This window comes from Pelecanus crispus, chromosome 10, assembly GCF_030463565.1.
Source record: "Pelecanus crispus isolate bPelCri1 chromosome 10, bPelCri1.pri, whole genome shotgun sequence".
Taxonomy (NCBI): Eukaryota; Metazoa; Chordata; class Aves; order Pelecaniformes; family Pelecanidae; genus Pelecanus; species Pelecanus crispus.
Genome location: NC_134652.1, coordinates 20,396,434 through 20,684,791, shown reverse-complemented (window position 1 = coordinate 20,684,791; position 288,358 = coordinate 20,396,434). Strand labels below are relative to the sequence as shown.

Here is a 288,358-nt window from a genome sequence, read left to right as displayed (position 1 = left end):
GCCCGGCCTTACGAATGGGTTGTGACGGGCTGACACAGCTTCACAGCTTCTCTCCTGACTGCTGCCCTTTCATACCTCATTATTCATGTTTATTCTGAGGTATATGTTTTGGCTGGGTGGGAGAATACAGTTTTTTCTTTACAATTTTTTCTTTCTAGTAATCAGTGATCAGAGTTCCTATTCCTCCTGTAAGCCAAATTCAAAGACTAATGCACAAGACAGCGTAAGGTGGACTTTTTATGCTTTTCTTATCACCTATTTACAGCCCCAGGCAGATATGCAAAACACTCTAATTATATACCTAGGACAAAACCAAGCATCATTTCAATTAGAAAACTTGTCTCTGACTGGCATCTTTCTGCCTGCTTTTCTTAACTTATATTTTGTTTTTACTCTTTACTTCTCTGTGCCACCCAGGCAATGAATTACACCAAGCTATGAATGATGTCACTCTTAACTTCACAGACAATTCAGGTCAAATTCAGAGGTGATCCAAAGAAGTCAAAGTGGAAGTAATAACGGAAGAGTCTGCAGTGACCCTCTCCCACGTCACATGCTGTCAGGAGCCTGGAGGAAGGTGAGACACATACAAATCTGAACTCCTTCTTTGACCTTCCTTTACCACTATATCTTTGTAAAACTTGTCAATAGACAAAGGAAGACAATACTTTCTCATACAAAGGCTTTGCACTAATTATACTCCTGCCATAAACTAGAGATAAAATTATTCAAAATGGAATAATAATTTGATTTGCTGCCTTCAGTCACATAAACACAAAATATCCTGACAATAAGGCACCGTCATGTAGGAAAAAGTAGTAAGACAGCCCTCTCCACATGACAACTAGCATGGCTGTAGCATTGGTGATTTTGCACTGTTTGCATTGCATTCAGCCCAGAGACTTCCAGAATGGACCTGGATACTACTACACTAAGGTCTGCACCCACACACAGTGTAGGCAGTTCCTAACCCTATAGGACTTTCAGGATTAAGACAATTTTAATTTCTGTAGCTCTTTCTTATGCCACCCAGAAGAATCCCTGCTGCTGAAGGTCAGTCAAATACTGTCCTTTTTTGGGTTTGGTGGTGTTTGTTTGGTTTTTTTTTTTAATGGGCTGCATAGATTTCTGAGCAGTAATACTGTTTACAGCTGTGCAGGTAAGAGAGGGTTAAACAAGTTTTATGTTCAGAGCACCTAAAAGGGTCAAGGGGTCATTTCCTTCATGTGTAACCATTTGACCAGGTGTAACTGTGGAATTTTCCCTTCCTCAAAAGCCTCAAGGTATAGACTATTTCCCAGAGGTGCATAATTAGATTTAATGGCCCAATATTCTTTGGATATGGCAAAACTTAAAAATATTGAGCACAGAGAGGCTGGAGAAGAATGCAGATGTTTGTTTGACAAATACCACCATCCGCCTTAGCCTCACTTTTACATGAATCATCACTGAGGATTAAAGAGGAAACAGAAAGGGAAATGCTTGGTCTGAATCCCACCGAAGTGTGTGAGTTCAGCACTGATTTCCATGAGTTATTTCTGCATTACCCTTTTAAGGCAGCTGCTCCTTCCCTTGGCACATCAGTGATCCAATGCCTGAGAGTATATAATAAAAGCTCTCAGTGTCCTGGAACCCAACCCTTCTATCAGAAGCAGGTAACATCTTTAAGGCACACTAGTGAATCCCATTGCTTAGGAATAACCTGAGGAAAAAAGCCCATATGATATATATTCTTTTTTGTTGTTGTTGTTCTTTATTATGGATACAGTAGACCTGAAAGGTTTTCTGACTTAAAAAGATATTTCTCCATTTTGTTTCTATGTAGGGAATGACATACACACCTCACTGGAGCCAAAGGGAAAATTCTCTTTTCTTAAAGAGGACCAGGATTGTATGCCAGAAATACGAATTCTGGATAAGTATTTCAAGACCATTCAAGCAGAGAGCACCAGCCCAGATGTTGAAAGACACCGCTAGACACTGTAGAGCCTAATGCACATTTTTGCAAGTGCTAAAGTCCTAGATCCTGAGTGGTACCGAGATAACGTGGGCAGTCAACATTTCCTAAACTCAGCTGAAAACAAATAGAGACAAAGCTCCAATGCAAGCTAACTGTTGGTGAATGAAAGACCTACACCCCATTGAGCCTGAGATTCAACCATTCGAAATTTAGATGTCTCAAAATGAGGCATCCAGTAGAAGCATGTTTTCCTAATTTACCTATTTCTGCATGGTGGCAGCTGATGGAGGCTGGCACTGCTCTGCAAAGTTATTTGTTTCACCTGACCTTAGGTTGCTTCTTGGCCCTGTCAGTCTCCCTCTACATTCAGGTGAGGATTAAGACAACCAGATTGGGCAGGAGCTTGACTGTTACCTGCCTGGTTTGATAAAAAGTATCCCTGTTCTACTACCTTTGAAAATGTTGCCCCTTTTCCATCTTAGAACTTCATGGATATTTCAGAACTGGTGGCATTATATCGGAAGACATTGACCTTTAGACTCCTGCTGAAATTAGGGTGGACTTAGGTTTTGGCATATATTTGCATTTTGTGTTTGGTTTTGTTTGATCTTTATTAGTAGTGGTTTAACTCAACACCTGAGAACCCTGCATGAAAAGAAGGTCTCCATTAAAATTCCAACACCATTGCTGCTTCAGTTTAAAGTTGGGAGAGCTCCCACTATGCATGTAATTGTTTTTCCACAGTATAACACTCTTTGCTGAAGGATAATTGATACGAGGCTTAAAATCCTAGCACCGAAATACAAAAAAGTTAATAACTGCTCTAAGTATTTGTATGGGCCCCTGATTCCATCCTCTGGAGTCCCATCATATTCTTCAGGGGTGGGCTAGTAAATTGTCTTCTTGGCTGCCTCACTGGCCAAGTTCACCCACACACATCTCATGTTCCAAGGAGCCTGATCCCATAGGTCTGTGTAATGTAATCAGCTTCTCCCCTGCAAATACGCAATGAAATCATGATACCATTTTCTTTCTGATGTTAGATCACAGGTAATTGACTGGCCTCTGAACTGATTGAGAATAGTCATCAGGCATGCAGTCTGCATAAGCAGAGATGATTAATCAATATGTAAATGTGTGTCTGTATACACAGACCAGACTGTGACTGTATCAGTTAAAAGCTGAAAAAAATGCAGAGGCATAAAATGATTGCCTACCAACATCACCAGCTGAAACTGTCCATGAATGCAGGACTTTGCTATTATTAGCAATTTCTCTCCTGATTAGTCCATTCCTCAAAACCACACACCAGTTCACCAAGCAATGTCTCTATCCTATTCACAAATTAAATGAGCTGGGCTGAGGGAACCCTGGGCACCCCTCAGCCTTCATCCTGCTGATCTCCTGCCATTGCTTGCTGGGGAAAAGCTGGTGCAGCCCATACAACATGCACAAATTCCGACAGCTTCCCTCATCCTATGCCATATGGGCTGCATTACAGTCCCCTCAGTTATTCACAAGCATCCAGCTGCTTCCTAGCCCAGAAAGTCCTACCAGACACACAGCTCTATTATATTGCTTATACAGCCAGACTAAGCCCCAAAATTCATTGCTCCTGCAACAGAGACCTCCCAGATGAATTTGATGATGTTTGAAATGGGTGCTGGGTACTGATAATTCCTCAGATGTCCTTGGCCTACCCTGTCTTTACATGTTGATGACCTTTCTCCTAATAAAAAGAGCTAATAAGCAAAGCTTCTCTTGGGGGAAGAGGGGAGATCATGTTAAATAATACCAGTTTTAGCCAGGTTACAGGATAGTGGGGTCTGTACTGATATTTTCCAGCATCTGCCCAATCCAGAAGTAACTCTGAGCGAGATCTTTCCTTCTGTACTAACCTCTACACAGAGGATCACAGTGGCGTGACTAAGACAACAAAAATCCCAGTGGTGGGAGCATTCCCAGGACACCTGCTGCCTCCCAGGATCTGCTGTGGAGGGTTTCAGGTTGGGGATGACTGGTATATTCTGGTGTGCAAATTCTGTCTACAATGCCGAGAAGTCTCTGAGCTACACATTAGTCCAGAAGACACGTTCAGCCAGGCTGCCTTAACTTTAGCCTCAGCTGCAGCACGGTTCTCTCCAGCTCCTGGAGTAGGCTGAGGCTGGGAAGGCACATAGCTGGTTTAAAGCCACTGTCCCACAACCCTTCCCAGGGATGGGAGTCGTGTGCTGTGTCATCTGGAGGCACAACACATAACTTCACCCCGTCAGCCCACACCTAGGCAGAGGTCCCTAAAGGCATAGTTGTCTCTGCATGTAGTCTGTTCAAAGCTGTAGGAGCAGGGGACAATGTATGGCCACAAATAGCTCAGTACACCTGACCAATGTTTTCCTCTGAAGCATGGACCTGGACTTCAATAAAAGCAATCAAGAAGTAGAGGAAGCAGTACATATTAACTAGTAAAGCCACTCATCTTGTAATCCTTTAGGCATGGCTTTGGTGGAGCTGCAATATTGATGTGTAGTAGTGTTCTGTTGCAGTTGTTGCTGCTTAGCTCGACAGAGTGATATAGGGAAGGTGTGGAGACACTGCAGTTATTTACAGATACTGAAAGCCTGCGTGCAAGTACCATGGAGGACAGACAAATTCACTGAGGTGCCAGAAGGACAGATAAGAAGGGACAGAGAAAGGAAATTAACAGAACAGCATGGCTATCCAGAGGAATTTGCTGGTATTACTCAGAGGAATAATCTCCTCCCTGCTTCAAATACATAAAACTAGACTGGAAAAAATACTAAAAAAATATACAGTAGAAAAAGCAAACTGGACTTAGTTTCCAAGGGTGGAGTGAGAGAGATCCTAGGAAGATTTTTCTGTCTATCATTTCCAGGTTTCTCTGAAACTCAAGGTCTCCTGGGAGTGTTCATTCAAATTTATGCAAAGTTGAATTAAATAACATTTGTCTACTACTCTGTATTGCACCATAAATTCCATTCAGAATAAAATGAAAAGATATTTCTGGAGACCTGTAAGATCTTGTTAAATGAAAAAAACCAAGTGGGACTTCCTGCATGGATGTCTTTGTCTTGAGATTATCCAAAGGCTCTTTCTTGACAGAGATTCCCCAGATAATTATTATTACCATTGTTGTTTCCTGTAATAATAAAATTCCTCAAAAGTTAGTCTGAATGAATGCTGAATCTGTGCTTCTCCAGCCAGGGAGCCCTTCCCTGAGATCACTGGAGGCTGTTTACCACTGTTTTATGTTAGCCTGTCACTGATAGATTGACTGAAGTCCCAGCTGTGTCTGCTTGCCAAAGATCAATGGCTTCCTCCAGAAAGAAGTAGCCTGGAGGGAAGAGGAATGCCTGGACCAAACAGCTTCCTGGTCTCCCATGCAGTTTATGGGTCTGATACTCTTCTTGCTTATCTCAGGGCAACACCCGGGTTCATCTCCATCCAGATGGAGTAGTGACATGTAAGATAGCGATGCTATCAGCGCAGAGGTCATTGGTAGCTTAAAAATCACATAGATCTATGTTTTTTTGGTTTCCTCAACATTTTATTATCAGAAGAACATAAGGTAAAATAAGACAAGGAAGACAACAGTCTGGCAGACTTCCTTATGTAGCAAGTGATGAGTGAACTTTACAATATTTAGACATCATTTGATCTGGATCAATAGGTGAAATACATTGACGTTCACTTTTGTGCCACCTTATATAAGAGAGATACTGACACAACCTGTACAGAGTCCCAAGATATGCTGCTAAGACCAGCAAGAGTCCAGAGCACATGAAATATGAGGAGAGGCTGAAGGAACTGGGTTTTTCTAACCTGGGGAAGAGAAGGCTGGAGAGAGGTGAGGAATGATTGCATCTTCTGCTTCCTGAAGGGTCTTGTAGTGAAGATGGAACCGGACTCTTTTCAGAGGTGCACAGTGAAAGGACAAGACACAATGGAAACAGGTTGCAACAAGGATAATTCCAACTGGATGTATGGAAAATATCCATCACTGGGAGAGCAGTTAAGTATTGGAACAAGCTGACAAGAGATGACATGGAATATCCATCCCTGGGCATTTCCAGAACTTCCTTGGACAAGACCCTGAGCAACTTGATCTAATGTTGAAGTTGGGCCTTCTTTGAGGAGGCAGACTAGAAAAGCCCCAGAGGTGCTTTCTGATCAAAATTTGTCTGTGATTCTACAGTTGCATTTATACTGCTTGTACCTACTGGCTCAGGCTGAAAATGTCATTGAAAGCAATTGTATTTTGCTAGTGCAGCTTCTGGCTTTAACTGGAAGAACAGAGTTTGATTTGGATTCTAGAAACTGGCAAGCTTTATGTATGTATTGATTTGCTCATAGCTGTGTTCAACATGTGATATGAGGTCAAGTATATTTATTGTAGCATTTTATTCTTCACTGAGTTCAGAACACCTGAAGCAGCAGCAAATTATGATCCAAGGTCTCTGGCTTGGAAAACATTCAAATTCACTTCAGATTTTAGATTAAGGTTCAGACTGGGTCTTGTTTCTTGTTAGAAATTAATTTAAAACCGGAGTAGCAGCCTTTTGTTTGGCTTCTTCTCCCATACTGGCTTTAACCCAGTGGTCTTCCATGGAATCCAATGAGTTTGTTACTGATAAACATGAGAATAAGTGGGAGGAGCATTTACAGACCTCTGTAAGAACAACAGAGAGAGTTCTGGCTGCTTTGTGCTGCTCCATCCTACTGACTCATCCCTGAGCTAACAGCCTTATCGCTCCCACTGTGGACAGTTGTATTACTCTTTTCTTCCTCCAGAAAGAGAGGGCAGGAGATGCAGAGGAAGAAACAGTGAGAGAATGGTTCACTTATTTTGGGACCCATTCCTAGCTCAAAGCATGTCCTATATATCCATCGGTGGTTAATTATGAAGTCACAGAAACTACAAGAAAGGAAAAAAAAAGTCTAAGAAACATTTGTCTTCCATTTGAAAATAGGGTAGATTGTTCCTATCACCCTCTTCCCCGATCCCGTCCTTATCTTATGTTCATTGACTTCTCCACTTCTTTATTCAGGGAAATCCTTTATACTCTCACTGGTGAGCCTAATGCATGCAGCAGGAAGGGAAACTAACTCAGATATAAGACTAGATACACTCCAGGACAGAAAGGAGCAATTGCCTTGAACACAGCAGTAAACTGGATCCACTGCTTTTAACTAAAACTGAACCCCTAATCATATTTCTGTAAATCGGGTGCCAGTTTCAATTTCTTAGATACACCAGTGTGGAAAACTACTTTTTTTGCCTCCATGAACTGTCCTATTTTAGCTGGATATAGGACCTTTCTTCCTCTTCTCAATTGTGCCAGGCACCAGGAAAAGCTTGGAGTGACCTACCTGAAGGATGACTGCCCCTTCCTACCACATAAGTCATTCCTGCTCTGCACAGAGCACTGCTCTTGTGCTGCTGGAAGCTTCAAGATGAAAAAGAAGATCACCAAAAAGCAGGAAGTCATATAATTTGCTGGGTAAAACTGCTGGAATGAGTTTTGGCCATTACCTCTAAATACCATGTTTGCACATAAACTCCTGTGGAGCTGTATCTTTGAATGGCACTGCCAGATGAGGAGCCAGGCATTTGTTTAGGCAGCACAACTCAGAACCACTTGGACAGACTTCAATGGAGCAATGCTGGATGACACCAGACAAGCATGCCGCCTCACAATATTTGACATCTGCCCCTCTCTGAAGGAAAAGGATTTCTTGGCAGATATCCTACCTTCAATATTTTAAAAATGAAAATAGCCTTTATTGCTTTTTAATTGGGATGAAGGAGGGAGTATGGTTTTTTTGGATCTTACTTCAAAGCAGATGATCAGTGTTGCCGAAAATAAAGAGCCTTGTTTAGGCCTCTTCTGATCTTACCCGCTAAGCAAAATAAACTCAGATGGAAGTGTCCCCCTCCACTTGTGCTCTCAATGCAGGTCATTTCCCTTGGTGGTTTACTTGAAAAATAAGAAACCTCAGGCTTCAGCTTGCAGTGAGCAGTTGCCTGTTCTTAGGAGATATAGATATTAGCACTCCTCTCCAACCAGTGCTTTTTTCCCCACACAGTCAAAACAGAAAGACAATAGCCCTTGACTTTGAGCTGTTTCTTTCTGCACCTTCACATGTTACAAGAAACCACCTTAAAAGTCCACTAGCTAAATACAGGACATCGTATATGAAAGCTCTCATATGAATCCTACCCCTCTTTTAACCCAGTGTTTCTCCTGTTTAAAGAAGAAAAGAAATAATCGATGGGGAGCTAAGATTATTTCCATTTCCTAGCCTTCATATCTGTGCCACCTCTGTTTAAGGTGCACAGAATGAAGATGGGAAATAATACCATTTTATCCACTGATGTGGACCTTTCACATTTGTTCTTCCTTAGTTGTTTTCTTTAAATGCGAATACAGCATTCAAGCTAAGAGGGCCATTTCCTGCCCTTTTTCCTTCCCCTGAATATGGAAAACTGGATCCTCCAGGGTCTGCTGTGCGTCCTCCCTGTTAAACTCAGGACTGAGTGACTGATAGTGTCCCAACAGCACTACACAATCTAGACACTGAACAAGAATAACAGAAGTACATCTGATGACCACAATGTTTGCTGTATTTCTGAAGAGTCTTTTAACTGCTTGCTGGGCAGAATTGGTCCCCTTGCAGCATATGCTTTCTTCTTTTCAATTACAGGGCAACATGCTTTGAGAGTCACCTGGATTCATTAAATAAGGATATGGGGGACTTGCAGATAAATTTCAACCTTATAGTCCACCACAAGATCAGTATATTGGGCACTGATACAGCCAGAAATGACCAGAAAGTGTACACATGTTAGCAGTTTCATAGCATGGAAAAAGTTGAAAACACCGTTGTCACTGACACCTGCTGTTACAATGCAACTCAGCTCTCAGTATAGCTTTCTGCGTCGATAATGTATTTTGCCTTACCAGACACCAAGAACCAAGTGTATTAGAGAGTGCTAATTAACTTCTCAGTCTAGTGCAGGACTTCTTATTATTTAATGTGTACACACAGGGCTTGAGAGTGTGTTACAGCCATTTAGAAAATTTTTCTTATACAATTTTTAATGGTAAAATATCAAAACCTGAAAATATTTGGCTGGAAACTATGACAGCTCTGTCATGGAGGCCCTGTGGGACCTTCTGGGAGCTATATTTCATGTGCTTTACATTCCCATTGTCCCCTGGGCATGTTCCTAGGTTGGGTTAGATCTCCCATGATGCATGATCTTCTCTCCTCTTGTTCTCTTCTCAAACCTTGACGGTGAAGCAAGAAGCAATAGATGACATATATCTTGAGTTCAGTAAGGCTAATGACACTGTCCCATGTGACATTTTCATAAACAATGAAGGAAACACAGTCTAAATGAAATTTCTCAAGACTTGATGCCAAAATGATAAAAAAAAAATTAGAGAACAGTTATCAATTGCTTAGACTCACCCTGGAAAGATATATTGAGAGGGATATCTCAAGAGTCTGTTCTGGCTCTGGCACTACTCATCATTTCTGTTAATGTTTTTGGCAATAGAATAGGGATTACCCTTAAAATGCCTGAATATGATACCAAAGTAGTGAGATGGAGCACAGCAAATGGAGTCTGGACATTATATTTAAGTTTGTGTTTTGTTTTTTTTTTTTTTAAAAAAAAGAAATACCTTGGCCAATTGAAACAATTATTAGAAAGAAAAATTTGGGATTGCCTGGTTGCAAGTCTGTATTGAGAAGGCTAAGTACTATGCTTAGATAGAAATAATCAACTGCACAAAAATCAAAATATGATGAATGACCATGAAAGCAACAGGTCTGCAGAAAGTGTTCTGGGAATTTCAGTGGATAAAAATCTGAGTGTCAGCCAAAAATCCCACCCTGTTGTGAGAAAAGCCAACTTGAAACAAACAAGTGTCACATGAAAGACTTTGCAAGAAAGTCTTCCAGTCTGTTCAGCAATAGCAAGGTGTCAGCTGGAATATGGACTGCAGTGTTAGGCACTGAACTTCAAAAAAGATACAGATCAGTTTGGGAGATTTCTCTAAAAACAGTGATAATGATCAGAGGACTAAAAAAATGCCTTAGCATGAGCAGAAGAGTTTTAAATCTAGTATTTAATCTTTTAAAGATAAGCCTGAAGGGCACTAATCTTAAAAATAATACAAGGAAAACAAGAAAACAAAACTTTCCAATAGTCATAATTAAAAAAATACTGGAATATATGACCTGGGGAAGTTTGAAGCTTTCATTATTGCAGATTTTTAGGAACAGATTGATAAATATGTGCGAGGAAGAGGATGGGTGCAATTAATTTTGCCTCAGGGCAGTAGGATGGGCTAGATGACACATATTAGATGAAGGTATCTTCTACTACTGCATCTACAGACTTCGGATTATGGTCAGAATGCTGCACAGGGACATGAAGCAGATAACTCCCACAAGACATTATGAGAGCATTTCCAAGTGGAGTTCTGCCTTTTGGCTAGGATGTTTTAGCTGAAATACTTCAATTATATTTGTCAAAACCTAGAATGCCTGAAAACTGGAGATTTCTGCAGAAGGCAGACCATTCCCTGTCCTCCCCACCCCTGCCCAGAAATTTCCTTCTATTAAAGTCCCAAATTCTATGTAGAAAAGTATTTTTGAGGGAAACTTTCAACCACCTGACAGCATACTGGAAATGTGTTGTGGATTGCTAACTATACCCTTCCCAGTTTACATGGAAAGTGGAGTGAGGGAAAGATGCTAGCTTTCACGCTGGAGAGTGTACATGTTTGTGAAAGGTGATTACTCGTTTAGTGTCAATGCCAGGGAGCCAGACCTTGGGAGCAACTTGGGAAGGAACTAGGTGACACAGTAGGGAGAAACAGCATGCAAAGTTTTGGCTTCAGCACCCACTTTCCTCTCCTGAGCATGAGGTTGGGAGCAGGACTCACCCCCCCCAAGAACTCCCTGAGGGTCAGGACAGTTAAATGCACAGCTTCTCTAGGCTTCTTAGGGAAACTCACTCTGAACTGACCTAGCAAATAAAATCACATCTACTGTGATTTCTGGCACCTCTGTGCTCCTTTCACTATTGCCCTGTTGCTCTCCTGTCAAACAAGCTAAGCTCAGTGGTTCTGTTGGCACTTGGCAGTGAATCATCACAAAACTCTGCTGGTTTGGCTATCTTTCTTTATCTAGTCTAATCTGCAAATAGGCTCAGCATTTGGAGTCTGGTATTCAAATGGCAGAGTTGTACCCTCTTCTCCATCTCAGTGTTAATGGTGACCGCTCCTCTCTCTGCTCCTTAGCTCCTCCTGCTTGCACTGGAGTCCATCCTGACAATTCATGTCCCCCCTTCCTTTCTCTTTCCAGATGGCAGTAAGGAGTGGGTGCAGACCCCTGTAATGACCAGGCAAATTTCCAAGCAGTATTAACCTTAATTGGGGTAGGGAAAAAGAAACTTTGGTCTCATTCTCTCCTTCTTTCCTTCCCCCTCCCTGCACTGGCACTCCAGATCCTACTGTCTCCATCATCAGGGATGGGAGCTAAGGACCGTCCTGTCTAATGGGTCAGGTACATGCCAGAGGCACTGCAACACAAGAGATGCACACACCAGCTCCCCATCCCAAAGGAAGGGAGGCAACCATGAAAACTCCTCAAACCCTGGAGGCTCAATGCTGCAGCATCTTCTCTGCAACATCAACAACTTTGGCAGGCACCGTTGCAGTAAAAATCCAGAAGATAAAGGAACAAAACTTCAGAGGTGTTTACATTCTTCACATGTGCTGATTTGAATGGGCGGCAAGTACCTGATAGCCAAATCGGTAAATATATTCAAGGTGTCTAACTCAACAGTGAAACCCCTTGTGATGCAAGGAATAAGTGCGGTTGAGGAGTTAAGCCTGAGGTCTTCTGCCCACAAGAAAGGGACTACTAAGAATGGTAGGTGGCCCATTTATGCCTTCACCCAGTCCCCTGAGGAGCAAATAAACCTAAATCTCCCCTTCCATTTAACTTTCTGTAAAGACTCCTATTTCCTTCTGTGCCATCTTCCCAAGACACACATAGGCACTCTCCATAAGAATAACTCTCCTGTGCAATGAGATTGACCCCACTGTACTTATTGTCAGAGCTCCTAAGGTGATAATGAACCTGAGGTGTATCTGGGGTGGGCTGAACCTACAGGCATTCGTTGCTTAAACCATTAGACAAGGTGTTACTCTAATTACTTCTGGAGCCCACAGGGGGTGAATAGCAGCTCCCAGTCTAGTGCAAAATGGCAGCCCCTTGATTCAGGGATCAAATTAGCAACTGGGTGTAGAGCAGAAGGGAAATGGGCTGGTGGGGGGAGGGAGGACAGCATGCTGGTGGGAAAGGAGCCCTTGCTTTTCCTGTCTGATCCTAGCACCTCAGCCTTGGCCGTGCAGCCCTGCTGGTCCCAGAAAGCTTCTCTTTACCCCCTCCAGTCTTGCCGAAGCTTTTATTTTTAGAAAAAAATCAGTGCCACGTGCAACTGTCTTAAGAAAAGGGAAAAAACAAACAAACAAACTTATGAGGTTTATGAGCAGTGCAAAACCAGGGTTATTCCTTCACTTAATGGGGTTTGCCTGGTGTTACCAAGATCCGAGCCTGGGCCACTGGTTACAGGGAACACAATGGAATTTGAAGCCTAATTAACAAAAGAAATCCCTCCACCTGCATCTAACCAGCACACATGTTTCCAATTGGGCTCACAGCCACAAGTGGCTAAAATTGTGCTAAACAACTCTATTCAAGAGCACGTGGCAGAAAAATAGTCTCCCAAGTCATGAGCCAGATCCAGATGCTCAAGGGACCACAAGAATCAAAACAAGACCATATTCAGGGATGTGGGGAGGGGGAATGGGAAGGATAATTTTACTAAGAGAAGTCCTTAATACTCAGCAACCTGGTTAGCTGTAAATGGCAGTTGTTACCAGGCTTGTGGTAAGATGTTGGTGCCTGTGCTAGTGACCACCTCAGCGTGAAGGAGCCAGGGGAACAGACTTCAGACCATCACCCCTTATCTCTAACATCTGAATTTAGGACTCTCATACAACCTATTATACGAGACCTGTGCACTCCAAAGTGGTGCAGCTGTCGTCTTGCTTCTGCACTTAGCTAGGCATTTCAAAGGAAGACGTACAGCAAATGTCCAGTAAAACTAACATTAGAGCCAAGTCACTAAATTTTGCTCCTCAAAAGGAAAAGGTGTCTCTCCCTTTTGAGGAAGATAAAAGTCTGCCAGCCATCTGCTTTTATCCTATGGTTGCACCATGCTCAATAGCACTGTATGTTGACTGACCTGAGTCTAGTTCTTCAGACAGACCTGGTGACAGATTGTAACAGGCCTGCTGATAAAAGGATTCACAGGAATTACTGCCAGGCTGGAGTTGCTCCATTTCTGTAGTTGAAATGCTAATGTAAGGAGCAAATTACAAGCTCTTTTCATCCTAAACCAGAAGTTTTAAAGTTTTGTCATAGTTACTAGCAAGCTGGTGCTTGCTTTTTTTCTTATTTAGGCCTGAAACCCACAAAAATCACAAGGAGAATTCAGATAAAAGTTTTGGGTCCTGCTGTGTAAAAAGTGCCATCCAGCTGGGTCATCTGCACCCTGGCCAGTCCTGAAGTGTCCCCAGGGACCTACTGTCTCCAGGAAACAGGAGAATCAGTGATGCCCAACTGAAAGTGATGCCTAGTGACACTCCCCTAGCTTGGGGCACACCAATCAAATCAGGCTTGCTTCCAAGAAATGCTTTAGGTTGAGCCTTCTGGAGCTTTCTAACAAGTTATTGGCGAACCAGAAACTTTTCAGCTAGTCCTGGCTCTCTGCTTTCTACCAGTGACAGAGACAATCGTGAGCCTGAGCCTCAGCTCTAGTATTTGGGGCCTTTCAAACACTGGAGCTGCCACTTCCATTTCAGACACAGGAGGGCCAACCCTGGAGCTCGCTCACAGCCTGAACAGAAAGGTAGGACGACAGCAGTGCTACACTGTGCAGGTGCAGAGTGCACATTCAGAAGCTCCTATACGGCATGTGTTCAGTCCAAGAAGTGACTGGGTAGCTCTGGTATGGGATACACATGCTGTGTGCATATGTGCATGGCACCAGACTGATGGAGGTCTTCATGTTACTCCCTATCAGCCAGAGTACAAGAGCTCAGTGCTGCCAAGCATTATCTTACAGAGAGGAAAGAGACAGCCTGGTGGGCTGTTCCCACACACCCTTAGCCTGGGACACCTGTTTGGTGTCAATGTCCTTCAGGTGGCTGCTGAGGACCTCTCAGGTTGCAGAGAGGCTCTGGTTTGCAAGGCTCAGCATTACTGTTCTTCTACGAAAAGAAATGTAATAGGCATCTGGGACTGAAGAGGAGAAAAGTGGGGTTAGGGGTCTTTGCTGCATAGGCCTCCTTAGCTGAACACCACTGGTGTGATCAAAGCCAGCTCTGCTAAGGACTTTCTCTTCCCAATAGCACAGCCTGGGAAAGTAATGCCACTCCTGCGCTGAAGCTGCATATTAGAGAGGACAGAACTGCACTGTGGCACCAAAAACAGTCCTGCCTCAGTCGTTCCATGATCACTTGAATCATTATCACTGGAACTTTTCTAGCTCTAATTCCTATTTGCAAATTAAAATATGCTTTGCTAGCTTTAACATTGCTGGATTAAGTCTACTGGATTTAAGCTTTGTGATACATATTTCATACGAAAATGATAGCCAAAAATCAGTTTAAAAGAAGCTGCAGCTTCTGACACCCAGTCATGGAAAGATGGAATTAGATTACTGTAGAGATAGACACTCCACCCTGCCTCAAACCCTGTGAACGCATGGGTGGGGAGGCAGCCAACCCACTGAACAAACCTAATCCAAAGCCAAATACAGGGGAGCTGGGGGATGCAGAAGGGGTGGGTTTTGCCTGGCCAAGTGCTTGAAAGTGACACTAGTTATGTGATCTGCCAATTCTGCCGGGGGCAAGTTTGGGATGCAGCCCAGCTTCTCAATAACCTTGCGCTGTGCCAAGGAATCTCACACATGCTGCACTGCTAATCAACCAGCGTGGGTCCTGCTGGCTGTTCAGTCCCTCTCCTCACCTCAAGCTGGTGACAGGAATGCTAAGACTGCACCTACCAAACCTTGCTTCCAAAAGGGATTAGCAACCCCAGCTTTCTCCCTACAAAGGCTTTCTGTGCCAAAAAGGAAGTGTGCTGCACAACAGCAAGAAGGCAGGGACATTAGTGATGTATCCACTTTTAAAGTGCTGAATGTGCTGTCTGGAGTTGGTTATTAGCACCTGCTTGGAAATCTAGGGGGACAGTGGAGTTTTCCTCTTCCATGGAGGGAAAAGAAGCCATCAGGGAAAACAGGGCTCTCCTCCTGGACTTTTCCTGGGAGAAGGAAGGTTTCTCCCTTGGAAACATCAGTAGAGTCCTTTTAAAGATGAAAGTCAAGTCACAAGGCTGCCTATGTCCTCAAATCCCTGCTCCCTGCTGTTGATCATCATTCAGCCAAGCCTACAGTTGATGATACCTGCTCTCTGACATGGAGCATGGCTGACAGGACTGCCTGGGAGCACAGGCAGATGGGATGACAGCAAGACGGGGCAAAGAGCTGACAGTACAGGATTAGCTAGGTATGTGAATTTGTGCACACAGGCCTGGAGCAGTTCTAGGTCCCCATTCTCTCTTGGAGATTTTGTGACTCATTCATAGGTGCAGATGGGAATATACCTCCCTGCTAGCAGAAGGAAGCTGGCTTGAAAAGAAAGGTTTCCTGGGAAGGAGAGAGTGATGACAGATCTCTGAGAAGGCTAAGACTGAGACAAGAAGTCTAGGATTTAGAGAAAAGCATTTGGATGAAAGAGGACTTGGAATAGGATGCCTAAGAATAGAATAAGGTGCAGAAAGACAAAGGAAAGAATAGGCGTGAAGAGAAGGACAGAACAAGGAGGGAAGACAGAAGGGACAGGGGGAATGTGGAAGGAGGAATTCAGTATGGGGGGATACATTGGCATCAAACAGGGAGGCAGGTAGTGCTTGTAGGGACTGAGGTGGAGGAGCACACATGGAGTAGAGCAGCACTGCTGGTAATATGACAACAATGCCCTGATGCCCAAATGCAGAAGCCTCTCTAAAAAACAACAAAAAAACACCCCCACAAAAGACACACATACACACACACCTGGGTCAAGCTATCCACCAGTGGAAACATACCTGTGGATGAGCCATAAATAAAGGAGGATGCTTTACTAGATTATTTTTAATGTCATAATTATTATCTGTTCTTAAGTGAGATGAGCTATTGTGAAAAGTCTAGGGTCTCCTGGCCAAGCATATAGCACCACCTCTGTGGGCACAGAATGGGCTTTTTCAGAATTTTCAGCTACTTGTTTCTGAACTGGAGTTCACATAAAGAAAAAAAAAAAAAAAAAAAAAAAGAAAAACCACACAAAACCAAACCAAACAAAAAACCAAACAAACAAAACCCCTAAAGAAAACTCAGTGAGTCTGTTTTGTTTTAAGTAGTAAGACTATCTAGATAATTTTCCTTGCTTCAAATTACATCAAGAAAAAAAAAAATATATGCATTTCAAACCTCCATGCTATTAGTATTAATTGAAATCTTCTATGCAGTCTGCAGTGTGTATGGGGGAAGATCATAAGCAAAATAGTTTATCAACTCTTGTTGTTTTGAAAGCCGCAGAGATGGAAGTGTTAGCCCAAAGTACTCAATCTAAACAGACCTGACTTTTGCTTCACATACAAATCACGATAAAGATCAAGTCTATGTCTGGCTAGAAGGAGAAACAAAAGACACTTGGAAATGGAGAAAGGGATGGCTTTGAAAATTTTAGACTGGGATTTTCAAAGTTACAGTGGGGATTTAAATGCACCATCCCATTAATTTTAATGGCTATCTAAATTCCCTAGTAGGCTTTGAATAACCTCAAAGTTAAATTCTTGTTATTTTTGGATACTTCCTTTACTTGACCCAGGTTTGTCCTTTCACAGCGAAAAGAAAGAGGTGAAAAGAGCGTTCTGTGCTTTCTGCTCAGAAAGAGCTCTGCAGAGACTTCCCTGCCTAAGTTTGCGGTGGTCATTGTCGCTGCTGCCTTCTCTCCCAAACACTCATCTCAAGCCCCTGAATGCTATTTGTTTGCCATGTTGCTGACAGAGATTGTACAGATCGCTTGGGAGAGGACAGTAAATCATAACTATATGACAAGCTGCTTCTGACAGCAGGTCCCTCCTGTCCCATTTCTGGAACCTTTTGGACTTTGTTTCATGTGTTTTTGTGGTCTGAAATATTCTATAAATTTCTTTGAACCTTTCAGAGCCTCCCTTTGTATCTCGCTCACACAGTTCTGCAGTTACCTATTGGACTGGGAAGGTCCGGAGCCGACAACTCACTTTTAGCATGGCTACAGTTACTGTATCATTTCACTAGCCAGCTCCTCATTAATTTTCCATATTAAATTTTTTATGAAGAAAAAAAAAATATTTGAGCAGCTATAGAAGATGCATAAAGAGCAGACACGTAAAACCTCGAGCTCAACACCTTTCCATCTGCAAAAACATCCCTATACTGCTGGCTATTTAAAAAAAGTTCTTCCTCAAAGAAATGTAAACACGTAAAAACATGAGAGCTCTGTGAGGCAAAGTGGTTTACCTAGCAGAGGGCAGGGACTGAGGCTTTCAGTATTTTCACTGTAATTCAGCCTTTGTGCCCCAGTTTTCTCCTCTGTGATATGGAAAAAATAACAGGGTTCATTTTCTTTTGTTAAAAAAAAAAAACAAACCAACAACAAACAACTCTTTTTGATGGATTTCATATTCCATGAAAGAAAAAAAAAAATATAGCTTGTTTGAAAAGTGAAAATGGGGCATTGCAAACTGAAAGGGGGTTACTTTGAGAAGTCGTCTAGGTAAAATTAGAAATTAAGAAAGTACTTTCTCTGCTCTGTGGCTGACACCCACAGGCGTTACACACATTAGTGTTTAATGCTAACTCATACGTGTCACCACAAGGTCCTGGCTCTACATTTTGCATCAATACAAGTTCATCCCATAAGCTTATTGACATGCAAAAAAAAAAGTACACTAGAGTCCAAGGCAGCTGAAATGGCTGATTTACCACAAAGACAGAAGCCTACCAGGCAGTAGGAATCTCATCAGTATGCTAGCAGAAACAGGGATGAATAGCAAGATGGGGAGAGGGAAAACACTGGCAAGTACAGTAGTGGGAGGACCATGAGAAGGATCAGAGCATTGGCAAGACTAGGAATAAAGAAGGTCAGATCCAGGGTCCACTAGTAATTAGACAGGCCATGGAAAGGAGAGGCAGCAAAGCTGTTAGAAAGGGTACAGAAGATATTTTATAGCTGGAGATGACTGGATAAGGAGGGGTAGTGCTCTGCGCATGATTCTTTTGCTCCATTTCATGCCACTCTGGGAAGGTTCACAAGGAAGAGAGGCTGCCAAGGCCTCCACATGTTAGTGATACTGACAAAAACTCTTTCAGACTGGAGTGGTCTGTTCTCTTCCCTGATGCTCTGGGGGCAGGTCTGATTACTTATTTCGCTCTTCACACTCTGCTGAGGCTGCCCTGCGATCCATCACCTGCTGTTTCCCCTCTGGGTCAGCAGCATGCTCACTCTCTGGGCACCTTCCCGAGCAGTGCTCACCTTCCACCCTCCAGTGCACAGTAAGCATCTCCTAATCGGTTTCATATATTCAGTAAGTGAATACAGTCGGCTACCAGCAAAGGGGGATAATAAATATGCCCGCTCTCCCACCATCGATCCCTCTTTACACACCCACCTGCTTGCTTTCACACCACCACTGTGTGTAATCACTTCCTCCCATCTGGCAGATAGGACCTGTGACATGCAGCTTATAGGGTGGCATGGTGGCAGCAAGGGATGCTGTCCAGCCGCACAAACTAAACCCTATGGCACATTTGCGATGGCTTGGAGAGGTCGGGAGATCAGCTCAAAGCCCTAGATTAGGGAGGTGCTCTCGCTCTGATACAGGAAGGAAAGACATGTGGCTGTTCAGGCTGGTAATGCTGTGTCCCAGCCACAGGTAGGGAAGGGGGTATGAGACAGGAGACCCTGATACAAGAAAGATTGGTTTTGGACTTCAAATATGCAGTTGTTAAGACAACCAGACTCAGTCCTCAGCTCTACTCTCAAAGAAAACCCTCTTTGTATTGGTTCACATGTGTAGGAGGTGAATTAGCAATGCTTCCACTCACTGCATCTGTTTAGACATCAGGGCAGGGATCGTGACTGTGCATGAGATATCGTCTACCACCGCACTAACTCTAGACACCGGTATACCTGCAGATCACAGGCCTGGCCTGGGCAGAGAAACCAGGTAAGCCTGGTAGCACAGTGCTGCGCCCCAGCCAACGACCCTTGATGCTCAGCAGACCTAATGACCTGGGATATAGGGACACGCTGGCACACTTCTAGCACAGGCTCGTTCACAGCTAACAGGAGGTCACACACTGCATTGCCCAGCCCCTGTAGACCAGTCTCTCCTGATTATCCCACACTTGAGACAATATGACTTTGTGTTCAGCTGAGACTTTTGGGAAGGTCTAGGACACTCCAAACAAATATGTGCAAATAAGATAATGTTAGATTAGCTAAAATTACTCTTTTTACTAGCTGTAAAAATGAGGAAACAGAAAGCTAAGGATGAATCACTGTATTAATGATGACACTCAAATAGCAAAATTGTACTCAATACCCTAAAAATAAAAATCAAAGCTACCCTCACTTCCACCTAAAGAGCATTTGAGAAACATTGTTATCAATACTTGCATATACATTTCAGAACCAACACTGTAAGCTGATTTCATTACACTATTTACTCCTTAACAATTCTTTTAATCATCTTTGAAACAGATGAAACATATGGTTAACATATGGTTTATTCACATCCTTGAAAGACATTTGTAATGTCAGAGCCATTTGAAAAAGTTTTAATCCAATTCCATAATCTTGAGCAGTACATTAGCAACATGTTTCATAATTATTTTCTTCTGTATTAATGACATAGGGAAATGCATGAACATAAAAAACAATGAAAAAGGATATAAAAGTCCTATGAGTTTAAAAATCCAAGGTAACCACAGAGCAACGACTCTGAAGAGTGGGAAAGTGCTTCCAGGTCTAAAGAATGAAAAACTGACTAGTTGCAAAGTGCTTTCAGTTGAACATAGGAAAACTCCTGGAGACAAGGAAAAGGATTTTTTTCTTGAGTAAATACAGTTAGACACCAATTCACAGTGGCTTCTGTGTCCTTCCTTATAAAGGGTTTAATTTTAAAATCATTCTAAAATAAAATAATACCCTCATTTAAATCTTTAAAGCTCCATGAAAATGGTACTTCTCACTTCAGTTAAGACTATCATGCACCTGGGTTTCCCTGGAAGTGAACTGTTTTTCCAGCCAGATACTTTATCAGGGTGAACATTTGCCAGGCTGCACAGACATCTGATATACTGGCAGGTCAAATACTTCCATGAAAGTGCAGCAACTCCTACAGGGCTACCTATACAGCCAGGAGTCCTCTACAGGCATGTGGATCAGCTCAGTAGCAACTCCACTGCACACATGTGCAACTCTTTAGCTCAACAGAAGACATTAAGTCCCTGAATTCTGTTTAAATCAATAAAATAGAGAGTGTGTACATGCACACTATATATATTCGTAGTTCTGTTGTACACTTCAAAAAAAATAACTTCTGAAAGCAGACACTGAAAAGCAACCCACCATTCTATAGCCCAGCAAGTTTTCAGATGCGGTATTTTCCAAGACAATGCTTTCCCTCTCCCCATGTAACAAATAATCCAAAGTTGTCACCCTGGCATCTGCTTATCTCAGAAGTTTTAAATATATGAAAAATCACTATGGCAAGTGAATTAAAGCAATGACGCCACTTTAGCTAAGGGTTGTGAGGTTATAGATAAAATAGCACTGACTTCTATGGATTGATTTTTTGGGACTTGCTAAGTTGTAAGAATATTGTCTTTAGTCCAGGAGTGGCATTAGAGGAGCTTGAGCTCTCAGAAAAGTAAACTTCCAAACAGCTGTTTGTGAGCAGATTTGAGCCCATGGATAATGATAGACCAATCACTTGTAACAGATGGCATCAACAGTTTGGCTATTTAAACAGCTCAAGGAACAGTGCATGCTCCTGGCAGGGGAGCTTGAAGGAGGCAAGAGACACCACCATGATGAAACTAATCATCTTTACAATCTTAACCCAAAGCTTGTTATGCAGTTTCCAAAATGTGGGGACCTGCACTTTGCACTGGCACACTTCTGGAGAGACCCATCTCCCCTGCTGAGATGATATCCTTCTCTAGAGCAATGCTGGGTCTCAGCTCTGTCCGAAAGTGCTCTGGCAGCTGGTAGGATAGGGAAGTTTTAAGCATTGCTCTGCTGTAGCAATCCTTCTTCACGGTACATATTCTAGATGTTACACTGAAATGAAAACAGCTGAAAAAACTCCCTTTTCACAGCACAGTGGTGTAAAGCTTTTGCTGCTAATTACTTTTTCTTAAATGTGTTGGCTGAACATCCCCTGAACTTGAGAGTCAGGAAGCCACAGCTTTCTTTGCCAGAGGAGTCATTTAGAGAAAGAAACATGCCCAAACAGCTCATACGCTCCCCAGGGGCAGCCTGGGGCTATGCCAGCTGACTAGAAGGGAAGTATAGCCGGTATGAAACCCTGTGACCATAAGCACCTTCTCTTGCTTTTAAAAGCTCTGTCTTCTAAAAGGTAGATCCACCAATGTTCAAAGCCTAGTCAAGGTGTTCTGCAAGCCCATGATGAGGGCAGTAACAGGATCACTTCTGAGTCTCACAGTTCCCCCCCTCTGGTTGGCAAAAGGGAGTAAAAGTTCTTTCTGTGGCCATGATCCCAAGAACCTACAGTAGTCTGCAGTCATGCAAGGGTCATTTGTCCTGGTGTCCAATTCCCAGCACCAGCCTCTCCCTGCAGTTCTATCCTGGTACTAGTTCTTTGGTCTGCACCATTTCCGCAGCTGTAAGCCAGGGAAATTCAGGTCCTGCATTTCTCAGGCTCCAGGACTCACCAGCCCAGGGAAACTTCAGCATTTAATGAGCTGCCTTCTCCTTTGACAGGCATGTCTCCAGACAGGACAGTTTTGACTAGAGCAAATGTATTCCTACATATGTTTCTGATTAGGATCCACCCCATTGTCCCAATATATTCCCTGCATTGCTTTATGCTGTGTTACACAGGGTCAGCTTCTAGATCTACGTGTAACATGATTACCAATGACAGGGCATAAAGCCCCAGGACAACATAGAACTGGAGGCCCATGCTGCTCAGATCAGATGTCCATGGACAGCTGATCACTTGTCACCTAGTCTTGACTTTATCTTGCCAAATTGTTTGTTCTTCCCTTAATAGCCAGCACATCCAGAGGGCCAGGATGGCCACAAGGCATTTCCAAGGTATGTGCCCATGTTACCATCACCCTGATGCTCAGAGCCTGCTGGTGTGCCAAGGATCATGTGAAACTTGAAGACGTACTGGGATATGGCAGACATTAAAAAAAAATTTGCTGTTACCCACAAGCCACAATGAGTGAGCTGCTATGCATCAGTGCCAGTGCTGATGGTTATGCTGAGAGAGGCTGTGGGCTTTCTCATTTCCTGCAGATATGCAGAGAGTTAAGGCTCAAACGCTCGTTGTGGGAGGAGGAAGTGGCCACAGCGTCCTTGAGCTCCAGATAAGGCTGAGATCCCTCTCCCACTGAAGCCATGGGCAGTTCAGTGTCCAAAAGCTTTCAGAGATGTCGGGGTGCAACCTTTTCTGCCACACTTTGAGTACTCTCCATCCCTGATGTCTTCCTTGGCAGCAGCAAATGAACTTAAGTAGGTTGGCTTTTCCCTCCTCATTTTGCAGCATGTTGTCAGACGTCAGCTGAGAGAGGCTGACCCACACACAATGGTCAAACTTTACCTAAACTTTCATGGGCCGAGTTCATCCTGAGAAAGGGCTATTGTAGAACTGTTCCCTAACTGAGAGCACGTTTATGTTAGCCCTAATTGATCCAGCACAGCCTAGGTACTGCCTTAAGCTATACCAGCTATATTCTGCCTGAAAGAAACTGTGTATCGCATGACCTGTAACATAGATGCACTTGCCTTCTCAATTTCTATCCCACAGGTGGGAAATCTGAGGCACCAAACAATTCTGGGACTTGCCTTAGGTCCTCCAGAGAGCAGAGATGCGCCCACCTTTGCAGGCTCCTGCCCTGCCCTGTACATTGCCAAGGCTACATCCACTAACTGTGCACACCAAAGGCAGAAGCCACAGGCGATGTAGAAATGGAAGTGCTAAAAATGGAGGGAACCCATCCCAGAGCAGGAAGGGGCCAAGGCCAGCCTGCAGAATGAGTTCAAAGGAGTTATCGGGGGGAGGATTAACACAAGAGACTGAAGCATGTGATTTAACTCCAACTGGGCTACTGGGCTAGCCAATCCCACTCTCCAGCAAGGGATATCTTTGCAGTGGGGAAGATTTTCCCTTTCTTTCCCTTTCTTTTCTGGGCTGTGGTGCTCAGTTGCCCCTGCATTTTGCAGGTGCACTCAGCTGAGACTTGTCCCAGAGCCTTGCATTCAGAGCACATAAAAGCTTATGCCTCCCCCTGTGCCCATGTGTCACAACAGTGTCAGCCCATGTCACCAATCAGAAGCGAACTACAACCAGGCTATTGCGCAGCCCTCCAGCACAGTTCTAGCCTGCCAACCACCAAAAGGAGGCTTAAAAACATGACTGAATGAGGCACTTCAACAGGAAAGCAAAGATTCAATACAGGCTTTATAGTTTAGCATTTGCAATATTTTGCCTGTAAAACAGGGTTCTTGAAAGAGTGCATTTGACTTGCTTAAAACACAGCCATTTCTCTAAACTTCTCCAGGCTGAAAGGCTTCTTCTAGTGTTACACAACCATGACCAGAATCATAATTTGGCCTGTAGCCTTTTCCCCTCAGGACCATCCAAGCTGCCTGCCGTACATCAGACCGTAACACGGGGGCATTTGGATCAACTGTAACCCACCACCTGGTAGCTGTTGAAATGATCCCATTTCCTACTTGCCTTTTTTTTTTTTTTAAATAATTTAGTCATCTAGTCAGATTAGGTGGTTCAGAGAATTTCTTAGCAGTCAAAAAAAATGCTGCTAAAAATGTTGAAATGCTCTTGGCTGTGTCCTGTCAAACTAAATCCAAACCTCATCGGTTTTCAACAAGTCTCTGAGAACACATTCAATTGATATGAAATCAAACAGACAAGGACATTTTGCTGGAGCCAGTCAGTTTTGCTGAGGGTAAATCAAACCCAGCTCTAACCCACAGCCACGCTTTCCAGCCAGCATGGCTATTCTGGAGTCACACAACCAAATGTGCACACACACAAATGCATTATCTCCCATTAGGCTGTATGGTAATGGTCTTTTTATAAAATCCTGGTTACACATCAGCTGCCTTCAGGGAAGAAAAGGCTATGTGCTGAATATAAATAGTCTAAGGGCAACTCTGGTCTGGGACTTAGAGAGAGGTTTTGCCTTTTTCATAAAGATGACTGATCTGGTAAACCAGAATACTGTAATTTTAACTTGCTAAATGGTTAGGAGGGAAGCTAGACTTCTTCTAGGGTACAACACAACTCTCTAAAACATGCAATATGTCATACATCTCCTTGCCTACCTGAATTTTCCCTGAACCTAGGCACCATCTTTTGCATAAGATGAGGTATGGACCCAGTTTTGCTCAGGGTAGGGATGCAGCCGATGTGCAGATGACTAGGTGAGGAGAGGACCTAAATGTGCCACATAACAGAGAGGAGGGGAGGCACATGGGGCAGCACATGGTGCTGGGGCGTCAGGGGAGAGACACCCACACAAGAGATAGGGTTATGACCTGGCTCCTACATTGCAAGGGGCAGCATGCTTGTAGGTAGTGTGCATGCAAGCCAATGCCTGCCCTCCTGTGCATGCTCCACAAGCACCTTCTTCCCACCTGACTCCATCCCCCAAACACACAGACCAAGCATGACAATTTGGATCAAAGCAAACCTGACACATGGCAAGGCAGGGGGCATAGCTTGTCAGCAGGGGCTCACCAGCCCCTCACCACTCAAGAACACCAGGACCCTGCTTTCTGCCACCCCCATACAGCCCACAACAACAGCCACTGCACAAACCTAAAGCCCCCTCCAGAAGGACATACCTTGCCAGGAAGCCTTCATGAGTCCCCAGGCTGAGCAGAGGAGGCAGATCCCAGCAGGAAGGGTTACCACATCCATAGACCTCCAGACGCAAGCGAGCAGACCAGAAGGGCACAGGCATGTGCACGTGCTTGAGGCTGTGGGTCTGGGATAACCCCTCCCCACAGAGCCCCCCATGCTGAGGGCAGAGGAAGGCCTCCTGCCCCTTCCCACCACGTGTGTGGGCCAGAGCAAGGCAAGGAGACACACAGAAAACACCCACCCCCAACCACACAGCAGCCTGAACAGCCAGCCATGTGCTGAAGAGCAATTAAATTCCTCATTAGCCATAATTAGCAGGCACCTGACACCCCTCTCACAGAAGCCCAGCAGCAGAGGGGCCTCTGCCTGGCAGGAGAGGGCCAGTGGGAAGCCAGTTTTTGTGGCTTGTTTTATCAGCCGTCGTTTCTCTGAGCTCCCCGTGACTGTGCTGGAGTCTCACCAAAGGCAGCACCTGTGAGCACGAGCCTGATCTGCAGCCCACTGGAGTCAGCTGGGGACCCCCGCTGATTTCAGCAGGCTGTGGATCAGACCTTCCCCGAATAGGCTGGAAGTAACAGCCCAGGAGAGCTAAGCCTTGGGCTGAGCTGCAGCCACCAGTACGAGCTGCTCTGGGGGCTGCATGCTACTAACTGATCTGAGAGCAACTCCCATTAATTATCCCACCCCTCCTGCTTGGTGCTTCTGCCCTCTACAAATATACAAAATGAGGTCTACAAAAGTCTCCTTCCCTGGGTGAGATCTCTTGCCAACCCTCTCACCCAGACAAAATCTTCAAGCAACAAGAACTTCACCTCATACCTGCAAGGTGGATAAAACATTAACCTGGGCAGGGAGACCTGCCACCACCTGTGTAGTCAGATATGTTATCCATCACACTACTGGTCCTCAGCAAATCAAGTGGGTCAGGCAATATCATCTTTCCAAGTTCACAGCCAGAAGAAAGGGGGTCCCAAAGTGGGCCACTGACCTTTTGGTACAATTTGGTTGCTTCGGGGTGTGTAGATAGCAAATCGCTTTGTCTCCACAAGGCTGTTAATGTCTGTGGTCTAAACAACCTTGATTATTTTTAAGGCAAAATAATCCTGGGGATGAGGGAAACCAAGAAGTGGAGAACAAAGAGGAGAGAGGAAGAACTTGCAAGTGCACACTATTGTTCTTTGTTCAGTTTGAATTGGTTTTAAAATTGCGCTTTGCAAACTGGGTGCAAGACTATGGGGTGATGCTATTCAATCATCAGCCAGTATTGCATAGTTTCTCCCTGTGATTTCCAAGCTCTCACCAGGCTGGTGCGGCCGCCTGCAGCAAGTGCACTGAGAAGCAAGCAGGAGCCGGTGGCAGGGTGGACAGGCATGCTGGGTGGCTGCACCAGAACTGCTTGCACAATGTTTGTTGAACAGTCAGCAAGACAAACATTCACTCTGTTTTTTGCAGGGGAAAGGCTTTGGATCCTCTTGAAAGCCTGTCCTATCGGCCACCAACCTGTTTATTGCATGTCCACATCCTTTGATTAGTTCTTAAGCACCTGGCCTTCACTTTGCAGCACATGAGCTTCCTAATTAATTGCCTTAATGCATTTATCTTCACAGATAACTGTGAGGGAAGGGAAGAGCTACTAACTCCCTTGGACAGAGCAGATTCTTTGATGCAGGTCTCTTAAATCCTAGGCTAGCCATTAAATCCCTCCAGTGTTTAGTGTCTCCAACTGGTTCTTTAGGTCATTCATTATTTATAGTATGTGCCTGGCTGTATGGTATTTCATTACCTCTGGAGGAGGACGGCAAACACAAAGAGTCAGGAATCTCTGTGTCCTCCTTAGCCTCAGAGACACTGCAGGACTTCAGACTCCTTGGAGCTAATCCTATGCTCTTTTAACTCATTTGTAGAGTTACTCTTTATAAGAGGGGAAAGGATCAGTCAATGTGATGTACAGATCCTATATTTTCACTTTGTTACTGTCATATTGAGCCTGCAACTTGAATGTAGAAGAAAGCTTTTAGAAAGCAACGCACCATAAAAAAATAATAATGTCATTATTTCTAGTTCAAATTTAATCTCCAGCTGTGGTTCTTGCTGTGACTCCACAAGAGTAAAAAGCCCTTCACAACTGGGTAAGCTCTTCCCATGAAGGCACCTACCAGTCTGAGCAAGTCTCCTCTTCTTTTTTTTTTTTTTTTTTTGATGCACTAAGTAGCCTGAGCTCTCCAATTCCTATACTGCAAAGCAATCACAAACTCTCAGACCATTTTTTGGAGAGTGTGTGTGGCTTTCCACTGCATCCTCTCTAATTTTTTGGTTTCTTTAAAAGGAAGCCCTGTTTTAAAATGTCCACAACAAAGGTTTGGAAGGGGAGTCAATATCTTTTATTAGACCAAATGACATAGCTGGAAAAACTAGACAAACCTTCAGTTACTGAAGACTTTTGCCTAATGAAAGATACTATGTTTCTCCAGTGTCTCTGCCTTGCTTATAGCCTTAAACCACCTCAACTTCAGCAATTCCAGTAGTACCACAGAGAAAGCACAGAAATCTTAGAAAGGCTGGACATTTAATCTGTACTGCCACAAAACAGCATTATTATGAGGACTGCACTGCCTGGGCTGGTTTGTTGTTGTAGGATAGCTCACCAGAACTAGGCAGTTCCTGTTTCTTAAATATAAATCACCACTAAATCCATTTGTTTGAGTTCAAAACCAACAACGGCATACTTGAATTGCAATAAATTAGTTCTGTAGGGTAGCACAGAGAATCACCAAAAAGTACATTAAGTCAAGGGGGATACAGTAAATATTTCGATAAGCTCTTGTCAGAGAACAAGGCAGCTACTTTTAAGCTATATCTTTAATCTCTGTCTTGTTACAGATAATGGGTGAGATCCTCCTGTCTCTTCCTGATTTGTCTTCCCCTCAGTCTTTCAAAGTTAGGATTGGGGAAAAACATCCTCCTCCCTTCAGGCAGGTTTTGAGATACAGCTGCCCACAATGTACAGCGGTTACCTGAGCTGAGACCTTGCACTTTTCTTTCCCAGCAGCTAATGCAGTACCTGGGGAACAACCTGATGCCAAAATATCACATGTACGGAGTAAAAAACATTTCAGGAAAGTATCACTCCTAAAGAGAATGAGGCAGACTGTAAATCTATCCAGCTCAACCTCCCCTACAGCTGGGAAGGTCTCTCGCTTCAGATTCCCTCCATCCGTCTTTTCGGCATCGGTCTGTCACCACAGAAAGCTGCTGACAGATGGCCCTGATTCACGCAGCCGTGCAGGAAATCCCGATAACCTATTATCACTGTGCAGGAATTCATTTCACATCCCTGCCTACTAGTGTCTACAGTTTAATACACTGAAGTCCCATCATCATTGTAGCCACATTTTATTTATCTAGTTTAAAAAAAAAAAATTGAAAAAATCTTCAGAAGCATGAGGCACACTCTGCCTTGTTCAATAATGCTAGTGGCAGCTGCTTGTGCCAGAGGGCTGGGAATGGTGTCTTATTTTCCTCAGAAAAAATAGACTTCAGAGTCATCATAAAGTTGCAATCAGCGTAGATCTGTCCTGTCATCCTTCTTGCCCAGAAGCTTGTTCCCAAGAGCAGCGTGGACCTGGCAAAGCAGCTGTGAGATAATCCCTCAGCAGATCTCGCTCAGTAATAAGGGTTTCTCTACCTGCCCCCATAACCATGCCAGCAGACTTGCATGAGTACAGCCCTGTCCACTGCAGGTGCCCTGATACCAGTGTAAGGGAACGCATACTGCCATTTCTGTCCCTCCACAGCAAGCGAAGTAAGTTGCACCAATACAAAAGGCATCACATTCTCTCCACTAAAGCTGAGTTGATGTAACTGCTTTGGCCTAAACACAAAATTACATCTTTACAGCATTATACTGACCAAACTTTTATGAGGAGACCAGGACACAGAGTGGCCAAGTGAAAAACAAAGTCTAATAGTACAATGAGTAAAAAGATTATATTCTGGATCAACTATTTACATGCTGCCCCAAACCCCACATCCTTAGACCTGTTAAGGAAAGAATGTTTATTTTATAGTTAAAGAAAGATATCAGGAGATACAAAAAGCTATTTCAGACATTAAATGAAAGCATTCCTGAACGGTGAAAACCATTGTGTACAGAAAGGGCACAGAGAAGGAGCCTTTGAGAAACCCGAATAAGAAAATAAATCTCCCTTTATTTGCCTTGGAGAGACTTTTTTTGATGTCAGCTCAACATTTCTTTGAAACCTTTACCATCAAGTTGCATAGTGCAAAAGGGAAACAGAGATGTTTATTTATCAGCAGAGAATTGCAGGCCAGTCTCTGCCCAGGACAGGCTCTGTCTTCCTTACAGCTGCTGCGATGGCAAATACATCTCCTAACCCTGGATAACAGTATTACCAAGGATAAGGAACCCCAGCAGCAGCATGCAAACCCCATCTGGATCTGGGGCACCCAGAGGAACAGTGTGAAAATATTCACAGCAAAGCGTGAAATGGCTTGAGATGGCATTTGTCACATTATTTTCTTTATTAACATAGGAATATCCATTTTTTCCTATTCCCTTCCCCAAGATGGTGGGAAAAATCACCATATTTCCTGAATGAGTGAGTGGAGAAAAGACCATTTGGAGCTAAAAATGAGCTTGTAATGCAAAGCTAAAAAGACAAGGTTTTCTCATGTATACTTTCAGTGCAAATGCAGCCTACCTGTTAAATTCCTTGGTAATTTCATAATGTAAGAGTCACCCAACACAAAAGTACTGAAAAATATGTTAAATCCTTGACTATCAGAGGGCTACAGCCTATGACAAGCTCAGTACTTTCTCCTCTCAGCCCCTACCCCAGTCCCCACCACCCATCACACACAAACCAATCAGAGAAACAATATTCCTCCACAGTGGACTCCTCTCTGGGGTCTCAAGCCATGAGTGCAGGGACCACGGGTGGGACATTTGTGCTGCCAACACCTGGTACTGGGACAGGGGCTGGGATCTCATACAGGCTGCTCTCAGATGGCAAATGATCTCTGCCATGAGCTGGATTTGGGCTGGTTCCTAGAAAAAAAAAATTGAGCTGCTTGGTGACTGTATTTGGATTTTCTTCAAATGTGTCTTCACTGGCAGTGGATATGTTTCAACATGCACTCATTAACCAGCCTCCCTCCTCCTGGGGACTCAAATGCCTGAATGCATAATTTTGCTTTTACCCAGAAAATGTAATTTCCTATTGTCACTAGTGCCAGCAGTTCTTTTTAATGCTTTAAAGAGAGCCTTACCCCTCTTGTACATCACTATATTCTTCACAATCCCTCCCCAGTTAATAGATGCATATAGTAGATGGGGAAACTCAAGCAGGTGGTGGATCAAGGCCATCAAGAGAGTCTCCTAGCACCCAGAAAGCTCTGGGTACTGCTTCTGGGGTTGCACTTGGGACAGGTACGGTGAGGGGCCTGGAGAAGCAAAGGGCACAGCCACAGCCTTGCATAAGAGCACACAGCCGCAGCCCATGGCCCGAAGCAGAGACTGCAGACCATTGCACCATTTGTACACCACGGGAGAGCAAATCCTGCCACCCCAGAACGTGCTGGCCCTCCTGAGACCAGGTCTTGGGTGGCTTCAGACAGACCCTCTGTTTCCCTGCCATCACAAACCTTAATACCTTCAGCTACCTTCTTGTTTTCAGAGATTGGTTTCAGGAAACCAAGATGCCCAGCTTATAAACTCAAACTGTTTTGTGCAGGTGATCTGTAAAACGAAAACTAAATATATCTTCCCTACAATGACCTATTAATATTGATTGAGGCTCTGAGCAAATAAATGAATGTACTTCTACTATTTGGATGGCTAAATATTTCCAATTAAGAGCATTACGAACAATGCATAATATGTTTGCTTTGGAGGGAGGCTAAGGATTTAAAGCTCACATTAGAAACATTAGCTGCTGTCACTAATGTGACTTGCTGACTTGAGCATTTATTTTTTCTTATTTTTCCCCCATTCTCTCTAATTTTTCAATTAAAACTTAATCGCCTGCCCACACATTCACTGCAGAAGTAATAGGGAGATTATAAGCTATCACAAAACCTTCTCTGGTCTCATATTTCTCTCTGGCAACACAGAGAAAAGGTCACTTCTAGTACTGGTCTACACACTAAGCCGTACTTTTATTGCAGTCTTGTGGCTTAAGCACTTGCTTTAGGACTGTGCATTAGGTGCTGGATGGTGTGTACATGTCCCATCTTTCTTCAGCTTTGCCTGAGTGTCTTCCAGTGAACTGCATTGCCATCTCATCAGCAGAAATCAGGATCCAGCTCTTGGGTGACATACTTGTACCTTCCTCTGACTTGGGTACATTGGTCTGGTTTTATGGCTTATTTCCATATGTTGAATCAAACTAGGGTCGTCTCTGCATATGTGACATGAGCAAAGAACAAGCAGACCTGTGTCCCAGGTGAGCAGCTGTCAAGTGGAGAGAAATTTCTGCAAAGATCATTACCTTGCTATTGCAATTAGGTTGAGTGTGGACAGCACACCACCTTACCTGCTAGGAGACAATAACAGCCTAGTGCTATTGCATTAATTTCCTTAAATAAGCCTGTAGCTCTAAAATGAGCGAGGACTTGTTTAAGCTTGTAACCAGAGCAGTGGCTGGAGGGAAGCTATAAAGGGAGTTTGTATATATGTGCAATGATAGCAGCAAGAGAAGAGATTAGATAAACAGAAGATCATTTACAGCATCATGTGCCTTACAAACCTCTCCTGGCAGGAGATGTATTACATCCACTCCAAAACAATTAGCTGGCCTGACAAGCAGGGAATATTCACTGGGGGTAGGTAGCAAGGGCAATTTGTCATTGAGACCCCTAGACTATCAGAAGAGCGGAGGCCAGGGTTTTCCTGGACTCTTTTATGGCCAGCTGTTTATTTTTAAGAATTAATTTATTCCTCCTGGTGTGTTTGGTGCAGTTGCCATGCTAAAAGAGCTGTTGTGAGTGTCATATCCTTATGGGAGGAGCCAGGGAGAAAAATGGATTTGGTTTTCCTGGTTTCCTGAGTGAGGTGGAGGTCAGCAGCTTGGATCTACCTTTCGCAGACAGAGCAACAACACCTGGAAACATCATAGCGATCCTCTGCACAGACACATGTGGCATGAGCTGCCACCCTGGAGCAGGGTTTCACTCCCCCAGACTCCAAAGGGGATCATAAATGTTCCTGAAACAAGATTTTCACTTCATACTGCTGTAAATGCAGAGAATAATTCACCTGCAAGGATCTTTTGTCCCAAGGTGCTGAACATGGGAATTGGCTCAAGGTTTTTCAATAGTATGGGAAAAAATGCCCTTTCATTTGCCTTTTTGGGGATGGCAAAGTTTACAGATGCAGCAGAGGTGGTCCTGAGATAGAAGTGTAAGGAACTGGTGAGGGTTTGAGGCCCCAGGAAATGTTTCAGAGTAGCTCTTTGCTCCTTCAGCTGTCACCTATTTCGTACAACCCTAAATGCAGCCCTACTGAACTCTTGCCATTCACACAGGCTAGATCTGCCACGTACCTGGGAAAACTGCACACAACACCAACTACCCAAACTATACCACCAAGGAAGAAAGTGAGGCGTGGAGCTTGGTGAGTCTGCAGTGCCCTGCAGAAGATCACAGACCTGCCAGCAGAGCTGTGGAGGCCTGGTGCCCACTGCCCAGGCAATGGTCCTTCCTATGGTCCTGGTTAGCTGCTGGCTATGTAGGGGGAGCAGGTGAGGCAGCATTTACCTGAACTACAGATTCATGAGTACAGCCGCTCTGTATCTTTGTGAAAAATATTACTTGTCATCCCTTTTGCAGATAGTAGACTGTTTTCATCTGGATCCTTTTGGCATTCCTGAGGATTGCCCAGATAGCTGGATGAAAAATGTTTGCAACCACCTTCCACATCTGATTGCTTTTCCTCTTTTGAGCCTGGTTTCTTAGAGCCCATGGCATTGTGCCCATTTCTGATTGGGAGGCTGAAAGATTTTTAAAAGGAGAAAAGTAAACAGCAGATAATAATAATATAACCTTTCTGGCAGGTGGTGTTAGCAGTAGGAACAGGCAGAGTCAGACAGTGTCTAGAGTTTCCATTTAATATAACTAAAATAAATGGTTCTAGCCTCCACCTAATACCTTGCCCTCTAGAGTTTTAGGAATGCAGACTGTAAATCCCTGATCACCTTTAATGCCTGTTATTTTCTGAGCCCAGAGTTTATGTTACTCATCAACTGACTGAAATAAAACCCTTCGGAGAACTCCAGGCTTCTTGGTAAAAATCCCCCTAGATCTCACCTGCCAAAGAGTCCAGTGCCACTTCCTTCAAATAATAGCGAGGCACCTTAGCTGCTCTCTTTCCTATGGAGCTCTGCCTTTCTTCCCTTGTAGGACACTCCAGCCACTCCTACCACCTAGCAGAGACCACCTTAGTAAAGGAGTAACTATGATTGAAAAAAGATCACATGCAACATGCTTCTTCAAAACAGACCTGTGACTTGACTATGGTCATGATGCTGGTCAATGAGATAGCCATCTAATGCAGCCGCTAGTCCCACCAGTCTCATTTAGGCTTCCCATTGCCCTCTGGAGGAGCTTGGCTAATAGATAGACAGTGGAGAAAGCAAAATTTTGGCCAAGAAAAGATGCAAAGATCTCACTGCTTGGCTGGAGGGCTGTGTTCCTGTACAAGTGCATCCACTCAGCATCCTTGCAGAGGGACCTGAGAGACATCCTTCCCATGTAAAGAAAAACAACAGGGACTGCAGTGCTTGATGGTGACCTCTGAAAGCCCAATGGCATCCAGCAGCAATACTGCAGAGTTTAAGGCCCTACTCCCATGGAGGAGAGCATAAGCATCCATCCCTGAGAAAGCGTTGCCACACAGAGAAGTTTTATTTGGGAACCAGAAAGTCTCACTGTGGTTTGGGAAAGGATTTTCCTTCACTGTCCTCATTCCAGAGCTACAGGCAATCTTTCAGATAGACTGGATGCATGCCACAGCATGCCTTGAAGATTTAGTCTGAAACTTGTACTTGATTCTCATGAGGAAAGTTACCCAAATATGGCCTGTGTCTGGTGTGCAGCAGTCTTGAATTTCTTTATCCTAAGTGGCTCTCATCCTGACAGAAATGGAAAGGTAGCCTTGTCTACGTGTTAAATATCATGGGAAAAAATGCTAAACTTTAGATGCTTCCCTAATCTCCCACCAGGCAATATTTTTCAAGAGTTAATGAAATAATGATAGAAAATCCATTAATAGGTAAAAAATCTTATATGAAGTTCCAGATGGATGGCTTTTTCTTTTTTCAATGGACCAAAATCACATTCAGATTTTGTGATACAGAAGAAATATTGTCCATGACACCTCAATAGCGGATTTTGCAAGGAAACTGTCAGGAGAGACCAGGCTTTCCATAGGGGTTTCCCACCTCCCTGCTGTGAGTTGAATAGATCAAATCTGTTTCCAAAAGCAATAAGCCACTTAATTGATCCCAAAGCTTAAAGATGCTTTCTAAGTCAAAACAATTGGTTTCTTTTAATACAACACAGAGCAGAAGATCCTGCTCTACTGGATCAGCAGAGGAGCCAAAGCAGAGGTTGCGTCCTTGCTAGATCAGGCTGTCACTGTCTCCTCTAATGACCTAACCAGAGATGACCTGGTTTTCACATGCTGGGCTGCCTCCCTCGGTGGAAGATCCAAAAACCACTACAGGCAATCATGCCCTGTGCCCAAGAAGAGCATAACAATATTTGAGACACCTGTTAGAAGGCAAACACCTCCTTTGCGCACCTGCATACATGTTCCTTGGTGTGGGGACCCCATGGTTTGTAATGGACACCTGCTGCTAGAGCTCACTGATGCATCACTGAGGCTCATTGCCTCAGATTATGACATTGATTTGACTATTGTACTAGCCTAACACTGTTACAGCAGTAGCCTCAGAGCTGGGTTTGCTGAATTTTACACATGTATGTTTATTCCATTTAACAAAATCCACTGAAAATGCTCATAAAAAGATCTTTCCCACTTTTTGCTTTTGCAGCAGGACTGGTAAATCAGAGAGCAAAGATATTCAACTAAGGTATTTAAAGGCACTTTAAAGGCTCAGTTTCTGAATGAATGCCTTTGTCTGTCATTTCCTCCACATTGCAGATGCCAGGCAGACGGAGGAAGAGACACAGAGTGGTTGTGCTCTTCTCCCCTGGACTGCAGCATCTGGTACCCGCTGACATTTCTGGAGCTGGAGGCTTCATACCCAGGCAAACTGCATTGCTGGCAAGACAGAATGCAATAGAAGCATGTATAGGGCTACAGCTTTATTTGGGAGGCTACAAGTGAGCAAAACCCACAGGGTGAAAAGAGATTTTAAAAGACGAAGACTGTTGGCTGCCCCAGGCAGAGTTCCTACAAAGACTTTTAAGCATCTGAGTCCTATTTTCTATAGATGATCCAGATCTTAAAAATAGTAACATCTGGGGAGTAACAAAATACATTCACTTATGGATCTACAAAAGTTTGGGTCAGGAGTTCAGAACATTGGAAAAAAAAACTTCTCCCTGGGAGGAAAAGGAAAACCCACAGACCCCACTGATTTGGGGATAGAGGCTGGGTAGTCTACATTTCTTTGGAGGCTCATTCAGCCCTTTAATTTTTACAGCCACACTTTACCACATGTGTCAGATGTACCTCCCTGGTAAACTCTTCTCCTTCCTGGCCTTTCAAGTGCAGGATCTCACCTGCTTGGGTGTCTCTGAGTGATGGTCATAGGAAAACAACCCTTGAAATGCCAAACAGATGTGAAAATGCATCTGAAGAGGAATGTATGGGTGGTACCCATCTGTCATCACCCCTTTCACCATCTCATCTCCTCCTCTTTCATCTAGTGCCCACCTCTGCCAAGCTATAGACAAGGGAGCTAGGTGAAACGCGAGACAGAGCACTGTTTAAGCTGACCTCTGTTTCTGCAGTGTGAGCTCTCCATTGGTCTTTACCTGGCTGTGTGAAATTCAGCTTTGCTTCACTGAACATGGACTTTAAGGTGGAAGTGTATTGCTTAGGTATTTTGGGCAGGTGCCTATGGAAGAGCTGGTCCACCTTAACAAAGATCATAAAGATATGAAATCTCAGAAGTCATTTGTACTTACACAGAAAAACCACAGCCACCACCCCCCCACCCCAAGTGTAGCCAGCCTAAGAGATTGTTACCATTATTGTCAACTGCCCACATTTTTTTTTCATTTCATTTTCTCTTTTTCCTGACCTGCTCTGAAAAGTTAAACACTTTGAAAAAAGCAGGGTTTTTTTTGTCAAAGGAAAACACTTTTTTTCAAAACAGGTGTTCTTCCTGTGAGTTTTTTTTATAGCAAAAAAGTTTTTCTGGCAAAATAGACACAGCTCTTATTATCAGAACTTTGTCTAATGGAAATATAAATGCAGGTAAAAACTAATAAGTAGTATGTGACTAGTTTCTAGTTAAAAAAAAACCCAAAAACCAATTACATCCCCTCCCAAAAAGTATAAGAAATTTGCAGAGTATCCCTAAAGACTTTGTAAAAATACACAGATAGAGTAAAAATTTCTCAGTAGAAGTTAAAAATAAGATCACTCTGAAATGAACAGAGTGACACAATCTTCAGGTTCTTTTAAGAAGGGGTGTTTTTTCCCCCTCTTTCAACCATTTTTCCTACATGGTAAATTCCATTTTCTATAGGTAATTGAATAGTTACATTAACCAAAACTCTCCTACAATCTTCTAAATTATAGACATTTCCCTGCAAATGCTTTGAAAGTCTCTGATTTCCAGTGCTTTCAAAACAAAGACCAATTCTCTCCATCCCATTCTTCAGTGCCACATGGAACAGAAAGCACATTCTTGTTGCCCATATTGAGAAAAGAAAGGACATGATTTGCTTCTTGCCTGTATCAGCATAGCTCTGCTGCCTGCAGTAGAATCACTCCTAAATTTTTACCACCACAAAGAGAGACTTAAACTCTTTTCATAGTGTCATTTGCTCTTCTGTAGAAGTCCACAGAGTCACTATGGGGATTTGAATCACTTTGGTGCCATCCTCCCAGAGGACCCACTGTTAACAGATTGTGCCCACCCTGCTCCAAGGCTGGGTGCTGAAGATGTGGCTATGAAAGTACAGAGTTTTCTACTCAGAGACGAGCTGTACGCAGATGTGCAAATGGCGAGAAGACCCCTGCAGCAGCTGAGGCACTGGCTGGGTGCTATGATGCCTGGGAGTTTCTCTCACCCTCTCACAGAGGTGGCCTTGGACCCCTGTCACCACTGCCAGTACAGGGGAGCTCCCAAGAGCAGAGACGTTTCACCAGAGCTGGTTTTGCATTCAGTGCAGGAAGTGCAAAGACCTGTGTGGCTGTGAATCCAGCCAGGCTTTCAGATGTCAACTCCTTAGACCTCCAGCAGGGATTTGGGGAACAGGACTAGGTACCAAATGAGATCCTTCAGGGCAGTGTTTCTCCAAGGAGGCTCCCTTAGCCTTGGACACAGAGCTGGCAACCTCCATTGCTTCCCACAGACAGGAATGAATATCAGGAGGGGGTGGGGGTGGTGTCTGGAGCCCCAGCACCTTCAGTGAGACACTTGTGGGAAGACAGTGGCTCCCAGCTCCTCAAGGTCTGAATGCTTTGGGAGCCAGCATCCCCACCACACATGGAGACAGGACACCACCAGTGAATATGTTGAAAAAGCAGTGTTTGCCCCCATGTGCTGGGATTCTGCCCATACCCATCCCCTCTCTCTGGGCAGTAGAAGCAAAGCTCACCTCTCTCCTGGCTGCCCAGGAAAGCTTCTCCATTTCTGCTTTCTTGTCACTACAAAGCATAATTACAAGGCAGAAGCAAGGACTGTTGATAAAAATAAACAAAGCAAATCATTACTTAATAAGAATGGACTGGATATGATCTTACTGTAGTGGAAATTGTGAAAGAAGCTTTAGTTTAGGGAATAATATGTGACCTTTCTCTTTTTCAAGAGAAAGAGGCTCTTCGCATTCTTTGGCTCTTAATTTGCCTGAAACCTGAGCCATGTTGATAGGGATCTTTTAATTATTGTCCTCTGTTGACCTGGACAAAGCATTGTGAGAAGGTTTCAGATCAATCATTCCACCACTTTGACTGAGTGCTCACCTGTTCAAAGGTTTGGTTTTGGTTGGTTTATTTTTTTGAAAAACTTGCAAGCAAGCAGAATGATAGAATATTTTCTACCATCAGTAAGCTCTTTCAAGCAGCTATTGTAGGACTGGGAGAAACACTTGTTCTACTCACTGATCCAAAAGCCCAGAATTAAATTCCCAGATACAATAATAATTAAAACCAGAACAAAACAAATGAAAAAAAAAAAAAACACCAAAAGAAAACCATGACTTGGTTGATTGCATTGGAATGAATTTGACCAACAGGTGGCAGCTATGAAAAGTAAGATGGGTCACTTTCCCAGCCATGTAAACAGAATGAAAGCACTATAACACATCTGTCATGTAAAAATGTTATTAGTCCTGCTCTTGAGACAAGCTTTATAAAAAAGCCATTCTCAAGTCAATTGGTTTTGGCCTATATGCATTAGAAAGTGCTGTGCAGGGATATTCATGACCATGCTGCAGTGTTGCGTGATGAGCCTGTGACTTTGTAGCTTCCAGGGCACACAGGTTTTGTTTTCTCTGCAGTAAGCCTTTTGGCACTCAGAGGGTCAGGACAGAAATGGAGGAGAAGGTGTAAATGCAGGAATGTGCAGGGACTGTTCTGCCAGGGGACACGCAGACAGCTGGAAAGATCCCAGGAATAATAAAAACACCAACATGCGAATATCAAAGCCTCAGGAGGAGAAAAAAAAATGGCTCACCAGGCTGCTGTGTTAGGGGCCAGTGCTCAGCTTGGGGACAGCCAGAGAAGCATCCCTGTCCTACCACATAACATAGGCACCTAGCCCCAAAGTGTATGTTTGGACACGGGCACACAAACCTCTCCTCTGAAGATACCCTAAGGAAATCCAACAAACACCTCCAAATACCAGGGCAGTTAGACATGGCCAGAAGCTGGTGTGGGCAAATGCTTGCAGTAGAGATGGAAGTTTCACTTCTGGTGAAAGTCTTCATTCAGGTGACAATTTTTAACTGAAAAACTTATACACCTGTACAAGACTTTTTTTTTTTTTTAATTATTTGAATGATTTCTAGGTAAAGTAATGATTTTTTGATTCAAAAGGGGTTCAGTTTTGAATTGAGAAAGCTTTTTCTTTGTTGTGGGCAGTATTTGTGGGCATAGCTGGTGCAAGAAGAAAGGGCAGGCAAACAATCTGGGACTTCCTACCCTTTGTCATTTTTACATGGGCACTTCTTCTAGTCTGCTGCCTTCCAAAGGAACACTTCAGCCAGGAAAGACACAAGGAGCAAAGAAGGGGAAGAACTTGTGCAACAGGAGGAAAAGCTCTACTCTGATCTGCTTCAGGTGATCACAGGCAAGGATCAAACATGATGCAAAAAAGAAAAAGCTGGTTCTGGTGCCCTCAGGTTTTCTTCTGAGCTTGGACACTAGCCTTTTCAGAGCCTGAGAAACTTGCTCAACCTCTGAATACCCCAATACCTTTCTGTAAATGCAAACACATGCGAATTTGCTCCACCCAGCCATCCCCATAGGGCAGCACCTGTGAGAACATAGGAAGCAAGGAAAGCCCATGGAAATGAAAATTGTGCTTTTCAGAAGAGCTCAAAACCAGCCATCGGAAAACACAGGGATTTCTTATTTAATTTAGGATTTAAAAATGAAGTAAGAGTTTTAATGGCACAAAAGGCAAGAAAAATGATGCAGGTTAAAGGAGGTTGTTGGTCTGGAAGGCTCAGGGTCCAGAGATACCGACTGCACTGGCAGGTTGCCTGAAGGTGCTCTTTGAATGCACATTTTTCATTGTGTTCATGATTTCAACACCAGGCACTGATCATACCAAGGTGTTGAATAAACACATCTACAAGCAAATATGGTATAACACTGCGATAGCCTTGGCTGTAAGGTGCATGTGTGACATAAAGGATAGGGCAGAGGATCAGCTCTTACCTGCTGCTCATCAGCTCATGCAAAGGTTGAACCATCTGGTTCCTTCGAGACTGGCCCCTTCCCACAGAGGCAAAAAAACTAAATAGATTTTGCAGGGCAATTAGTTGGCTTGCCAGTTTGGGAATGTTTGAAGATCTCAATAGGAGCCCACCTATATCCGTAGGCACTTGAATGCCTTGAGAAGTCTGATCCTGTTCTCTAAGATTTAAGTATGATCCAGAGCCAGGGAATGCGAGTAAGCAAATGAGACAGAAGCATTAATGCCAGAGCCAATGTATCTTGATTTCCCCAGTTCTTGGGGCAGCAGACTGAAGGCAGAGCAGGGCCAGCCCATGGTCATCTATGAATTGCACACACTGGAAGCAGTGTGTCTGAGCCTGGGAGGAGCAGATAGGTGTTGGAGTGCAGAAGGGGGATTAACTACCAGCTGTAGTGAGCAGTACACATTCACTGCCCACCAGGAGAGGGGAACCATAGCATTTCCAGCACGGAATTTGCAGATGCTCGGCAGTGCTCTGCCTGCTGGCCCCCAGCCAGATCAGCAAGCTGTTAAAGCGCTTCCTTCACTTCATGCGTAGGGGCAGCATGCTGGAATTTGTGGGGATGACACGTGTCCTCACACATAGCCCTAGTTTCAGACAGAGCTTGCGGACACTTAATAAGTGATGACTGTGAAGAAGCTTCCCAGAACCAGCTTATGTTTTGCTGTGACATTTTCCCCATCTGTAAGCATGCTGCAGCAATTCACACTGTGAGGTGCTGAGAGGGGAAGCACAGAGATTTTTAGAGGCTGCCTTTGAAACAGCTAATGATGGTGAGCTGAGCCAGGAACCCGGTGGGGTCAGATTGTGTTGCCATGTAGGCTGTTTCTAGTGGAACCGAGGCAGAAGCTGTAAATGTCAGGAATTTGTCTGCCAAATGTAGCATCATCTGTCAGCAAAGCCTGCCAATGTGATGGCTGTGACTGGGAGAGGTAGTTAGGTGAGAGATTGCTCACCGAATCAAAATGATTTATCCTGGATTATATGGACATCCTCAGCCAGCCAAGGAAGAAACAATCAGCTTGGAAAGAGATGCACAATTTGTAGTGACACAACAAGAGCACCATGGCTACACTGCTGACTGCACAGTATGCGCTGCAAAGGGGTTTGCCATTGCCTGGCAAATGCAGTGCATGTTGTACCCCCACACCTCTCACCTCGTTCGCAGCTCTGTTTGCACAGCGTCACCTCTCCAGGCGTCAGAGCAGCTGGAATCAGGATTGCTGACTACATGGATTTTGCAGCTCATATAAGATTGCTCTGAAAAGCCACAATTTCTGGTAGGGAGGGATTCTTTTTTTCTTCCTTGTTTTTCTTTATTTTCTCTCCAGAACAGCTTCATTTAGTGCGTCTGAATTTAATAAAGTTCCTGCAGCAGCCAAGCTGCTATCCAGTCTAGAGGAACACAGATACACACAGTTTCCTGAATGCCTACCTCCCAGGCTGGTTTGGATACCACTGATGAAAGTGAAACCTTACATGTAAACTCAGTCCTGATATCAGTGCACCTCAGAGCTGTGTTTCCTTTTCTCCTTTCTTTCCCCCACCCACACTATCACACATGCATTTTGCAGACTTGACCTGGCAGGCAAGAAGGAGCCTTGTCCCCTATCCCATCGCCTTGCAGCACCATGGCAGTTCCTGGCACAAATGCCAGTACAGATGCCCATCCATGAAATCCATCAGCTCTCTCAATCCCATCCGCTGCTGGGAGCAGCAGGCAGTCAGGGTACATCGGTATTTCTCAGCTCTTCCTTTAGACTGTAAACAGTCAGATCCTGGGTAGGCAGCAACCCTGCCCAGCCACTATGCAGCCTCTGGGCTTTCACATGCAGGGACACCTTCTTCTCCCATAAACTGCAAGAGGCAAATCCAGTCTCTTTTCTTCATAAATCTGCCAGACTTTCCCAGAGGCTTTTAGTGGATGCAAGAGCTGTTCCCTGTTACTGAGTACACAGTTCTTTCTGTCTGCAGGATCCATAGGTTTTTAAGTCCAGAAGGAAATGTTACAGTCAAACAATCTGGAGTCTGGCATCACATCAGCTGGAGAACATCATCCCCTGTGGTGGGGTGAGCCCATCCTTCTGCTGAGGAAAGCTGTATTTTAGAGACACCTGGTCTTGATTTAAAGACTACATGTGATAGAGAACCCTGTACAGCCTCTAGTAAATTATTTCAGTAGTTAATTCTCTTCTCTGTAAAAAAATCTGCACCTTATTTCCACACTGAATTGGTCTGGCTTCAGCTCCCATTTCCTTGGATCTGCTTGGACCACACCTCCAAGGGAAGCACTCTAGCATCCAGCCCTCTCCCTTGGTGGCTCATGTAAAGCTGGATCTGGTCACCTTTAAAGTTTTGCTTGAAGTACATCTGTGAAGTCTAATTATAAAAGGCTTAACCCCCACACAGCCACATGTGCTCAGCCAACCAGAAAGTCAGGCCCAAAGACCACCCCAGCACAGTTCCTGACAGTAGCCAGCCACAGGTATTTAAATAAAAATATAAAACCCAAGGGAGGCAGAGTGACTCTTTGCAAGACACATCTCTCCAGCTTCACTCCTCAGGGGTTTACAGGTATCAAGCTGAAGGTCATAGTGAGGTTTATCAGCCAAGGCATAGGGTCACCCAGTTTGTGTTTGCTTGGTCTCCAGTCTGCTTGGGCATGGGCAGACTGAACTCACCTCTATTTGCATAGCACTTCACAGGTGTATCCTTAAATAAGTGTAACAGATGAGCCCTCAGGGCAGGTTTTCCAGGTACCAACTCACCCACTTTTGTTATCTCGTCATAAAACTTGATCGAAGATCTGCAACTTCTCACCAAAAGCCCCCAGTCACTTTCCCCTAAGGTTTCCCTAAACAGAGTGTGACCAGGACCATGGCTTTGTACCTATCCAGTCACACTTGTACTAAATTAAACACAGGGAAAAGCCTTTTGGCTGCATTTTGTCCATCTCCTGGACCTACGGCTCAGCATTTCTGGCTCAGTTTACACCACCACTACAAATGCCCTAAATTGACAGTATCTGGTTTACATTTAAGGCAGTTTATACAACTCCTTTGGCTAGGTTTCTGCAAAATTTCCAGCGATGTACATAGCCAAATGTAAAAAATCAGAGTAGATTATTGTGCTTTTCCGTGACAAACTTCATGTGCTTCTCTTCTACGTTTACTATTACCATGATGGCACATAGGCACACCAAGCTCAGGCCAGGACCATTTCTGTGCTCAATGCTGTAAAGACACAGGAAGAAAAAGCCACTGCCTCACAACGTTATGACAGCAAACACAAGTGAGGCCAGAGTCCTCTAGTACACTGCCACCTCCTAGAATGAAGTGTTGCTTCCTCCCCTACACGAAGGTACAGTGCACAGAGACCACCAACAAGTTTCAGATATACTGACTGACTGCAAAACCATCATCTTGTGCGTTTGGCCAAATTTGAAATGCAACAAGTGCTAGCGAGGGAGCAGGTAGCAAACTCTGCTGCTGACTGGCAGCTCATGCGTTATGCAGTGAGAGTGATGGGGGAAGAAGGGCTGGCTGACCCTGACAACAGCCCAGTCTAGGAGCTCCCCTGCTCTTCCGGATGAAGTTTGGACAGGGCATAAGGCTTTTTGTTGCTGGCTGGGAAATCTGTTGAGCACCTCCCAGCTACAGCCATGACAGGGAACTTCTGGCACCAAGCCCACACCTTGTGTAACCCAGGAAGGACTGCTGGCAGAGCACCTCCATAGCAGGAGGTGGGCTGCAGGTCAACACCTGATTTCATGCTGGTAGGCCAATGCCAACATTCAACCACTGTACATAGCCAGGGGGCACATTTTTGCTCAGCATACTCCAACAACAACATCAAGAAGATTTCTGGAGCGTAATGGTATATGGGAAGCAAGCTGATTCTTACTATGATATTGCTGGATTCTACTCCACTTACTTGTATCCATCCTCTCTCAACAAAGCGAGCAGCATGGGAGATAACTGGCCACGACACAAAGTCCTAGGTGTGCTGAGAGGAAGCTCTGAACTTCCTACAAGCATTTTTGTGGTCTGAATTTTCCTTGCAGGAATATTTGTGTGGGGAATAGCATCAGCATGGCTTCCCATCTTATATCACACTCACAGTTCAGTATTTCCCTCCTTCGATAGATTCACCAGTCTGACAAGTAGGTCGCAAAGAAATAGTGAAACATTTTCCCAGTTGCAAAACGCAACCCAGCAATATGACTGCTTGGTATTATGCCGGTACAATTACTGCTGTACCCCTCACTTGCAACACTGGAATTTCTTGGTACCTCCTGTAGTAGGCTGTCAACAGGCAGTGCTCCCTCATTATGAACCCCTGGCACTTTGCATACACTGACAGTGCAAGCTGCGTCTGGATGAGAACGTGAGGTTAAAGCCTTAGCACAGTTTGCTGGTAGCTGCAAGCCCAGGGTCCAGCTCCCTTAACCCCGACTCTCATACTTGCTGCTTGCCAAGGTTTAGCAGACAATCACCAAGGCAAGACTGGCTGAACCCCTTGCAGAGTTAGAATGGGCCACCCATTCCCATTGCCTTCCCATGCAAAAACACATCAGAAATAAATACCCTTCTGACTTCTAAGAAAGGATAGCAAAAAAGAGCAAGTTTACAAACTGGCCTCCTCAATCCTCTTTCTAATGGCTGCACAATCACTGGCTTTGTGAATTTGGTGGTCTGTTAAAACAGCAGCTAATTACAACACATGCTGGGCAAACACAGGTTAGCTTACAAAGGTACAGAGATGGACCTGATTGTTGATTTGTAAGTGATCAGGACTTTTTTTCCTTCTGTAAGCCTGTTGCTCTATCATAAACCCAAAGATCCCAGGATGCTCACAATGCAGGCTAAAATCCCACGGCATGCACCAACAAAAATTCCTGCATGGAAAAATTGGACAGAGCATCCACTGAGCTCTGGGATGCTCAGGGGTGCAGCCCTTAACTTAGCATCCTTAGCCACATGTGCTCACTTTCATTTCGACAGACAAGGAGAGAGGGCTCTAGAAAAAGAAACCAAACATAAAGTAAGAGCTTCACAAAACAGAAAGCTCCCAATTATCCAGCTCCACTGCTGTAGCACTCACCCTGCCCTGACAAGCCTGCAGCCTAGATCATGGGACATTCTGCTGTGCCTAGCTCTGGCAGCACGCTGCAGGGATTGCAGCTGCTTTTCAGTGCCTGGGCATCACCTGGGTGTCAGACATTTCTTAGGAGCTCTCACAGCTGTGCCACTGCTCTCTGCACCCTCAGCCAGCAGTTATTTTGGTGCTGTAGTGCATCAAGTCACCTCTGCACCACCTTCCATCATATGTCTGCAGGCTGCGCCACAATTTCAAACCTGTGCATGGTCATGGTGATTTCCAAAGAGTCACCAGAGGGCTCAAGGGCTGCATTTATGCTTTCCCTTTCCATGGCTTAATGCTCTTTAACCTCTTCACCAGATTTCCTCTCCCTGGAGTGACAGACATCCTGACTTCAACCTGGCAGACCAGACAGGCACCTCTGTCCTACATCTGCAGGCTATGGGGTTTCCATCCCTGCAGCCTTCCAGGGGCACGGAGCGTCATATTGGGGTGCCAGACGTAGATGCAGCTGCTCAGTGTGAGGCCACGCACACAGTCAGTCCAGTGGGATGCCCCAGGCATCCAATCTGCCTACCACTCCACACGCTGCCTGCACCAGTGCTTGGGAAAATCTCTGGACTACTGTTTCCCCTCCCACCTTTTCACTGTCCAAGGCAAACTGCAGCACGTGCAGGTCTCCCTCTTTGTCTCCAAACATAAATGCACCACAGCTGGTCAGCAGACTATTTTTTAATGAAAAATGTCTGTAATATTATAATTTGCCAGAAAATCAATTTTCAGAAGCAACAGCTAATCTTTCTTTTGAAAACACCCACCCCCTCTCAAATATTAGGGTTTTTTTTCTTGGTTTTTTTCTTTTTTTTTTTTTAAGAACCATTTAAGGTTTTGATTGCAAAGCACACACAATCTCAAATGTCGTCCAACACTAGAGATTTGGGAAAGGTCACGGCATTTTCTAATGAAAACATATTTTTTTTAGAAACTGTCAACAAAAGAAGAACATTGAGATAATACTAATGGAAAAGAACATGCAAAACCAATATCCTCACCATCCCGAGTCTGGCCAGCATGTAGACAAAGTGATCCCAAACTCATGAGGCAAGTGAACCCTCTGCAGCGCAGTGAGCACTCAGTGCGCATCTGTGCAATCCAGTCTGCAGCAGGACCATAACTTCATAGGACCAAACACAGCAAGCCCATCATCCCAGTTTGGTTCTGTACTAAAACCCACACAACTACACTGGATAATGAGCTACACTGATCTCTCTACAGCTTCAGGAGGAAGCAGCTATAAGTTTACTAGGGCCCCTACAGCCCTCAGCATGAGAGGACATTGATCTTTGCCAGGTCCCATTCTTCAGTCATCACGATCTCGCTGCACACTGCAGTTTGCAGCTGCTACCATTTTTACTTAACTAGTCTATTTAAAGACAATGCTTTACATCTGTATTTCCTCTGGATCTGGAGAAGAACCCTTCTTTGAAACAGATTGATACAGCTTGCTGTGCCAACTGCTTATAGAAATAAAAAGAGCTGCCTGAGCCACCCCATGCTCCCAAGGGCTTTGCAAATCAAGGTTTAGTCCATGCCAATCTTCGGAGCTCATAGCTTTGTTGCCCAATGCAGCCGCACGGAAAGCCCACAGCAGCAGGAAGCACAGATGCTTCCCAAGATCTAGATGAAGACTTCCTAACGGCAGGCACCAGGGCAGCTACTGCTGCCGTCATTCCCCGCGCCGTGAGCGACGGGCGCACTGTGGTTGCCACTGTTGGGGAGCCACTGCTCCTCACCACAAAGGAAGGGCATGAGGGGGTGCCCCACAGGAGCCTGCACCAGCCGGGCTTCCGGAGAGAGGCCCAGCTGCCAGGCTGAGCATTAATTACTGCTGCACTGGCTTTAAAAATAATTGCCCCAGAATGCAAGTGGCTCACTTGCTTTTCCTCCTCTTACACCACCTCCTCATGGCCTGCGGCTGAAGGCCCTCATGGTGGGGAAGGGAGGTCCCAGCACAGCCTCCCTCTGCAAGGAGGCTCCCAAAGAGTTTCCAGTGGAGGCTGGGTCTGGGGTCTCTAAGGGAAAACAAATCTCCCTGGAGACCCCCAAGGGGCTAGAGGCCGAACGGGCAAGGGAAGGGGCGCACAGCAGCCCCCCTGCATACCCCTCTGCTAACCCCTGCAGTGGCCATGGGCCTGGGCCCAATTGACCCCCTTCAGCAGCAGGCTCCTGAGGGCACAGCCCAGTTCCCACCCGGTTTCTCTTCCCCACTGACCCCTGTGCGTATTATGGGGACACAGGCTGGGCCTGACTCCTGTCGCAGGCATCACCACAAGCCCCCACTTCCCACCAGGGCCATAACCCCCCGCAGCTTTCCAGCAAAATAGCTGAAATTCCTCAGCAGGATGGGCCTAAACCAGGCATGAATATGCCACCCTACAAATAAACAAACTTTCCTCCACGTTGTTTGGCCCTTTTAATATTTCAGTCAGCACAGGAAACTTCTGGTGAAGGGAAGAGGCAATATTTCAGATGGGGGAAGCAGCCTGTTGGTCACAATTTAGTCGGGAAAGTCCCCCTGGGAAGGCCACAGGAGGGAAAGAAGCTGTGTGTGTCCATTCCTTGTCCCTGCTATTTTTTTTCTCTGTTAAGCTCTAGCAGAGATAAAATACCACCGAGGGCCAGGTCCAGCTGTCCAATCCCTCAATTTGAGTTGCCATTCCGGTCTTCTGCTGACCACACCTAAGGATACAAACTGCCTGATTCTGGGAGACAGAACAATAAAAAGGAGAAACAAATACTGATGCATATTGCAATTTTAGGTCAAATAGCTTAGTTTTCTTCCCAGGCACCTGGTCCAGTTATTATAAGATGCCTACCAAGAAGCATTTTTTATTCTGTTTACATTTTTTGGTCAGATTTTTCTCTATTTTGCATTCATTGCTTTATTTGGCTCTGAAGTCTCTGCACTGCAGCTATGGCCAAAATGTTTCTCACCTGCTCTGGTGGAGCCATCCCTTGTACCACAGAGCCATGTAGTCTAAAGAGACAGCATTACCTCCTGTCAGCTGAGATGAGGTACAAAGTAAAACCTTTACCATTAATTTCCTGGGGTGGGATGCAGTGCCTTCTCCCTGGCTTGTACAGTCCAGACCTCTAGTCCAAGTGCAAACCCTTCTGCAGCTCCACCTCATTCGTTTCAGCAGAGGAAGGGTTTCCTCAGTCTTCATCTGTGACCCTCTGTCCTGGGCACTGACAGCCCTTGGGTCACTGGCCCCAAAGGCAGTGGGGTCTTTTTTGGAGGAACCATTTTGGGGAGCTCCCCAAGCTGGGTGCCTCCCATGTTCAAAAGCAAAAAAGTGCATTTGGCATTCAGGGAGCAAGCAATAACTTCGGTCTAGGCAACAACCACATTGCATGGACTGGGTAGGTTGCTGTTCACCCTGACTGCTTGCTGCTGCCCTGCCAGAGACGGGATCAGGGACTGTGCCTCAGTGGAAGGGGACAGGCCCACCCAGCCCCGCAGCAAGCCCCTCCAGCAGCGGCTGTGCAGGAGCGGGGCAGTGCCCAGAACAGCAGCATGGTGCTGACATCTGCGTCCGAGCAGGGGGCCAAGCCCCACGGGGTGCAGCGAGGGGCCGGGTTCTGCTTTCGCAGCAGACAGGCGAAGGCACATCTGTGATCTATTTCTTGTGCTAACAAGGATTCCCTGCATGAAGTCTTTCAACTTCCGATTCCTGTTCTTGAAGATGAGGCTAACGATAGTCCTAGGATCATCTATATAGAGAAGAGGAAACTTCATTAATGCTTGCATAATCCTTCAGAAAACAGCCTGAGGATGAGCAAGGGTGATTTCACCACCAAGCTGTGCATTAACCTACAGCCTGAGGAGTCATGTTTGCTTCCGATTGTGGAGCAGAGCCGCCAGAGGAAAGTAGCTGTGTTGGAAACACTTCTATTTTGCCCACCCGGACTGCAGTGGGATCAGCTTAGGACTGAAATAAGCTTTGGGGAGTCATTGAACTCTGACCTGAGCTAGAATAATAGGATGTGTTTATGTCTGACAATGGGGGAGCTTTGCAGAAACCTCCAGCGAGCTCCATATGCAACACTGTTTTTATGGTCCTCCTAAGAAGGGAATTTCAAGGGATCGTATATGCCTTAAGTGTAAATTATGACATGCATTAAGGACCACCCGCATCAAATGGATGGTCGCCCCAGCCCAGGGTTTTCATGGTGAATTGAGAACAAATTCCACAGCCCCTCTGGTTTGCGCTTCCATAGAATAATATATTTTCAAGTCAGCAGAGCTGTCTGCTTCTCACACAATAGGCCCTTTCTCCCTTTTCCCCATACCTGTCAATTGCTCCCTGCCTCTGCCGTAATTTATGCTTTACTTCCGAACTGTATGACTAAACTCTGGAAACGTGTGAGGGTACAGCATCTAGGAAAAGCCTGTTCCCAGCCATGATCAGTGCAGCATTACCACTCCAGAAATCCAAATGGGTGCAAGGAAGCCTTACAGATGCACTGCATTATTGCACAACCTGTGTTCAATATGGTAATGCCTCTACCACTGGGCCTATTTTTGTAGTTTACTTTGAATATTTCACGTTGCATATTTGTAAGGGAAAAAGTGGAAGCATTTAGAGATCAAAAAACTTGACACAACTGATCCGTGGCTCAAAGAATAGATGCAAATAGATACGTGGATCAAGGTAGTATGTAAATTTCCAAACTCTCCCTTTAGCATCTGCTCAATACTGTAACCTACATGTAGGCTATACCAGATGTCTCTGGAATGGGCAGCATGTAATTGCCTGCAAAGACTCTAGCTAACCTGAAAGGACAAGACTTAGGACCACAAAACTGTGTCCACCTTACCTTTTGATCTGTGTTACTAGGTTATAGAAGCAGCAATCATAGCTCCCTTGTTAAACTGGAGGTTTTCATTGTAAGCTAAGAATTAACTGTTTTGCTTGGCAGACCAGAGACGTCCAAACTACACTACTTAGTTTCAGCGACTCTTCTGAAAGGTTCTCAGTAGATCTACCTCATGCTTTCATCACACTGGTTAATTTTAAAATTGAATCTTTAGCAGGTATTGCACACCATTGTTTTGCAGTTCTTTATCTCCAGTGATATTACTAAGCTCACAGATTCTTTCCATCTTCTCTAGAATAAAAAAATCTGAAATCTTTTGCATTGACTATGTTTGAAGCCTTTTCCTTTTAAGGATTAATCATGGCTATTATTTTCAAAATGAAAGGTTTTCTTCATCAGGTGCTGACAAATAATATTCTACTGCATAAATACTCTTCATAAGAGACTGCATGCAGTCCTTCCATAGGCTGCTTTGTGTCTTTCTAAATCTTCCCTCTGGCTCTTCATTATCCCTTCACATGGTTGCAAGCAAAGCAGAGCTATATAACAGTCTATTGCACAACTGGTTTTGTTTAATAAATCCAGGTAGGTATCAGTATCTATTTCTCTGCCTCAAACAGCTTTTTCCAATGTGATACTTTCCACTGTTACTTCCCCAGTATGGGGACTCAGTTTAACGTGGAGGCCAGTCAATAGTTCTTAGCCCCAAGAGTAGCCCTGAAGTTGCTCTAGTGTATTACACTTAATTATTGCCACTTTCTGTAGCAATGAAAAGCTCCTGTCCTTTTCCCATATGCAAACCCAGAACAGATCTTCAAGTCACTGGGCCTTTCTCCCATGCTTATCTGGAGAATGGTTTAATGAAACATGGGGCTGCTTTATCATGACTACTAGACAGTGGAACACATCTCTGAAGACAGGCTATAATGCACACTCTGCATGTTTTTCATGCCTTGTTTCAGGCAGTATGTAGCAGTGGAAAATGCCAGGGAACTTCCTGCTCTTGTGGGAATTCCTGCTAGTGTAGATCCCGAGCAGCAGAGTCACTGAGCTCCCCACTGAGAGTGTGCTTTTACATCTCAGAGTCTCCAAGGCTAAAGATAGCAGAGCTAAATCCAGGATTTGGGATTGCCAGGAATGAACTGAGGAATGAGAACTAGCCCCGAGAAAGAACAGGTATATATAAATGACCCAAACCCATCATAACTTAGGAACACCTCAAGATGCAACTTCTCCCTCAGCTTCCCCAGAACACACAGACTCTGGGACATTACTGTTAGCAGCCTGTCCGATTTGGTTACTGTGATGAAGAAACGTGCGGGAGATCAATGGGCATCTAACACTACTTGATTATGCACCTGGTCCCACCAGCCAATCAGCCCGCCTGTAAGGATTTTGCTCTTAGTGACTTTTTCAAAACAATGCAGAGCACTAAGTATAACTATTACATAATTATGAATTTGGCAGAACTGTCTCTTAAAAACAAGCCAGTATATTTCCTCTTCACTTCTCCCTTTTTGTCGGTTCTGCTGTTTCGAATGACTAGTTTGCTCCTACCCTCCATCAAGCTCCCTCTTCCCACCTCCTTTTCTCCATACGTATAATTTGCTTAATATCAGATGCACCATTTTATGCCATATGTGTTTTCAAGACTTTTGCAGTATAAGCACATCCTGTCAGTAGGTTGTATTTACTGCCAATTCATTTACAATCTGACCCTGGAATAAGCACTTCAATTTTTTTCAAGTTAAAATGGTTTGGGTTTTATATAGCAAATATTTTGTGTTGACTGTTTTTCAAACTACCAGCCATCTATCTATTATTAGCATCAGACCCTGACAACAGGAATATTCTGCTCATTAAATCACTGTTGAGCAAAGTGTTTAGGTTTTATCATTAATAAAAAAGAAAGGCTTTTCATGTCATGAATGGTTCTCAGGAGATACATGCTACCATTTAAAGCCAAAACTAATAGGGTCCTCAGAAATCACCCTGTTTCATGTTTCCAGCTCCAAAACCAGAGGAATGCAGGCCTGGAAAGGACTTGCTGGATCATCAAGTCCTCTTCTCATAGCACCACACACTGAGATGTCCCTAGAGGCTTGGCTCATGTTTAGTTTCTTCATAGAGATTGGCAGCAGATGGTTACAGTTACATAGGCCCCCAAACTTCAAGGTACCAGCCTACAGTCAAAGGGATTTGCAGATGCTCCATGCAGCTGAATGGTAGGGTCACTAATTTAAGTGTCTAAAAACATCTCCAAAGTTTGAAAATAATAGTGCAGCCAATACTAAACACCGGACCTATCTCAGATCTGGCATGGAGAGGTCTCACCCACAAAACTAAATTGCTACTTACATTCTCCCTCCCCTCCTGACTTCAGAGAAAGGTGCCACATCTGGGCTTCTTGGCAAGGCAATGAATCCAGCAGCATTCTTTCTGCAGCAAAACTTCCAGGGGCAGTTAACCTCTCTTTCAAAGAGGCAGCATCCCTCCAGATATGCCCTGAAACTTGCAATATAAATTCAACAGCAGCCTTTTGCAGTCAGTGAAACTGATGTTTAAGACGACTCATATAAGCACAGTTGCTGCTTGTGCCAAGGACCAGTCAATAGACCTCTGCACACTGAGTGAAGTCAAACACCTGCATTTATACTGCAAACCACAAAGGGTAACTAAAGACAATGTCCATTTCTGTGAATACTCTGACCTCAACTCAGCAAAATCAACACATTGGTTTCACATGCCTGGCCCCACCAGCCAGCCAACCCACCTGTAAAGACTTTGCTCTTAGTGACTTTATCATAACATAACAATACAGAGTTACTGTAACAGCAACCTTCAGGCACCAGCTCAGAGAGGCAAAAAAAAAGGTTGATAACATCCTATTTTTGAGAATGCATCTTTTAATACTAGGATGGTAAATAGGTGAGGAAAGAAGCCAGCACTGCGGACTAAATGCAGTGCTGATTTTGCATCCAAGTAGCTATTCAGAGGAGTAAGCCTACTTCCAAGTTATTATTAGCAACATAGCTTAATAATAATAATAAAGACATCTGGATGAAATCAGATGAGCAGAGCAGAACCACGTGTACTCAGGGAACCCAGGCATGTCCCAGGCTCACTCACATATTTTGGTACAGAAGAGCCAGAGTATTTCATTGAGCAGGGAGGAGGAAGCCAGCCAGAAAGCACTTGAAACCTGGAGCTCTCCTACTTTTAAACTAAACATCAGTACATTTCTGCTTATCTCCTTACCCCTGCAAAGACAGCTTTTGCTGAATATCCAAATGTTAGGGGAACAAGCCCACAGGGAAGGCAGCCAAGCCAAGTATCCCTGCCCAGAACTAGCTTTTCTCCTTGATTGCTCCCTTTTTTTCATTTGTTCAATGCTTCCCAGCCTGTCTCTTTCTCTTTATTATGCACAGAGATCATCCTGACATCCTCCTAATTCATCTTGACTTATACAACAGGCTCCCCCCACCCTAGGTGTCTCCAAATGCATGTGGTTTGTAGCGATTAGGCAGGGCTGATAACAATTGCTTCTCACATACAAATCCCAGTATGGATGTTCCTTGGCAGGGAAAGGGAGCTGCCTACATTGCTCTGCCCTTGAAGGAGGAGGATGAGCCAAGATGGAGTAGCTCAGTCACTGGGGCAACATGAGCTTTCTCAGCTGTGCATGAGCCAAGACATCCTTGGACACAAGAGTGACAAACATAGCACCGTCCTGCACTGTATTCCCTCCACTTGTCAATTAAGTCCAGCAGATGATCAAACACCATTGCTGCTTTAGAAGGTAAAACCAGCTAAGGTAGCCAGCCAAATACATCACGCAGGATCGCTTGAGGGAGGTGCCTTGTTTGCATTTGCACAGGGAGAGTACTGAGGGCAGCTGTGACCAGCAAGGTGGCCAGGGCAGCTCTGTCCTCTCTGGCAGAAAACACTGAAGAAACTGTCTGGAAAGCAGTTTTGCATTTTGTTTAACAGATCTTAATTCTAACAGGTGCCCTACTTTCATATATTAAGGGACAAAAATGGGTCTGTTCAGCTTCTCCTGTGAGTGGGTGGTTCCTGCTGGGACAAGTGGTGGGCTGGGTTGCTTGTCACACAGCCTGGCTGAGTTGGAGAGCCCATAATTTCTGTTGAAGGCTGTCACAGAGCATGAAAAAGTCAAGATCCACTGGACCAGAAAGAAGGAACTAAAGCTGTGGAGATGAGGACCCTCTGGCAGGAGAAGCCCATCTGTGTTCCAGAGACTGTTTAAAGTTTTTTATATAAATATGACTACTACCTCTGATCTTCAGCCACCAAATTAAAGTGTATTCCAAGACTTCAGAGTTTCCCTACTAAACGTGAGCGTCAGCTTTATCCATGGCATGGCACAAACAAAACCCCTGGGAACCAAGGTAGAACATTTCATTCAACTTCCTCCCCGCCCTCAGCTCTCACTGCAGGGACAAAGGAGTTCTCTCCAGGACCCACAGGCTGGAGAAAAAAACTTGTGGACAGTGATCCAAGGGAGGGCAAATGACCTGAGAATGTTCCAAGTATGGTCCTAGGAGATGAGGGAAGGCTTCACAGCAAGAAGGACCCTGGGAGCAGGGAAATACTTGAGCTCCATCCATCCTTGATCCTGCCACCTCTCAGGTCCCCCAGAACAGTGCCATGCAGAGGGGAGCTGCTCTGCAAGGGTTCCAACCATCTGGCTTCCACTCAACCCATGTCACCGTGGCTTTTGAAGTATTCATACAAATGATTAAGAGGAAAAAAACTGGCATTACTTGGCTTAGCTGGGGTGAAGCAGAGAGCACATGTCAGTGTTTCTGAGGAAATGCCAGGTGGGACCATCGAGTGATCCAAAGCAGGCAGGCAGAAACTAGTGCAATCAGCTTTGCACCCCATTGAGCTGAGCACAGGGACCACCTCTGCTCCCCCAGAGCCTCATCGCACATGGCCATGTCCTACTCCGTGGGTAGGATGAGTGATTTTCCTGAGGATTGGAAGTGCTGAAATCCCATCTGTTCAGCTGAAAATCTGGGGCCACTGCAGTGATTTAAGGGCCCTGTTGCAGGCTGGAAACCCTGTATGCCAGGTGCTGCAGAGACATAGCAGGAGACAGTGTTCCTTTCCCGCAGAGAGAAGCTGGACACATGCAGCATGTAAGAGCAAATCAGAAAAGCAAATAAAGACCTACCAGAGTGTAAGAACTCAGGTCTGCTCCAGAGGTGAGACAAGAAACCCCCTTCTACTTTGCTACAGCAGAGGAGCAAGCAAGTCCTTCCTGCTAGAAAGCATGTTTGGGAACCCAAAAACTGCAGAGGGAAATAAGAGAGGAGAGCAGCAGATGGGCCTTCTGACAGCACACAGCTCTCCTAATCTATGGGGCAGCCCCTGCCTCTAGTACACCAGAGCTTCCTCCATCCTCTTAAATATCCCTTCACAGCTGGTTGCCTAGCCCAGGGGCTAAAAATCACTACCATGCCTCCCTGGCAGACTGCAGTTTTACTGCTGTGCAAGCAGAGATCTAGGAAAACACCACCTCTGCCCCAGAGCAGCTGGGGATGCACCACAGCTCCATGCTGCCCTGGGAATCACCCCAGCTGACCAGCCCCATCACCCTCAGCTGCCATTCATCCCCAGCCATGGCATGGCAGAAAGTTGGGAAACCAGAGCTTGGTGTCACCAAGCTGGGCTTCAGCAGGCTTTGCAGACCCTAAATACAGACTTAGGTCAAAGAATAATGGGTCCACAGACTGTGAAGCCATTGAGGACTGTTCTGTTCCTTACACTACACTGATGTCCCAGTCAGAGGTCTTTCTCCAGCAACTCCTATGTCTAGAGGGATAAAATGTAGGTAGAAGGCTGAAGCTTTCAGAAAAGACATCCTCTCTTGGAAGTACTGGAGAGCTGACAGTGTTCCCCATGTGATCTGATCCAGCAGTTGATCACCACATCATGGCAAAGCTGCAGACTGGCTCCAGTGCAGACGTGCAAGTGAAAATAAGGATTTATGGTGCAGCAGACAGGATGTGATTACAGTTTGTCTCAATAGTTACATGGGGACTAACAACCTTACACAGATGAAATGGTGAGACTATTAAAGCTCATTTACTGAACATACTCAAGTAGTCCTCTGACAGCTGGACAGACTAGGGACATTGCTAGACTTGCTGGTCAGAGCAGTATCTGTCAGCACGCTGCCTGGGAAATATGCTGCAGAATGGAGTCTGCCACACATGATGCTTGCAGAGCCTGCTGGAGCAACTTTGCTTGTAACAAGCAATTTTTAAGGATGAGAACAAGGAAATCACTTTTCCTTCACTTGACAACATTAAGTATCTTCCCGCTTCCCCACTTCTTTGTGAACTCCATTATCAGTTGCTAAACAAATACACAGCCTAGGAAAAAGCATTATTAGTACGGCACCAAGAAAGAATAAGAAGAGGAGGAAGTGATACCAGGAGGCTGCACACGAAGAAATTGGTGATACATGGAAGGGTGAATTTCAGGGAACTGGATTTTTCCTGGAACAGATACTCCCTATGAACTTTCAGTGGGCAAGAGAAACAAAACCCATCAAGTTGCAAATGTAGATGGAGTTCTTATTGCAGACCACAGTCCCTAAGTCTCTTCTACGTCTGAGAGAACACCTTTGCAGTAACTTCTTCTCAAATAAAGAATAAGTCTTTTCCCTAAATAGAAATAATACGGAAAACTGATCTGATTTTGGGCCTGAAAAGTCAATACATCTCTACTACAAATGGGACTAGAAAAGGAAGGAGAACTCTTTGAGGAAATGGCATTAAGATATGAGCACTCATACATTTTTTACAAGATGCCTCTAGTGTACAACTGCAACACACAGCTGAAAAAAAGCCAATGTTTTTAATAATTCAGGAATGAAAGGACACCACAACCTGCTTAAACAGTCACATACAAGTGGGTGGGGAAAAATATATATACCTCCTTTTTTTCCCAGTTATAAATCTCAACCAATTTCCTAGTCCCTGCTGACCAAACAGCTCTGCCCTAACTTTCTGAATATCAGCCAAAAGAACTCACCTATAAACTCCGCAAAGGATCATAAATTGAAAGAGGCTGCCACTCCTTGGAAAGGCAGGATCAGAAAAAAAAAAAAAAAAAAAACCAGCCTTGATAATTGGAGAGATGGTCCTAACCAACATGAAATTTGGTAAGTTCAAGTGCAAAGTATTACCGTCATAAGGAGAAATCAAGTGCAGACGCAGGAGAGAGAATGATTAGCTATGCACTGTCTGAACAGGAACAGCACAGGCATAAAATGATCAAACAACTCAATGAGTCGACAGTGTGATGCCATTGCAAACAAGACAAATTTCTAAGATGTATTATCACAAGTGTTATGTGTATATAACACAAGACCAATGATTTCACTCTTCTGGAATACTGTATTCATTTTGGGGCACTACAATTAAAGAGAGATGTAGAGAACTGGAAAAAGTCCAAAGGACAGTAATAAGAATGATCGAGGTATAGAAAATATGGCCCAGGAAGAACAGATGAAGGAAGTAGATTTGTTTAGTCTACAAAAGAGAAGACTAAGGAAGACACAATAGCAATCTTCTCACATTTAAGAGGTCAGGAAGATGATGATCGATTGCTCTCCATGTTCACTAAGAGTAAGAGAAGAAAAATCAGTTTTACTCAAGGCAAGGTAGATTTAAAGGGACATTAAGAAAGCTTTCTGACTATCAGCATAATTAAACATTGCAGCAGGTTATGTAGGGAGGGTCTGTTGTAAGAAGTCAGACAAACAACCATAAGCACTGAAATCATCCGCCTGCCTAAGTGCAGAGTGATGGAGGAGATCTCTGCAGGCCCATTCCAGCACTACAAGACTAAAATGAAGCTATGATTTTTCATATTAACATTAGCCCCAGAAAAGACTCAGCACCTCTGGCTTCTTCAGCTTTAGAAAGGTTAAACGGACCTTGACAAGGGACAAAATTCCATCCTTGTGTTACCTGCACCTTCCTTTGTTGCTGAGCGCAAATCAAATTAGCGTGTGTTTAGCAGATGAAAACTGATAAATGCATAACATACTTGCAAATGAACTTGAATGCACACTTTCCTCTATGCCCATAAAATACCATTGTTTGGCCCTGAATACCAAGCTTCTCGGACTCCCAATGCCACATGTAGAGTGAAAAAATGTTTGCAATACTTTATTACGGTGAATTACATTTACGTTTCTGTAGCCCATTTCTTAGTTCAGTGATGATCTTTGCTAAAATTTATTTTCAGAAGAATGTTATCCTTTTGGATTCAGTCCTGCTCTGGAAGAACAAGCTGACAGGAATTTGAGTGTCTTCAAATGTTTGGATACCCCTTGTGCCTGGTGCATTCAGGCCCATTAGCCACCATTAAATATACGGATTTCTTGTCCAGCCCTGGAGATAATTCCAAAGCACCCTACAAAGTTTGTGCACTCCTGGAATCTGCCTTTATACATTTATTCTGTCACCATAAAAATGCTGCATCCTTTGGGAAGAAAAACAAATAACAAATAAATTCACAGATGAAACTTAATTGAGAAATGAATTGAGAAATGTTACCAATAGTAGGGGAGACATTGAAAAAACAAGCAGATTTAGAGAGATTTTAAAACACACTCTGAGCATACTAGAACAAGCAAAGAGCCAGACTGGGGAAAAAGCAAGTGAATTAACTTGGGGAAAATAACCTGAAACAAAGATCTGCTCTAGGAGAGCAGGAGCTGGAAGCAGTAGTGCCGGCAAAGGCTCAGGAATGGCAGCAAGCTGCAAATTATGTCTGAGCCTGGAGACAGCAGGAGCTGCAAGGTGCTGTAAACCTAGGGACAGGTTTACATAACGTGCTGTTATTGGAGAAAAATCACAACCTTTTCACTCCATACCAGGTGACATTCAGATAGCTCAGTCCCCTTTCTTGGGGCATTCCTCCCTGCGCAGCCCAGCAACAAGCCATTTGGATATTTGTCTCGGGCATTCACGTAGCAGAAGATACTGGTTTCTCCCTCCACCCTGGCATGTCCTGCAGGCCCAGTACCACTACTAAAACAATCCTTGCTCCCAGCATTCTTGGGGCAGAGATCCCAGGCACATTCACTGCATTTCTCAAACCCCAGAGGGGTTCAAACTCTTGCAAGAAGTAACAGGGTGAGGCACAGCACCCCTCTGCTGCAGCTGAGGGGGGGGGGAGTTGCCCTTGAATGCAAATGCAGCCTCTAGCCCCAGCCCCTGGGGATCAATTCCTGAATTCATTCAACTGCTGCATGCATGAAGTAAACCTGTCTGACCCTTGCCTTTGCTTTGCTCTTGCTGTAATTGTTCCAGCAGCCTTTTCCAATCCCCCTGCCAAAGGCCTTTCAATCCTAGTGCTGCCTGGGCTCTGTTCAAAATCCAGACTTGGCACATTGCAAACACCATAATCAACCATATTAGCGGGGAATTGGGAAGCTGTCTTGAAAGAAAAAAAATCATCCCTTCTGGTCCATAATGCTCCTTCACTGCACGTGCATGTATACAAGTGAGATCAAAATGCTGCTTAGAGGAGTGTATCACCAAATGAAGAGACAGAGCAAGACGACTGCAGGGAGCCAACTTGATTTGCAGTTGCACCCGGACCAAGAAATAAATGACATTATTATCAGCAAACTGAAAACAGATCAGGGGCTGAGAGTGGACTTGAATTGTAATAGGAGCCCAATGCTGCTCACAGAGAACATGGGTCTGGTGGAGTTCAGAGAGAGTTTGTCATGATGATAGATGTTGTCCCCAGATATTTATCCTGTGGTATTAAGCTGCTCGCCAAATGCACAGAAAGCCTGATAGCCAACGTTCATTAAATTCCTATCTGTGCTCCAGCAATACATCACCCTTCAGCCGTCACAGCCACAGGACCCCCACCACCAGCAGAGGTGTCTTGTGCCTCCAGGAGAGAAAAGCAGCTGGGCAAGCCATCCACAGCCACAGGGGTCCCATTTAACTCTTCCCCTTAGGAAAATGCTTCTTCCATGATACACCCATTTGCAAACTGCAGACAGATGTCAGCTGGTGTTTCTTGTGGTTCAAGGATGTGGGTCAAAGTCAGGGCTGGTTTACCAAAGGAGTTCACTGGGGGTTGTCAAGAACAAGCGCTTCGAAGCCACAAGTATTTAAATAACTGCCTCAAACACTTGGGGTGGACAATGCCTGGAGGCATGACATTTTTGAGTGGAGGGTGGGGATTCCTCTGCCTGCCACAGAGGCTCTGTGATGACAGAGAATTCAGCAGGGATCCATCCAGCCCCCTCATCAGGGATGTTAATGAATTCCTTCCATAGACCATCCACATCCCCCCACATCTTCCTTCTCTACATGCAGTTCTTCCTCTCCTTCAGTCCAGGTAGTTGTTGTTCAGGTCACTGATTTTGACAAACACATAGGTAAGTAAAATATGTTCAAGACAATAATTTTTTTTTTTTACAGAAAATACTGTTCTGCAACAATATTTATTAATAATTGTTGACATAACACTATAAATATACATTTTCCCAATTATCCTAAAATTGTGGGAAAACACACCAAAGGTTTAACATTTTTCCCCTTAGGAAAATGCTTCTTTCATAATACACCCAGACCAGCTTCTGGCAGGTACCAACTCCACAACACACAGAATGAGATGAGGCAAAACGATGGCGCAAGGGAACTCAACTGAGAAACCCTTCCCATGAGAAGATAAATGTAAGCTCTGTTGGGGTTACAACAGGCAGAATATGAAATGTCTGAGTCTCTACAGTACTACAGCTATCCCACATCTTAATGCCTGTCTGCCCTGCCATACTCCCAGACTCCTGGTGCATAGTCAGACCCCACTCCTTCCCAGCCCAAACCTTGATGCAGACCATGCAATCTGTTCCCATTCACAGCCAAGGCTTGCCGAGCTGCCAAATCAGCCACTTCCTTGCCAAGGTCCTTACATTCTCATCCCAAAGGAAAGTGGAAGCCGTAGATTACAATTCCCACAAAACAAAATCCCTGTATTATATTCATGTTAGGGGCTGCTTCAAAAAACAGTGCCTGAGAGAAGGCAGCTCCTGCCCTGCTGTAGGCTGTCTACAGGGCTGGTCTGCAAACGATGTGACCCATAGGGACCCTGGGGCTCTCCCCAGCTGCCCTTGGGGACCTCATGTGGCAAACATGGCAGAGCTTGTGCACTGCTGCTGTGCTAGCACAACCCCTTGATTTGAAGGTGGGGCTCAAAACAGAGCTCCCATGGCCTTGCCACATCAGAAGATACCTTAATACCTGCAGCAATAACACTGCTCTGGCCTACACGATTTGTCACACCCAAGCCTGAACAACTGTACATCTTCTCCACAGCCTGCAGCATCACTGAGCTGTGAGGGGGGGGATTACTGCATGGAGTCGGATACTTAACACAAGTTAACTGATGTGCCCAAGAGCATACAAAGAACTAGTGACACAGTCAGAAGAAATCCCAGAAACCCTAAATTCTGGCATTAGGTGTCTCAGTCTCTAAAGAAGTTGTGTGCCTAACTCCTTTGGGCAGCTCTAGAAACCCAGGTTTCATTTGCAAGAGGGGCACTTGATTAGGGGAGAGGGAAAAGCCTGATGTCATCCAGGCAGCTCTGAACATCAGTTCTGGATTCAGTTCCTGACAGTTTGTTTTTCCTTCCCGTGTAAGTACTCAAGCACTCTATAATTTAGCTTGAGTGACGATTCCTGTCTTAGAGGTGCTTGGTGAGCAGCCAGCAGCAACCCAGTAATAAAACACCTTCCCATTGCTGATAAGAGAGCATAAGGGAATTGTGCTGTGAAGCACCCACCCTGGAGAAGGAATGCAGGTAGCCTGTGATGGATCAAGCCCAGCTTCTTCACTCCTCCCTTCCTCCCTCCCCAAAAATGACCTGAGCAACAAAGCAGAAAAACCCTCCCTTGCTGGTCTTACTCATTTGACAGCTGTTTTTTGCAATTTTGGCTAGAACAGCACACAGTCACGACCTACACTTGCACCACTGCCTACCTACCATCTTTCTTTAGCCAGATGGGAAGCCAGTTGCCACGGGGGATGCCTCTCTACCTGGGGTCTGGGAAGATCAGTCAGGAATCAACTCACACCAAAACCCAGGTTATTTTCCCTGCTATGGTTTTCAGGGCTAGATTCAGCCTCCATCCAAAGGCAAAAGCCATGTGGCCACAACACACCACAGCCTGGAGCACCTTCGGCCACATCTTTGGCACAAAGATAACTCTGAGGGCACCAGGACAGAGCACCCCTGGCTGCACACCAGCTGATGGATGGCTGGAGAGTACCAGGGACCATTTACAGCCAGGGACACTCGAAGTCAGGCCTCATGGTTTGTAAAACAAAATGTTTCAACAGTAGGCTTAGCACTTTTAATTTGTAAAACACTGCAAACAACAACTCTCGAAAGGAGAGGGCTTAATTTCTAATTCTTATGAGACAAAGCAGCCTTGACACTGCAACACAATCTTTCCCGAGCCACTGAATTTTTCAGCTAGCCATGTACTAGAGAACAGGTTCAAGGCCAAAGAGAGACAGGGACTCCTGTTTCATCTCCCAAGCATGTTTCTGTTTAGGCCGCAAATTAATGCAGGCAGGACTCTGCAGAGCACCATGGCCTTAGGCAAGCACCTCCAATGGTGGTAGCTACATAAACAGCCAAGTCACTTTTTACAAGCTGGTCAGACACCTGGTTATGAAGCCCCAGTGACTGGCTGCATGCACCACTTTATAGCAGGATATAGGAGGGCAGAGCCTATATATGGCACCTCTGTGCATTTTCCAAAGCAATCGAATCCTCTCAAACAACTGCACATGGGAGGCGATCCCCAGTCCAGTGGAACAGATGCTGGACCCCAATGCAAGAAAAGGTGTGGTGGAAAACCTCTGAAGTTACTTTCACGAAACACACATTAGGCACCTGGGTTTTGGTCATGAAAGTACTTAGCTGGTAGCAGTATTGGTGTATGACCATAAGAGAGTGTTTGCCAGGAATACAAGAGTTTAAGGGATGAAAAACTAGGATGATCTTTGAATAGAAGCTGGGGAAAACACACCACTTACTGCCACAGCCCAGTACTGTACTTCCTTGTCAGGAAGGAAAGCTGCCTTTTAGGGATTAAATGAGGAACACTCACTCATAGCCCTGGAATCTCTGGCAGTTTGTGCAGGACAGATATGTTAGCAAGAAGGGAACCACTTCCCCCATCCCCTTTTTAAATATTTACGTCTTTTTTTTTTTTTTTTCCCTCCTTCCTAAACTTACTATTGAAATCACAGGGATTGTATGGAAATTTGGACATGAAAGCAACATCATCCAGAGCTAACTCCAAAACATTCACATCACTGTTCCTTTCATATATGCCTGTCTTTTAGAGTTGAGAGCAAGCAGTGGACTCCAAAGGGAGTTCATCCCACAAGTGGTGGGATCAACTCACAAAACGTTGCCTCCAGATCCAGCATCCTGCAATGCAAAGCCAAGTCTGATATTTCTAGGAGCACAATCAGACCACAGAGACATTTCCAGCCAAGCAGAGATGAAGTAACAGACTTGTTCTGGTCCTGTTTGGCTTCAGTAACTACCAATAAAAAACAGGAACGCAGAATGGTCACAGGCCTGCTTATAATTTGGGATGTTTCAATTTGTGAAACAAGTCCACGTCTCTCTCTCATGACTAGCCATGGAATAACAAACAGACTGATCTAGTTTCACTGCTGCTTGGATTGTCAGTTTGACTTGTTCTCAGATGTTATAGGTTACATACTGCTTTACAGAGATATTCAGCAAAGCAGAAACTCAGAGAGCTCCATGAGCTAATGACACAGTTTCCTAAGGATTTCAGTCTCATGGTAGTTGCAAGCTTTTTGTGAAGTGGCAGCATGGTGTGTTTCTCCTGAGCCCTCCCCTTCCTCTTTTTTTTTTTTTTTTTGGTGGGGGGTAAGTTTATAATGCCTAAAGAGTTCAGCTCCCTGAAGTTTTGCCCCTTGCTCGAAACATTAATAAGGTCTTGCCTCTCTCTTCAGGCACTTATTTTCACAAGACATATTGGAACACAACTACCTTTGAGAACCATGCCTTGCTGGTAAGTTTGGATGAAATTAGTTGCCACAGTAAAAATATTGGATGGGAGAGATCAAAAGAATCCCATACATGTACAAATGGATTAATTTCATAACCTTTGTTTCCTTAGGAAACTGGGGTGGGGGGTGGGGATGGGTGGACATCACAGAAAAGAATTAATATTACTGAAGATAAGGATGAGACTAGAAACAAATCACAGCCAACACATCATCCAGTGAATAAATATAGTGCATGCATTTTCTGCAGCTCAGCTGAGTCTGATGGGATGTTCCACTCTTCGGAGAACAGATTAAGCTTTAATTCATTGCTTTGATATTATTTTTATTGTTAACTTGGATGGCCCTGAAAAGAAAAAGGTTTAAATTACAAAAAAATGGTTCACAGACTCAGCTAGCTTTGTGAACCCATAAAACAGTTTGCAAGGTTCATAAAACCTCAAAAGCCAGAAAATTCTCCACCCCTGATTTCCTCCTTCCTTCAGCTCCAGTCTCACTTCACTCACTGTAGGATGTTATGAGCTCCCTCCTCTAACAGACTAACTTTTACACTCAGAGCTGATTACATTGCCTGCACTCTTTCTTGACATCTCCATGCTGGATTGGAGCTTGCACTTGAGCAGAATCCCCCATGTAATGAACCTGACCCTGCTTGCTTGCCAATTGTGAATGAGCGCTGGGGGGGTTACTTGGCTTTGCTCTGATGCCAGGCAATTGTTTGCACAACAGCATGTAAGTCCCTAATGCATCGTGCTCTATTTTTCTTTTCCATTCTGCTGAATGAAAAGAAATCCTACTCAGCTCCTGGGCAAGGGGAGTGCATCCTCTCTGCAGCACCCGCAGCTGGGTACCAAGTGATTTGGGGGAGGAATAGGAAAGTGTTATATTTTAACCCAAGCAGCAAACCTGGAAGCAGCCTCTACCTCTTAAGGGCCACGTTTTCTGGCCCAGTAAAGCCCTGAAAAAAGAAAATTTTTAGAAGGAAATAATTTCTACTTAAATACAGCCTGTGAGAATACCTCCAGAGCCCTGAATTCCTGGTAGAACCCATGATGCAGGCTCTATATGTCCCATAGCTTGTGTAGCCAGTAGTTGTCAGTTCAGGCTGCTGCCAAACCCCAAGCAGGCAGTTTCAAGCCTCTTATAGGAAACATGGTGGAGCTACTGCAGTGAAAATGCCCTAGTCACTTTTTCTGCCTGCCATCACTACAAAGGCAGATGAGGTCTGGGGGCTGTACAGAGCAAAGGGTCCAGACACAGAGTAAATATATAAAGCCTCCATTGCATTTTCAGGGGCCCATGCTCATGGCCCACTCAATCCACTTCAGAAAGGGCTTCACTGAAAGCTATCTAAGGTTTGCTTTACCCTTCATGTAAACCTGCATGGTACCAGTGTAGGGAGATACCAGATAGAGTCCACAGAGAGGACCCACCTGCACATGGTGCTTTGTGTCAGCTTAGCAGCAGGCAAAGGCATCAGCAGTTGATCCAGTGCCTCTTGGGTCATCCTGACAAGTACAGTGACTACTGCTTCAGCAGGTTCAGAGCAGCTCTCCCATGGTGTTTTGCACTGAAAAAAAGGCAGGATGTATTTCCATCCTTACTCCTTGCAAGAGTATTGCTGGACGCAGATGGCCAAATTTGGTCCTGTCTATGGCAAAGGCTGAAAACACTCCCAAGGGCCTTGTCCACACCATCAGTGGTTGCTGCAGTGAGGACTGGGGCACTGGTCACCCTTGAGCAATGTTCATGCATGGGGCATGTGAGCTGCAGATACATTAAAAACAGAGCCCCTGAGCCCAGTTCTTCTCATGAGGGCAATTCAGACTGACGGGGAATTCAAACACTCCTGCCACAGCCCTCCACACTGTTTGACAGCCCTGCCAAACTCCAGGGGCTGCAAAGGAAGCCTGTAAGGTAATTCTGTGGGGAGACAGACAGAAAAGAGGCTGGCTCACTAATGAGAAAGTCCAGCCCAGCCTGAGAATATCAAAGGAAAAACAACAAAAAAAAAAAGGAGAATAAACTACCTCCCAGCTAATGCCAGTAAAAATGAACCAGTGACCTGCCACCCTTGAACTACAAACTTCCCCTAACTACCTAAAGAAATTAAAATCAAACCCATACTATTTTTATTAAATTAGGAAAAATGTACACATTGGTCTGAAGCAAGCACCAGCAAAAAAAGCTTCGGCTCAAACAGCAGAAGGTTGGCAAAGATACCAGCAACCGAAAAACTGCTCTTACAGCAGAAGCTGTGCAGTCTATAGGCAGCGCTGCTGGGTCTCCAACCCACATCATGGCACAGCATTTTGCCAGCCTGCCTGGGGGCAACCATAACTTGCCTGGGGCAGCAACTGGGGGAGCCCACCCTCTGACTACCATGGGTAGAATGGGTACTCACTGCAGGCAGCAAAAGGCTACCAAGACTTTTTTGAAACAAATCTTTACGTACATACTACACAGCTATTGTTTGTAACATGATGGAAGTACTAAATAAATCAACTACTTTGCAGTAAACACTTGCTAATCAGTCTTGATGAACAGAAGCATAGTTTTAATTGGAATTTAATTGCTGTATTAGTCATTTAGTGAACATATGTTTTACATTAATGGTGGAGTTTCCTTTTGCCGCAAAGCACATTCAGTATTTCTCAAAAGACAAACAAATGTTTCTAAAATCTCCTGAAGAAGATCCAGAATCCTTCATGCACAGCAGCTCCCATTGTGCCTGCGAGAAACCCTGAGCTGTTTGAAACATGGTACTAATCACAACCACTGCCAGCAGTCACAGACCTTTATCCAAATAGGGAACTTTAACTCACCGAAACAAATGAGTTGCTTATGGAAAAGGAACCCCCTATTTTGCAACCACGACATCCAAATAGGCAGACAGACTCTTTCTGTAAACCAATATGGATAAGTGGCTGCAATTTTCCTAAGTTGCCTTTAAAACATGGGCTTTATTTTCAATTCAGCCAGAAATGACCTTGTGTGACTTCGGTTCTAGTCTCTCCTCCTCAGTCTGCAAATTATTATTCTATAATAGGCAGAAGGACCTCACTCATATTACACCAGTGTGCTGTAGCTGATGTACTATTTCTTGGAAAGAACAGGACTGCCAGAGTCCAGGGCTAGAGTGAGAGTATTCAGTGAGTTACATTCATTACATAGCAAGAACAACTGAGAAAAAATAAACACTTCTCAAGTCTATGACTAACTGAAGCTGTAAATTTCAAACACTTATTACAGAGTCATAGTTTAGTAAAACAACACAGGATGTGTTACATATCAGAGGGTAACCTTTAAAGAAGGACTTATGCTCTGGGGAAAACTTTAAAACAGAACAGGATGAAGTTTATGTGCCGTTTTTCATGTGGTTATTATAATTAACCAAACTGTCACAGAAAATCATCCTAGAGGTCTGGATTCAGTCCAGCCTTCTCTAACACACATGTCCAATCATCCTCACCACTACTGAAGTATCCACCCCATGTTAGTTAAATAACTAGAACTAGTGAACAATTTTTCAACACATTTTTTTCCAGCCCCTCTGTTTAGAAGTTTCCTCTAGGCAGATTGTGGGGATTTATCCCTCTCTTCATTTAATAAAGCCCAACATAGCTTTTCGCAGGGGTCCAGAGCACCACGTGATTCCCAAACTGCTCTTAGCACATCTATCCAGTGTAAGTAATTTACTGCTTAGGCTTTGTGCCTGGTCACTTGGGGCACATGGCATGATTTTTGATCACTGACTGCATGACCTCACTTGACTTTCATATGTTACCTTTGTTTCAAAGTTAAACAGCAAAACAAAATCTATTTCTTGGCTAAATGAGTGTTGGCCCCAGGCTCAAAAATCACTCTCCATCAACAGTGTAGATCTTCCCATGTGCAAGAACTTGCAAAACAGCAAAAAGGGAAAGCTGCACAAAGGCACCAGATGGTAACTTAGCTTCTGATTCAACAAACTGTTTACAAACAAGGTTCAGCTTTACAACGACCTCTTGGTACGATCGTAAAGGGCAGCCACAAGGGGCCTTGGCATTATATTTTTGTCCAAAATATTTGAGTGTTCAGACCTGGAGCTTGGCTTGTTCTATTATGAAGATCCACATAAAGGGAACTTGCACATTGGAGGGAGGCTGAGGACAATACTTAGTCTGAAAAAGTTTAGCTCTGTGTGTTGGGGATGGGCCATTTCTCACTGAAGGTTGCAGTTCATTGTGTCCAAAATGCTCTCAGACATCTCTATTACAAGAACAGCTAGGATGAAAACATACATCAAGAGAAATACGTTGCACACACTTTCTTCTCCATTTTCTTCCTATCTCTCTATTGGTTTTCTCAGATTCAGTCAGTGACAAAATCTGTCTGGGTGAGGAAATATGTAAACAAATGTGTTTAGCCATGCAAATATCTGGAAAATGCCTGGTCTGTATAAGAAGAAAGAGTTAATGGAGTTAAGATGGAAAGATGCAGCCAGTGACTGCATCATTTACAGCAAGAGAACAATTTAAATTGATGGTTCTTCACCATCTTGATATATATAATCTTAAACGGAAAGAGATCTACTGGAGCAGCAAGATATAAATACCAGCCAATGGTATACCTAAGTTTATGAATAATATCTTAAAATAACAGACTGAGGTTGGGTTATAAAATAGTCACTGCTCAGCATGCTCGGTTTGGTGCAAGACAACAGTGTCTCCAGCTCTAGTTGTAGTGTGCAATTGTGGAACCACAAGACTGGAAAGGTTCACCTTGTTCATGAGTCAAGTTGTTGCCTTTCTATACACTTGACAGGGCTGTTTATTTTGATTATACAGAGCAGTCTGAAAGAGCAGCTAACATCCACACTCTCATTCTTAGTTTTGTTTTTGACTCACATTGGCAGTTGTAGATGCACAGTCCGTTCTCCAGGTATTCACATGGAAGTGACTGAGACATGCCAAATTTACCAGCAGCTTCTCATTAGTGGCTCTTCCTTGATTATGACATCTGGTGAGGTTGATGACAATAACAGAAGAAAAATGTGAAGTTCAGTCATTTGGAAATTACTTAAGTGGAGGCTGTTTTGCACAGTATGATGTTGAAATGTTAGGAATGATTGAGGCCAGATTTATAGCTCAAGCAGTCTTGCATCTGTATTTCATTTGTGAGCAACCAATACAAAAAATGCCTTTAAAAAAATCTTAATCATTTCCCAACTGACCAAGAGCTCTGAATATTGTCAGCAATATAATCTAGACCACAAAATGTTGTTCTTGTTGAAAGGAATTTTCAAAGTATTGTTATATGGCTAGTCCAATAAACCTGTACTAGTCAAGGCTGTCAGTATCCCACTTTTGGCTCTACAGAAGGCTCTCTCTTCAACTGATGGTCAGTAGGAGAGATTCTTATAATACTCCTGGAGAGGACAAGGAGACCATTCACAAACTTTTAGCTATGAAGAAAGGACACAAAATTTGGAAGCAGCTCAGGTTTGCCCTTCTTCAGTAACTAATGGTCATTCTGCAGACTGGCCTGCTGAAGTAGTTTCTCCCCATATATATCCCCCTATTCTATCTATGAGCTGTTGCTCAGCATGACAGATAAACATGCAGACATAGAAGACATGAGAATTTGGTGGCTAGGCTGTTACCAAATTAACTACCTTTCAGTGTTAGGCAAAACTCCTTTCATTTGCAGTGATGTTTTCTGAGTGTTGGATAGTTGATGAACATGTCTGATCAGTTTATGGCACATAGTGAGCACAAACTGATATTAAACTGTACTTACCGCTACCCAAATGTTCACCTTACCTAGCACAGAGCAGAAAGCTTAGTCAAAACTTAATTCTTAATTCAAAACTTTATTGTGTTCTATATAGCATGCTGGATTAACACTGCCATACACAATTAACAATGGTCCAAGGAGCTCAGGTTGATAAAATAAGTGAAACCATCTTATCAACCCAGCTGGTGTACAACATGATGCATGTATAGTTTTTTCAGTGAAAGTTAAGCTCCTAATTAAGTGCCTAATCACTCTCTTGAGTGCTTGCCCTCAAGACAAAGATGCACTTAAATTTCTCCCATGCCCTTAGAAGGACAAAAATAATAGTTCTTCCCTGAGGATGCAGCTCTCCTCCTTGCACACCATGTAAGGCAAGGTGATAACACAAAAGCCTTATCCAAGATGCAGTAGATAAGTATGCAGAGTAGAGACATTTCTAAAGCAGTTGAGGAATCACTGCCAGCCACAAAGGGAGGTTTTTATGATTTTTGCATGCATTTGAAGTCCATGGTTGGGTCATAAACCAAGATGCTCTGATTAGCTTCAAAATTCCTACTTGCCACTCTTATGACCTCTGAGCTAGGAATCATCTTTGTTACCTGTCTGCCAGACCCTCCTACAGGCTGGTGAGGAAACTTGATGAGTTTTGGTGGAAAACTTCTGGCAGGATTTTCTGATGGGTTGCTGAACTCCCAGAACTATCTTCCTCCCCACCGACAAGGTCCAACACTGCATTCACAAGAAGCAATCTCCCCTTCTCACTGTCTTTTTCCTCTCCTAGAGGGAGGAAGGTAGAGTACATTGACTGCAGCAATGGAAATTCAACAGACCAGGGAAGTGGAGGTCTTTGAACAGATGCCTATTGCTTTTAAAGCAAATGGGTTACTCTCTGGCAAAGTATGAAGTGCATATAGTAATGGAGGAAGATCTTCTGTGTTCACTTCTAAACCACAGTTCCCCTCTGCTCCAAAGGATTTACCACCTCCTTTCGGCACCATGGTCACACAGGATTCACTTTCCCTGTGCACTGGCTGGTGGGAGCACTGGCTGGGGACACAGTTTGCTCTGGAGACCCCCTGAGCACAAGGGAGCATGTCCTGGCTTACCAGCTACCTCTTCCACCATACAGAGGACTGGCCCTGCAGCTGTTTTCTGCGCGGAAACTGGCAGGGAAAGAGACATGCCTTACATCAGTTCCATAAGTGCCCTGTCATCCACAGGCCATTAATGAGGTCCTGAACTGATAATGTGTCAATAAGTGACGTAGGAGCTCGTGGCCAGTTCTTGCTCACTGACCAAAAGCCATTCCTATTGGGAGGATGTCTCTATCTGTTGCTTGAGCACATGGTGGTTTGTCTGCACCCTCCTTTGCTGAGGTTACCACTACATGCGAGGGCACCTTTGGGCACCAGAAGAGAATGAGAGCTACACAGCACCCCAAAAACAAGATTTAAAAGATGTAACATTCTATACTTTGACTGATATGAAAAGGGATATTACCTCACACAATATAAGGGAAGTTAAGTTCATATCTTAAAATGCACTTTAAAATGTGGACCCATGACTTGGCAATGATAAGACCTCTGAATTTTCCACATTGTCTTTAAGTTTTATCTAAATAAAACAAGTAGAAAACAATAATCAATTGCAAATAACACAAAATGTCATCTTCTTCATTGCAACAAGGCTAAAAGGGATCTCCCCTGTCCTGAAGCATGCAAAGAGAAACAAATTCACAGCCTGTAAAAAGAAAAAAGCTTCCCATACCTCAAAGGTCTTGTGAGCTAGTAACGTTTGTAAGGCACTTTGAAGGTAAGTGGCACTCTTATAACACAAATGCCTGTTTGAATCAAGTTGTGGGTGCACATGTTGAATGCCATAAGGGTGAACAGAATAGCTAACCAGGAGCCTGATCTGGTTTTACCAGACTGACTCTGTTCACTGAGATTAAAGCCCCCCTGTTGTCCTCACAAATCTTTCTGGGCCTGGCTCCAAGTCTAAAGAGAAGTTCTCACATCCATACCTGTGACAGACTGCCCAACCATCGAATGCTCGTACACAAAGCTGATCCTGCAGCAAGCTGAACGCCGTGTCTCAGACTGTTACAGGCATCAGTATTGCTGAGCTGCAGCCCCAAAGGTCTAACTGGACTGATTCACACTTTTTTTTGATCTCCAAATGATATATTATTCAGGACTGCTTGTGTTGGAGATCACTTCCTGATTAGGCCATGATCCAGTAAACCACACAGACCTACTCAAAATTAAACTTTAAGGCAGACCTCTCGAGTCAATAACTGGTCTTATATGCTCAAACTTATAATATTAAGTGCTTTGCTAAATCAATGGTGATTACAGAGAAAGCAACAGCCTACAGTAAAGGTAAAGGCCCCAGAAAGACACTAATTGTTGGCAAACAATGGCAACTATTAGCAAACATGAAAAATGATAATGTCGAGATACACAAAGTAATTAATCTATACACAAAACTGCAATATGAAACCTGCATAGCTATGAATAAAAGGCTTTGTTTGTGAAACTGGCCATTTCTCAACAGCTAGATGCATGTGAACAAGTTGAAACATAAATCAAAGATATAAGCCAGGAGTCCTCAACACTGGTGCTAATAGTCTTTGAGAGTCTTGACTGGACAACAACTTTCAAATAAAAGATATTACCATAACAGGCACTGTTTATTTTGTTCTACTTCCCCATTGGCAAAGACACCAACTCACCAATTTATTTTTCACTGGTTTCAAATTGTCTGGCTGCCCCTTCTGATTGTAAACATCACTGGAAAAAAAAACACTTGTTTAGAAGTACTCTCTTGGGAAGACTGATAAAAACTATTCTTCAGAAACCTGAAGCACAGGCCAAATTTGAGAAGAATTACCTTGGTGTTGCCAAGTCTTGTGATTTTCATCGTACCTCTTCAACATGCAGGACTTTTTGACCAGAGTAAGTGGTAAGAAAAGGAAATGGGAATCTTGGATTTTGTTTTTAGCCTCACTACTTACTGAAAGAAAACACGTGAGAGCACCTGAGCACCTCCTACCCCACCTCCTTGCCTGCTGCTGCCTCCCAGGCGGCAGCACTGGGGCAGCCAAGCAGAAAGGACACTCCAGAGGGAAAAGATGAGATGGGTTTGCATCAGTGCAAATTGGAACGATGGTGCTGCTATGGACATAGTCACGGGCACAAACACCAGCCTGGGTGCTGGTCACATTACAGAGAACCAAGTTTTGTTCCATCTTTCCAGCCATTTTGGTGAATAAAAAAAGCTAGAAAATTTGTCTCAGAGAAGTTTGCTCAAAATTCAGAACAGGAATAAAGAGAAAGCAACAACTGTGGCTGTTTTTTTTTTTAAATAATGATTTTGAAGAGAAAACTGAGCTCCAGATGGCTGACTCATTAGCAAAGCTGCAGGATTAACAATGTTCATTTCTCTTTGAAAATGCACATATTAGCCAGGTGCAGAGAAGATTTATTCCTCATCTTCCTTATGAATTTATAGTCTACAACAGACACTAGCTTTGCAGCTAAGTAGGTTTCTTTTCATTGAACAAGAGCTGAATTGAGTCAATCTGTCAGTGAAACAATTGCAATGCTTCTGACAAAGCAAAAAATACCTGGCTCCATACCCAAACAAGTGATAAAGGTTTTTTTAACATGTGATGTTTTCTTTTTCCTACAGTCTTCAGCATCACCTGAGTGTCCTTGAAGGAAACCAGTCTGTCGGTGATGTCACTTTAGAGGAGAGGGATTTCTGCATGGCTGTTGCCCTAAACATTTGTCAGCCTTTAGTGCCTCTGCCCAATGCAGTGAAAAAGGCAAAGGGGATTATTTCTTCCTGTCAGTTATGCTACAGAGTGGTTGCACTGGAAGAGCAGTCACTATCCTGTTACAATTTTATTTTTCCCATCAGAAGTCCTGTTTTGAGACCTCTCCCCTCCAAGTAGAGGATTTCTGCCTGAAGTTTATCCTGTGTGGTCTCCTGCCAAATTCTTTTATAGCGGAAGTTTGTGGCTAATCAGACAAGGCATTCAAATCACTCACATTTGGAAAAGCCATCCTTGCTTTCCTTGGGAAATCACAGCTTACAAATATCTTGTCTTAGAAAGCTCACATTTTTTATTCACTTGCCCTCACAGGAAACTCCTGGGCAAAATTGTATGTAAGTCTGCAAGTGATTGTGCAGTTGTTTGCTACAGGTTTTTCTTAACTACTGAAAACTCTGAACTCCCTTCTCTTCTCTGTAGAGACAAGCAAATTCAAGAAAAGTTAATCCTCTAGACAGGAAAGCTTTACCTGGACCTTTCAAACTGCATGCAGGAGAGTTCAGTACCAGCCTGCTGTGGGAGCAGAGTGCTGCATTTCCCAAGCTGCTTGGACAATCCCAAACATACATGGTCCCTAGCTGGGAAGGGGAGAGGAGCCAGCTCCTGCTTATTTCACTTGATGGGTGACCACTCTTCATAGACAGGGGGATGGATAGGATGCCACCGGGATCTGGAGTGCCCCACACAGTAATCTTGCCCTCAGCTGTAAGCATGCTGTATTTCACACTGCAAGCCCAGACAGCAGCGGCAGTGACTGCCTGATACTCTGATTAGCAAATCAGGAGCCCAAAGTCTTCCCGCTGAGCTGAGAAGGCAGTTGTTAATAGCTAGGCTTTGGCCATTTCCAGATGGCCTGACATGAGCTGGTGGAAGCTAATTACCAAGTAAATGCAAGTAGGTTATCAGGGGAACTATTTCCATCAACAGACAAAACCGCAGTTTGCCACCAGCTCCACAAGTTCACTGGAGAGAGATAACATCCACCATTCCGGGCTTGCCATTTCTTAGGAAGCGATTTACTCTTGATCACCTTGCCCCTATGTTCACCCAGCTAGCTTGACTCATTGCAGCCCAGCTGAAGAGGAAAGATGCCTGGAGCAGTCAGCATGCAGAGAGCATCAGCTGTGTCTCCCATCTCCCCAACATCCTCCTCATATGCTTCATCACACAGAATTTATACACCCATCCCCACCTGAGCAATAACGAACAAGAAAAGCCAAAACAACCATTATAACAGCAGAGAAAAACCTCCAGTGTAGCCAGTGTTAAAATACAGGTTGTGGACTATTGCTCCACAGACATCAGCACAAAGGAAGGGCAGGACTCATTTAACAGCTTCTCACTATTTTCTTCCACCTCCATTGCTCAGCATGGTCTCCTAAGTCCTGCTGTCTGCACAATGCTATTATTTTCACCTCCCTTAATTCATCCTGCTCAGTGCTTCTCAGTCTCAGTGTCCCACAAACACTAAATTTAACAAGCTCCTGTGAGGGTAAGGCAGAATTACCCCCAACTGACAGATAAAACAGCAAGACAGAGCTAAAGGCCAGAAGTAGCCATGCTGAGAAATCAAGGCCCTGGTTCTTCTACCTGGTTTTAGACACCCATTTGAAGTAGGATCATCATAGCTCCTTCACATTCCCCCCAAATTAACACCAATGGCAGACATCTATTTACCTGTGTCTGTCAGTCCTATGCCATCTCAAATGCACACATATGTTTTGCACAAAGTCTTTACACTGTATTCCTGGGATTTAACCAGCATTAGCCATTTAGCCACACTGATCTTGTAACAGCATCTTCTCAACTGCTCTGCAACACTGGACATCCCCAAGCCACCACATGACCCTCCTTTTGTACGCTCAACACAAAAGTCGATGACAGTGATTAACCAGCCTCATATGCAAACAATTACCCGACTTTTCAGGCAAGTCCCCAAGACTCCACATTTCACTCTGTCTCCATAAGGCATTTTTATAATGATGGATAACCCATCTTCAGCACTGGGAAATTCCTCCTGGGACAGGTAACTCTCCTAGGGGTACTGACTGTTTGTGCAGCTCTCAGGCATGTAAAAGCAAAAAGAATCTGTGAGAGAAAGGAGGGCCAGAGCATGTACAACTGCATGAATCTGACCAAAGGAAAGTCAACAGAGACTGACAGGAAGAAATGGCTCCTAGACCAAGGAGTCCAGGAAAGTGACAGATTTCCCATTACTTAAGACCATTAAAGGTAGTTTGGACAGAGTTAAGGAAGGAATAATTGCCCTTAGTTTTCACATGCATCACATGCCAAATAACTGTTATTTCAGCACTACACTGCAGAACTGGCTTGCTGCTATAGCATTTGTTTTCTGTATCATTGTTTTGCAGATATCATTTCAGCTGCACAGAGAAGTTATTTTTTTAAACTCATCTTAGTCTTAGCTGGTAGGAAGCAGTATCCGACTCACACTTGACCTTCAAAATCAGCCAGGCCCCTTCCACTCCCTGCTGACAGGGTCTGCAGCCAGTGTTACAAAACCCTTCTGCATCCCTCCTCCTAGGCAGATCATTAAGATACAGAGTTCAAATGCAAGTAAGCCTCCATATAAATATCACTATACTCCTTGGCACAAAGTTCACTGAGCCTTTTGGTGTAAATCACATTTTTTTTAAATCAGGAAAGCATCAGAACTGCAGGGAAAAAAAGTAAACCTGTTAAACCAAGCAGCACATTTATGTCCTCATGCTCCTGGTATTCTAACTGCCCAGATGAGGAACTTAGCCAAACATGTAACAGCCTTCATCTGTCCTTCAGGATGCCTTTGCAAGGGAGAGGGCAGTGGAGCCGATGGGATCTGGTGATTTTCCTATTACAAGGTTGAAACACAGCTGGGACGAAGAATCCAGTCCTGAAGCCAGTGTCAGGGTATGCTGGCACAACCCACACACACTGCTCTACAGACCTGTGCTAATACAGATTTGAAGGAGCACACAATTTCTACAGACACTTCCTCTTGCTGTGAGCTCTCAAGGAAGTTTTTTCCAATGACCTTGGGGGTTTGCTTCTACTTAATGGGAATGTTTTGGATAGTCAGCTAAAGGAAGAAGCCAACTCCCTTGAAACCAGCCACCACTCTCTAAAACCCAGGTGTACACCTCCTTCGATAGCAGCTCTAGCCATGCTGTCCTGGAAGAGCCACCACCACCAGAGATGAGAGGCAGTTGTTCCTCAGAGCCTGCTCTGTATCACTTGAGAACAGATTGTTCCAATATGTTGTGTTGGTTTTATGAGACAGACAAGTGTCCATTGGGACATAAGGTGTAATTATAGTGCAATTTCAATTAAGAGTCAAACTGTGGTCCAATAAGGTAAAAAGGTCAGTGCTATATCTAGCAACACAGCTGGATGGTGGTTTTGCATTTGGCTACAAAACTAAGGGAAATCCTAACTGGGGCCAAAAATATCCCTGTCTTCAGCCATGATTTGCTGCCAAGCATCAATCCCAGAGCAAATTCTGAAAGGATATTTGCCTGGATTCACAGTTTAAACAGTGCATTATACACTCCTTTGTTTTAGCAGGTTCAGGCTGCAACTTCCACTCTTTCCAGAAAGTTTTTTTCTTTTTTTCTCTCCTTCCCAAGCTTTGATTACAAAATAACTAGCTGAAGAGATTCTTCATAGTGAGAGAGAGATTCTCCTTCATAGTAAGAGATTCTCAGCTGCCGAGTTTTAGACTATAGCAAAACAGAAAACTAGCACACCATCCTGATACAGTTTAAACAAAGATTTAAGGAGCAAAACAGAAAACAGACTTGCCAGTTTATCAACAGTGGGAAATTATCTCAGAGCACCTCCTAGGGGACAAAGTCTGAGAAAACATCTGGAAGGGAATTCAATGAAGCACTAACTAGGGCAACAAATAATTAGCATAGCATTCAAAAGGGAGTCAAGGCAGCATAATTTGTTTGAGCTCTAAAATTCCCCAAAAAATTCAATATGCTCAAAGGTGTTGGACAGTGCTTAACATCAAAAGTCAAAAGCTGGGCCAAAGTGACAGAAAAGAGTATACAAAGCCAGAGGCTGAATAGGAGACCAGCTGAAAGACCAGAAGGAACACAGAGATCAGGTAAATTCAGGTGGTGGCTGGGACTGAGACTGTAGATGAGTCAGCCCCAGCACTGCAATTGTTTATTGGGGCTTATACAAGTGGCTTAGGCCATTTACAAAGCATTCCACCTTTATCAGAATTCAAAGCAATATTAGACAACAGGAAAATTATTTTTCTTCAAATAGATCTTACCCTGGAAGTAAATTTGTCCAAGAATTTGGAATACCTGCAAATCCCATGTGGCTGCTTTTGTCCATAAATATGCAGGCAAATGACAACAGATTACAGATTTAATGAAATCCTCAGTCTGGATTCTCACATGGGGTCTGCAAATGTCCACAAGTGTCCATGAATGCTGCTAGTCACAAGGGCTGGAGAAAGCAGCAAGTTCTCCATCCCAGCCCCCACTGAAAATGCCTCTATCATTAGCTAGAATACTATCTTATTAAGGTTTTGTCAGCTACAAATGGGAATCTGGTTTTAAAACTGGGCTAGCTACAAGGTCAGGCACGTGCTCATGTCAGCTAACCATGACATGTCATCCAATTTTAAGTGCAAATAGCCTTTCAGCTTTATAACTATGTAAGACAGCATCCAGGGGAGCAGCATCTCTGTGTAGCTTACTCCAGAAATAGAGGGTGTGGCCTGTGGAAGAAAAGGCTCAGTCAGTCATGAGAGCAATGAATTTTACATTAGACTGGAATATCAGGGCCTTTCCAAATAAGGCAAATTTCACAGAAATAGTTGGTGTTCATCTGATGTCCACAAAAAAAAAAAGATTCCCTTGAGCCAGGTGAAAAAAAAACTGGACACAGATAACCATGCCAACAAGATCTGGGCAGAGATAAAATTGATCTGGAAGGTAAGAAAAGCAGAATGCAAGGCTCTGAACTTATCACCCCGTAGATATCATGGAAAAGGAACAAACCCTGAAAAATGAAACAAGAGAATTGGCATGTTATTACCTAAGTGAGGATAGCTGAGAAATTGCAATGGGCATAGAGTCACACTAGCTGTCTGCATCCCCAGTGGACCCGACAGCAAATTATGGGTAGAACCAAACTAATCTGCTCCTTCTGGCATGGCAACATTTTCACCCTGCTCAACAACATTGATCAAAACTTAAATAGCTCAGAGCTGCCTCTTGTCCAGAGCTAACTTGCTTCTAAAAAGCTTTTGACAAAGTAGACAGTGCCTCTGTAGCAGATTTTAAGTTTCTTGTTTATCTAAGCTTTCCAGAAAGTTGCCAAAGAAGTTTTAATCTCTGAGCAGAAATTAACTGATTTGATCTTGCTCACACTAGTTGTCCGAACTGTTTTTTACTTCACTAGGACAGACTTGTACCATGGAAAAAGGAAATCGCTGGGAGAGTTGCCTCATGGTTTTGAATACACTAACAGTCTGTCTCCCAAATATACTCATATGCAATTGATACAAATGCAGCAGTGGATACATCATTTTATTGATAAAGGTTTTAGAAGACATTAAATCCATGGGCAATCCCATCATAGTAGAGAAAGGCATCTTACAAACTGCTCATGAGTTCACTTTTGTCAGAAACACCTTTTATTAGCACTGGAAATACACCAACAGCATGTTTTGTGAGACAAAGGCAAGGGCAGATTTCTGGAGTCTCAGGCCAACTGTAACCTTATTACAGTGTCAGCACCAAAACAGAAATCTCTAGCAGCAATGCACGAACAATACTCTATCCACCTCTCAGTTATGGTGTCTGAGCCAGAAATATGGACAGAATAAAGAATGAAAAAAATTGGGAGTGTGCATGACTGCCCGCAGCTGCACAAAACATTGAGCAGAAAGCTGCCTTGTTTCAAAGTTGCTGTACAAAAAGGCTCGTCACTTGAGCTCTGCTTTAGTGGTCCCCCAGCCAAAAAGAAAAGAAGCTGATCCTTAGGGGCCCAGAGCAAAAATGATGGAGACTGCAACTTTACACACCAGCAACTTGAAGAAATTAACAGAACAGCTCAGGAAAGTATTGGCTGGCAATTCTCAGCCTTCTGCACCTGACAGTGCAAGCCGCCAGTTGGTTTGGATATCTTGCCATTTCCAGTTTGATGTGACATGGGAAACAAAACTTCTCCCTGCCCTGACTGTTATTTGAACCCAGCATTTATATCCCGAAGGAAGAGGCTTTGTTAAAGATGCTGGTTTCCTAACACTATAAGACACAATACCAACCAACACCCAGAGCTCTAGCTAATTAACCTTTTACCTCTTAAGGTCTCTGCCCTTTTTCTGGAATTGCACCGTGAAAACACCACCCTTGTTCTTGCACCTGGTTTTCCATCCTTCCCTGTGATCCCCGTGCCTTTGGCTGAGAGTCTGGATTCCCATCTCCTCCAGGCCAGCCCCTTGCCTTCAGCTTCCCTGCAGCCTGACAGCCAGATGTGGAGCTCAGCCTCAGGGCCACTTCACTTTCCTTTTCACTCAGACTAAAGAGCTGCATCAGCAACCGACAGCTATTTGGTTGTATCTTTTTTAATCATTTGACTTGCATATGTGTGATCAACTGAAAAGTACTCACAGCTGCTGGAAAAAGCAGACAACAAAGTCTCCAGCTTGCCCTGTGGATGCATCAGAGGAGCCAGGACTCAGTTTCTCAACAGGAATGCCTCCAGATCACACTGGACACAAGAATCAGTCCAGGAAGCCAAGCTGCTATACTGTCTGTCAACACCCAGAACTGATCCTGCCCAACTTTCTAAATAACCCAGACCCACAGTGTTGTTCTGCGGAATCTCCAGAGCTCTGCCAACACTTCTTGGACCACCCATCTCCAGCTGTCAATATACTGAGACCCATGTTCTCCATACATTCATATTTCAAAGGCAGAAGCTGGGAATGAAAGCATCACCCACTTTTAAAGCCTTCCCAGCACAGATGTACCCACAAGGTGTCAGAACAACCAGCAGCTCACCACCATTCCCATTACACAGGAAACAAACCTGTTGAGCAGGAAGAGAGTATGTTGCTCCCAACAACTTCCTAAGTGCCAGATGCAGACATTGCAGGATAGCACACCAGGTAGGCTGGTACCTGCAGGACACCAGCAACCTGAGAATACAATGCAGGAAATAATCTAACACCTGCAGCAAGGAATACAAACAGATGAATACATTTTATGCAATTGAAATCAAAGGGTCTTATAACTCCTGTCTGAAACACTTAGGAAAACTAGAAAAGAATAGCAACCGTGATAGTATTTTCCTGCTTCTGGGCAGAGAGAGGTTAGTTAAGTACAGCCCTGGGCACATCAGTTACATGCTCAGCTCAGAATCTGTTTACACGGAACTAGGAGTGCATGTCATGGATTTGGGTTGTAGCTTTTATTTGTACAGCCCTCATCTGGGCTTCAGAGTTCTTCAATATTAATCATAACAAAAATAAATTAGATAAAAGATAGCAGAGCAGAAGCCCCAAAAGCAGAAAAAAAAAAATACAGCAATACACCCAGTGCTTCCAGTCTGGTTACAAACTGTGGGAGATAGCGAATTTTCCAAATTCTTTTGAAATATTGGAGTGTTACAGGGATAACATGATGGACTTAGACTCAAGACACTGAAGAGCTATCCAAGAAAACAAAGCCTTTGATTTACACTCATGTAAATCTTCCTCTGGATTAATCTGCCCAGCTCTGAGATAACAAGTAGTTTTGGGGTTAGTGGGGTTTTTTTGGGTTTGGTTTGTTTTTTTTTTTTTTTAACACAGCCTAACATAAACAAATCCTCCATGTGCAGTGAATGGTGGGGCAGTGAAAAGGAAAGCAGTTTGGGAGCATGTACTTTCCAAGGAATGGAAAAACACTTTGTCATTCAGTCTGGGTTTGGCTTTCAGAAGTGCTGCCAGGGAACTGAGTGTTTGATATAATCAGTCTGCTACCAAGAGCTTCATTTAAGCACAGAGATCTGCCTGCATCACTGGGTGATTCCCAAAACAACAGGGATCTGGGTAACATCACCTCACCCACTTCTGCTCTCCCTCAGCTAAACATGACAGAGCAATTGTGCTGAGGGCTCCAGCCTGATGAAGCTAGTAGGGATTTGTGCAACTGCATCAACTGGCATTACTGGTCCCCAGGGGATACAAGGGTAAGGTGGCAGACAGGCAGTTTTTCAGCAGTACATGAAATGAGCTCTCACAACTGGCCATCATGTACTTTTTTCATCTTGTGCTATCAGCAGCAGTCTGTTTCACTGCTTGCTGCAGGGACAGGACACAGTGCTGCAACGTGGACCATGGTGGGATGCGTTCTTGTTTAACCTGCACAGCCCTTATAGAAAAAGTCTTGATTTCTGTTCCCTAATTTCTTGAACTGTTAGCCTAGCCTCAGCAGTAATGCGTCCTGGCTGGACTCAGCTCTTTGCCCTTACACTCCAGCCTCAATCCCCAGGCTGCTGGGGGGCTGGCTGCCCACCCAGCCCCTCTCCCCAGCAGGCTTTGTCCAAGGAAGGAGGCAGCTCCCGAGAGCTGGTTTTGAGCACAGCCTCTGCCACAGAGCCTATTGGCAGCAGGCTCTGAGCCCACAGGTGCTGAGCTCTGCTGCAGGAAAAGATCTCAGATCCACAACTGTCTGCTGCAAAATCCCTGCTGTGTCTGTTAGTTTGGGTTTTTTTCACCAGCAATGTTTTAGGAACAGCTGAGCACTTGGATTCCCCTTTTCCTGGGACTGAAAACCAAGCAAACCCAGCTAGCACACACAGCTGCTCCTTCATTTAGAAAGAACAGCATTTTGCATCTGGCTAGGCCACTCCTCTAAAGCATGGTGAGAAAAAAACACTTGGATAACAGACAATTAACACAACAAAAGACACTTGGAAATGGAACCAGAATACTTTCCATGCATGCTAAATGCTAACCCTGCAGCCAGGGTCTTCTGGGTTTCTACCCCACACATTTTCTACACGCAAGAAAAACTTATCTACTATCTTCTTAGATCTTCTTGGCACATCTCAGGCAACACACCGCTTCCTAAAGACACAGACCTCTTCTGGGGATAGCCAAATAAAGCTTGAATTAGCAATGTGGGTTCTTCAACCAGTTTCTGCTCAGTGGTGCATCCAGCAGACTCTGAACACCAACAAGCCCTTGCCAAGTGACTGTGTATTGCACCATAACAACAGTTATTGAGATCACAGTTGATGAGTGACAGTATAACAGGTTTTGGCACTTAGTCTGATGCGCTCCAACATCCCTCTCATGTGGCTACACTGAATCACCTCACAGCAGTTTGAAGCAATAGTTCTTATACCCCTTTGTGGAAACTGAGGCACAGACCTGCACTGACCATCCCAGGGCCACCCCACCTGCTCACAAAGGCAGGATTGAAAAGGCAACCCAGATCTTCCAAGTTTCAAGACCCTGGCTTCACCAACAAACCACCTGATCACAAGCAAAATCACTAGGATAGCAAGAGACCCAAGTCTTGCAGCTCTCAAGTCCATTCAAATTGAGGCAGGTCTCAGATGAAGACAAGGTGCAGCACTGCTCAAAAGGAGCATGGACAGACACACAGATTGCTGTTCAGGACAGTTTCCCACACCTGAAACAGGGCTTGAAGGGCTCCCTTTTACACCCTGTCCAGCAAGAGCAGAAGAAACAGCCAGGAGGTTACAGACATCAGCACATTATGTGGAAAGCTAAAGGAATCAAGTGAAATAACTCATGGCTGTTACTTTACAATGCCTCTGGCCCCAACCCCTACCGCAGTGGGAACAGACTGGTGGAAAGGGAGTGGAAGAAGCAGACACCATCTCCAACTCAACAGCTCCCATTACAACCAGCTGACTGACTGCTCAATAGGGAGATGCTAGATTTGAGGAGTTCTCAGACAAGTATGGCATTAGGTTAACATGTCTAAATTTACATCTGTCCCAGAGGGCCACATTTCCTGTACTACAAGCCCCACAAGAAGGGGAATTTTTTTTTTTTTTCTTCATCAATGTCTGGCTCTGTTCCAGAGGCTTTGGCTTTTCGTCCCTGCAGGAGCTTCCCCAGGGAAGCTATTTCCCTCAGGTCTACTTTCTCCCCATGCCCAGCCTTTGCCTGAGCAAGTGTTACAGAGTGGACCCAGCCCCATCTCCAGGAGGTCTCCAAGCCTGAGGCTGGCCAGGATTCCCACAGGGACCAGCCTTGTTCTACATCAGGCAGCATCTTGCTGGCAGACACCCTCAGAGAAAAGGCAATTACACACCAGCTGATCTGCAGATGCCCACTCTGCTCCCTCCGGAGAGGGACACCAGGACAGTAGCTGGCCCCAATGCATCCTCATGAGGCAGTGAGCACAAACACCCCAGAGATGCCAGCCTGGACTCAGAGTCCCTGTGAGGCTGAGACTCCTCATCCACACACTGCACCCCAAAGCTACAGCACAGGCTCCCCACCAGCTTGCAGATGTAGGAAATCAGACTCCTTCCCTCCCAAACAGTGTGGCTGACACCTCCACCCCAAAACCTGAAATTTAGCCAAAAGGCTCATGGGGGAGGACCTGGAGCCATCTCTCATCCTACCCTCCTCCATATACATTATTTCAGGCTGAAAACTGTTGTGAGCAGCAAAATAAGCCCCTGAGAAAAGTCTAGTGGCTGTGTGTGACCTTACCCCTGCAGTATATTGTCAACACATTAATTCATTTCAAGATAAAGTTTTAATAGATTCTGACCTCTAGCATCAGAGAGCTTCATCATGAGACCTTCCTCAGCCACATGGCCTGGTACCCTGCTCCTTTGTTCACACAATGCTCACATGAACATCACAATCGAATCAATGACAAAAGCACACATCAGTTTCTTAAAACTGTTAATTCTGTCTGTAGACACTTCTGATACCCTTAAAATTCCAGCTACTTGCCATCCATAAAGAAATCATTTGGGAATACAGCCATGACCACCCTTTATCGGGAGAAATATACTTAAAACAAGCCTACGAAGATCAACCTTCAGCTTGAAAGCTAGTATCATTGCAGGTGTTACAGTCAAGGATATACTGGCTACAGGCTGAGTTCCTTGACTATCACACAGGCAGACCCAGTAGGTAGACAAGGGTTTTTTTGCTGCCCACTTAAGCATACAGCACAGCAAGCACACTCAACAGCAAGGAGCCAATGGGAGCACAGTTGTGCAAAGGGTTCAGAACACAGAAAATCCACAACTATTTATCCTTCTGATCTTGGGCAACTCACTTCACTTCTACATATATTTTAACTTGACTGACTTCAATAAAATGTATATATAACAGAAAACTGATAAGTAGAACAGTAGATAATGCCTTCAAGGGCTCTCATACACAGTAAAGCCCAATATTCTTTGAGACTTTTGTACTCAATACTAATGTAGCAACAATTTGCCATTGATTTGACCAGCTGGGTTAGCTCAGCTGGTTAGAGCATGGTGCTAACAACACCAAGTTCACAGGTTCAATCCCTGCTTATTGCAGGGGGGTTGGGCTTGATGATCTCTCAAGGTCCCTTCCAACCCAAAGCATTCTATGATTCTATGATTTCAACTGAAGTACGTTCATTTAGATTGTACTGAAGCTTTGTGGAGGTCAACAAAACAATTCTGGAATGACACCATGGATAACAGCAAAAGCAGAGATGATCATAGAATCGTTTAGGTTGGAAAAGACCTTTAAGATCATCCAGTCCAATCATTAACCTACACTACCAAGTCCACACTAAACCAGTCAAGGGTAGACTAGACTAAACCATGTCCCAGAGTGCCACCTCTACCCATTTTTTGAACGCTTCCAGGGATGGGGACTTCACCACCTCTCTGGGCAGCCTGTTCCAATGCTTGACTACCCTTTCCGTGAAGAAATTTCTCCTAATATCCAATCTAAACCTCCCCTGGCACAGCTCAAGACCATTTCCTCTCGTCCTATTGCTAACTACATGGGAGAAGAGACCAACACCCACCTCACTACAACCTCCTTTCAGGTACTTGTAGAGAGCGATAAGGTCTCCCCTCAGCCTCCTCTTCTCCAGGCTAAACAACCCCAGTTCCCTCAGCCACTCCTCATAAGCCCTGTGCTCCAGACCCTTCACCAGCTTTGTTGCCCGCCTCTGAACACGCTCCAGCAACTCAATGTCCTTCTTGTATTGAGGGGCCCAAAACTGGACACAGTATTCCACGTGCAGCCTCACCAGCACCGAGTACAGGGAAACAATCACCTCCCTGCTTCTGCTGGCCATGCTATTCCTGATACAAGCCAGGATGCTGTTGGCCTTCTTGGCCACCTGGGCACACTGCTGGCTCGTGTTCAGCCGGCTGTCAAACAACACCCCCAGGTCCTTTTCAGCCAGGCAGCTTTCCAGGCACTCTTCCTCAAGCCTGTAGCGTTGCATGGGGTTGTTGTGACTGAAGTGCAGGACCCGGCACTTGGCCTTGTTAAACCTCATACAGTTGGCCTTGGCCCATCAGTCCAGCCTGTCCAGGTCCCTCTGCAGGGCCATCCTACCCTCCAGCAGATTGACACTCCCACCCAACTTGGTGTCATCTGCAAACTTACTGAGGGTGCACTCAATCCCCTCATCCAGATCATTGATAAAGATATTAAACAAGGCTGGCCCCAAAACAGAGCCCTGGGGAACACTGCTCGTGACCAGCCACCAACTGGACTTAACTCCATTCACCAAATCTGCCCGGCCTAGGGGAATGGGAAGCACCTTAAGTCACATGGTAGCATTGTCCTTCGTTTCATGGTTTGCGTGACATTTCTAGCAAAATGTAACGCAATTCATAGCTAAAAGTTTTGCTAAAGTTATGTTTGAGGAATGACAGCAGGACTGGGCAGGGCTTTGGAAGCAATACATGGTGGAGGCCCAACTCACTGCACAGAAGAGCTGGGATGGTGGCAGAGTCCTCCAAGAAAGGCACAGGCAGTGTCTCTGTACGTGCCAAGAGGAGGCACAAGAGAACCAAGGGGTTCCAGAAAACTTTAGGGAGGAAAAAATTTCTGAGTGTGAAGGAAAGATTGCACATGCAAGTCAGGCAAGCTTTTTCCCCAGGAACTCCAAATGGCATGAAAACTTTGTGACCCTGCATTGGCTTAAGCAGCAGCAACCAGTATCACCCCACTCCACATGGCACAACTCTCATAGCCAGCATACAAGCAGGCAGCAGCTCAGACCCAGGGCAGATCAGATAGCAAATGTATGGAAAGAGCCACATTCCCCCAGGCCTTCCACAGGGGCTTAGAAAAGGGTGAGGAATGAGTCAAGGAGACAAGCTCAGGCAGCACAGGGAGAAGACAAGCCTTGGCTGCTTGCTGGGCTGGCAATGCCAGCTGGACTCAGTCATCAGCTGCAAGCAGAACCTGAGACAGCAGCCAGAGGGAGAGGACTCGGTGGTCTGGAGTTGTGACCACCTGTAGGAGACATTGCGGTTCCTCTGTACAAAAAGGCTGAATTACACACTGCTCCTGGGATCCAAGGTACAAAGCTAAAAGCTACTCATCTGACAGCAGTGAGACTTCAGCAAGGAGTATGACAGGACTTTAGGAGAGATTGCTATGGGATGAGTCACATACAGAATAAACTTCCTAACTGGTACAACTACTATTGAGAAAGCAACTGAGCAGAACAGCATTTCTGCAAACCTAATTCAACTTCACTGAATTTAGAGGATCACTACACAACACAGCTGATGAATAAACAGCAAACTATCTTTTATCAAATGAAATATTTACACCTCTTAAAGACATTCCTGAAGTACAGGTTTGCTTCCAAGCAGTAACAGGGGAAAAAAGGAGCCCCTTTCCCAAGCCATCCATCTGCACTCACCCTCTACCCCAACAGCTGTAGAGCTTCAGTTCTGCCTAATACCTCTCCAGATTTATTAGATGCCCGACTAGAAAGCTCTGATTGTTCCTTGTTGCAGTATTTTGCCATGGGTGAGGAATGTGGGAGGGTTCCATAATATTTTTATGACTATTATATGACCTTCTGTTAACTTGATGGGATGAGTCACAGGGCCCTCCCTGAGAAGAGGGCAAGCATCCCTTGAAATAGATGCTTGTGGAGAGGCATAGAGGTCAAACCAACAGTGGAGCCTGAACACTGGTAGGAGTTTTAATTATGAATTATGAATCTAGCTACTATAGGTTGCTATTTCGGGAGCTGCTAAATTAACAGGCAAGTAAGAAACAGGAGGATTTTCTCAAAAGATAGGGCACTTCCGCCTCCCGCCCATTGAGGGATATGAACATTTTAAGTCCTGGATCTGAAACAGCAGTGATTTACAGTGCCTGATTTATCAAGGTCACAGAGCACCAAAGCAAAATCTCACCTCCACTTCTGTCTCTCCTCATGCCAAGGGGAAAGATAGTCCCCCAGAATTCCTCTCACCAGCACAGATTAGATTGCTTAAAAAAGGGTATCATTTTCCCTCAGTTTAGTTTACATGGTCTGGAGAGTAAAACTGGGTGACTTCTGACTAGAGATGGCCAATGCAATGTTCTCTCATAAGAAAATATTGTCTTGTTAAAGCTGAGAGTTTTGCAAGCAGACATGAAACTAAATCAAGAATAACTTCAATTAGAAGTGGAAATACCAGATTAAGAGTTTGGATTCATTAAAAGAGAATTTCACCTCCTCCTAAGATTCCCTTTTCTGCCTTTCTGAAAAGCATTAAAATTCCCTTCGAATTTTGTGCCAGAGTTGAAACAAATTTTACCATAGGCTGCAGGAGATTCACAATCTCGCAGTCCCCATCATAGGTAATATCATACCTGTTAACTAAAAATGCTGCCATAGCTATCCCATAAAGGTGTTAGGCCACTGAACCAGCAACAGTACGTGAAATTTGTATCTGCTGACATCCCTGAGAAGCAAGCTAAGCCCCAGCCCCTTTCAGGGCTCAGGAGGCCCCAGTGTGGAAGGGAAAACCCCATTCCAAGGAGAGCAGATCAACTGTGGCATGCTGGGGACTTGCAGCAGGCATGCCTGCAGAGAGGGAGGGTTTCAGCACCTTTTCTCACCAGAGTACTGCAGTATCACAGCCTGGACACTCAGCAATTAGCTCCCTGGAAACACAACTGTTCACACCAACCAGATGCAGAGCCTGCCTGAACCTCAAAACATTGCTCATTTCCCCCACTTTTTGCCAGCAAAGCACAAAACAGGCCAGGGAGTCTTGCACCATCAACAAGTTTTGGGGGGGGGGGGGGGAATTACTTTTTCATTTTCTTCATAATTAAAGCTCTTCTCATCAGAGGGCACAAGGGCAATTTACCTCCTCAAGTGGAGGGGGTTGCTGGTGTTCAGCTAATGGAAACAGGCTGCTGGCTAACGGGTGGTCCACAAGCCCTGTTTGTTTGTGTAGGGAGCAATCCCAGCCATTGCAGGTAAGCAGCACACTGCCCTTGCTGCTCTCAGTAACTACACTCAGAAACTGCCTCAATCAGCAGCTACACAAAGCCTCCTGAGGACAAGACTGCTGAGCAGGAATTTAGCACCATTTACACCACCAGCTTGGGTGAGCAGCACCATCTCCCCCAAGGACCCCAACACCACCGGTAGAGCCCTCATTGCTGCAGAATGGCCAGGGAAACAGATACTGGAACTGGAAAGACAGTTATGTACTTCAGACTCATTTCAAAGGTTCATTTACTCCGCTGTAATTGCTGAAGGAAGGAAGGTGTTACACTGAACACAGCATTTTTTCCAAATATGTTTATGGTAAGAAAAGAAAACTTCTCAGCTTGTGGACACAGACCAGCTTCAGCAGGCCCTCCAGGAGAAAAGTCATTAGAGCTGCAGCAGGCTGTGTGCCACCAGAGGTGCTGGCAGGAACAGATCCACTCCACTCCCTCCATGTGTGTATGAATAAAATGTTTTATGAACTTGGTTTCATTCCACTTTAGAAGCAGAACCAAACATGAAGCCTTAAACTGTAGCAAAATGAGACCAGCTAACCAGCAGTTGTGCTACAAAGCTAGTGACAGCAATAAAACCTATGATTGCTCATACATTGCCTAGCTGGTTAATTAACATCAGCAGATAATTTTTTATTTTCTCCCCTATCTTTGCACCAGACCTCCCTTCCAGCAGTAACTCAGCTGAAGCACATAAGCCCAAGGCCTCTGTTTCACTTTTCATCAAGGTTTACACCTGAGCAGACCCACTGGCAAGCACTGAAACGTTCGTGTCTCACCCAAAGCACCCCACTAGCACATGGGAAACATAACCAAGCAGTGCTGCCAGCCCACAGGGCACATGCTGTAGCAGCAGGGCTCAGTTTGCTGCAGATGAGGGTATCACTTTGGCCCCAGACCCCACCAGGGTCACTTGCTCATTGCAGCCTGCCCAGCTACCAAGCCCCCCAGTTTCCAGCAGAGCCAGGCTCAGCACAGGTTTCTGCCCACTCTGCCAGGTGCTCAGAGGTGCAGCTGTGACCCACCTGGTAGTGCACTTCACTGGATGAGACACTCACCTTCACAGCCAGCCTCTCACCCAGGTCTCTCCAGCTCCTACTGCCAGGCAGGTCCTACTTGCAAGGTGCTATTTTGGTGGAGAATTAAAAAAAAAAAAAAAAAGAGGCAGGGGAAGAGATCCATGAGGTAGTCAGTTTGGTTGGAACCTCCAAGACTGAAAAAGAGGCAACCCAGGAAGGAGCACAGTTGTTTTGGGCACACACCCATACCTCCAAACCCAGACATTAAGTGACAGCAGCAACAGAGGGACAGGGCTCATCCCCTGATACCTCAAAACCCACTTCCCAAACCATAGCAACTGTGCCCAGCTTAGACATGCCCTCTCTCCAGGAACAAACACCTCCCATCAAAACCTATTCAGCTGCTGCCTTTGATATTTAAGTATCCTGCTGTACTCCCATAGGCCACCACAACCAGCCAAGCCCACCCTTTACCTGAGAGGTGACCTCCTCCCTGGCTCTCCCAGGTGAAGCTGATCTGGGCTTCTAAAACCCCAACCACAATTCTTCTTCCCCCAGGTGCAGCCTGGGAAGCAGGAAAAAGGCTGAGATAGAAACAAACACATGGATGCCAGCCAGTAGATGAGTGACAGTATCTATCGCCAGCCCTGATCACATTAGCATTGGGATAATCCCCTAACAACACGCTAACATTTCTGGAGGGCATGATGGCAAGCTGTGCTTGGACAAGCTGCAGCGGTACACAGTATAAACTGAAGTTCACGATCAGATAAAAGTATGTTGTGTTCAGGCACAGGGTCTGTTTCCATAACAACGTGCCTGAAACATTGCTTTTGCGTTAGTGGGAACAATTTGACAAAGTGTTTATACCTCAAAGCAAGTTATAACTTTGTGCTTTAAATTAATAAGAATGCTTCTCCTTTCTAAACAGTTGCCATCCAGAAACAAGGCAGTGCTAGCTGGCTCATGACATCCCCCAAATAGTCAGCAGCAGAGAGGGGACAGTCCAAGCAAAGAGCTTGTTAATGATCCACAGGTTGAAAGTCATTCATCTGAATTTTTTTTTTTCTTTTTTGGATAAGGCTGTATATAATACAGGTAGAGTTGGAGAAAGAGGTAAGAAAAATTCATGCATCCTTGGAAGTTTTATTCTGGGTGTTGTTGCAATTTGGGCTTGAAAACATACTCTGAGCTGCAGCACAAGCCTAGCAGCACCCCATTCACAGGAGAAGATCCTCTGCTGCAGCCTGTCCACCTCCTACCTGATCTTAACTGAGAATTTCTGAATAACGAATGCTATCGTCAATGTTTGTTTTGACCAAGTTTACACAAACGTTTCTGTGGAGAAGACATAGGCAAATCTGAGACAAGTGTACTTCCTATTTGGCACGAAAACCTGGTCTGAAGCTATACCTCAAACTCAATCCTGTTGCCTACAAGCAGACCAGATCTTTTCCCTGCTGCCCTCAACAGGCATCTCGCTGCTGGTGAGGGGAAAGGGTAACCCAGCAGCTGCCCCATGCCCACAGCAAATGAGCAACAGTCCTGTCTAATGTTTCATTTTTAATAAGTAATCCCAACTGAAAAGCAAATGCTGCCCCACGGCGTGTTTCTAGTGAACAAAAGAAGACAAATGTGTATCAGACACAAGAGGTGTGGGAGGAAGAGGAATGCCCAGCCAGCTCCCAACTCTCATCGCACAGTTTCTCCTTCTAGGGGGGTTTGCACTGAGGGAACGGCGGCAATTCTCCTCGGGGCTCACATGAGGAGAGACCTGACTTAAAGCACTGCATCTAGAAACCTCAGGCCTGACTCTGGTCAGACATACATGATTACCAAAATTATAAAATTGGTATAACACTGTCTCTATATAGGCATATATATAGACATCTTATAGTCTATAAGACTGGGTGGTCGAGACTGAGTTGGTTTTGCAATTTCTGGGCAGGGCAAAGCCAAGTCATATTCAAGTGCGGCTTCCCCTGAGAGAATGTTTGAAGAAGGGCCTGAATCTGACCTGGGTTCACAGCCGAAGGTGGCCTCAACTTCTGGCCCTTTTGCTCACAGCAGGAGACAGCAGCATTCATGGCCACACAGCCAAGCAAGGCCTGGAGTTTTCCAGCCTCCTCAGTTTTCACTCATATCCCCCCCTCCCTAACCTTCATGCATCTTCTTCCATCCTCTTTTTTAGCTTGTGAAGTCTGTGGTGGCCTCTCAAACTTACTAAATATAAATGTGTGGACCCAGCTATGTAAATAAAATGGCCCATGTAGTGAGCATACATGAGGGCAGGGAGGTCTTTCCCATGGATGGGAAGGCTGATTGCCAAGCAAATCCCAAGCCCTGCACTCCCGCGCAGAGAAAAGGAGCCTAAGATTTAGGAGCAGTCATGACTTTGCTTAAAACAGCTGATCATTTTCACTACTTGGGGTGGGAAATGCCAGTTACTGCCAGCGCTAAGATCTGCCTCTAGCACCAGGAGATGGAGACCTGGAGAAAAGAGGGTCAGGGGACAGGAGGACATGTACAGGGGAATTTTTATGGATGAGTGGTATGCAACCAGAAGAGGAAGGATTTCTCCAGTCTTACTGTCACTGGTATATGTACATTAGTGTTGACCAGGGTGCACACCGTATGGGGGCAGCTCTGGGCATGTTGGGAGTAACTTGTTTGAGCGACTCCCTTGTTCCTTCCTGAAAGAGAAGAAGCTCAGACTGGAAAAATAGGTCAGGGGGGCAGTTCAGGGGAAGACTGCCAGATGGCTGCCTCACCATCTCCTGTGCAATGTCTTACGGTGGTGGCGGACCTGACCCTCTGTCAGGCGAACGGATATGCCAAGGGCTGCAGGTAGTGTGGTGGGACTGGCTGTGCGAACTGCAAGCTCTCACTGGTGCACGCCCTCTGCTAGGTTAAAGGGTGACTTTGCTACCTGCCCCACGGTGAGTCTCTTCTGACTGAAGAGGCCTTCACTGATCTGCCAGCTCTGCTACAGTCCTCTGTGCATCCCCATGGGTGCAAAGAGGCAAGAGGAAGGCGGTCCAGGTCATGTGGCCACCTAAGAGGTTGAGCTCTCAGGGTGGGAGAGCAGTGAGAGCACACCAGAGCTCTGGCTTGCTGTCACACTGAGCCTGCTCCTACTTTTCAACAGGCACAGGAGAGCCCATGCCAGGTTCAGGGACTGGACCTCAATGCAAAGTGAGGTACAATACAGCCAGTGGTACCCAGAATCACAGGGGATGCCCAAGCCAGAAGAATACAATACATGGCCAGAAACTTCTGCCCAGACCCACAGACTCACACCTGGAGATCCGATGTGGTGGACAAACTCAAGTTTACACCCCAGCTTTCCAGCTGAGGGCAGGACAGCCTACTCCTCTCCTTCCAAATCACACTAGCCGTGGCAAGGTCACAGGGTTTGCAGAGGAAGCTTTCTCTTTTCTGATCCAGTGCCCAGTGCCTAGGCTGGAGGACAGAGAATTGGCAGACAGGGTTCCTCCAGGGGCTCACCTAACGTCATCTGGCCCCCGTCTCCAGGAGGTCTGTCTCCTTTCTGCTGCTTCTCCTTGCTCTCAGCCTCTTCCTATTCCCAGCCCCAGCTAGGTGTGATGTGACAAATTTCCTGGTTTTAAACCTATACATTTGAAACCTTTTTAGACAACATAGTAAAAGAGGTGATGGATCCTGCTGTGCTTGTTTGCTTTGTGGCCTTTTGGAGGCAATGCCAAGTAAAATGAAGCCCCAGAATAAATCCTACTGAACAGGAACATGTTCATAAATAACTTCTGCTACACAACTTGCAAGCACTTGAGCATTTCTCTGCAGCCAAAAACATATGTTTTGTGTTGCTTCACATAAATCTCTCTGGTTATTTATCTGCATAAACCCTTCTATAACTTGCTGACTGGGCCTTGAAATGCAGCAAGCAGGCTCTTTGATGTATGTCTCAATCACCAGGTGAATCAATCACTGCTGTGCACACCTTGTTTGCTCCCACGCAGGGAGAAGTTACCAGCCCCCTTTGCCAGAAAAGAGGGCAAAAAGTCAAATGGTTTTGATGGATGGATAAATGTCTCTGGGCTGAACCTCATGCACAGAGCTTGTTTATACTGAGAGTTACTAGCACTCCCTCATCCCACTAGCTGATAAAACACTCCTCCTACATCCATCCTTATGAAATATATTCCAGACCAAGAGCCTGCACATGAATATTTGATCTCTTTGTGAGCTCCTTTTGCACTACTGCATTTCCTCCTGTGGTGGCACCTCCTGTCCATGCAGGAATAAGTGAAACATCAGCCTTATTCTGTGGTGTTAAGGTAGCATACCAGTCTTGTTAGAGACCTGCTCCACACAGACATGAGTCTCACTCTTCATTATCACAGCACAACTTCTAGCATTTATTCTGAGTCCTGTGAATGAATCATGTTACACTTTAGCAAAGTAACTTTTTCTGATTGAGAGCTACCATCGGATTTCACAAGGGATGTACAGACTCATTGACAGGCAGGCAAGATTCATCATCCTTAAGTGAGTTGCGCTGCTGGCATGCTGTGTGATACTGTCTGGATCAAGGCATAACCCTGCCTCAGTTTCCTCATTCAAATGAGTCAACACAATAGCAAAACTAAGAGCATTTACTTTATGTTGACATAGCACACCTGTTGGCCATGTTGTTGGGTCTCAGTGAAGTGAGTCAGCCTACAGATACAGTACACTATAACATGTCACGCTTCTCCAGGGAAAGCAACCCCTTGTGAACACCCTCTCACCCCTGCACGTGGCTCCTGCACTGCTGCTACGAGTTGCTGTCTCCCAGGGTGACAGCTCATATTAGCAATGTTTTCATAGGGGGGGAACTGAAGGGATGGAGAAGTTGGAAGCGGAGAGACGGAGCCTTAGACAGCTTGGCCAGCAGTTCAAACACCTCCTAGTGTGACAGCCCAGAGCTCGTATCCACTGGCAGCTACTGAGGAAGGAATTGGCTGGCCTAGGGAGAAGGCTACAATCTTTATTCAGGGCTCCCAACAGCAGCTGAACAGCATGCTGATTCAGAGAGAATATGTGTGATTGATTTCATCCCTTCTTCAGCTACATACAAATAGGCTGAGGCTGCTCTGGAGTATCTCATAGGCAATTTTTCTGCCTTGGCACTGCTCCTGTGTAGTTATCTTTGGTACCCCCTGGGCTGTGTCCTTTCTTTCAACCTGTGGTGTGGGGATGGATTTCCTTCACTACAGCCCACTGTCAGAAAAATAATGTTATTATTAAAGGTGGAGATGGGTCTTTCAAGCCCTTTGTGCACCCCTCTGTTTGATCACTGCAGTCCCATGGGACTTCTTGTGGGGTAAGGAATTTCTCAGTGCCAGTGGGATAAGTGGATGTGTGCTCACATGAATCACATCCTCCCATGGGGCTGAAATCCATGGCCTTCACATCCAGGTCACAAGCTACTTCAATATTACAGTAAGTGATCGTAAGCATAGACTTTTCCATCCGCTCTGCCTGCCTATGTCTGCCTTACCAATCACTTCTAGCTACCTCTTAAAGAGTACCCACCTGCTAGGAGGGCTTTGTCACATCAAACTCAATGTACTCTGGGAGTGGTTTAGACTTCAGCCCAAACATGCAGACTCTGTGGAAAAAGGAGATGGGTCTATTTCTGGTGTGGCAGTCCATCCAGAGTCACTGATGAGTTCAGCATGATGAGTCTCTCCAAGTCCTGTGGCAGGCTGACTGCTTCATAGTGGGGAGTTCCTGCATGGGTGGGCAACATGGTGTATGTGACGTGTCAGCTCATCTTTGAACGTGTCTGGAGTCCCCGCAGCCATCATATGGGAGCAGCTCACAGCAGGGGAGTCTGACCAAGCCCACAGTCCTGCAAGAAAGGACAGAAACTGAGGGGCAGCAGCTGTATAGAGGACATGGGAAGACTTGCACAGGGTGTAGCCATGCCTCAGGATCACACACGCAGCTTCCTTCATGTCTTCTTTCCCTCTTCACATGCCAAGCTGAGATCTCCTGTCATCCACCTGAGAGCCAAGGTCAGGCTCCCAAAGACCAAAGATTCACAAAGAAGAGGGATGAGGCCCTCGAATCCCCACCACCAAGCCCAGCACTGAGCTCTGCTCCCTCTGCCCCAGGCATGCCACAGCAAACCCATCACGCTGAGGCTTCCCCTTTGCCCCACTCCCTCTCAGTGGAGGTGGGGACCAAGCAGATGGTGGAGACTGGCTCCTTTGCTGTTTTGCCCCTTGGCACAGCGGAGGAAGTCCTGCTGGAGAGGGCTTATGCCTACGACACAGAGCAGCCCACCACTTGGTGCACCAGGCACATCCCTGATAGCAGGAGCAGGAAGGTCCCTGGCAGCCGGTCCCTGGCAGCTCCCTGGACAGGCGGCTCGTGCATCCTGCTGGCTGGCATCACCCTCATTAGTTTGGGGGAGCACCTCTGTCCCTGTCAGGGCTTCTCCACCTCCACAGTGGTTTGCAGCTCCAAGCTGCACTCCTGTCTCAGCACCTCTTAACCACTCATGCTCTGCTGTCAGCAAAGAAACTTCACAGGCAGCTGAGAAGCAGCAAGATTGGAGGCATTCATTTCCTTGAGGCCTAGCCTTGAACTTAGTGCTTTGAACTTAGTCTCAGCTCTCCTGATGTCTCCTCTCCCTCGTTTCACTGCGGCATTCCTGGTTTACCTTTACTGTCACTCTGCAAAGATCATGAGTTTAAATCATACAATTAGAAGTAATACTATTAATAATAGTAAACAAAGATTTTTTTTCACTTGGGAATTTTCTTTCCTCTGGGTTTTGAGTCTGTTTTTGCAGGTTTTCTCTGCAATTTTGTGAGCTAGAGATGTGTTTTCATGGAGAGTCTCACATAATCACATGGTTCTGGGAGCTGGGCACCAACCTCTGGGAGCTCTGCTATTGACCTGGAGATCGGATGCATAGTAAATAAATCTGCTTTTGATAGTTCTTGTTATTACAGCTTGGTTTAAGGCATACACATGGGTTTTCAGTGCATACATACATACACACGCACATGTGCATGTATGTCCTGATCATACACCTCCCTGCTGAGCACTATGTAAAATACCACAAGCTCAGTGCACAGTGCCCAGGCCACCCAGTCTGAGCGGTGTGGCACTGGAATGGGGATTGATCCCAGCTGTCCTGAGCAGAGCAGAGCCCTGGGGGATGGCCAGCCAGGAGCCCCCTACCCCCCCCCACCCCCCCCAGTGCTGCCGCAGGGGGCCAGTGTTAGTCCACTTTTTGGAAAGCCTCTAAGGTTGGTGTCAAACAGGTGACCAAATAGGAGAAGGGAAGTTTATGCTGACATGCTGGGAGGTCCCCTTCTGAGTGAGGGGAGTTAGCCTGGGGTTGGGGGGAGGAGGCTTGCAGGTTTCACAGGGAAAGCAGGAGTCACCAGCAAGTCAGAGGCACAGTCTACTTGGACCCCATCCACCAGAGGGTGATACAGGTGCTGTAGAGGTCTGTGAGATCCCCACAAGTACATCAGATGTGTTCCCACATCCAGTTTCTGTTTAAGATTGTCTTTGCCACAGAGGCACGAACCTCTGTCCCCTTCCCCCAGGGAAACCCCCAAGCCATCCCGCACCCCACTGCGATGAGCTTTATTAATGCCAGATGCCTGGATGAGAGCTCACCCCCTGCCATGGCCAGGCACAGGGCACAGCCTGTGCAAATGCCAGACCTGGCCCCGTGACAAACGCAGTGCCTCTCCGTCCATGCCAGCAGTGAGAACGTCCCCAGGAGAGGCTGTGAGCACAAAGGCTCTTCACCGGCCCCTCCAGCTCACCCTCTCTACTAGCTCAGCCTGTTGCACTGGGGCTGTGCTGCCAAAGGCCTCTGGGGCTGGCTGTTCTGATGGGGGACAATCAGGGCAATATACTGCTGAGCCTTGACCCCATCCCTGGTGGGGTGGTAAATTCCCAGAGGAGTGAGGGAGTGTTTGGCAGCATGTCAGACACCTTTTGATCGCAGAGCATAAAGAAAAACAGGCCAGTTATTGATTCATGTTCACTGCGGCTCTGGGCTCTCCCCAGACCCCTTCAGATCCATGTGGTGTCTATCATGCTCTTCTTGTTCAGAGGGTAAAACTTTGTGGTGCCCTTTCATCACCGCCTTGCAGAGGGCAGGCTGCAGCCTGCCTTTTGCAGGGAGCAGCCGCGCTGGCAGCGCAGCAGTTGGACCCTGCTGTCCCCTGCCGGGCATCCCCAGCATGGCTTGCAGCACTGTCCCAGGTTTGAAGACCCCAGAGGGCATGATTTAGTGGTTACAGCAAAGGAGGAGCAGGCACACTTAAGATTTTCTCTCCAGCTCTGCTGTTTACGTGGGTTCAGGCACCCTAGTGCCATGTTTTTTCCCTGCCCCAGGAGAGGAGGGAGGTCTGCCAAGCTCACCTCAGGATGCTCCCGGTTCAGTCAGACTGGTTTGGAAAGCTGTGGACCACTGGTGATACAAGGCAAAGCAAAACTCCCACTGACTGCGAGGAGATGTTTGTACCCAGTGAACCCACAGCTGCAATTCATTGGTGCTTCCAGTCAACTGGGTCCCTCTGCCATCTGGCTGTTGTGAAAATCCATTTCCTCTCCATGACAGGTGACCTGGTGGAAAAAGGGCACAGGGAGGCAGCACATGGCACCACTGCAAAAGCTCTGGGCAGCTGCCTGCTGGCTGCCTATCCTTCAGCAGCCAAGGGAGAGCCCTGGTGTCTGTCTGTCTCAGATGGACAGGTCGGTGAAAGGAGATCCCACCTCCACTGCTACTGCTCAGAGAGGGGACCAAGGCTGCCAAGCAAGGCTGCTTGACATGGTGGTTACAGTTCAGGGCTTAGAGAAAAGAGGGGGGGAAATAGCAGAAAGAAATTTCTAGAGCACTGTGCAAGGCAGTTTGGGAACTGTTTTTACACAATGGGCAGAGAGTGAGAATAGCTGAGTAAGTCAAGCATATTCCATAGGTTTCTGCCAGAGCACAGCCTGTGGTGCCTTACATCCTGTGACGGGAATCTCTGCTCACCGCAGCACTCTTGCAGCATTACTATTTCACAGAGGCAAGGCGTGACGTGCGTGCTGCTCCCCCGCAGCCTTCCAAGGGCGGCCGCTTGGCACAGACGCTGTACTGTGGCCTTGGTCACAGAGGAATGGCCATGGTGGCCGTGCCACAGCAAAATGACTTGAGTGAAGTGTAAGGAGGGAGACATGAAGATGACGACTAACATCACCATGAAATCCTAACACTGAGATAAAATCCTCTCAAGTCAACCCATATATCACTGGAAGCAGCCTGTAAATGTGAATCCTGGCTGACAGCCAAAGTGCAAATGGCAAATGGCAAGCCTCTGTGCAAGAGAAGTGGCTTAATGTGCAGTGGGGACCACTGCTATTACACATCCCAGAACAGGCTGTGCTGGTGCATAGGTTTTGCAATGTTGGTTACAGGCTATTAAACCCCTCTGAGGTCATAAGTTCTCAGTCCTCTTCTGACTGCATAAACTCATTCCTAAAAACTTCACCAAAATACACTCAAATGGCTCACTGTTTCATTGAGGGTATCATATCCTGACTTGAACAGAGGCAGAATGAGAAGGGACCCCTCTACCAAGAAAAATCAGGTTCATGTGAGGTTGCTTTGTAGGAGCACTAGCCAAAAAAATTCCTATATGGAAGGAAGGAGCTGCTAAAGGAGTGTTGGTACAAAGCAAGTCTGAGGATACCTGTCCTGCTCACTCCATGGTCCCCTCCTGGGCACTGGAGTGAGAGAAGCACCAGCGCACCGATGAACAGCAAGTGGAGAAGATCTTGAGTTACCCCAGGCTAAGGGTCTCCCCAGGTTGGGGACAAGGACCCTCAGGAAGGCTGATGTAGGCACACTCAGAGAATGGAGGTTAGGCAATAGCTAAGGGAACATGGGAAGGAGACAGGAGGTTTAAATTGTTAACGTATTAATCGCCTTTCCCAAATAGATTCTGTTCCTCCATCACACCCACCCATTTATTTTAAACCCTGGGGCTTGTTGCTCTCCAGAAAGGAAACATTCCTGTCAAGGGCACTTAGGCAAAGTCATTTAGTTTCTGGGTGAGAGCTCAGTGTAAGGGCTCCAGAGTAACAGCCCAGCGTGCTGCACTGCCTATGGTGGCAATGGGGACCCCCTCCACAGGAGGAGGTAGTGGCTTGCTGCATTGAGAGGTGCTGGGTGCTGCTGAAGGCACGGTGCTGACAGCACTTCGGATTGCACTGTGGTGTTTGCTGCTTTTCTTCAAGCCTAAGCTTGTGGCTCTAAGTGATTCCGAAACACTCTTACGTATTCCTTTCATCTATTTGCTTTTTAAGTAGTTTTCTAGCTTTCGTGTTTGTAAAGAAACACCTGAAATTCAATACATCAGTGTTAAAAAAACTCGAGACAGCAAGGAAAAAAAGCATCCAGACCGTTTGCGCAACCTCAGGGCTCTTAAGCCGGTTTGGTGATTTCTGGAAGCAGAGGGTGCTCCTGGAGCCTGCAGCGATGCGCCGTGAGAGGGCACGGGGATCCCCCAGGCAGTGCCCGGATGCAGAGGGCAGGGCAGTGGAGTGCCCCAGCTGGGCTCTTCCCCAGCCTTTGTGTGACCTTCCCCACTGGGGTGCCTCTGCTTCCCTCTTTGTGTCTCTCTTGAAAAGGAAGTTTTGACACACCACTGAGTCATCAGTTGTGGAAAACCCATAGTTCCTTCAAACACCCACGGTGGTGCAGGAAGACAAGAGGAAACAGGAACACCCAAAGGCAGTGCCAGTGCTGCAAGGCAAAGAGACATCCTGGGTCTGCACCATTCGGCGTTGCCTCTCGGGATGCCCTGGAAGCCCTTCTCCAGTGGGCTTTTCCATTTTTCATGTGGCAAATGTGCTCTGCCCCAAACCATGTCAGCATTGCCTGCTGCAAAATCCTTGCCACACACCGTCTTGTAAGTGTTCAGAAAAACAGTCTGCAGTTATTTACAGGAATTAGGGACCCATTTCATGAGCTCAGGCACTTGACTATCCTGGGAAAATCCCAGTCTGAAATACAGACCAAGATCCTGTGAAGGAAAAGCTGTCACTGTGCCCTTGGACCAAGTCATCTCTACCCCTAGGATACATCAGTACCACACACACTGGCCAGGTTCAGCTTTGTGGTCTCAGGCATGTGAGAAGGGATCACAGCAGACAGGCTCGGCCGGTTGTCGCCTCCCCACAGGGTTGCCTGTGTGTGAGCCGAGTGTGATTCACCCAGCCCCTTGCCCACACCGCTGCCAGCTTCACAGCAAGCGTGGTGACGGGCAGGGGCTGCAGTGACTCACCTGACACCAGCCGCGGCACAAGGTGAGCTCACCAACCTGTGAACCCATGGCCCCACAGGCACCAGACGTCTGCGCTGCCCGCCGGCACTGTGCTGTTGCTCACACGCCCCTCCTGCCGGGACTGCAATGACCAGGTGCTGCTGCCGACACCGCCTCTTCCCCAGACAGCAGCAGGGGGGGATCGAATCGGTGACCCCCAGTGAGATGCACCATGTTCAAGCACTGAGGAATGTGGGGCTGGGGTCCAGAGCAGGCCAGTGCTGTCCCGTCTTGGCCTTCAGACATGCCTAAGGCTGCCCCTCTCCAGAGGCGGTGTGTCCTGCAGAGACAAGCCAAGAACCCCCAAGCTGTCTACCAAATCCAATACAAAGAGGTCAGAGTACCTATGCACCCCACTCCACGTGTCAGGACACTTGTGCGACCCTGGTGCCATTAAAATGGCTCTGGTGACTACAACACAGAAATACATTTCACTGAGGTTCCTAAGAAGAGAAATACACATCTCCCCTGCTATGGTTGGCCTGGGTCTGTAGGACCCTTGGGAATAGATCTGACCTCCTTGTTCCTGTGGTTGCACATCAGCCCGGACACTGCCCAAGCCGTCCTAGTCAGAGCCTGGCAAAACCCACACGGTGAGCAGCAGCCGTGGCAGGGGGCTCAGCTGCAGGAGGCAGCAGGGCTGGGATGCCCTGGGAGCCTCGCAGCTTCCCAGAAATGTGCCACTGTCTCGCCAAGAGCAAGCATCGCCATCCTCACAAATGGTTAACCTGCTGGGAGCTGCACAGCACTAATGACTTCACATGCATTTAATCAGCTTGGGCTTCCAGAGCCTCCTCCTTCTCGGGAGCAGGAAAGGCCATGCACCCTGGGTGCAAATGCTCCCAAAGCCGCAACCCCCCTCCTTACCAATCATTAATCACCGCCGGCCGGCAACAAGAGCAAGCGGCAAGCAAGCAGGAAAAGGCCAAGTCTCCACAGCCTCCGCGGGAAGCGGTGCTGACCGGTTCCCCGTGGTGGCAGCTTGCTCTCCGACCACCCTCCCCTGGGAGGCCCCGGTGGAGGTGGCCAGTCCTGCATGCACTGCCCTTTCCCTCGGGAAGGTCACTTGGTCCTGGGCGCAGGAGGCTCTGCCTGCGGCTGGGAGCTGCTGGGCTCCGCGTGGGGTGGGAGCTCTGAAGAGGAGTTTCTGCCTGGTCAGCACCGCAGTCTTCATCTCTTCGCCATGCGGCACAAGGCGTTTTGGAGTGCCCTGGAGTACACCTGCCGATTGCTAGGCATCTCCACCGCAGCAGGTAAGAGTGAGCTCTCTTTTTCTTTGGCACTAAAAGGCACTGAGTGGGTGTCGGGAGCACTGAGCTATCTCCCTGACTTTGGCCAGGTGCACCCACTGCCCCATCCTACGAGGGGGACAAGGAAACTTGCTCACTTTGACTTTGGGACCGAGGGAGGGAGAGTGCTGGGTGTCTGGCCAGACTTTTTCCAAATACTGTGGGAGGCACAGTGAGACATCAGAAAGGAAGAGCCAGCACTCAGAATGGCAGAGGACAAGCTAAAGCACAAATGGAAAAGAAAACTAAACCACATTCTTATAAAAGACATGGGCACAGGCAAGACGTGAATGCGACTGAAAAGCAAAATACTTGTGGCTGCACAAGACTGTCAGGCTGCTCTGTGGGATGTGAAAATGAAGGAGGATCCCCTTGTGCTGTGCACAGGGAGATGTCCTGTGCCAGGCAGGATGGAGAGTTCTCAGCCATCACAGCACAGATACTGCCAAAGTGCTGCTCTGCCTCTAGCAACCCATCAGGGAGCAGGCTCAGGAAGTAGTTCAGATTATAGGTGCAGTACAAACATCATACATTGACCCACCTGGTTAGTTGTATCCTCTCACCCACTGCCAGCAGCTGCTTGGGACCAGCATCCTCTGGGTTTGGTGACACATCAGAGCATTTGGCTTCTCGTGAAATGCAGATGTTTTGAGCCGGCTGTCTCAGGCACAGCGTCTCACCCAGAAGGACTGATCTGTGGTGAATAACCCTCTCACATGGGGCATCTCTGGATGGGACGTGGGGAAACAGCTAACACAGAGGGCTCAGGGGTTCGCTCTGGCACTGCTGCTGACTCACTGTTATGGGACAGGACAGGCAGCTCTCTCTGCCTCAGTTTCCCCATCACTAAAGCAGAGATCAAAGTGCCTGATTTGGCTAAAGGCTGGAGGTGTGAAGCAGAGTTTCCTGGTGAGAGGTGACTTGAGGTGGTGCCTGTGGTTCTTGTGTCAGACCCCTAGGAATTTCACATTTCAGACATGGCAGAGTAGGTCACAGCAGGCCCTCCTATGTTTGCTTTTCCTTTATCAACTGCAGACAGCCCTGAGAGACACTGTGCTCAAGTGAGGAGCAAAGTAGAAAGCACATAGGTCAGCTGAAGAGAGCACAGGTCCCCAAGGACACCTAAAGCCCAGCTGGGATGCTGGAGGCTGTGCTCTGGAATGTGCTTTAAAGGACTGATAACAGGCAGAGATTTGAGCCTCAGAGTTTATACAAACTCCCAGTAGATAAGTGCGCATCATGATGTGACTGCAGCAGATAGGAGCTGGGACGCAGCTTTACCCAGCAAATGCAAATCTGTTCCTTTCTCCATCCCTGTCCCCCTTGGGCCCATGTGAGCCCCATGCTGGTCATATTCTCTCTTAAAGCTCTAGGGAAACTCATAGAGACCTTCCTGTCAGAAAACATGAGCTTTTTGCCATGGGAAAACTAAAGCTAGAACAGCAAAATTGGAAGTAGCTTACAATTTGGAAGTGTCTTAGTGGAATATAATCTCTCTCTCTTGCCTGTTTTCTTTTCATCATTCTGCATCATCCGCACCTCTTCCTGTAGTTCTTGAAATGAGCAGTGCAGTCATCTCTCTGCTGAGCACCACAGAGCATAGACAGCTGCACTACAGACCTCTGTGCTTTTCCATAGCTCTGATGCATTCCCAGTGTCACCTGACTTTCCCAAAAGGCCACTGAAGAATGGGAGGTGCCTGTGTTTTATTCCTGTATGTGTCTCAATGGAGTAAGAAAACAGCTTGATGCAGTGTTTAGTGCCTGATGAGGTGTATGAGGTTTTTGCATGAAATGGAAACCATGCAGAAGAGAATCCCACGGGGTTTGTTTGAAAAAAAATATGAAAGTGAGGGGAGAGTGCATCAGCCTCAGTAATTGATTCTGAGAAGGCCTGGCCAGCTCCATAAGCTGCCTGCACACACAGAAGGTTACCCACATAATATAAACCTCCCCTTCCCCCAGGATCTTGGAGTGTAATGGCTGTCCGCAATGGTGCGGCTGCAGGGTTTCTGTGTGTGAGAAATCAGACAGCCCTGCCATCGGCAGAGCCTCACGGCAAGTTAGGGAAGAGCAATCAAACAGCCCCGCAATTCACTGCAGTGTTTGGGGCATCTCTGTAGTTAAGAGATTTTAGGCCCTGTGACTTCTGCATGTAGGCAGACAGTCCTTATTTCTTAATTCTTACGCTTTCAACCATTTAATTCCTAATCATGTGCCTTTAGCCACATGGTTTGGATAAGATCCAAACGAAGGCAGCAACTAGTCCAAACAAACACCTCAGAAACAGCCCGTTGCTTCTTGCAGATTCTTCATCCAAACAGCTTTGTGGATAAAGCAGAAGCTGTGCAAAATCAGGAAACCTGCCCATCCAGAGCCTCAAGCATAACAGCCAAGCTGTTGAATTCTGCATTCATCCGCAGGGAATGAATGGATGAATGAATGAATTCTGCGTTTGTAGGGAAGATTATAAAGAAGTTTTCTCAGTCAGGAAATAGCAAAGAACAATACTTTGCATGTAGGTTTACTCAGCTCACACAGCTTCACAGCCCTCTGATGAGACTGATTTCCCAGTGCCTCTGCTTGGGGCTGGAGAGGCGGCCTCCATGGAGGAGGTGTGTGGGCCCCACGCGTTCCCTTGGCTGAGAGGGACCAGCAGCTGCAGGTGACACAGAGAGACTACAGAGGGGCTTTGTTGAGCCCAGATGGGAGAGCTGTGTGCTCAGGCACGGAGCCTCAGCATTGACCCACCTCGCAGGCTTGATGGACACTGGTCTGCATCCCTGTCTGGGAGCCTGGTACTCTTCTCCAGCTGAGGCAAACCACAGCTCAGATAAATTAAGCCAACCGGCACCTCAAGGCTTGGCCAGCACACATTGAGCAGGACCACCAGTGAACTTCCTGAGCACCAGTGGAAGGGCAGGAACTACTTGGTGAGATGTGGAGACCTCAAGCATGGACAGGAGTGTGGTGACTGCCTAGACCAATGCTCTGGCCATGAGACATGGGCTCCACTCAGCCCCACGCTGCTGGCACTTGTGCACTGTAACCAGCCAGCAGTGGACCAACCAACTTACTGCTGTAAGGCACTTCATTTCTGCTCCATTTTGGAAATTGTCTTGTGAGGAACTGAAGTATGTTGAAAGAAATTTTCCATTCCCTGAAGCTATTGGCCCCCAACAACCAGTCCAGAGAAGATTTTAGCCTTGCTAATACTCTTAATCCCCCTTAAACTGACCCCCCAGTGTGCTGTGCTGGCTGGGACACTGAGGGGACGTTCATTCCCTGGTTTTAATCTGCCTGCTCCCATTATATGTTTTTCTGTTTGGCTAGCAAAGGATCTCGATGCTATGGCTACAGCCGTTTGTGACGGCAGCTTGCAGAGTTCCCCTGTCCTGCTGCAGCCCTGAAGCCATGTGTTGGGTGCAGGAGGCCTGGGCAAGCAGGGAGGGCAGGGGAGAGAGGCTGGTGGGTGCTGGGGGGACCTGGAAAAGAGGCAGAGAGGTCCCCAGACCAGGAGGGGACACAGGTGGATGCAGCAGCGGGAGGGAAGTCCCTGTGGCAGCCGTGATGGAGCAGCGTGGCAGGAGGTCAGAGGGACACAGGACACTGCTGCTCACCCCACCCAGCTGTCCAAGGCCAGCCGGTATCCCCAGAGCACCTCTTGCCAGCCCACACAGTGGCAAGGCTGCTGTGACAGGGATGCAGCTGGGATGAGTTTCTGGACTGTATGTCAAGGCCAGCATTCAGCTCTGACCCCCCTGGGTTGGTGTGTCAGCATGAATCACTGGTGCTGGCGGTCCTAACGTGCTGCACAGCACAGGAGGAGCAGCTTTGCCAGCCCCTGGGGAAATCAGGGTGTCGATCCTGGGAGCTGATGGGGCACCGGAGAGTTGGGAGCCAACCCTGCAGTCAGTATCTTTCCTGCCTTCTCTTTCTAGTGCTGATCGGTGTGGGCGTAGAAACTCTGCAGCGAGGACAGTTCAAAAGCCTGGCTTTCTATCTGCTGTGAGTATTTTTGCCCTTGAAGTCAGAGCTGGTGGGGGTGACATGTTCGACCCCTCCACTGTACATAGCAGCAGACTAGACTGCAACAGCATTAGGGAGCAGTGTCTGAGGTTTTGGGGGATTCAGATCTCCATCTCTAGGTTTCATATAAGTAAGCTATTCCTGTTAGAGAAAGTGATGCTACTGCATCATCCATGCTGCTGCAGACTCAGGCAGGCCAGAGGTGACACTGGCTGCAAGTTGACCCCCTTGGGGACAGAAGGGCTTTGAGCTCTCCTCCACAAGCCAGCCAAGCAGAGGATGTTCAGACCCCAGCACACAGACTCTGTTGTAAACCAGATAGTAAATCCTGGCCCTCTATGCCCCTTGTGCCACCTGCATATTCAAGCCCAGCCCTGCTTCTCTGACAGCTCCACTTTTCAGTTTTTCAGGGGTTGCAGTTACTGTCTGTGAAGGCTGCTTCTTTATCAGTTTGTTCCTGGAGATGTGCTTCACGTGAGTAGACCCTGTCCAGTGTTCTCCAGCCTTGGTAGGACCTCCCTAAGGCAACTTGCCCCTTACAGGCAGCACCAGACTTACCTGAGCTGCAAGTGCCAGACCAAAGGTCCTGCTCCTACTGCCATGGCAAGTGCACTCAGGCAGGGGGGAGGTAAGTGGGGTCATGTCTACAGCCAATTAAACCTGTGTTTTAACCCAAGCTTGTGTTGTAATTTGCTGAGCATCAGCATGGCAAACCCTGGTCTTCAACATCTGCTTAACACACAGTATGAAGCCCTGCAAGGGGCTAGGGTTGAGGGAAGAGCCAGGTCCCCAGGGTGAGCTGCAGCTCCCTCCCAGAGACAGTGCAGAAGTTTAAGTTAAAATGCAGAAAATCCTTATGTACTTCTCAGAGGCTGAGCAATTCTGCTGTCTTTTAGCATAAACTCAAAAGCCCCGATAGCTTAGAGGCAACACCTTACTCCAGCTAGTAGGCATTTGACTGGTGGGCAAACACACCAAGGAGAGATGGCCTGAGATGCTGCCCTCTGGTAGATGTAGCCCTTGGCCTCTTCTCCCCATGGGAGACACTCAGGCTTTGCTTACCTTCCCTGACCAACACACCAGTTTCCTGAAAAACCAGAGTGAGAATCTGCACATCTAGATGGATGACAGTTAGGTCCAAGTCTTCCTGCCATGTGCTTGCTGCCCCATCCCACAAGGACATCTGTTTCTTTTCCCAGATATGAGCCTGACTCCCTGGCACAGGCCTGCTGGAAGCGAGCTAGACGCCCGGGGAGCTTCCAGAAATTCCTGGGGTACACGCTGCTCTCAGTGGCTTGCTTCCTGCATCCCGTCCTCGTCTGGCACGTCACCATCCCTGGTGAGGAGCCCATGCTGGGGTGGAGAGTAGTGCAGATGGAAGAGGACCATGGTCTGTCGGGAGCCAGAGAGGGTGGGGATGTGTGGGGTGCTGGACAGGTTGCAAATGGTGCTGAGCTAGCTAGACCAAGAACTGCTTGGCAAGCTCTTCACTTTGTCCCAGCCCTCAACCAACATGTCCTTCTCCCCAGGGTCCATGCTGGTGCTCACTGCCCTGGCCTACTTCCTGCTGAGCAAGAGGAGGAAGAGCCCAGGGCACAAAGAGATGCATCCCCAGGTGGGCCAGTACGTGGACCCTTCAGCCACCATGGCAGCCCCAACCATCACTGGTGACACTGAGCAGACCTACACCTTCCACGGGGCCCAGAGGGAGCAGCACTGCTCGCTGCTGGGCCACATGAAGAGTATCCTGAAGGGCAGCAAGGACAGGAGCCTGGCCCCGGTAGCTCCTGCCCAACCAGTAGCCCTGCCAGCCCCACGTAAGCAAGTGCACTTCCAGGAGAAGGTGGTGCAGATCATCCCCTCTGTCAGTGAGAGCTTGGAGGACATGGAGAGCGAGGCTGAAGAGACCACATCTGACACAACGCCCATCCTCACCCCGCCCGAAGCTCCCATCATCCTCGCTCCCCTCAGCTCCACAGGCCTCTTCTGAGCCCTCAGCAGGAACGAGGATGAGACAGACCTGCTACCCTTGGTGCTGGCATCCCTCCCTGCTGCTCTAGCGGCTGCAGGGCCCCGAGAGGTGGCCTTCCTTGCCCTCCCTGCCTCCAGGGTGACAACTGTGTTACCCCCTTTTCAAGGGGCTGCCCGCATTACATGGTCCCACACCTTGTGACAGGGCCAGTGGTTGTCCCCAGTCCCTGCAGCGCCGTGCCCAGGGGACAAGTGGTGGTTTAGCCAGGGTAGTGCCAGGACAGTAAGGTTTCTGCTCCCATGGCCTCAGGCATGGGTCACTCCTCTGTTACGGCACTACACGTCACAGAGGCTGCTCCTGCCTAACATCACAGCCATGGCATGTGCCTCCCATGAGGCAGCAGCAGGCAGGAGGAGGGGAGACCACCACCCCCCATGCTCTGACCCCAACAGGCAAATCACCTCTGGCCTTGGGAACACCTACACAGGAGCAGGGAGGACCCTGGGGCTTCCTGCTGTTCCTTGCCCAGACAGCCCTCTTGAGTTAGAAGAGCTTTGGGATGATGTAGCAGCTCAGGTTATGAGCTTCAGCACCGTGTTGGCACAGCAGACCACATGTAACTCCCTATGTGTGTTAATTATGGGCCCCAGAGGGCAAAGGCAATAATAAAGTTACAACGCTGTCCCACCAGTCCCCTCCATGCCAGCTCTTCCCTGAACCCTTCACCTCTGGCTTAATCCTGCTGTATTTTCTGCCCTTTGAGGACTGTTAACTCCTGTTCAACTCATCCCCTTGGCTCCCTCCCACCTGAGGACTATGACTTTCTGCTTCCAGATGGCAAATGCCATCTGTGCCTGCAGATACCATCATGGAGACCCTCTCATCAGCATCAGGCAACTCTTTCAGCTGCTCATGTGGCTGGGTTTGCTTGGACGCAGGACATGAGGCCACACTGTCACTGCTGGTGGGAGGAAGACCTGTAACTGCTCTGAGCCCAGGCACAAAGCATCAGGGTGAGATGGTGGTAAGGAGAGATCCCTGAGACCTGCTTAGACTATTTATAAGGTAGAAGCCAGTGGGACTGGCTCTTTTTCTTGGAAATACATTATTTCTTCTTTTTAAAATCTTAGCTCTCTGAGTTACAATGACCATGTTCATTTAGGAAAGCAGTGTAGTTTGAAGTGAAGTGTGAAAATGTGAAGTGTAAGCATTCAAAAATCAGAAGGCAATTGAGAAGAATAAGAACCCAGTGCTACTTTTTAATAAACCCTTTTTAAGTAACTCATAATTTGGGACATGGATGGGGAAGAAGGTGGAAGATATTGACTCACAATATTTGACTGCCCGTGTTTGATAATGAAACTCTGTCCACAAGACCAGCTTATGAATGGTTGTGCAAACTTGCCATTCCTACAACCAGACATGAACAAAAAGCTTTTTGTTGTATCACCAACATTTAAAATGATAGCTGGTATCAATCTGTTCTAAACAGAATACATGGATTAGAGACCTCCTCCTTCTGGCTGCGCAAATTAACCCTTCAGCCCGTGATTGCATGCTGGGGAAGAGTCACGTACATATCTGCCTTTAGGAAGGTTTTGTACCTGCAAAAATGTCTTCAGAAAATTGTGCCTGTTTACAGCCTAATGCTGAACAACTGATAACAGCAAGCCCAGGATCCAGCCACAGCTCCACCCTCAAGCTAGTGTATTCATCACATTAAGAAATAAAAATAAAGTTTTTTCCTCTAAAGTTGGTGACCAAACAGCATACCTGCACCAACAAAGATCCTGACCCAGCCATGTTAACAGGGTACCCACCGTTGCCAACTCTGCCCCAAAAGGTTGTGCTTGGAACTGGCTCCCTGATTCAATCACACATTTGCTCTGCAATTAAACCTGCTCTCATTAGCAAGCTCAGCTTTCTGCATCATCCAGGGCTCTTCTTTGAACATTGCATAACTAATTACACACACAGAGATAAGGTTTGTTCAAAAGGCACTGTTCCAAATAGATCAAGCAACCTGCTGATAAGAGAAAGACCACATTTCTGCAGCCTCCTCTCTAGCCCTGAGCAAAGCTCCAGGGCAGCCTGGGTGGGAAGAGCTGCTCTTCAACAAATTTCATCCTTCAGCCCTTACTCAATCAGCCACACGCTTCGTACCAGTGCAGCAGCAGGGCTAGCTGGCAAGGGGAGAAGCAATGTGGTGAGAGCACCTGTGGGGAGCAAATTTCATTGCTCTGTGAAATGCATAAAATGAGTTTGTAATTGTTAGATTCTGCAGAATAAGGTATTTCTGGTTTTAGGCTCATCTTTGAAAGTCTGTTGTAGGTTTCCCTTAGGAAGCAAGACTGGGGGAAGCTACAGGTGAGGTGGTTGTTCAGCCTTCCTGGAGACAGCACTGGACCTGGGTGCTTTTCTTGCCTGTTCCCTTGTGTTGGCCTGGCTCTTCTCCAACCCCACAGCTAGCTGGCTCAGGAGATGAAGGCTGGAAAATAGCTGCTCAGCTTTTCTGTAGTATTAAATTGCCTGTTCAGTTAAGGTCCATGGCTGGCTCACCCTGGAGTCTGCCAAGAGCCTGCACCAGTGCCAGGGAAGTGCTGGGACCACAGAGCTGGGGGCAGGATGCTCCAGAGGCAGCCGAGCTGTGCCCCAAACAGCAGCACACAGGTGCTCTCCCGCCACAGGGGCTGAGCTGCTCCCGAGGTTGCCCCTGCCAAGGAGTTTGTTTGTACATCCCCCACTCTGCTCCTCACCACTCATCCCGCCCCTGCTGCTATCTGCCAGCTCCATTGGCTGACAGAGCTCGTTAGCCCAGAGGAAAAATAATTAGGAAAAAGAAAGCGGGTGGCTATCTTCTGGGGTAATGAGGCAAATAAATTCATGGAAGGAAGGGCCAGCCACAAAGTGAAGGGGATAGGGGATAAAATCACCCCTTTCAGAGGGAGCAGGCTGTTAGAGCAGCTCACAGAAATGCAGCCTCGGGCTTCCTTTAAAATCCCAGTGCAAAGGAAATGTTCAGCTTCAGGGGTGTCAGATGAATTTGCAGAGGGCTCAGAGATTATTTGCTCAAGTGTACACTTCTGTGTTGGCCCCCTGCCCTACATCTAGCTGTGTGGGGCATCCCATGGGCTACTGAAAGCACCAGAGATGCTGTAGAGAGCTGTTGGGGCACCTGTATATGAAAAGCTCTCATATATGCGGGGCAATCGCAGGAAAAGAGAAAGAGGAAGAACTTGACACTATTAACTGTGCAGTGCAGTGATACCTGAATTTGAGCTGCCTGAACTGTAAGTCCACACAGCACGACACCAACACTGCTATATAATTTTCGCCTGCATTACAGTTAATTCATGATACAGCTAATCCATTGAGATTAAGCCACTGAGCTAGAGCTGAATGTACAAAGCTATAAACTCCTATGGATTCACATACTGAAAGGAAACAAGATGAATCATCCAAAAGAAATACATGTGTAAGGTGAAACTCTGTGAGGTAATCCTGGCAGAAATTGTTTTCTTCAAAGATTTCCCTGCATGAGGAAAAATTTGCCTGCTCTGCATGTACATGTGTGTTGGAAACACTCTGCGATGCCACTTGACAGCCACCATCACAACTTAGTGAACTAGTATGTTGCAAACAATTACTCCACTTTAAGTTTTATACAAAACATAGATTTCAGTGTAGGCTTCGGTTACTATTCTTCTCTGCCTCCAGTGCACGCTAGCATGAGTAGCTGTTGCCCAGCCCCGAAGGCAGGTACACTACTGCCCCACTGCAGTGCTCCCACCTTGCACCAGGCACTTAGATGGTCACCCTCCAAACTCCCTAGCTCCCCCCTGGGACTCTTAGCCCCAGTTTCTGAGCACTGCTCCCAGTTCGAAACACGGATATGAATGTTTTATCCACACAACAGCAGTGTTACGAAAATAAGGTACTGTCCTGGTTTCATCTGGGATAGAGTTAATTTTCTTCCTAGTAACAGGCATAATGCTGTGTTTTGGATTTAGTAGGAGAAGAATGTTGATAACACGCTGATGTTTTTAGTTGTTGCTAAGTACTGCTTATGCTAGTCAAGGACTTTTCAGCTTCCCATGCTCTGCCAGGTGCACAAAAAACTGGGAGGGGGCACAGCCAGAATAGTTGATCCAAACTGCCCAAAGGGCTATTCCATACCATGTGGTGTCATGCCGGGGAGCAGCGATCGCTGCTCGGGAACTGTCTGGGTATCGGTCGGCAGGTGGTAAGCAATTGGATTGTGCATCACTTGCTTTGTATATTATTATTATTATCATTATTATATTGTTGTTATTATTATCATTACTATTTTACTTTATTTCAATTATTAAACTGTTCTTATCTCAACCCAGGAGTGTTTCTCACTCTTACTCCTCTGATTCTCTCCCCCATCCCATCGGGGTAGGGGGAGTGAGCGAGCGGCTGCGTGGTGCTTAGTTGCTGGCTGGGGCTAAACCACGACAGGTACATTTGGAGAGAAAAGTGTACAGTTTCTGCAGTGTCAGTACTCAAAATCAGAAATGCCCAGCTTGTACCTGCATGTGCAATTCTTGCAGCAGCAAATGCTGGTATTGGCATCAGTGGCATGGGCGCTCCTAATTTAATAATGAGTTGATATCCAAATGCAGGAGAGGACCTGTCTCCACTTGGTTACAAATGCTGCATGCTCACACACCTGCACCCTACTACTTCACAGCCCTGCACCTGTCCCACTCAGGAGATTCGCCCGTGTCCTGGGCCAGAAATGCAGGTTCTGTTTTTGCTGGACTCCTGCATTTTGTGCTGTGCAGAAAGTTACAGGAACCAGAAACTGGGTCCCAAACCTACCTGGGATTCCTCAGAGCTGTCAGCTCCCTTATCTTCTTGGCATGGCATGGGCAAAAGTAGGAATCTGTCTTCCAGATGCTGTATATCAGCTTGCATACCACTGGTGAAATGACTGCACTTAGGTTATCTCCTAGTGAATGATTAAGGTACCTTAAGGAAAATAATTCTAGGCAGCTATTCACCCAGCATGTGACTTCATTGAACCCTGTTTTGAGGCTCTATGCAAAATACCAGGAACTTGATTTCCCAGCCCAGGTCTTTGGATCACACATTAAATAGGAAATCCAGATCTCAGACAGGAAAAAAAAAAAAAAAAAGAAAAAGAAAAAAAAAGGAAGAGTAATGTTTCTTGGCAGCTCCTCCTCATCCCAGCCTGTACCTAAAGGGGACTTCATAAAGCACAGGAGGAAGTTCTGAACAGCATCTTAACACTAATCCCCATCCCACTCCTGTCTCTTCCTTCTGCCCAGCCTCTCCTTCACCCCAACCTTTTCCACCCCAGAGCTGGCCTCATTCAGAAGAGCTATTTGAAAAAAAAAAACCTGATCAATCCATGCTAAACAAAATTATACATACTATGACATGATTGCACAGTTCCTCCCTGCCCTAGCTCTTCTTCCACTGCCTCCCTCTCCAAAACTCCCCTGTAAGAGGGGCTGGGTTTGGTGCTCACCCAGGTGCCCAACCTTGTTTATCAGCCCCCAGCTCCCAGCTGGCACCCTGCTCCCCAGCTGGTGCATTGCCCACTGCGCCTGCTCTTGCTCTTCCTGGAGAGCCACACTTGCAGCTGCTGGTTTGGGTGAGGCTTTGAATACTGAAGAGAGAGGTAACACTACCAAACTGTGCCTAGAAGGTGTCGTGGTTCAGCCCCAGCCAGCAACTAAGCACCAAGCAGCCGCTCGCTCACTCCCCCTACCCCGATGGGATGGGGGAGAGAATCGGAGGAGGAAGAGTGAGAAACACTCCTGGGTTGAGATAAGAACAGTTTAATAATTGAAATAAAGTAAAATAGTAATGATAATAATAACAACAATATAATAATGATAATAATAATAATAATAATATACAAAGCAAGTGATGCACAATGCAATTGCTCACCACCTGCCGACCGATACCCAGACAGTTCCCGAGCAGCGATCGCTGCTCCCCGGCCACCCCCCCCCCCCAGTTTATATACTGAGCATGACGCCATATGGTATGGAATAGCCCTTTGGGCAGTTTGGATCAACTATTCTGGCTGTGCCCCCTCCCAGTTTTTTGTGCACCTGGCAGAGCATGGGAAGCTGAAAAGTCCTTGACTAGCATAAGCAGTACTTAGCAACAACTAAAAACATCAGCATGTTATCAACATTCTTCTCCTACTAAATCCAAAACACAGCACTATGCCTGTTACTAGGAAGAAAATTAACTCTATCCCAGCCGAAAGCAGGACAGAAGGAAAGGCGGCAGCACCCACAGGAGACAAGCCCAGTGAAAAGAGGCTATATGGCAGCCCTAACTTGTCAAGTTTTTCTGGTTTTTTGGGGCAAACCTCACCTTCTGACTTTTGATGCCTGCTGATACGCTACAAATTTTGCACCATAAAAAAGCAAGTTTGTTTTTTCAGTAACATTTTGTGCTAGACTGTATTACTTCCCTCAATAGCACAAGAAAACAGAAGTACACAAAAAGATCTTTACTGTGCACAAAACTGAGCTGAAGAAGCTCTTCTACATTGGCTACTCTCAGACACACTCAAGGAGAATTTTCTGGGGGAATTTGGTATAGAGACATTACTTTTGAATCTGATATAGTAGCACTACATTTCTCCATTTCAAGGTGGGAAGGCTTTCTCCAAGTTCTTGGTTACCTCTTTCACTGTTCTACCTATTGAGGAGACTGTCCCCGGCATGGCAGCAAGCCTGCCTCCAAGCCCGATCAGATGAAGGGACCACACCCCATTTTAGGTCACACTGCAGAGTTATGTCCCCATTTCATGTGCTCAGGAAGACTGAGGCTGCTAATGAAGGCACAGATGTGCCTCTGATCCTCTCCATGGTCCCAGATCTGGTGGGTGAAATTGGATGAGCCAGGCAACCTGAAGCTCTTCCCTGGGCATACACATTTGTAACAGCATGGCAGGGAAGCTTGATCTGGGAGATCCTTGAGGGGAAGGGTCTGGGAAAGGACTTACATCTTTTAGCCACACCTTCCCATCAAAAACTCAGGTCCAGGCACGAAAGTGAACTCCATCTTATTCCTCTCAAATTAATTATTATTCCCTCTCAGCATCTGTTTCTCATGCAAACATCTGCAAGCTCAGAAGAAATCATCATCTGCATAAGTGGAAGTCAAAGCGTCTTCTCCGGCAATAGACATGTTATGTGTTTCACATTGGGACTGCATGTGGTCGCAGTGTAAAAATATGACAATCTTACTGTCAACATCTCTCATGTGGAAGTGCCATAAGAAGGAAATTGCAGACAAAATCCTGCTGACTGGTTTGGAAATGGAGAAGGCTCTGCTGTTGTCATTACTTCTCCTGGCTCCTATCCAGTACTAAACTATTGCATTTATGCTATAATTATTTTATCAGCCCCATGCTAATCTGTTTTATGATTTCTTCACTTCCAACTAGTAGGCACAGACACAAACATTCTCTCATTCAAGCTGATACCTTCTAAATCAGAACTCCAAATGAAAGCACAACATAGTCCCTCTGCTAATGTATTTATCAGATAGTTATAAATATAAATTATCTTCAGTTTTTGTATCCTGATATTATTCATAAGGTTGCTGTTACTGTATGTCTTTGTTTTCCACTTACATAGCACTTTCAACCATGGAAAAGCTGGCACAAAATGGCAAAATATTTTTTGCTTTGTGTCCTGCAGCTACAATTAAGAATGCCCAAAACCCGTTGATTACAGCATTGCTCTTTCCTGAAACAGCTCCACATGAGTTACTCCATCAACAGTGAACACTGCATTTTTAGAAAAGGTACCATGACAGATCATGCAATACAAACTACCAGACAAGGCAAAGGAAAACATACCATACAGAATTTATATTGCCATGGAAATGCTGTTGCAGCTACTGTGCTGATTCTGCCCTGGAACAGTGTCCTGTGTGCCATTCTGGGCAGAATTTCTCCTTTCTTGTTACTTGCTTAGAGCTATAAATGACAGCAGAGAAATACCCAGAGTTCAGCTCCAGCTGCCCGCCCACCCTAGCATCTTCTGTAGTTTCCACTCTTGTGTGGCTGACACCTGTGAAATGCTCATACAGCCATCCAGGACAGCATGGAGCTACCATGCAAAAGCTTAGTTTTGTTACTCAATAGTTAAAAAAGTAATTATTTGAGTTATTTGAGTTATTGCCCCACAAGCAGCTAAGTCAGTACAACAACAAAAAAGGTGTAAGAAAAATCAGCTTAGGCGATATCTTAAACTTTTATAAGACTAACTCCCATGTTACTGGCATTCAAATGAGCAATTCAGATGTTTTTTTCTTCTTGCTAAAAAGATTGCACATCTCAGGCAAGCATTACAAGTTGAATGGGATGCAATCAAAGTTAGTCTCAAGTAGAAAATTATTAATCATATTTTGTAATCAAGTTATGCAGAGCTTTCATGTAACAGTAATTAGACTTTACATGATAAATCATATTTCTGAAAACATTCATTTCTTTTAGCAGTCTCAATGTTTTTCAATGCCATAGTTACTAAGATGAAAGATATTTTTATCAATAGCATTTTGCCTTTGTTCTATCCTTTTAGGAAAAAGTCTGACATCTCTGAAAAGTTTTCTTAGAAGCTGAGTAGGTGTATATATGGCTCAATACCTGCACAGGATAGCTGCTGAGAAGAAACTGCACTGAAGCCAAGTAGAATTTCTGTCTTGCTATACTGTGGTTTATATTTCATTTGATCTATCTAATCATGTTTAAAATCTGATTTATTCAAAATAGTCATGAGAAACTTTAATGGACCTCTGAGTTCACAAGTCTATAAATGTACTCTGCCTTGGATGAATCACTCACAAATGGACGTGCATGAAAAACAGTTAGGGAATAGTTTTATGGGCAACATCTCAGAAATCACATCTACTATACATGCCTGATATTCAGAAAAAGACCTGAGACAACAGGTTGCATAATAGTCTCTTCTATAAGAAAGAATACATTGAATTTCAGGAGGATACATGGGTCAGGGAATAGAGTAGGTGGAATGGACTAGACTAGACTAGACTGAAATGAAAAGGAAAGGAATAGATTCAGCTAATATAAATGTAATTCCAATGTAGGTGTAATTTCAAGTTGCCACTACTAGAAAAGTGGAATTGCTGAGGGCTATTCATTGATGGACCAGGGCTGAAGTCCGAAGGTAAGTTAGTGATTCTGTTTTAAAATTATGAATATAAACTAAAAAAGGCTGTGCCAACTGCTGTATAGTCTGGAGAAAGAGACCAGTGGTATGACATTGAAATGTTACTTCTTCAGATCAGTGATCTGATTTAGTAGAAGAAATTCTATGACTAGAAGCACTGGGATTTCACTTGGGGTATTGATATGCCTGAGCACTTGATGGGATGTAAAGGTGTATGGTGGACAGAAGAGAAATGGCTGTGAGGCAAGAAAATACATATGAAGATCATGAAGGCAGAACAGAAAAGGGTGCATGGGAAAGCTGAGAAACAGGAGGAATTTATGGAAGGCTGAAGAGCTGAAAAAGGAGAGGCAGGTAAGAAAACATGACAAGACACTGAAATGAAAAGCAAACAAGAGGGACAGGAGGTGCTGAGAGACATGCAAGAAAACAGTAGGAGTAGAGGACATTGACAGGACTGCAAAGATGACTGAGGTACAGAAGAGCAGACAAGGGACAGGACACTGGCTAGGTGAGCTGGCCTCACCTCATGAACAAGGGGAGGGTAAATGAAGATTTGTTTCATTCATCCTGAGCAGAAGTATGGCAACATATAGTTGAATTTGGAACTGAAATTGTTATGTACATTAGGAGTGGTTCCTTCCTCTTCAAAGGCCAGAAGGCAGAGTGAAAAAACCACTTAGAGCAAACATGAGCAAACATGTGGATACATGCTAATTAATTACCCTGTATAACTTTTCTATCAGCTTTTTCATTCTGAGATTACATCATGCAATACTCTGCTTCTTGCAGCATAGCTGTGTGGTTTCATGGGAGGACCAGCGGGGCAGTGTGCACCACCTCACAGTGCAGATAGAGATGACTGGATGGGGCTCAGAGACATGGTGCACCAGGGTGTGTATGGGAATGGCACATTATTATAGCACCATGATTGCAGCTAATCAGCTTTTCCTCAGCTCATATGGAAGATACCACACCTCTTCATGCTATGATTGTATTTAGCAAACCAGGTTCATCCTAAATGACCTCCCCTATCTATTACTAATAAAGAAGAAAAATGTGCATTTGCATAGTAAGAGCCTGCTATTTCATTTTGTGTCACTCCAGTAACTCCACATTTCTTTGACGGGAAATATCAGGATGATTGTCCCCAATTAGGCGCAGTTACACTATTTCTGACTGTGATTTCCCAGACAAAAATGCATGTGTGCATGCTGGGGAGCTGACTCATAGTACATTTGATGCTTCAAAGGCAGCAGACTCTCTGGGATTAGCTCGCTAACAGAGCTAACCTGTGCAGCACATGTTTTTCAGTTACACACACACGCTCAGTACGTGTTGTACAGACCTGTGCAAGCACAATGGCTTGTTTCATGTAAGGAAACATACCATGACTAGAAAAGTCTGGGCATGAAGTAGCTTACTGCCAGAGTTAGTACCAAACTTAAATGTATCAGTAATGGGGAAAAAAAAAAAAAACAAAACCCCTCTAACCTGCGCAACATCAAAGAACTGGATAAAAAGCTATGAAATTACCTATCAGGTATTCTGAAGTCCAAGGATAATATCAAACCCTATATGCTTATACTAATACTTACCACGCTTGCAGTAGCTATGAAAAGCCATAATTTAAATTATAATGGTGTTACAAATTGATAAATTTACTAAGATTTTATTGAAAGGTTGGTTGTCATTTCCATTAAAATTACTGCTCCTGGAGTCATGTGAGGATGTCAGACTTTCAGCTCGTGTTCAAAGAGATGCCTCAGTCATAGAGAAAAATCTTGAAAACTGGGAGCTCCTGGTGATCCTGGAGAGCTTGTGGATGGCTTTGAATGCAGAGAACTGACTAGTCTGCATCACCTGTGAAAGGGAAAACCGTTTAAAATTCCTTTTGTAAACAACCTCCCGCTTTTCATTCATCACCATTTTTTTCCTATAAAGTTCACCTACCAATAGTGAAAATTTTGCAGACAACAGATGTTCACAAGTTTAACCAACTTGTGCCCGTCAGTCATCACAGATGGAAAGCGGCTTCTACATCTGAAAATCTGGCTGCTTCTTTGCATAAACCAAGTGAAGGGTACCTGCAAATCCATTCTTCATTATTTACTGAAATTTTTTGTAAATAAAGCAATCTTTAACAGATAAGGATAAAACACTTTTCACCCTCCAGACATGATCCAGGAAGAAACTGTTTCAGCCAAAATGAATATGCACAAAGCCTTGGACAAATCCCAGAGGCAGACAGGATGCCCAAGGACATCTCAAATGGCACTAAACCCCATGTTTGGTTACATCCTGTTGATGGATCCAGGGACTGATTGCTGGTGCCTTGAGTAGTCCCTTATCTTTCTACATTCCTTTTCTCTGTCCAATGTCCCATAGGTAGCAGTGGCCAAAGATTTAAAAAAGAAAAAAAAAAAAGCAGACAGATTAGTGGCTGAAATTCTGTGATTCTGCCAAAAAATATTCCCCAAAATTCCCCCTGAGGTGAGTTGTCATCTAAGGGAAAAAATAGCCATTGTGAGTAGAGGGTTGCATGTGCACACCCTGTATGCATATACACCCTGTGTTTATGATTTCACCCACTAGTAGCTGAGAGCTGGTCTAGCATGTAGAGGAGTCGGTTTGCCATAAGCAATTATCTAGCTCTGTCTTTCATTTTAATTTTGATAAATAAACTCCAAGGCTGTAATTCTCTGCAGTCCCAAATGAAAATTACAGACTAGTGGTCACAGGAGCCATCTCAGAGCTGACCTGCCCCTGATGCTGTCCCCCCTCCCTGGTGCCAGCGGCAGCAAATGGCGTGGGGAAGGCATCACACGTGGGAAAGGCATTGCACGTGGGGAAGGCATCATGCGGGAGATCTGCTGAGATAGGCAATCCTGCAGTGGGAAAGGGAAGCCTGGCTCCTTCCACATATCATCCCAATGGTCCTTCTCAATGTCCCTTGCTAGGACATAAGGTGTGATAAGGACAGGACATGGTGACATGGTTCATGTCTGTACAGTCTGGAACAACTTCCAAGGTGTTGAACATGCCAGGTGAGAATTCACACTATGCAAAATGGTAACGTGTCTTTCCTTGTATGTGCCAAAACCCTTGGAGACTGGGACCTCCCAGCCATCTTTAGGTGAGCCTTACAAGGTTTCCTCTGAATGGGTCTAATTTCAGTTCCTCCCTCACTGAAATTGAACCATGCACAGCTGTGCAGAAAGCAATGACACTAACTTCAGGGTGCTTCCTAAGCTGGTGCCTTCTGTGGAAAACAAATGCTTTCTTATGAACTTAAAAAGGCGAGTACCCAGTATACGCACCACGTACAAGTTTTCCACTGCACATTACCCGTAAGGCTAAGGGTGAGTCTGCAACATCAGAGGGTCTACAATATCAGAAAAATCTTACGCAAAATAATATTCTGCAAAATATTTGTACTTGTCTTTATAATTTGAAAATTATACTAGTATAAAAAATCATTCTGTTTTCCAATGGCACAACCCCTTTTCAAAACATGAAGACAAGAGCAATCCAGCAACAGTACAGAAACATACAGTGATTTTATTCAAAGGCTCAAGGGAGGATGGTTAAGCCGCCTTCCTAAGGAACAACGCTCAGGAGATTATGCTGTCTGTCTGTCTGTCTGTATGTTCCCTGGTAAATTTTGAGCCCTGTGTCCAGTTTTCACTGATAGCAGTGTAGTCGTCTGCAAGATAATTAAGGCTTTGTGTGTTTCATGAAAAAAAGATGACCGAGTAGAAGAGAAAGGCTACAAGTCTCTTGACCAGTAAAGACTGCAGCATGATTACGAGATTAGAGGAGGAAGAATAAGAGCAAGAGAGACCTTAATCATTGGAAATATTTAACTGGAGCTTGCAATCCACTGTAAGGTACAAATTGACAGGAAACCAGTATTGCTACATCTAGCACTCAGGGAACAATTTTAAACACGGAAGAATTCTGATAGGATTGAGTGAAAATTTTGACAGCATTGCTAGCTCCAAGAATCTCCCTGCCTGTTAAAAATCCATTTAAGTCTTTTTTTCCAGATATTCCTTCCTTTTTTTCAATGCAAAAACTCACCAGTGACTTCTTTATCTCCAGTAGTCTGTTCTCTTAAGTTTCTGTCAATACAACTTGTAATAAGGATGTGTCTGTCTTTATGGCTTATATGAAAAATATCTGACATCCCTTAGGGCACAAAAGCAAGGATTTCAGCCATGATTTTCATTGACTTATCTGAATATTCATTCAGATTAACAGGAATGCAGCTTGAACCGAAATATCCCTTAGACACTGTTCAGACAAGTATTAGGAACAGTCCACGTACAAAGTTCTCATAGCTGGAGGTGCCAGCTGGGCAACAGGAAGGAAATAAAAGCTCTGGAGGTCAAAATTATTTGAGCAGAATCACACAACAGTGACTTGTTAGACCAGGACACCAATTATTTCAAGATGCCAGGATGACCTGAACAAGACTGTGGATACAAGAAGTGCAGAGCGATTTGGCTGAGCAGTGCTGCAGTGGTGCCCGGGAATGCAGCGCGGAGATGCCAGCCCAGCTTTGCCAGCTGAGGCGCAGGGTGCAGTGCAAGGGGTATGGATCCTAAAAGTGGTGCTGCCAGAGGCAGGTCTGAGCTGGTACCTCTATACACTGCTCCGTAGGGATGCCGCCAGCTCAGATCAGAATCAGCTTGAGGATCACTGCACGACAACTTGTTGGGCAGTGAAGATGTGACCAGTTTTCCTGTCGGCTTTCAAAAGGAAAATACAAATTACTGGCTTTTCAGGCCTGTTTCTCCTCTAACATTGAAGCTTCTCTGCTGCAGATTGACAGTCCCACTTGCAGAGAGCATGGAGCCACAAAGCATCCCTGCAGAGGCACATGTTGTGCTCCTACACAGACCTTGGGAATTCACCACTTTTCAGATGGCCACTGCTGCCTGCTCCAGGGGAGCGAAACAGCAGGGAGACCACTCTGCAAAGGCATCTCCCTGCCTCAAGGGACTTCACGAAATGCTTCCAAAGCAAAGAGGTCATCCTGATCATAAAAAAGACATGGATTTCCTTTGTGATGGTAAGAATTATGCCCTTGTCTGATATTACTTGGCTTAATGAAAGAATATTCCCTTGTTTCATGGAAATTTTGAATGTCTAGCGCAATGTCAAATGGAACAGAACTTGAAAGTAGTCCACGAGTTTCATTTGTCCTATTTCTGTTCACTGTTGTGAAGCTATGTGTTGGCACTAACATTTTAGAAGTAAACTTCCTTCACATAGCAGGAGAATGAAATATTGTTGACATAAGTAAAATAGAATGTGTAGACTCTTCATTTGGTTGTGAAAAGTATCATTTTGGGGTCAGCAGACAAATTTTGTCTTTATAAGGGAAAACTTTATTGGAAAACACAGACTATATTTGATAAGCAGCTTTGCTATTTAAAATGCATTTCTACAGCTAAGGTAGTTCCATTTTCCTTACAAAAAATCAAAACAATATTCTAAGTCCTAAGTGGAAAGTAATCATGTTAATTTTGTAATTATTTTTTATTTCATTTTTTATTATTTTATGGTGGACTGTTTAATGTGGGAAATTTAATGTTGATGCCCAGAGCAGACCAGTAATTTGTACTGGTAACTGTATTTTTGCTTTTTAAAGAAAAAGGACTAGATCTACGAGTTAGCTATACCTTCACTGTTTCAAAAGAAATTCCTACTGTGTATAAAGGTAAAAGTAAAAAAACAAGTTCTTTTTTGGAAAGGCAGAGCTATGATTATCCAAGCTGTTGACCTAGCAAAAGTTAGTGGGAAGTTGTTTTTTATGCATGAAAAAATTCAACAAGCCAAGACTGAGATAATTAGTAATGGAATTCATATTTGAAGAGAATTTTTCAGTAAAAAGCAGTCAAGGAGAAAGGTGTTCATGGGAAGAGAGCCAGCAGTCCCAGTGGCCAGCCACCTCGGGGCCCAGCCCTGACCTCAGCTCACTGTCCACTCCAGGTTGCAGCCAACTCAACCCCAGCCCAACCCAGTTACGGGTATGCAAAAATCCCAGTTTGAACAGAGGACAGAGGTTTTGCAATGCCATCTCTACCTGCCCCTGCCCCCCCGCCCCCAGCAGCCTCCTTCTGTCTCAGAGCAAACCCATTATTTTAATTCTTAGCTTTTAGAAAAACACAACCCACTCTGCTCACAGACCCTCTGACCCATCTTTAAAAATAGCTGGGTAGCTCCTGCTGATGCCAACACAAAACTGACCTGAGCAAATTGCCTGACCCAACCCCAGGCTCATTCATTAGTCCATGCTTGCCAGTGCTTAACGGCACACGTTCACTGGGACTGACTGGTGCACACTGACTAGTAGTGCTGACTGGCGCACTTTAGTGCTCACACTGGTTCCAGTTCTTCTGCCATAAGATCTGAGTTCACACAGCCAAGACTTTCATTTAGCAACACATGCAAGATAAATAAACTGTACTTAATTCATCTTTCCATACATGTGTATGCAGATATGTGAATTCCCTTTTTTCTGATTACAGTTGATTCATATGGAGGTGAGGAGATATTGCTGTATACATTACTACAAAATTAGCAGAAGGATAAAAAGAATTACCAGTGGATTGTGGGGCAAAACAATTTGAACAGTTATGCAAAATTCATGAACTGCAATAGAGATTTCATCTTCATCTACCCTCAAAGCTGAAGAAATCCTGGTTTGCTGAAGAAATCCTGGTTTGCATACATTTCACAAACTTCAGCATCAGCCAAGAAGTACTTTGGAAATTATTTCTGTTTTCAGAAGTTGTGTTTTCTTTGGATAAGTCAACAGAGGGGCTGGTGCTGAGCTTTTAATTTGCAAGCTGCCCCTTCTATGAGTGATTGAGACTTGGGCAGGAGGGCAGCACTGCCTGGGACTTTCCCAGACAAGGTATCAGCAGTGTGAGCAGAAGAGACAGGCATGCACCCCTCTGTCTCTCCTGAGCCCTTCCTTTTGACACTTCTTACTTTACCTTTGTCACTGGAAAGATTCATAATTATGTAAGTGCCAGCTCAGAGCTACCTCACTCATCACTTACTGTGCCACTCAGTCTAGTTGCTGGAAATCCTCCAGGCAAGCCCATGCCATTTACCTTGATGATGAGCACCAGGAATATTTCTGCAAGCCTGACAGGGCTCATGAGAATCTCTCACTCAAGCAGCATCAGTTCTCACTAGTGCTTTATGCTTTTGCACTTGTGGCTCTTTGTGTGTGGACTCCATTGGAAGGACTCCCTTCACTGTTTGGAGGTGTAGGGGCAAATCCTAGACAGGGGAGTTGTGCCTTCACCCCCACCAGACATGCCTGTGCTGGGAGCCAAGTGTGGGGTGGGGTGGCTGAGGCCAGGCATTGTACCCACACTGCCAGAAACCAGGTATTGTCCTAGGGATGCTGTGGAGAGCGCACTGTTAGACCCTGTCCTTAGATCTCAGTGTTTTGCTCACCCTCAAGAAACAGCTGCTTACACCGTTACGGTATGAAATATTTTTAAAGCCATATGAGTGCATGGAGGAGTTCCTTCTGTTTTTGCTGCTGTGTGTTTCCTTGGAGACTACTGGCCGGCACCTTGCACAAAAACAAGTCTGTTTCTCAATAAAGCATACCTTCCTCTAAAGGCCCTCCTCAACATACTCAAAATAGCCAAATGTTTCTGATAGCTACGTACACTAGCTGGATGAAGAAGCCAAAAGGACATATTTGATCCATGAAGAACTGCTATATTCAGCTGCTTGCAAATATCTTCCATTCTTAAGTCACTTGCAGGCACAGCCAGGTCTAATTCCTGAAGCAGGAGGGAATGGGGAGAGCAAAGGGTTTGCAGAAAACATGAAAATGCTAGGGATTATCTCCTGTGCATTGCTGGGGTTTTTTATCCAGAAAGAGCACATGGAAGGAGCTGAGGTTTTATAAACCAACCATTGATACAAAGGCACTTATATAAATAAGGGCACCTAGACTGACCAGTTTAAAGTTAATTTGCATATGACCACATTTGAAGCTGCAGCCACACCTCTCACAGTGACATTTCAACCTTTGAGCAATTCCACTGAATTCTACACCTGCATGTGTTGTAACTTCCCCTGAAACCTGTGAACTTACAACAGAGTATAAATGTCTATGTTTTAAAAAAAATCAGCCTAACACTCACCCTTGTTCATCTTCTTTCCCCATCTCAAACACTCACTTCAAACACGTGCTGCCAATAACCTGCAATGATAACTTTATCCACTAGTTTGCTATTTATGGTATTATGCTATTTATACGTTGTGCTTTTACTCAATAGTATTTTATTGAGTTCTTTTTGTCCATGAAGCATTGCATTACAATAAAGAATGAAGCTAGCTTTGTTCACAGTGAGTTAATAGCACATATTAATGAGTTAGAACAGCATGAGGTACTCAAAGGCAAGTACATATTTAAACAGTTCACTCATGCAATTCATGTTGAGCATCAAAAGACACTGGGACTTTAAAAAGGAGAAAACCTGGTTTTCTTAGAGGGAAGATGAAAGATGTTAAACTATATGAAAGGAAATAAAGAGAAGATTCAAAAAAAAACCACCCCATGTGTAGAGTCAATATTTGGAAACACTCCATGTTCTAAACAAGCTCTTTGAAAATCATTTCCCCTCCTAATTCCCTGCCAGAACCTGAACTCAGACCTTTATACTTCTCTTTGAAGGCCTGCTAGCAAATCTTGTAGGAACAGGTCTTCTCCTGAGATTTTCTTTCATATTTCTTTCTGGTCTGTAAATACTAAAGAGAATAACTTCTAAGGATATATTAAATAATTCTGGTCCTAACCACAGCCAGTATTGCAAGGCAAAATTATAGAAGCTATAATATAAATAGAAATATCAAAGTCTGTTCAAAACCTTGGTAGATGTTCAGCTCAGTGTATAAGCTGACCTGTTCTGTGTGGACAAATGGCATCTGTGAGACAGAATTAATATTTGGAGGAACAAGTGTGGGGAACTGAACAAGAAAGAATAATTAGTTTCAAGGTTTAAAAATACAAAGTTGTAACAGGCAGAATGCAAAGTCTACCAGCTTCATACCAGAATATGCAAGTGAAAAGAAAAAAAAAAAAAAACAAAACAAAAGCCTCAATCATACTTCTGCAAAGTTTGTATTACAGTAATAGCTAGGACACCAGTTAGGGAACATGGCTGCATTATGTTTGTACTCCACAAAAAGAAGAGCCTCACAAAGGTCACTATCCTGAAGACCTAACAATCTACTCAAACCTACCTAATTTCTACTGCTGGGCATTATTATCAACCCCTGGTATGCTTGAGACCACTGTGACAAGTGGCTGTTATGGTAATGTTTCCTGAGTCTATACAGATTATGGGAAAGCATTCTAGCTTCATAACTACTCATTTAGGGAACATCCATTTTATTCTATGGCCATTTTGGAGGTGAAATATGAATAAAGAAAAATCTCCTGAAACTACTCCTGCAACAATGTAGAATTACGAAACAACATGAGCATTAAAAGAATAAAAGAAAAATGTGTGTAATAACATCTACAGAAGTATCAAAGTGTCAGAGTTCCTTCCATCCTTTCCACATAACATGAAAAGCTGGAATTGGCAGGTTATTAGTAAAAAAGAAAACCTTTGCAGGTTTATTGACAATTTCATTAGGTATGATAAGGCATATCTATGAACATATTTGTTTTCAAAATTCCTGATCCTGCTCTGCCACTCCACAGAGGCTGGTATTCTCCTTAAAAATCCAGCAGTCTGTTGAGAGCCTTTTCTGTCCAGACCCTTTTTATAGCTGTGGTGGTGAAGGAGATGAAAAGCATGAGGTTTGAAAATAAAAGGAGTCACCTCTCTCTGGTGCTACCCTATGGAAAAGCTGAAGTGATAGCAGAAGGAATGAGGATTGGGAAAGAAATAGATGCTTATTGTCAAGGTGCTGCATAATTGAGTTAAAAAAGGCTTATGACCATCATTTTGCTGTTGTCTTTACACAGCACTGCTTCCAAACACCTGGGAATTGAGTTTCCACTCTTCTGTCATCTCCGTTGCGCAGTCGAACACATGATTTCTGGCACAAGGTCAGTAACGCTTTAACTTCTTTCTGACCCAAAACTGGTGAAGGCTTTGTGGGAGCTGCAAAAGACCGTATCAAACCTAGGCTTGAGGAGTTGCTTTATTATTTGATAACAAATATATTTCCTTTCCCCATCCTCATCGTACAGAGCAGATAAATTTTGCCATTGAGCAGCTTTGTATAAATTATACTAGACAACTATAACTAAGTGCTTTAATCAGGTTCCTAAGTTGTTATTTAAATGATAAATATTTTAATTTTTTATTTTCGATTTTCTTTGTTTTTTCAGTTAACTATCCAACAACTTGGTTGTCTCCACTTTGAAAACTTCACTGTGACAATGACTGATTTAGTTATGAGTCGCCCAATAACTCTAGTGTTCCCCAGAGTTTGCGAGAAATGTTTCCTAATTAATGTGTGAACATGGTAATGCAAGTGACTTGCTTCTCAGAAGAACAAGTGAGATCCATTTCTCCAAAAGCTTTGCTCCTTTCCTTGGATTCACTTATACTTTTGGCCTGACTGAGACCAATGTCCTAGTCCAAACCTTAGCAGAGAATCCAGACTGCTGCCAAACTCCCTCAGATAGGTGTTTAAAGTCAGCTTTAATTTAATTCCATTTAATAAACATGTAGGGAGTACCAGACTAGCTGCATTCAGTATTAGGCAGAGCTTCCCTCATCAGAAAAACACAGAACCTGTCTGGATTACAAGTGCAGGGCAGGACTACTAACAGATGAATACACTGTTTTATCCAGAGAGAAGATATGGCTGTTTGTTGCTGTGACATGTTTCTTTCAGGGAATTACTTATTCAGAAGAACTCGGGAGAATGAAGAGATCTGTGGATCCTGAAGCATTTATGAATATTGTAAGTTGCTTGATAGAGTGACCTGGGGATGGAAGGAATGCGTGTCTCACAGCTGAGGGGTTTCTAGGAGTTGGAAGTAACAAGGTAGATAAGCTGCCTTTATTTAACCCATCCTCTACTGCTACTACTGCTTTCTCTTCTCTTCTCTTCTCTTCTCTTCTCTTCTCTTCTCTTCTCTTCTCTTCTCTTCTCTTCTCTTCTCTTCTCTTCTCTTCTCTTCTCTTCTCTTCTCTTCTCTTCTCTTCTCTTCTCTTCTCTTCCCTTCCCTTCCCTTCCCTTCCCTTCCCTTCCCTTCCCTTCCCTTCCCTTCCCTTCCCTTCCCTTCCCTTCCCTTCCCTTCCCTTCCCTTCCCTTCCCTTCCCTTCCCTTCCCTTCCCTTCCCTTCCCTTCTCTTCTCTCTTCTCTTCTCTCTTCTCTTCTTTCTGCATGTGTAACAGCACATCTTATGTGTGAAAGAAATTAAGGCAAATGCCTAAATCTCCAGAATTAATTTCCTTTTAAATATCAGTTACCAGTTTGCTATTGCTGCCACTATCCCGCTATCCAAAAGAATCACCAACTGCAATGTCAGCATTTTGTCATCAAAGAAGACTCTAAATAACTAGTGGTTTATGTTTTCACATTTTCTGACCACCATAGATCAGAAATGGCCAGCTTTTCAGAAGAACACCTCTTGCCAAGCAAGCTTGTTTAGATCTTTAGTTACTTGTTATAAGCTTGGGTTTTTTATCCTGTGTGACAACTTACATTGAGTAATTCTCTGAGTACAAGTTATAAAAAAACAATCCTCTTTTGTAATAAAACAGGTTGAATGTTACAGGTCAAAAGTAATATTTATTTCAGAGTTTAAGATTGGCTGTGCTAGTGATTTCCCTTGTGACTATGTGAGTGGCTGATCCTGTTTTTCCATAATTTTTCAGTGGTACTCATTGCATATGTGCCATTCACAAAAGCACAGTTGTGAAGCTCTCTGGATTCCTCTGAAGGTAGTTTAAATAAACTGGTTTCACTTGGCATGGCAGCAGATCAGGAGCTCCTCATCTCACCTATGGGAATCATAAGCTCCTGCTATGAGGTTAGAGTGATTCTTATATCACCAGAATGCAAGGGCTTGTGATTGTATGCCAGTGGTATAACAGATTTTAAATGAATAGTCAAATCCTGGATATAACACAAATAATTAAGGAAATCTGATGTAGTTTTAGGGTTGCGATATCTAATCTGATATTGCTTTATTCAGGTGCTTAATATACGCAGACTAAATCCCCAGTTGTATCTGCTCTCTAACATTTCTTCATTGCAAATATGCATATAATACACGAAATGGACTTCTGCAAGCAAATGCATTTGTACTTTCTTTTCTAGAATGAGCTTATTACTTACAAAGGGTACCCCAGTGAGGAGTATGAAGTGATGACAGAAGATGGTTATATCATTACCATTAACAGAATCCCTTATGGTACACAGAATCAGCAAAACCCAGGTACAGTTCTTTGATATGAGACAAAATCAGCCTGGATAGGGCACATTCTGGAAAGAGATACCTTAGATTTGTAAAATGTTCATCAAAGATTGTATACACAAGTGAAATTTTAGTAGAGAATTCTGGCTGCCCTGAACAGCCTGCAGGATCAACATGATTTATGTCAAGCACACCTATTTGTAATAAAAATCCACTATAATATGAATCATATATCTTCATCATAAGAGTTGATGAGTAAAAGTTAAAAAAAATATAAGGTAAAGGCTGTTATCGGCCTCATCAGCCTGTTTTGAGAAAGCTGTGCCAGCTTCTAATTTTGCTTTGCTTTTGCTTACACCTGGTTAATACCAGTGACTGATTCATATTTTGGGTAAAGGAAACCTCTGCAAACAATTCCACACCTTCATTCTGTATATCAGTCTTGAAAATCTCAAGAATCTCTAATGCAGTAGAGCTATACAAACAATGACGAAAAGTTGCCAAGCTACTTTTTGCCAGTGTCAGGCAGATCTTTCCATAAATCCTTACAGAAGCTTAGAAGAAGTTCTTTGTTTACAGAAAGGGATGTTTTGTTCTTATGATTAGTTGTCTCCCTTTAAGTTGATGCAGGAACGAATCCCAGTATTGAATATGGGACAGTAAAGTCCCTGAAATACCAGAAAATCAAGAAATTTTATAAATTGTTGTTTTGTTTCTGATTTGCTTTTCAGCTTTGAAACCTGCTGTATTTCTCCAACATGGATTATTGGGAGATGCTAGTAACTGGGTCACAAACCTGCCCAACAACAGCTTGGGCTTCATACTAGCTGATGCTGGCTTTGACGTTTGGATGGGAAATAGCAGAGGGAATCGCTGGTCCAGAAAACATCAAAATTATTCCATTGACCAAGATGAATTCTGGGCTTTCAGGTAGACTGAAGCATTGAAGGGTATCTCTATTGCCCACCCTTACATATTTATTTAAGCTGGATAAATCAGGGATTTACATGTGCTATCTTCTAAAAAGCTTTCTTTGCATTCACTTTTGCTGAGGTGCCCCTGTACACACATGTGAATTTTAACAGTGGTGGAGACTACTATCCTCTAATTACTGCTAGAAAAGGTTCTTCAAACTAGAGATACAGCAGCAGAGCAACTCAGAGGAACCTGTACAGGTCATGTCCAAGACACTCCTCAGTTCTGGAGGCAGTTTTGGAAGCTATTTAGAAACACTAGTCTGTATATAACAACACTACTAAAATCACAGAAGGAGAAAATGTAAATAATTTTTGCACTTTTTTAAATGCACATTTAAAAATATATTTTTCTTTAATGCCAAATTGTATAAAATGTGTGATTCCATGGATGGAGCTCTGTTATTGTATCACCACCTCTTTCTTCTGTGTAGACCATTACAATCCAACCTGATACTTCTTGAAATTATAGACCTTCTCTTGATGCCAAGGGAGAAAATATCACAGAAAACCTTGAGTAGCATCTTCCATATCCAGTGCCAGAAAAACACAGAACCTAAAATAGCTGAATGATTCACTAGATAGTTCATGTTGTGTCTTTGCTGACAAGACTGTAATAAAAATGTGAATTCAAATGGCTTTTTAATTTATGCATGCTTCTCAATCTCCTGCCTGCAGTTTTGATGAGATGGCAAAGTTTGATCTTCCAGCAGTAATAAATTTCATTGTGGAGAAAACAGGACAAGAGAAGTTGTACTATATTGGCTATTCACAAGGTACTACCATCGGTAAGTTACAAACAATAGACCAATGTTTCGGGAAAACAGGAGTAAAATGTGATTTGAGGTATTGAATGTACCTGGGTCTTTCATTAACTCTTTGCAGGTGTGAAAAACACAGGATAAGCTGTGTTCAGCATGTAGGCATTTTTAATTTATTATAAAGACAATAAAACATAACAGGCCAAATGCACTGCTGCTGTAAGTCTGTCAGCTTAGAATTATACTGGAAATTATTGTGGGCCGTGCAAATTGTTTCTTTCCAAGATGCATGGGTGTGCCCAACAGCAGATGATCAGTTGACCAAAATAAACAAAAATAGGAAGATGAGAGCACAGAAAGAGAAGTTGGCCCATTTGGACAGGACACACACACACAAAAGAAAATATGAAATTGGATTGAACGTAAAAATAACAACTGCTCCTCCCAACAGTATACGAAATGCATGAATATACATCAGAATTTTGGAAGAAAGCTGTAAAGGCAAAACACAGAAAGAAATTTCTCTCTGAAGATGGAAATAAAGCTACAAGCTGGTAACACGTGGAGAAGAGGGATTTCACACAAATCTAGGCTGAACCATAGTCTCTGAACAACGTAAAAGGTTGCTTGTAGGTTTGAAATTGCAGAAGAGCATTTATAAATACTGAAAACAGTTCAATGTACAAATGACAATTTTCTTAACTCCTCTTTTTTGTTTTCTCAGCTTTCATTGCATTTTCAACAATGCCGGAGCTGGCTCAAAAAATCAAATTCTATTTTGCATTAGCACCTGTCACCACTATTAAGTATGCTAGAAGCCCAGCAACAAAACTCCTCTATCTTCCTGAAAAATTGCTCAGGGTATGTGATATCTTGGTTTCAACTGTTTAACCATATACTTGTTTGTTCAGCTCTTAAAATGGATAAACAGAAAGTATAGGGCTTATGAAGTCTACTCATTTGCATGTGGGTAGGTTTACCTTATGACTGAAGCCTTTGGAAGTTCAGACTGGACATTAAGCAAAACTTTTTATCTAGAGCAATAGTGCAACACCGGGACAGGTCAACCAGAGAGGCAGAGAGATGCAGATCCTCAAAGGTTTCCAAGATTCCTGTAGACAAAGCCACAACAGAGGTGCAAGCTTAGAGCTAAAACATGAATTGAAGTTAACATTTAACATATCTCTTCATTAAAAGTGATGTAACAAAAATTGAGTAATGCCTGAGCAGGCTGATGCAATGGAAAAACACCCAATTTCTTTCCTTTTTGTGGGAACATCATCTGGCAAATAAAGAAAAAGCAAGTGAGAATGACCGAAAGTGCTGGAGAAGAGGAACAGGAGACAAACACTTTTTAAAAGCAACAGCACAATGTACAAGTGTACATTACTGAATGAATGTTACCTTTGTATTTCACAGGGTTTGCTTGGCAAAAGAGAATTCCTTCCCCAGACTGAACGTCTAAGGCGGCTAATAGTCCCTGTCTGCAGCCACCGATCATTTGCCAGGCTTTGTAGAAGTGTCTTCTTCAGTCTGGGTGGCTGTAACCTGGAAAACATTGACATGGTATGTATAACTCTTACCAGCTCTATTGCGAGTTTAAGTTTCTGCTCCCAAAACTTGCATTCTATTCTGTGATACGAATCCTGAATTTCTATGAGTCAGCATCACATTGCAGGCAACAGTCCCCACTACCAGACAGCAATATCTGCTGGTTGCCCCATCACTGGCAGAGGACCACTGCCTCCTTCCTCAGAAGAGCACTTGGCACCATCCCTGCAATCAACAGCTGCTCAAAGGCCCCCCAGACTCTGCAGTCTGCCTTCTGCCAGACCTCACCTAGGGCACCATCTCCTGGTTCATACTGTGACTACTGGTCTTGTTGGAGATCTTCAGCATGCTGGCACACCGCAGAAGAAATAAAACCCCTACCTGCTTCATGTTTCCAGGAGCTCTTTGCAACAGAGAAAGGAACACACGTGTTCCCCCTTGTCCTCCTCCTCCAAGCCTTGGACCATCGGGGGTGTGCTCAGAGGCGCAGGATAACCAGGGGGTACCTGAGAGAGAGTTGGCAGACAGTGGGGGTTAAGACATACTTGGGCACCTCATGCTATGTACAGCTGTAGGTCAGACCACCCGGGCATGAAAATTTTGCTCCAGTGTTTTCCAAAAAATGCCTTACAGTGTGTTCTCTGAGGAAGGATCACACAGCAACTTGTTAAGAAACCCCTGCAGGACTAGGATGTGTTTTATTTCAGATAGGCATTTGCAGTTCCTTTTGCAGTTCTGTCCAACAGCAATCCTCTCTCACACAGGGTCTGTTGCGGACTCCTAAAAACACCCACCTAGTTTGGGGTCTAAATTGCTGACTTTCTATTCTGTCCTTTCCACCTGTAGATTCTTTTAGATTCTCAGTCATCCTGGAAAATATTCTGGCTGGGGATTGTTCTTTTGGTGCTACTTTAATCGCCACACCTGGAGTAACTCTGAGGGAGTCTCTGATCATGCCACTCCAGTTTCTGTTGGCTTTATTGATACCTGACACTGCTGTGGCAGAAGTTTTGATGTACAACTGAATAGAAGGGAGGAAGAGAATACTCACTGAATATTTTCTTTCAGAACCGAATCAATGTGTATATTGCACAAGCCCCTGCTGGAACTTCTGTGCAGAACATAGTCCACTGGAGTCAGGTACTAGCAAACTCCTGGAAGACAAAATAAGTACTCACCTCTGACTGAATGGTATAGAGTGGGTATAGCTGATATCCTGCTGTGAAGCCATTGCTAACTTCTTGGAAACACATACAACTTGTGGTTTATAATTGAAATCGCAATTCAAAACAGTATTTTTCATTGTTCCTTCTTTTGCCAGCAGGATAGAAATACCCTATGTGATACAGGTACACTTGAAGCCAACAATGGGATGCCATATTTGTGTAAAAACATGTATGCTGGAAGATGTGTATGCAGATGTATGTATCACTCTTCTTATTGTGTATCCAGTACCTTTTATAAATGATATCCACAGTTCTATACAGAGCGTACCTTAAGAAATTAGTTATGATTCCAATGCGGAGTCAAGAAATTACCAAGACATAGGCTGCTTTGTAAAGTATCAAATTTTCCTAGTAAAAGCCCTTGTATTTTCATCTCTTGCTTTCAAAGCTCTCAATGTCTGGACAGCAATAGAACTACAAATAATGAACTATTTAGTAGACTCATTATATCCCTTCCTTACAAGGTACTGTCACAGTACATCCTCAGCAGCAGTGCTGATGGAAGCTGCCTTCTGGTCTTTGGGCTCACACTTTCAGGATTCATAAAGTCTGGGCTCAGTCACAGAACCTGTTGCATGCAAGGCAGGTTTCCTGGCAGAGCTGCAGGCTCTGGAGCAGAGAAGGAAGCAGCTGCAAACACAGTGAGCTTGCAAGAGTGTTAATGCACTTTTCAACACAGCAAACACATGCATATGTTTGAGTGGCATCTGCACAGGCATTTATTCAAAATCAAACAATGTCTTTGGCTGTAAATTTACAAAATATATTTGATTTGATTAAGTTGCTTTTGTAACCATGGCCTAGACCTGTAAAGAAAAAGTGTTACAAAGGCACAGTGGGGGAAGCTCTGCAAATTGACTCAGGTTTAATTCACCATCTAGCCACAGACTGGCAAGTACAAAGATGCAGGAGTAATACTTCTAAGCCTTCATTGTCATCACTGTTATTACTATTAATTAACAGACACCTTACCTTCAATGTTAAGATCCCATTGATGGCGTCTCTCACACCATCAGTAGTAACACTCTCTCTTACATCAGTCGTATCTCTCACTGTTACCGTAGCAACAACCCATGCTGTAGGCAAAGCCAAGGAACACAAGGGAAGAACTAGAAATGGTGACTTCTGTATTCTAACCAGAGAGGGAAGAGAAAACCTAAGAAGGAGCCACTCACAGAACTGAGTGATGGCAACATGACTGTCAGAAGAGGACATGGCAGCGGCAGTGAGGGGAGCTTGATGGAGGCAGTTGTTAATAGCAACTTTACAAACTAGAACAAATTGTCTGCAAGAGCATCCCTCGGTCTTTCTGCAGAAGCCATGATTTTTTTGGTTCTGACAAAAACATTTGACTCCTTTTCACTGATTGAGACTTCTAGTTAATTTACTGTTGGCATTTTTGTAGTTCTTAGAAGAACTTCTGTTGAGGCTTTAGATTGGAGTCAGAAGCTCAACAGGGAAAGAACCCACAAAATTCCTGAATGATGGCTTTGTAAATACCCTTTTCTTGTTCATCTTCTTAGGAGGCCCATTCAGGGAAGTTCCAAGCTTATGACTGGGGCAGTTCAAAGAAGAACATGGAAAAATACCAACAGGTATATTTTGGTGAAACAATATTATCACCCTTGGACAACACAGAAGCAGAAGAGAGCAAGGATGTAGGAGGAGACACATTTTCAGAATACAAGTAGATGAAAGTTGTTACTACTTTCAGTTTGGAAGTCAACAGAGAAAGCATGCAAGCACTAATGGCAATAATACATATTAAAAGTGAGAGAGAGACAGAGAGAGAAAGGAAGACCAAAACTTTTCAATTAAATGATCAATAGGAATAAGAGGAAGTAAGGGCAGGAAAGAGAGAAAATGAATTTTGAAAAAGAAGAGTACATCTAGTGGATAAGACCAAACAGGCATCTTGACTACTAGCTTGATTGAAAGAGTTGCCAATGTATGAGAGCTCAGGGAAACAATATAAGGAAGAGGGCAACTGGAGACCTAATAGCTACCCCTAGATTCTGGCAGCCAGAGACAAAAGGTCTTCATCCTCAAGCAGTCCCTGAGGAACCTCTCCTCCATTCAAGACTCTAATCCCATCCTTGACCCTCCTACCCTCACCACAACACCCTATCATTATGAGTTACATGTTTTAATGATGGCTTGCATGAAATGCAACTTCCTTTGGTTTTTCTTGAATTTGCTTGCTCCTGGAAAGTCACTGGATGCATTCTAAGCTTTATGTTATGAAAAGTAATGGGATAATGACTTCCCATGCTCTTTCTTCATACTATTTGTGATTGTCTCCTGTCCCTGTTCTGGCCTCTATTTTCCAAACTCAGAAGTAGTAAGCTACTTCCTCTCTCCTCCTACAGAAGCCACTCCATGCTCCTTTTCATCCTTGTCACGTGTTATGTTTTCTAACTAGACCATGTATGTCTTCTGGGGCAGACCGGTACTCCAAAAGGACCAAAATGGGGGTTTATCTAGAGGCATCCTGACATTTTCTGTCTTGTTCCAGGTTCCTGCCCTGGAACATATAGCTGAGAATAGCTGAACAGCTGAATATAGCTGAATAGCTGAGAAGGCAAAGACCCAACAGTAACTTTTTGTCAACTCAGGAGGCATTTTTCCTTTGGCTGTGCTATCAACTGGGTCATCCATGCAAGCACAGACAGAAAAGGCAAGCAAGGGCACTTCCTTCCTGTTTGGTTTGTCCTACTTTGAACAGTGACAGAAGCAAGCCCCAAATGCATATTTTAAGTTTGCTGTGCTCTCCTGGACATTCATTCCTGTACTGCTTCATGTTTTCCAGGCTACTCCTCCTCTCTACAGTGTAGAAGAGATGACTGTACCAACTGCGGTCTGGACTGGGGGACAAGACTTGCTCGCAGATCCCAAGGATGTGGCCATTTTACTGTCTCAAATTAAGAGGCTCATCTATCACAAGAGGATTCCTGAATGGGCACACCTGGATTTCATCTGGGGATTGGATGCACCGTTGCATGTGTACAATGAAATTATTGATCTGATGCAGAAGTATCCTTAGCCCACAACCAGTAGCCATACCTGACTCATTCAATGACATTTGCTTTCACTGGGTACAACCAAAACCTTCTTTTGCATCAGACGGTTTCTGCTGGAGTCAGAGAAAGGGTTCCTCCTGATGCTATTTTCACACCACGTGTCACTGCAATGCCTTTTGCATCCTGATGGTGCACTTCATATTTGCTAGCAACCTTGTGGGTCAGTAATCACTTTTTAATTGATACAGCCTAGATTCTGCAGTAACCATTCCTTTGCTAACAGAAGACACGGTTTTCTTGCAGCCTGCCCTCTTCTTTAGACCCTAACAGTAATGAAAGCACTGACTTTCTCTGGATATGGTCAGTGATCTCAAGATGTTTTCCATTCTTCATATTATTTCTCAGTTTATTGGTCCTATTGAAAGGCATAGTGTAAGCCAAGATTAATTCTAGCAGTCATGGTATTGATTAATTTTATTATTAGGTGAGACGATGACCAGAAAGTAAAAACTGGGTTCACACAAAAAACTCACTCGTGAAAGGAAGATGGTTTGTCTTCATTTGAAACACGGCCACTCACTTTTTTCATGAGGAAGAGCAAAGGACACAGGAAGGGTAGACCCAGCAGCAAACAGTATCCAGTCTCGTGGTTCAAACATGTACCTGGAAGATGGGAAATTGGGTTCAAGGCCCCACCCAAGATAGAGACTCAATCTCTGCTGACAACACTTTCAGGATCTGTGTACATGAACTCTCCAGGGTGGTAGAAAGGAGCTGATTTCATCTTGGCAATGACAGCACTTCAATGGGACACTTTGGTTCAAAGTTAGACTGTGAACCCAGCAGGAACCTCACATCTCCTGCTATTTCACATGGAAGCTACTGGCTACCAGAGAGCTGAGCTGTTCTAACCTTTATCATGGCTCTGAGAAGCCTCTTTGGGCTTTAAGCACTAAAATGAAAAGTACCCAAACATCGCTAGGAAGAAACCATTATCTCCATCCCATGGGTGTTTAGAGCACTTTGCCCATTAGTGGGAAGGGCTGCTTTGAAAACAGTCCTGAAGAAACTTCCATCCTATTTCATTTCCTGGGAGAACTCTGACACTACCAGTCTTGTTTCAAATAAGTAGTTATTGCACAAAGACACCCACTTAAAGGGTAGCCTCCATGCTTATTAGGTTACAGCATTATGGGTCATCATCCCTCCACAATGAAATCCCATTAGCTTCAGTGTGAAAAGAAACACAGTGCATTTAGGGGTTTCCTTTCAGCGTGACACCCTCATTCTCCATTTGAATCAAATGCTAACAGAGGCCAAGTCTGGGATGCTAACCAGGCTAGGTACAGCTGTTACACTGAGACAGTTCACTGGTGACACTATAGAACAAAAGGATCAGTGTCTCACTCTGTGAAATGGTTCATTAGCCAAACAAATTCACCACGGCTGGTGCCACTTCTGTCCTTTTCCCTTCCAAGACAAACAAGAGGCCTGTTTCATCTCCTGAGCCCACTGCTGAGACCTGTTCTGTTTCCTTGTGCTCCATGAACATAAGTAGAGCTTGATCCAAACAAAACAGCTCCCCTCCAGACAAGGACATTCCTTTACACCCAATACAAATTCCTGGGGACAAATACCCTCCAGAGAGTCAGCCCCTCAACTAACTGACCACTTGTAAGGGAAACGCATGAGGACTTGAGACCTACTTTATTGGTTTTCAATACTTACGATGGGAAGTGCAATAGCAATATACCTTAAAGAAGCCAGAGCATCCCCTAAATTCATCTAGGAAAGAGATTGCAGCTGTGCAGCTATCTTGCAACCTGGGAGACCAGGAGGAAGGGTGTTGAATTTTCTGGAAAATCAGTAAAAAGAGTTTGGGCAAGCAGCATTGGAAGCATCATGGGGACTGTTGATCCCACCTTGGGACACAAGGAGGGACTAGACGTCATGTTGAAGAAGCCCTTCTGAGTGATTAATTTATGGTTTGATGAAAGTTATTGTCACTAAGAGACATCAGAGCAGCTGAGTTATAACACTTTTCACTGTCAAATTAGCAAATTACCTCTTTCACCATCCCAAACAAATATTCTTTACTTTGTATGTAAAGCAGAACTGTTACTGTGGTTTCACTGACACCCTGTTCTTACTTCACTCCTTCCCTTCCCCCACCACCCAAAGGCATTGTATTATTTGCAATGGTGTTCCCAAGAACATATCCCTTCCATCTGGTGTTCTTCTAAATGCTTATCAGTCCACGACGAAACACAAGTTCTACTGAAGACACTTGTAAGTTAATTGGCTGAAAAGGCCAGTCCTCACATAGGAGGATTCTACTTTGTAGCCCAGCTACCTAAGGACACAGAATGTGTCCTTCTGCCCGTGGTCATTGAGCCAATTTCAGTGAGGACTGAGCTCTCAGGCTGACCACAACTAGTTCAGCATTGAGGCAAAGATCCCCAAAGATACTGTTTTTAGAGTTGATGAAAATGGCTTCGGAGAAACAAGAACCTTTGTTTGTTCCCTCACTGGGAGAAAGGTTATATGAAGTGTTCAAGCCTTCTTTGGCACTAGAGGGTCCCTACAGAAGCCATGTCAACTCCGAGTGACTAATGTAGAATAAGATGGGTTTCATGAGATGTGCTGCTCACTGAAAAACAGACTTAGGAGTCTATGTGTAATGTTAAAGTTAACATAAACCAAATCAAAAGAAATAGCAGAGACAGTATTCTTGAGAGAGTATGTTGAGAGAAGCTGGACACTTCATCCTCTTCATCCTAAAAGATTACATTCAGAGAAGCCCCTCAGTTGGGCAACAGTACAGGTCAAGGTCTGCCATAGCCTCAGGGAACTGGAACACCCAGGTTCCAGCTAAACATCCTAACCACTGATTTGTAGGTAATTCTTAAGCTCTCCTGCTCTGTGGTACATTTTGGGTTTGTGAACCAGAAGATCTTTTTCATCACAAAGATTTCTCCACTTCTGAAGCACTGCCAAATCAGCACTTAAACACGCTCTACAATACATGCTGCCAACTCATGACACTCATGGCTGCTACCCTGAAGCGCTCATTGTGTTTTGACTTCCTTTTATTGGTGCAAGTTTCTGCCAGTGAATCAGTCTGCTAGTGGAGACAGACCAGGAACTGCAGCAGAAGACACAAGCAAGGCAGTCAAAGCAGAGGTAAGGTGCTTGTACATATTGCGTTCATGGTCTTTTTCTCTGTTGCCTGTCTCCATAAAGATGTTTTTGTGCAGTTGTTTGTAAGAATAGACAGCTTTCTGCCTCTCTGATCTGTAAGCCTATTGCTATGCACAAACTGCTTGTTTGCTCAAGTTAGAAGACAAAGAATTTTGACCTGCACAAAAAGAAGAAAAAGAGCAACTACTTCATTTTCCTCTACTTGTTTTCTTCAGTCTGAAAACAAGGGAATGAAAGTCCCAGTATTGCAACAGTGTGTGTAAACTGGACCTCCTGCTCTTGTAGTGTGATGCACATGTATCTTTTGTAAGTGAGTAAGGCAGCAGATTCTGATATGCGTTTAGTCACAGCTGCTTCTCTGGTTGGTGTGTTCATGCCTTACAGCTTATGTTAAATAAATTTTAGGCTGCTTAAAACACAAGGATAGATGGATGAATTTCTGAAGGGCTTGTATCTTAGTTTCACTAAATCTTAAAATTACCTAAAGATCTTTCAAGGGCGTTTCTCTCTCTGACCTTTTTTTCTTCTAAGTATGTAGTTTTATGACAGTTTACCATGCCCAGTATTTCCTTATGACTTCATCTCACTAGGTAAAAATGTCTGTTCATGTCTCTTAACTGTCTTTATTCCTGAAGCTTAAGGGAGCAGTGGCCTGCCAAGATTGATATTACTTACCCTGCTGTATCTCATTTAAAAGGCAAATTTAAAAGTCCATGAGCCATGTCAGCTAAGCCAGGTGACCATCAAGTGCAGAGAAAATTTGCCGTAACAAGAGGAATAACTTAGCCTGTGCATTGCCTCAACTAGTCCTGGTAGTGATTTGACAACAAGCTGAGCCATTAGCAGAACTTCTTCTTCTCAAATGAAATTCCCTGTGCAGGGAGAGGGAGACATATTTTACTCCCATTAGAACAGAGTAAAACAGCAGAAAGCAAAAAAGAGTGTGGTGCTGACTGAGTATGTAGTTGCGAGGCTTCCTGTTTTGACAACAAAAATTAAGAAAGAGAATTGAATAGAGTGTGTTTTGATGCCAAGTTTAAAGTTCTGGGTGTTTCCAAATGCTGCTTCATTCCAGCTGTCTGATGACTCATGAGGTTTGAATTCTTTAAATTTGTTCAGTCAAATTTAAAGGTTAAATAGAAGATCGGAAAAAGTCAAAACTCCTTCTCCTGTAGGTAGATTTAGAGAGTGTAAAAATCTCTTGGTTAAACCTCCCTCACTCCCACAAACACCGCTCATCTTCCCCATTACTTGCCAGGGAATACTCTCTTATTTTCTCTTATCTGTAGCTCCATTTCCAAGTCCAAATAAACTTTGTAGAACAGCATGTCTCATCATAGCAGATGTCTTATGCTAGAAGCAGACTCCAGAAACGTGTGACTGAAATTGGATTCTCCACACCTAGTGGACCTGTCAATGCCTGGTTTCAGAAAGACTTGTTTCCTGAGTCTGCTTAACTTCCTAATGCAAACTATAACACAAGCAGAAGAACAAAATTCTCTCACAAACCATGATGCCCAGCCATGCATGCTGTGGCTGCTTTGAAGCTACACAGACACTGCCTAGTTGGCTAGCTCACTCTTGCTGACTGCTCAGCTGGTTGCAGAACATACAACAGCTGCCTTTGGCCTGCCTTTCCCCCAGCAAGGCACTAACCCCACTGAATAGTCCTCCCCAGCAAAGAGTCCTCAGGAGCTCCTGCGAACCCCATTACCTTACAGGCTTGTATCTCAGTGCTGAACTTGGCAGATATTTACCAATGACATCAAAAGTTAATTACAGGATGGACAGAAAGGTGAATGAACATAAACACACTGCGGTCACAGAAGCATGTCCTCTTCTTCTGAGGAAACCAAGCTTACAAAAGCAGTAATGTCCCCAGTCATTACTGGTGAGGTAATCTTACAAGACGCCTTGATGAGCTGAAGTCTTACATTGCATTATGTGTCCCTTTTGTCCCATGGATCCTACTGTTGAACATTTAGGCAGCCGGCCTGATCTTTATGGTCTTTATCCACATACAGGATGGCTGCTACTTTTCTTTTCACAGCCCTCATCCTCTCTTCACATGTGCAGGCACAGCATACAACAATTAGATGTATAAGGGCTTTTCCAGAATGTTTAAGCACAGTCCTGAGCTTCATGGATGAATCCTTTTTGCACAGTTCTTCAGATTGGAAAGAAAAATCATTATCCTACCTACTTGAAACTCTCTTATAGGCAAGGAGCACTGAACATGTCAGCACTTCTCATGCTCTCCAAACAGTTTTAACTCACAGTCCCACTCCCAAGTAACTTTCTGGGACTCAGAACCTGCTCTTCCCTTTTTGTAGGGAGCATTTGAGTCAAAATTTGCATGTTGAAAAAAAAGTCTGGGAAGCTCACAGAGAGCAGTGTTCCTGCACTCATTGACTGGGTTCTGGAAAATGAAGACTAAAACTTGGAAATATATCTATTGTAGGTGGAGTTGGCATAAACTGGTGCTAGATAGACTGCACTCTGCAATTTCTATTCAGAAAAGCTAATCTGGTACCATCAGTCAACCCAAAGGTCTCAGGGCAAGGTCTCACCTCCCCATGACCAAGACAAGATTTGCAATATGGACAGCCATTTCTAAAAGATACAGGAGACAGGCCCTTGGCAACATGATGGCAGTCTCAGAATCCATTGTTCACTGCTCTAAAACCAAATCATTCCATGGTTTCTTGGCAGGTGGCAGCCATCAATTTTGAGAGGCAGAAACTTTGGGCTCAGAAGTAGCAGTAGGAAAATGCAATTATCTGGGGATAGCAGAGCAGGTTTTTGGAAGAAGTGTGCAGCAAGGGGCTGGTGAAGAAGCCCAAGGGGATGGTAAATGGAGACCTAGATGGCTCAGTTTCGGTCTGAAAGGCAAGGCTGACTGGGAACTGACACATGGGGCTTCTAGGAAGCCACACACGGTCAACTTGTTTGCTTCATATTCTCAGAGGAACTAATTTCAAACAGAACTTGAACCTGGTCTGGGGCACATCACCTCATGGTGAAAGTGCAGACTGGCACTGATCTGGTGCATGCATGTTCTGCTAAGCGCGTTACATCTCCTCTCAGAGTCCCTGAATCACTCCTGGCCCCTGCACAACACTTCATGAGCCTCTTTGACTGATCCCTCACCCCAGCACACCACTGACCAGCACCAAGAATAGCATTTGAGCCCAAAGGAGAAGAGGGCAGGTGGAAAGAGAGTCCATCCCAAACCTCTCTCACCTCATTCCTGAGGAGACAGGAAACAAACAGTCCTTTCTTCTCCTTTCACCTCTCCTGCTGGCAGAGAAGTGGAGGCAGGTAAAGGTAGACAAGCTAGATGATGGTCATCTCAGGTACTCATGCTTCTTTGTCAAGCTTCTGCTAGACTCATGCCAAGAGCTGGCCCTTCCTAGCCCACAGCTCCCTTGTCATCTGCAGAGTGCTCAGGTATATTCTTGTATGGTATCCCCAAGTGTTTTCCTCACCTGTTCTGCAACCCTCCCTGTTACACAGCGCAAGCTGTGGACAGGCCCTCCTCACACAGGTACTTATTCCGGCAGCCCCTTGGGGAACAGATTTTGGGCAACCTTCTGGAGACTCCCCACTTGGGTTTTCCTGTGGAATTCCACAGCATTCTTTTCCTAACGCAAACACCCCTGCATGTGCTCTTTCACACAGTCCCAAGATGTGGTGGCTCCTCATGCTGCTCTGCTCCCAGGGAATTGCCTTTTCAGCAGGACTGACAACAGCCTCCACCCTGAATTCAGACAAAAGCCAGTACAGGAAGACTCGGAACCCTGAATGCTTTATGAACGTTGTAAGTTGGGTCGCCTTCTCTCCTTTTCATTCTAAGCATCTCTTCAAGTACCACTACCACTGTCCCATCACTAACAGTCTCTCTCAGGAGGCTAAGAAGTGCCCTTTCTACATTTGCCATTTTCCCATCCTGCCTTTTCCAAACCCACTGCATTAGAGTCACCAGTGCAACGAGGGCCAGCTCTGAATGTGCCAGGGACAGATGTGACTCTTGCACATTGCATGAGGACAGACACATAGCACTGCAATGGAGATTGCCAGCTGCTACTTTTGGCTCCAAGGCCAGGCAACTCCCCAGAACCTCCTGAGGGGTACTGGAGATCCAGGCTACTGAATTTTGACCCCAGAAACAGGACTCAGCCCTAGACTGTGGCCAGAGCAGAGACTACATGCTCCAGTCCGTATCAAACTGAACAACAGACTTTCACTGCCTGCATTTAGGGTGAACCCCAAAAGATGATATGATATGATATGATACATGATGAACATGAGGCTGGGCCATGCCTCACGACACTTGTTTGCAGTCACCTTTCTCAACACATATTGGTATTTCAGGCTACCACACAAAGAAGGGAAGAGTGCAATCCTAGCAAAGGACAAAGATCCCTCCAGCAGTATGATAGGAAGCATGAGCCTAGAAGAAACCTTGATGCTCTTATCCAAACAGTCCGAGCTGCCAGAGAGAATTCCTTTGCAGTGGAAGCAAAGGCTAGTTTCTAGTCTTAAGGGAAGCAAAGTCCTCCCCTTCTGTAACAACCTGTTTGCTCAGTACAGTGGCAAGGGAGGTTGAACCCTTTCTTCAAAGAGGAGATTCTCATAACGCAAAGTAATCCAACACCCGTTGCTCTGAATCACCAAAGATTTCCTCACCGTACATGCAAAATTAGGTGTAGGTGGTCTCATGAGTTCTTTAGTGACAAGAGCTCCACCCTTGTTTGCCTTGCCTCCATGGCTTGTCTAATCACACTTTGGCAACAAAACCCCACAGCTTTTGGCATTGTCTTATGCAGCTACTGCTCTGTATTTAATCTGTAGAAAGGTATGATCTGTCTCAGTCTTGCAAAACATGACAAATTATCTCCCAAAAGGATAGTCACTCAGTACAGTTTTGCTTTGTCCCATAATATGGGGTCAAATGCCAGACAGCTACCACCTAAGCAGGTCTGAAGAAGACTTTGAGGCATCTTTTTACAAGACCTGCAATATTTATTCTCAGCCATGGTCCCTGCGGCCAGGGCCCTTGCACTGCCAACACAGAACAACCGACATGCACACTGCTCAGCTTGGTTGCCCTCCAAAACAAGACAACTTGCATGTTAGCAAGCTCTCCTTTGGCTTCCCACAGGGTGAAATTATCAGATATCATGGATACCCCAGCGAGGAATATGAAGTTACCACAGAGGATGGATATATTCTTGGTGTTTTCAGAATTCCTGCTGGGAGGAACAGCCAAAATACAGGTGTGACACTCTTATAGGACGTAAGGAAGGTCTGAGAGCCTACTCTTACATGGGTCACCCATCTTTTCCCTTTGCACATGCAATGGCATGTTCCACACCTTTCCATCTCAGCAAGAGCACCTAGTCAGGAATGTGGCCTGAATTCTGAATCCATCTGAAGTCCACACATTCAGTGTCTCTGTCCTTATTTCAGACTTCTCTAATAATTTTGTCATATCCCAGTTTTTTTCCCTCATGTGGGCTGGGGGAGGGTTTGGTAGACTGGATTTGGGGAGGTTTTGCATTAACACCCTAAGTAACATACATTTAAAATAGAAGCCTGACAAGAAAGCCTCTCAGGTTAGGCATATGAATATTAATTCCCAGCCTTCTGAAAGGCAGAGATATTCTGAAGGAAGGTGATAAGAAATCAGGTCATCAATGAAAAGCAAATGCATTTTATCTGAATGGAATAAAAATTTCTACCTGGAATTCAAGGTACCCTGGATACTGCTACGTTGTTTATTACTCTTTATTAGAATTATAGAATAATTTATTTTTGATGCCTCCTCCTTTGGAGATCATCTGGACCAGGCTCACTCTCAAAGTAAGGTTAACCAAAGTTAGATCAGGGGCTTCTCAACCCTGCTCAGATGGTTACGGAATAGACCTAAGGGTAGATATGCTTCTTTGGAATTATTCTTTGTCTTCCATACACTGTTATGTCTTCAGCAGTTTTCAACTGTGGGTAGATGGTTTCAATACAGGGACCTGTAAGTTGGCTTTCCAGTGCAAGAGGAGGTGGGGACAGGCCTCCTCATTTGCCAGTCCTGTCATGAAATGGTTATGAAATGTCATGAAACAGTCCCTGCTTGCATGGAACAAATTATTCAGGTCTCTCAGACCAATATCTGTGCATAGTTCTCCTGGGAACTTCCTGAAGAAGGAAAGATTTAAAACCTCTCACAAACTAAACTCTGCACCCCAATCTTAAATACACATTAACAACTGCTCCAATATAAGAATACTTTCATGTTTTCCAGGGAAAAAGCCTGTAGTCTTCCTACAGCATGCTTTTCTAGGAGATGCTACCCACTGGATTTCTAACCTGCCCAACAACAGCTTGGGCTTCCTCCTCGCAGATGCTGGCTATGATGTCTGGATGGGAAACAGCCGAGGGAACACTTGGTCTTTAAAACACAAGACCCTTAATCCCAGCCAGAAAGCATTCTGGCAGTTCAGGTACTCTGTAGAAGGAGAATTACTCAAGACAGGAACTCCAAGGGGACCAGATAACTTCAGCCTGATGATTTTTACCTAAACGAGCATCAGAACAGGAGAGTAAAGAACAAGATGAAGAAGGATGCTCACTACTAGTCTGATTTGGGAGCACTGGCTGGGGAAGAGATTTCAGACAGTGGGAAATAAAATGGGATGCTGAGGAAAAGGGAGACAGTACTCTGAGAGGGAGAGCAAGTACCTCAGCTGGAACAGGCTGAGCAGCCTTGTCTAGAAATCTCTGCTGTCTCACACTTAATTCAACCAAGAGAAATGTGTTTGTAACCCATGCTAGTGAAAACACTGATTAAATTCAGTTCCCCAAGGGCTGCAGCTGGCAGGCGAAACTGGCACCTCCTCCACAGAGAGCCCAAGGCATCAGGCAGCCTGGCAGTGTAGCTGTGTCCCTCTACCACCTTCCCCAGCTCAAGCAAGAAGGCAGACAAAGTGGGCAACCTCATCTTTTAATGGGTCCTGCTTGGTGCAATGAACAAAACTGACATTCAGTAACTCACACTGTGGTAGCCGAATTGTCTGCTAGCTTTTTGTGTTTCTCCCTTGTAGCTTTGATGAAATGGGTAAATACGATATTCCAGCAGAGCTGTACTTCATCATGAATAAAACTGGACAGAAGGATGTATACTATGTTGGTCACTCTGAAGGCACAACATCAGGTAATGTCAGGATACTCACGGTTCACAAACATTCATGTTCCTACCTGATCAGTAGGTGGGTCTCCCCATTGATTCAGTTGGTTTTCTTGTTTCTGGAGAGCTAGCAAATGTAGAAGTGCCTTCTGAGTTGAGATTTGGAAAATATGCAAAACTTTTCTAAAACCAGCTTTTGTTACCCTCAATAAGCAAAGAAACATAATAGCAGATCCAAATATAGTTCATCTTTTTAAATAATTAGAGATGTAAAAGTGGTTATTTACTGTGTACTTTAGGTACTGGAACTGGGTATTTTTCTTGAATTCTCAACAACAGAATCTTCATTAATTTCATCTTTTGTATTAAGACATGCAATTATTTTCCTTGTGAACAGGAAGGAAAAACTAAAAAGATAAAGCAGCACATATAATACATAATTTCAAGTAACAGAAGAGACGGAAAAAGTACCTCAACATTACTAAGTCATCTGACTTAATGGCAATCTTAGAGTTTAAAGCATAGTTCATGAGTGGCTATAGCTGGCCACATTACTGTTTAAAAACATAATGCCAGAGACTGAAAATTAGGAAAGAATAAATGTGAATAACTTATATTCTTTTAGCGCCAGACTTTAGCATGAACTCACTTCATGGCCTCTGAATGCAACTAACTTTCTTTTTGCATCAGCTGAAAGTTCCTGATGTTTATGCTTTATGTGTAAGATCAATGAACAGACATTGATTAGAAATGAGCAACTGCCAGTTCATTAGTGCAAACAACCCAGAAAAAAAGAGAAGGAAATGTGGGAAAATCATATATTGTCACAGCTCCAGACCTTTTCTTTCTTTTCCTCTCACAAGAGTATTTAAAGACCCTCATGGCAAAACAAACTAACCATCTAGGCTTTCTTCAGCTGCCTTTGATGCAAACAATCAGTTGAAAACTCTCAAAGCTCCCAGTATTCAGCTAATTATTCTACAGTTTCATGGAAGCATGAACATACATATATCTTTAGAGAGTATAACCTGAAAAACTAATTTTTTATGAGAGTTTTTTGAACTTTAGAGGGAATTGATTTTATCATGAAAACCTCATTGACGTGTTGCCTACAAAAACCGTTCTGATAAAGGCAATGTCTAGACATGCTCTAAACCTCAGAATGAACTTTGCCTCCCAAATAAAATTAATTTCAGGACTTAGCTTCAACACTTGCCTTAGGTAAAAATGCAGCACAGACAAACATGGACAACACATAATGGGTTTCAAATCTAGTTTCACTTCTTGTTTGCTACCTACTGGCTATTTATTTATTTTGTCTGTGGAAAATGTCTTCACTAACTCAGGCTGTCTCTTTTGTGTTTGCAGGCTTCATAGCATTTTCTACACACCCTGAGCTGGCTAAACGGGTGAAAATGTTCTGTGCTCTGGGCCCGGTAACCACATGCTCACATGCTACAAGCCCTCTGATTAAGATCACAAATCTTCCTGAATCACTGCTCAGGGTATGTCATTTTTCCTTCTAAGAGGCCCAATGTCTGACTTACCTTCACAGGGTTCACTTAACCTGAAACAAAGTGTTTGCAAACAGGTGACATGCTGATACAGAGCTTGGGATCGATTGAGTGCTCTTCAAAAATCTGTTCCCAAACTCTGTGGGGAAAATACTGGCGATATAGGGCTTGTAGCAGCAGGTCCCAGTGAAGTAGGACAGTTGTAAAACTCTGTCTCATCATAGGACTCTTGCTGTTAATTACTATTTTGCTGGCCTCGTGCAGGAGGAACTAAACCAGAGCTGCAATGACAGCCATGACAATCTCTGGGACTTCAGAAATAAGCGAGCATTGAGGTCACTACACTAGAAATGGAAGGATGGCTTCCTCCAGGGTTGATGCCAATAATATGAAGAAGGAAGGATATTTGATGCCCTGTGGGGAAGAAGGTGTTTTAAGGGGTACTGAAAGGACAAGCTGTTTCAGCGATCTTCGAATACTGAGTTAGGAGGCTAGGCTATAAGCAACAGTTTCCTGCATAAAATGCTCCTGTAACGAGAAAAAAAAGTGTTGCACTTTTCCCTTCCTTCAGTTAGTACTTGGCTGCAAAGGAGCCATGCACCAAATCGGATTTCTGAAAGGACCTGTGACACGGTTCTGTACAAGCCTGGATAAGTTTTGTGGCCACGTACTCTGTTACATAGCTGGAGGCAGCATAAAAAATCTGAACACGGTAAGTATATGCAAGAATATCTACTCAAAACTAAGGTTATTTTGGAAGTTACATTTGTGCATTTTATCCTTATCTAGTAACTATCATGCATGTAAACATACATAAACCACAATGTAGTTCTCAGCAGACTGAGGGAATGCCAGGACATTGTGTGGTGCGAACAGTGCCAAACCAGACTAGAGCTGATGATGGATGGGACCAACAACCAGGCACATTCCAATCCCAGAAAGGACTGAATTCAGTCTGGAGCTATATTGCACATGTCAATAGATGTGCCTTCTTTTGGGGCTAAGCCAACCAGACTTTGGTCTTACACAGATGCTCCTTAAAAAAAGCCAATGGATGATGGAGTCAGCCTTCTTGGTAATACGATTCCCAGTTTCCTTCCTTAGCATGTAGACACCAGGGTCCTCTGAACACTGGAATAAGTGAAAGACAGGGAAAAGCTCCTTTTCCCTTCCTACTTTTCAGACTACTTGCACCAGAACTCAGTCCCAAAGAACTACTGTAAGGAGCATTTTCCTATTTTTGTTGTCCTTAGAACTGGGTCCAACAGCTCAATCCACAACATGCAGAGCTACAGAAAGTCCTTGCACTGTGCCTGAGGAGTGCAACACACCTACAGTGGGATTCACAAAGACTGGTGCATCAGTCAGAGGGGACAGGAGAGACAGGAGACTTGTCCCGATGTTTGCCAACATATGGACACTGTAGTGTGTCTTAAATCCCCTTTACAGTGGCCAAAGAATGCAGAAGCTGGCCTGTGTAATCTTTATTACTGCAATGTCTGTAAAGACTGGGGCCCATTTTTCTCCATCTATAGCCACTTGTAAAAGCACATACAGGAAAAAGCAGTGAGAATCAAACGTTCAATGCAAAAGCAATTAAAGGCATTACAGCCCTTTTGAATTGCAGAGCTAAGCCATTAAGGATCTTTCCTGACTTGGGTTAAGTCACTAATGTGGTTCTCAGGGCAAGATAACAAGTCTGAGGAGGAATCAGGGGAGAATTGGAGAACATCTCCTTAACAGAACTATAAAAATGCAAACAGAAGAAAAAGTGATCTGTTTTGTAAGCTGGCTTCTTCAGCACGAGGAGTAAAGTGAAAAGAAAAAAAAAAAATCTCCAAAAGACTTATACATGCATGGGGGTTTGGTGTGAAGTGAGGAATCTACTTTGAAAGGACTGGAAAGTTTTTCTCTACTGTTTGTTGCTGAACCACAGTATCCCACAGTAGTACTATCTTCATGGAACAGACTCACTTTCATGGAGAAATCGTGCAGGTGCATACTGTTAGCCAGCTATTCCTAAGTCTGCTTCTCAGTTTTCTGTTTGATATTTGAAGAATATCATATTAAAATGGGGTTTTAACACAGCAGCAGTATGTTGCTCAGGTCCTTCACAGCTTTATTCTGTCACAACACTGGATCCCTGCCTTTATAACACTTCTGCTTTCTCTCCAGAGTCGAATAGATACATACGTAGGACATTCCCCTGCTGGAACATCAGTACAGAACATTATTCATTGGCATCAGGTATAAACAGACTCTTACTACTGCTTTTTATGCAACCAACAGCGTCCAGGGAAGTCCAGAGGTGGTGGATCTGGGAAATTGCCCACCACATCTTCTCACATGCTGCTGTGAACACCTGCCACAGAGGGAGCACTGTTTCCCATGGCTCACCAGACCATTACCTGAATTGCCCCTTTGGCATCAGGCACTGAGATTTCCCCAGGGCACATCAGGCCTCTCTGCATGTTGGGCTCTAACGGCTTCCAGCCTTCATCTTTATTTATGAAGACATTTGCCTTGAAAGCTGCAGAAGTGAATACAAGCATGGTCTAAGCACTTGGCAAGCAGTAGGAGGATAGTGGAAACTTGAGCAGCCAGGGGATGAGCCAGACAAAGAAGTGATCCAGGTTAAAGCTTTTCTCCCAGAGGGTTAATTGCAGCCTGAGTCACCTCCCCAAGGCAGTTAATCCCACAAATGTTTCTGCTGACACAATGGCAAAGTGAGGAACTGCCTTGTACTACTCCAGCAACATTGCTCTACAGGGATGTTCCCATTAGATATTTTTTTCCAAAACCCTTTTAACCACTTTCACCGCTGTCCAGATCCTGGACTCCAGGTCTCTAAAGGTGGGTTTCTACTTAGGCATTGGCAGTTCTGAGCTTGTTCTGCTCATGGTCTGAATCAAACCAGGACAAAACTGCTCCAGCCAAGAAACATCACTGCATGTGTCCAGGTGTGCCTGCTGAGCCAGGATATATCTGCATACATCCTATAGACAAACCCCCCATTTCTGCAAACACTTAATATGGTCTAGAATATAGGTGTGCTCCTGAGGACACCCCTGGCAAAAATTCCCAGCAGTCAGTCCTGCAGTATACATCTACGCAGAGACAGGAAATGGGGACAAACCATTGATAGGCAGTGGCTTTACAGCCTATTTTGCTAGCCTCTAACAAAGAGGCTACAAAGCAAACACAGGTATAGCAGGATAGAAGAAAATAGCAAAGGTAATACAGCAAACAGATTTCTAGCACATTCCCAGCTACCTGAAGCCTTGAATCAAGGTTTTCTAAACTGACAGACGCTGACTTTCTCTCACCCTGTATTACATACAACCACTCACAAACGAAATTACTTGTAAGGTTTGTGCAAATAATAAAATTTTTAAAAATTACAAAAAAAAAAAAAAAACCCAGAGAAAAAAACCCAAACAGATGTTTACTTAACTCTTCACTCATCAGTACTGCAGGGCATATATCATGTCTGTTAGACAATACAGACTCAAGAAGTCTAATGTCTTGTGTCTAATGTTCCACCTCAAAACTGCTGTCAGAGCACAACTCATGTATAGCCAAACGCTTCTAAGTACAGAGCCTCTGGAAATGTCACCACTACTGTGAGCAGAACGGACAAAACTGACACACAAAAGACAAGATGTGCAAGGAGACATCATATGTTACACTAGGCTAGTCATAGTTCTGACATGTTCTAGACATTCAGGACTTCTTTCCAATGTGACAACTGAGCCCACCTCCACATCATGAACAGGGACCCCAACTTCAGTTAAAAAAAGGTAGTCAAGCAAAGTGTTCATAACAAAACATACCAAGGGTGGCAGCTGAGGATCAGGAGAGAACATTAGCAAGGGGGGAGGCGATGAAGCCACTCGCCCTTCGATTCATCCCCAGTACCCCTGGAAGCCTGCAAGCAGAGGAAGGGGCGGGAGTAACTCACAGTCCGCTGCCTGAGCCTTGGCTTCAATCACAGACAGGAAAAAGTCTCCTGCACTCTGCTTCTAGGTGTCTCAACACTTAACATTTTATCTGTTCTTTTAACAGATAAAATATGCAGACCGATTTCAAGCTTATGACTATGGCTCTAAGGAAAACATGAAGAAATACAACCAGGTAAGGCAATATGGTTTTCCTGAGAACTCATCCTTGGGTCCTGGCAAAACTAAGAACAGGAAAATTCAGATTTTAGCACCTTGAGTGCTACAGAAAGAGGGAGGGAGTGGTCTGAGATAATGTTTCACCTGAACCTAATACTCATACATATAAAAGTCTATTCACAGACAAGGCACAGACAGCTAACAGAAGTTCATTTTGCCTCCCCTTCTGATGCAGGGAGGTATCCAACAACATGTCAATTTACCTGCCGTTCCCAAAAGGCTAAGAGCTACTCTCAAGTTCTAGGACTGGATGAGTATGGAGCTCTTCACTTCCCCAAAAAATCATCAAAGCCTGCCTTTCAGTTAAGGGAGGAAATGAGTCTCACAGCTATGGTAACCTCTCCAATTGGCTGACAGTCATTTCATGTCTAACCAGCACATTCGACTTGCAGTGTCCTGTTCTGTACCAGGGCAGGCTGCTTTTCACAGACAGAAAGGTTCCAGAGATATAATCAGTCACTTCTACGCATGCACACTGTCTCATAGAGTGAAATTATAAATGGCCAAAATATTTCCTTGCCACTTAAGTTCAAAGCATAACACCTAAGACCAACAGTTGCACTCCATGCCCCAACAAAACTTAAAGATCTTCCCACCCTAAACATACACATGAATAAACTCCACAGTCCTTGCCTGATAAACACAGACATTGCTTTTTCCATATCCCCACCTCTGAAGGGCACAAGCAGGTGTCAAACTGCAGGACAACTCCTCACCATGCATTAAGGAAAGACACAGGAAGAGGATGGATTGCTCCTTTTCATAGTAGACAGGGAATGGCGTTGGGGAAATAGACACCAAGAGGGTGGCCTTGATCCTTACTGTTTTATTGGAGAGAGGGCAGAAGGTAGAGAGAGATGCTTGCACAGAATCCTTTTCCCAAACACAGCTTCTGATATAAAAACATTCACTCAGGTCTCCTCCCTTTCTTACAGTCTACTCCTCCTGCATACAAGATAGAGAAGATAAGCATACCAATTGCTGTTTGGAGTGCTGGACGTGACAAATTTGCAGATCCAAAAGACATGGCAAAGCTACTTCCTCGGATTAGTAATCTGATTTACCATGAGCATTTTCCTGCTTGGGGACATCTTGATTTCATCTGGGGCCTTGATGCAGCTGAGAAAATGTATCAGAAAATCATTGAATTAATAACAAAATACTTTTGAAACCACATGCAGAGTGTTGATTCACTCAATAAAAACCTCCAAAATTTCTATTTGGCAATAAGTGTGATACCTGGGGAAGAGGTGAACACACAGACATGCATAACTGATACGAGTATAGGTATTTATCTGCACTTGTTTGTTTCTTGCTTTCCTCATAGTTTGAGGTTTTCCGTTGTGTTACTGTGACTGCCGTCTTCCTAAGAAGTTTGAGGTGTATAGGAATGAAAGCTAAAAACATTAATATATTTGAGCACACACTGCAGGGATCACTTAATTTGGACAGCTTTTATTTCTACAAGACTGGTTTTCCTAAGCCTAAACTCTCTTATTCTCATGTATATCTTACATACCCCATAAAGGCATTCCCATGCCCAATATGTGTCTTCCCGTGAAGACCCAAAAGTAGGATTTGCTCATTTCTCTGTTGAAGTACAACTGAACTTTGTTTAAATTAAATCATTTATCCACTTGACAGAGAACTTGGCTTTTTTTTCTTTTTCCCTCCTCACATTTACCTAGTGTCAACACAACCAAGAGATCTTCAGACACAAGAAACTGAACAGGCAATAAATTACTTCCAAACATCAAGGAATCCAACCTCAGAAAAACTCGTTGAAGTATTCTCCTGCCCTCCATGCCTGCACATCACCCAAAGGTTTGTTCATACACTCTAAACCCCCCAACTTCAAAGACCACGGATGGCAGCTGAGGAATGAGGAGATGTAGACCCATCAGGCAAGATGCACTCCAAACAACACAGCTTCCACCCCATGAATTATTCTTGACACTGGCAATGAAGTTGTTGCAAGCACTCTGAGCTATCAGCTTTGACTTCTACATAACTCTGTGTCTTGACCATTCTTTGTTCAAGCAATTTCTACAGCATGGGAAAGCAGTCAGCTGGTTTTGCTTTCTGGCCATTAGCCCAAAGAGATAGCATCTTCATTGTCCGTGCAAGTGCCTCACATCTACTCACTTATAAGTTGATCTGGTAGGTAAGAATGTCTGTCCCCAGGTTACACCCAAAGTGTTCATTATTACAGGCTCAGGCAGCGTAGCTTTGTTTCCCAGGGTGTTTCTGGGTGGGGCCTCAAGCTCATATTGCCCAACCAAGACCCTTTGTAGCTGGAGTCAGCATGCAATAGAATCATTACACTAAAAAAGATATCTGTGTTCTGCAACACAGGAAAAATGCACTAGCTTGTCCATGCACCTAGTCTAGCAGCCATTAGCAGTGCTGATCATGGCATCTGTCTTCTGAACTTATGACAGCTTACAGGAAATGGCCAAAACTGTCAACAAAAATAAAGATCCATTAGACCAAGAAGGCAAGATACAGCAGCATTTGAAATGTTTCCCCTTTATTGCTGCATTATTAAATCACAAAGCGCCAGGCCACATTAATACATTGCTTACCACTGCAGGTTTACTTCTGCCTTCACCTATGCAAGAGAAGACTCATAAATTTATTCTTATTTTGGCATATGCATCCCTTGCTGCATGCACCACTCTGAAAAGCATGCTATCCTGTCCATTCCCATGGGAAGGATACATCTGGTTCCCATCAACAGCATTTCATTTATTGATTTTTTTTTCTTTAGTACACTGTTTATATTGGAAAGTTAGTCAAGAGATTTGTTTTCTACCGCGCCAAACATATTTTCATTATTACTTCTTAATGCATTAAAGCAACCTGGGAATTGGCTTTCTTTGTGGTCTCCAGCAACTCATTGAATCTGTTTTTGCTGTTTCTTATATGAAAAAAAGAGAAGATAATCCTTCCCTTGTAGCAACACAGTGAGAATTAAGGTGTTTGAAACTTGTAGCAGGGATGGAAGGACAAAGTGCTAAACTGAGAGATCTATTTTCCCAGCCACTCCCATTGTAGGAAGAGAAATACAAAGAGAAAGGGTACCAGACTTTGTATAAACTGCTGTTGCATATTGTTCAGTTGTCAAGTGTATCCCCTGCAGAACAAGTAACACACACTCTAAAGGGTATTTTATTTTTGCATTGACTGCCAACCATCATGTGCAATATTTAGGCTTCCAGAAATATTATAGCTAGGTTTCAAAGTCCACAGTCTGTGCAAGTCAAGTAACAAAACTGGGGAAGCAGATGAGAAGGGCAATATTTTGAACACTATTGCAATCATTCACGGCTTAGTAAAATCAAACTCCTTTCAGTCCATGTGGCTTTGCAGGTACTGACAACTCTCACACAAAATAGTCAAAGTCTGCAGCAAGGAATGGGTGGATTTGGACCAAGTCTTTATCAAGTAACAGCCCTCAACCCTCTGCAGGACCCCTGCTGCTGTGCAAGATGGATTGCCAGATGAGGTAATTTTCTGCATGTTCAAGAGTCCTTGATGACTAGGAGGTTTTCCTTAGCATGCTTTCAATGTTGTGGAAGTGCAATCTTCTTGCTACATCTAAGGGAGTCTCCCCATCCTGAAAGAAACAGATGAAATACATTGCAATATGATGGGTATGGGTCAAGTACAAAGAGCTTTCCTGAATTTGCCACCCACATGCAGTGCTCTCCTGCATCTCACTGTCGCATCTTTGCTCTAAAACAAAGGTTTCAGAATGTGTGGGGTCTAATACTACTCTCACTGAAACAACGGGCAGAGTCCTCCCCTCTGCTAGTGACAGCCATTCCACTGTTTCCTGGGGCTAATGTCCAAAGTCAGTGCAGAGCTAAGCTAAGAGCTGATTTCAAGAGCAACATGGGCAATACATTGTTCACCTCAACTCAGTAATGCAGATACTCCCAGGTCAGTATTTATTTGGACAACATTCGAACTTTTCTGATGACAGAAGCAGCTTGATTTAGACCCTCTCAGAAGAACAGTGTCCAGTGGCACAAAAAGCTCCTAGGAAGGCTCTTACCACTCCCCTGCAGCCTGCATCTCAGGAACAACTGTAGAGCAGCTCTGAGTTAAGAAGTGGTACCATAAAGATAGCCAAGAGATCTGCCAATCCAGTGGACATGCAGCAGTGTTTACTGGTAGAAATCCAGCAGTGAATGATTTGGACTTTAAAGTTGCTCTTGTCAACAAAGGCAATGGAGCAAATGTTGCTTTATACCGCACAGCAAACAAGTCTGCTGCCAGGAAGATATGCACTCGTGTTTTTTAAACTGCTGCACACCAGCTAAGGCCTACAACATCCTGGTTCACCATCATGATAAGGAAATACAGTTACGAACTTCACCTTCTTACCTGATTCTTTACAGAAGTGTCTGCATGAGCTTCAAGAAGTAGAGGAATGACTGCCTGGTTTTTCATTTCACAAGCATAGTGAAGGGCTGTGCTACCAGACTGAAAGGAAACCATAGCAGATGAATTTTAATTCTATTACTTAGTAGACCTTAGGCAAGTATGACTACGTGTAACAGCCTTATCAGTGTCCCCCTAACAGCTGGATGCAAAAGACACATATCATTTCTTGTCACAATACACTACACAGTAAAACAAATACACTCTCCTAAGAGCAACAGGAACAAAAAATCATTCCTCCCTGAGGATGCTGCTAAAACAGGTCTGTTACCTTTATCAGGAAGCCAATAATTCTTTACTCATTTCAGAAGATTCAATGATCTTGATCTCAACAAGTATGTCTTAAGCAATACTGTTTGCTCATGTTTTAGAATTTGGTGCTGCTAAAATTAGAGGTTCTCCATTTCTACTTTAGAGGAGAGGAGCTCTTTACCACACCCAAGTAGGCTAGTGGATACAGAACTCTACACAGGGCAGATCAGTGCACTCTGAAGATCAAGAGAAGACACAGGGACTAGCACTGTGGCATGACCTTTGCCCACAAATCTGCTCCAGTCCAAGAACTCATAAATGATGATAAACTCAGATAAACCCTTATATCGCTAGATTCTTTATAGGATCAGGTATTTAATAGGTAAGTATTTCAACCCAGCTTGTCTGGATTCTTTTAAGAGGGCATTGGTCAGAAAGGCAGAATTAGTTCATCAGCGGAGAATTATTTCTGTCTACATTACAAAACTATTGCCTAAGTGTCAAGGGGAAACACTGAATCCTCCTGCTACATCACAGTCAGTTCAGTCCCTGATCCTACTCTGAAAGCAGGACTGTATCGCTGGAAGATTCTGAAGTCTGTTTTTAGTAATGTTGCATGCATACAAACCACATTTGCATTTGTACAAACCCACTTACAAAGTCTGTAGCATTAACATCCACACCAGCTCTAAGCAACATCTTGATCAGGTTTTCATTCTGTTTAGTCTTTGAGACCTGTTTGGTGCAAGGGAAAGAGTAACACAGTAAGACAGTTCATCTGCATGTAATACTAAGTAGGTTTTGGCTAAATACTGGGGTTTTTTTTCCAAAAAGAAGAGTGTCTGGCTTCTGCAAATGCCAGACTGATGCAGTTATACAATTCTGTTCCTTCACTAGCTGTATTCACAGTAAAATCCCTGCTTATTCTGTTGCTCTCCATCAGTCCTTGCTTTAAAAACAGCAGTCCATATTCTATACAGGTTCCTGACCTGTAATACTGCCATGAGAAAGGTGGTAAGGGGAAAGGGAAAGGTACAGGGGCTTTCCTACTTTCATCCAGACTCACCATGAGAAGATATCCAATAAGCATAACTGGCATAAGGATTATGATGAGCACATAGTCAAGGAAGGTAAACCGTTTTCTCACAGCATAATGCAGACATGTGCGGTCTTTCTAAACACAAAATAACTCTGATTAGTACCAGATTCAGTGATCTGATTATATTTGTCTAATATTGACAATAGTAGACCATTTTATATTTCACAAGCTTTCTTTTAGGTTATCTACTAGAAATATTTCTCAGATTTTCAAGCGGAAACAGACACATGCATTTTGCTTCCTTCAAGTAGAAGCACATTTAACACATCCAAGCCCATGGAAATTGGGCTACACATGGAGGAAGGATGTGGGATCTAAAGGATTCCATGTGTATGTCTGCAAACTTGGACATGGCTGCAGAGGGAAAGAAGGCAGAGTGGACATCTCATGTGGCTACTATCACTACCCAGTAAGTTAAATCAGCAGGAAGAATCCCCACAGCTCTTCTTATAGAGGTGCTGGTAACTGAAGCAAAGACATAAGAGAGTTTATGACATCTCCTTTGGCACACATGAGAAACACAGGCAAGCAGCAACACCCCCAGCAGATTCCTAGTGAGAAGAGAGTTTAAAAAAATCCTTGAATACTGAGCGTACCAAAGCAACTAAAGGGTAGAGCTTTTGACTTGTGTGTTAAAGAACACTCATGTTAGACCTCCTACAGGTTCTACTGGTTGTCAGACTGGAGTTTGACAAACTAGATTACAGTGTTAACACTGAGGCCCCAAATAAGCAGAGAAGCCTTTCTGTGTCATCCTCTGCTCTCCATTCTCAGTCCTGAGCACCACAGTCAAGCTCTGCACCCAAGGGCCTGATTCCATCGGTGAAGGTGAAGCAGAGAAGCATTCAATAAAGCCAGGCGCAGCTAGCAAATGGCTGCCACCGCAATTAGATTGATCTTACTGCAAAATAGTGAACCCTTTCAAAGAGGCTTTGAGGTAAGATGGAGAGCCTTCTGCATCAAGAACAGATAGGATAGAATATGCCTCTGACCTCACAAACGTTTGCTGCCCTCCTATGAAATAAACAAATGCACTGGAAACCAGAGATATAAGATAGCCCACAAATGTGTAGAGACTTGCTAAACATTGCCTTGGAGTATGAGATGATACAACAGAATGGACAATGTTATGGGGTTTTTTCCTGGCTATTTATCACCCTTAACATCATAAGAATAAATTACTAATGAAGCCAGAACACGCATCTTTTGGCTACATTTTATTTGTAACCTACAAGGAAATCTACCACAAAAACACACTTCCTCCTCACCTTAGGGAAAATAGCCAGTCACAGCTATTGTGCAAGGCAGGCAGGTTTTTTTAAATAGGGAACAGGTGAAGAACAGACAAAGGCTTCCCTCCACACCCCCCAGCACGCAATTACATGTCAAATAATGTGACAAAAGCAGGTCTGAAGAGGGAATAAGGAAGTTTTTCATGAAGTCAGTCTCTCCTCAGGGATACATTTGTGACAGATGAACAGGCTCTCCTTCAGACCTTCCTTTTAACCAAGATGAAGAAAAAGACAGAGGGAAAAGAAAAACTGCAGAAGAGACAGATACAAGCTGGAGGGTAAGATGAATGTAGAGTACTGCATGGGTAAGAAGGCAGAACCCACTAGAGACTGGTGGTGACATGCAGTATTACCTAAACTGGGAACGTGAACACACAGAGAAATTCTGGTTGGCAGTGTTTATTATCTTGTGTGCAATGGCAAATTAGCAAAATAAATGAGGAGACAAATAGAAACATAAAGGTTTATTAAATTATAATTCGGGGACTATACTTATGTCTCAGTTGGAAACAAACCTCAGGTTTGGCAGTACTGCCAGTGTTCACACACGCAAACTCCAAGAATCTGAAAGAACAGTCACTGCAGAGCTGGTGTCCACTTACCTTGTTTCTGAGGTTGACATCAGCATTTCTTTTTAGAAGATAGCTAACTATCCTGTTGTTTCCCTGTTTGCATGCACAAATTAAGGGGGTGTCTCCACCGAAGCTGTCCTGGATGTTCAGATAGTTGCTGTTGCGCTCCAAAAGGAGCTGAACTTCATTGAAATCATTATTATAAGCTGCCTGACAAATGGGCTGAAGAGAGAAGATAATATTCATCAGCACACATTTCACTAAGACATCCATTCTTCCAATTCTGACTTACTATGCACATCACAGGACACTGCCAAGCAGTCCTGACAGAGGTTGTAGTTCTAGGTGACTTCCAGAAGATGGTGGTAAGAGATACTCTGCCACACAGCAGCTCTCAAACCTCACCCTGAGAAGTCACAGCCCTTGCACAGTGGAATAAACTTTCTGTTCCATTTGGACTGTGTGTCTATAATCCAAGAAATAAATCCAAGAAAAAAATGTTCATTTGCAGACATTAAAAAAACGGCTTCTGGTCTCAAGGAGTTTGTCACTGTATTAAGCAGCAAGCGCTGACAAGCCCCACACCTCTCTAAGTTTACAGCAGGCTTTCTCTTTGGATGAGCACTGCTGAACAAGAGGTACCACTTCTGACTCATCAATTCCCGGAACAGAACCACACTTCAGGTGAAAGCTGAGCTAGAAATGTAAAGGAAAAAAAAAGCAAAAAAAAAAAAAAAAAGCCAAAACCCCACTAACACCTAAAACCTCCACAATGTTTCTTTTCTAGGGCTTCAGGTTGAACTTCATATCTAAAAAATACACGCATATATGCTCACAGCTGAGATCCTGTTTTGCTTTTGCGATCTGTTTGCTGTTCAAGTCTTCACTCAGTATTTCTGTGCACCCTTCACATAACCTGCAATTCCTTCCCTCTCCAGCAGCAAGAACTCAGACTAAGGAGAGGCTGAGAATGACAGGAGTACTGTGAGTTTCTAATGGCCTACTACAGGTAGAAAATAATAGCGGGAAGTGTGGCAGACTGGTAGCATTTGACATTCTCCAGTCAAAAAGAGAGTAAGTTTCTTTGTTTTCTTCTGTCTTTAATACTGAGGTTTTTATTCACCATTTTCCAAGATAGAAATTTTGTTTAAATATCTGCAGTTTTACCTTCCCTTCCTCATTTTATCACATCCTAAATACACTACATGAACAAGATCTAGCCCTGAACTCTGAGCTCTTTCCTCACTCCCCCTGCAGTTAGCTTTTCTCTTTTTTTCACATTACAAAGATTCATCTTATTTACACTTTTATTTCAGTCAAACTTTGATCTACAACACAAGTTTACCTCCAGCATCATTGCTGCTTACTCTTCCGGATAACTACATAAGAGAAGTGATTTTTCTTTCTAGAGAAAGTATTTACATGCTTACCAGACCTTGCACCACTTCTTGTTTTGTTTTTATTATAAAATCGACAAAGAATACATGCAACATTGTAAATTTGCATCATCTGTCTATATTCTTTTAAAAGCCTACATGTGCCATTTGCTGTTATACACTTTTCCAGAACCAGAACCATTTTAATGATTTTGAGGAGAAATCCCTCTTTTAAATCCCTCTTGGTGTGACCTGCACACCAGTGCCATCTAAATGATCAGTTTGCTCTAGAATCTCGGTCTCTGTCATGTTGGTGTCTAGTACCATATCTTCATGTCCAGGAAAGCGAAGATCAAGTGGAGTCTGTCTGCACCTCTGATTTCCTTACTATTCTTGCTTTTAAGTATTGCTTTGTTTATTTAAAGATGCAGCAGATTTGCTGTTTGGTTGAACACCTGTTCAAATCCCAGTCATTTACCATACAACTTTACTCCTTTCTAGTCTGATTCTTCCTAGCTCAGCAGCTCATGTCACCAAGCAATCTGCTTTTGCACTTTTCTTTCTGTACTGCCTGAAAGAGTTTTACTTGCTAGGCCATTAAGCCCAAGGCATTTCTGACTGATACTCTCATTGACTTGTGGGATCTTTTTCTAAACCTTACACTACTGTTGAACTGAGATCTAGAGCCATGAATAATGACAGAGCACTTACCACTCCCTAAGAGACTACATTGTTTGGGACTGAAGTCATGCACAGAGACTGGCACACAAAAGTCACTCGTGCTCTTTTACCTTCTGAAACCACCCAGGGCACAGAGAATGTAAGGAAGCAATTCACATCCATTCCAACAGCTAATACATAGGTAATTGATGTACTTAAAGTATTTTTAAAATTATTGTTATTATTATTATTATTCCACTGCAGTGGGGGTTTTTGTAGAATTGATTTTTTCATACACTAACACGTTCCATTCATATTAAAAAAAAGAAAATAATCCACAAATCCAAACCCAAACTTTTTTCCTGGTTTTATGTGATTTTCTCGAGGCCCACTGTGCTAGCTTGCATTCTATAAAATGCCTCTTTTAGTCAAAGAAAGGCGAAAAGTCCCATAGATCAGATTTGTAATATACCTCCCAAATTGGCAAACACGACTCCATGACTGGAGGAGCAAACATAGTAGCAGAATATTTAAGTAAGGGAACAAAGCAATCCAAACAACCATAAGCTCGTTATTTTGATATCAATAACAATAGGACTTCAGAAAAAATGTGTTAGGAAAGAATAAAGATAAGAAAAATTACAAAAAGGTGGCAATCACTCACCTGTTTAAGAAAGGCATCAGAAACAGCAACCAGTGGCAAACATTGTATTAGGCAGTCTTTCTCACAGAAAGAGAAGAGAGCTGTTATAGAAGGCACTTAACTGGGATAGTGGATACAGTTCCTGTCATCTAGGTCCAAAAATGACATCAGACTATGGCAGGAACATAAAACCTCTACACAGTTGAGGAATACAAAGAGACTGAAGAAAGACTGATTTGCTTAGCTTGGCTAGGAAGAGACAGGGCTGTAAGTGTTCCAAAATAAATTAAAGGGTAAGTATTTGAGAAGTAGAGCCAATTAATTTCAAGGAACAAGGTGATATATCTGGCTGAGAAGTTTAGCATGAAAATTAGAAAGAGGTATCTAGCCATGTCTAGAGTAAAGCTCCAAAACAGGCTTCCAGTAGCAGCAGAATGGACAAAAAACCTGACTGGCTCCAGGCTGGAGCTTGAGAAGTATGCAAGGATTTCTGTAGTCGTGAAGCCTCTGCTACAAACCCCTCCTCCACCTTTCACTTTTTTGTGTTGCCACTCTGGTAGCTCTATCTAAATTAGGACTAACTGTGCTTAAGACTATTTTAAACAACTCTCCACACTCTGCTCAGAAGACAATTAATAGTGTTTCTTACCTACACACAGTTAGACAGCACCAGTCTGGAATATGAGCAGTGAGGCCAATTATAGAGTTAGGACAATGTTATGTACAAGCAGTAGATTCCATCCAAAACCCAAGAAAAATCATGTCCATTATGTCTACAGAAAAGGCTAAAAGTCTGGAAACCCTCACCCAGTTTTCTACAGTGTTAGAAGACCACCTCAGCAATGATGTAGCTTAACAACCACCTTCTGATTCATGTTATGGTTATTACATTATTGTTATCCACCCGTCAAACACAAGAGGGAAATAAACCTATGAGACGTACTCAGAATAACTGGGCTTCACATGCAAGATGGAAGCAGTATCAGAAGAATCCAAAGTTCATGTCTCAGACTTGGGTTCAGCTGTAGAGAGGAGCAGGACTACGAGTGCAGAAGTCTCATGGCAGTGTAGGACAGCCAGGAGAACCCCTGCAGCTTCCCTCATTAGAGATGCACTAGCAACTGGAGCAAAGACATAAAGTCTATGGCATGTTCTTTAGGCATGTGTGAGAAACAAAGGCCAGTGCTTCCACAACAAAAAACACTGAAGAAAGCATCAGTGGGAACTGAGCTCACAGCTTCTGGGGGTGCTGGCAGTCTAAGACACCAAGTGGCTACTCTTGCCTACACCACATTATTGACTGCCCCAGAGAACTCAAAACAGACCTAGTCCACCCCCACAACATAGCAGGGCAGACCTGGCATAGGCACATCAGACATTACACCCAATACAAACAAGAGCTCTAGGTCTGAACGGAGGGGGAACAGGATCAAGAATTCCAGCTTAGGTAAAGAGGAAGTGAGCACCTCTTTGAACTGTCTGGAAGCAAAACCCTTCATCTCTGCTCTCACTCACACTTCTGCAGCACCACCTAACATTCAGACAAGATGCACGTGATGAACCTGACTGCATGATGCTGCACAAAACATACAGTGGATGGGAGGGAAAACAAAGAATCGCAACACCAACCTCCTTCTACCCTCACCAGTGGTGCCTTTTCCCTGCCACAGAATCAGGGCTAACTATGAACCAGAGCACATGGCTCTGCCCAGCTGAAGAAAGCAAAGGGAAAACACTGGGGGCTGGAAATTAGGGTTTGAAGATTAAATATGCCAATGACTGAGTGATGCTCATGCAAGTTTAGTGTTCAAAGGAAAACTGAATCACAGAATCATAGAACCATTTAGGTTGTAAAAGACCTTTAAGATCATCCAGTCCAACCATTAATCTAACACTACCAAGTCCACCACTAAACCAATTAAGGGGAGAGTAGCAATTTCATGCTTCCTGGCTTGGTGGCTGGATTATTTTTTAATGAAAGTAAAAACTAGGAATCATTAAGGTTAGAAAGGATCTCTAAGATTATCAGTCCAACCATCAACCCAACACCACCATGCCCACTAAACCATGTAGGTTTAAAGCAAAACCTCTATGGTTAGACTAGAACCTCTCTTTCTACAATACTTCTTGTTCTACAAACAAGCCCTTCAGAATAGGATTTCATTGTTTAGTACTTGAGGCTTCAGGAAAGGTGAGAAGTAGTCGTAGGACAGGCAAGGGTTTTCACAGATGGGATCACCCAATACAAGATCACCAGATAAGGGGTGCAAGAAAAGTAAAAGAAAACTTTCGCTGTCAGGAAGGACAATACCTCTACACAACTGATTTTTTCTTTTTTTTTTTTTTTTTTTTAAATCAGTTGTGAGCCATGTGATTGAAATCAGGACCTCAGATCCAGATGAACTGCCACATCTGAATTTGTCTACTTCTTTTCAGAGCTTCTTGCATCTCCCTCTGCTTAGCTTTGCTGAGGTAGTGATAAACCATGAGCTATTCAGCAAGTTCTACCACATATCAAATAAAGGTTAAAGACACAGCGCTAAGGACAAAGCATTCAGCCAATAGAGAGGAGGCTAAGGTAAAGCCGGTCTTGCAACTGGGAGAGCAATTTCAGATTATAATTGCTTCCTCCTTGGAGAACTGCAGGGGCTTGCCTAAGTTACATCAACGTTTTGTAGCTTAGGCAAAAAGGAGTCACTTCATAATGTTCAGATATTCTGAACCAATCCACATCTCTTCCTGTGCACTAAAATTCATCCAGAGGCATACTACAAACTAAACAGGAAAGTCTAAATCACGTTTGTGATTCTGAGGAATGTACTAATATCCAGTCCATACTCCTCAGAAAAGGCAACTTACACTTTCTTATTTGCACTTCTCTAGATTCCTATCCTGTATAAATGAACCATACTTTACCCAGAAAACTATATCTCACTCAAAATTTTTAAGGGAAGAGAATTAATGCATATGAAAATAATAACTAATAAGCATGGAAGATATGGACAGCATTTGAACATTCTCTTAACACCACTTTAATTAAGCTAGATGACACTGGTTTCTTATACAATACTATCTCAGAGGAGCAGATCTGGAGAGAGGCAACAAATCCTTTCAGAATAAGGTGCAGTCTACCCAGCCCATCACCTTATGAATGCACAGATTCCAACTCCCTATAATACTGAAAGAGGAAAAGATACTCAATTTCATTGAATAGCATTTTAAAAATAAAAGGGTGACTTTCAGCATAGAAACGTAACATTTAAAGGAACAGCTATGTAATGTTATCTCCAGAAAAAGAAACAGCAGTGCAATCCACTGTATTCACAGTCAAAAATGACAAAAATCCCCATTTGTTCCCAAGTGTACAAATGGAAAGTTTATAAAATAATTAATATGTTTAGGTAGCACTTATGCTAAAATCCAGGGGTATGCCAAATGGACCATAGTCTGGGGACAAACCCATAAAGATAAGAGCTAAAAAAAAAAAAAAAAAAATCACATTCCTAAAAAAATTGTGGGGTGGGGGGGAATGTTTCCTTAGGCACTAGTAGCTTTATTATCTATATTCAACATAAGCCAAGGAGTTGTTTGCAGTTTGCAAAGTTGTTTTTTGTTTGCACCATGCTCAGAATCATTCTGATCTCAACACAGAACAACAAAAAATGTTGAACACATACTTTCTCTGTGAAGTCATAATAATTACACTGGTTATTGCATTTTCTTTACTCCTACAAACAGTCAATTTGTCATAGCTGAAGTACAGCATTTCCAAAGGAAAAGAACTTCCAGATATGTATATGGGTATATATATATCCCTCCCTGTGTATGGGAAGCTGCAAAAGGAACAAACCAAACCCAGCGAATACCAGTATCTTCAACAGCTTCAGTTACTGTGCAGAAAATGGTCACGTACCTCTGAATAGAGTATCCCCATGCCTATTCTTCACTGCTTGAGTTCTTCCTTGTTCACCAGCCCAACAAGTTAACCTCACTTGAAATGTTCTTGAGCTTGTTTGAGTCTGGTTAAATATTAACTTAAAAGTATCACTCTTTCTCAAGCTACATTTCCTTTAAATGATTTCTACTTGGTAGCATGAAACAGTTGTCTTGAGAAACCCAACCCAGGGAGGTAAACATAAGAACAGCAGCTTACAGGAGACTGACAGAACAAGTTACAACAGAGAAGCATTTTCCTTTGTCATTTTTGCAATAACAGACTCCAGTTGCCTAAAAAGGAAAGTAGCAAAACAGGCTGAGGAGGGGAGGAGGGAGAGAGAGAGGAAGAAAATTTCATAAGAAAGGGAGGGGGAAAAAGAAAAAAAAGCATGAAAGATAAAACTTAAAACAACTATGAATGGTAGCTAGTTTGCCACCCAAGCTACTTCTGACTAAAGCATATCCCAAACCCCCTGCAAGAACACCTCAGACACCTACCAGGAAAAGGGAAGTGACTAGATCCCACACCTTTAATGACCATTCCCGGTATAATTAGCTTCAGTCTCTTATTAAGTAGGCCAGCTGCTTTCATCACCTTTTGCTCAGTCTTCTGGTCCTAGCCCAGCCCAAACAATGAATACGGTTCATGTTTAACCTGCTAATTTTATATGTTAATTGCAGTAGAGCTTCCTTGGGAAGAGAATTATTGTTGATGTCACTATCCCCTTTGAGTGTTCATGGCTCTGAAGACAAGATGCCACTAGTATTTCTCTACTACATTCAGACACCCTTTCCAAGTAAGGCAATATTTCAAGTGTCTGCAGACACCCCAAAATCTCCTTTTCATTTATATTTTAAGTACACATTTCCTGTACCTCAAGCATATTTTTAAACAAGTTTTAAAAGATATGCATGTAATTGTCCATCTTAAGTCCAAGCCCTCTACCTTACGTTTGAGAACTTTTATTTCCATGCAATTTTCATATTTATTCTCCAGTGAGGTGGGAGGCCATATAAAATTACTCATACTGTCTCTGTCTTCCTCTGGTTAAAGTAGTATAGCTCCACTGACTGTAGCATTAGTTTGCTGGCACCAGTTCTAACCCTTTCGATGGCTGTTTACCAGAAGAAAATTAGGTTGGTTTGTAACGTAAACATACACTACACCTACCTGTGACAAACCTCACTAGGATCCTCCCAATAGATTGATCTTTCAGCATGCAGTGAATATTCAGTTGGCCTAAAGACACAGAGGAGTTACACCTCAAAAGTGAAAAGGTATTCCTTGACAGTATTTCTTCACATACAGATCCTAAGAAATGGACATCCTCCTACATCAGCTGGCTAGGTTGTTAGAATTTATAAGCTACAACTTATTGAAAGAAACCTCAAATAGCTCAGCTGTTCCATATAACAACTTAGTAGTTTACCTAATCCTCTCCTAACACCTATATGCAAATGCATGGTAACAAGGAAAAGTATTTAAAAAAACTCCAAACACCCCCCTCCCCCCCCCCCCCAAACTCCTCCACAAAGCACAGTGATAGCTTCAGGCACCACCTCTCCTAAGATAATGTAAGTTACTACTTCATCCAGCATCACATCTCTGGCCCTCTTGAAAATCACTTAAGTGATGACTGCAGTCAGAGCTTTAGCTGGAGAACAGATAAGCAACCCAACTGTGATGAAGTATGAGACTTGTGCAAATTCATGTAGTCACAGGTTCAGTTCTGCTTCACATATTGCTTTCGTGTTCTTTACCATGCTTATAAGTGAGGATTTGAGTCCAGAAAGTTTTACTCTTTCATTGTTGAATAAGCCTTTTTTCTCCAAAAGGTGCCAAGTCTCAGCACACAGGCAAACTGTTACCTACACAGTCTGTGTAGGAAACATGATTCTTACTTCCTGAAAGAATTTAACACCACTTTAAAAGTTTCATGTTAAGCTCCATCATTAGCTCTTTCTGCTTAAGCATGTCATAGAACTGTAGAATCATAGAATCATTTAGGTTGGAAAAGACCTTTAAGATCATTGAGTCCAACCGTAAACCTAACACTGCCAAGTCCACCGCTAAACCATGTCACAAAGCGCCACATCTACACATCTTTTAAATACCTCTAGGGATGTCCTTCGGGTGCATTGAGCAACATGGCTAACGTCTCTCTCACTCTTTCTTGAGGAAAAGGATGAGCTTTGGTTTGGGATTTATTTACTACACACGTTTAGACATGTGCTGGTGACATCAAGGGCAGAAAAATACACTTTGTGCTGAGAACTAAAGGTTGTGAAACTGATATGAGGACTGGGAAGCTGGTTCCAGGAAATCAATTTCTTCAGGTTCAGGCTAGTTTTGAGAAAGTTCTGTCCCTGGGCCGAAGCTGTTGGTTGACTATACCTTCAGGGTACAGTGCATTTGATAATTCCCCCAACACCAGCAAGTACTAGAAAATAGGACACAGACATATTCCCATTTCACGATATGCTGGAGAGAAGACAGGAAGCAGGGCTGCTGAATTTCTATCTTTCCCTTTTGCATCACTCTTAGGATTCATCATTTATACAGGCTGATCCTGGCCTGCCCAAGATCCTATTCCCCATACAGAGTTCATGGGCAATACTGCACAATGTGGAACACAACAGTCCTGTAAAAGTGAGTGGGGCTGTACATCTACACAAACCTGCGGACACGTGTATGCATTTTCACAATCAGTGCTATCCTCTATGGCAACTTACTTTAAAATTGGCCAAGTACCATAATGACTGGGTGATGACTCAGCACACTGAAGCATTTGGTGAACAGCTAGCTCCATTCCCATACATGCCTGTTTAACAAGAAATCAACTGGCAAAAGCAGGGAGAAAATTTACTAGAACCACAAAAGTACTTGGGAAAAGGAATAGGGTTCAAAGACAAAAAGTATATACAGACCATTTCCTTAAATGAACATTACTTCTGTATTTCACAGAGTTTGTAAAGGAGAAAGGAACACATGTATTCCCCTTTGTCCTCTCCCTCTAAGTCTGTGGATCATCAAGGGATGTTTAGAGGCACAGGATAACCAGGGGGTACCCGAGAGAGATTTGGCTGACAATGGGGGTTGAGACATACTTGGGCATCTCATGCTATGTCCAGCTGTAGACCAGGCCACCTGGGCATCAAAATTTTGCTCCAACATTTTCAAAACAGAATACTTTCTGTCTCGGCTGGCATGATTCTCTAAGTAAGGACAACATAGCAACACATCCTGGGAAGTTTCTGTATACCTTTTAGGCTTTGCATTTCCTATGCTGTTTTAATATGCATTACTTTCATTGTCTCTTTTCACTATTCAGGTGGGTTTACCTATCTTTTGCTCTTCACTCGGTTTTTACTAACAATATCAGAAACAATATCATACATCCCATATGAGGGCATGAGATGAAACTAGGTGAAATCTTGCAGATCATTTCAGGCTGACAATTCAATAAAACAAAAAAATGTAGTATGATGTTAGCTGGGAATACGGCAGAGAAAGGTCTTCTGTGTCTCTCACTAAGCAGAGATATCACGCTGACCAAACTGTAATGTTTTTCATTGAGAAATCACTTTTTTGGTCTTTCTACAGAGAGCATGCTACTTTATAAAGAAGAATTGTTTCTGTGGTTACTCTCAGTTTCTGTTTACTAACAAAGACTTACTTCACTCCATTTGCCCTCACAAGACAGCAGACTGTTAGTACCCGCATCACAGAGAATTTGCCGCACCAGGCCGATTTCAGTGAGCACTGAGCCCTCAGGCTGACTACAACTAATTCAGTGGTTAGGCAGAAGTCTCCAAAGATACTATGTTTGCATAGAGTTCATGGAAATCACTTGGAAGAAGCAAGAAATCTTGTTAGCATCCTCTCTGAGACAAAGTTTACATGATATTTTCAAACTTAATTCAATACTTGAGAATCCCTAGAGGAGTAAGTTAATTCAGAGCAAACTGGTCATTGAGTGTTGTGGTGTTCACTGAAGAACAGATTTAGGAATGTGTGCATGATGCTACATACACACCTTTCAAATCACTTGTATTTTTATTCTAGGATTACCTAAAAAAGAAGAATTGTCCCCAAGCAATCTGCAAACAGCAGTTCAGAAAACAAGTGACAAGTGTCGAACCAGTGACCACACCAGCTTCTGTACAAACCACAGCAGCAGAGACTGCATTCTTAGGTAGAAAGTGTTGAGAAAAGCTGGACTGTTCCTCCCCTTCATCCCAAAATAATGTGGTCACAGCACTCCCTGAGACAGGCAGCAGTACAGATCAAGATGTGTCACAGCCTCAGGGCACAAGAATATCCCAGGTCCCTGCTAAATATCCTAACCACAGGTTAGATGCCTCTTTACCTCTCCTGCTCCGTGGTGCAATTTGGTCTTTCAGAATGACATGCAACAGTGCTGTTTATCATAAAATAACTCCACTCCTTAAATACTGCCATATCAGCACTGAAACATGCTCTCCTATATGTGCAGACATCACACAGCACTCTACTGCTGCTTGTCAGTGAGTTTTTATTTCCCTTCATTGGCACAGGTTTCTGCCAGTGAATCAGTCTGCTAGTGGAGACAGACCAGGAACTGCGGCAGAAGGCACAAGCGACTCAGTCAAAGCAGAGGTAAGTTGCTTGTACCTATGTGTTTGTTGTCTCTTTCTGTGTTGCCTGTCTCCATAAAGATGTGCCATCTTGCTTTTGTGCAGTTCCTTGTCAGACTAGACAGCCTGCATCCTTTGTGATCTGCAAGGTGGCTGTTATGCATCACAGTGCATGGTTGCTAAAAAATGAGGTGAGGAAGAAGTCTTTGACCTGCACAAATGGGAAAAAAAGAGTAACTGAGCAGTAATCCTCCCACCTGTGTGCTCTGGAAGTAGAATGTTATAGGAGATACTACACTGCTTTCTGCTGTTTTATTCAGTTCAAACAGAAGTAAAAGGTGTTCCTCTATTTCTGCATGTGGGACATCTTTTGGGAATGAAACTGAAAAGTTCAGCTTAAATCCAGTTTGGTTTTGTACTAATAGGTGAGGCAATGGTGTAGCTAAGTTGTTGTCTTTTTTAGGGTATACTTTTTTCTACGTACTATATTGTCATCTGGCTTAGCTGGCATGTTTTAAGGCACTTCCAGATGAACGCTTTGTAAATCAGAGAGAGTGCGCTAATTAACTCCAAGGCTTGGCACGCACACTCATTAATTTCAGTGGCAAAGGCTGGACTCTAGGAGCATTGGACAGCCATCTCCTCTTTTTGTCTAATGAAACAACACCAAAGAGCAGCACTTACCATGGCAAACTGGAATTCATGGAAATATTTAATTAAAAAAGAAAAAAACCAAACTAGAGGAAGAGACCACTTGAAAGGCAATTACTACCTAGCCAAAACCTAAGCAATATGGGGTATGTCAGGAAAGCTCCATGTATAACTAGGTGCTCCTACCTGAGCAAATGCAGGTCTTGGTATTTCAATTTGAGAGATACAGCAATACAGAGCATACACAAGCCACATCACACAAACACAGCTCAACTGCTTTCACTGCTGTTTGCATCCTCCAGCCTCCATGGCTATCTCATAGCATATATCTGATCATCCCCAAAAGAGAGAGGCATGGGCTGTGCTGTCCTGCAGGAATCCCTTTTGGGTCCCTTCCTACCAGTACAACACAGAGCAGTAAAGAAAAAGCCAGTGATACGTTATCACATTCGTCTTCCTGGCACATTCATTGGCTAGCTTCACATTCCTGGACAGAAGCAGCCTCTAGACACCTTCTCCACCCATCTCTACACTGTAAATGCATGTTAACAAGTTCTCCTTTGGCTTCCCACAGAGTGAAATTATCAGATATCATAGATACCCCAGTGAGGAATATCATTGCCATGGAGGATGGATATATTCTTGGTGTTTTCAGAATTCCTGCTGGGAGGAACAGCCAAAATACAGGTGTGATACTCTTATAGGACGTAAGGAAGGTCTGAGAGCCTACTCTTACATGGGTCACCCGTCTTTTCCCTTTGCACATGCAATAGCATATTCCACACCTTTCCATCTCAGCAAGAGCACCTAGTCAGGAATGTGGCCTGAATTCTGTATATAGTTTAAAAAACTCCTGCAAAACCAGACTCTGCACCCCAGTTTTAGCTACACACTACTTACTATTACAGCGTAAGAAAACCCTCTTCTTTTACAGGGAAAAAGCCTACAGTCTTGCTACACCATGGTACTTTAGGACATTCTATTCACTGGATTTCTAACCTGCCCAACAACAGCCTAGGTTTCATTCTCACAGATGCTGGCTATGATGTCTGGATGGGAAACAGCTGAGTAGACACCTGGTCTTAAAAAAAAAAGACCCTTAAGCCCTGCCAGAAAGAGTTCTGGCAGTTCAGGTACTCCACAGAGAAAGAATTGCTGAAGAAAACAACTTTCATGGGACTAGCAAGCTTGGGTATTTAATATTGGGATGCAGAACCTTTCTCCTTCTGGTTATATGAAATAAACTCCTCCTGGATTATATGAAAACCAGTAAGGTTTTCATATAATCTGACTTCAAGTGGGATATGCAACATCTAAGAAGACTAGACCAACTCTTTTCCCCAGATGCAGCCACTTCTGGGCATGTTAGGGGGGTCATAAGAAGGGCTTGGCTATGTGATCTGGACAGACCTTTCTGGAGTCACCACATGCAGAATCAAAGCCGGAAGTACACAGGTCACATTTGTCCATAGACAGTGCTGGTTCCTTTGGGGAAAAGACTTCCAAAACTGAGAGGAATCTGTAACCTTCAAGTCTCCCACCAGATACTATGTCCCAAGTGCAGACAGGAGGAGAGGAGACTGCTCAACTCCGTCTAGAAATCTATCACAACTGATGTGAACTGAGAGAAAAATGTGTTTGTAACCCATGCTAGTGAAAGCACTGATTAAATTCAGTTTCCCAAGGGCTGCAGCTGGCAGGTGAAACTGGCACCTCCTCCACAGAGAGCCCAAGGTGTCAGGTGGCCAAGCAGTACAGCTGCATCCCCCTACCCCCTTCCCCAACTCAAGCAAGAAGGCAGACAAAAGTGGGCAACCTCATCTTTTAATGGGTTCTGCTTGGTGCAGACATTCAGTAGCTCACACTGTGATAGCCAAATTGTCTGCTAGCTTTTTGTGTTTCTCCCCTGTAGCTTTGATGAAATGGTTAAATATGATATTCCAGCAGAGCAGTACTTCACCATGAATACAGAGGATATACAGTATGTTGGTCACTCAGACGCTTCAACTGCAGGTAACGTTAGGACTGCCTGGGTACAAAACAGTTAACATCACTACCTGACTGGAATATGCATGTCTCTGTTAACTATCATTCTTCCTCATGAAAAGTTACTAAAAGAAGTACTTTCTAAATGGACACTTGCAAAGTACGGCAAACTTTTCTAAGAACTGTTCTATCCGAAACAAGCAAATAATAGACTATCCAAAACCACTTTTACCTTCTGTAAGTAAGGATTACTGATATACAAAAGCTATTATTTACCAAGTATCCTTTGTAGTATAGTTTGCTAAGTATCCTTTCTTATTACACTTTAAGCATTTATTGTTGTTTTTTCACAGTCTTCCAGCAATTTGATGTTTTTCGTAAAGTTTCAGTAACAATGAACTTTTATTAATCTCAGTTTTTAAGATGTATATGTTGAATCCTCATGGATTAGATGTAAATACTAATGCAACAGTCCATAAAACAGTTCAAACACAGAAGACAAAAAAAAAAAATTACTAAGTCTCATAACTTAATGCTAGACTTACTATTTAAAGCATAGTTCATGCATGACTATAACTCACCACATTACTATTTAAAAACAAATTACCAGACACTGGAAATTAGAAAAGAAAGATTAATGCTAAAAACTTCTTTGCTATTAGCACCTGTATATCAACATCAACTCACTTACAGTCTTTGAATGTTGTTAGTGTATATATATATAAGATCCATGAGTAGATACTGGGTTTTACGCCACAGTGTGCCATTGCCCTTTTACAAAAATAAACTTGGAAACAGGGCAGAAAATGGGGGGAAGTAGCATGTGGCCATATTCTTAGACAATTATTTTCCTTTCTTCTCAAAGTGCATTCTAAGGGTCTCTTGGCAGAACAAATCATTCAGGCCAAGACATCACCTTGTTTGTCTTTAGATACCTATGTTTTAGGCAACCAGTTAAAGTTCTCACCAAATCCATCAGTCGAGAAATTGGACATGTTCAGAAAACAGGATGGGATGCACACTTTTTGGTATTTTTTTTTCCTTCCCTCCTTCCTCCCTCCCTCCCTGCCTTCCTCCCCCATATGCTTCCTTTATGTGTGCATTCACTCTCACCCGAGTTTGCACTTGGTTACAAGTAAAAATTTCTGCTCTTAACCTACCAGCCTTCAGATAATTATTGTATTACTGCACGCCAGCATAAACGTATACAGTCTTTCAGAGACTGCAAGCTGAAAACCTCATTATTTTATTACAGTTTGAGGAACTTTAGAGGAAATCTGTATTGAAAATCTGATTAAGGCACCTTCTCCCATAAAAATGGCCTTAATGCAAAATTATCAGTTCTTAGAAAATCATTATCTGGACATGCTCTAATGAACCTGTATCTTTAGAAAGAACTCTGTCTCCCAGATAAAAGTTTCAAGAAAAAAAATATTTTCCTTAGGTCTACAGCACAGAAATGGACAAAAAACAATGGGCTGCTAATCTAGTCTCACTTCTTCTTTGCTGCTTCCTGCTTTCCTATTTATTTGGTCTCTTGAGATCTCTTCACTGACCCAACTTGTGTCTCCTGTGTTTGCAGGCTTCATAGCATTTTCTACTTATCCTGAGTTGGCTCAAAAGGTTAAAGTGTTCTTTGCTTTGGGACCAGTAGCCACAATCACACATGCCACCAGTCCTCTGGTAACATTTACATGTCTTCCCCAATTGCTGCTCAGGGTATGTCACTCCTCTTTCTAAAAGACACCATTGTCTGCTTTTTTAATGCACTGAGGTCAGTGCATTAAAACCAGATGGATAGTGACCTCCAGGACTCAGGCCCAATAATAAGAAGCAGGAAGACCATGGTGTACTCGTGGAAAGAATAAACTTTAAAGGATACTGAGATGGCAAGCAGTTTCAGTGATCTAAGTTAAGAGGCAAGGCTATTAGAGAAGAGGGAGTGACAGACTGCAGACAGTTTTCTGCATGAAATATTCCAGCAACAAGGAAAAAAGAAAACGTTTTGCACTTTTCCTCCCCTCCGTTACTACTTGGCTGCAAAGCAGTTCTTTACCAGAATGAAATGCTGAAAGGGCCTCTAACAAGGATCTGCAGATCTCTGGTAACAGTTTGTTGCAGTATCTTCCACTACACAGCTGGGGACAGAATACAAAATCTGAACACAGTAAGCACATCCAAGAACACCTTAATAGAAGTAAAGCTAAAGTAATTTTGAAGAAAAACATTTTTTCTGCCTTATGTCTACATACAGTTGCAGGGACATAGAGAAATGTGTTGGGGTTTTCAAATAATGCCAAGTAGGACCTCAGTGAATGATGAGATGTGCCACCTGACACATTCAAATCACACAAAGAAGAAAGGCTGAGTTCAGAATGGTCCCATCTTGTGATGACATCCCTCAGTGTCTCCTCTTCTGGAGCTAAGCCAAAGAAAAGTTGCACAGATACCAAAGTTTTTTAAAATGGACAAATGGACACAGAGAGATCTTTTTTCTTTTGCACAATTCATATTTTGCTTCCTAAATAGGAGGACATCCAGATCATCTGAACGTAAGAAATTGTTTGGTTTTGGTCACTACACATCAAAAGACTTCCAGCCAAAACTCAAAACTGTTTCTTTACAGTTCCCTCAGTAGCAAGATCTCATTCCTTTACTCTGGCTGCTACTTTTTTTTCTTGCAGACCTTCCACATGTCTGTTCTCCAGTGGGCTTTGATCTCTCATACTCAGACTATTTAACAAGTGTTCCCATAAAAGCTTCCACACAAGTAGACTCATTATGCTCAAGCAGACAGTCTATTAACCATCCTCCTCTACTGATTAAGCACAGCACTATTTAAAAGCAACATACAAACTGTAGAAACTCAGAAAAACAAAGGCCATACACACTCCCCAAATGATGTTTTCCGTATGACTAAACACTAATGTGGGAAGGACTCTCCTGAGGGGATGAAATTCTACATACTCATTCCTACTGTAAAATCACATATTTGTGAGTGTCTCCTCAATTTTCTGTTTGATATTTGAAGAATATCATATTAAAATGGGGTTTTAACACAGCAGCAGTATGTTGCTCAGGTCCTTCACAGCTTTATTCTGTCACAACACTGGATCCCTGCCTTTATAACACTTCTGCTTTCTCTCCAGAGTCGAATAGATACATACGTAGGACATTCCCCTGCTGGAACATCAGTACAGAACATTATTCATTGGCATCAGGTATAAACAGACTCTTACTACTGCTTTTTATGCAACCAACAGTGTCCAGGGAAGTCCAGAGGTGGTGGATCTGGGAAATTGCCCACCACATCTTCTCACATGCTGCCGTGAGCACCTGCCACAGAGGGAGCACTGTTTCCCATGGCTCACCAGACCATTACCTGAATTGCCCCTTTGGCATCAGGCACTGAGATTTCCCCAGGGCACATCAGGCCTCTCTGCATGTTGGGCTCTAACGGCTTCCAGCCTTCATCTTTATTTATGAAGACATTTGCCTTGAAAGCTGCAGAAGTGAATACAAGCATGGTCTAAGCACTTGGCAAGCAGTAGGAGGATAGTGGAAACTTGAGCAGCCAGGGGATGAGCCAGACAAAGAAGTGATCCAGGTTAAAGCTTTTCTCCCAGAGGGTTAATTGCAGCCTGGGTCACCTCCCCAAGGCAGTTAATCCCACAAATGCTTCTGCTGACACAATGGTAAAGTGGGGAACTGCCTCTTCTGCTGGCATCTTACACCACTCAGAGCTAAGCTTGTTCGGCCTAAGCTCCATATCAGACCAGGGCAAGAAAGAGTCAGCTCAGAAACACATCGCTGCATGTGCACAGAATTGTGGCCACTTCTGCCAACACTTAATATGGTCTTAAATATATGCATGTTCCTGCACACACCCCTGACTAAAATTCCCAGGATCCAGATCACCAGCACCCAGATCCAGAAAGCAGAGACAAGCCAGCAAATTTCTAGCATCACCTCAGTTACTTAAAGGTTTGGATTTAAAAAAAAAAAAAAAAGAAAAAGAAAAAAAGAAGTACATGTGTTCAGTAAGATAGGTTTGTCTTTTTTTTTTTTTTTTTTTTTACTTTTAGACAAAATGCATTCAAGAAGACAACAGCTTAGTGTTAATTAAACCCTGCTCCCAACAGCCAAACTCTTGTAAACAGTACAGAGCCTCTGGAGCCACCACTGTGAGCAGAACGGACAAAACTGACACACAAAAGACAAGATGTGCAAGGAGACATCATATGTTACACTAGGCTAGTCATAGTCCTGACATGTTCTAGACATTCAGGACTTCTTTCCAATGTGACAACTGAGCCCACATCCACATCATGAACAGGGACCCCAACTTCAGTTAAAAAAAGGTAGTCAAGCAAAGTGTTCATAACAAAACATACCAAGGGTGGCAGCTGAGGATCAGGAGAGAACATCAGCAAGGGGGGAGGCGATGAAGCCACTCGCCCTTCGATTCATCCCCAGTACCCCTGGAAGCCTGCAAGCAGAGGAAGGGGCGGGAGTAACTCACAGTCCGCTGCCTGAGCCTTGGCTTCAATCACAGACAGGAAAAAGTCTCCTGCACTCTGCTTCTAGGTGTCTCAACACTTAACATTTTATCTGTTCTTTTAACAGATAAAATATGCAGACCGATTTCAAGCTTATGACTATGGCTCTAAGGAAAACATGAAGAAATACAACCAGGTAAGGCAATATGGTTTTCCTGAGAACTCATCCTTGGGTCCTGGCAAAACTAAGAACAGGAAAATTCAGATTTTAGCACCTTGAGTGCTACAGAAAGAGGGAGGGAGTGGTCTGAGATAATGTTTCACCTGAACCTAATACTCATACATATAAAAGTCTATTCACAGACAAGGCACAGACAGCTAACAGAAGTTCATTTTGCCTCCCCTTCTGATGCAGGGAGGTATCCAACAACATGTCAATTTACCTGCCGTTCCCAAAAGGCTAAGAGCTACTCTCAAGTCCTAGGACTGGATAAGTATGGAGCTCTTCACTTCCCAAAAAATCATCAAAGCCTGCCTTTCAGTTAAACAACAGACTGGGGGGGGAGAGAAAAAAAAGAAAAAGAAAAAGGTGGAAATGCATCTCTTACCTTGATTTCGGGAAGCTACCTACTATGAAAATAAAACAGAAGGGGTGCTTTGGTACAGCACAGTGGAGACTACTGCCATGGTGAACTAATGTACCCTGTACAGAAAAAAGGAAACAGATAAAACTTGGTTACTAGCAGCTTTGGTTACTGCCTAGTCAACACTCAGAAATGTTGTGCTCCTCCTGCAACACTAATAACTTGCCTGACAATTTTTTTAAAATTTGATCAGATCAGTTGACTTGTGAGCTTTTCTGCATCAGGGCAAGTTATTTTATGGGTGGCACATTATTATTCAGGTGGAGAAAGATTTCTCACACATCTTCCATCCACACATGCAGTCTCTAAGTACTTAATTTTGAATTTTGGAATGGGTAATGTTTTATTCCTAATACTTTGGATGGTCAGGAAACTGACAAAAAAAGCAGTCAACAAGAAGAACAACAGAACCACCCTTAGATAACAGGGGTCAATTTAAAAGCATCTTCTGTATGGTCCCTTATGACTCTGTAGACAAATTGCCTATCTGATGATAGGCAAGGCAAGTAGCCTCACCGGCTATTACTCCATCAGTAGCAACACTGTGACCTAGAGAGTCAAGTGAAATCTGGACCAATGCAACTAACAGTCCTTCACTCCATGCCCATAAAAGAATGAAGAGGACCCTACACAAGCCAAAAATGGGACACACATGAACAACAGCTCTGCAGTCCTTGCCTGATAAACACAGACATTGCTTTTTCCATATCCCCACCTCTGAAGGGCACAAGCAGGTGTCAAACTGCAGGACAACTCCTCACCATGCATTAAGGAAAGACACAGGAAGAGGATGGATTGCTCCTTTTCATAGTAGACAGGGAATGGCGTTGGGGAAATAGACACCAAGAGGGTGGCCTTGATCCTTACTGTTTTATTGGAGAGAGGGCAGAAGGTAGAGAGAGATGCTTGCACAGAATCCTTCTCCCAAACACAGCTTCTGATATAAAAACATTCACTCAGGTCTCCTCCCTTTCTTACAGTCTACTCCTCCTGCATACAAGATAGAGAAGATAAGCATACCAATTGCTGTTTAGAGCGCTGGACGTGACAAATTTGTAGATCCAAAAGACATGGCAAAGCTACTTCCTTGGATTAGTAATCTCATTTACCATGAGCATTTTCCTGCTTGGGGACATCTTGATTTCATCTGGGGCCTTGATGCAGCTGAGAAAATGTATCGGAAAATCATTGAAATAATAACAAAACACCCTTAAAGCTTCACACAGGGAACTCATTCATCCAGTTAAATCCCCAAAGATTACTATTCAGCAGTAGAATATGGGTATAGGGATTGGTATAGGGCTTTACAAACCACTGTGGACTGGTTTGTAATCTTCTTACATTGTTTTCCATGGTGTTACATTATTTTGGTGACTAGAATCTCTCTGAGGAATTTGAGGTACATGGGGATGACCACTGAAAATACAAACATATTAGAAGGAACACACCAGCGATCACTTATTTTGGAAGATTGTAGCTTTTATAGGACTGATTTTGCTACAACTAAGATTTCACTTTCTCTTCCCTTGTAGATCAATACCACATATTCCACTTGAGACAGAGGTGTTATCCCATGAAAACCCAAAAATGGGGTATACCCATTTTTCTGTTGAAGTATTACTGATCTTTGTTTAAATTACATAATCTATCCCCTTGATAGAGTGCTTGGCCTGTTTTCCTCTCCTGACATTACCAACAGCAGCAAGCCAGACCCAAAAGATCTTCAGCTGTAAGACTACCCTGGCATCTAAGCAGACAGTTGGCTTTAATGGCCCAAATGCCAAGGAATCCAAACTCAGAAAAACTATGTCAGAGTGACACCACTTGATTGTTGGACAGATGCAGATACTTGCCTACTCTCACATTAACTAATGGTTTGTTCAACCACTGATTACAAAGAGCACAAATGTCTTCATGCTCATAACCTGGCAACTGAGGGTTGAGGAGATGCAGACACAGCAGCAGCCTGCACTCAAAGGACTACAGCATCCATCTCAAGAAATATTCCTGGCGCTCCCAGTAAAGTAGTTGTTTCAAGTTCTTCTAGCTTCTCAGTTCACCATGTTAGTGTATCCTGCCTGCTCACCTAGAAGATTAATCTAGGAGGTGAAAGATCACATCAAAGGGTTCATCATTGCAGGCCAGGACAGGGTAGCTCAGGCACTGTGGGTGTTTCTGGGTGGGGGCTTAAGCCCAGATTCCTCAATCAAGACTTGTGGCAAATGAAACTCATTTGATGATAATCTGGGAGATAGACATCAATATATAAGCAAAACATGTTTGTCTCATGCAATATAGAAAACATATGCTAAGGAGATGACACATCTTGTCTAGCAGTCTGTGGTACCACTGGGAACTGAGCTTACAACTTCTGGAGAGGTTCACAGTCCAAGACACAGAGATTGCAAAGTGGCTACGCTCACTTACACCACATTATTTATAAATCCTAGTGTCCTGACCACCCCAGAGAACCCAGAGCAGACCTAGCCCACCTCCTCACTGTAGCAGGGTAGACCTGGCATAGGCACATCAGACATTACACCCAATACAAACAAGAGCTCTAGGTCTGAACGGAGCGGGAACAGGATCAAGAATTCCAGCTTAGGTAAAGAGGAAGTGAGCGCCTCTTTGAACTGTCTGGAAGCAAAGCCCTTCATCTCTGCTCTCACTCACACTTCTGCAGCACCACCTAACATTCAGACAAGATGCACGTGATGAACCTGACTGCATGATGCTGCACAAAACATACAGTGGATGGGAGGGAAAACAAAGAATCGCAACACCAACCTCCTTCTACCCTCACCAGTGGTGCCTTTTCCCTGCCACAGAATCAGGGCTAACCATGAACTAACTCATATTCTCCATGAACCAGAGCACATGGCTCTGTCCAGCTGCAGAAAGGAACAGGCAGACGCTGGGGTCTGTCCTTTCTGGGTAGAAGAATGAAGAGGGATCTAGCAGTTCCTCAAAACCTGGTTATGTGGACACAGGTCTGAGATTAAGCTCACTCAGCTTGGAAGCAGCCACCAAGGGGCATTCCAGGATATCAAGTGCAACCTTCTCTAGAGGGCCTTCTTGTGCTGTGCAAGAAGAACCTGCCACAGACACACCCTGCAAGAGGTTACAGGGAAGCATTCAGGTCAGTGACCAACACTGCTTGGGAAAGAACACACTGTGCAGTGTCTTCCATACTGAACACCTAAGTCAGCCTAATGTTCAACCTAACACCACCTCTGACCTAACCGAGTTTTACAAAGGATTGCCAAATTCTCTAATGGAAGACAACAATTTCCAAATGCTCATCAGATAGGCTCTCCACTTGCCAGAGTTACCAGCAACCAAATGCTATCTTCTTATTGCCATCCAGCGGGAAGGCAGTCCTGGAGTGGCCAGTGTCTAGAGACCAGGAACACTGACCCCTTAGACTTCCCCTCGGAAGACTGTTAGCTACCCAGACAACATCCTTGCAGCATTGTAAGGGTCCCTTGCATCTCTGCTTCAGGACAGGATTAACCCGACAGCCCCACGGCACACAGAGAAAACCCTCCATGGCATAGACGAGCACGAGCCTGTATTTGTAACACTTTCAACAAACTCAGGGAACAACCGGTGTTGCATGAAAAATCCACGAGTACAAGGTAGTGTTAAAACAAATAGGATTTTTGTTGCTTGCCCAAATCAGTCCCTCCTGTTCTTAAAGCCAGGACCAAGACCTGCTGCTCCACCCCACAGCCACCAGCACCAAAGGTGGGATGCCAGGCACCCAGAACCATTGAGCCACACACACAACGAAAGGAAGGAAAAGAAATGCCCTTACTGCGCCTGGGGGTGCAGGATGAGCTAAATACAAGTATCTTAGACCATATCTAGACTTCCGTGTCCAGGTTTGGGCCCCAGGAAAGACGTCAATATGATCAATATCTGCTGAGCAAGTTCAGCAGAGGGCCGCCAAGAAGGCCATCCAAACTTACCATGGAGCAACTGCTGCGCTGGCTAGACATTCCTAGCAGAGACCTGGGCCAGCCCGCTGCACTGCACTGCACGGCCTCCGCAGAAACCCAGGCTGAGCTTCTCTTCCTACCACAAACCCCTACCTCCCCTGCCTTCGGGGAGAAAGTCCCCTCCTCTCCAGCGACCCCTCTTCCCAGGTACCGCTGTCCCATACCCACCACCGCACCTTCATTCCAACCTTCCTCCTCTTCCTCCTTACCCGTAGACACCTTCCTCAGCACCGGTGCTAACGCTTTTCCCCTCGGTTAGCCTCACCCCCGGTGCAGATTAGCCCAGGTGAGGCGTGCGTGCCCGCCGGTACCCGAGGAGGCGCGGACTTACTTCAGCCGTGGCCGGACTGACGCCGGGACGGCGGGAAGCGCCGAGGGGACACACGCCGGGTGGGCGCGGGCCCCGCTGCGGGATGGCGCCGTGGGCTGCGCTCTGCCCTCGCCCGCCGCCTCCCCGCGCGGCCGTTGGGCTGCAACGGCGGCCCCGTGCGCGCGGCGGCGCCCGCGGCCGCCGGGCTGTAGCGGCGGGCGGCGGCGGACCCCGCGGCGCAGAGCGGGACGCGGCCACGCCGCTCGCCCCGGCGCCGCGCAGGCTCCTCCCTTCGCCCCGCACCGTAACCTGGGCCGGCTGCGGCGGCGCAAGGCCCTCGGCTCGGCTCCCCTGCGCGGCGCGGCCGGCACCTGCCGCCCCGCCCGCCGCTCCTGCGCAGGGCGCCCAGGGCACCGGAGTCCCGGCGGGGCGAGGCGAGGCCGGGCGGCGGAGGCCCAGGCCGCCCCGCCGCTCCTGCCTCCCCCCCGCCCCCCGCGGCGGGGCGGGCGCCCCTCGCTTTGTCTGCAGCACCGGCCGCCGAGGCCGCTCACACGGATGCGAGACCCGGTAAGCAGCCGCCGCCTCCCCCGCTCCGGGCGCTGCCTCCCCGCCTCCATCCCGCCGCTTTGCGCCAACGGTCCCTGCGGGCAGAGGGAGAAAGAGGTGGCGCCGGGCCGGGCCGGGCCGGGCCGTGCGCTGCCGCCGCCGGGCCCGGGGAGCGGCGGGGGCCGTGGCCGGAACGGGCTCCGCCAGCTCCGCTGCCCCAGCCGACGTCGCCGGTGCGCGATCGGGCCGGGCCGGCCCCGCCCCGCCCCAGGTGTGAGGTGCCGCGATGCCCGGAGGCCCGTCGCGGATCGCCCTCCTCCGCGCAGGGCGGACCTGTCCCGAAGAGCAGCCCCAGCGGGGTGCGCCTCGGGGCGAGGGGGGGCAGGGGCAGGGGCAGGGGCAGCTCCGGGTGCGCGGCTGCAGCGTGGGCGGGCATCGGGCTGTCGCTGGCGGCTGCGGGGCGTGCGGGCAGGCGCGGGGGGCAGCGAGCCCGGGCTGGGTAAAGCTGCTGGTTTCACTGCGTCTACAAAAATAGGCGATTATAGTGCGGTGGGGAGCAGAGTTCAGAATGTTACCGCGCTTCGGAGAGAAGCTGAGCTTATAGGGGTACTCTAAATAATTTCCGTATACATGTGAAAGATTGTCATCGGAACAGAAAGTGAAAGAATGTAAAAAAAGAAGAAATCGCCTTCGCTAGGCATCTGTAACTCAGGCTGTTTCTGCTCATGTACCTCATTTTGTACCTACCTCATTCTGACCTCTGTAGCATCTAAGGCGTCCCTCCGATGTGCGCCGAGGAATGTAATTCACCTCTCTCGCACGTGGATGCACTGTCTTGTTTCAGAAGGGTGGCAAAAAGTCTTTTCTGTGGAAATTCCTCTTGGTTTGGAATTCTTTTTATTTAATATGCACGTGGTTCTGAATACTCGTCTGAGAAGTCATGGGCAGGAAAAAACCCACCTTTTACTGAGAATGGAAAGCGGTGAGATTGAGGTCTTGGATGGACTGTAGTTCCCAGGGAGTTCATTCCTCAAGCGAAGACTCGATTTGAGAAAGTTCTGTCTTCACAGAAGTGGGTTTTGTCCTCATTGCAGGCTCAAGTGGTTGACTGTCCAAAGACGTAGTTAGCATATATTTGATAAATTGCCTTAGACCATCAGGTCCTAGAAAATAGGATACAGTCTCAGAACTTCATGAAATATTCCTAGGAGAACTGAGTCCAGGTTTGTTGTTGTGGGTGTTACTGAGGCAATATATTGTGTTACTCTCTAACAGCTGGATTTTCTGACATGTTAAATGCATTTCTGCCTGGTATATTGCATGTCTGGGTGCTAAAGGTATGAGTAACTAAACCAAAGGCCAGTGTTGACAAGTCCAGAGTTTCATAGATCACAGTAGGGTGTAAGAAACATTCCTTCCAAATTCTGTGTAATTTTGTAGGTACAAATTTCATAGTTATGGGGTTTTTTAATAGTATTTTAAATGGCTGTAAGTGCCGGGGGGGGGGGGGGGGGGGCATATTTTGTAGTCTTTAGTTTAAAAATAGGGTTCAGTGTCTTGATCAATCCTGCAATCATGTGTATTACTGATATTGCTGTGGGGATACTGTGAAGGCATTTCTCATGTGGTTTTCTTTATGTGCATGAAGTACACTCAAGGTCAGGCCTTAAGGCATTTCCTGGAAGTTAATCACCAAGCTGAGGAAGAGTATAGCTCAAGGTGAGGGTTGTCATGAAATCTTCAGCTGCTGAGCGAGTGGCAAGGTGACTTATGCATGAAGACACTGAGCAAATGCTGTATAAAAATAAATATTTGGTCTCTGTTTGCTGGACTTGTATGCATAGTATATTTTTTCTGTTGTTTTCTGACTCCTGAGACTTTATTTCTGTGTCAAAGATTACATTTCCAGTTTGTGTTCTGAAACTTAGTTTGCTTCCATGTAATGAAAGTCTTTGTCTATATCCTTTTAATAAATATTTAATAGTTAGATTCCCATGCCAGAAAACATATTTTTCTGGTCATAGTTTCCATTATAAATAGAAGTATCAGTCCGTGAAAGCAAATGGTCTTGCTTGTACAGTTCCTGAATGATCCATGTGTAGTGGCTTAGTGCTGTTGTTGCATAGGCATCCCTTTTATAAAAATCCAGCATTTTCAATCTTACGTGGATGATGATACCTCATCGTAGTGCTGTGAATCAGGCACCTGCTCAGACACAACCCGTTGCCTACCACTTCCTACTGGCAGCTCTAGATGACTCACAGTGCAGCACACAACATACGGAATTGCATTAGGGAAGCTGTGGGCTCACTACATAACCAACATAGAAAACATCTTCCTCTTTTAGCATCTCTGAACCACTGTCAAAAGGTCCTCAGAGATGTCTAGCTCTCTCCATTGATATGGAAAGGAGCTTGGATAGGCTGCAAAGATCATTGGACTCATCCTGAAGGGAAAAACAAATCATTTGGAAATAGGCTCAAAGGTAGTCTCTGCATCTGCATCTACCCATCCTTTACTGGGATGAGTAGCCTGTTGGCCTGCAAGTGTATAAAATGTTAGCCACAAATCATTGCGCTCAGCTTTGGTATTTTGGATAATTCAGCTGACTTTCAAGCAGCCCTGTGAGCTGACTGGTTTACAGTCAGTGCTGCTATAAAACATGTGCTTGCTATTGTCAATCTAAGCGAACTTACAAATGAGACATTATTGTAAATATCCAAATAGAAAAAATGGTCTAAAGCACACTGAATTCTTCCTGTAGAGCCAGGCATTCCTGGGCTTTTTTCCCATCTGCTCATAGCATGAGACATCCTGAATCGTCTAGGATAGGGCAGGAGGTCAAAGACTTCATTATGAAGTCAACTAACTGTATTATCTTAGTATAAGCATCGTACTGGAGAAACATGCCAGGTTAACTGGTAGTTATTTGCACTGGTTGACCACACTCTGTCCTGTAGGTAATACCATTACCAGTTTTTTACCTGCACTTTGCTTACATACCCATTCATGTACAAAACAGTCACAATCCATTGAACTAATGCCCCGAATTATTTTTTCTAGATTTGAGACCACAAGCCAAGCTTGCTTGTTTATAGGCAATTTAATAGACTTCAGATGAACTGTGAATTTGTATGTCAGAAATGTCAACTAAATTTAATTCCCCTTTTTTTTGTCACCTACATTATGAACAGAAATTGATGGTTGCAACGGGTTACTCACCCAATTAATAAAAGTCCGCATTAGAGGTTATGGAGTCTGAAAGGGTAATAAAATTAAGTAGCAAATATTGCCCAAAAAAATCATTGCCTTTTAAAGGAAGAACAGGAAGGTTCTTAAGCCTTCTATCCTAGTGGGACTTTGCCTCTGAGAGAAATAGGGCTACAGGCAGAAAAATCTGTGAAACCTGAGGATTTGCAAGGAATCATACTTTCTTTGTTTCTTGGAAACCTATGAAGTGTTGCAGACCTCTGTGCTGATTTTAGCCTCTCATTTGTTTCCCTTAGCAACACAGCTTCTTGTCTTCATGGTGGAAGTTAGTTTTGTCAGTGATGTTATGTATTGCAGGTATCTCTCTTTTCAGCATTTCAGCTGAATCATCAAAGAACATATTATATAACAACAGCTATTTCTTTTATTTCTGCCCTCTTCTGGCTTAAAGTGCCTTGGTACACTAATCTTGACAGGGAATTATTGTGGATTTCCTAAAGGAAGGAAATGGCACTGGTTTTCTACACCAAGTCTAGAACATCCTTTTGGTGGGTCACTGGAAAGATGCTGTTCTGTGTCGCATAAGTGTATTTCAGTGACTGCCTAAGGCAGCTATTGATTGTAATCCAAGACATTCTAGCACTGGTGATACTTTATGCATTATGTTAAAAATGCTTTTCTGCTGAAACTGAATGGGTTTAGCAAAAAAGGGAGAGGGAAGGAGGGATTGTGTTTTGTTTTGACACAAGAAACCACAAGAGAAAGAAATGTCAGCAGTTCACAGATGCATGTTTAAATGTTCAATATTTCCAGTGTGGTTTTCAGCACATTCTCTTAAATGTGACTACTATCTTTGTAGACAGAGCATATTAATTAATCTGATAGTGAGCCATCACCTACGTATACAGCTCAAATGCATAGGGTTATGTTGTAGTAGCATGGACATACTAGATCTTGACTTCAAAACAGTTTGCATACAAATGAATGAGAAAATAGGTGAAGGTCAGAGTTCTCTGTGCTCTGAAGCAATGGGAAAAGCCTGTAGGTTCTACATTCATATTTTCTGCAGGGAGTAAGAGTAATGTTTTTGCATGTGTCATGTTGGACATTATCTGCATATCATAGTGGTTTATCAGAGTCTTAGCAGACCCTGTAGCAATCTAATTTTATTGATGTAGCTTCTTAATGAAGTAATGTTTGTGTCTGTTCCAAAAGGAAAACTGTCCCTAGAAAACAGCCAGTCAATGATATTCAAGTAGCTATATTAACTAACTGCAGTCATCCAAATATTCACAGAACGACTTTAAAAGTCTTCAAATAATTGTTCTAACTCTTTTTTTAACTGTGGGAAAACAGACCCTTGTGTGACCCATATTTTCTTTAGACAAAAATAAAGCTCAGTGTTGTGATGTAAGATACAGCACTGAGTGATGTAACCGTATGGGCAAGACTTGGGTTTGGCATATCTGTACATGGAGGATCTCCTCTGCATGTGATTTCTCCTTCTCAGTACCCAAGCAGGTGAAGATGCTGCTGTCTGCACACCACTGACACAGTCTGCAGAGAGACCTCTAGGCAGTGTGCTGGGAGGTGGGTGGGACTGGTCCTTCACAGCAGGTGAAAAAGGGGATATAACCTTGACCCATTTCTAGGAGACGTGATTGTATAGCTCAGCAGCTGCCTCTGGGAGCTAGTGGAGCCTGGGAGGAGGTCTTGGCAATACTGTTTAAACAGAGCCATGGAGCTAAGGAACAGTGTTAAATTATGAATCGCTACTGAGACAGGCTTTTCTAGAGCCAAGCTTAGTAGCTCCTACTATGAAGAGCAACTTCTCCATTCAGAGATGTGGGGTTCTCAGCAAGCAGTTCCTTGTGGTGCTTCTTTTCATCAAAAGGCCATTCTGATGTTTTTGGTTGATTGGGGTTTTTTTTCTTTGCACAAGAGAATGATCTTGCCATGACATTCAGTGCTTTGTTGTTTTTTTCCAGAAGAGACTACTTACTATACTAGCTGAATCACTTGCTGTAACGATGAATGGTTGTTTCAAAAAACATGTTGACAGATGAACATGCTGTTTCTTTTTGGAGAGAACCAACAGAAGGCAGTGTGCTATTTAGGCTGGTTTTCAGCATATTTTATATCAAACCCAAGTGTGTGTATAAATAATTATGTGCTGTGCCAAAACGTGGCCTGGCATTTCAAAAAATGCTGAATGAGTTAGGTGCCTGAATTTCTAGCCTATTTTTCACCAAATTCACTTGAACATCCACTTCAAAGTACAGAAGTACAAGTATCTGCATCATGAGTGTCTTACTGGCATGAAACAGTCCTTTATCTTCATTTGGCAGTCACTGGATGTGCCCTATTTCAAGTTTGAGACAGTTTAGTTCCATTATGAGTAATTAAAAGGTGGGGTTTGCCTGCTTATCTGGCTATTTTAATAAGAACGGACCCCTTTATGGTTTGAGATGCATCTTTATTCTAGGATTCTATAATCATCACACTTCACAGTACAGTAAAACAGAGTATTACTGTTTTAACTTTTCATGATGATATTAAAGTAAGCTTTTTCTTATCATGGGATGAATGCAGAACTGTACTCTCAAGAGTAGTTTGTAAAAAGTGGAACTATACCACATTTTAGCTCCTATATTAGCAAATATTTCTAGATGTACTGTAAGGATCCTGATCCCAATGAACTGAAGAGAATGATTTTCATGGGAACCACATCTGGGCTTTACATTCCATCAAAAATTCAAACAAAAGGATGAGTATTTCTGAAATAATCCACTATTAAAAATATGCAAAGAATAAATCATTGCTAATGCCCCAAGTCCCTGTTATTCTTAACAAAACCTAAGCTTTGAATGAAAACAGTGCTTTGGAAAATTTTACCAGTGATGTCTTTAATGCAGTTTTTTTAGTAAGACCAATAGTCAAAATATTGACTACTGTTGCTGACAGCAGTGAAGTCAGTGTGTTATGACTAATTTTCACGGAATTTAAAAATATGTTACAAAGGGGAAACTAATGTTTCAAAGTAACCAATAACAATGTTTCAAAGTAACCAATAACAATGTTTCAAAGTAACCAATAACAATGTTTCAAAGTAACCAATGTTAGAAAGTGAAAACTAATGATTAAACCAATACTGAAGTTAGGCAGTTATTTATAAATCTAAAAAGCTCGTTCAACATTTTAAAACTTCTTCTGAAGAACTGAAGAAGCAAAAGCAGCCTTAAAATGATGATAAGAAGTTGAAATTCAGTCCTCATGCTCTCCAGTCAGCTGGTTTCTGGGAGGTACTGGTACTCTGAGCTCCAGTTTGTGGCTGTATTCTCCAGAAAGTTTAAGCAGCGCAACTCCCACCGGGGTACTGCCAGTCACTGTGGGCAGCCTTTGGCAGAGCATGGTCCTGCTTGGCTTTGTTGTCTTTGCTGGTACAGTCATCTCAAACAGTCAGGTTGTATTGGTGAAGGAGATATACTAAACAGACACTGCAGAGCCTGTCATAGGAACGCATGAAGGCCGATAAAAGCTCGCTCTGCCCAGACTGTGAGCTGACTCCACACAAGGCGTTGCAAACACAAACTGTGTAACTTAAATAGTTCATACTGCACTTGGGCTGATAAGCCTTGCTGTGCAGCCATGTGTGCTGCCACAGAGCACAGTTCTGTAGCTTGCAAACTTAGCTGGGTCACACCTCTCAGGCTCTGACCACAGGCGGAGTGTCTCTTGTTTGTCCACATCCATCTGTCCTGGCAATTGTCTGAAACATGCCAGCACACAGCAAGCTGTGAGGGCATTGGAGAACTTGTGATGAATTATGATATTATACCTCTTGGAAAACTGTGAGAGTTTGTGTATGCATTCTCCAGATCTTCTCATACCACCTCTGCCTTATTAGCCTACTCTTGAGGTACTTGATATGTCTTGATATACTTGTTCTATCTTCACGTACCACTATTTGCATATACTTTTGAGTTAAAATTGCTTTCTCTGTTTTTCATTTCCCTGGTACTTGGCACCATGTTTGTTAGCCTGAACAGAAAGAATGACTTTCAATGCCATTTAAAATGCTGATTTTCTCACTTTGCTCTATTTCCTGTGGCTGAAGGCCTTTGATTTAATAAAGCTGGATTTTACAAAGGATTAATGCTTAGTATGATAAGCTGGATCATATAGGAAAACAAGTGGGTTTTGAGGAGGAAATGGGATTTGGTGAGGAGTGCCATTATGAATGAAATCAAGAAAAGTTTCTTAACTATTGAGTGGTTGTTAACTTCTTATATTCTGATAATGACTGTCAGAAAGTTCATTATTAGAAAAAGCTTGATTTGCATGCTTAATGTCCAGATATTTCTTCTTGATCAAACATTACTTAAGTCCATCTAAGCTAGTTGGAATGCCTGAAATTGTAAAGCAGGAAAATGCATCTTTAATCTTAGAATTTAGAGCACTTTGCACTCTAATATACTAAGACAGCTCCAAGCTAGCATTGCTACTTCTCCCCTGTGGCTGGGGTTGGCGTGCAGTTTACTGTATTAGCATAACTATTTTGTTTATTTGAATATAATTCATTTCAGTTTCACAGACAGGTTTGATATTTGAATTTCTCTTTGCTCCTGTAGAGTGAAATATAAGTGTATTTCCAGAAGACAGAGAGGCACTCATCAGGACTGGGTAATTCTTGTAGGCACTGCACAAGCTCTTAGGGTGCATTTTCAAAGCCAGCTCATATCAACCTAGGACAGCACTGCCTCAGTAAGGGGCAAGTCTGTCTGTTTTGCTGGCTTCATGTTTCAGCCTCCTCCCTTGCATTCTGAGTTTGAGAAGGAAGGAAGTAATTTTAAAAGTCCATTTGATTTTACTTTGGATCAGCTACAACTTGCCTTGAAGTCAACGATGTCAACAAAGTGGAAGTACAAAGAAGTATGGTGGGGGTGAGGGGAGCCCCTTGGCCGTATGTTGGCCTTTGGCCAGCTGAAGGCGGTTGTGAAGCTGCGCCACGAGGAACATTATACACAGAGGCTTTCCAGGGAACTGGCAGACATGCCTCTGGTGGTGTTTTTAGTAAAGCTTAACTTTCTGCACTTTAGTAGTTTATAATTCTGGCCAGTGTGTCCACGTGTTAAGGATAATAAATTGGAGTGCAGTCATAAGGCAGTCCACATTCTTTTTAGGATTTTTTTTTTTTTTAAATTATGCCGCCACCTGTAATAGCTAATATATTTGAGTCTTATTTGACATTTTTGTAAAAGTAATACAAATTCAACATAGTAGTTCTTCTTTATTTACAGTGTCTGTTTTTAATGGGCTCCTGAAACAAAATTTTAAAAGTCAGTTTCCTCTTTTATTTGCAACGATTCTTCTGCTAAGCTCTTGCACTGTGCCTTGACTCATGCTCTCTGTAGAGCTTCTTCATCCTTTCAAAGCTCTGACATGATTTTAAGGAAGTGTGAGTTTCTGCTGTTACCAGATGTCTCCTCTTTAAAATACCTGCTGTTACACTTTTTTTTTCCTTATTTTTAATGCTTCTTTAAGTTGAAAAACATCACTTAAATTACTTATATTTATAACTTTAATATTCTTGGAGGCAACCAAGATGAGAAATATTTGCAAGTAAAGGGTTCCATGATGTCTCCCTGTGCCAGTTCCAAAGAGATTTTGGCTGAGGGATACCATAGGCTTCCTTAACAAAAGACCTCTTCGGGAATACTGTCCCCCCTAAAACCAAACCAAAACACCAGTTCGTGGCTTTTGTGTTTCCCATTCGCTGCACTAATATTTTTCCACTTGCCTATCAGCTAGGCTGAAAGGTCTTCAAGGTGTGGTAATAGTTGAAAGAAGCATATAATCCATATCCTATGTCCTCCATAGGGAAACATCTCAAAAGCATTCTCTTAAGTGTCTATTTCCTCACTAGATTTTGGAGAAAGTCTGTTAGGGAGAAAGTGCTTGAAAAGCAGTTGTTTGCTCAAAAGCTGCTAATTGAAATAGGGAATTGAATAGAAATAAATTTCTGCACCCTTTACTTTAGCGATGGTGGTTTTTTGATAAATTGAATGACTAGAATATTTTGCAGTTTGTCATACTTGGATGCATACTTTAGACCAAAACCAGCCTTCCATTCAGCTATCATAGATTTCCCAGTTGCTTCTAGGGAAAATAAAAAAAAAAAAAAAAAAAAAGAAGATCCACAAGTGATGGATAAGTGAGTGAATAAAAGGTTTTAAAATATATGCTTTTTAGCTCTCAGATATTTTTCTTAATTGTTATTCCTGAGCCACACAGGGCATATGAATGTCGTGTCTCTTACTGAAGGTTTTATTTCTGCTTAGAATCTGAGCTGCAGGGTCAGAAGACTACTATGAGCCCTGTGCTGGCCAAGCTTTTAGCCCTCTCCTTTCGCAGTCTACCACATCTACAGTGGTCCAGCTGAAGAAGGGTTTCAGGTGGAACTAGCCATAAGGCAGTATGTTTCTTGGTGTAGGCTAAAGCAAAAATATTCATCTATTGTGGTCCCATGGGGCCTTTCTGCAGCCCATGAATAGGCAATGAGTAGGCTCTCCTGCCAAGCTGATCATTTACACCAGAGCTCCATGTACGTAAAATTAAATTGTTTGGAGAACTGTTTCCATTAGTGCTGCAACCACAACTAATGTTGATGTCTTGGGTGTATAAGCCATGCTCCCTTTTTTTTTTTGTCACAAATTGTGCAAGCATTTTGAATACCTTAATTTGAAAAAAAAGCAGGTCTTGAAATTGAATTCACAGACCTGTGACATACCTGACGATGAGCATAAAAATCTTGAAAATGGAAAACATGGGTATAAAGTCAAGCAAGAACATATTCATTGAGATTGGGAGGTCATGTGTAAAAGCAGAGTAAGATTTAATTAATAAGGTGGAATGAGTATACCAGTAAGGGCTTTTAGAAGTAAACCAGGATGATTACTTAATTTAATATCTCCTGTAATACTTGCACTAATTGTTAAAATTAAAGACTGATCTAATAGATACTGTTAGTTTTGGGGAAAAAAACTAGGAAGACCCAAATACAGAAATTAATACTTGAGAAATGCAGCCAGCTAAAAACACATTAGAGTTGTTTTTCTCTAACCCAGAGTCCTCTGGCCTCTAGAGAGAGGTGTACTGGGAAAATATCTTTGCTGAACCCACTCTTTATGCTTTTACAAAAGCATAAAGCATGTTTATTGCAATATATAAAGTGCCTTTGACTTTTAGGATCCAATCTGTTTAGATTGAGTGTACAGAAGTGAAAAAACACATTAGGAGCTTCATGTTCATATTTCCAGTGTAATTTAAATAATTCAGTTCCCTTTCAGGGGTTTGTTGGTTTTGGTTTTTTGTTTTTTGGTTGGTTTTTGTTTGGGTTTTCTTTTTTTTTTTTTTGCTGATGACCACAACATGTCTAAATGTTTCTTTCTTACACAGCTCTGAACAAGTAAGCAATTACTATCAGTTGATTGATCAGAGTTCATTGTATTTTGAGTGTTGTTGAAGTCACCAAGCTGTGCAGGTGGAACACGTGGTGCTTGAAATATTTTCTCTGCTTTACATTACTGATGTGAGTTTGTGTGCTAAGTTTTGGGTTGACTTACAGGCTTAGCAGCACAAAAGATGCCAGATTCACACTGTTTGTAAATATGTTTGTCAGAACATATGCTCAAGGAAACACAGATTCTGTGATTAGTCTTTGACCTTTTAGTTTTTCACTTAATGCTTGAAAGTTGGATTTTTTTGAAGTTGCTCTAAAAATTGTAAAAATAATTTGTTATATTGTGTTCTAATCCACTGTAATAACATTAGAACAGGTTAGCTAGGCCACAACTGTCCTATTAAGTCCCCATGCAGTCCCATTTTAAATTCTAGATGCCTGCTGAAGTTTAGATTATTATTAAATATGTAAGTCCTGTGATACTGAAGTGATGAGTGGGTGCAGGCGTGCAAACTTATGTGACATTTGAATGTCTTTCTGATCTGAATGACTTGTCATATTTTTTCCAGCACATGACCACAATCAACATATCTATGTTCAAGCTTCCCTTGGGCTAATAAACCCTGAGACGGCTGGCTGCAAATACTGAGCGCTGGATTGATACTGCCCTTTGCAGTCAGATGGAAACTTTGGAAGAAAAGAGCAAGCTCCTTGGTTTGCAGACAGAGAACAACATGGAACAACCATTCACTGTTAGCTCATTGGTACGTATTACAAAGAAATGCTTTAATGGCTTAGCACCCTCTCTTTCAAATAGGAAACAATTCAAGAGAGCTGTTTAGCAGTGTTGGCTGCCAGCTACAAGGGTCTTTTCCTGCATGTTGCCAGTTCCTTGCACGTTCTGCCTGTTGGTTTTGTTGGAATTTATTTTATTTCTATATATGTGGTTTATGGGGTTTTAGCTTGTTTCAGTGATCAGGTTTTTAAGAAGTTGAAGTGAACCTTTTGAATAGAAAGAATAAAAATTTTCATCAAAGAGGAAACAACTTGCAGTAGCCACTTATCTATCCACTTAACAGGAAGGTAATGATTATAATAACCAGATATGCTTCTTCAGTAGAGTTAGTTCTAACTTTTTAGGTTTTAACTGCCTCATTTGAAACTGGAAATGAACATTTGAAGTGAACTGTTGAGTGACCAGGGAAACTTACTGCTGTGTTAGCTGAACTATACCCAGCAGTCATACCCTATACATCATGTAGTAGGAGTCTGAGTATTCAGGCCCTCCACCAAATTATTTCAGTAACTTAAGGCAGAACCTTACAGAATTTCATGTGTGGGGGATTCTGAAGACGACACCGTTTGTGTTGCCTTTGATAATTTCTACAGGGGTTTACTTAATTTTATCCTAATTTTTTTTCCTGGGATTTTTTTTGTAGTTTGAGCATTTGGGGAGGGGGATAAGATCACTTCTTATTTGTAATTGCAATCACAATTGATTTGCAATTGAGAAACACATTGGAATGTTTCAGCTGTGGCTAGTGGTGGGGAAACCAGTGCCTATTTTGAGAAAAAAGCTGAAGATTTTCCTTGATTTTCTTGAGTGAGGTCACTTACTGAAAGTGAAACATAATACCTGGTTCTCTCTGCTAATCTCTTCTCTTTTTCAGAAAAAGCTAGTAGCTATTCCTGACCACACAGATATCTCTCTGACCCCAGAAGAGAGAGTACGTGCCTTAAGCAAACTTGGCAGCAATATCACAATCAATGAAGACATCACTCCGCGTCGTTACTTTAGATCTGGAGTAGAGATGGAGCGAATGGCATCAGTATATATGGAGGAGGGAAACCTGGAGAATGCTTTTGTTTTTTATAATAAGTTCATAACGTAAGAAAACATTTGTAGTCATTACAGCTTATAATTCTGAGTAAACTGAAATGAAGAGTTGCAGTGAAAATGGGGCACCCCTATGGATTAGGAGAAAAATGTTTAGTGTGTTCTTGCAGAATAGCTTTGTTCTTTGGAGATCTTTACTCTAACCACAGGCTCTATTATAATGTCATCTCAGCTGTTAGTATAGTAGTCCTATCCATCTGTTAACTGCCAGGTATGAACTACACGAATATAGGGAGGTTTAAGTTAACTGTATCAGGCTATGCTATGAGCACTGTTTCCCACAGATTATTCTGTATCTATCAGCATGTTGATTAAATACAGTGCATGGCTTAAAAAGCAATGTTTAGATAAGATTTCTGAGCCTTTAATAGTTACACCCTATGAGCTTCTACCAATCTTAAAGATGGTAGTATTGCACAGCACTTTAAAAATATGAAAAAATGGCTTTTTGCCTCTGTTTACTTTTCTTCCCCCAAAGGATTAAGTATAATTTATTGCTTCTTACAGGAGTAAGTGCAAAATCCACAATATGTGTTCATTGTATAATTATTCTCCCCACCCAAAAAAACCCCAAATCCAGACAGCTTTCATTACAACGCTTAAAATAGCCAGCTGAAAAATATATCAGTGGCAGGTTCAAACTTTTTAACTACCTAGTTTTGCTGTAGGATTGACTGGTTTGTTTTCTTACTTCTGAAAGGTTTTGGTTTATATGCATATTTTAAAACTTTTATAATAGGACACCTCCTTCCCTCCTCCCCCTTATTTGCCTCATACTCTGAAAACTAGACCAAATCTTTCTTATTCCACTTAATTTTAAATGTATGTATCTCTATAAAAAGAGGGTCTGCAGGTGAACATTGCACACATTGCTGAAAGAATGATAGCAGCTGTGTATTCCAAACTCTTTGCAACTGCATGTTGCCATAATTTAGATATTTAGGTAGGTTAATATTACTGCAGTTAGCTGTGCAGCTTGGTCTGGTGAAAATAAACTAATGGTAGTCAGTGTTGCATTCTGGACTTCCCATTTAAGATTCAGCATTTCAGCTAAGAACAGAAAAAGACAGTAGAAATAGGATTTATTAACACTGGCTAGGGTGGAGGGTGCTTCTGAGGGCTATTTTTAGGTGCTGGCTGCTAGTTAGTCCTTTTTTTTTAACCCAACCCAACTATTAATGAAAACCAAAATATATTCAGATGTAGAAAATAATCTCCTGTCATTACCCTATGTGTCCTATACAAGTCTATACAAGAATTTAGGTGTTGTTTTAAACAAATGAATGTGTAGAAACCTGCTCCAGGTTGTCTGGAACTCAGTGTTTAAGAGTGATATGAAACTGATTTTTCTGCAAACATAAAAGCTATTGTGGATATCCCTCTGGCTACTGAGGCAAACACATGCGTGTTTAATTTTCTAGGTTGTTTGTAGAAAAGCTGCCCAGTCACCGAGACTATCACCAATGTGCAGTACCAGAAAAACAAGATATTATTAAGGTAGGGTTATGGTTTCCTGGCCTTTAAGAAATGTTTCCACCAGAATCTGTCCATTCTTTCCCAGCACTCCTTTTCCCCTAGTGCACACATAGCCCACGGCAGCCACCACAGCTTGAATTTCTGATATCTTTCTACACTAGTCATTCATGTTTTATTTTGGTTTAATTACTTGATCATTACTGGAAATGAAATTATCGTTTTAAAAGGTAAACAAGAATGGTCTCTGAATAAGTTGGTAGATTGTTGGAAACACACGTACATCTATTTCTGAAAGTTTACATGTTAAAAATACGCTAATTTAATGGTACTTTGATTCTGGTCCCAGTTATATGAGTGGCTAATGGTCCAAACTGACTATAGTAAACAGAGGGAGAGAGAGATGGTATCCGTGTGGTATTTGCTTACCCTGCTAAATAATCAAATTATATTTTTGCTTTCTTTATTACCAAATATGTACTTGTTGTTTTACCAGATTTTTTCCTCCCTCCCCCCCCCCAGAGGAATTTCAAGTACAGCCTTATACTGAGCTTAAAACATCTGGAATTGTCCAATGAGTAGTATAAGTGTCTCTTTTGCTTTGTGCTGCCATATTTGCTTGCTTTCTCTACTGTTAAAGCTGAATAATGTCATATTCAAGGCCAAAATGCTTCATGCCAAATTTTGACTGTAGCCCATGATCTGGGAAAACATCCCTGTTGAGAAAGGGCATCTAACACACTCCTTCTTATGGTGCTCAGTAGGATTAAGTGCATGGCCTTGCCTGCCGCTTCTAAATTATTTTGTAATAGCCTCTGCATCAGTAGAAAACATAGGGCATTGTTTTTATTTTAGAAAATGCCAGGGCTGTCATAGGAAGCTACATTTGTAGCTACCCCTGCAAATAAACTAATTTTTTTCCAACCTAGAAATGGGCATATGCCGTCATATTTCTGTCCAGGGAGTCCCAGAGAAAAATGTGATGATCCTACCTGAAACACTGAAAGTTCGACTTAGCTTTTTTATAAATTACACCTACATCAAAAATGTTAGTCATCACACACCTATTAAACAAGACAGAGATAACAGATTGCCAGACAAAGGACTAATCTTTCCTTGAGATAAAAGTAGTCATGTCACAACTTTCAGTGATATAAATTAATATAGCTTTATTGAAAGCAGTGTACTACAGAAGTTTCGCAAGCTGATGATTTAGTGTGTATTTCTTCCTTTCTTTCCTAGAAGAGGTTTTGGGTTTTTTTTTTACTTTTTATTTTTTTAAATCTGTGCTACAGCTGAGTTTGTTTTCCAGGCAGTTCTTTTAAAAATGAAAAATAAACTTATCTATCTTTCTCCCCACCCCAAAGAAATTGAAGGAGGTTGCATTTCCACGGACAGATGAACTGAAGAGAGATCTTTTAAAAAAATATAACTTAGAATATCAAGAATACATGCAAAACACAGTAAGTTTCATATGGTTATTAAATCTTTGGTATGAAATTTTTTTTCTGTTACATAAATCTTCTTAAAAATTGCGCAGTAAAATGCCAGTTCTGCAAGAACATAGTCATTTCACAGGCTGCCTAGAATGACTTTTCACTTCTCAAAACCTAATCAGTTGGTCATTTGAAAATAAGTTAATACAAGTGTGTGCTTGGAAATAAATATGCTGTGGTATTTACATAATAAGTCTACAAATATCTGAATAGGTCTTCGGTACACTGATTTTGTTTTGAAGAGGATACTGTTGATACACTTACATGAGTATGTGGAAAAGGTCCCTTGGCTCTGAGTGTGCTCAAGTTTGAATTGATCCTCTTTGATTCTTTAAGTAACCATAAGTACTTGCAGCTTGTGTATTGAAGTCACTGAAAACAGGACCTGTGGTTTTAAAAACTTGTCTTGGAAAGAGCAGCTGAGAAAAACCACCTTTTCTCTCCTTCCCTTGTAATGGACCTAGAGAATTAAGAAAGGCGGGGGGGGACGGGGACGGACACGACACATAACCAAAACCAAACAACCCAACCCCCAGAGCCCATATTCCTGTCACCGATTGGTTTGATGCTTTCTTTCCTACTCTATTTTGTTCATGACATTTACAAAATTACTTTGCTCTGTTTTTTTCCTTTGCTTCTGGAGATATTTGATGCTCTCCTTTACTGGGGAGCAGGAAGAGCTGTTGAAACCTGAAGCTTCCCTTGCGGTTTGTGGAACAGCAGGTGGCCTGGGGGCAAGGGGGCATAGACCAGAGTGGAGAAGGCACCTAATGTGTCTGAGGCTGAGGAAGCTATGCACCAAAGCTGGGTTAAGCAATCCAGGGCAAACTGAGGAAAGAAAGTAGCAGGAGAAAGTTGACAAACCTATCCAAACAGCAGTGACAAGCAACAAAACCAGATAACCAAATGGATTATGAAATCTACCCAGAAAACCCCTGTGGTCATGGATCTCTTGTTGCATTGAAAATTGTAAGGGCTTATGCTTGTGTCTAGTCTCTCCATCATCACTGTGCTGAAATGTGGTTGGTTTGGTTTTTTTTTTTAATGAATTTATTATAAACGGGTAAGTGAGGCAAGTGCTATCACTACTGGAGAAAGAACACAAAGCACCACAGGTATGCAGATTGGAAGGTCTGTGTTAGGAATTCATTACTTATCATACTTCCTTCCATATCATACTACTTTTGGGGATATAATTGTATTTGCCAGTTCAGCAAACAGGTTCCAAAAGACTTACTTTTTAATGACAGGATTTGATGGGTTTATTAAACAATTAGTTTCCTTCTTTCCCTTCATTTTTTGTAGCTTTTTTTAGTGTTCTGAGAATGTCACTATTTTGCATATGTTTCAGAACAAACGTAAAACTGAATTTCTGAAGAAACTAGAGCATCAAAAGCTAATAGAGGCAGAGAAGAAACGAATCGCACATATGCGGCAACAGCAGCTTGAATCTGAACAGTTTCAATTCTTTGAGGATCAGCTTAAGAAGCAAGAGCTAGCTCGAGATCAGAAAATCAAAGAGAGCATGGTTATGTCTGAACAGATAGATGGAAGTATGCTGTCTTGTGTTTCTGTACCAGAGGACAGTTCCTTATCTACTGCACTGCTTGAGAAAAAAGAGAGCAGCAGCACATCTGGCTGTGCTGGACATTTGCCTCCAGTAAACCGGGTCTTACAGCCAGCGGCTACTTTAAGTGCTGTTCAGAGTAAGTGCAAAGATTTTTTTTTTTTTTTTTTTAATTTATCTGCTGCTTTGCTGCTTATAGCATATGCATATGTATTTATTCACCATGAGGAAGCCCACAGTGAAATAAGCATGAACAGGTTAATGTACACACGAGTTCCACAGCTTCTTCATTTTAAGAGAGGAGGTTAGTTGCACAGGTTCACATTTTCCAGCTGAGTACCAATAGATGGATCTAGAGATAGAGCCTTAGTGTTCCTGTGGAATGAAGTCTGAATCTTGCTGTGGAGTTTAAGGGAACAGAAGCAGAACCTGCAGTGGTTCACCCTGGAAAACCCTGGCCTGGGAAATGGTATCAGCTCACCCACCGTCACCTCACAGGCAGGCTAGTGAGCATGTCTCATGGACAGGGGACCTCAATTTAGGGTGAAGTGCTTGTGCTGTAGATTTATTCTCATTAGAAATCTGTGATGTGGTAAGTACAATTCTTTCATTTTTAATAATTTCCTGTAGCAGTGTATATTTCCTTATTTTAGGGAATTTCACTGTGTAAGCTGCAAATGCCTTTTTATCTCTCTCTCCTTTTTCTTGTTTGTGGTTTGTTTTTGTTTTGTTTTGTTTTGTTTTTTGTTAGCTCAATTGGCCGAAGCACTCAGAGGCGTCATTTTGCCCAGGGATCTCTGTCACAAATTTCTGCTGCTAGCAGAGGCAAATACAGTAAGAGGAATAGAGACATGTGGAATTCTCTGTGGAAAACTGGTACAGTTTAACCCTCGCATTTTTATGGGGAAAGGCATATTTGATAGTGCTGTATTTTCCTGTAATGTATCAATTTCAGAGCAAAAGCAGATCTAAACGATTAGTCTTTAATGTAATTAACTTAATATATTGTAACCTGAGTGGTCACTTCAGCAGCGCGGGCTTGCCTTATTGGGGAAACATTTGATCAAAGTTACACTGCTGTCATTATAAAATGTAGCAAGTTTTTCAGCACGCTGTACAATACAGGCTTTTTCGAGTACTTTCTCTGGCATTCATCTAAGGTAAGTGAGGTTTAGTTACAGGACAATGAAATATAAAGACTGTTAGAATCTACTGGAGTCATCAAATTCATAATGGCACAACAAAAAAGAAGAAGAAAATCCCCCCATCAAGCTGTAGAACATCCGGTTTTCAGGCTGTTTTTTTCCTTTGGCCTAGATAACACTTAATGTCCTTTCAGAGCAGGGAAAGATGTCATGGCTGATGCTGGCATACAAAGAATTTTAATGATGATGTCCAAGTGTATTTGAATTGTATAAAGAAAAAGAATAGCAAGAGTAGTAATGATCCAAGTTTCACAGAAAATTCTTACAGTATTCTCGAACCTCTTTTTTTCATCCTTTTAATTTTTTTAAAGGATATCCTTTTCACACTGGTCTCTGCGAGCATTTCAATCCAACAATCTCATGTTGTTACTAATGCTTCCTTATATGTTTTTATGCCAAAAAGCTAAGGCGTATTTTCAGGTGCAGTACGTGAGCATAGCTGCACTGGAATCAGTGGAGCTATGCTGCTTTGGTTTAGCTGATAGGCTGACATCTTTCAGATTCAGCATTTATTTATTAGTTATTTTGTTCCACTCTAAGTCAATGTTTGTTTTACAGACACATAATGAATTTACTATTACCCATGTAATAGTGCCAAAGCAATCTGCAGGACCAGACTACTGCGACATGGAGAATGTAGAAGAATTATTTGGTATTCAGGATCAGTATGATCTCCTCACTTTGGGTTGGATCCATGTACGTGTGACTCATAGATTCTGGCTTTTCTGTATCAGCTCTGCATACGATGTGAAAGAAACCTTGGAAATAACTGGAATAATCCAAATTAATTTGCTCACTTAATTCTAATTGTAGTGATGTAAATGAGTACTAATGTTCTCCACAGATGAGTATTTGTTAATGAAGTTGAGGCATTCTTTTGACACAATGGGCCTGCTTTTCCCAGTGCAACTTTTGTTTATGTTGATTTAGGGGTATTTTATTACTTTCTAATACCATTTATTTTTCTATTATATTCAAAATTGGGAGGGGGGTATTTTTTTTTTAAACTTTATATTAATTTCACTTTCAGGGATTTTGGACAATCAAGTCATTTTCCTTTGTCTTGTGCTTCATTCCACCTTTTTCCCCCCCATGATCAGAAAATTGCTTGTACATCCGGTTGTGAATGTGCCTCCATAAACCTCATACTGAAAAGCCACCCTAACAACATAGAATCTGGGTTAATAGGAACTTAAGAAACCAACCTGGGGAAGTACTGATGCTTTCACTAGTGACAAACTATTGTTCCTTCTTGAATGTATGTCGACCTTGATTTGTAAGGAATATTTCATGATGTTGAGTTTTCCCTTTCTTTTTGTAGACACATCCAACACAAACTGCATTCTTATCCAGTGTTGATCTTCATACTCATTGTTCTTATCAGCTAATGTTGCCAGAGGCCATTGCAATTGTTTGTTCACCAAAGCATAATGAGTGAGTTCTGATTTTTCTAAGTAATATTTAGATATTTTCCCCTGCTCCTTATCCTAAAATTTGATCAGATACAAACAGCACATCAGCTGGGATGAAGGGCAGGACTATTGTATTGTGAGTTTGTTTTCTGTAAATTGTTTAGACTTACATTCCAGTCAGTCTATATGCACAGTATTGTTTCTGGCTTCTCTCTCCTCCTCCCTCCCAGCTCCAGGTTTTAAATTTCATTTATTTTTATACTCCGCTCAAAGCAAGTAGTGATGACAGGAGCTGTTCCTCTGGAGACCTCATTGCCAGTGCCCTACCATAGACCTATCTTCATTCTGTCTGATGAGGAAGTGGAGGGGTTAGATGTATTTCTCTAGGACGATAAGAAAATTGCAGTTTGGGGAGTAGAGGGATAAAGATCACTTTTTTGATAATAAGGTCCTATTTTTGTATTTCATAAAATACAAACAATAAGTATCTGGAAAAACCTGGAACTGTGTAAGTATCAAAGTGAAGATTTATAATGGAACAGGTTGCCCAGAGAGGGTGTGAAGTCTACATCCTTGGAGATATTCAAAACCTGACTGGACATGATATGGTCCTGGGTAACAAGGACCGTGGCAATTCTGCTCAAGGTGATTCTGCTGGAGCAGAGGGGTTGGACTAGACAATCTTCAGAGGTTCCTTCCAGCCTCAATTTTGTGACTCTGCTTTGGTGTGCTTGGAGTTTCAAGGCCCCAGCACTAACTCCATTGTTTAGACTGCATTTCTTCAGCCTTTCTTTCTGGCCTTCTGCCCCTGTAGATCACTTCTATGAATCCCATTCTGGTTGCCTGATTTCCTGCATGGGCCATTCAGGTAGCAGAGCTGTAAATACAGATTGAGTGGCAAGTGCACAAGCACTAGGCTTTGTAACCCAGAGCACAATGTCTGCCTACCTTTTCAAATCTCTGGTGTTGCAAACTTCTTTCATAGTTTATGCTAATAACCTGTAACCAACTCTAACCTGTTGCTGCTATCTGTAACATCTATTAATCAGGGGCTGTGCTGTAGTTATTAGGTATTGATGTTCTTTACAGAAGGGTGAGTTTTCTAACTTTTTATTCAATACTCAAAGTGTTAGGTCGTACATATGCAGCAGTGCATTCCCTAGTGCTTTGTATTACTTGATAACCTAAAAGGGTGGGGAGGATGTGTATTCTCACTAGTCATTTACACAGCTAGCTTAAAGGCTGTTCTCTCTAAAGTTGTTCCTCTTCAGTGAGTGAAATGCAATCCCGAACACCTAAGTTTCTGGTTTGTATTTGTTCCCATATGAACTAACCTTGGCCCTTAATAGGCTAGCCTGCCTAATTGGAATAGCAACAGTACTGTGTTTTTTCTCCCCTTCCCCTCATCGCCTCTTTCTTTACAGGAATACAGCTCCCCTTGATTTCAAATGTCTTTAAGAATCCAACCCAGCCTTAGCTCCTGGGTATCAAAGGTTACTGAGTACCATTCTGTTGTCCTTCTGTTAAGCTAAGCAATTTGTATGTGAAACCTCGGATTTGTATTATGGGGCCAGTATGTAACAGTAGTTTCATCTTTTGCTTTCCAGCACCGGCATCTTCAGACTTACTAATGCTGGCATGCTAGAAGTTTCTGCTTGTAAAAAGAAGGGATTCCATCCACATACAAAGGAGCCTAGGTTATTTAATGTAAGTATGTAATCTGACATGTTTCTGACTATTCAAATTCTTGCCCATGGTTCTGCTGCAAGCAGAAATGATGGGTGTTTCAGATTAGGTCTCTTTGTACTTCCCCCTCCATTTTAATAATTCATTACCCTTACTTCATTGACCAAGGTAGACATCAGAATTCTACTTAAGCAGTCCATAACAAGCCATGAAATGAGTGTTACACACTGCTATTCAAATGGTGGCTAACCAGAGGCAGTTACCATCAGTCACCAGTTTTACCTGTTTTCAGAAGGAAAAGCCACAGTTTCAGGTGGGAGTTGTTCCTGAACTCTTCAGGTTTTAAACAAAGCATTCAGTTCATCTCCCCAGCTGAACATCCCAGCTGCTAAAAAGTGCAGCTATGAGTAGATTAAGCCCCACTTCCTTCATTGCCCATAATTTTCCCCCAGCTTCTCACAAGCCTTTCTCAGTAACTACCCTATCTTCTGATGTTTTAATAGCATAGTATGCTATAGGTATGGCTGAACAGTATAGTCAGTCAGAATTATCAGAAATGTCACTGTTGTCTGGAAAACAACAATCTCTGCCTTTGAATAATTACTTTTTAACGGGGGCTCATGTCAAATACAGAGCATCTCACATAGCTCAAAATAAACTGACTGAATGCAGAGACGTTGGAATTTACTTCTTTTTTTTGTAGGACTGTCAGAATTATTCCTCAAAAGAAGGAGAGGTTGGGTTTCTTTATTTTGTTTTGTTCTTTTATCATTGACTCTAGGGATAATGAGAAGGTAGTCCAACTCTGAAAGATTTTAAGACTTTTGTTCCAGATAGGCTTTCAGTGGTCCTTTACAGACTTAGGTCATGACTGAAGTTGTTATTGGCCACAGGAGCTCAGTTATACTCATCAGACACACTGCTGGTAACACATATCAAATGCAAATACCCTTTCAAGTACAATCCCCAAAACACATTGATCTTCCAACAAAAATAGTAAGATCATAGTCTCATTTCATGGAGGAAAAATATCAGGGGTGATAATACAGGAAGCTTCATGAAACCTGACTAGAACAATCCTAATCTGCATCTGTCTGGTTTCTGGTAAAAGCTCTTGTCCACAGACCCAAAACAAGTTGTTACTTTAGTCATGACTGTGTCTAAAGACACAGTGTCATCCTAAATGCTTTAAAAGAACATCATGTGGGTAGACATATTTGAAGCTACTGCAGGAAGAGAACAGAGTTCACGCTTTCCTTGCTGCTGTCCCCTATAACCTGTTCTAATGCAGCACACAACACCTTCACCCTTCATTTTAGGTGTCCTATGCTCTGATGCATAAAGGGTAGCACAGACCTATAATCCATTTCACAGGCCAAGCACTAAGCAATATCCTCTTTAGAAATTTATTTCTGATTGTATGTTGTAGTCCTTGCTTTATTCAGCAGTCTATACCTTTGACGGTCAGGTTTGCCTGCAAACAGGCACAGTGATAGGTACAAAGTTGGATAGATAGGCATAGTATTAAGCAGGCTCAGAAAATTAAAAGGAAACAATAGCTCTTATATGCTATTTTACTGAAACTGATTTCTGTGAGTAATGGGTTGACTTCTTCTGCAGCCATGTACCCATGTGGTTGGCAAAGACATAAAGATAATTGTGCTGGATCTGAGGTGATACAGATGGATGATAGCGATGTTGCTACACAAATGGCCAAAACAGAAAAATGGATTCCTGTTTTTCCTACATTTTCAGAAATTACTTTTATATTTATACATTTTAGATTGAATGGTTTGATATTTATTGCTCTAGCCTGTTTTGGAGTTATTTTGTTGCTCTGTCAAGATGGAGTTCAGTGGCACTACCCCTGAATCTGTAAACAAATCTCACCTATAAAACACAACAATAAAATGAACTTTAAACAACAGTAACTGTGTTGAAACAAGAATTGTTTCTTTTGTCACTTGTTGGCATCAGTTGCATTCTGAGAATTAGAGATTTTTAACAGTGGTTGGCTTTTTGTGACTTCCAGCTATGTACACCTCTTCATCGCTCCAGTGAATTTACATTATATATAGTAGAGTCAAATACATCAGTTTGGGCGATTCCCTCCTCCCCTGCCCCTGCCCGCCCCCCCCCCCCCCCCCCTCCCCCCCCCGACTTTTTCCCAATTCCAGCCTTGTATAGCTCAAGCTTTGGCTAAGTTATTAAGTGGAAAACACTTAGGAAAACACAAGTCCTTTACCTGAGAGCTGACCCTCATCACATCTTGGCATAGCAGAGATGCATCGGAGTCCCTTGGAGAAATGTGTCTTCTCCAGCAACCCTCTAGTAGAAATTTTCATTTGAAATCAAGTTCTTATCCTGAAAGGGATTCTCTGGATCTATCTAGAGTTAGATAAAAAGATCTAGATAGAGTGAGAAGGAAGAACCATACAAAGTTATTTGCTCTAACGAGTTTATTTAGTATCTGTTCCAAGCACCTAGATGACCTATACTTTAAATAATGAGGTTAGTACAATGAAGTTTGAAACATGTGCTAACAGTCAGAAGCTGGACAAGATCTGGAACCCAGGGGTTATGCAGACATGGTAAATAACATGTGCTGTTGCAAAGAGCTTACAGTTTGAAAGACAACGAGTAACAGGCATGTGAGGTAAACTATTGAGTTTAGACAGGAATCTAGGTAACAAAAATAAATAGCATCCTTTATCCTGAACTCTAATGAACACAGATTGCAGCAAGTTCTTAGAATGGCCCTTTTCCAGGTCTGTCTCACTGAATTCTTTATTCATATATATACTTTTAAGACAGTATGATTGGCTTCAGCTTCTATGCATATACTTCTAGATGAATAGCAGTTGTCTAAATTATTTTATCTACTTTGATTACATTACATCCCCCCCCCCCAAAAAAACCCCACAGTTCTGAAGAGAAAGTGTATTAAGCCAGCTTAATTACCCTTTAGACCTTGCCAGAAATCACAATATAAAAATAATAGGCCGCACTCATCCTGAGGGCATATGATAGGCAAGCTGTGTGTTCAAGCTAATATTAGTGTTTAGATATGCTCCCAAAGGAGCAGGATTCACTTCTTTAAAGAAAACACACAGAACTTTTGTAGTACACATCATACACCTCTGGGCCACACACTGTAAAAAAAAAAAAAAAAAAAAAAGCTTTTCCAGCATGCCAGCTGTAAATTAAGAAGTGATGTGGATAGATAATATTTCTGGATAGCACAGATACAAAGCAGAGTGCCCATGCTCATCCTGATATCGAACAGATGCGACGCTCCTTTGGTACTGCCCAAACTTTGGAAAAATCAAGACTGGTTCTGTTTGCAGACTAAAGTGTTTACTGAGGCTAAACTTTGACGACGTGCAGCCTGATAGTTTAGCATTTCCTAGCATTGGTATCATTGAGCAAAAGGTATCACTTGTTTGCTACGAAGCCCAGTATAGTGTAGTAACGAATTCGTGTCACAAGATGGAGCTTCAAACCAGCTGTAATGGTATCTCCACAAAGGCAGTTGCCGGTTGGTTTGGTGGTTTGTTTTTTTTTTTTTAAATAGGAGCAGCAATTTCATAGCATATTTAAAATTTATTCCAAAAAATACACAGTATCCAATTAATTAGAGTCATTATGATGAAGGATTTATGGAATGAAATTATAAGAATGTATTTTCCTGAATACATTCACAGTAATATACTAAGTAGACATATAAAGATAAAGCAATTTAAAAGCATTTGCGGTGAACAATGGATGGGCCAGCTTCATCATATTCCTGTTTGCTGATCCACATCTGCTGGAAAGTAGACAGGGAGGCAAGAATAGAGCCTCCAATCCAGACGGAGTACTTACGTTCAGGAGGAGCAATGATCTGTTTAAGAAATAAAAGCATTAAATACAGCTGTCCATTGTGAATAAAATACATTTGTTATACAAAAATATCAAAGCAGTGATATTTGACATTAACAAAAACACTGTATCTATGTGCTAGTGTCGTCCCAAGCCATTGCTGCAGTTAGCCGTTGCTGCAAGCAGTAAAGTTAAAAAGTTGTTATTTAAGTCTGAGTCTAAATCCTCAATTTCTCTGCCTGAGTCAGTCTGCCCAGTAAGAGTATAGCACATTTGTGTATTCATGACAGCATATGAGAAAAGGGGAGATGAATGCCCTGGAAACATAATGATAGCCCAGGTGGGCTTGGAAAAACAAGTGACCTATGGAGCACTCTTACTGGTATAGCTGATAAAATGTTTGCAAAGCAAGGAATGGAAGATTTGAAGCAGCAGAAGGAAGAGCGGCTTGTCAGAGACACTTTCATTTCTGAACTTGTAGGCCAAGGACAAAATCAGCACTTCCTCTCTCCCATCTCCATCAGCCAAAAGGGGCTGAAGAAGCTCACATATAGCCCCAGAGGAAAATTTATGCTGCTGGGCCCATGCTATTCTTCTTTGGCCATGTTGGGGCAGTTTGCAGAATTCACCATGAACAAGGAAATGAGAGGAGAGAAGGCTCTTTTCTTCCAGCAACAAGGTTACCAGGTGGTGATTATTTGCTAGAAGGTATAGACATGATTCAAAGTATGTACAAAGCACTTACTTTGTAAAGTGTTGCTATGTTTCATTAGATTTTTTTTTTAGGACGTCATACATGCCAAATCAAATAGTCTACAAATAATTGCACCATACCTTGATCTTCATAGTGCTGGGAGCCAGAGCAGTTATTTCCTTCTGCATCCTGTCTGCAATACCCGGGTACATTGTAGTGCCTCCAGACAGCACGTTGTTGGCATAAAGATCCTTTCTAATGTCTATATCGCACTTCATGATGCTGTTGTAAGTGGTTTCATGAATGCCAGCAGACTCCATGCCTGGGGAAGTTACAGAAGAACACTGAGGAAGCCACTCCATACAAAGACTTAAAATTGTTAACACAGAACTGACAACATGAACTTCATTGTCTCTTTGGAAGACATCAGTCTCCAGAGCTGTGGAAACCTGGAAAGTCATTCTGCAGCTGCCTAAATTATTTGCTTAGGAGTTCCTTGGTGCACAGCCTTCCTCTCACACTTGTGCACAGAACTCCTCCTTAAAAAAGAAAGCTGGGGGTGTGGAATAGTAAAGTTTCCACTAGGCTTTTGCAGGCAATCTCAAATGTCCTAAGAATTCCTTATATGGTCTTGGAATAATTTGTTTTCTTTTTTCTTCCTGCTCCCCCCCCCCGCTTTTTTTTTTTTTAAAAATTGAGCCTGCTCAGAGACAGAACAGTCCGAATATGTCCTAATACTTCTAAGCATGCAACTACTTCATCTATTTCTGAGCTGAAATTCTGCCAATTGGCAGAACCCACACTGGATTTCTGTATGACCTTGTTGTAAGTCTGCCTTCATGGCTCTTGATTGTGTTGGCTTTGCTCTGCAAATGTGATGAACCATGGATTCAGAATTTGGAGTAGTCTTTTTAAAAAACAGAAGTAGTGCTTCCCTCCCGCCCCCCCCACACCACCTCCCTGCAAGCACCTTCAAACTACAATCCTCACACTACTTAGAAAAGTGGCTTTGCAGCCATACTTCTTGTAGTAGCCAACTGCACAACATACAAAATGGCATGGGCCCGATGCCAGAAGCCAGAAATAAACATTCAGGGTTTATTTTGGGAAAGCATTTTGCCTTATTGTTTGACATGAAGTTCTTCCCACCGTATTAATAGTGCTGTTCTAAAAGATTATTATATAATGGGTGCTAGGACGTACCCATGTATACGTCTAAATGAGTTAGCAATGGGACGCCATCAAAAGAAAACAGGGACTTGGTATTTATGTGCAGTTTACCAAGGCAGAACAATCATTCAACCCACCAATGAAGGATGGCTGGAAGAGGGTCTCTGGGCAGCGGAAGCGTTCGTTTCCAATAGTGATCACCTGACCATCAGGAAGCTCATAGCTTTTTTCCAGAGAGGAGGAAGAGGCAGCAGTGGCCATCTCATTTTCAAAGTCCAGGGCCACGTAACACAGCTTCTCCTTGATGTCACGGACAATTTCACGCTCCGCTGTCAAGAGGATTCAATCTTTAGAACGGCATTCAGGAAGGACACAGACATGTTGACAGGTTGTTCCCTTTCATTCTCCAACGCACACCACCCCACACCCCATTTTTTAAACAAATCCTCTGCTAGTTTTGCAGGGGTCTTTCCTGCTGGATTTCTTCTTGTGTCTAATCAACTGCAGAACCACTGCTAGTCCTTCTAAAGCTGCTAGAAACATTGCACATTAAAGAACTCTGCTCCTCAGTCAGCAGTGTGTCCTTACCAGTGGTCACAAAGGAGTAGCCACGTTCTGTCAGGATTTTCATGAGGTAGTCTGTCAGGTCACGGCCAGCCAGGTCCAGACGCATGATGGCGTGCGGCAAGGCGTAGCCTTCGTAAATTGGCACATTGTGGGTAACACCGTCCCCAGAGTCAAGCACAATCCCTTTGAGAAGATAACACATGATTCATTCCTAGGTGCACATCAACACACTTAACTATTTCAAGTGTCTATGCCTTGTTCCCCAGAGGCCTACCTGTGGTACGTCCAGAAGCATAGAGGGACAGAACAGCTTGAATAGCTACATACATGGCTGGCACATTGAAAGTCTCGAACATAATCTGAAATGCAATTAAAATAACTACCTTAACACTAGGGTTTTTAGCTTAGTTGAAGCAATATGCTGAAAGAGAGGGAGAAGACAAGATTTTCATATTTCTTGATGGTTGGTAATAACAAGGAAGAAAAATACAAAATCAAATGTTCAAGCATTGGAACAGGCTGCCCAGAGAGGTGGTGGAGTCACCATCCCTGGAAGTGTTCAAAAAATGGGTAGATGTGGCACTTTGGGACATGGTTTAGTCTAGTCTACCCTTGATTGGTTTAGAGTGGACTTGGTAGTGTAGGTTAATGGTTGGACTGGATGATCTTAAAGGTCTTTTCCAACCTAAACGATTATATGATTCTATGATAAATCCAAAAATATTTGTCTTATAAGACATCTGGCCTGTATCTTTAACATATGAATATAGACACATGCACACATCAAAGATACTTTTGTAATAGGCCTGGGCATAAAACAGATTGAGATGACATAAAGCTTGGACAGACTGAAGTATTCACATTCAAAGCAGATACACTGACTTTCTAAAGTAAATATAATAATGTGCAAATATGACAGGTGGTCACTATGCACTTTCTATTTTCCATGACTAAGAGAGATAGACTGCTGGACAGCATGACTAACTGAAATGAAGAAGTTCACATCCTGTTGAATTCACAAAGTTGGAATTATTCCATAGCTTCAATGAGAGCTTACCTGGGTCATTTTCTCTCGATTGGCTTTGGGATTCAGTGGTGCTTCAGTCAGTAGAGTTGGGTGTTCTTCAGGTGCAACACGGAGCTCATTATAGAAAGAGTGATGCCAGATCTGAGAACAATGGGAGAAGCCAAAGGAAAGAAACACTATCAACCAGCAGCTCAGAATCACTTCCAGACAGGGATTATGCTCCAGCACTCTGCTTACAGCCCTAGAGATAGGCTAGAAATGTTTATCATGCAGCTGTTCTTATTGCCTTCACAGAGATTACCAAAGTAACTGGAGAAAGAAAACCACTATCCTCAGGTTTTACTGCTAGTAATATATGACTTCTTTTAAGGACACATAAGTTAATGAGAATAAATATGTTATTCTTACAGTAGAAGAGACCGAGCAGGACAGACTTGGTTCCAGCAACACTATTTCAATGATGATGGAATGTTCTAGAACAGTTCTAGAACAACTCTAGAACATATTCAGACTTATGGAGTAGAGCTCAATAGATAATAGGTCTCTTGAAAACAGTTTCATCTTTTGGTTTGTAGAGGCCAGTCCAAGAATTCATAAAAAGAAATGAAGGCAAATGGCTTGTGAGGCTGAAAGTCAACTTGTGTTTATCGCCTCCTCATGGCTTATTCCTACCAGCTATAAAAATCTGAGGCCAAGTGAACTGCAATGAGGAGTTTAATACCCCAACAAGAAGTAAAACCACCAGACACTTTCTAAAGGCCAAAAAGTTTTTTCTAAGCTTGTTTTCAGGCTGGGGTGATTAGAGACTGGTTGATAAGGTAGGCATCTGAAAGGTTTTGCTGTCTTTCCAAGTAAAACGTACAATGCTAGAAGAGCCTGTAAGTCCTCTGTGGCTCCACACACCTGCAGCGTGCTGCAATGTCCTGACTGTTCCAAATAGCCCTATTTCCACAGCACAATAATAAGTAGAAATACCATCTTAGAAATTAGATCAACTGTACAGACTACGACTGTAAACATGGTTCTGGAAGCCTTTCATCCAAGTACTGGCTCTGAAACGGATGCATTGCACTGCAATATTGCTAACCTTTCAAGCATTAAAAAGTATGTGTCTAAACAGTGCCCTTTCACATGAAAATTACATACATGCTTTGCATTTTTGCAGAAACAGATACCTTCTTAAATTCCATTTCTTTACCGGTAAATTGAGAATGTTCCTTTTCTTTCTTTTTCCTTTTTCTTTTTTTTTCTTTTTCTTTCTTCCTCTTCCTTTAGTAATGCAAAGATGTATAGATCATACTGGAGTAAAAGAACTCCCAATAACTATTTTGAGGTACTCCTAGTGATACTTCAGCTTTAGATGCAAGTTAACCTTCGTTGTTAACAACATTCTTGTCAAACCGTACTTGATAGCATAACGCTTTCATCCAAAATTTAGTGGGTATTCTGTAAACATTTGGTTCAAGTATTTCTGTTTACCAGTGATACACATCAACTTTTCAAAGCTGAAATACCTTCTCCATGTCATCCCAGTTTGTAATGATGCCATGTTCTATGGGGTATTTCAAGGTCAGGATTCCTCTCTTGCTTTGAGCCTCATCACCTACGTAGCTGTCTTTTTGACCCATACCAACCATCACGCCCTATAAAACAACACAAATGGAGTTAGTCTCTCAAGGAGAGGTGTCACAAAGTAGATAGAACATTAGCTGTGAAATAAATCCAGTTGCCAGTGATACTAGCTACAAAATACTTTACAAATACTAATGAATGGAGAATTACTCATTGCTTTTTAATTTCCAAAATTAAATGTTTAGTTCTCTTAAACCTCTGGAGTCCATGTTTCCACTACAGTTTAAGTAAACAGCACAAGTACAATGTTAAATTCATCAGGATAAAGTGGAAAAATAGGGTTGTTTTAATGTTCGTTATTATTTAGGGATGAACTGTCTGCTAAATTATAATAAAGTGGAATAAAAGCAGAAAGTGATGTTGTGCCATCTAAGGGTTAAGACGGAGCAATACACACTTTACATTTCCCAAAGCTTAAATTTCAACATTTTTTAATCTTCTTTTTGAACACTATAATATTGCCACTAGAGACAGACAATTTAAATCTACCAGTACAGGCTTTGTTTTAGGTACTTTCATGGATGCTGCAGAAATCGTCATGGACCAGAAGCTGGAAACTACTCTGGATATATAGCAATCTCTACGCTAAAGCCAGAAATACTGGAAGAAAAATAGTATATAGTAGGATGCTTTGACTGCATAATACTGTCATCAGGACTTAGTCATTACACACTCCAGACCTTGGCATCTCTAACTGTCCTGTCTTAGAAACAAGCAAGCTGGATTTGCAATTTATGATGGAATGATCCTTCCTTCCGGGCACTAACACTATTCATGATACGTGATCAGGAAAGAAAGGTTCTAGAAATCTGCTACATTTGTTTCCACTGTGACTGTATGGCTTGCTTTTGAGCAATTAATACCATTCACACTATCTACAGAAGCTGGCATTTTGAATATTTTTTTTCAATTATATTAATACCCAGAGGCCTCAATTAGGCACACAATTCTTCTGCCCTGAAGAGCTTAAAATGTATTTGCCGGGTACATCAAATGCTGCATCTTACAACCAGTTTACCTCTTCCCATTTCACCAGGTCTTTAGATGGCATAGAAGCAACTAAGTGTATCTGCTAATTAGGAGGATTAGTTTGTCATGACCTAGCCAAGCTGCTCTAGTTCATGCTAATGATGATCTGGTTCAGAAACTCTCTGTATTTAACAGCTCAGATAATATATATATTTTGCAAACTATTAATATCAACTGTAATGCATCATATACTCAAATGTAAACCTTGAAGCTAAAGAAACTTAACCCTAGACAGGTGTCCATTTGTGATACAGCTAAATGAATAAAGTCAGGAAGCTGACTGAAAACTTGTCCTCCCTCCTTAAGTTTTCCACTCATCACCTATCATCAGCTTTTAGGGCAGTCAAAATTTCCAGATACTTGTTGGGCTTTAGCAGTTTTTTTTAAACTAGCTTTACTCACCAAGTTCTCTGGGTAATCCAAAATTAAGGGAAAGGGAGAAGAGGGCATATAAGGGAGTGAAAAGTTTTAGAAGGACTCCTCTCACAAGGCAAGAGACCTGCTTTGACTCAGGTGAGTGCACTGCTGGACTCATTTTGCCTGGAAATGCTGTGTTACACAGATCACCCAGGGCTGGGCTAGTCCCAAACACAGGAAAAAGGGCTCTGGGGTGGAGGGCTGGGGATGGGGCAGCAAAGCCTTCTACAAGCCCGGTATGGAACAACCAAAGCAGTTCATCACCTGGTGCCTGGGACGACCCACAATGGAAGGGAAAACTGCTCTTGGAGCATCGTCCCCAGCGAAGCCAGCTTTACAGAGTCCTGACCCATTGTCACAAACAAGGGCAGTGCTGTCCTCTTCCTCGCACATCTTCTACGTCAACGTCCTCAAGCCCTCCAGACAGAAAACGGCCCTATGAAAACAGCAGGAAAGAATTAAAAAAAGAAAAAAAAAAAACAAAAAACAAACCACACTCAGGTAGCAGACCCACCCTTCAAGGCAGACAGTCATATGAAAGCAAGCAGCACCAGCAAAGAGAGGTATGGCACTGGTTTGGCAATCACAGGGCCTGTGGGGCCGTATGAGGGAATGGGCTTCCTTTTGAAAGCATGAGGTTTCAACCATGTCTGCCGGAGGGCTGCATGCACTAGAGATTATCCAGGGGATTCCAGAGGAGACTTCTAGTCCTGCGGCATGGGCAGACAGATCAGGCAGCAGCAAATGTTTATCTAAATTTGGTCACAGAAATGCACGGCTGGGGGTGGGTGGGAGATAAAAGAGAATGCTGGACTGACAGCTGCAAAAACAACAATCCCTTTGCATCGGATTCAGCACAACTTCCCCTGCTTTTCTATCACCCTGACAAAATCCTGACACATGTGGAAAGCTGTCAAAGGTAAGAGCACTTCAGTCTTCCTGTCTTCTCCATCCAGTCTTGGGCTTCCCAAAGACTAACCAAATTAAATGCTAGGCATGTACCAGTGGTGTTTTCCTGATGCAGATATTAACCCACTGGGTCAAGATGGCCAATTAAGTTTACATTTAACCTTTTAAAAGAGAAGAAATGTTCCCAATTAAAAAGGAAAAAAAAAAAAAACCAAAACAAAAAACCCCCCAGTCTTTTCCAGTCCTCCCCTATTCACTCAGAAAAAATAACCTGCCTTTAAAATGAAGTCAGGGACAGTATGTGTTTTAAAAACAGACTATAGCGTATGGTCTTTCATCATTTCAAAGGAGCTAATAAACTGCATTTGTAGAGTGTCAGAGTAATTTATGTTTGCTTCTTGTCTCAGTAAAAAGAAACTGTTTTCCTCCCCTGGCAAGAGGAAGATAATATGGGTAATAAAAATGCTTTGAAGGCTTTGTATTAAGGTCAATTACAGAAACAAGTACTGAATACCAGGACTCAGGAAGAACTATTTGCTCACGATTTATAGTGTGGTAGGGAATCACTTGGCTAGCTCTGAGCCGAGGCTTCCATGCAGAGTTCAACAAATTGCAGTGTGTTAACAGCTAAAGGAGACAGCTGTCATCCACAGACCACCTGGCTCCACACGCAGCCTCCAAAACCTTCTGCCACAGGAATACTGGAAGTGCAGGACAAAGTGGGAATGGGGTCAGTGAGAGCCGTGGCTGATGAGCAAAGGAGCCCACGATCCGTTTAGCCTCTACGTCAGATGGAACAAGCACGGAGAGTTCTCCCGAATCCTTTATTTGATATCCTCCACCTCTCCCCAGCCAGGCAGCCATGAGACATGGCTGCAGCCCCGCTCCTGCAGGCTGCTTGGGCAGAGCTCCCAGAAGGCGGCAAGGATAGGGAAATCCTAACTTGATGTACTCCACATAATTTATCATTATTATTGGAAAAGGAAAGTAGGTTGCGATTTTTGTGTTTATTAAACTCCAGGGAAAACAGGCTCTTTATATTCAAACATTTACTGAATGGAGTACAATTGCTACCTAACATGAATGAACAGACTGGTTTGGACAAACCATTTCCTAATTAGGAAATAGGCTTTTCAACCGTCTGTTTTTGGAACGGAGTTTGAGGTCAGGGGGTTTGCTCAAACCCATGCAGCTAATGCAATGCCAAAAATCACTTGGGGGAGGGGAAGGAAGGGGGCAGGAAAGGCTACATTTCTGAGCTTAGTGGACTCTAAACGAAAACCATATTTAGTAATAAAGCACAAAAAGTTGAAAAATCAAAGCTGAATGATTTCAGACGGGGCTCTCGGCTGCCAGCCAGTGAGCTACAGCTCAGGACTGCCATGGCACGCAGTAGTAACATCTTACAGCAGCGAATGTCACTCAGCACTGTGGAAGAAAGGAAGTTTTTCTCCCAAGTAATTAATACAGTATTTAGCCTCTTTCTTCTACCTGCTTTATATCAAAAGATAACCAATCACTTCACCAACCTCCACAACAAGCTACTAGAACTCCAGCCCCACAAGAAATACTGTGCGTAGCCTGTTCCTTAATGAAATGTTTGGCATTTTACAGAACAGTAGTTTCATATACACAGAGACAAGGACACACACATCCTCACCATATCCTATTAGACACTGCTGTTTTGCATACTTCCAGCCCTTACAGTCACATTCCCCAAAACCACTCACATCACCTTACACTGACTTAACAGCACTGAAGCAAACCTGCTGAGAAACCCTATTACACAGTGGGCAAATTCACTTCTTCAGGAACTCTGTTCAGTACAAAACTAACACCACAGGGTCACACAGATTCATTTAAACATGAATATAGCTATAATTCCAGCCATGGCATTACACAGACTGTGCCTTTATGCTGTTGCTGGAGTGCTGGTGGAAGCAGCAAAATCATCAGGTAGAACTGTTATTTCCCTTTCAGAAGTGCGATAAAATGAAGACAACTCAGTATAGATACTACAAGCATTTTATCAATTCAATTCTAATAAGTAAGTTTGCTTAAGCAAACTACAGCACAGCAGTACATCCTCCTGAGTAGCTTCCACTTGACATTATTTAGCTGAAGTCCTCCAGCAATCTGCAAATCATGCTGTTGGTTCAGTGCCACTTACCCTGACAGTGCTTGGCTGGGGATAGCTGCTCGGGGATGGTGCACTCTGTATCCAAAAGCTCTGAGGTTATATAGCCCCTTCAGCTCTTCTCCTCCCACTAGCCTCCCAAACAAGGAGCAGAGACAGAGAGAGACAGAGCTGAAGTCTCTAACAAAACCATATAGGGACCTTATTACAAAAACCTCTAATCTGGGTGGCCACAGGCCCTGGGTCTCTTCCACTGCATTCCTGCGTAGAGATCATGAAACAGGAGGAGACTTTCAGCTGTATAAGATAAACACTTTAAAACTTCAGGAGAGTTGCTAAAATACAGAGAGACTGAGTGTGCCCACAATAGACACCCTCTGGCAGGAGGAGCATGTGTTCAAACAAGAGAGGTCAGGCCTCTGTAGTAATATCCAAGAGGCAGAGAGATAAATTGGAAGAGCAGTCATTTATAATAGGGATCACGTTTTTAAAGAAACACTTTGCTTTCATGGAAGATTTTGACAAAAACAACTAAACTATTTGTGGCAAGCTAAACAGCTGCTGAATTTTGCTACAAAGTGTCTTTAAAAGCTCGGCGTTTTGCTTGTATGCTAAATACTGCCCACAGGCTGAAGGGTAGTGAAAAAAGTACCTGCTGTTGTATAGGGTTCACAGTGACAGTGACATCTCTGAAGGTTGTGAAAATGTTCTGTTAAAAGATTCAGCCTTGAGAAAAGAAGGCTTAGTGGAGACCCTATCACCATGTTCCAGTATTTAAAGGGTGGCTACAAAGACGGTGGAGACTCCCTTTTTACGAGGAGTCACGTGGAAAAGATGAGGGGTAATGGGTACTAGTCCTGGGGAGATTCCGACTGGACACAAGAGCAAAATTTTTCACAAAGAGAACAATCAGCCACTGCAATAATCTCCCCAGGGAAGCAGTGGATTCCCGAACATTGGACACTTTTAAGATTCAGCTGGACAGGGTGCTGGTCCATCTTGTCTAGACCGTGCTTTTGCCAAAAAAGGTTGGACCAGATAATCCTTGAGGTCCCTTCCAACCTGGTATTCTATGATTTTATGATTGTTATGATCCTATTCGGATTGCAATGGGTTAGAATCCATTCTGTTTCTCTGTCAGCTTATTTTCAAAACCCTAGGACCTGTGGGCCAGCTTCGCCCTAGTGCTACTCCACTGACGGCCATAAGTCTGGACTGTTGTAAACTCATCTCAAATTGTTCATAATAAAGTTGTTAAATTTTATAACCCACATCTAGCTTTTCCGTTGAACGTATTTTTAGCAAATAAAGCAAGGGTTCTCACTGTACAAGTTATTTTCAGCACAGAACCGGATTTTTTTACAGCTGTAGACAGCTGTTCTCTGGACAGGCTGATTCTAGTGAAGCAGCCCTTTCACAGTCAAAAATACTTTGTCATTAAGTTTATCCTAAAGACCAGAAATCAGCATCTCTGAACTCCAATACTAAACCATCACAAATTCAAAACCGCTCTATGCACACATGCCAAGAAAGATGTGAGAATCCAAGTGAGATCCTTGCTTTGTGAGTCTTGTTACAATGGGGAGGGGCATCGTGTGTTTGCTGACAGAGTGTCTGCTGCCTAATTGAGTAGTCTTAATGCAAGAAAATCTCCCATACAACCGCAGTGGGGGTTTTTCTGATGCAGAGATTATAAGGATTAGGCCACTAGCAGAGATAGCAGATAGGCAAGAATTATGGATTGAAGACCAAAAGGAATTTAACTTTTAAGGAAAGGAACTTTTAAGGAATGTAACTGCCTTTGAGGGTCAAAAACAGAAGCTAACAAGTATTGGAACATGAGCCATGCAAAAGCTATTTATTATTTCACTTCCAGCACCATGGCAAAAGATAAGAGACATTTAAAAAAAAAAAAACAAACCAAAAAAAACCCACCAAGGTAAGCAACCTACAACAGAGGACATAAACAGACCCTTTTTTGCATATCTCCAACTGATACTCAAAGGACATCAAAAACCAAATTCTTTGTTTTCAAACAACACTCAAAAACACAGCTGAGAAAAATTACGTACCTCATGTAGAACGTATGGTATTAGATCAGGGAACTCAGGTTAAGGAAAAGGGGAATTTCACACAGCAGAACCCTTCACTGCAGTATCAGGTCTGATTTTGACACAGACATCAATTATCTCCTAGATCAGAGGAAACATAATCCAAGGTTTTCAGAAGCATCATCTACTACTACTCCTTGGAAATACCAAGACTGGGACAAAGACCCAAAAGAATCCGAACTCTTCACCTTAATGAAAAGAGGTTGACACTCCCAAAAAAGCTTACTGGTGATGATGCTCTAGTGGATACAGCACATATGAGGTTGCAGAGCCAAGTACACAACCCCTCAGCAGAACTGGTACACCATTCACACTGCACCTCAACATAGCTAGAAATACAGGCAACAGTTTTCTACAAGAGGCCTCTGTGGATATTATAGGAGGCAGTGGCCATGCAGATACCACAGACACCTTCGTACCTCTGTTAAGCTTCCTCACAGTTCCTGTAAACTTAGCCTGGTGTATACCATAATTGCCGGTGGTGGCAATGATGGCAGCAGCCACCCCTTGGCTGCTATGAGGAATGGTTATTTCAGTGGTGATCACACATCACCTTGCCTGTCATGGGCACCAAAGATGTGGGAATCCCAGCTTTCATGGTGCTCATCAAAAAGATAAGGCTGACACAGAGTCTCATTCAGGGCAGGCAGTTGTTGATATGGTGATAAAGAGGAAACACCAGTTGTTTGGAGGGACCTACCATGTGAAGGATATTTGTTGGAGACAGGGTTATGCAGACTAGAAGGGAGAAGTAAGCCCAGTGGCTGACTGAGCAGTATTGATGGATACACAGGAACAGCACAGGAAAAATTTAGAGATGCTGCACAACCATGCCTCCAGCACACAATGGAGAGCCAGCGCTCAGCAGGCAGCTCATTTCGGGAGCGTTACGTTATGGAAGATCCTGGGGCAGGAAGGAAGGAAGGCAAACAGGTGAACTATGCAAGGAAATTAGGTCAGTCTGGCTCAAGGGACATTACAGAATACAGGTATTTCTTTTCTTCTTAGTGATTCCATGCTCAAGTTATGATCATACAGATATTACTACAGATAAAAACATATGGGAAAAAATGACACTAGCAGTTCACACCTTTCTTCTCAGCAACACAGGTGATTGCCAGAGGGGTGGGGGGATGGGGAGAATGTACTTGGCATGAGACAGGAATAAGAACCTAAAGAGAACTGAACAGAACAAGTCTTCTGAGAACCAAGCCTAAATGCTGGGGATCAAACCTGTGAACCCTCCTTTGTAGCTACAGACACATACCAGCTTAGCCCAAATATGTGTGTGTGTGTATAGTTTTTTGCAAGAAAAAGAATACAATACCATTTCTGAAAGTAGTTTAGCTTCCCCTTTGGAGGCCACTTCCATCACCACTTTCTGCTGCCTATCTTTCAGTATTTATCCGGCCCATTTGTATGGAAACAGCCACAGCGCAATTTGCCTGGTGTGTCTATACCCCAAGGTTCTAGTTCTTTCATTGCATCCATAGCCAAAAACTATGGTTTTCATTTGGCTTCCCCCAAGAACTTCTCTGTTTGTCCATGCTAAACCATTTTGCAGTCTCCATCACAGCAGCATGTCCAGAGTATGATCAGAGAAAGGAAAATAAGTGGAAAAAATAATTTTGCCTCTTTCATACCCTTTTCCCTGCTCCCTTTATAGTGATACTAGCAAAGCTCCCATGCACATTGGGAACTCCCCCACTGACTTTAAGCATGTCTCAAGATATCAGTGGAAACTCTTAGCTACATGTTCCTTAAGTCAAGTTCTTTGTTTTTCACTAACTTGGGCAGATTGTCGTACGGATACAAAATGTGCTTGAGACTCCACAGCAGCAGGAGCTGTATAGTCACCACGCCTAGGAAACGCGCTTCAGCTGGCCTGAAGAATGCCGGCTCAGAGGCCATGCACCAGTTCATAGATGCCATACTTTTTTGGTAAAGGAGGGCAGAAGCTGCAGTCTTATCCTAACTGCTATAGAAAACTGGGAATAAAGTAACCCCTTTGCTCATAACATTACAAGCCATTACTTTATAAGGGAAAACAACTTCTGAGACGTGCGTGGAGACCTTCCTGCCTGCATCCAATTGGCTCTTTTGGAATGAGGCTCTGCTAAATATGTCTCTGGCTCCTTTTTTATTTGGGGATTCCTTTCATCTTAGTAGCATTAGCAGAATCTCTAAACGTTTTGGTTTGTCCAGCTTCAGGCCCCCTCCTCTATCTCACTGATAGGCTTTACACTTCCCCACCCCCTGTTTTGAGAAAGGCAGGAACAAATAAGCTTTAGGGAGCATAAAGTCCCTCTAATAGCCTGATTCATTGCAGCTGTCACACAGTATGCATCTGTAAAGTGTCAGATCAACCATAAGCTGTCAGACCCATAGACTAGCTTCCGCTATGATTGTCAGGCTCTTGCACTGGTCTCTCTCTAACAACTAAGACAAAATGGCTCTAATCATTCTCAAATACGGCAGTTTTCAACCTACAAAGTTTGGAAAACAGTTTTGCCAGTGTGGTTCAAGAGCTAGAGGATACAGTGTTTGCCTCCTGGGCCTCCTGAGTGGGGGTGATAAAGCATGTTAATTCACAACCTTCCTTCGTTTTCCTGACAAGGTGCCTTCCTCCATGGTAATGTGGTAAAATTATCCCTCATTCAAAATCAAAGGAATGTATTCAAAGTAAAAATGAGCTAATGGCTCCCTCCCCATCCCTCTTAGATAAATAATTAGAACACAAGAACCAGCCCTGCTGGGTCAGGCTGATATGCACCTAGCTCAGTATCCTGTCTCTGAGATTTCCTGACAGCAGATGCTTAGGAAAGAAATGGGATGCCTACAGTGATAATTTTCTTCCTATATCCTTTCTGCTTCCCTATGTGCAGCATAAGACTTCTTGAGATGGGAGTTTGTACCTATATCTTCATGCGTAATAGATGCAGACAGATTTTTCCTCCATAAATTTGCCTAATTTAAACACATAGTTTTGGAGATAGAGCGCCCTCCACGATTTTTTGTGGAAATAAGCTCTACAATTTATCTGCAAGGCAACACCCGTAGCTCACACTCCAGCTGGTGTAGACATGCCTAATGTTAGAAAGAAAACATCAAATATATCAGAAGCATAGTCAAAGGAACGCTGTCTTTATACAAAGAGCTGCAAATCCACGAGAGATCCTGGATAAGCCCTCAAGCCACTGGCCAAGGCTGAGCTCTGCCCCACTATGTGTAAACTCTTAGCAGCACCTCAGCAGCTTGTTCAGTTCATGTAGACATATCTGTCCTAAATGACATTGTAGACAAGGCTTCGCGATGTTACATTGGCACATCTCCTAAGAGCTAAGAGAGAACAGATTCCCCCTGACGATTATCAGAGCCACTCAGTGGCTTGCTACCTAAATTTGTGAAAATGTAAATTAAATCTTCCCACCATATCACTGTGAAAACCAAGCCCTGCATTCCTGAGAAAGTCAGACCTATGCGGCGTGTGCTTGGGGCAGGCAGAACACAGGTGTCCTTCCTCCACAATAACTTCAGTGCTCCCCAACCAACATATTCCCAGACTGACAGCAACAAGGAGACCAAGTTCCCACCACATTTTTGGAAGTGGGTGCCCTGTTATTATCTTACCAAGAGAAAGGTTTCAAGGTGAGCTTGCACATTTTGAGAAATCATATCATTCCCGTCAGAGAAATTTGCTGGAAGCAGGTTTCAGAAGGCTATTACTTAGAGATTAAACCTGTGGACCCTGAATGCCTAGTTATATCACACAGCTTCACAAGCTCAGGTGCCTGTATGAGCCAGTTTGGCTGGCCCTCCAGCAAACAACAAGGAAAAGGACCTCTACAGGGTAATTTCTTTCACTACCAAATTTAATAATTTTCCGTAGCGCCAGAGTTTCACTTTTTGCGACCAACACACAGCTTCTTTGCCTGTGGGCTCTGGACGATGACAAACTGTGGAGTCCCTCTCAGCACAGATGTCAACAAGCAGGCACCCACCTCTCCAGATGGCCCAGCCCTGGTCTCCAGCCCCTTTCTGGTGGCACCTGGGCTCGGTGCAGTGGGAGCAGTTAGGTGTCGCTGCTGGGCAGGACAAGGAGACACGGCCCTGCTGCAACTTCCTCATCTTCTGTATGAGCCACTCAGCACAACCTACAAACAAACAACTCCTGAGAGCACAGCTGAACTCTTTTCCTAAACCTCCACGAGAACCACTGTATCACAGTGAAGGAATGAGCATTATATGGCAATAAACTGAAGAATGTGCAAAAAATACAAGGGCAACTCTACAACCTATATGACTAAAGTGAACACATACTTTAAAAAATACCTTAGGATAAAAAGAAAATGTATTCTTGCAACTGGCATGCTATTATGCAGAAATATATATGCTGTTATATGGAATTGTCAAAAATAATGTGGCAAATGCAAACATATTTAATACGTGTGTATTTTCTGCACCAGGGAAAAGTCAGCTGTCAATTCATAGGACTGCAAAACAGTTTGGGGTTTTCTATTTCAACTCCATTGCAGGAGGGTGCTGAAAGAGCCAGCAGTAAAGTTGGGCATGCACAGTGCAGCAGGTTTGGACGGCCTGTACCCATCCAGGTGTTCCAGAGAACAGGCCAAAGTGCCTCCAGAACAATTAATGCTTATTTCCATTCATCCTTAAAAATGCTTAAGGGGTTTTCCCAAAACAGGAAGAAAGGCAGTTTAACAAAAACATCAAGCACGTAATGGCAAGAAGTAACTAATTACAAACTTGTCAGATAAACACACCCCTCTTAAGTCAAACTATCACAGCTGCCAATATAGAATCTAAATAAAAAAAAATAAAAGGAGATAATAAATACTCATGAATAAGACTTTATAAAAATGACTTCTTGTCAAACTTTTTTTGAGAAAGACTACAAACTTAGTTGTAAAAGCTCTCTAAGGTCTTTTACTTTCTAAACCATGAAATAATTAAAAATAAGGCGAATACAGAATCAACCTGTGCAGAGTAGCATGAGACCTGTCTAGCTGAAGTCTCACAGCACAGCAGTGCTGGGAAATCACTGCTGAGTGGGTGTAATTCTGTGGGACCTTCCTTACCCATCATTGGCTATGCACCTTAATGCCTTTATCAGTGATCTGAACAATAACGTAAGTTACAGATAAAAGTCACAGATAAACAGTGAGTGTGTGTATGTGTTTTTATAACTTGCTACAATCTACATTATAGATCTAGGATAAAACAGAGTCCTCCCCAGCAGAATCCTGTTTATAATATGAAGCCTTGAGAAAACTCTTTGCATCTCCGACCTGTGCAAAAGGATACCCCGGTCCATCGCACTGTTGCTGAATGTCATTTTGGTTGATGAAAACAAGGTGCAGACAAACACACCCAGCAAAGTGGTGCCTAACTCACCGCAGGTTGCAGGAAGGACAGGACTTCACTGGTGCTCTCCTCTGCCCTGCGTGCAATGTCAACCTGCCTCTGTCGCACCTTCCTGCACACATCCTGGCTGTTGCTTGGTCCTGGAAGGCCCTCCTGTTACCTGCTGTGGTGCTCCAGGAGACTGACAGCTGGCGGTGGTTGGTCACTTAGCACATAGCTATTACGCATGCTCTAGCACATTCAGTTTATTAACCTCTCCCCAAACAATGCTCAAGTCTCACAAGAAGGCTGAAGCAGGCAGGTTTTTTGCCTTTGCTTTGCAGATGCGTCTTAGTTACGTAAGGTAGTTTCTTCTTCCCCTTTCTTACAGACAGTCATAAGAACTAGGGAAAAGTACAGATAACGTGCTATTTTTGTTTAATAATTTGGTTGGTTTTCTGAAAGTGTGCCAGCATTTTCCAGCCAAGTGCAGGAATTTTTTCCCTCTTCCACTAAATGTGTTTTACATACCTACCTTTAACTGTTTGCTTAAATTCCCTGTCAGACCAATGTTTTGTTCTTTTCCTTTTATGACTGTTAAAAGAGACTTAGACACACATTTCTGAAACAAACATAACTATCCTTCAGAAATAAGGAAAACCACAGAATTCTGGAAAGCTTTTGCTCATTCCAGCCCATTTCAAGACTGATCGTTGTACCACTGGCCTCGTGGAGGATGAAAACTGTCAGGACTCAGGTTTAACCAGCCTATAGCCCAGCTGGAGATTTCTCCAACCTCAACTGTTTTTTGATCCATTTCTTAACCAGGGTAAGATCACAGGTACTGTTCTGTATTGCACACACACACACAGTGTGCCCATAGGGAGTGGTATAGATAGAGATCTCACTGCACACAGCTCTCCATCCCATAGACGGAAGGCTAACAGCTGCCTGGTTTCACTGCGGTTTTTAGGACTTATATCCCAAGTACCTACATGCAGAAAATGCTAAAGCCTGATGATTCATGTTCTGTTCTTCTTGCGAGTCAGTAACAGCACTAAATAAAAGACAAGGGTTTGTATATCTCTGTCTCATGGTGTCTACCATGGTGTCAGTCCTGTAAGTACTTCCCAGGTTTCTTTCTTTCAGTTCCTTGCTAGCGACTTCTTGAATAGACATAGTAACTCCTTTCACTGCTGCAAAACACTATTGCCCAAGTATCTTGAAAATGCCTGGACAGTTTCCACATCAGGATACTAGCACTACATACAACTCTTTCAGCTTCCTAATTAGAGCCTGTTACTGCATTGTATTTAGCTGTCTCTGGGAATTCATTTACAAGGTCAAATGCTCAGACCTCTTCAACGTAACATAAATCATCGCTCTGCACTCTGATTCGTGCACATTACACAGCATGAACTCATTGTTTAATAAAAGGAGAAAATTATGCAATTAGCAGGTCTTCAGCATAAACATGCCCCCCTTTCTGAATTGTATTTAAATAAAACAGTGTTGCTACAGTATTTTATAGCATTAAAAACTCAGCACCACTTGCACTGCAAATGGCCAGGCCTTCTCAGAAAAATGGGCTAGGGGGAGCAGGGGACAACCACACTTGGGAAAAAGGGCTAACATCTGTTTTCTTGGTTTCTGCTTACACAATACAAGCTAGTGTTTTCATGAGGGCTAAACATGCCCTATTACCTTGATTTTAATAATTTATAGTTATTCTTCTGTAGACTCATTTTTGTCAGGTCCCATTTTTCAGGTAGGCCCCCTGAAAAGAAAATATGTGGGTTTTGTACCAGGTCACTCAGAAATAGTGGAACAGTAGCTGAGAGAGCAAGGAACAAGCTCCACATAGCAACAGCCCTCCACCACACCAAGCTGAGACGCTCCAGGCTCTGCCATGTGGCCAGTGCAGGGCAGACCAGGCTGCCCCTTTGGGGGGCTGATGGAGAAGGGGCTGGCAGCCAGCCCTGCCTCCCAGAGGAAGGGAAGTACCCAGTTACTGATATAACATATCTTTACATCTGCTCTATGCACGTGTAGTGAAATCTTAGCTTCACTCAAGACAACATCAAAATTACCATTGATCTCAAGTAAAATCATAGCTCACTGAAGTGATTCAATGACAGCCGAGAATCCAGTCCAAAACCTCTACTTCAAGAAGATAAGACAATTTCCTTACACTATTACAGCAAAGGGATGTGAGTTTCTCTTCATTTCTCACATGAAACTGAGGAACTGCTCTCCTTTCAGGAGGCTACCTCCAGACAGGGGGTTTCTGAGCACCCCTGAGCTGGTAGAAACGCATGAGAAACCTGGGGCTGTTAGAGCTGTGGCCTGCATTGGCACCAGACTCTCCTGCCCATCCCAGGGAACCAGAAATGTACATTCTGCTGTTCATCCCTCTGCGGTCCCCCACCCAGTCTCCCATTCCTGTGCATGAGCTGGCTGACAGCAGGAGAGGCAGCTACCATGCAGTGTGGAAAGGATGCCTCTTGTGAAATATTTGGCTTTTCCAAGAAGTATTTGAGAAATGATTCACCTGAAAAATATCACTAATGTCTTATCTGGGAACTTAACAGACTGCTTCAGACAGCAAATGTCAATGTATCCCTTCTTGTTGTGACCACCCCTGGAGATGCACAGCTTTGTAAGTCCATCATTTAACTGCTGATGAGAACCACCGACAGAAAACAACCAACTGCGTTTTGATAGAAATATAAATTAGTCTGCCCTACACACTCATTTCATTTGCTTCATGCTCATAAAAGCTTGACTATGCAGCGGGCTGTGCAGCTGAACAGAGAAGATATGACTCACTCCTGTAGCTGCATGAGCTACCCAGGCCTCGTGTCTGCTTGTGCAAATGTGTGGCAGAAGTGGGCGAGTAGGTGAAAGCAGGGAACAGTGACAGCCTCACCACCTCCAAACCTTACTCCTACCACAATAGCCACTCTCTACCAAAATTTAGCTCTTGATCATCTGCCTGAAGCACAAGCTCTGGTTAAAAGTGCACAGCAGTGCCCAGGAGGCAAACATTAAGAGCAAGATCGCTGCATCCTGTTCTCGCTCTGAAGAGCACTTGATGTCGCAGAGGATGACGGACTGCATCCGAGACGTTAGTGGGAGGGATAAAACTTTTCACATCACTGTCCCTCCCCGCCCCCCAAAATTTCAAAGGTTAAGCGATATCTAAAAAAAATTGAGAGAGTTTGGAGTCTCAGCCACAAGGCATTGCTTTATCTAAGCCTGCTAGTCTCACTTGTTAGATGATATCCCAGAAAGAGGAGCATGACAGAGCAAAGCAAACCGGTGGAACTAAATCCCAGAAGACACAATATTTCTTACGGTTTCAGAAACTCTGATCAAAGGCAGTATGCTAAGATCTTTTAAAATGTCTCCTTTAGCTTCTCCTCCCCATCACCACCTCTAATAAAATTTGTCTTGGTTAACTTTAAAATTATTATGAAAACTTTTTTTCCTTGAAGGGTGGCTGTTTGGGTGTCACTTACTCAGCATCAGAAATAAAGCCATCTGATGTGCCTGTTACTGGCCTCTTCAGATCAAAGGTTAAAAGCAGAACTAAAGACCTCCTTTTACTCACATTTACCTTTTAACTCCAGCCATTTCTCTACAGATCTTTCCTTTCTCATCCTCAGTACAAGGATTCAGCCTTGGATTTAACTCAGAAATGCAGGAAACTAATACTACTCACAGACTAAATAATCCGTGATCTGTCCAGGCAGTGCCTGAAGGGAAAAAGGTTTGAACTTCCTCACCCACCTCTGTAGAGCATCTAGCCTCCCTAGCACATTATCTCAAGAGCTTTTACAGTTCATCCATTACAATTTGACAGTTAGCATTTGCTGTACATCAAGCTTTGCAAGTATAAAGCATAATCTTAGTATTAGTAATACCACCCTCAAAAAACAACTAACAGCAATTAGCCTGGAAAAAAGAGAAAAGAGCACCAGCCAACCTCTGAAGCTAAGGTGCCTGCTCCAAGTTCTGGATGGAGACAGAGCTCTGCAAAACATTTAAGAGAGATACATTTACAATACATCAAGTCACAAAGTCAAATTTTAAGTGAGCCCATGTAATGTGCAAAATATTTGGTAAATAATGCAGCATTCAGGATCTCAGCACTCACTGGTAGCGTGCACTTGCAGAGGACTGGGACAGGATGGTCCCATGGCTAAAATAAAGACAATAATCAACCCTAAGATAGAAACACATCTACATTTATGGTAAGGTTATAGTGATTGGCTGTAGGAGCCACCAGGCATCCAGCCAATTTGCTTTTCCAGTCTAAGGAAATGCTCGTTTTGTTTGAAAAATGGTTTCTTTTTCCTGCTGTGAAGAATGCATTGACGTCATCAGACTGGGTCTGTTGAACAAAAGCATGGATCCAGGGTTGTGTCAAGAAGCTGAATTACAAGAGAAAGGACACACATCTGTTTCAGCTTTCTTCTAGAGCGACGGGGGCTGTTCCCAATTCTCCTTTAGTACCTTCTCCAGAGAACTGCTAGAGGGGGCAAGTGACTTGCTACAAGTTTCAGTTTCCACTCTGTTTTGTTGCTAGTGGCAGGGAGGGTGGGGGGGTGGGTGTAGATAAACATGAGCATCTATGGCTCCACAGGCCTGTGTATCAGATCACTTATTACTTCTAATAGGAGCATGCTGTGTGCCAGAACTCCCTGATCTGATCTGATGTAACACCGTCCAGCATCCCGACAAAAAAACCCACAGGGTGTTCATAAACACCTCCGATCACACACCGCTTTCGTAATTCTACGCTGTTCTATCAGCTTCTCCACCGCAGGACGGGGTGTTTGGGCCAATACAGTGTTTCACTACCATGTCATCTGACCAAGAACCTTTCACTATACCGCTGAGGTGATTACAAGTATTATAATCAATAATAATGGATTACACAGTCTAGTACTTGAACCAAAAGTAAAAATTAGGTTGTTCTGAACACACATGAGGGAGGCGAGAGGCAAAACAGAAAAGCAAAATAAAACAAAATGCAGACAGAAAGTGAAACAAAATGACTCCACTTTGGGCCCAGTTATTAAGTGTTTGAGCTTTATCCCCCTTCCCTTTAAACTTCAGGTTATTTACAAAACACAAATCACATAACAAAATGTTTCATTTTAAGTATCCCCAAAACATACATTGTGTATTCTCTCCTATTTTCCTCCCCTTTCAGCCAAATCAAGTTGTCCAAATACAACAGCTGTGTACCCTAATCCACATTTTAAGGCAAACTTACTATCTACTAAAAGACAGGGAGATAAGTCAACATATACAAGACAAGAAAATGCAAAGCTAACAGGAAGACAATTGTAGTGAGGAGTTCATAACTCTTCTCAAATTTAACAGTTCCTACATGTATTATATTAAGGTATCCCAGCATAAGTCTTCTGTGCAACAATAATCTTCTAATGTGTATTGTAGGTCAAAGGAAAACTTAAGTTTGATGGAACTACTTTAAGTTACACTATGTTAACCTAATTGCCCAATCTTAGTACAAAAGAACTGCTAAATAATTACCAATACGCCAAAACAAATCTAAACTAAGTATTTAAAAAAACCCCAGTATATTTAAATTTTAAAAATCTGTAACAAATTAACAAAGAAAGAAGTAGTAGAAAGCAAGTCAGATCTTATGCTTTTTACCCATTATTTTCCCTCTGGAACATAACTATGGATTCAACATTTTGAGATGAGACCAATACAATGCACAGGCCTCTAGGGCCTCAGTCATGTTTCAGTTCACCTTGACAAATTTTTCTTCACCTGGAGAGTCCAATTAAGTTAGCCTTCTCAAAAACTTAGGAATTCATAAGGTCATAATACCCTGATGGAGTCAGTTTCTCTGGGTGCAAGTAGGCTTCCTGAGAGGGAAGAAAAGGTTTGATGCCAGGTAAGGCACGAATACAGATTCCAACTCAGCAACTCTCAAAGCCAGACCACTGCAGTCGTGTGTGTCCAAAATTATTCCTTGGGTGTTTTTGCAGCTATCCTGAACAGTATTTCCTATGCCTAGTGCACACACGTGGACACAGAACAACAGTAACAAGAAAAGAAAAACCGCAAAAATCAAAACAGCGCACTAAATAAATCAAAAAAGTCACTTTCATTCCAAAACCTTACACTTTTAAAGGCAGAATTGCAAAGGAACTAAAAAGTCAGTCTCCTGTGTGTTAACTGTTCCTGGAGTTTGACCCTGCCCCAGTCTGATCCCTCTTGCACATTAGGAAAGGTGCAAGGCCATCTGCTGGAAAGAAAAATAGTGCAGCGTCTTGTACTCCTACTTAGCACTCCTCAACTGCCACCTGAATTAAGCTTTAGATGAAGGGTGAGTACAGAAAACAGTCAAGGCTGCCACTTTTACCAACCAAAAAAAGCCACTTCAACCCAAGGAACTGCACAAAGATGAAAACACTGGCCTTAGAGTGCTCACCAATACCAACTCAGGTTAGTCAAACAGCAAACAAAAAATCCTCCAAACACATTGCTGTCTCTTGGCTTGTATCCATTACATATACAAAAAACCCCACACCAGCTACAGTTATCAACTACATGAGGTATGACTCCAAGTCATATGGAGACACTATTGTTTTGACAAGAATCTGGTGGCTTCTCAAATGTCTCTCAAAGCTCGCTACCAAGACAAAAACACTCCACAGCAAAACAGATATACACATGCAGAACAGAGAGGATATGCTCCCCGCCTCCGGGAGGGCAGAGAAGGGTGTAAACCGCATGCGCCTAATAGGTGTTAGCTACATTAGTGGAAGATGTCGGACAACTGGGGCAAGAAGCACACCAAGGTGTTACTGAATGCTAAGCGATGCCTGCAGAGCATTTTGTTTTTAGGACAAACCACAGTCCCCCAAGTTATGAATTTGGAAACAACTCTACTGAGCTTTCTGCTGCAGCAGCCGCCCAGGTCCAGACAACACTGCTGGCAGTCCCTACTCCACCCCCACCAGCGCACAAATTGCCGCTAAAATTAATAGCCTCAGGTACGCGCTGGCTTGGGTTTGCCCAGATGCGTAACACAGGCACTGCACCCAAGAGAGATGCCTCTCATTCATCATACTCCATGCTGCCAGTGGGAAGGCAAAAACTTGATTGTTAAAGGATACTCCAAAGGCAGCACCTCTAAAAATGTGTCAGCAGTGCATTTTGTTTTATCCGGAAGTGGTTAAAAAGCCTGTAATATTTAAACCAGCAGCTATTTTTTCATGATGAACCCAGCTTATCTATACGGCAGCTAAGAGCCATACCAGCAGGAGATCTGAAGAGTTTCTGAAAATCTGAGTCACAAACCTCTGAAAAATGGTGTTTAAAATGAAAATGCCAGCTCAATTGCAACCACGGTCCTCCCAAGGCAACGGTATCATGTCAAAACCCGAAAGGTCAAAACACGTATCGATAACTGACACATCGCGTTATTTCTAACACTATGAAGGAGGCCAGGCTACCAGTATTTCAAACCACTGAAAGCTTGCAGGAAAAACACAAGGAATGACTGGAAATAGCTACAAAATAGAAGTTAGAGTCTTGAGCAACCCTTTCCATAGGACAGCGAAAGGCAGCGTCTTCTGCTGCAGTGAATTTAGCCTATTCTGAATGCCTGCTCCACTCCTACGGGTTCAGGAGTCCCTGCCCCAAGCCTGTCCTTACCGACACTGCAAAACTGGAGTTTCTGCCCTCGGTGGGGAGGCAATTGCTCTACCCAGCAGCCGAAGCACACGAAGCAAACGCCTCATGCCCAGCCCCAAGTCTGTTGGCATTTTGCTTCGCGACCTCAGGGCCATGCCGGGCACTCACAAGGGGGTGCACCCGACCCCACACAGCCCAACACCCTCAGGATCCCCGCGGAGAGCGCGGCGCCCACGACACCCAAAAGGGCGCGGGCGCGCCCTCGCCTCCCTCTCGCAGAGGGGAGCTCGGCGCAGAGAGCGGGGGGTGCCCGCGGGCAGAGCGGTCCCTCCCGGCGCCCGGGGCCGGCAGCCCCCGCCCGGGGCCGGCTCCCGACGCCGCGGGCACCGGCGGGGAGGGCACAGCCCCGGCCGCCGCCGGCCCCTTGCGCCCCCGAGCGCCGCGCCGCGCCGGGGGCGGGCCGGCGCCGTGTTTACCAACATGGGAGGAGCCGGGCGTGGGCAGGGCGCAGGCGGGAGCCGGCTGCCGTGCGGCTCCGGCCCGGGCCGCTTTCGCTTTGCCGGCGGGTGCGGGGACAGCGCGGGGCGGCGGCATGGCCCGGGGACTCCTTCCCCTGCTCCTCGTAAGTGTCTGGCCGAGCGGGACGGGCGCCCGGGCGCCGGGCGGGGCGGGCGGCGGCGGCGGGCCGGGGCTCCGCCGCGGGGCAGCCGGCGGTGCCAGCAGCGCTGCCAGCTTGCTGACTGCCGCCGGCCGCAACAAACTTTGTTCCCGAAGTTTCGGCTAATTCATTCAGGCGGGTTTGTTCCCCCGTCCCCGTGTCCCCCCCTTAAAAAACCCACCTTCAAGTTCAGGCACTTCATGATTTTCCAGTCACTTCTTAGGATGCCAGGCGAAGCAGTGGGCGTTATGGAAAAGCGGAGGGATGGAAAGGGGGATGGATGCAGGTGGCTGTCGGGGACACCGGGTCGTGTGCCATAGCTCCGTCTGCAGCCACCCGGACCCGGCCAGAGACGCTGGCGAGGCAGTTTCAGCATCCACGCACAGACGGCACGGTTCGATCTGCAGCTGGGTATCTGCCCAGGCAAAGACCACGTTAGTGAAAGTTGACTTGTACTGCATCTCAGGAATCCGTAACAAAGAGATCCAGTAAAGCAACATAAAAGCGAATACCTGTGGCAGAGGAGTTTTGAACCACTGCTGACAGTGGCCTAAGAAAAGCTGGAGAAATAGTCCGAGTTCAGTGGCACGAAGCGCAACCTTTACTGGAAATAGTGGAGCAGGGCCTTCCTTTCTTGCTTTAGTCATCCCCTATGCGCAGGATGAGTCTCTGCAGCTTCAGAGCTTAGGTCACGTGTCTGTAAGCCGTAAAGTTACCTTTGCAAACACTCATTTTGAAGGGCTGCTGTCAACAAGGAAGGTAAGGAAGTGTTTCAGCATCTGCAGCACCGGGATCTCCACCGGTACAGGTGCCTTAGGCCAAAGAGCTGTAGTGGCAGCAAGCTCCTGGGCAGGAGACCTGGGCACATGCAGGTGCAGATGCGCCGGCTCTGCCTGCGCTCTGGCAGAGCTGCCCCGCTGCTCCGAGAGCCCAGAGGTGGGATGGTGGGGATCGGGCAGGTGGCAGTAAGCCCTGCTTGCGCAGCAGAGCCGTGACCTGCCTGGAAGTGTGCATGCAATATACGTTGCTTCCCCAGACCCAATTCTCACCTATTTCAGAGAGAACTCACTGGAGTTCACATTCAAAATCTCTTCACAGTGTGGTTGCATTGCTGATGAATGCAGTTTGCTTTGGGGTTTGGCAGGGTAAAATCAGGTGTTACGCTAAAAACCACTTGAATTCTGATCTGATTCACTATATAACAGGTAGCAAACTATTTAAAGTGATTCAGAGGGTTGTATCCATGCCCCTGCACAAAGCACCAGAGCACAGTTAAATACGAAGAAGGATTTTCATCTGGTGACAGCAGTGTGTATTACCTGTTCCTGTACAGGAGCAGCAAGCAACTGGCAGAAATGTCAGTCTAGCTCAGTATCTTGGAACTATTCAGAATATAAATTAAGATTAAAAAATACTTTATTTTATCCCACTGCTCCCAGAGAATAAATATAACTTCTATTCTTATTTTCCACTTGTTTCCAAATTTCAGTACCGCTTAGAAAGACTGCAGCACTCCCACATACTGTATCTTTTTAAAGAATTATGGGTGTTTTTTTTATTAGCATGTTGTTCCACTACTTATAAATCAGTAAACCTGGGCAGCACTTCACATACTAATTTGATTAAACCAGAACATGGAAGTAGTTTGTTGAATGAGACCTCAATTTTGCGAGGAACTCCATGTTGCACTACAGTAGAAGCAGCTGCGGGGATAGTCATGCAAAATAGCAATGGCCTACATAGTTAAAAAACATCGAACTTTACCCTGTAAAACAAGCCACAAAACTACATACCACTCAGAGACACAGTCTAAAGGAATAGGCCATCTTAAGAGAGTAAAGTGTTACCTAAATATTTTGTAATTATCTGATACGACTACAGAGCAGGAGGTTTTCTGGACAGGACTCCTACATCACTGTGCTGACCCTTCCTCCTCATTTCCCAGACAACTAATGCATGCATTTAAGTGTATATGTGTAAACAGCCATAAAGTCATGGGATGACCCAAGACAAGTGAAAAATATAAGGGCCCCAATTCTGCAAACACTTGTCTGGTCGTGTTTCCACAGTTAGCTGCCTTTATCTTTGAGGCAACTCACTGAACAAAGAGAAAGTACCAACAAGAAAACTGTATTCTGTTACAAAACGAAAAAGGGGAAGAGTTGCTGAATTTCTATGCTGTCCAGCTCTTATTCATCCTTAGCCACAACATCATCAAAGTGAGGTGGGAGCTGTTAATATTGCTCCAACTCTCCCAAACTGTATAGTATTTATTACATGTTTACTAGTACAGTACTCCTAAAAAACAAAATTAAAAAAAAAAAACTAAACAAAATGACCAACCATACAACCCCCACCTTCCAATATATTACCATAATTTGCATGTGAGTCAGCTGAGATGTGAAATAGTAATGGATTGAATTTGGACACCAACTATTTTAAGACACTGGACAGTAACCGAGGCTTCTTACTCTCACAGGCACTAAACACATGCATCTCACTTGAAATTTAAGCAGCTCAGGATGCTTCTAGTTGTGGGGAAATACCAACTCCCATTGCTGGGCTTCAGAAAATGGAACTGGATTCTTTTTGTCCTTCTCATAAAAGATTTTAGAACACAAAATACTATTTTTAGTGGTTATTTTGGTGATATCAACTTCTGCCTTGGCAAGTGGAAAAAAAAAAAGAGATCGGGCAAAAGTGATACTGGAGATACTGGAAGCAGAAATTATTTACTGTAGTAAAAGAATTGGAGTAGGGAATCCTCTTAACAAGCCGTGTGAAGTTACTTACTCTTTGAAAAAGCCATCCTCACAGGGTTAACGCAAGAAAGATTAATTACATAGAAAACCATATTAAAATGGAGCTAACGCTAGTAACCATTTGTCAAAAGTACCAGCATCCTCACAGGGTTAACGCAAGAGAGATTAATTACATAGAAAACCATACTAAAATGGAGCTAACTCTAGTAACCATTTGTCAAAAGTACCAGAAGCAAATAAAAACTCAGAAAAAGAGTTAGTTTTTCTGGGCTCCCACTAGGCAAAAAAAGCAAGAAAATCCCCCCTGTGCCCCTTTTTTTAAACACTTAGAAAGCCCCTGATGAGCTCATGCACGTTGCCACATGTAGCAAATGTGGAATGGAAAAAAAAAGGCCACCAAGTTCTGAAGGCATCAGCCTTCTCATCCATATGCATTTATGGATTAGAAATGGAAGAAGTGGTTTGCTAAAAATAAAATGTATTATAAAGATAACAGGAGAAAGCAGAGACCTTTTTCTTCTCAAGGTTAAATGTTGTAAAGCTTTAAAAAGTCCTGTATACAAATAACATGTTCACACAAAGCTGAGATTACATCCCCATAAGGTCGGTCTGCTGAAACTTTTCAGTTGAAGGAAGTTGACCTGTTACGAAGAATATTCTGATAGAGGAAGAATCAGAGGCCTGAGAATCCCAAAATGACAAGAGTTTTCAAAGAAACTGAAGTTCCTGTCACTCTGCCCTGGCAACACAGATGAAAAGAGGCTTTATAAGTCTCCTTAGCAGATGCCTGTTGGTGAAAGCATTTTGGAGGACTCTGTAGAAGTGAAGGAGAGGGAGGAGGTAGAAAGCTCTCTCAAATGCATGGGCAATGCAAAAAGAGAGAAACAAAAAAATTTGGGCTCGTGATAATCTTTATGGATTCTGCTAAGGCTAGATATCCCTGATTAACTGATTGATTTTATTCCCATTGACTGCTTAGTTCAATCTAAGTCTTCAGTTTAGATATGACAACTGTTTTTTAGGTTAAGATGAGAAAGGTAGAAGAAAGCCTCTGTGAGTCATTTTAGGCTGAAAACGTACAGCCGCTGTTTGAATGTACACATCATAAAAAAGCACCTATCACCCCTGCCTGTGCAAAAGCCCCTAAAGTGCTTCCTTTCCGCTGTTAGCACTCGCTGTTCAGTGACAATAAGGAAAGCAATTAAGGTGTGCACAGGAAGCTGAATGACTAGTGACTTTCTTTTTTCCTGTAAGACACACGAAAATTTTTATATAGCAAATGGATTGCTTTTAAAAGCATGTAAATCCAGGAGGAGGAAAAAAGTTTGAAAAAATTAGGGTGTCACTTTGAAAAATCTCCACAGTTTTCTGATTACTCCTTGTACAGGAAGGCAGTATAAGACGTCCCCGCGAACAGAACCGATGTAGGTGTTTGGTGCTGCTTAAATGTCAAATTCTGAGAAGTGATCCCCACTTCTTGTAAGTGTTGAGAAGTGTTCCCCACTTCTTGTAAGTGTACGAGGAAGTTCACCTCCGCGAGCGACCGGGGAGGCCTTCCATTGAGGAGTGTTATATTTCTGTCCCTCTTCACTGTATCAGCGTATCTCGTTTGTATTAAAGCATAAGCAAGAGGTGGAGAGGTTTGTTCATGTGAAGGAAAGCCGTGTCTGTGCACGCGCTGTGACTACAGGCATTCAGTAAACACAGAAAAACAAAATCAGTTAAATTTTACCGATATTAGTCATTTAGAAAGGTCTTTCCTTCTTTCATTATATTGCATTTTCTGCATGCCGCTCTGGAGGCTTTTCTTTCTTTGTGTGTGCCCCATGCTTCAGCAGTGCCATTCAGTTACTCTGCTGTGCCCAGGCACTGTTTGTGGGCGCGTTAGGGCTGTGGTAATCTTCGTTCTCCCTCTTCTCTTTACTGTTGCCCAAGGTCTTCCCCCTCCCGCCCCCAAAAATAGCTTGACTTCTCTGGTCTAAAAAGAGGAGATTTGGGTGCGGAAAGCATGACGCAGGGTGCGCCTGTGGGCGCAGAGCTTTGCCAGGTGCAGCTGCGAGGGCAGGCGAGGAGGAGGGAGCCGGGCCCCCGCAGCAGGGCGAGTGCCGCCGGGCCGGGGCAGGTTCGTCGCAGCCTCGGCCGCGGCGTTCGAGGGCAGTGGTCGGCGGCGCCGGTGCCGCGCTCCTCGCTCACACCGCTGAGTCGCATTTCTTCTGTCAGCGCGGGGAGGTGAAGGAGTCATTTCCCCACCAACTTCCTCATGCCGCGAGCCCCAGCCACGCTGCCTGCCTTCAGGGCTGGAAGCCTTCTGGCGCCATCGGCTTTCCTGGGGCGGACAAAGATCCGTTGTGCTGCCTCAGGGCCTCCCCGCCATGGCTACCGCCTCGCTTCCAGCCCCTTCTGCTGGCCGAGGCCTCATGGCAGGCAGGCCTGTCAGGCTGTCATGATCCTCCAGCCCTGAGAGCTGGGGCAACGCAAGTCCCCCGGTGTTGTCCTGTGACCGTCCCCTCCCTCGGCCTGGTCCGACGTGTGGCAGAGGAGCAACAGCGGAGCGATGGAGGTGCAGGGCTTCACCCTGCTTCAGGGAAAGTCAGACCAGACTGGACATACGTCCCTGACCATTTCAGTAATTATTTTTTAATTTAACTTCCTATCCCTGTTTTTAGTAAGATGGTTCTCCCAGGCAAAAGGAAAACAAATCATGCTAATTTAGCACATCCATTTGACAGCTTCTGCTAAGGCCTTACATTAACCTTTTACCATCATTACACTGGCATTCAGAGAAGAGCACCCTCAAAGCTTTGGCAGCGAAGGAGGAGAGGCAGAGCCCTGAACGGGGGAAGTGACGGGCTGAGCATCCATAGCCAGAGCTTCTCAAGCGCTAAACTGCTTTTTTTAGCGGCCGAAGCTTCTCCTCCAGGTGCAAAGAAAAGCCTTCTTAATTTCAGTCTAGTAACTAATATTATATACATTTTAAAACATATGGCTGCTAAGGAAAGAAAATGCTTGTCACCTTCCCATTTCTGAATAGACTAGAGGATCAAAAGTGACTATTTGTAGAGGTCAGCAGACAGTGGTCATATTGGTTACTTCAATTAATTAGCCACAGATAATACTTCCTTCTCTCGAGAGCCCTGTTTGGAATCCAAAGCTGGTTTTCAGTAAGTTAGGATTTAAGTTAATTAAAGACTTTTCTGCATCTAACTAAAGTTATGGTCAGCATCCAATCAGTTCACACAAAATCATGAAGATTGAATTAGTCAGCCATTAAATATCACCCTCTGGCAGGAAAAAAAAGAAGTGTAACAATAAAAATAACCAATCCTTAAACTATTAGAGAATTTTTTAAATACTTATGTCCCTTGTTACCATTAACAGACACAGCCAAATTTGTACTAAACTGCAATTCAAAAGTGTTCAAAGATAACCAAGCATTCAGAATTAACCTCTTTCAAATATCCAAGACAAAATTAAAAATAAATTATTCTAGTCAAGGTGTTTTGCATGCTGATTTAAAGTGTGATCGATTCTGTGGTCAGCAGGACTTTCAGTCCACGCAGTGCGCCATTGGTATGAGGATCTGACAGTTTCTTTGTATTGCACCTCATTCCACACTAATCTCCTTTCTGAAAAAAGTACCTTCTCCTTCACAACTTGGCCTGTTCTTTCATTTTGCCAAAGACAATAGAATCATAGAATCATCTAGGTTGGAAAAGACCTTTAAGATCATCCAGTCCAACCATTAACCTACACTACCAAGCCCACTCTAGACTAATCAAGGGTAGACCAGACTAAACCATATCCCGAAGTGCCACATCTACCCGTTTTTTAAACGCCTCCAGGGATGGGGACTCCACCACCTCTCTGGGCAGCCTGTTCCAATGCCTGACCACCCTTTCCGTAAAGAAATTTTTCCTAATTTCCAGTCTAAACCTCCCCTGGCGCAGCTTAAGCCCATTTCCTCTTGTCCTATCGCTAGCTACTTGGGAGAAGAGACCAACACCCACCTCACTACAACCTCCTTTCAGGTAGTTGTAGAGAGCGATAAGGTCTCCCCTCAGCCTCCTCTTCTCCAGGCTAAACAACCCCAGTTCCCTCAGCCGCTCCTCATAAGGCCTGTGCTCCAGACCCTTCACCAGCTTCGTTGCCCTTCTCTGAACACGCTCCAGCACCTCAATGTCTTTCTTGTAGTGAGGGGCCCAAAACTGGACACAGTATTCCAGGTGCGGCCTCACCAGCGCCGAGTACAGGGGGACAATCACCTCCCTGCTCCTGCTGGCCACACTATTCCTGATACAAGCCAGGATGCTGTTGGCCTTCTTGGCCACCTGGGCACACTGCTGGCTCATGTTCAGCCGGCTATCTACTAACACCCCCAGGTCCTTTTCGGCCAGGCAGCTTTCCAGCCACTCCTCCCCAAGCCTGTAGCGTTGCATGGGGTTGTTGTGACCGAAGTGCAGGACCCGGCACTTGGCCTTGTTGAACCTCATACAGTTGGCCTCGGCCCATCGATCCAGTCTGTCCAGGTCCCTCTGCAGGGCCATCCTACCCTCAAGCAGATCGACACTCCCACCCAATTTGGTGTTGTCTGCAAACTTACTGAGGGTGCACTCCATCCCCTCATCCAGATCATTGATAAAGATATTGAACAAGACTGGCCCTAAAACAGAGCCCTGGGGAACACCGCTCGTGACCGGCCGCCAACTGGACTTAACACCATTTATCACTACTCTCTGGGCTCGGCCACCCAACCAGTTCTTTACCCAGCGAAGAGTATGCCTGTCTAAGCCGTGAGCTGCCAGCTTCCCGAGGAGGATATTATGCGAGACGGTGTCAAAAGCTTTGCTAAAGTCGAGGTAGATGACATCCACAGCCTTTCCATCATTCCATCATTCCATCATTCATCATTTCCATCATTCCATCAATAGCATTGCTCTGTTTCTTCCCAAGCATCATTTTTTCCCCCTTCCTCAGTATCCCTCACAGCGTGTATCTCCGAGTCTTTTGTAAAATATGAAACAATTTTTTTTTTTAATTAAAGAACAGCAAGAAGAGTAAATGTATAGCTCAGCTTAGATGTTAAGACTTCAAACTCTGCAAGACTCAAGACAAGGACTGTCTTAATTTTTTTCTGTTACAGCTCCACACAGATAGTAATATACAAGTAAAATAAATGATGAAAATGTTCAAATCACTCCAAACTATCAGCAGAAACTGGTTTAAGTGAAGGCAGGCTGTCCTGCATAATAATATTTCTAGGAGGGAATCTAGTTCTCCTGCCAACAAGCATTACATTGCTCCATTATAGAGACATCTCATACTTAGTGCATGCAAATTATATACAGAATTCCACACAAACCATTGCCAAGAGGAAGGCAACCTATAGCAGATCTATCCTTCTCATTTTCCCGCCTTGCTCCCAAAATAAAAAAAAAGAATGGCTTGGCCTCTGGGTTCACAGTGCTTTCTTCAGAAATGCATTAGTGCTGTTCAGTTTGCAAGCAACAGTAGGGTGGCAAGAAATTAAGAAAGATATCCTTCGAATTAAGGAAGTTCTCTATGGAACATTATTATTACTGGCTAAGAAAGGGCAGATTTAGGCACAGTGATCTGAGGCAGAGAGAGCTCTTCAAGAAAGTAGTGGGAGCTCCTTTGCTTTGCATTATAATTAGGCATATGAGGTCATCTGTTACAACTCAGATGCATGGGCCTGTTCTCCAGCATTAATGTTCAAATTATCAGTACTTGTAGTGGTAGGGTTAATAGCATTAAATCTAATATGTGTCCTCATTGTCCATTAACTCTTCTGAAGTTAATGGACAACTTTAACGACGGGGTGAATATCAATGCGTTTAGCAACAGAGTAACCATACTGATGTAACTCTGTGCTAGTAGTAAAACACACCTAGAGTCCTTGACAGTTTTTTTTGTATAACTTGCTGTTCTTCTCTCCTAGGTGGTTATCTTAATTATTGAAACACACTGCAAAAATGATACTGAAGCTATAATACACACAGCATACAATAAATTAATTACAAGGAGGACCCTTGCTAAGAGGGAACTTAAGTGTAACCAGGATGAATACACATTAGGTGTTAAGTGTTGCAAGAAATGTGCACGTGGTGAGTATCACTATAAGACTGTGTTGAAAAGTCATTAAGAGTGGAAACAACAACATGCACAACTGGTTTCTGCTGGGATAGCTAAGCAGCATGCTGTGGTTTCCTGGATGCAGTGCTTCATTCTAGCTGTATCTGTCTCTATTACAGGACATCAGATGCTTCAAAAGTATTTCTTGAGCTCAAGTGCACCAATAACTTTTCACTACAGATAGTAGTTCTAACATAACATGCTTGTCACAAAAGAGCTAAGAATTACATACACATCTTTGAAAGTGGTTAAAAAAGTACAAGCACAGGCTTTTGCCTACAAGACTCCATATATTCATGGGTTTTCCAATTTTGCATGTACAGTTTTGTTTGGTGTGCCCTCCTTCAGTCCTAAACTGGAGGAAGAGGGGGGATGATCAGATCTTATGTATACTACATTCCTGAAGAGCGTATGCATAAAGAATATAGATTCTGTCCATATTTGTAAATCAAAAAGTATTGGGGATTAAAAAGAAAGTCTGACATAGGTCTTAGAGCTGATGGCTTCTGTCCAAAGGTATTGCAAATCTTAATTCTTGTTTTTCTGTCTCCACAGGTTTTGTTAAAAATATCGAGTGCCCAACAGATATTCGCAAACACTGTGCTCCATGTGAAAATGGAAAGGAGTACATGGAGTCTATCAATGATTTGGACAAGTGTTTGAGATGCCGTTCCTGTGACAGCGTATTCGGTACATCTATAGAAATAGCAACTCTATCTTTTTTGATACATGGTGTGACTGAAAAGTCTCCACAATCCCTGAGTAGTGGATAGCATGCAGATTAAAATGTTTTAGTGGTAGTACACGAAGTCATAAGTTTATCCCCCAGTTCCCTTTCGTCAGGCACAAAGTAGGAAGAAGAACAAGCTATGTTGGTCCATTGTTTCTCCTTATATCTGCCTTTGCTCAGCCAAAGCATTCCTTGCAAAACAGACCCTATACAAACTGGTTAGAGTCAAGGAGGAAAAGCGCGCTCTCTCTCTTCTTCGCCCTCTATTTAAGAGAGGTCTTGTAAGAAGCAGGGATGGGAGGATTCCCAATGGTTTCTTTTGTAGTCTTTCATGTAATTAATAATATTATTTAAAATTGCTGGAGCTGATAGAGTGATGTCTTTTATACGTTCAAGATGCTGTGTGGGTTATAGGATCAAATCATGAGACTATGAGGCATGTCTTACTGGGTCATACCAGTGGTCCACCTACCCCAGTATTCTGCGTTCAGCAGTGGAGGCAAGAGATGCTATTTAGAGAAAACACAAACAAACCTGTCTACTTTCTGTGGTCTGTTCCCTGCAAACTCTACCAGCATCCACAGTTGTGGGAAAGGACATTAGAAGGTCCATCCCTACCTAGTCATGTTAGCATCCATTTATGAGCCCTTTGTGCGTGAACCTGCTGGGGGACACGAGGTTCCAGAAATTCACTACCTGTTGCATAAATATCCATCATAGATTTTTTTTTTTTTAAAAAAAAAATCCATTAAACTGATCTCCTACCAGTTCCACCAGGTGTCCTTTAGTTCTAGTATGCCTGGATTTAGGGAATGATAGTTCTACATTCCTTGTATCCAAAATCGAGTCTGGTGAGCGGAGAGTCAGCTCTTAACGCCAATACGGTTGTACTCAGATCACCTGCTGGAATATCAGTCTTTAGTGCTTTCCCCTTACTGTAACACCTCCATACGCATAGAAAGTTTTCCTCTCATTAGCTACTATAATAAGCAGTTTTGGATGGGTAATGAAGTTGAGTACAGCAAAACAATTCAACATTGTGTACAGTGCCATGAAAGAAAGTATTAGTTAAACTGAAGAGGAAAGAAAGGGTACTGGGATGACTAGTCACATTATCCCATGGACAATGATGTAGTTGAAGAGAAGTCAGTAGAAAACATTAGGCAGGAGGAAAATTACCACTGAAGTTCCATTCTTGGGATCATTCATGTTTGATATTTTCATGAATGGCTTCAACACTGGTTTCACAGTAGAGCTTCATCAAGTTTTGAAAGATAAGTTTTCCTGTTACAGCAGGGCAGTGAATGTGATAACTCAAAAATTCGCTTCTATTTCTGTATGCCTGTGAAAATAGCTTTCATAGTGGGTAGGTACTTAAAGTAATTTTTAATGCAGAAATAATTTTTCATAGATGGAGATAGCTTCATCATATACACTGAGGATAGGAGAAAATTAATTCACTTGTTTTGACACTTAAGCGGGGAATATGTTAGCCAAAAGAGAGTGGAATTCCTCACCATTGGAGGTCCTCAAGAAGAGATAAACTTGTCTGTCAGGCAGAGAAAAGAATTTGTCTCTGACATCAAGCAGGGAGATGGGTTATGTGATCCTGTGAGTTTCCTTCTGGCTTTACACTTCTGAATGGGAAAAAGAAGCTGACAACATTCGGCAGTGCCAAATGAGTCCTCTTCCAGCAAGTACTTTATCGCGCGATCAGTTCTTTGAGCTCTTGGCCAGCAGAGGTCTCTTTGCCATCTGCGCATTTCCAGTACTCTGGCAGCAGGGCTCCTTATAAAAGCTATGTTGTTCCTACAGTTAAGCCTCACCAGTGCCAGCAGTGGTAGAGCTAAAAGCACGTAAGTCTGAGGACAAGAGCTTGTGAGCAGAGGCCTGCTTTTAAGGCCTACTTTTTCAAACTAACAAACTTTAAGAAATTTATTTTAGGTTTGGTGGTTGCAAAGAACTGTACCCCAGCAAAGGACACGGAATGCATCTGTGCAAAGAACCATTTTTGCAAATCTTCTCCATGTGTGCACTGTTATCTATGTACCATGTAAGTTTATGCCTTCATCATTAAATATGAAATTGTTAATGTCATATGTTACCACACTTTTTTCCAGCCAGTTTCAAGACAGAGGCTAAGGTAATGTATAACCCGAGGGAAAACATACTAGTTTTCCTTTGCACTTAGCTTGTTGAGCTGACAGCTCAGGCAACTTAACTTGCATTCATGCAGGCTTTCCAAAGGCATGCAGAAAAACTTGTATACATCCGCCAAGTCTGTATATACTTTTCAAAAAACGTAATGAAGTATCTGAGCTTTCCTGTTGTCTTTCTGTGATCTACTGTTACATCTAGAAAATAATTTCCACACCTTTTTCCACTCCCATACCTTTCCATACTGTTTTCATACCTATCAAATTCCAAATTCCAACATCTTGATATATGAAAGCTTTAGCTGATAAAAAGTGTTAGAAGATTTATAAACCCTGTAAACAGAGCAAATAAAAAGACAGAAACAAATCCCATAATGATTTTTGTTCATGTTTTCTGCAGATGTGAAGGTGGATTAATTGAAAAACAATGTACTCCAACTTCAGACACTGTGTGCAGAACGGAAGGTACCATTTTAAAACCTAGCATGGTCTAGCATCTGCTGTATTTTGAGAGGCTATTGCAATTTTACTGTTCTACACAATGGCCCACAGTGATTCCTGACAGCTAAGGGCATCATATCTACTGGGCCCTGTACTGACCTGTGGAGCATGATTGCTCTTTTCCCTTGATGACTGTGCAGATGTAGGAGCTATTACTCCTTTTTAGAGGTGACTCATGATAGGTGAGAGTTTAGCAAAGAGGTAGCTTCTGCTGCTAGGAGACAACAGAAAGGCTTTTACAGTCTGACACAGCCTTGCTTAAAATTTAGAGTGTGTTGCTGTATTGCATTTCTTGACTTAACTTTTGTGTAATGTTTCTAATGTTCTAGCAGAAACAGGAAACCCACAGTGGGCCATTGCTTTGTACGTTTTATTACCACTAGCACTACTACTAACAGCAGGACTTGGAGCAAGATGGTGCTGTAAGTGATTCCCTATTCCTACCATACTCTGAATAAGATATTCAGCTACTTACTCAGATGTAATTTTATATTCTTGGAGTCCAGAGGAGAGATATACTCTGTCCTGGATTTTAAAAATGCTTTTTTGTTTCAGACAAGAGAAGACAGAAGGGTCTTACTAGCAAGGAGAACCTAGGTGAAGCAGTCTCCAAATCAGAGGTTTCTTATGTAAGTATTGTTGCTTAGATCACAAAAAACTCAGCTTCATGCAAGGAACTTTGTTCCATTGAAATTATGCTGGGACTCCCCAAGCATGTGCGTGCCTCCCTTCCATGACATTAATGAAGTAAATTTCACCATGAGGGCTCTTTGGGGAGAAGTAAGAGAAACCCTGTATTATTTCTTCAGAATTTGTTGCCATGCTTCCTAAGTTACATGACCAAGATCAAAACTTCATAAATCATCAGGCCTCCACTGACCCAAGGTACCTGTCCCCATGCATACTTTCAGGCAATGGCAATTGTGAGGGGATTCCTCAAGCTTACCCAAGTCAAAAGAGGTCTGTCTGTCCAATCTGATTCCCTCGCTCATGAAACAGGGGAATCGCGGAGAAAACTAGAAGAAAATTACAGAAGTCATGTGTTCCAAAATGTGTTTATTCTCTTGTACAACGTTGGTGTTTTACAAAACTTGTTTCTACGCATTTCTCTCTCGCTTCTCTTTTCAGGAGAATGTACCTCTCATATACATAGGTAAGAGACAAGTAATTTCTCAAAATTCAGTAGAAGAAAAAAAATACAGCACTAAAGAAGGGTATTTTTGTGTAGACTTTGCCACTGCCTAGATCTGTCATTCTAGCACAACAGTGAACACTTACTAAAGAAATGCCAGTTCGTATTGTTGTATAGGAAGCAATTACTAATTGACAACAGGTGAATTTCTGTTCTGCATGTGGTACAGACACTAGGAGGCAGCAAGCTGGATTTCTAGAATCGTGGATAATAATGATAATGGTGTAGTCCCACAGCCAGCAGTGGGAATCGCAGAAGCACAGACCTACCTTATGTTCAAGGGCAAAAAAGAACATAAGCTCCAAGGCTGTATCACAACAATAGACCTGTCCTGTTCCAGGACTTTTCCCAACTCTGTTTTGAGCAAAACAGGTACATGAGGGATGACCAGACTTTAATGATAGAGAGTGACAGAATAGGTTACAGAGGGAGCTGAGATTCTATTTCAAGTGGTAGAAGGCAATATGGATGCAACCCTAAATATTTGAATTACCTAGCATTCGGCAGGAACATGTAAAAGCAGACCCACTATGTATTGTAAAAACATCATATATAAAACATACTGAGTCATGAATACGTGAGACTTAATCTGCTGTGGATAGGAAAAGTATCACTTCTGAGTGCAGGTGATAAAAAACAGTAAGATATAAGTGCCAAGAGCATTAATTTCATTTTATGCTTCTAGATGTTGACCTGAGCAGCCATGTTGCTGGTATTGTGGAAGAGATGACACTCCAAGAAGTCAAGACATTTGTTCGTAATCACAAAGTACCAGAACCTATCATAGATCAAACTGTTCGGGATTATGTTAGTGATACATCTGAACAGAAGATTAAGCTGTTTCAAGTCTGGTATCAAAGACATGGGATAAAAGGAGCCTATGCAACCCTAATAAGCAGCCTGCGAGAGTTTAAAATGTGCACTGCAGCTGATAAAATTGAGGAAAAATTGAAGGCAGCTGTTTCCAGCTGTCAGGAAGGGGGACAGTCTTATCGTGATGACACTGAGCAAAGCAAAACCTGCACTCAGGAAGGTAGAAACTCTTACGATGATAGTGCTGAGCTAAGTAAAACCTGTTCTGGTAGTTTGGAAGAGACATAGCACAGAGTAATTTGAAAATTATTTCTGACTGAATTAATATTTTTCTAATAATATAAATAAAGCTTTTAAATGCCATTTTCATTGGCAGTTCTGACTGATTCAAGGAAGTTATAATATCAACAAGGAATAACTATGATTTTTGTAGCAATATCTTTCCTTTAAAACAAGTTTTAGCTTTTTTTTTCGTCATTAAGAACTGGGAGGAAAAGTTTTATGGCTTATTTACTAAAAGGTACAATATAAGAGTCCAGCTATAGGATTCACTACAAGAAGAAAGAAGTAGTAGTCATTATTTGAAGAAAAGGTTTAGTCTAAATGTATGGTCCTGCATTACTTAATAGATGTAATGTTTTGCTTACATTAAAATTGTGGGATGTTGCATTTTTCAAAGTGAAAACTGGTGTTTATGAAGTGTACCAGGAAGAATAGTTGAACTGATACAATGAAAACGTCACTGATATTAAAAAAAAAATCCACATAGTGCATGACTTCTGTCTTTCCTTCTTATCATGCAACCTATAGATGTCATCTTTAAGTTTTCTTTTACTCAGGTTAGTAAAGCACAAAAAGGGAAAGTACTCTCCTGAAAAAGAACACCTTACCTTTGTTCTGTCACAGAGCACAGAGGGCTCAGCTCCTAAATTCAAAGAACCAGTAGCGCTGGCTGCTTTGCAGTGAGGCCTTTCCTGCTCGCACACCCATTTATGCAGTCTTACAAAATCTGTCAACAGAAGAGGAGACCTCAGTGGAAAGATTTGATTTTTTTCTAGATCACACAGTAAGCAGGATGACTTTCTTCTTTGGCTCTGCCATCAGTTCCCTAGAGAGGATCTCCAGCCAGTGTCAAGACTCAGCCAAAACGTGAGGAGACCTGCCTGGGCTTGCTGCCACCTGTGCCCGTGTGTGGGGTAGGGTCCAATTGCTGCCACCTGGTCCCTCAGGGTGTGCAAAGGGCAGGGCAGGTCTGGCAGCAGGTGCCAGGTGCTGGCAATCAACCCACAGGCAACACCAGGCACCCAGAGCCGCATGGGGTTGCTCCGAAAGGTCACGTTGCTAGAAGTGAGGTGCCTGGGAGGGCAGTGTGTGGCCCTTGAAACAGCTAGAAGTCTGTGTGTGGTATTAAGCAGGAGCCTGAAAGGAAAGGCAGGACTTAGATTAGCTGGAAAACCTTTAAGCCTTTCATAGACTTGACCCATGGAAGGTCTGAAGGACATACAGTGTGTTTTGTTGCCAAGCCCAGACCTGATTTAGGTTGTACAGCTCTTCCCCAGGTCTCAAGCACCGCATAGATGCTAAGCACTCGGAAAAACCTTCCACCACACTTTGCAGCCTCTTGCCTCTAACCTTTCTGCATTTTCTAAGCATCTAATCAATCAGCTTGCTACTACTACAGGGCCAAAATCCCCACGCTGTGCTGCTTTTCAAAGGAGAACCTTCAGGCTGCTGTAGCCAGATGGTTTAATAGCCATGCACCAGAGTTGTGCACCTATGGACTGATGAAAGCATAGCATTGCATAAATGACTTGTGTCTGCTGTGTACAGATCTGACATGCTGCAACAGTGTGTTGCTCATTGCCATGTTTTGGCCAGGCCCCACATATATAGCAGAATAAAATGTCTGCCTTTCCGAAAAGCAGCACGGCAGTGGTGTAGGCTGTGCCATCTTTTCTAGGTTGCAGTTGTGTAGAAGCACAGCCGACAGGAAGGAAGGAAAGCTCCATGCTCTCACAAGCACTCACAGGCTGCTCCCTATACCATGTCCCACCCAGGAAGGCATAAATGTAGGTTAAAGATATGTTGGCAGGTGTCTGACTTGAACTTTGGCTTTTCTTGGCATCTGGCTTTATCTCTCAGAGTGAGGGATCTGGCCACCAGGAACTAAGGTTTTCCACCTCTCAGGGCTTCAGTGGGTCAGTTAGTATAACTGAACTGAACTAGGCAGATCTTACAATGGAGGTAACAAACCTCATAAATTTGTGGCAGTGAAACAGAATGAGCAATTTTTCTTTCATCACATTGGAATTCCCCAACCTCAGTATAATGAGGATGGTTAAAAAAAGGTCCCTGAGCAATGAGTCATATTCTCCTTAGGAGACATTTGCAAGGCTGAGACCGGACTGCCATTAACTCTGGTGGTTAGTATACATCATAATTTTTCTTCTTAACTGAACACTGTGCATCAAATAAGAGGATTGATTATATCGTGCAGTTGGCTTTCCAAAGGAGTGCATATGTGTCTATGCTGCAGTCAGCAGCACGGGGTAGAGCTATCTGATCCAGTACCTGGACCAGGGACCAAAAGTGATTTTGTTCTGCCGACCCACAGTAACACACCTAGCTTTCCATTGCCTCCTGCTTCTGGTCTCATTTTCAAACTAGGGCTGCACAGGAAAATCATACCAAGCAGGTTATATTAGTACTGTTTCACCTTTCGCTCTCACCTTTCATTCTCAGAAGGGACGTCTCATGCTGATAAGCAAGATGATTGCTACAGCCTTAGCTGCTCACTGAAATATAGTTCTGGTATCTTTACTTTATGCTCTGCACTTTGCACACTTGTCATGACCAGCCTCTTTTTCCCAAATGACAAGGTTGTGTCATGAGCAGTGTAAAATAACTCTTTTCTCGGCTTTAGGTAGGGGAAAAAAATAAAAAAGAAAAAATGAAAGCAACAGAAATGACTGAAAAACAGAAAACCGAAACTCTCCTGATTTATGGAAACGCAGCATCAGAAAAGCAAGTGGAAACTGAAACAGAAGCTTACCCAGGGAAGAATGACTTGGCACATTTTGAAAAGCAGATTACAAAGGCGAAGCTCCCTCTTCAGGAAGCCGAAACTTTGCAGAACACTTGCATTTGTTACTGAAATAGTAAAACCAGAACAATTGTTATTGAAAAAATAACAGCAATAGAAGAACAGGAACATAGAAATAAAAGGCCAGAAGGATGATCTTACTTCAGTCCCCTGCAAATCAAAAGCGACCACATAAGCAAGGGGTCTGTTCAGAAATTCCACAGGCTGTTTTGCTGTGCACACCCACCCCATCTGCACACCCACGCTGCAAACTGTAGAATAGCTCCTGCTGTCCTGCAAGCAAACCAAACACCTGCGAGAAGACAGAAACAAGATCACTATTACAGTGTGGCACCAGAAGAAAGCAGGAGACTTTCGAGACAGCTCCAGTATACAGGATTACTGCAATGTGAAATAAATTATTTTTAAAGTTATCCTGCAGGCTGCCAGTTCTTGAAAAGACAAGTGCTGAGTACAAAGAGTCTGAAAGATTTCTGCACAGATAGCATGACAAGCATATTAAAGTGAAAGAGAGCTGTAGGCTGTATGGAGGAGAGGAAAGAAAATACAAACAAATTCATGAAAAGAATAGAACTGTATTGGGAAAAGCCTTGGAGTTAGACAGTTTTCTTGTTTTGACGGAAGACACAACCTCAAAATTCACATTCCTCTCTTACTGTTTGTCAATACTTTGATTTTGGATTTGAAAGGGAAGCTCGCATTCCAGGTATCCCACTGCTAGAAGAGGAAAAATGCCCACCATGTGTATCTAGCCTCTAGTATGGAGCTGCGGTTGAAAATTACGAGGGACACGGGAACAATCACAAACCTTAACATGCAGTCAGTGTTTTCTGGATAGATTTGTGGTGGGTTTAGTTCAAGTTCCTTTCCAAACTGCAAGCAAGACTTTAATGCAGACAGAGTGCTAGAGGGCCCTTTCCCACAGCTTTACACAAAGGTCTCTCACTCCCCCAATAAACCAGCAACTGTGACAAAGCGCTATTTCCATAGCAGGCAACCTAGCGGGTAATCAGCAAAAAATGTCTGTGATCCCAGGGATGCTGAAAAGAGGGTCCTGAACAAATGCAGGGGAGGAGTTAGTGATGGAAAGGAATGGCAGAAGAGAGCCAAAGGTGCAGTCCTTGGAGGGACAGCACTCAGCCTCCCGTGCCCTGGGAGCATGCAGCACACGGAGGTCACTGTCCCTGCCTCCCATACATCTTCCCACAATGATATCCATACGACTGGTTGTCCACAGGAGAGGATGAATATACCTGTATGTGTGTTGTTGGGATGTGAACAAGAAACGATGAGGAAGAAGTATCCAGTTTCATTTCCTGCATATTTATCCTACAGTCACTAATAGGATTGATACATTTTCCAGATTGTCGGTATCTGAAGATTAATGTTCTCTTTCCAGGTCATTTCCTGGTCCTTCCTTCATACTATATGAAGATCCCTCTCCAGACATACCTCTGGGATAGCTGAAGCTGCAGGGAACGTATTACAATATTCCTGAAATTGCTCTGATGCATAGTCAGCTCTGTGGCGAGCCAGCCTCTGTCGCTCCCGGGGCTGGCTGTGCCCTGGCACCGCCACTCTTCTGGGTGGGGACCGCAGCTGTCACTGCAGCTCAGGGGGAGGGACGGCCGGCATCTGGGCTGCTCTCAAAGGGTCTCCGGGTTCCAGGTCTGTCTCTAAGACATGAGGACAACACCCGTTCCTGTACTTTGGGGACGGGGGGCAACTAAGTTTATACCAGACAGTGCCCCCTCATTTGTCCAAGAATGGGTAGCCGTCACTAAATAATTCAGTTATTTTTGAACCTCTCAATCAAATCTCTTCAGATTTAAACTCCTTTAAACTTGTTTAACCTTTAAACAACCACCCTGGGTGGTCGTGGTGGTTGTTTTGGGGGAGAAGGGAGGCAGCGGGCAGAGCCTGCCTCGCTGTTGCCCGCACGCCCGGCCCGAGGGCTGCAGGCTGTCTTTCCCTGCCCGGGCTCAGCAGGTGGCAGCCTGTGTCCGCGCAGCCCCACGCGTGTCCCCTCCTCCCGCTCCCCGCACACACCCCCGGGCTGGCTTGGCAGGATGGACAGCCTGCGAGAGCTCCTTCCCAGGCTCTCCGGCTGGTTTGCTCTCTGGGGGACGAATTATTCTCACGGGGACAGGACATTTCATAAATGAGCTCGCACACGAAGCAAGCAGCAGACTGGCTATGACAAGGGCACGAAGCCTTGCCCTGGTAGAGCTGAGCCTGCCGTCTGGCTGAGCCAGTTCCAACTCCGATTTTACATGCAATCCCTCAAGTCATGTTCCACAAGACTTAAAATGACACCTACAGTGTCATAACATGTTGTGTGACAGCTTTTGTAACGCTCCTCACATTTGGAGATGAGCACAGCCTGAGTCCCTTCAACTAGCCCTAGGATTAAGCAGCTCAAGAAAGTCCCACGCTGCAATGCCAAACTCTGCTGCAGCACGGCCGATGACTTGGCATCACCCGTTTTAAGTTTAATACCACATGGAAAAAAACGTGTCATAACAAAACATTTGGGCTGCAAACTGAACGCTCTGAAATTTGGAGTTGGCACCGTTACTGAAGTACGTACAACATTACCTGTGCCAACACGAATGTGCGTTGCAGTAAAGTCTTAATAATAAAACAGTTGAGAGTTAGACATTCACTTGATCATTACTTATGCAACTGCTAAGATACCAATCAAAGGTAGGTGTTAGCAGTGGCTGAGAAAGTCTAGGAAAGACAGGATGGCTGTCCTGAAACTTGGCCCTCTGAAGGGTAGTCTCTGTATCACCATAATCAAGTGAAAAAGCAACTGGTGAAGATGGGGGAGGAGAAGGGGTGGGTGGTGACAGCTTAAAGGCTTTCTGGAGGAACTGGCTTTATGAATCATACCCTTAATTGCTACAACATGCTATTGTAAACGGTCTTGTCTTTTCTTTCTCTTCCAGGCTTGTAAGTTAGCCTATCATTTTAAATAACTATATATTAAATGCAGTTTTGACTTCTGTTCTAGCTATAGAAATGTTGGGAATAACCACCTCAGGAAGCTTGCTGCCAAGAGTTTTTTTAATCTTACAAAATCTATAGCTGTTGCTTCCATCAGAAAAACTGGAATGACTATGAGTGCTTGAAAAATATATAATCCTGCACCGTGAGACATCAGAGCTTGCAAAGTACTCCACGTATTATGCTTTTTGTTAGCTCTATTTATGTATCTTTAGCAAACAGCAAACCAGCAACTAGCTGTGCAAGGTACACAGCTTCTTTACTGAGATGTCTTTCCTGAGAAAGTATCTTATTGTAGGAGCTTTATTCAGATTTCTGTACAGCACTCAAAAGCCTTTCCCTGACATCAGGCACGCTGGCGTAAGGAACTTCCAAAGAGCAGCCCATGAAGATGCTATAAGGAAATTAACGAGCAACGTTTCTTAGCGCAACTTAAGTAATAGTAGGTTACATGGGCAGGTATTCTTGGCACCCTTTAGGGAGCCCGGGTTAAGTGGTTTGTTGAACAGTTACACTAACAGGTGCTTCCAAGGATTCCTGAGCTGTGTGCGCACTGCAAGGTACTTGGGGCTCAATGCCTATGGGCTGCAGGACAGAGTTACATTTACTTGGTGACCCAGGGAATATACACTGCAGGGGAGAGCCAAGGAGATACATAGAAAATTCGTGGGGTTATTTGTCCTCTCATCATTGCTTGCTTTTACAACTGTAACACTCTATTAACCTGCTGTCAGTGCCACTTTTTAGGCTTTTTTTATTTGTAAATGAAAACAGGTGAGTAAATTAATGAGCTGGAATTTGGGGGCTGGACACAAGATAAAAGCTCTGTTCTGTGTAAGGGCTGGAGTCAAACAGTCTTTCAGAGACCACCTTCCTTCTTCCTCCTCGAAAGGCATTCCTATGTACGTCACAATAAAAATGCACAGACCCTCCAGGAAATGCAGTTTCAACATCCCCTAACTCATCCAAGTCCAAACCAACTACCAACAGAATGTGCAAAAGCATTTCTCAGAAAGAATACTGTTTTCCTACTTTCTTCTCTCAGCTGTGGACCTGTTCCAAAGAAAGATAGTCATGCATTCATTGTTTACTGAAATGGAGGAAATGGTTCTTCCAAATGTGACTGAAAATACTGTTGGTCAAATTAAATCAATATATTATGTTTGGACAGCAACCAGGTCCAGGAAATTTCAGCAAAGAAAAGTAAGCATTAGAAGCTGTAAGTAGTTCAAAATAGGACCTCAAGTGAAATCCTACTCTACTTGGATTCAAGTTAGCAATTGGGATCAAAGAGGCAAACTATTATCACTAGAAAGGAAGAAGAATTTTTCTTTTCTAGGCAGCATTCCACCTGAGGATCTAATCAGTCATCAGCTTATACTCACTACTTAACAAATCTGGGCAGACTTACAGACACCCTTAGTATAGATAAGTCTACAGGGGAGTCCATGACAGAGCCAAAAAGCAAAGCAGACTTTTAAAATCTAAAAATACTAGAACACCCTTCTTGGAGCTACAGGCATGACTTAAAATGGGATGATGCCTAGCTCTTTGGTGTCTTGCCACACTATCAAACACAGAAATGCAAGTCAGATGTTCTGCCTCCTTCTTCCACTCTAACCCCATACTAATTGGCGCAGTACATATTAACATTCACATGAGATGTGGCAGAACCTGGCTGGAATCCCCTTCTCTGCTCTGGAGCAGAAAATTCCATGCAAGTCTCCCACCTCCCAGGAGCATGAGTCTGGACATCTCTTTCCTGATCACTCTTGTTGAAGCTGTTCCACTATGTGTAATTAAATATTCATTGCTCTATAAGGTTGAAATTGATTCTCTTCCAGGGGATGCCTAAACTATTAGGTTAGTCACATTAGTTATCTAGCGGACTGCATGCCACAGGAAAGGCAGACAAGGAATTGTCCAGTTTCTGAACCCAACTAATGCACAGGGGCTCAGCATTTCAGCACTGAGAACTCACTGGTAGACACTGACATCTACTGAGATATTAGGTACCTAAATTCTTCTGTGGGACTGGTTTAGGTTAGATTGCAGGAGGTAGCAAGAGCAAATAGCATGCTATGAAGGCAGTGTTACAGTATAAAGCTTTTTACTTTGTCATAGTGCACTGTCCTTTGGGATTTTTTTGTTTTGTTTTGTTTTGTTCTTTTTTCCTAATAAGGTATCTGGGACTTTCTCCTTTGAGAATACAGTACTGTTTATGATATCAAACAGGAAATTATGTCCTCTAGCTAAAGTGAAACCCAAGAATTTTTCCTGTTGAACAATGGACTCCAGAGGGAGTTCCTATTTAAAAAGAAAGGGCTGGAAATTCCAGCCACCTTAAAATAGATGCACACAGTCCTTCTGCTTTAAAAGCTACTGGTTACTTTCTGAGACTCATAAGACTAGAAGGGACTTTGAAAGGTTATTTACTCCAGCCCTTTGCCCTGAGGCAGGATTAACTAAAATGTTTTTGCCTTGTCTTAGAGATAGCGACCCCAAAACTCTCCAGGTAATTCATACTGATGTTTCACAATCTCTACTCTTAAAAAGTTTGTCTTAATATCAAAATGAATCCATGGTGTATTTTCAGCCCTGTACATCTTGCCATACCCACTGTGACATGGAGAAGAGATTGTTTCTTTCCTTTTTTACAGCAGCCTTTTACGTATTTGAACGCCATTATCATGCTTCCCACCTCATCATTTTTGCTCCTTTAGGCTACATGGCACGAGTTGGTTCAGCCTTTCATTGAAGGGCACATCTCCTGCATAATGACAAGCACACAAAAATGAAAAGAACATTTGTTTCTGCTTTTCTGCATGATTAAGCATATTAATTCAGCCACCCTTGAATTTCCCTTTGGTTATCTGTCTTTGAAACTTGCTAATTAGTCCCCAAAGTAGGAATGTATTTTTAGATGCATACATTTCTGTGTACATTGCAATCCAGAATTAAACAATTAGGGAATTCTGACTCTCCCTCATGTGGCAGTATGTGTGCTTAGGGGTATATAATGTCTAATCCAGGATTCTTTTTGAAAATCTTATGCTCAAAAAATTTCAGTCTAATTCTGCTAAATCTCCTGTATTCATTACCACCTCAGCAAAGGAAGCAGAATTTATGCAGTTAGTGCATTTAGTTCCACAAATACTTGGCAAAAATACAACGGCTGAAATGAATTTTCTTGGCCCCTAACCAGGCACCTTTTGCAAGTGTGAAGGTATTTTACACATGACCAAGCTTGCTGTCACAGTCAGACCTTGGCCTATTCTGGCTCTTTTTCTCATATCCTCTAAATATTGCTCTGTGAGAAGCCCCATGGAGTTGGGCTCTGTACAAAATGATTGGGTATTACAATGCTTTGGATTTCATTTCCAGGGGAACATTGTTTTCATCAGGATGAAGTCTGTATTCACCTAGTTTAGATAGATGATCTGCGCATCTGTTTCCTTTATTCTGCTGTCATGCTAAGGGTCTGCTGAGGAATTAATTCTCTCTTTCCTGCCTCATCCTTACTGTAACAAGGTGTCGTGGTTTAGCCCCAGCCAGCAACTAAGCACCACGCAGCCGCTCGCTCACTCCCCCTGCCCCGGTGGGATGGGGGAGAGAATCAGAGGAGTAAGAGTGAGAAACACTCCTGGGTTGAGATAAGAACAGTTTAATAATTGAAATAAAGTAAAATAGTAATGATAATAATAACAATATAATAATGATAATAACAATAATAATATACAAAGCAAGTGATGCACAATGCAATTGCTCACCACCCACCAACTGATACCCAGACAGTTCCCGAGCAGCAATCGCTGCTCCCCGGCCAACCCCCCCCCCCCCCCAGTTTATATACTGACCATGACACCACATGGTATGGAATAGCCCTTTGGGCAGTTTGGATCAACTATTCTGGCTGTGCCCCCTCCCAGTTTCTTGTGTACCTGGCAGAGCATGGGAAGCTGAAAAGTCCTTGACTATCATAAGCAGTACTCAGCAACAACTAAAAACATCAGGGTGTTATCAACATTCTTCTCCTACTAAATCCAAAACACAGCACTATGCCTGCTACTAGGAAGAAAATTAACTCTATCCCAGCCAAAACCATGACACAAGGCCACAAATATGCAGTTTATTTCTTGATATGTCTTTCTGTTATTGTTTCAGGTCCTAAATGCATTTCTTAACCTTTATAGAATCATTAAATCACTGGAAATGTTAGGAGTTATGACCTCAAAATTACAAGAACAAGATGTTAACATTTTGTGCTAACCAGAGTCCTTTAACCCCTACCCCTTGCTATGACAGCTTTGTTGCTTTACCCATTTTCTTAGTATTTATTTACAAGATACAGCCAGACCATTACCAGAAAAATTAATATCATTGTGAATTATCTAAAATCAGTTATTTCCTGGAATTAGTCTTTAAAATTTAACTTCAACATAACTTATGCCCTTTGTGACTGCAGCTCTTTCTGAATCATTGTAATGACTTTCTGAATCATTCCTTCTCAGCTGTTGGGACATTGCAGGCAGTCAAAAAAGGTGCCAGCTCATTCTTTTCAGACATTTAACTCCTGGGCTGGCCTACCTCAGCTGCTGTCCCCACAGGGTAGCCAACACACTAAAGGGATTATGAGAGCACATGCCATAATCTAGACAAACAAAATAAAGGCAGCAGCTACTGGGAAACAGGCATCATATACCCTAAATCTCACATATCCATGTGTCCTGCATGCCATCCGTTACTGGTGGGATTCCTTTCACATCAGGGATTTGTCAGCATTGTTGGTGTATTGATCACATGGCTAAGACCCTACAGATGTAATTATTTTGTGGTCTATCTCTGCCCTGAAGATGACCAGTTATCAGATGGCACTGATGACCCAGTTTGTTCCCAGTAAACCTTTGGGCTCCAAACAATTTTTGGAGCTCGAACCTAGGCAGGGATCTAATCTGCCATTTGGATCTACATCCTTAGAGATCCTATGTGACTCACCAGCTTGGAGGGAAGCTCTGTGATCCAAGCTGGGCACTGGCTCCTTTGGCACCTTTCCCCGCACCAGCAGTCAGCCTTGCTGCATTCTGGTGAAGTGAGGAGGAAAAGAAAAAGAAATATGGACAATGTTTAACAGAAAGCCCATTTGAATGTAAATAAAGCAAACAGCACGTGCAGCAGCAACATAAAAATGTTTGGAAGAACACAGTGCTAGGGGGCTGCCAGTGGTCACAGAGCTAAGACACTTCCAGGATCTGGCATTTTAGTCACAATGTTTATCATAAGCCAAAACACAGCCTGATTCAGCAACACAGTCAAGCACTGAACACTACCAACATCTAAAAAGTCACTCTGAGGGCTCACAGTGTGTTGCAGTTTTAGATATGGTAGCATTTGACAGAAGTTCATCTCAGCAGCCTCTCTGCACACCCACTAACCTGACAAAGCTCTACATTTATAGTAGCATTTAAACATCCATGTTAAAATATGCAGAGCACTACAGTACATGCACTGTAATTGCAGACATATAGATATGTCATATTTTGTCCTTTACATGCAATCGCTTTATGTGTGGCCACAGTGGTACAGATGTCCGAACATAAGAAACACATGTCAAAATTCACTTTCTGCTTCTAGAAATCTGTTTTTCTTTTTCCATCCACACATCTGTTACTTTTAGTTATGCCAGATAGCAAAAAGCTAGGGGCACCTCCAGAATGAAAGCAACAAAGACAATGGTGCATCACAAATGCAAACACCTCCACTGGCACCACAACACCAACCTAATGCCTTCCCACCTACCCCTGGGACTGGCAGCACTGGTGACAGCCAGGCAGACAGACAGCAGGTTTCTCTCTGGGTGTTCAAGATTGCATTATCATAGAGCAGACATACGATAGAAGGGGCCAGGGCCGCCTGGGGCGCGGTGGCAGCTCAGCCCCGCGGCCACTCGCTCCCTGCCCGCCTGCACTGGGGGCCGTGCTGTGCCATGCACCCTCCCCAGTCCCCACCACTGGTGGCATTACCGGGGAGAGGTAGAACACGGCGCCCACCAGGATGAGCAGGAAGCTGAAGTGGGTGCTGTTCATTCTCTACAGGCTGCACAACCGAGATGCCTATGCCCGGATCGCAAGGGAGAAGTTTGAAAGCTTGGGTTATGGGCTGGACAGCATTCATGAATCTTGTGATCCAGTGGAAGCTGTAAGGAAGTCTGAAGCAATATTTATTGGAGGTGGGAACACATTCCGTCTCCTGAAAGCTCTCTATGACAACAGTCTGATACAGGAGATCAGGAAAAGAGTTCTTGAGGATAGGATTCCTTACGTGGGATCCAGCGCAGGAACTAACATTGCTACCATCAGCATCAATACTACCAATGACATGCCAATTGTTTATCCACCTTCCCTGCTGGCCCTAGGTTTAGTTTCTTTTAATATTAACCCCCACTACCTGGACCCAGATGTTAAAAGCACTCACATGGGTGAGACAAGAGAGGAAAGAATTCATCAGTATCGTGAAGAAACAAACACCCCTCCAGTTCTGGGCTTGTAGGAAGGTGCGATGTTGCTAGTGGAAGGAGATGAAGCCACCTTGCAAAGAGTGACAGGATCACGTCTGTTTCTGAGGGGTAAGAAACCAACAGAACGTGAGCCTGGAACAGATCTCAGTTTCCTCCTGATTGACAGTAATCTCCAGAATCTGTAGCCTTGCATATTCTGCAGCAAAAGTCACTATATGGGAAGACAGTGAGGAGGAAGGAAAGAGATGCTTCTAGTCCCAGAGTGGGTGGAGAATCTTATCTTTATAAACAAAGAAAAATATGTATTAAAAAAAAAAAAAGGCTTGTATCATGAATAGTGTGGCCAGCAGGAGCAGGGAAAATATCGTCCCCCTGTACTCAGCACTGGTGAGGCCGCACCTCAAATACTGTGTCCAGTTTTGGGCCCCTCACTACAAGAAAAACACTGAGTTGCTGGAGCATGTCCAGAGAAAGACAACAAAGCTGGCGAAGGGTCTGGAGCGCAAGTCTTATGAGGAGCAGCTGAGGGAACTGGAATTGTTTAGTCTGGAGAAGAGGAGGCTGAGAGGAGACCTTATCACTCTCTACAACTATCTGAAAGGAGGTTGTAGCAAGGTGGGCGTTGGTCTCTTCTCCCAAGTAACTAGCAATAGGATGAGAGGAAATGGGCTCAAGTTGTGACAGGGGAGGTTTAGATTGGATATTAGGAGAAATTTCTTTACTGAAAGAGTGGTCAAGCATTGGAACAGGCTGCCCAGAGAGGTGGTGGAGTCACCATCCCTGGAGGTGTTCAAAAAACATGTAGACGTGGCACTTTGGGACATGGTTTAGTAGGCATGGTGGTGTTGGGTTGACGGTTGGACTGATGATCTTAGAGGTCCTTTCCAACCTTAGTGATTCCTAGTTTTACTTTCATTAAAAAATAATCCAGCCACCAAGCCAGAAAACATTAAATTAATTATTACTCTACCCTTAATTGGTTTAGTGGTGGACTTGGTAGTGTTGTGCTAATGATTGGACTTGATGATCTTAAAGGTGTTTTCCAGCCTAAACAATTCTATGATCCTATGATTCTAGACTGTAGGGAGACAGTCCTAATAATTAGGAAGAACTGTAGGGACCCAGCTAGAAATCACAGCTGATTACATACGGGATGCAAGCAGAAACCTAAGATGAAGCAGGAAAGGACCTGGCCAGAAACCAGGCTGAGAAGGAGACAGATACAGGAGAGGGGAGTCCCAACAAATTCCCAAAATAGGCCTGTAGTTTCATGGGAACACAAACTGCTATCGCTTGGAGATTGGAAGTGCTGACTAAACAGAACCAGGAGTTTGTGCCCACACCACACTACAACCCCACCCCAGTCCAGCACCCCAAATTGGGGATGGACGTTACCCAACTTTGTCTTAACATCAGAGCCAGACAACAGCAATTCAACCTCCTCTGGGGAAGTCTTCTGTATACCTACACTACTACCTTCCCCAAGGCGAGTATAAGGACTACCTTGAGCACTGCGTTGTTTGGCTCCTTACAGCTAAGCGACATATTTCAGGATCTCAAGGCCTTGAGTACCCAGATCACTACTGTAAGTGCAGATGTGAACTTTTCAGCATCCTAATCATGGCAGCACTACACGCAACAGTCTTGTTACACTTTAGTATGTCCTAGGGAGGCTCCACACGGAGTGCCAAGAGGGTGAAGAGCAGTAGTTACTCTGCCAGGAGGAGTTAGAGACAAGCGGGTCATCTGGATAGGGAAGCAGGTCCAGGATCAGAGCCTGGCAGCTTTGAGATGTGGCAGAAAATTGCACATATTGCTGGAGGCTCCATGTGCTGGTATCTGATCTATGGGAATATGGAGGCTGTATGAGAAGAAAAGCATAGGTAAGTAGGTAAATTATTTTAAAAAGAAAAAAGTAACTGTAAATTAAAGGAAGAAAGTAAGGGATGCTACTGTAGGACAAAACAAAACAAGTCTTATGGCTGCCTGTATGTTTGTTTGACATTTTTTCTGTCTTTGCCTGACCAATGTCAGTATAAGGTGTTTCCCATGCCATTGCTACAGGCAATGCAGCTAAATGCAGCTAATGTTGGATATTTAGCTATAGTCAAAGAAAGTGCTTCCTATTTACAATAGGCACTAAATCAAGTCTAAGCTTATTAGAAGGAAGAGTCCCTTGGAAATTAATAGATTGAATTTTCCTCAAATTTAGATGGCTAGCGTAACTCATTCATTTCAATAGAATTACTTTTAATTTCTAACAGTGTAAGTTAGAGTGGAATTGTAATAGGGTGATGTCTTCTTCCCACAGGACTCAGACTATATCTTCCAGACAGCTGATAGCACCTAATGGCTGCCCACAGCATTATGCAATGGCTGCAGAAACTTACAGTTCCATCTGTGTGTGGAAAGAATAGAAATAGAGAACTGAAGACGACTCCGGTTTTGAGATGTGTAGGAAAAAGTCCAGACCAAGGGCTAGAGTGTGTTGCATCATGGTAAATCACAGAATAGAAATTCCTATTACCTAATCTAGAAGGACAAAGGAAAAGGAAAATTAATACATACAAGTTTGATACTTAATGAGATGTTCAACTGAAATAATTCCAGGACCTAAATTTAAATAGAAAGGTATATTTGGGGTTTGCTTTTATTAATTGGGTAAATGTCAATATTCAGTTTTCCATTTTTTAGATTTAAAAAAAAAATTAAACAGCATAAAGCTTTTACTGTCTTTCAGAAAGCGAGACTGTTTAAACAGCTGCAGCCATACCACTTCAAGTAGAAGATAAAACTTTGGCACGATAAACAATGTGACAGTGGCTCCACATAGGCTACAGCTGCAAAAATTTGGTTTTCCTCCTTCACTGTTAAATGGTGTCAAAAATAATAGCCAAACTGCGTATATGGCCACATACCTTTCTCTTTATCCTTCACCTACCTATTCTTAAACCTCAGACTATCTCGTTTCTTGGGTTGTACTTAAAATTGCTGTCATAGCATCTAGCATTCCCAATGTTGAGGACAGAAACACACCAGAACATCTAAGCTTTTTTGGGTGATAATACTTAGGGGTCATCACTTCAGTGGTACCTTAAAGCCCACAAAGTCCTATGCTAGGCTTGTGCCTTTTCCCTAAGGTGCAGCTGTCTAGTCCTCAGTTTCCTTGCCACACCTCTCTTGGGGGAGCGGGATCCATGGTCCTGTACATCACTGCGCAACACAGTAGTGCCCAGCTGGGTCCCTTGCCCCCCTCCAGGAAGCCACGTACGCAGCTCTCCTTTGTCACACAACTGCATCGGCTGCACTTGGAACAGCACAGCCTATTTCTGCAAGAACAGTGGGTCTGCTGCTGTTGCAGAAAACTGGATTTGTTGCACAGTCACACAGAGACTGGGTGTGCAATGCATACACAGTCAACATGATGCTCCTTGAAAGCACTGGAACTACTGTTCAGGCATGGTGCAGCCACCCGGTGAAGCGTGTGCATGCTTGAGGGAGGACGGCAACAAGGAACAGGCTGCCACTGACAGACTAATTGGTGCAAGCTACTGCCAGCCACCTTCTTCCTAAGGAGTAACCTGAGAGCACACAGGGACTGAGCCAAAGAATTGTTCTGGCAACAGAAATAGCTCGAACCTGGCCACCTTGAGCTCCTCAGCCCCTCCTATCCAATATGTGCCCATCTTTTTCTATCTTGGAAACCACCATGTGCAGTTCAGGATGACAGACAGGAGACAGTTCCCAGCTTTGTTCCCACAACCTGCTAATACATACCTGGGGCAAACAGGAAGAAGAACGTTGGATGCTTTGCCTGGTCTTGAGGGCATCTGCTTCTCACCTGGCAGTGGTGCATCCTTGCCAAGGATACTGTTCTGCACAGAAACTTTCCACTGATCCTGCAAGACTGCCCTGGAAGAAGAGGAATTTTATCAGCCCTTCCTTGAGGTTCTTCATTTTCTCTCCTCTGTCAGAGGTATATTCTAGAACAGTAATTAGGACAGAAAATCTGTGGGCTTAGTAGAAGTCTATTTTCTACCAAGCCCACGGCTTTTCTGTCCTAGTTAGCAGAAGGGATCAGAAGTCCTGCCTTTCAGGACACATTGCTTTCAGTGCTTGGTTCCTCCCATAGCATCCACCCTACCAGGGGAAATAGCCCAGATTTGTAGAGCATTTCTAGATGTTTGCTTTTGCACTGTGACAGCCTGGTGTACCTCTTTGCTCTCTCCCCCCAGGGAAAGGCAGTGACTCTCTGCGCCTGGCAAATTTACCATGACATATGCCACCAATGCATCTCCCAAAAGACACTCCACAAAAAGAGCTTGTTCCCAGCACTGTTGTCCAGAGGGAGTTTGCTGGAGAAGAAACAATAGGCTGTTTCCACAGTGTCATAACTATCTTGTTTGCTGCCTTCTTGGTAAAGCAGTCTTAAAAGATCTGCACTAAGTGGGAGCAACAAGGCTAACGCCAGTGAGATGAAATAAAAGACAGGATATGTGTGTGGAGCAGCTGAAGTTGATGGCATCAGCTGAAACAGGGACAGAGCAAGCATGCCGGAAACAGAGATGGGGAGAAGATAAGTTGGGTAGACAGCAAAAGACAACAACTGATTGTATCATGTTTCTGTGGCAGTAGCTAACAGAGATGCTGTAGAAATGGATAGGCCACTGCAAAAAGGGGCATCAGCTATACCCCTTGACTGGGGCAATTCCAGAGTATGTAGACTGCCCTGCTGTCCTGACAAAAAGCTCTGGGATGCTGTGTGTTCTCGTTTTGCCAACAAGATACAGAGTGTTTACCCATTAAGCAGCAGCACCAGGCATGTTTATCCTGCTTCCATCATTATTTCATGAGAGGGGAAGATATGGATCTCAGCCCAAGCTCCTCCACTGCTCATCTGACCCAGCAGCATAACCTCCTCTTCCTTAAAAAGATGCAAGAAGGATCTTCCCTCTCTGCTCCTTAAAAGCCAAACATCTGGTCACTCTAACCAGAGCTAGCTAAGTCCTTCCATCTTCCCACTCCACCACTTCTCACTTCCTCTCTGGAGCAGAGTTTTATAATTGTCTCTGTTCAAAAGTGCTGGTGGTACAGGCTCTTCCGCCCCCAGATATTCCACTTGATGCAGCTGAAAAGGAAAGAGAAGTAAGATATCATGCATGGAATCAGTGTGTGACAGTCTCACGTGCTGTGTCTTCCTCCAAACTTGGCATGGCGTACTGTGTGGTTTCCAGGAGTGTTTACATGGAAGTGGTTTGGTTTCGTCTGGCTGCTTGCTTGTCATTTGCTTGCTCTGTTTGTCTGTTTTCTCCACTCTAAATTCTCATCCTAAGCACAAGTTTTATTGCAGTGGCGTGCAGATCTTTTTCTGACCACTATAAAACCATGCACAGGCTGCATCCCTTCCCTCCCTAGTCTGAGCTCTCTTAAAACCAGGTGCAAATACAAACATTAACACACTGCAGCAGAGTGTCATCTCAATGTTACAGGAAGTTATTTTTTGTTTTGGTTTGTTTTTTTTTTTTTAAACTGACCTTGCATAAGGCTGTTCAGAATCAGAGAACAGTTGCTTTATTTCCTCTTACCACATGTTAAGCAAGACTTCTTTCATCTTCTTTCTTCTTCTTTCTGTGGGCCAGCTCCTTGCCCCGGATGCCGTCCAGCTGGAGCCCCTGGCATGGCAAGCCCTGCTCAAGGCTGCTCACCGCAAATGCACCGGGCACCAGCCTGGCAGCGACGCACCCACACAATTCTGGTTCAGTGACTCAGCAAGGAGCTGCCAACAAAACCCCGCACCACAGACGCCGTTTCCACCAAGTCCCTCTAGCTTTCCTTGCACATTAGGCTGGAGTTGTCCTCCCACCAGAAACTGGGGTACCAGCACCTCCCCAAGGATCACAGTCACTGCATGCCCCAAAGCACAGCTTTTCCCCTCACTGACACAGAGGGTCTGTGGCTGCCAACAGGGCAGTGAACCTATGTCTGTACATATAGAATGTGGAAGTACAAAACTACGTAGACATCACTGAAAAAAATAATTAAATCATACTTAGTGATTACAAAAGTAATTAGATGCATATTTTACTCTCATTTGTAGTTTGAGCTCACAGTGAAATCACTAAGCCTTTCCCAGCAATCAAGAACAGAAGTAAGCCCAAAACCAATTCAAAGTTTTCAAAATTCAGAAGAATCCAAATTCCCAGCTGGTTAAATGGGAGAAGCTCTGCTGAATTCAATACATCCATACTGATGCACAAGAAAAATTGCTGCCTATATTGCTTAAACCTGTGGGCTGGCATCTATCTAAATCATCAGAATCTAAATGTAAATTTTCTGTCGGCCACTGCTGAGAACATTCTAGTTCTTAACACCACAATGAACAGATCAAACCCAGTGATCCCTACAAAAGCTGCAATGAGCAGTCATGGGGGCTTGGGCCTCCACGTTGTAGAGATATTTTCCTATCTCAGAGACTGTCTTAAGAACAATTTTTGGTGGCTGTGCTGGTTTTGGCTGTGATAGGGTTAATTTCCTTCATAGTAGCTAGTATGGGGCTATTTTGGATTTGTGCTGGAAACAGTGCTGATAACACAGGGATATTTTAGTTACTGCTAAGCAGTGCTTACACAGAGTCAAGGCTTTTCCTGCTTCTCACCCCACCCCACCAGCGAGTAGGCTGGGGGCGCACAAAAAGTTGGGAGGGGACATAGCCGGGACAGCTGACCCCAGCTGACCCAAGGGATATTCCACACCATATGACATCATGCTCAGCATATAAAGCTGAGGGAAGAAGAAGGAAGGGGGGGATGTTCAGAGTTTCTTTGTCTTCCCAAGTAACTGTTATGTGGGATGGAGCCCTGCTTTCCAGGAGATGGCTGAACGCCTGCCTGCTGATGGGAAGTAGGGAATAAATTCCTTGTTTTGCTTTGCTTGCATGCACAGCTTTTGCTTTACCTATTAAACTGTCTTTATCTCAACCCACAAGTTTTCTCACTTTTACTCTTCTTATTCTCTCCCCCATCCCATCTGGAGGGAGCGGGTGAGCAGCTGCATGGTGCTCGATTGCAGGCTGGAGTTAAACCATGACAGTAGCGCATTAACATCACAATTTTTCTTTGTTGATTAATGTAGCAATTCATCTTCTGTGCTATTTTTTTCTCTCATATGAAAGTCATATAGAGTAAGAACAGTCCTTGAGGGGGAAAAAATAAACCAACCAAACAACAAAAACCCCAAATATAATCCTTGTTGCAAAGTTAGTACAATCTGAAATTCTGTGTCTGCTTAGTGTTAATAGGGAAACTATTAGAACATTTGGTCAAAGGTCAGGAAGCAGTAGGAACTTTGCCATAGCAAAGCAAATTAATAGATTCAAATGGAAATGTGACTGGAAAATATGTTTTCTGTCTCAAGTAAAATCACCTGAACAGGAAGTCTCATCAGAAACAAAGGTATTCTACACTCTGAAACAAACAGCCAGGCGAGTCTGATCTTGTATACACTGAATTCAATGGGCATAATTCCAGTAGGATACCTGGAAGTAGAAATAGATCAAACCTACCCTGGCAAATTATAAGCAAAAGTAAACCCTTTTTAGTGAAGAATCATTGTTTTAATAGAATGTCTTAAATTTTACTAATTTTCACAAAATATTCAAAAGCCTATGGAAGAGAAATTTTCATCTCCCCTACCTTGCCAAAAGGCAAAAAAGAAAATCCTAGTTTTGCATCTGTGAGGACTCCCTCCCACTGGCTCCTTGGAGCATAGCCATAGGGTAGGGAAGTCCATTTGCACAGCAAACAATACAATGAAATGCCCAGGTTTTATTCTGAACCATAAATCAGTCACCACTTACATAAACACCCAATTTACTGAATTACATCCAAGTCTCCTCCAGCTCCCAGAAGAACATGAGTGGGGCTTACACAACCCACAGCTCACTGAAACTGAAGTTTTGTATTGCATACCTGAGAGACACAGCCCAGAACTTTACCTTCAGACCTCCCTGAAACTATTGTGCAGCCAGGATCATGTAAGAGTCCGCAAATGCTAGCGCAGGTGACAGGATGCCCGTAGTTGGCAGGATCCATAACTTTTAATCTTGCATACTTTTCAAAATTTTGTCTCAGCAAGTCGCTCTGGACATACCATTCAAATTATAAAAAGATGCACAAGTATTTTTCTTCAAAGATGCCCTTAATGTTGTCTAACTTAGCTGGCAACAACATCAATAATATTATGTAAGGATGATACAGCTGCCTATTTGCCAACAGAAAATTCATTAGGCATTAGCTATTGTTCTGACACCAAATGGTGAACCTTCTCCTCAATTTCTATTCAGCTTTTCTGAAGAGAAAGTGCCTGTGGTCTTGGCTGGTGCTCTGTGTGCTGTTCCTGGTCCATGGAGATAATTTATAAGACAAGAAGCTGTAGATCATATGGCAGAGAAGCAAACAGATACTAAGAAAAACTACCCAAAAAAAATTTGCAGAATAGGAAATAATTTCTACATATTACATTCCTTTTTCAGTTACTGCCATCAGAAAACTTTTAATCAGGGTTTCATTTTAAGTAATCTCACACACACAAAATAAGCAACACAGAGGACTGGAACCAGTTATGAAGAGAAGCCGGAGGAGTCCCTATGGATTCAGAGTTGTCCCCAGGGCTAGGCTAGAGTTACAAGTTATAAAAAGATCAAGTCTGGCTTCTTCCACTCTACCCAAATTAAATCCAGCCAAATACCAGCAATAGGCCCTTTAATCTCAAAGGAAAACATCAAGAGACAAGAGAGAACAGACCTTCAGAATGACCGTGCTTATGCTGCTCACAAAGGGATCGATCCTGCAGCTGCATTCCCAAGGCAAGTGTGTCTGGGATGGAGAAATTCCATGGAGTGACCTTTAGCTTCTCGGTTACTGGAAAGTCAGCACCCTCTTCCAACACCAACGTTCCCTCCTCTTTAGAGCAACAAAGATTCAAAGGTTCATGCTCTCCTGCATATGAGAGCTCCTCAGTACTTGGAGGCCTCCCCAGAAGCAGAAAGGCAGAATACCCTGTGCCGCTTGCATGGCCGGGGCAGGTGCTCCTGCAGCCCATAGCTGCGACCCACCCAAGAGGTTTATGGCAAGGAGTAGTTAGCCATTGCCACAGGTAGGCAGCTCACAAATGCTGCTGTCTGCTTTGGTGGGGAAAGCTATCCAAAGCAGGCTTTACTCGGACTAGAGAATTCCCCTGCATCACTTCCTCTGCTCCACTCTGCCTCCCTTTCTTCCCATCACAGGGCAGTAAAACTGTCACATTCGACACAAAGGTTTATGTGATCACTCTGCCGGTGTATGGTGGTTTGTATGGCTTTTATGCTGTTGCCTCCTTTTTCTAATGGCTTTACACTCTCTGACCAATTTCAAGCAAATCTGACAATAGGATACCTGCCAAAGAAAAGACGTTCTCCAGGCTGCAGAAAAACAGACAAGGAGAGGGGAGATTTTATAATGAAGAAAGGGCTACAGTGCGGATGCCACTTAGATTAGACATTAGGGAATCCAGACACAAGCCATGAGTCCGCAAGACCAGCATGCCATTAACTCTGCTGCTTGTGCAACACTTTGACAGTCATGCCCGCAGGAGCATTCAGTCCTTTGGCTATTTATCTGGGGAAAGTGGTATGTCATCAGTACAGGAAGCCAAAATCAGTTATTAACTGCACAGTGTTTTCCCACCTGGAGAAACTTGCTGTCTTTAAGATTATTATGCCTCCATCAGATTTGCTTGAAAGTGGCCAAATGCTGTGTAGGAAGATGTTGGGAAAAGGGAGTAAGTAGCGGACAACTGTATTAGTCACTAACATAATTCTGTTTGGACAAAGACTACCAAATATAACAAAAGTAATTGGTAAGAAGTAAAGCTACTTCTAGAAGTGTTTACTTATGAAGCAGCTTCTGTAAACACAGAGCTTTCTCAGAACCTGAATGTAACGAAGATCATAAAATATTCAGGGCAGTACAAGTTTCTTACGCAAGCAGAAGATTGTTCTAGAGTTCTCCGTTTTAAACATGACAGCATTCAGGAAAAGTCACACATTGTACGAGAAATCTTGGATTGCACTCTGTAGGGAACTTCTTTCCATTTGTCAGGCTCCTGTCTTCCTCTACATTTTCTGCTCTGCCTTTCAGTGACTAATCAAGCATATAATCAGTTCTTTTGTGCCTGTAAGGAAGTCTATGTGAAGGAGAAAGGTTATTATAACAATTTAGTGAAAACAGAGCAGCAGTGTGTTTATCTACGACCACGTCATGGTCTTTCCGGCATCTGTAAGAAAATTCGTATTACGGTTTTGTAACACAAGGCTTTCATAGCAATCGTGCCTTAAAGTAGTTCCCGTCAGGCCTGTCAGCCACAGGAGTAAGTACTCCTGGCACACTGGCCCCTGCCACCATGCCAGACCATATCAAGGAACAGATTTGACTTAAAAAAAAAAAAAAAAAACTAAAGATGACCTTTTTTCTTTTTTCACCAGAGTTGGTTTTCCAGGGCAGATCAACATCCTGAGGTGGCTCGCAGTATAGCTGGGCAAACACTTGGGCCAGTGCTCCTGAAAGAGCAGCAACACGCCACAGGTGCCTGGGGTCTGGAGCTGGAGCAAGAACATCTTTGCTGATACAACATTCAGGACTTCCTGCTGCAAAACCACAGCCTCAGGCTCCGGCTCGACTATATGCAAAAGCCAGCTGTGGCCTTCTATTGCCAGATCAGGCATGCCATGGGCAGATCAAACAAACTGTTGATCCTTTCTAGAAACATTCCAACATCTCCAAAAAGTTTTGCCAGTTTGCAGCTGTGCCCCCAGGATTTATCGTAGCAGATGCTGCCTGTGTGACCAGGGGCTACCCTGCATTTATTTCCACCAACCCATTCTTTCCCTCTGGTACCATCTGCTCTTCTTTACCCACAGGGTTATACCCTGTGTTCTCCATTTCAATTTTGCACCCAATTTCTACTCATTTACACCCAGATCTTGACCTCAGATTTCTTCTTCGACTGTGACTTTATGAGTTACTTGCCTCAGTCCCTCTTCAGCCCCTGGTTTTGTGTCCAGCATGCCGTGTGACAGCATAATATTGGTGCCAAGCCAGAACCTTTCCCCCTGCATTGCAGAGGCTTATCCTTCTGCTAGGTCTCACCCCACACCATGAGCCCCGCACGGAAACCCAGTGGAGCCAACAGACCTGTTTAGCACTGTGGCAGGACACCCGTGGGTGGCTGGGGGCCTCAGTGAGATGTATTGTCACACAGGTGGCTCAGCGTGTGCTCCAAAGGGGGCTGGCAGAGAGCAGAGCCCAAGGTGGGGTCGGGGTGCAGGACAGCATGGGATGCCAGGGATGGCTGCACATAGGGGAGGGCACCTTACTCCTGGGAGCTTATCCACATCCTGAGTGGGACCGTATGTCCTGAAGAGGCCCCAGGGACTTCATGGGAGAATCCTAGGGCTTTCCTGCACTCAGGGATAGTTTGCCTACCTAGGAGGAGGGGGAAAGATTTATGGGGGAGAACTGGGAGGGAGGGAGAGAGGGAGAAATCCCTTGTATAGAGACAGGGCTTTTAGGAGTCAGAATAACCTCGGTTCCCCAGTAACTCCAGCAGATAACTGAAGGGCAACATAAGCTGCTACCTGGCTAGCAAAAAGCTTGTCCTTCCCACCTATTTATGTTTCTCATTACTTTCTAGCTTTACAGCTGGAAAGAGCTCACACAGAGAGTGCTGCTGCTCCCTTCTAGCCTGCTCTGGCCTGAGCCTCTTTGCCTCTGTGCCAACTCCCAGCCTGACCTCACAACACTCTCTGGTCCCAGATTCCATTTCTGCCCCACCTCTGGAGCAGGTCCCAGAGCCATACCTCTCACCATGCCTTCCCAGCAGCCTTCCTCCCTGCCACACATACTCCTCCAGTTGCATGCTACTGGCTTCCACTGCCAGTTGGATTACCTTTTTTTGGGAAGAGATGCAGACACAACACAGGCACAGCCCCAGCAATAGCTTACTGAGCAATAGGTTATGACAAGGGTGCAGTATATACCAGGACAGCAGGCTTCCTCACTAACACTCTGGGGATACTTTTTCCTGTTCATGTGGTCTGGACCCATCTGCTCTTGTTTTGGGCAAGTCCTGACATAGATGGGTGCTGTATTAAGCTAGCCTGCAAAAAGATACTTCTGGAACCTTCTGTCTCCATTGCATCTGACTCCCCTACTCCTTGGATCCCATTTTATCAGTCCATCCTGCTCACACAAGAGGTCCAGGCCAAGGATCACAGTACCACTAAAGCTACAATGAAACCATGCATGTTCCAGAAAAGCAGCATTCACTTTCCCCCAGACATTCTCTGCACAGGATCAGCACTGCTCAGGACTGTTCAGTAAGTGCCAACCACCTCAAAAGATGGCCCAAGCAGAGAACTGCAGCACTTTGAGCAAATTAGTACAATGAAGATCCAATGGAAAGAAAATGACAAGTTTTACTTTCTCAATTCAGGAGTACTGACATCCTCATCCAAAGCTGGATGACCACTAGTGGCTAATCTACAGCCACAGAGGCCAGGCACAGAGAACTGGCTGGAAGCCACCCTCTCGGACCATGATGTGGATTGAATCATTCTGTGGCTGCCATGAATCAGAACCACATGACAAGTGTCCTGAGGTCTTGCACACAAGCATTGAATGGGAGCAGCATGGGGCAAGGAAGTGTTGAAGGCTGTGTGAGATGTAGTGCAGTGATAAATAAGACCCCTGGAGCAGTCACCTCTTCACCTCTCCAAGACCTGTGCTTATCTCTGCTCCATGGGCCCAACCCCTCCAGCACAAACTCTAACACAACAGGTTCCATGATCTGGTGGACTAACAGCAGGCTGCAAGATGTACCTTGTGTCTGAGCATCAGCAAGACTCCATCTGTGATTTAATCCATATCACATAATCTCTATATTGCATACAGCCTAACACTGAAGGAAGCCAATGGCCAGCAACATATTTCACTCTGCGTAAAGGCTGGCAGAAGCTTACCCAAGCCAAAATCCATGCTGCAAGGGTTGCTGCAGCATTCCTTAGTAGTTCTTGGTAGGATGCTAGTGGGGAACACTACTTTCACCATGACAAGATGCAGATAATTACTAGCTCTGATATTGCTTAGAAAAGCTACTTCCCGAGACAGTAACTGCTCTGAGAAACAGAAGGCTGAACTACCAGGAAAACTGCCCCAAAATCTCCACACGGGAACAGACTATAGACCAGGAAATCTATGACCCCTAACTCACATCAGTACAAAATCATCAGACATATGATCTTACTTACTGGGCCAAAGGGAGTCAGATCCAACTACAACCACACCTTAAACTGTCCCAAAACTTTTCAGCTGGCAAACCTGCCATGCATACTTTAATGCTTTAATAACTTTAATACTTTAATACTTTTTATGTGCTCATAAGAGCACATCCTCACTGATCTCTGGACTTCCACATGGTATGCAGATCCTGCCACATCTTCTTCCAACTACCCTTTCTCAACTTTGGCAAGCCAATCAACCATTCAGTGAGTGTTCTGTTTATCCTTCCAGGAACCGAGTTGCAGATCAGATCTTGGGTATTTCATGCTGATTCAACCTGTGTTAACAGGGAGGAACTCCAAAAGGCAATGCCTGGGTTTGCCAGGAATGCTGCCACAGGCATCAGAACAGTCACTGTCCTTCTACTGTGACACTTCTGCCCTTCACACGTACCTCTCAAAGCCATGAAGCCTCACAAACAGGATGTTCCTGGTTGATGTCCTCTCTTGGTCAAGTAGAAGGGCTTATTCTTCTGCCTCAGCCAGTTTTGGAAAGGTATTTGTATTCTTTCAATTCTCTGATACAACACAACAAAGCAGATGGATGACTGAACCCATGGTATTTAATTAATTAATTGGTCAGTATACCTCCTAAGGTTGTTACTGGAGCATTACCACAACATCTTCACCTGTCTTCTGCCATAGTACCATTCTGCAACGCAGAGAATGGTGACTTATGGTAGTTGCCCCAGAATTAATCTTTTCTATTTTTATGTAATTTGGGGGCAATGAGAGGATCTAGGTAGGGAGTGGAGATACTGAAAATGTATTCCACCTATTATGCTTCACTTCGGCATTCAAGTGCCAAGTCCACAGAGATATTTAAATAAACACCAAATTACTATTTAGCTACCAAACATCTAAGTGATTTCAGTGAAGGTCTAGGTGCCTAGGTTCCTCTGTGTGTCTCAGTTAAGCTTTGTGAGACAGACCAAACTTATTGTTTTACCAAAAAGTAGAAGAATAAGGCTACACACTTATGTGACAGGGGAGAACAAGAAGGAAAGACAATGAGAGCAGAAAGAGGGTAAAATTTATAACTAACTATTCTTATCAAAGCAAATAAAGATGGCTTAGAATGTGACACATGGATCTAAAAGAAATATTGGGATTGTTAAGTGTCTTGGTTTCAGCTGGGATAGAGTTAATTTTCTTCCTAGTAGCTGGCATAGTGCTGTTCTTTGGATTTAGTATGAGAATAATGCTGATAACACACTGATGTTTCAGTTGTTGCTAAGTGGTGTTTATACCAGTCAAGGACTTTTTCAGCTTCCCATGCTCTGCCAGGTGCACAAGAAGCTGGGAGGGGGCACAGCCAGGACAGCTGATCCAAACTGCCCAAAGGGCTATTCCATACCGTATGATGTCATGCTCAGTATAGAAACTGGGAAGAGTTGGCCGGGGAGCAGCAGGGATGGGATGGGCATTGGTCGGCAGGTGGTGAGTGGTTGCATCACTTGTTTTTCCTGGGTTTTGTTCCTCTCTTTTTTGTTGTTGTTTTCCTTTTCACTACAATTTATCATTATTATTTCATTTCAATTATTAAACTGTTCTTATCTCAACCCATGAGTTTTCTTACTTTTGCTCTTCTGATTCTCTCCCCCATCCCACCAGGGTGGGGAGGGTGAGTGAGCAGCTGTGTGGTGCTCAACTGCCGGCTGGGGTTAAACCATGACATTAAGTCAAGAACTTAGAAGTTCAGAAATTGTCAGTCTGGGCCATCTGCATGTGGGCAGTGGGAAGGGCTCTGCAATCCTTGCTGCTCAAGCACACACACCAGCACTGAGCTGCATGCTGGCGAGTTTCCAGGATATTCCAGGCCACCAGTTATCCACAAGGCTAACGAGGGTGCACCGCTTACCCTTTGGGTAGGCTGGAGAATGCACTAGAGAAAGCAGGTAGTTGTTGTGACAAGGCCATGTCCCAGATCCTCAGTTCCCTAAATAGATAGATGAGGAAAGCCTCACTGTCGGATAAACCTTAAACCCCGAGTCACCTTAAACCAACACTGAACTCAGGTCAGACTAAAGATAAAATGCAGATAAAAGAGCAGTTATTCGTCACTTCCAAGACAGAAATCTGTAGCTTTTACAGAAATTACTGAGGGAATCAGAAAATTCTTGTTCTGATATCCAGATGATTTGGTTTTTAAATGGGATTAAAGTATATTGCCCTTGACTAAGACCTGATGTGACCAACCAGTTCAGGATGATTGTTAGTTTGGGGTGACTGTTCCCCACAATCTTTAAAACACGCTGTACCACACTCTGAGTGTGTTTCATGACATAAGGTCCACATCACACCTTTCACAGACCAGTGGAAAACACCCAGGCTCTCTCAGGATGCACTGAGACACATTTAAGAGACAGAGGGTTAAAAAAGTGAAAAAGAAAGGCATGTTTTCTCTTCTTCGCACCGACCACAGCCTTAAACTCTCTTCATCTCACTCCAGTGTCTTCTCCCTCCCCACCAGCTCGTCTGGCTCTTGACTCCTCAGCATTCAAGTCAAGCATGGGGAACTGGCTTGCAGTCCCTTGCCCTTATGAGTCAGAAAGGACCAAGCATGCTTAGCCACAAGAGACCTTCAGAAAATGTTGATCTTCCATTTTAAGAAGTCAGTGCTGAGCTACTTGTCAATGGCCCAAATGTGGGACATTTTCCATTAGAAAAGCAACATGCTTGCTACAGATTCAAAGGTCACCCTCTGCCGATATTTGGGGCCCTGGTCTGATGCACAAGGGCAAGAGATCACCTGAAAGAAGGTATCACACATCAAAATAGTTTTAGCGTTGCAAAAAACCTCATTCTCCATCCCTAATGTGAACTTATTCCTTTTGTTTGTCTGTTATGGGACTTAATCCATTGTCTTTAACTGTTCTCAGTTTTATCCTCCTAATCTTAAGGAACGATTGACATTAAACTATTTGGAGCAGATTTTGTGCAATGACTTTCATGAGAGACTGGCTGAGGATTTTTGCTTTTTAAAGTTTATACCAAAAGCAAAGCTGTCCATTTTGCAGTGTTGCAGAGTTTGGCAAGAGATCATGTATCCCATGTAAAGCTGCGTGCAAAGTGTACAGGATTTTGGATGTCATTTCTGACCAGGCTCTTGATGTCCTTAGTTAATAGTATGTCATGCGTGTTTGCACAGATATGCATATATTCTATGTATATATTCTTGCTGAAGTACGATTGCTTTTAGTGTGTGGTCTGCCGAGACAAACTGCTGAAATTTGGCCTCGGTGCAAGCTGTAAAAGCTTCATGTCATACAGCAACTATGACAGTAAGTGGTCAACTACACAGTCCTTTTTGACATCAAAGTGTAGAACCCCTAATAATTTTCTCAAAAGAAATCTGAAGACATTTCCGGCTTTCAGCAGAGACAGTTTACAGTACTTAAATAAGAGGAAGGTCAGACAGACTACACTTGACACTGCTGGGAACTGACAGATGTTTTTTGAGTAAAAACAAAAAAGGTCGCTTAAAAAAAGCAGCTGAAAGATTCCCATTTCTTTACTACATTGGTAATAAAACAAGGTTTCAGAAACAGTCACAAAAGAGAACAGGGAATTTCCCAAGATTTTAGGACTTGTTCTCCTTCTACATCCCTGTTCATATTTAAAAGCAAATACACATTATGTAACAGAAGGGAGATGGTGATATCATTAGCCAGCAGTGTATTTCTAGCAACTGATAAGAGATTATAAATGCAGAGATATAGCACAAGAAACCTGCAAAATCCAGCCAGTAGAGAAAGTAACTTAAATTCACAAGAGACCATTGTTTCAATCTTTCCATGTTCTATCTAATCTGTTTGTCTAGATCACGCTAGCACTCTCCGTAACACAGTTGGGCTGTCTTCCAGCCCACTTGGGCTTTCCTTATCTGAAATGAAACTACTGACTTTCCTGGTTTACCAGTAATTCTATTTATAGTTTACATGTGTTTTTCTCTTACATAGAGGCACAGAATGACCAATTCACCAGGAACTGAACTGAAAGTGCCCAAAGGATAAAAGGAGGGCAGTAAACATATGGACACAGTGGGGAGTGGGAGTTCAAGCACAGGTTAACAGTGGAGGTTAACAGTGAGCTGCTGACAGGGCAGAAAGATGCTCCACACAACATACGACTGATCTGTGCCACTGGCCCCAGCCAGCCACGAGCTTCTGGTTTTTTCCCAGCACTGTACAGAACTGAGCAAGAGGAGAACCTTGTTAACATGTATCTGTTAACACTCCCTGTTTTAGGGCAGAATCATGAATCCATATGGATCCTAATGGATGTCTCTGAACTGCTCTTTCTGATGATGATGACTGAAAACCCTCCTGTGAATCATCTTCCAGCCTTTCATGATCCTTACCCTCCTACATTTCCCTAATACATTACATTTCCCTAATGTCTAACCAAATCTTTTATTGCAGTTGAAACTCACTATTTCTATCCTACTTACAGTAGGTATAGAGGGAAAAAAAAAAAAGCTATTGCTTCTGTCTTCAAAGCAGCCCTTTATGCATTTGAAGACCAGTATGTCTCCCCTTAGTCATCCCTTTTGATTAAGCAACTCCAGAGTGCCAGTTTTTTCCATCTTTCCTCATAGATCATGTATCCTAAAAGACTCCTTGTTGCTCTTCTCTGAATTATCTCCAATCTTTCTACATCCATCTAAAGCCATACTGCTCCAACTAGACATAGTGCTGCAGCTAACGTTTTGCTAATGTCAAGTGGAAAACCTTGACGTATCCTGCAAGCTAAGCTTTTTGTTTATATGACCCAGGATTTGTCTTCTGGGGAGTAGCAGCACTGTTGATGCATTTTCATGTTTTCACCCACTCAGAACTTTTGCTGCCCCTTAACCTTGTTCCTCACCAAAACCTGTGACAGACTGCTTGATTTGTTTTAAAATTACATCCTATTTTTATCAGACCATTTCTTCAATTTGTCAAGATTATTTTGAATTCTACTGTCCTTCAATTTACTGAAAATATTATCGGATGCAAGACATGATCATGAAGCACCTGATTCTTCCACTTTACCCATCCTATACTAGATTAATCTACATCATGTTTCCCTGATTTGCTTATCTGAACAGCATCAAAAGCCTCAGTAAAATTACAAACTTCTGAAACCTACTCCTTCATCCACACTCACAAGGCCAGTTGCATGAAGTCTTAAAAGGGAGATAGACTGATCTGTTTAGAAATAGTTTCATAGTTTAATATGACTTGAATTTAAACTAAGCTAATGAGTCTTAGTCTTCTGTTCCTCTTTCCTACTTTCCTTCTCACTGATGCAGAGAAAATACAGAAAGAGGGTCTGAGCAGTGGATACAAGTGTGTATTCAGCTCAGCTCAGAAGAATTTTGCAGAAGTTGTCACTGAAGTCAGCAGTATACAAGGAAATACCAGAAAAAAAAATTATTACAGAATTAAATGTAACACTGTGATCAGTTTACTGCATCAATGCAGGATCTACTGGAAGATCAGGGACTTCACAGGTAAGCAGTAAATAGCTAGCATTCAAAAAGGAATAGTAGAAGGCATCATCAAATATGCATGAAAATTGTTAGGACAGTGTGAAAAATGTTTCTAAACTGTAGTCTAGAAGTGAGTTTTACCAATTGGAGGACACCCTGTCATTTCCAGGAAAAGAGAAAAGCCTACTTTATCTTGTTTACATATTCCTGGCAAGAAAAAATAAAATCGTATTTCCAAACTTGTTTTTAATTCAAATAGCCTGAAAATTCTGAATGGATACTCTGAAAAAAAAAGGAGCAAGTGTCTGTCTTAAGAAAGAAAATTATTGGCTAACTATGCCTGTTCTGAAAAGTTATTTTAATCGGTTGAGTAGGATTTCTTTCAACTACCTATAAAAGTCCTTCAGTCATTACAATTAAGTATCCTACTATTATGACAATGGAATATTCCCATTTTCATCCATCAGACCTCATGAAATCATTAAAGAAGTTAATCAGTTAAAAGATCAGTTAATGTATGGAAAGAATCAGTGAAGTTGGAGAGGGCCTCTGGAGGTCATCTACTCCAACCCCCTGCTCAGGGCAGGACCAGCTTCGAAGTCAGATCAAGTTGCTCAGGGCCTTGTCCAGTCAAGTTCAGAAAATCTCTGGTTCATATTATTATTCCAGTAGTTATTCACCATGAAAGCCTGTCTTGAGGAATGCTGTTGCAATTTGCCACGTCAGTTGGCTTTACCATACATACTGCATGTGGTACAGCCTTGGTCCTCTCACACTAGATGTGGCCAAAGTCAATGACTGCAGCATCAGCACTCTATTTACCACATACTTTTTATATTTTATTCAAATAGGCACTCCTAAAAGAAGTGCTGCCAGCATATATGACATGAATTGAAATGGTTAAGTAGCAACCAATTAATTTGAGGAGTTTCTTTGCTCATAATATCTTCATGCTTACAGAATCACCTATAAAAACCTTCCAAACAGTATTAGAACTACAGCTTCCACACATATTTATGATACTATTTAGCAAAGAAACCAACCTTTTGGGGACTAATATAGAACAAGGAGGGTGGAATTTGGCATCAGCAAGCTATTTGAAAAGCTTTGCAATTTTTCATAATGAGAAAGGAAGATTTGTCTGCCAAATACCATGCTGCATGGAGCTATGCAAAGTGCCCCTGGGGGACATGGATAAGTTCTGGAGCACCTCACTGGTGGAATGGAAAGTATGAATGCTGCTGAATGCTGACAAAAGTACACGTAGGAGTGCAAAACAATTATATATTTCACTTGGTGAAAGTCTGCAGGCCTACTTCAGTTTCAATCACCTGATGTCAGCTAGTAGAAACAAGTCTAATACAGGCAGGTCTTCCGGTCATGGCACTGTTGGAGGGAAGCGTGGGTAGATAACTCATTAGCAAAATTTCGGTTCACCTATTCAGCTTCAAGAAATGGGAATCCCATATAAATCCAGAGGAATACTCCCACATTTTTTCCCATGTGTTAGGGCATGCAGGTTGGCATAAGGCTCAGGATCTTGGATTTGATTTCTTTAAATTATCTCTTCTCTATTGATACCTGTGCAGGAGGGAGAACCTGACACATGAGGAAAACTTAGAGCTTTTATGTACATGTTTCTTAAAAAAAAAAAAAAAAAATTATTAATTGAAACACACTTCATCTAATCTTACCACTGTTTTCAGCCAACTTGTTTTGTCCACTACAGCTTCATAGCAAAAAAGAAAACCTTCAAATAAAATAAAACTAGAAAGAAAATTGCAGAACTAATTTCAACATTCAAAAATCATTATTTTAATTTAGACTCCTTTGAGAAACAATCCTATTCTTAATATATTTCATCCCTGTTTGATTCTGTTACCACTTCACGTGTTTAAAAACAAACAGCCTGAAAATAAAACATGTGATCTACCACAGAGTAAATAATCTGATGGAAGTGTTTCCTGGGACAAAAAGAAGAGTTACAGCCTGCTTCAGCTAATCCAATCCCCACTTGCAGCCATGCTAATCTTTCTTTTTATATGCCAAAATAAATATGTTCTCACCACTGAACATCCCTGCCACTACTGAAACCAAAAATACATCTGTGCAGTGCAATGAAGCATCCAGCTAGGCTTACCATGGCCCAGCTTCCTCTAAAGAGTAAAATGAACCAGCTGATCCTGCTTCCAGCCATTCATGTCTGTTTTTTGCTCTCGCTATTCCAAGGAGCCCAGTTAGATGGATGCACACTGGAATCCTTGAACTGAGTTCTCTCCCTCTTTGCCAGTTCTCACTGGCTGACAAAATATGCCTTCTTTCCACATTCATAGCATAATCCTTACCAGTGCTGTAATCATGTTACTCCTCAGTTTGTATCTGCAGAGAGACAGACTCTACAGAGGCTTTCAGCCTTATGGTTCCCTCCATACCATAGAGCATGGGGAAGAATATGGAAGGATTGCTTTCCATTCAGAAGGGATTACCATTTATTAAAACTCAGTGGGAGAGTCATACTGTCCTGGTGCCACATTGTCGCTGCCATCATGTACCAAAATAAGTTTCCCTTCCTGAAACAGCAACATTGGCATTTTCTGTAATATCAAAGTATTATTTTGAGATGGTAGGTGGATGCTCCACCCCCAAATTATCAAATTTTTTTGCCAGGCACCGGTTCACAGTGAACGCTGCAGACAATCATACACAGATACAAGAACTACCAAAGCCTAGCTCAAGGTGACAGTTCTGCTCATGTTATATGACTTGAGGCTAGCTCTAGGGTGATTCAGTTTCCAAAAAAGATTTTGTATAATTACGTCAGGTGGTCTTGTTTGGCCCCCATTTATCTCATCTACTATTAAAGTGATGTTATGCAACTGACATCAAAGAAGAGAGTTCAGGATCATTCCTACAGATTTCCTAGAAATGCCCCAGCATTGCCTGCCATAGAGAGACATGTTTTACAACATGAATAATGAGCTTAGTCCAAACTACCTAAAGGAGCAATAAGGAAATGAACCATCAGTCTCAAGATCAGCCAAAGTTTTTGGCTGCTCTGGTCCTGGCCAGCTCAGGTAGAACACAGACAGGGGCAGAAAGACTTTGACCATTTGGACCTACCTAATTGAAGGAAGATGCCCATAGTGACCACCTAAGGAATGGAGAAATCCTGTTTCTCTGGGAAACTCTCTGAAGGGAAGGGTAAAAAAGGAGTTAAAGCAGATTAAGGGGAAAAAACAATATAGTATTAGTTTCTTGGATAAAACTTCTAATGCATTATATGCATTTTAGCTGTAGAAGTTGAGAGAATAGGAATAGAGAAAGACCTAAAGGCTTAATGCTAGACACAAAATCTGACACCTGAGAAGTGGTTTGAGCTCCTGAAAGTAGGCGTCAGATGCACAGATAGTGAATACTCCAACTGAGGAAATGCTATATTGCTAATACTTCAAATGAGGAAACACATCGTTAATAACTTTATGAGAATAAACACTTACTCTGACTACAAAAGATAACTCGCCTCTGTACATTCCAGTCACTCAGCTCTTACCAAAAAGGAAACCTTTAATAGTTTAACAAAGGCGTGAACACTGAAAGAGAGAACTTAATGACTCACCAAACATGTTGACATCCCAAAGAGAAGGGCATGTCCCTAGAGGAAACATCTGGACAGATCAAGGGCTTTTTACCTGGTTTGGTTTTGGAAAACATAATCTTTCAAGCCTAACTTCTTCCCATAAGTAGACAAAAGTCATCTTAGTAGAAGACTAATTTTCCCAAGAAGTATTGGCTTAGTTATATTTGGTGAAGAAAATAAATATATATATTACAATATGTGAGTGATACAGAGACGCTGTCAGAGATAAACATATGCCAGGAAAACTTCTTTGTTTTTCTTTATTATCAGAATTACTTTATCTTAAAAACAAAGGATGTTGGGTTTTGGACAGCAAAAATTGAAAACAAAGTAATCTCATTTTCTAAATCTCAAGACTTACTTGCCAAATCGCTCTGTCTCAGCTCAGACTTGGTAATATTTAATAAATGGTGGAAGAAACAGTGGGGAGCATGCTGAATCTTTGAAGACTACAAATGAAGCAAATGCACACAAATTTCTCTGACTTCATAGTGTTCACTTCTCTAATGAAATTTAATTCAGAACTGACTCACAACTGTCCCCAAGTGTTGTTTATACTGGGCTGACCACTCTGCAAGTATTTTCTGTTTATTTTGCTGTTTCTCACAAAAGAACCCTAACAATGTTTTTTGGTTTTCCCTGCTGACATGGAGCACCAGGAGATGTCCACTGCTGTCAGAGTGGAACTGGTTGGCACATCAGGAGAGCAGACGCACTACCTTTAACTTGCTTTAAGAGGGAGCATAACCACTCAAAAGACCACTTCAAACTTGAAACCAGTCACGACTATTGTATACAGTGGAGAGGCATACATTCAAATGAGTAGGAGAAAGTTTGGAAATGAAGCAACTGTTATAATGAGTTGGAAACTATGGATTATTGAACTGTATAATAAAAGAACAACACTTCTGAAAAAGCAGCTTTGAAATACACAATTGGAGTTCATATGTAGATTTGGCTACTACTTCCCCAAGCACTTGCTGTGCTTTGGGGAAAGCGTCATCATAGAAATAGGAACTTGTATGGTATTTAATAAGTTAAAATGTTTAGTCACAACATAGGTCACTCTTTCATGCAGGAGTTGCTCAAAAATACATTCATTTACAATCCATATACTTTATAATTTAAAGGCAGGCATCCAATTTTTCAGTAAATATTGCCTTTATAGGAAAATGCAATAAAGTTTTGCTTTTCCTGTATTTACATAACAGTCTGTCCACTGAGACTTGTTGTTGTTATTGGCTTGCCTGAAACCATTAATAGCAGAAATCTTCTCCTACTTAAAAATCATGTATTATTCTTGAATACACTCATCATTCTCACAACTACAGTATCACCAGGGAGCTAACATAAAGAAAATGAGCTTCCAAAATGGATCTGCAAGGACCACAAGAAAATGAATACAAGATTTTGCATCATCAAATAAAATTGAGTAACATTGTTAATCAGACAACATTATAGACTGGCACTACACATTTCTGAGAAAAAGTGGCATGCTGCATCAATGTTTTGTCAAGAAAAAAACAAACAGAAGAAAGGATGCTACTAAAACATACCTGAGACCATGAGCCTGGATCCAGAACTATAGGTCTCGTATATATCCTAAATGTCAGCAGCCCTGGAATTTCCTTAAGAAACAGAATAGGGAAGTAGAACTCTGACAAAGCATGCTTTTGTGATCATATCTAGAATGTCACCTGGAAGTCAAATAAAGACATCAGCCATGTCATCTGCAACTGTGAGACTCTTAAATGGAACACTATCAATGCCAAAAGTATAAATCAATCATATTGTCCTGTCTTTTATCCCCTGCCTAATATACCTCTAAATACAGCTCATGTGGGTTACTTTAACAAGTTCATGAAAAACAGGAAGATCTACTATGTCATTGAACTTATGCTTTTTCCCTCCAGAAGCAGAAGCAACTCTCATGTTCCAACCCACCCGGTTTCCACTGCACATTTGGCACAAGCTGAAGGCCAAGGTGAGGTCCCAAAGCAGTTTGGTCCATTCCTGTTAGGTCCAAATGAGGAAAGAGTCAGTCTGTGAGTCCTAGCTGAAAGGCAACAGACACTGTGTCCACCAAGAGGCCAAGGTAAAACTGGCACCTAACTGCAGAAGTGATTCTCCATTATCTTAGAGACAAGTGACACTGGCTTGA

At 43.6% G+C, this 288,358-nt stretch overlaps 7 protein-coding genes and 2 pseudogenes across 12 annotated transcripts; 7 read left to right on the top strand and 2 right to left on the bottom strand.

The window, feature by feature from the left end:
- The first annotated feature begins 103,223 nt into the window (after positions 1-103,223).
- Positions 103,224-109,347, top strand: TMEM72 (transmembrane protein 72). The gene is made up of 5 exons (XM_009480975.2): positions 103,224-103,293; positions 107,270-107,336; positions 107,760-107,831; positions 108,557-108,696; positions 108,887-109,347. The coding sequence occupies exons 1-5, from the start codon at positions 103,224-103,226 to the stop codon at positions 109,345-109,347; spliced, it is 810 nt and encodes a 269-aa protein (XP_009479250.2).
- A 19,282-nt stretch (positions 109,348-128,629) lies between these two features.
- On the top strand, positions 128,630-138,529 carry LOC104032394 (lipase member M). The gene is made up of 10 exons (XM_009484726.2): positions 128,630-128,646; positions 129,401-129,512; positions 130,878-130,995; positions 131,706-131,904; positions 132,627-132,736; positions 133,434-133,570; positions 134,129-134,275; positions 135,329-135,400; positions 137,010-137,081; positions 138,296-138,529. Exons 1-10 carry the CDS (start codon positions 128,630-128,632, stop codon positions 138,527-138,529), a joined length of 1,218 nt encoding a protein of 405 aa, XP_009483001.2.
- A 6,854-nt stretch (positions 138,530-145,383) lies between these two features.
- Positions 145,384-155,751, top strand: LOC104032393 (lysosomal acid lipase/cholesteryl ester hydrolase). The gene is made up of 9 exons (XM_075717533.1): positions 145,384-145,527; positions 146,872-146,986; positions 148,009-148,207; positions 148,808-148,917; positions 150,259-150,395; positions 150,976-151,116; positions 152,580-152,651; positions 154,470-154,538; positions 155,518-155,751. Exons 1-9 carry the CDS (start codon positions 145,396-145,398, stop codon positions 155,749-155,751), a joined length of 1,209 nt encoding a protein of 402 aa, XP_075573648.1. The 5' UTR covers positions 145,384-145,395.
- A 2,353-nt stretch (positions 155,752-158,104) lies between these two features.
- ANKRD22 (ankyrin repeat domain 22) lies at positions 158,105-168,859 on the bottom strand. Its single transcript, XM_009478246.2, has 6 exons — positions 168,839-168,859; positions 162,277-162,468; positions 160,350-160,457; positions 159,941-160,018; positions 158,975-159,073; positions 158,105-158,201 (listed from the first exon to the last, which is right to left on the bottom strand). Exons 1-6 carry the CDS (start codon positions 168,857-168,859, stop codon positions 158,124-158,126), a joined length of 576 nt encoding a protein of 191 aa, XP_009476521.1. The 3' UTR covers positions 158,105-158,123.
- A 2,609-nt stretch (positions 168,860-171,468) lies between these two features.
- Positions 171,469-182,472, top strand: LOC104027492 (gastric triacylglycerol lipase-like; annotated as a pseudogene).
- A 3,628-nt stretch (positions 182,473-186,100) lies between these two features.
- On the top strand, positions 186,101-209,440 carry STAMBPL1 (STAM binding protein like 1). Of its 3 annotated transcripts, none has more exons than XM_075717883.1 (11): positions 186,101-186,136; positions 197,357-197,551; positions 198,458-198,675; positions 200,106-200,181; positions 201,525-201,620; positions 203,005-203,359; positions 203,972-204,096; positions 204,984-205,121; positions 205,747-205,859; positions 207,445-207,544; positions 209,144-209,440. In XM_075717883.1, the coding sequence occupies exons 2-11, from the start codon at positions 197,468-197,470 to the stop codon at positions 209,198-209,200; spliced, it is 1,362 nt and encodes a 453-aa protein (XP_075573998.1). In that variant the 5' UTR covers positions 186,101-186,136; positions 197,357-197,467; the 3' UTR covers positions 209,201-209,440. The 3 variants fall into 3 exon arrangements, with proteins under 3 accessions (XP_075573998.1, XP_075573997.1, XP_075573999.1); XM_075717882.1 differs by lacking the exon at positions 186,101-186,136 and adding an exon at positions 193,136-193,244; XM_075717884.1 differs by lacking the exons at positions 186,101-186,136; positions 205,747-205,859; positions 209,144-209,440 and adding an exon at positions 193,136-193,244 and having other exon boundaries at positions 207,445-207,507.
- A 1,822-nt stretch (positions 209,441-211,262) lies between these two features.
- ACTA2 (actin alpha 2, smooth muscle) lies at positions 211,263-218,313 on the bottom strand. Of its 4 annotated transcripts, XM_075717885.1 has the most exons (8): positions 218,185-218,313; positions 216,357-216,485; positions 214,873-214,983; positions 214,090-214,174; positions 213,837-213,998; positions 213,386-213,577; positions 212,219-212,400; positions 211,263-211,406 (listed from the first exon to the last, which is right to left on the bottom strand). In XM_075717885.1, exons 1-8 carry the CDS (start codon positions 218,311-218,313, stop codon positions 211,263-211,265), a joined length of 1,134 nt encoding a protein of 377 aa, XP_075574000.1. The 4 variants fall into 4 exon arrangements, with proteins under 4 accessions (XP_075574000.1, XP_075574004.1, XP_075574001.1 ...); XM_075717889.1 differs by lacking the exon at positions 213,386-213,577; XM_075717886.1 differs by lacking the exon at positions 214,873-214,983.
- Positions 218,314-236,701: 18,388 nt separating this feature from the next.
- FAS (Fas cell surface death receptor) lies at positions 236,702-251,424 on the top strand. The gene is made up of 9 exons (XM_075717703.1): positions 236,702-236,746; positions 245,501-245,666; positions 246,250-246,384; positions 248,369-248,477; positions 248,981-249,045; positions 249,411-249,503; positions 249,637-249,710; positions 250,210-250,234; positions 250,959-251,424. The coding sequence occupies exons 1-9, from the start codon at positions 236,717-236,719 to the stop codon at positions 251,372-251,374; spliced, it is 1,113 nt and encodes a 370-aa protein (XP_075573818.1). The 5' UTR covers positions 236,702-236,716; the 3' UTR covers positions 251,375-251,424.
- An 11,825-nt stretch (positions 251,425-263,249) lies between these two features.
- LOC104024030 (alpha-aspartyl dipeptidase pseudogene) lies at positions 263,250-263,897 on the top strand (annotated as a pseudogene).
- The last annotated feature ends 24,461 nt before the right edge of the window (positions 263,898-288,358 follow it).

Coding starts and splice junctions, on each gene's coding strand:
- TMEM72 (XM_009480975.2), top strand. CDS start 103,224: ATGCGGCACAAGGCGTTTTGGAGTGCCCTGGAGTACACCTGCCGATTG. Junction 103,294..107,269: donor AGGCATCTCCACCGCAGCAG/GTAAGAGTGAGC, acceptor TTCTCTTTCTAG/TGCTGATCGGTGTGGGCGTA. Junction 107,337..107,759: donor AGCCTGGCTTTCTATCTGCT/GTGAGTATTTTT, acceptor TCCACTTTTCAG/TTTTTCAGGGGTTGCAGTTA.
- LOC104032394 (XM_009484726.2), top strand. Junction 133,571..134,128: donor TTCCTGAAAAATTGCTCAGG/GTATGTGATATC, acceptor TGTATTTCACAG/GGTTTGCTTGGCAAAAGAGA. Junction 134,276..135,328: donor ACCTGGAAAACATTGACATG/GTATGTATAACT, acceptor ATTTTCTTTCAG/AACCGAATCAATGTGTATAT.
- LOC104032393 (XM_075717533.1), top strand. CDS start 145,396: ATGTGGTGGCTCCTCATGCTGCTCTGCTCCCAGGGAATTGCCTTTTCA. Junction 148,208..148,807: donor AAAGCATTCTGGCAGTTCAG/GTACTCTGTAGA, acceptor TCTCCCTTGTAG/CTTTGATGAAATGGGTAAAT. Junction 152,652..154,469: donor ACATTATTCATTGGCATCAG/GTATAAACAGAC, acceptor TTCTTTTAACAG/ATAAAATATGCAGACCGATT.
- ANKRD22 (XM_009478246.2), bottom strand. CDS start 168,859: ATGGGGATACTCTATTCAGAG. Junction 162,469..168,838: donor TGGGGATACTCTATTCAGAG/GTACGTGACCAT, acceptor TTCTCTCTTCAG/CCCATTTGTCAGGCAGCTTA. Junction 158,202..158,974: donor ACACTTCTGTAAAGAATCAG/GTAAGAAGGTGA, acceptor TGTTTCTTTCAG/GATGGGGAGACTCCCTTAGA.
- STAMBPL1 (XM_075717883.1), top strand. CDS start 197,468: ATGGAAACTTTGGAAGAAAAGAGCAAGCTCCTTGGTTTGCAGACAGAG. Junction 201,621..203,004: donor AAGAATACATGCAAAACACA/GTAAGTTTCATA, acceptor CATATGTTTCAG/AACAAACGTAAAACTGAATT. Junction 207,545..209,143: donor AGGAGCCTAGGTTATTTAAT/GTAAGTATGTAA, acceptor CTTCTTCTGCAG/CCATGTACCCATGTGGTTGG.
- ACTA2 (XM_075717885.1), bottom strand. CDS start 218,313: ATGTGCGAGGAAGAGGACAGCACTGCCCTTGTTTGTGACAATGGGTCA. Junction 213,999..214,089: donor TGCTTCTGGACGTACCACAG/GTAGGCCTCTGG, acceptor ATCTTCTCAAAG/GGATTGTGCTTGACTCTGGG. Junction 212,401..213,385: donor CTTCCAGCCATCCTTCATTG/GTGGGTTGAATG, acceptor TAACTTCCCCAG/GCATGGAGTCTGCTGGCATT.
- FAS (XM_075717703.1), top strand. CDS start 236,717: ATGGCCCGGGGACTCCTTCCCCTGCTCCTC. Junction 246,385..248,368: donor TTCCTGTGACAGCGTATTCG/GTACATCTATAG, acceptor AATTTATTTTAG/GTTTGGTGGTTGCAAAGAAC. Junction 249,504..249,636: donor ACTTGGAGCAAGATGGTGCT/GTAAGTGATTCC, acceptor TTTTTGTTTCAG/ACAAGAGAAGACAGAAGGGT.